This window comes from Cyprinus carpio, chromosome B4, assembly GCF_018340385.1.
Source record: "Cyprinus carpio isolate SPL01 chromosome B4, ASM1834038v1, whole genome shotgun sequence".
Classification (NCBI taxonomy): Eukaryota; Metazoa; Chordata; class Actinopteri; order Cypriniformes; family Cyprinidae; genus Cyprinus; species Cyprinus carpio.
In genome coordinates, this window is record NC_056600.1 from 16,031,036 (window position 1) to 16,319,393 (window position 288,358).

At 37.3% G+C, this 288,358-nt stretch overlaps 6 protein-coding genes and 2 long non-coding RNA genes across 10 annotated transcripts; 2 read left to right on the forward strand and 6 right to left on the reverse strand.

Annotated features, from left to right (window-relative positions):
- Nucleotides 1-8,630: 8,630 nt before the first annotated feature.
- On the reverse strand, nt 8,631-70,033 carry LOC109051471 (PRKC apoptosis WT1 regulator protein-like). Of its 2 annotated transcripts, none has more exons than XM_042722209.1 (7): nt 69,899-70,033; nt 69,208-69,714; nt 30,899-31,027; nt 26,227-26,255; nt 20,212-20,308; nt 18,785-18,889; nt 8,631-9,912 (listed from the first exon to the last, which is right to left on the reverse strand). In XM_042722209.1, the coding sequence occupies exons 2-7, from the start codon at nt 69,673-69,675 to the stop codon at nt 9,826-9,828; spliced, it is 915 nt and encodes a 304-aa protein (XP_042578143.1). In that variant the 5' UTR covers nt 69,676-69,714; nt 69,899-70,033; the 3' UTR covers nt 8,631-9,825. The 2 variants fall into 2 exon arrangements, with proteins under 2 accessions (XP_042578143.1, XP_042578146.1); XM_042722212.1 differs by having other exon boundaries at nt 69,835-69,972.
- Nucleotides 70,034-77,517: 7,484 nt separating this feature from the next.
- Nucleotides 77,518-144,174, reverse strand: LOC109076480 (protein phosphatase 1 regulatory subunit 12A-like). The gene is made up of 26 exons (XM_042722640.1): nt 143,835-144,174; nt 113,578-113,708; nt 109,009-109,127; nt 102,475-102,634; nt 101,644-101,788; nt 101,481-101,555; nt 101,306-101,397; nt 100,403-100,563; nt 100,185-100,309; nt 95,212-95,433; nt 95,019-95,104; nt 94,580-94,699; nt 93,138-93,284; nt 91,802-91,915; nt 91,530-91,718; nt 91,086-91,113; nt 88,807-88,986; nt 88,519-88,687; nt 88,047-88,174; nt 87,647-87,712; nt 85,713-85,729; nt 85,476-85,602; nt 85,280-85,384; nt 84,396-84,443; nt 83,254-83,304; nt 77,518-79,250 (listed from the first exon to the last, which is right to left on the reverse strand). The coding sequence occupies exons 1-26, from the start codon at nt 144,069-144,071 to the stop codon at nt 79,164-79,166; spliced, it is 3,129 nt and encodes a 1,042-aa protein (XP_042578574.1). The 5' UTR covers nt 144,072-144,174; the 3' UTR covers nt 77,518-79,163.
- On the reverse strand, nt 128,827-136,846 carry LOC122137035. The gene is made up of 2 exons (XR_006154537.1): nt 135,939-136,846; nt 128,827-135,737 (listed from the first exon to the last, which is right to left on the reverse strand). It is a non-coding gene; the product is annotated as an uncharacterized LOC122137035 (long non-coding RNA).
- A 26,219-nt stretch (nt 144,175-170,393) lies between the features above and the next one.
- Nucleotides 170,394-172,923, reverse strand: LOC109057544 (40S ribosomal protein S16). Its single transcript, XM_042722213.1, has 6 exons — nt 172,805-172,923; nt 172,664-172,715; nt 171,858-171,959; nt 170,861-170,957; nt 170,668-170,715; nt 170,394-170,583 (listed from the first exon to the last, which is right to left on the reverse strand). The coding sequence occupies exons 2-6, from the start codon at nt 172,709-172,711 to the stop codon at nt 170,438-170,440; spliced, it is 441 nt and encodes a 146-aa protein (XP_042578147.1). The 5' UTR covers nt 172,712-172,715; nt 172,805-172,923; the 3' UTR covers nt 170,394-170,437.
- Nucleotides 172,924-200,133: 27,210 nt separating this feature from the next.
- Nucleotides 200,134-202,066, forward strand: LOC109076610 (myogenic factor 6-like). Its single transcript, XM_019092292.2, has 3 exons — nt 200,134-200,690; nt 200,833-200,926; nt 201,475-202,066. The coding sequence occupies exons 1-3, from the start codon at nt 200,181-200,183 to the stop codon at nt 201,588-201,590; spliced, it is 720 nt and encodes a 239-aa protein (XP_018947837.1). The 5' UTR covers nt 200,134-200,180; the 3' UTR covers nt 201,591-202,066.
- Nucleotides 202,067-206,538: 4,472 nt separating this feature from the next.
- On the forward strand, nt 206,539-209,828 carry LOC109076639 (myogenic factor 5). The gene is made up of 3 exons (XM_019092315.2): nt 206,539-207,159; nt 208,573-208,648; nt 208,744-209,828. The coding sequence occupies exons 1-3, from the start codon at nt 206,713-206,715 to the stop codon at nt 208,935-208,937; spliced, it is 717 nt and encodes a 238-aa protein (XP_018947860.1). The 5' UTR covers nt 206,539-206,712; the 3' UTR covers nt 208,938-209,828.
- A 6,149-nt stretch (nt 209,829-215,977) lies between these two features.
- On the reverse strand, nt 215,978-263,028 carry LOC109076618 (protein lin-7 homolog A). Of its 2 annotated transcripts, none has more exons than XM_042722214.1 (6): nt 262,881-263,028; nt 237,378-237,496; nt 226,920-226,991; nt 220,899-221,108; nt 219,169-219,380; nt 215,978-216,558 (listed from the first exon to the last, which is right to left on the reverse strand). In XM_042722214.1, exons 1-6 carry the CDS (start codon nt 262,918-262,920, stop codon nt 216,534-216,536), a joined length of 678 nt encoding a protein of 225 aa, XP_042578148.1. In that variant the 5' UTR covers nt 262,921-263,028; the 3' UTR covers nt 215,978-216,533. The 2 variants fall into 2 exon arrangements, with proteins under 2 accessions (XP_042578148.1, XP_042578149.1); XM_042722215.1 differs by having other exon boundaries at nt 219,165-219,380.
- Nucleotides 263,029-268,006: 4,978 nt separating this feature from the next.
- On the reverse strand, nt 268,007-271,573 carry LOC122137267. Its single transcript, XR_006154724.1, has 4 exons — nt 271,261-271,573; nt 268,983-269,073; nt 268,695-268,888; nt 268,007-268,445 (listed from the first exon to the last, which is right to left on the reverse strand). It is a non-coding gene; the product is annotated as an uncharacterized LOC122137267 (long non-coding RNA).
- Between the last annotated feature and the right edge of the window lie 16,785 nt (nt 271,574-288,358).

A 288,358-nucleotide genomic window follows, 5' to 3' on the forward strand; every position in this document is an offset into this window, starting at 1 on the left:
GATCGCTCAGCGCAGTATACGCTTACAACCTTCTGATACTCTACGACAACGAAAAACCACCTTTCAAGAAAAAGCTGTGTAAAGAATTAGAATCTGATGCTGTAGGGAGATCCTAGTTGCCTTTGTGTATATCAACTGCCTGCTTGAGTATTTTTGTGTGTGGAAGTTTTCTCTGTAATCTTGTAGAACTGTTCGGGTGTTTTTCCTGCCATACTGCTCGCCCCAGCGGCGAGCCGACAGTTATATTGCTGTGTATACCTTCATTTTTGATGAGGTGTTTTACAATTTCGTTTCACTTTGTGTAGTGATTCACTCTGTGGAGTTTCTGACTGTTGTTATATAACTTCATATACACAAATGTTCAATAAAAATGTTTTATTTCCTGTTCATACAGAACCTTCTCAAGATCATTACAATAAAATGCGGCAAATACCTTAGTAACATTTTAAATAACTAATAAAAACAAAATTCCCAAAGTCAATAACAAAAAAATATTGACCTATCAATCAAAAAATAAATAATAACTCAAAAACAGTCAAGAACAAAATTATATTGGCCTTTCATTGAACATTGAATTTTTAGCTCTAAAATAGTGACTTAGTCAGCTAAAAATAGAGAATTATTTAAAAAAATCCTTATCATGCAGTCATGAAATTCATTGAAACTACTTATAGAAACTGTGGTTGCCATTGTAATTGGTTTTTGTTTGTTTTTTTTTGTTTTTTTTTTTTGTAAAGAAATGCCCCAGTTGTGTCTGCAGCTGAGAAATAATAAATGTTGTTAGACATAACAGATGACAGCAGAGGGTGGAGGTTGTTGCATGGATAAATGCCCCTGACCTTCTCATCAAGGTCAGCTTTTGGAGCTGGTGGTCAGATGTGTTTTAACAGTCAAGTTTCACCTCAGGATGGAAAGGAGATTTGAATGAACATTATAAATTATATAAAATAAAATATAATGGTGGCCAAAATTATTAGAACAGTTGGCATATTTAAGAGGTTGCAGTTGTTTTTGGTGAATTGCACTTTACAATACCAATAAAACGAATGAAATATCCTGCAGAAATAGTAAGGCAAGACTAGTAGCATTTTCTCTGGACTTTCCATTTGATAATGGGTCAAAAATGTCTCTAAGTGATTTATATACGGATTATAACTGAACTATGAAAATGTCTGAATCTCGAGGGTCAAGTGTAAAATATCAAAGGTGAAACAACATTTCTGTGTCTTTAGTTCAGTATCTTCCATTTCAGGCTTACTGAGTGTGAAGCCCACATAGATATCCTCTGAGCGGATTGGCACTCGAGAGTGTGCGCACGGAAGCGCTGATAATGAAATATGGGCTCCTTCAAGAACAAGATAAGAGCAGGGCTGCGCGGGGGTCTCGGGGCTATCAGCTCCACAGGATCAAATGCATTTCGGTATACATGACTTTGACCATCTCGCACCATTACGTACATATTGCTCAGCAGTCGGTCGCTTCATCTCTGAGTAGATCTTCAAGGTCTGCTTAAGAGCAATGAATACCAGATTATGCTGGTGTCTGTGCGCCTTCTCACTATCACACTCAAGCATGAGTGCTAAATTTGGTCATGATCTAAAGTTATAAATCCTTCAAGTGAAATACCTTGTCACTTTTCTTTCGTTAAGCAGAGATACAATCCTGATGTGGTTACGAAAATATCCTACATTTTGTAAGTAAACTTCATCTGTTCAATTCAATGCAATTTCTGCAATAACAGATGTGTCATGTTTGTTATGCAGTCCTTTAAACATTAATAATGTGGCATGACAATGACTTCTAGTGATCCTGATTTAAGGAAGATGGTCTATATAAAAAAAAAAAAAAAAAAAACCCTCATCATTGTTCATTTCAATTGCATTTGCTCGGCAGGTTCCTGGCTGGAACTTTTCTTTTTACCTGTTCGTTCAAAACAGTTCAAAAGTCCCACTACATCTAAACTTATACACACTGCGACAGGCTGATTGGCGTCGCTTTCCACACAGGTGAACAATAAAAATGTGCGCGGGATTATACGTCACATGTGTCCAATACAGATGTATCTGTACGTAAGCATTTTACAAGGTCAAAATTGCAGTGTTCAAACCCCTATATTCATATTTATGAATAGATAAACATGTCCTCGTGATAGTAAACGTCTTTAATCACCAAGCTGCATCAACATATTTCTATTAATGTTTAAGCCTAACTGCTACTCAGTGAAAGTAACTAAACAATATTAATGAGAAAAGCTTTCACCCCACCCAAGACCATACATTTCATAAATTACAGCACACAGTCCAAGTCATAAGTATGAGGTAATACTTGTTGTTTTGGGGGTTATTTAGACTTATAATTAGTTGGAATAGACGTGTTATGAGTATGTTTAACGTAAATAAGTTGGGGGCTGTTCCAGTGACGCACTATTAGTTGTCATTACGGTGATACATTTATGTCAAAATATATAGACCATTTGGATTGAGGGTTTGACGTACAATAAATTGAATGTCTGAGGGTCGACGAACCAACTGCCAGCCTGCCAGCTAGTTTGTGTATGAAATGCTGTCACTAATGTAACAAATCTCTCTCTGTGTCTGTGTGTGTGTGTGTGTGTGTGTGTGTGTTTGTGTGTGTGTGTGTGTGTGTGTGTGTGTGTGTGTGTGTGTGTGTGTGTGTGTGTGTGTGTGTGTGTGTGTGTGTGTGTAGCTGGGGAAATGGTGGTCATGGGCATGATGTGAGTAAACATGTACAGATGATAGCAATCTGGTTGTTAAGTCTTACGTCACGCGTCTCTGGGTCCAAATGCTCCTTTAGATCCCAAAAACAAACAACAAAGTCATGCTGTGCTGTAAGTACTGCCTAAAAAACTGCCTTTTAAAAGCTTAGGTTTGAAGTGTGCTAGACATGAAGTGTGTCTCTCCATATCACCGTATGCTCTTCTGTTTCAGCCACACCACAAGGATGTGCTGTTTCTACGTGTATTTAGCTTTGTTTTGAAAGAAAACAGTGCATCCTTGTGGCACGGCTGATACAGAAGAGCATACGCCGCATACGGTGATATGGAGAGACACAGAGGAGACTGTTGACAAAGGAATTGTTGAATAAAGTCATTATTTTGGTTTTCTTCGCTTACAAAAAGTATTCTAGTCGTTCATAACGTTACGGTTGAACCACTGATGGCAGATGGAGTATTCTGACGATGACTTTCATACCTTTCTGGACCTTGACAGTGTAACTTACTTGGCAGTCTATGGGACAATCACAGGCCTCCTGGTTTTCATCCAAAATATCTTAAATTGTGTTCTGAAGTTGAACAAAGCCTTTGTTTGGAACGACATGGGGGTAAGTGATTAATGACAAAATTTTCATTTTGGGGTGGAGTATCCCTTTAAGGAAGGGAAGTGCTAGCAATACAAGGTTTCATTATTGAGAATAGTATAACAGGAAGGGACATAAAAATATAGTCAAAGCATAGCAAAAGTGTTTTGTTGTTGTTGTGGCGGTGCTTTTCCAGCAGGATACAGTTAAGTGAGATTAGTTTTCAGATGTTTCTTGATGATTGTCAGGGATTCAGCTGTCTGGATAGGGTAATGACCATCATTCCAACAACAAAGAACAGTGGATGAAAACGTTCTGCAAAGTGAACGCTTTTCCAGGCTGAATTAATGAAACTGAAAAGGGAAATTAGGAACGGGGTTGTGTGTTCTGGTACTGTTACTTACATTATATACAGTAGGGGTGTGCAATATGACAATATTACATTGGGAACAATTAAAATGTCACCATGATCAGCCTTTTAAAAAATTTGTTTTTATTAAGAAAAATAATATAAATATAAGTGAAAAAAGTCATATGACCCACCCTTCTTTAGCTGAAATGGTCTGTCTGTTTTTTTTTTTGTTTTTGTTTTTTTTTTCCTTAGGTACAACATCATGAAAAATCATAAAAAGATCCCAATCAACAATCATAACACTCACCCCAACCAATACCAAAACAACAACGATATCCAATTCCCAAATAAAAACTAAAAAAAATCATCAACTAAACATTTAAAAAAAATCATACCGGAACATTTAAAAGTGCGTTCGCGCTGCCGCTAACACAGAGAGCAGATATGTTTAGGTAAACAGCTTTACAAACAGTCTTTCAACTAACTTATACAGTATTATTTCTGTCTTACAGTTATGATCACAGAAATACTGTAATAAAAGTTTATAGATTAGATATAAACATTAATTTCCATGGTAGCAATCAAAATAGAGCAAATTATTACCTTCTGAAACCGGGTGGCTGAGGTTCCTTAAAAAGTCTTAAAGTTTTCCTAATAAAAGGCCTTAAAAAGTCTTAAAATGCCTCAAATTCAGATTCGATGGGTCATAAATATTTTCGGCCCCATTACTACAAATAATGGACCCAGTGACTGTTTACAATCATTGGACAGACAGATTTTTGTTGTTACTGCATGCTACTCTCCTAGCTAGTTTAAATGCAAGTTTACTGAAAAATGGCTCAAGAATTTTACTTGCCCGACCAGACAAATTGCCTGATTAAAACTTAATTGACAAAAAATAACCAGTGAAGCATCGAAACACGAGAATGATTCTTCTGATTTTATTTACTTACCGTCACCCCCCCCCCCCCCCCCCCCCCAAACATTTCTTATTTGTATATTCAAAATTTTACTAATAATTTAATAATATAATTTACTGCAGTGCAATGTAAAGTATTTATTTTGTTTGGACATAAAATATGATGAATGCATTTAAAAACCATTAAAAAAATATATAATACAATTTTAAATAAATAAGGTTTAAAAATTTATTTATGAGTGAGTCATTGAATCATTCATTTAAACCATTTTTTCAATATATAATACAATTTTAAATAGACATCAGCAATTAATATTTTGTCACAAATTGTTTTGTTTGGTTCAGAATCGTCATCTCTATTTGAGATCTTTTTTTTCAGAATCATGCAGCTCTACTTCTAGGGCTGTATTTTGTAATTATGGGAATTAATTTGGCTGTATTGCTCAATAACTACCAAAATAGTCTTAAAAACCAACATCAAAAGAATTGTGATAAGATTGTGGATCGTAATCCTGCCTGAAAAAAAAATTTTGCTTTGAAATTTTGTCATATCGCCAACCCCTAATTATATAGTAGGCCTGCAAAATAATGAGGAAAATATCTGATGCATATTTAAATTCAAACTTCAAAACTGAAGCATTTGAAAATGTTGTCAGGTTTGTTCAATTAGCCAGCGTAGCTTTAATGAGTCAGTTTATGTTTTTTGTCAATTCGCTGCTGTTTGTCTCTGTATATCTTGTGCAATCGCTCCGTGACTCTTCTTTCTTGCTGGTGAACAGCCAGCTTCTTTGGCAATGAATGTTTGTGGCTTACCCTCCTTGTGAAGGGTGTCAATGATTGTCTTCTGGAAAACTGTCAGATCAGCAGTCTTCCCCATGAATGTGTAGCCTAGTGAACCAAACTGAGAGACCATTTCGAAGGCTCAGGAAACCTTTGCAGGTGTTTTGAGTTGATTAGCTGACTGGCATGTCACCATATTCTAATTTGTTGAGAGTGAATTGGTGGGTTTTTGTTAAATGTGAGCCAAAATCATCACAATTAAAAGAACAAAAGACTTAAACTACTTCAGTCTGTGTGCATTGAATTTATTTAATACACGAGTTTCACAATTTGAGTTGAATTACTGAAATAAATGAACTTTTCTATGACATTCTAATTTATTGAGATGCATCTGTATATTATACACAGCTGTTCAGCACAAAACTAAACATTGAGATATTTACAGTAACTGAAGTGTGAATAATCATAATCCTTTGTAACTTTTGCCAATCATGTGTCGGTCCCACTCTGTAAACACTTTCCAAAACTACCCGTTTAGAGCGATACAACTGAAAATCACTTTGGGGCTAGCTTAACTATAACGAATAATTAGTGATCAATTAATGAAATCATTTATCCTTTTACTTTAATTCAGAGAAACTTGAAGGCCTCTTAAGGAGTGCCGAAGTCTCTCCAGGTAGTTTGAATGTTGCTTTTTTGAAATACATTTTGCGTAACAGGGTCATGATGCAGAGATTGTCATCTGAGTTTCTATTATCTTTGCACAGAAAGAGAAATTTGAGCGGGGTTAGTACAGTCAAGGAAGGTCAGCATCCAGCACGGTTACTTAAGCAACAAATATTTTCAAAGGTACAGGAATGTTAAAGTTCACTAATGGACACGTTCGCGTCTCCACTCTTTCCAGAAGAGTCCACATGGCTCTTTCTCCATAAAAATGCTAATCCAGACGCACGTCTGTCCTGGAGCGGCGGAGAGGGGGAGATGAAGCAATTACTAAAGCATTAGCACGATAGCAGGCGTTCCTCTCTCAGGGTGAGGGCTCTAATGACCACAGAGGCGTCGCTTTATTAATATGCAGGAGAGCCATAGCGGAGTCCCTGCATCCTCTAGATAGCAAAGCCTTCTGTCCGCTAGCTTCTGATTGGTTTTATGAACAACTCACGACTTCCTGCTGTGGCAGTCTGGGGCCCTTTCTATTCACAGAGGACTGAAATCACACAGCGGGAAACACTGGATGAATGCTGTAAAGAAGATGCCAGAATCAAAGTAAAAAAAAAAATTAAATAAAAATAGGTAAACAAACCAACCAACCAACAATCTTGTGCCTCAGATTGTGGTCATATTTCATGTAAGTTAAAAGGACAGTCCACCCAAAAATGAAAATTTACTGTCCCTCACGTCGTTCCAGTTACGTCTTTTATGACACAGACCTACTTCTGTGGGACATAAAAGAATATAATTTGGATTATAAATTGGATTCTTTTCATTCAATTTATTGTTATTATTATTATTTTATTATTTTTTATTTTCTTGTCTATACAATGTGTTACCAACATTATTAAAACATCAAAACATTTATTTTAGCATTCTGCAGAAGTAATTTTAGAACCACATGATGGGAAGTACTGTAAATAATGATAGAATTCCTTTCCTAATTTTGTAGGTATTAAAATCAACAAAAATAACAACAACAACAACAACAACATTTAATGTTTAACTCTTTCCCCGCCAGCGTTTTTTTAAAAAGTTGCCAGCCACTGCCAGCGTTTTTGCTGATTTTCACTAAAATTTCATGGCCCCCAGAATATTTTGTTGTATGATTATCTGAACATGCAATACATTAAAATAAAGATCAGACCCTCTACTTTTTAAAAAAATAAAAATATTCTAGCTTCAAGTATTGTTCTTCTATTTTATTTTAACACTTGAATGTAGGTAGGTTTCATAAATTAAAAAGAAAAAAAAGCAATATTTTGACCAAAGAGCTGAGAAAATGGCATTTTTATCAAATACTACATCTGGATCATATTCAGTAATATTATCAAAGTAAAGATGCAGTAGATGGCTTCCATCTACTCCCAAAGCTTGCACAGGCCTTTACCACTTTCTGGATTGACATTTCACTTTGTAACATTAGGCAGTTATCATTTATATGCGGTTAGTGTTGATTGTGTTATTTTTCATATGCATATGCTTACATAGATCACACATTTCTGCATTTCTACACATTTCTGCATCTTCCTGGTCTGTTTTTTTGATCAACACTTTCTAGACTCACTCAGGAGATGCATAATAGCACCCCTTAGTGTATAACAGTGGAAACACTTAAACTCTGAAAATTCCATGTAGGGCTGCACGATTAATCGAATGCGATTGTCATGCGCATTTTGTCAATAAAGCCGGTTCTGTAATCAGCACTAAATCATCATCACGTGCTTTCAGATGCAGCAGCATTTACTACACCGAGCTGTAGTTCACTGACAAGTTACACAAACAGAATTGTAGACAATATTATTGCGCGATTATAAAATTGAAGAAATCGGTTGGGATAATGAAAGCTGTTTGCGTAGCTTCTCAGTGAACTACAGCTCTGTGTAGTAAATGCTGCTCCATCTGAAAGCATGTGAAAATACCACATTTAATAACATGTTTTTACTCCAAACTCACTTCATAACGTCATTCTAGTGTTTGAAATAAATCCTTCTGTGAGTTGATGTGGCTTCTTACACAGAATAAGGCACGCAACATATTTCATAGTATTCTAAGCAGTGACAAAGGCATTGCATTATAAATATACTTTATTTTAATGAAAATTATAATAATAATAATAACTCCGATAAACCATATATTGTCATAATCAAGTGTTTTTAGTCACGCTGAATCAATAAAAGCAGTTAAATCTTCTGTTTATCCAGCTACCGCTATAGGAATTTCCTGGGTTTCTTCTGCGAGGCGTATTTGCGTCTTTTGGCCTTCGGATGGAGATTTACTGCTGATCACAGAACCGTGCTTCACTTAAAAATACGCATGACAATAGCAGCTTGTCGAATCATGATTGCAATTCCATTTCGATTTATCATGCAGCCCTAATTCTGTGTTTGGTGAGGAAAGAGTTAGCTGTAATGTAATAGAATTATAAGCATACATAATGTAAGTAATTATACATAAAAAAACATACAATTTCTTTACTGATTTTAAAAGCGTTTTTCCTCAATGTAATGGAAAAAGTTACTGAAAAAAGCGTCATGAAAGATTTTTGACTTATATTTGACTTTTTTTTATTGACTTTTATTCAATCTTCTGTACATGCATGATGTAAAGCGGTGGGATACAGATATCTCCCACCCCATACACTCTAAAAAGAAAAAAAGAATAAAGAAAAGATACCCCCTCAAATGACTTTACAGAATACATTTCATTAGCATTGTAGATTAGCATCGATGTAGATATGAACCCCTAAAGTGGTGACATTGCAATAGCAATTTAACGTAAAATAATAAATGTCATATCGCCGTCTTTATCGGCTACGAAAGACCTTGTGAACGTGCTTAACATCTCCAATTGATTTGGTTATTTTGAAAACGCACACCAGCAGCCTAGGCTAACCGTACACAATGAATAGCTACATCTATTGATACCAAGAGTTTTAACAGCTTGTAAACTTTTGTACAGCGTGTAAAATGTAAAAATCAGACAATAACGGATAATATTCATTACAGCATTTGCAAGCTCCAAGCCAGAGACACGTTCATTGCGCTACGCTCTCGGAGGCCAAAACATGGAATCAGTTCCTAGTACCGCCAACTGCCAGGAAAGATCGGTTACCCAGTTTAAAATGAGGCCATACGTTTAGACGTGGGCTCCTGTCCAACAGGCACTTTTTGGACTCACGGTAATGATGTGTGTTAAAGAGACAGACTTTAAATGTAAAGGCAACTGTGGCCACTTTTAACTGATAGAGGAGCCCTTGAAGCTGAAATATCCTAAAAGTGTGATTTGAGCAATTTGAGATTTGAATGTAAAAAACCCTTCTGAGCTATAAAAATAAAAGAATGCAAAGAAAATAATTAGGTGCCACACCACGTACATTCAAAGGCATTTCCTCTTTTCGTTGTCCTGCGTAAGCCTTAAAAGAACAGTCAGCGCAGCCTATTTACACACATTTACATTAAATAGAAGGCGAGTTCCTTTTAACAACCTCCATAAAAGCGTGAGGCATCGAGTAACACCGCGTTGGGCGGCTCGGTTTGACATCCAGAGGTCCGGGTTCTAGAAGCCTCCCCAAGGCGCGCACGCATCCTCTTCCAGAGAGTGACGACAAGACGGACAGACACGTAAGATCAGAGCAGAACACGTAAAGGACAGAGGTGAGCGGCGGTGGCGTCCTTCAGCAAATCCCTCCGGCTGCCACAGCGAGACGCTGACTCCGTTTTAGCCATCCTCGGGTCGCTGGGTTCTACCTGGTGAGTTGCCCGACCACTTTAAGCAAGGTCTTATTTTCCTGTTTGAGCTGCTCGTTCTCATCTTCAATATCATCCAGATCCTGAAAAACATGTCAAAATGTATAGAAAGAGTTATTTCAAAGGATTTTTTTTTCTTGTTTTTTTTACAAATGAAAGTGAATATAGTTGTTTTTGAAAGTATGGCCTACATGGTCAAAAGAGAGTCTCTGACACTGTCACAAAGCAGACTTGTGATTGTCAATTGATTCCAGTAGAGGTTGATGCTAGGGTGTGGCAAAGCTCACAATATATTTGTAGCACAAAAATGTATTCTACAGAAATATGGGTGATAATGTGTCAAATCAATCGGATTTCAGAAACTTCCCTGCCTCATTTTTTTTGATTTTGTCAATATTTTTTCCTGAAGAAAGATAAACATGTATAGTGATAAAATCCAGAACATTAGATGTCATCAACAATTATGTAGTGAGTAATCCACTATTTTGTAAAGGGGGGTCAAAATGACAATTTTCACCTGAAATTCAGGTGGTTACAATGACTTCAGAAAAATGGCAGCATCATTGGTAGTAAAATCTTTATTGCATTACATGCCAATGGTGACCATTCAAAAATGATATAATGAACTTTTGTATATTGGGTCTCAACAAAATTTCCTTTTAGCATATTTATATTCAAGTCCATATATATTTCAGTTCCACCCCCTCCACCTCTCCCCCTCTCAAAGTGAAAATTTCCTTTTTTAACAATTTATATTCAAGTCCATATATATTTCAGTTCCATAGATTGCAATTCAGTGCAAACAATTGCAATTTCTTTCTGCATTCCCCCCTCCACCTCTCCCCCTCTCTGAATTTCAAGTGAAAATTTTTTTTTGACCCCTCTTAACAAAATATTGGATTCACTTTTGAGATTTGCGATCACAAGGACTCTGTACTATGGAGCGGCAGTACTTAACCACACATTTGACAAGATTAGATGTCTGTCATTGGTGCTTAGGATCTGCAAATCTGTGTATGTGGTAAGTGACCTTTCATGTACTGTAATGCAACAGGCTACCGCTAGCAAGCGGCTAACCATTTAGTGGCACCACGGTCACACTACACTTTGAGCGTGCAAAATTCATTCGGACGCTGCAACGATCATGATATGTCATGCAGCCTCTTTTTAAAAACTTAAATTCAACACATAAACAATAATAATACACCTAAAATGTAAAAACATACAATATACTCCACTTTCCTGCAGGGCTGCAGTTTTAAATTTGTTCTTTTAATTCCATTTAATTCAGATAGGTCATGCTGTGACATATCGATCTGCCATTGGTTACACTGTGTCACATGATGCGAATTCGCAGGCCAGAGTTCACCAAGTTTGAACTTTGGAACGCAGCGAAATGCGAAAACCTTTGGCACAGGCTTGCTTTTCCGGTCTGACGCATTCGCATGCGTATAATTGGAAGTCAATGGAACGAAAAGTGTAGTGTGACTGCGGCTTAACCCTCAGGGCACAAACCCCATATGTTTTTTAATATTGAGTGGTTTTGTAGGAGGTGTTAAGAGGTCATTTCTAGTTGTGTTTTGAACAAGTTGGTATGGTGAAGGTGGCTGCATCTGTTCTACAACGTAATTGTTGTCGCAACTACCTATTTGTTGGTGTTGTGTGCTTTGCTATCGTTGAAAGTAAAAACATAGCATCTCTGTCAGGTCTCCTGTTTGCCAGAGCACGATTAATAATAACAAATGAAGCATTAGCAGGTTCAATTAGCAGCAAACAAGCTGTCGACTCATCAAAAGCTCTGGCAGTAAAGTGACAAGTTTCATTTACAGTTTCCTCAGTCACTAACGATGATGGACAGTCGGCGGGATTACTCGCAGCACACATTTAAATGAGCTCAAAGGTTGAGAAGTTGTTTAACTGGAGGCTGTGTGTACAACTATGAAAAGTAGCACTTGTTTTTCCAGGAAAGGATAAAATATATATTGTGATCATTATAATAGCAGTCTTTACAAGAAAACAGCTTTGTACACTTACAGGCAAATTAATGTTGCGTAAAGACAGGTTGAAGTATTTTCTGTGTTGTGTGTTGTTAATGCTACTCTGGCAGAGACATGGATTAGATTGTTGAGGTCAATTACATGCATGTGGTGAAGATTTCATCACGCTGCACTCTAAAGCAGAATTTCATCGGGAATGTCAACAGCAGGCTGTCTAACAGTTGGAAAAAGGCTGTGTTTACTGATAGCATACGGCAATAGCATGGCAAGTCCAAATGCATGGCAACATTCTGTGTACTAAGGGTGTTTATAGAAGAGCATTTTCAAGTTACAACGGAAAAGTTTTGATGCGTTAGGGCTAGGTGGTATATATTGATATTTTTTTTTTTCTAAATGATATTGAATGCCAATACCTTTTATATTGATATGTAGTAGTTTTTATATGGGTGCATCTGAAATATTGTGGAGAACACAGACTGACCTGCTGCAGGGAAAGTGCATAATCCAATTTGTCCTAAACATGAGACATGCGTTACATCAAGGGATTTAAATAACTAGTAAGATATAGTTATCGGCAGGGTAGGTTGCTTTTAAAATTAATGTATTACAATAATGCATTACTCCAGAATAAAGTAACTAACTGTGTTACTATTTTTATGGAAAGTTATGCATTGCGTTTTAAAGGGGACATTTAGATGCAAACTTTAGTTTTCCATACAAAAATCATCCTAAGTAAAACAGTCAGCGGAAGTGAGAAAAAAGTGTTTAAAATATTCATACAAAAATTAAAAAAACAAAAAAATTAACTACAGGTGGCCTTTATTCACCCCCCGGAGCCCGGTGAGGCACGTTTTACTATGGATGCGTGCGCTTTATTTCATGTCTTCTGGACTGTTGACAAAAAGCACCTGCTTACCCCCATTGTAAGGCTTGGAGGGGCCAGGACAATTTTTAATATAACTCCAATTGGATTCGTCTGAAAGAAGAAAGTCATATACACCTAGGATGCCTCGAGGGGGAGTACATTACAGGCTAATTTTCTTTTTGGGTGAACTAACCCTTTAATAAATGTGCACCTTTGGATTGTTACGGAGGCATCTAGTAATTATGTGACCGATTTGTAATTAACAACCTAAGGGGTCATTTTAAGCCTGCCATCTATTAATTTTTGAACAGCACTACTCAGAATGTGGGGTTAAAGATTTAACCGAACTGCTGGGTCAAAACAAGACAGTTACTGGGTTTGTCCATATTTAACCAAGTGCTGGGTTGTATTTAACCCAACATTTTGTGGAGTGTGTATTTATAGTATATTTTCTGTACTTTAGTCAGTGTGGTGGTAGTGTCCTGCTGTCGGAGCTGCAGTGTCGATCTGTCCAAGCGTATACAGGAAGCTGAAAAATTTGAAGGATTAAGTATTGTGTGTGTCAGAGCGCGAGGCCAATTGTAGCGCAATTAAAGGGCACACGTGCTGGAGTTTGTGAGGCAGCTGTCCGTTTTAGAGCCAGATGTAACATTTGAAAAGAACATGTTTTTGTAGTTGTTTACTGTCAAAAGAAATGTGGTGCTTTCAGTGTGAGTGTGACCTCCTTATATCTGTCCGTGGAAGCTGAGTTTACAGTGCTTCTGTCTTGATTTTTATATTCTGTCCTGTTAGTGTGTGTGTTTAATATATTACAGGGAGGAAACATAAAAACCAGGCACACGAGGAAAAGGTTTGAGGGGTCCGTGTGAGTGTGGCACCAGTGCAGCCGACTGTATTTGTTGGTGCGGGCCTCTGAAGCCATGTTTGTGTTGGAAGGAAGCGAGAGAACAGACTGCAATCTCAGACAAAGACAACAGCCCTGACATCCAAGGGTCAGAACCACCTACTGGGTGTATTCCCTGCAGAAAGCCTAAAAGTAGAGCTGCGTTCTAATGCAGACCGTGACAGAGAGTGTGAGACACTGCCCTGGCTAGACTACTGAGTCAGTAGAGTTTGGCAATGTGGGAAATATGTGTGTGTAGTAAACAGTTATAATGTTTGATGCATAGCTGTGATGCAGTGAGAAGTACTATTGCAGTGTGTTGTTGTCCATGGTGAAGATTATAACAGAATGTATGAGAAAAGATCCCAGTTTGTCTGTGTGTGTCAGAAAGAGGATCCCAAAAGATGAGAAATTAGGCCAAAAGAAGCCACTGAATTAGTTTTGGTGGCCATTTGATTCAAGCTGCCAATTATTTTACACAAGTCATATTTAGAACGCGTCATGAAAGCAGTACCATTGTTGCGCCATTGGTTGACGAGGCATTTTCAGCAGTGGCACAATCAGAAGCCTGAGTATTTAAGCAGTCAGTGTCCCTGGAGTGGCAGCCGTCGTGCAAAAAAAAAAACAGTTTGTGTAAGAACCTGCTCGACTCTATCTGTGCGACTCCACCGAGCAGACGCTACACCTATATCACCTCTACTGCTTGCTTAGTCTTGCTCTGCCACTAACGCTTGCTTGCCTGCCTTGCCTCTGCTTCTGCTTGCAGGTCTGCTAGCCCTACAAGGCTTCTGCTTCCACAAGGACTACGCTTGACATATTTCACATTGTATGTATACTCATGGACATATTTGCCTGCTATTGCTCTTCTTCACTTACTTAGTAAGCAAGCTACTTAGTTACTTGCTTGGGAAAAACCTTTAGCTACATTTCCTAACTTCATGACAACTTTTGCCAGCTCCCTAATTAAACACACCTGATTCAGCTCATCAGTTACTAACAGGTACACCACAACAAGTGTTAGGAACGCTCCATTACGCTAGTACAATAAACACTACATAGCACACATTACCATCAACCTTACACGTCTAGGCCACAAGCATCAGGACTTCCAGCCTTCATAAGATGCTTCAACTTGCTTACATATACTGACATGTCAACAGCTACCATATACTGTAGGCTACCTCATTTATAAGACAGCCACTGCAAAAAGGCCACAGTGCCAAAGGTGTGCGTCAAACACCATCATATGACAGTACGCAAAGAGGTACACAACACTACCTCAGTATGTTACATCATGTTAAATGCCTACAGATGGCACCTCTGCAACCCGCACACATGCAAGTATAAAAAACTAAAGCTACCAAGCTACATTAGAGTGATTTTGAACCTTATGGCCTAAAACAGCACACCAAAAGCTTTCCTTCTTACTAGTGGGCACACACAATAAAACTTGCACACTAAAAAAAACAATAAAGACTGTTCCTTGACCAAGTAATTGTGTTACTACTTTCTTCTATGACAACTCACTATTTGACAAAGCAAGGCAAACTTTACTCCACTTCAGCTGTTTTTAAAGAACTCACTACTTTGCTTTCTTTCAACATGCCATCTCACATTTCTGCCATACCATATGATTCATCTAAATCCCAAATACTTCAACTACAAGTACACTGTAGCCAACTAATTCTCAAGACACATCATATCAACATTACACAGCCAGCTCATTTCTTTTCACCCACACATACAGTTCAGCTCTTACTGAAGGCCAAGAGCCAATGCTTCCCCAGTGTGGTGCTGTCAGCCTCATAAAAACGCTGTCACTGACACCAGACTGTCAAAGCATGAAAACGATTACAATAACAGCTCCACATAACAACAAAGAGTGCTGGGGGAAAAAAAAAAACACATCCTTGCTTACAAGCTACCTTCTCAATTGGACTGCATCATCTTTCAAGCTATTATGCATCCATCTTGTTACATAAACATAACCCTTCATCAACCAGCACATCAACTATTAATGCTCATAAGCACTACGTGCTTTGCCTATGCTTCGTACCCTGCATAGGCCAATTGCATGTTCAAAGAGTCCGGCCTCTTTCATGCTCCGCAATGATTGGCCTTCAGCTTCAAACGCTCATACTTTCTAGCTCTGGTTCAGAATAACACAAACACATAAAACAAGAAGAGTAAGTCCCTTTGGCTCTAAAGTGACGTGACATACAGCCAAGTATGGTGACCAATACTCGGAATTCGTGCTCTGCTTTTAACCCATCCAAAGTGCACACACACAGCAGTGAACACACACACACACCGTGAACACACACCCGGAGCAGCGGACATTTATGCTGCGGCGCCCCGGGAGCAGTTGGGGGTTCGGTCCCTTTGTCAAGGGCACCTCAGTTGTGGTATTGAAGGTGGAGAGAGCGCTGTACATTCACTCCCCCCACCTACAATTCCTGCCGGCCCGAGACTCGAACCTGCAACCCTTGGATTGCAAGTCCAACATTCTAACCGTTAGGACACGACTTGCCAACCTACACCTCTACACCTAAAGGACACAGTGTCTCTATAATGTTGATCAAATATCCAATCAGGCACAATTGAGTGACAGTCACCTCACAAAAACACGTACTGCTGTAAATGCACTAAGACCTGAGAGCATTTGTTACCCTAAAGCAGAGGATAATTGTAATCTTCTGCTAAGCCGCTGAGCGCTTTTACAATATGGAGCTGATTGCTGCAAGATAGCGTCGTGGTCGTTTGATAATCATTCCTGTTTAGTTGCCGCCTATGTGAGACGTGGCTGTTTGGGGAAGGCCAAATGAAGGGGGGGAAAAAGCTTTCCGGAAAGCAAAATACCTGCAAACTCAACGGAAGACATAACTGCAGTCTGTGAGATGCCCTAGTAAATAGCGTGAGAGGTTAGAGGATGAGTAATGTCCATTAGCGGTGTAAACAAGTGTAATAGCAGTGTGCTCACGTCCAATGCAGATGCTTTCAATTACGCCGCTGCTTAATGGGATGCTCTGTGTGACAAACATGCCAATACTGCTGAAATACGAGTACTAAAGCACCTCAGGTCCGTGAGCAGGTTAAACTTTGAGAATGTGCAAGATCCACATAATTTTTTTATGCTTTGTTTTATTGCTTTATCCAAAACGTTTCTGTCATCACCAGCTCACTTCATTTAAAGCACTGTCTGCTAAATCAAGTCCAAAAAACAATGTTTTGCCTCTTTGGATACTACGTTGTTCGGCACCCTCTGTGCCAATCTGCTGATATAAAGGCCTACTTTTACCAGGTTTACTGGGTTCACATATTTGCAGTATTTTAATAAGTACTCTTTAACTGATACCCTTGTAAAGGTCATATAGAGTCAGGTTCATATATATTTGGAAACAATTTTGATTATTTTATTTTATTCTCATCAAAATTAGAGGAAAGGTTAAGGAATTACAGCTCTTTAATATATACCTCCCCGTTTTTCAAGGGACCATAAGTAATTGGACAGTTCACTCAAAAGCTGTTTCATGGACAGGTGTGGCTTATTCTTTCGTTGTTTCTACATCAATCAAGCAGGTAAAAAGTCTGGAGTTGATTCTAAGTGTGCCATTTGCATTTGGATGCTGTTGCTGTGAACCACATTGTACGGTCAAAGGAGCCATCCATACAAGCGAAACAGACAATTGTTAGGCTTCAAAAACAAAGCAAAACCATCAGAGAGGTAGCAGGAATACTAGGAGTGGCCAAATCAACAGTTTGGTACATACTGAGAAAAAAAAAAGAATGCACTGGTGAGCTCAGCAACATAAAAAGCCTTGGACATCCACAGAGGGAAACATTGGTGGATGATCAGAGAATTATCCCCATAGTAAACAAAAATCCTTTCACAACATCCAGCCAAGAGAAGAACTCTCTCTGGGGGGTAGAAGTGCCACTGTCAATGTCTACAATCAAGAGAAGACTTCACGAGAGCAAATAAACAGCCAAAAGCCAGACCACTTCTGCAAAGGCATTTTTTGGACAGTTTAAAATTAAGATCTACCTGTACCAAAATGACAGGAAGAAAAAAGTATGGAGAAGGCTTGGAAAGGCTCATCCAAAACATACAAAATCATCATCTGTAAAACACGGTGGAGCAGTGTGATGGCATGAGCATGCATGGCTTACAGTGGCATTGGGTTACTGGTGTTTAGTGATCACGTGACAGAGGACAAAAGCAGCCACAAGTGTACAGGGATATACGCTCCCTGCCCAGATTCAGTCTAATGCTGCAAAGTTGATTGGGCGGCACTTGGTAGTACAAATGGGCAATGACCCAAAACATACAGCACAAGAAATCCAGGAGTTATGAGTCGATCTCCTGATCTCAAACACAATTGAGCAAGCATTTCACTCGCTGAAGACAAAACTACAGGCAGAAAGACCCACAAACAAACAATAACTGAAGTCAGCTACAGTAAAGACCTGGCTAAGCATCACAAAGGAGGAAACCCATCTCTGGTCTCTGGTCATGTCCATGAGTTCCAGACTTGAGGCAGTCATCTCAACAAAATATTACAAATTAACATTTTATGTATGATTATATTTGTTTGTCCAATTACATTTGAGACTCTGAAAATGGGGGGGGGGGGGGGGGGGCTGTGTATAAAAATGGTTGTCATTCCTAAGCTTTTTTATGTTATATTTTTGTTCAACCCCTTGAACTTAAAGTCAGCACATCAATTTCATCTTGATTTTTTTATTTTTCATTCTGTTCTGGTGGCATACAGAGTCAAAGTTATGAAAACTGTGTCAGTGTCAAAATATATGAACCTGACTGTAGGTCTACATTAACAATCAATTAATCCATAAAAAACATCATGCAAGTGTACTGAGGCCACTGGCCTACATTAAAATATGTTAAATATTCACTGCTAAATCTACAGACAAATCTGGAATAATATGGAATTTGGAAATGGAAAACGCATAGAAACCTTGATTTGAGGTAAGCCCAAGTTAAATGCTCTAAAGAGCGTGTGTGAGCCGCCTATAAACTGTCACTCCTAATTAATCAACACGTTAATAGCAGTTATTATTGACATTTCCGTCTCCAAACGGAAATGAAAGTAGTTATTGAAGGGGAAATGAAAATAAGTATGACACTTCTGGACACGTGTGCTTGTAAAGTCGTTTGTTTGGGTGCTACGAGACCACTGTCTGCTTCTCACCCGGTTTAGCAGGTCGATCTCCTCCTTCAGCTTAACGATCAGCTCATCCTTGTCCTGGTGGTCTTTTAACAGGCGACTGTTCTCCTGCCTCTCCGCGGCCAGCTCCTGTGGAAATGCAGTTCCATCAGATCCAAAGTCTTCAGCGCAATAACAATAGTACATAGTGTGTGCTGCTTTGCCTACTTATTTCTGTATGCAAATAAGCACTGTTAGGATTGACTAAACACTTAGCATGTCAGATTAATACCATGCGTGGCAGGTTTCAGAATACTTGATACACACTGATATGGAAATGTGGGTGATTGTCAATATCATGGTCTTTTCCAAATGATTTTGCACCTTAGTTCACATTAATGCTCTAGAAATGTACAAACGACAGCACCTTGTAAGTTACTTTGTTTAAGTTTCTGCAGCGCTGTGCATGATAGTGACATTTCTTCGCTCTAAAACGCTGTTCCACATCATAGCATTCAACATACATTATCAAGTAGCAACCAACAGAAAAATTGCTTATTACAAACTTGGCACATCGAGTGTGCTTAGGATGTGCTGTTTGTTTTATTCAAAACAAAACATAAAAGTCTGCTGTCCGTGTTCCCCATGGCTTTTCCTTTCGCTTAGGAGGTCAGCCTCAATTCTCCCTGTTACATGTGTTTATCCTCCATCATACCTACACGTAGGAGCATGTGAACATATGTTCCTACATTCTCAGAATGCATTAATATTTATGACTATAATACAGGGCTATAAAGCAGCACCTCAATTGACTGTCGCTACAGATGTTACAATTACAATCATGAGGTCTTAATGCATGTGCCTTGAAGCTTAAGAAATATTTATCTCGCTATTGAAGCGTTCGCGTCATGGAAAATCTTAAGCCAATTAAGTTGAAAGCTATTACAGTGCTGTCTGAGACACGCTGAGAGATATATGTAAAACCACTGCAAGATAAGGTGTTAAAAAAATGAAGGCTTACTGTGTTTGGATATGGACCCCATGCTGAAATTAAATTTAATATCAGTATATGACAATGAATCCATGTGGGTTCCGGGTTTGAAAGTATGCTGACATTTGAGAGTAAGAGGCACAGGGTTTGGTCTCATAGTGTTTCGTAAAAGCAGACAGAGATTTCTTCCAGAGAAAGGTCAGGATTGCACCGAGAGACAGTCGGAAAAGGCACCGGTCATTTGGCGTTGACCAAAAGATAGCAGAAAGCCATTGGAAACTGGATGAAATTACATTTCTGCCTCGAGCGAAAGCCAGTGCCGATTGAGTATGTGTAAAGATTGAAGCAAAAATTGGGTACGAAGTAAGTCTACGAGATCAAAAACGTTCAGGTCATATGTGTTGTTTGGGACAGCACCTGTGTGAAAAGCTGTAGGTAGAGCAGGCAGCTCTATCTTGATGGTAATTGTACAGAAACTTACCCTTTCTAGCTCCTCTATCCTTCTCTCCAGGGCTGTGGGCGCAGTGCCACTGCCTTCCCTTCCGTGTCGATGGCGATGTCTGTTTCCGTCTTCGTCGCTGCGCACACAAAAAAATTAAATAAATAAAAAATAAATAAATTATATATATTTATATATACTGTATATTTTAGCTGGAGCATCTAAATGAATAGGCCTACATATTACCTTCCCTTTGAACATATCAAATACAGCACACAACAAACTAAAAGTTGTAATGCTTATTAACGCTGAAAAACATTTTCGAACAGTGTGCCTAGTTCGTGACTCACAGCTGGTGGTGCCACGCACCTCTAGAGACGTCTCCTTAAAAGCATAAATAAAAAAATAAAAACAGGTGCACGCTTTTTCACTCTGTGCTCTGGTTACAAAAGATGCCTCGCTAAAACATCTTTTCACACATTTTTCTCCCTTCAAACGAGGCCTCAACCTTTTTTCAACATAATGGCTTGGAAAGAGCGTCATTTATTTCATAGGAGCGGAAATAAGAAAACTCAAGTAGCGAATTATCAGAGTATGAAAAGCCTTTTTATGGCACAGTAGAAGGCATTAGAGCAATGCGTTTTCATTAGCGAGGAGAACAGACTTGCTCCTTACAGGACTGTGCCTTGGGACATCGCTGAGCAGCTAGTCAAAAAAGGGGGGAGTGGGGTTGGGCAAGAATATTTGTCTTTTTCCATTTGTTTCACTCTTTCCCCATCTTTCTTGCTTTTTGCTTAGGCCAGACACTCTGGGAATATTCATGTGGAACTTATTTTAACCAGCTTCATTTCAGTAATTACATATGTGGAAGACTTGGAGAGGATTCCTTCATAATATTTCACTTATTCGGCTGATAACCCTTTCCCGGGAATCAAATTATTGGGCCTTCTTTTCACTTCAGAGTGTTGTTCTGAGCTAGGCCTGTCTGTACATTCCACAAAAGTGGGAAGAAAAGAACTGGCAATAAATCAGAGTAAGGATTGTGTGTGTGGTCTTTTTTTTTTCACCTGCCTGAGGATTTGCAGATTTATGAACTCCCTGCATTTTTTCCCTGAAATTGTATGAAATGTTAAAGATTTCATGTGTATCAAAAGTTAGATGCATTGACTCAAACAATGGTGTGAGAATGTGGCGCCCAATCGATGAAGGACTGAGAATAAGCTGTAAACCTGAACTTTTTCGCTTCCAATTGGTGACGTTGATGGTGCGGAAATTAAATGCCTTAAACAGAATATCTAAAATTCTGTTGAAAAACAGCTATAAACAACATCATGAAATCAAAACCTAGTCTACAACCCTGATTCCAAAAAAGTTGTGACACTGTACAAATTCCCCCAATGCTGCGGCGAAAAATAGTGGAAAAAGTGAGTTAAAAAGGAATGGAATAATTTACAAATCTCATATGATTATATTTTATTCACAATAGAATATAGATAACATATCAAATGTTGAAATTGAGACATTTTGAAATGTCAGAGGCCGGAAAAGTTAAATGTACATATAAGGAACAGCTGGAGGACCAATTTGCAACTTATTAGGTCAGTGGCAACATGATTGGGTATAAAAAGAGCCTCTCAGAGTGGCAGTGTCTCTCAGAAGTCAAGATGGGCAGAGGATCACCAATTTCCCCAATGCTGTGGCAAAAAATAGTGGAGTTATCAGAAAGGAGTTTCTACGAGAAAAATTGCAAAGAGTTTGAAGTTATCATCATCTACAGTGCATAATATCATCCAAAGATTCAGAGAATCTGGAACAATCTCTGTGCGTAAGGGTCAAGGCCGAAAAACCATACTAGATGCCCATGATCTTCGGGCCCTTAGACGGCACTGCATCACATACAGGAATGCTACTGTAATGGAAATCACAACATGGGCTCAGGAATACTTCCAGAAAACATTGTCGGTGAACACAATCCACCGTGCCATTCGGCGTTGCTGGCTAAAACTCTATAGGTCAAAAAAGAAGCCATATCTAAACATGATCAAGAAGCGCAGGCGTTTTCTCTGGGCCAAGGCTCATTTAAAATGGACTGCGGCAAAGTGGAAAACTGTTCTGTGGTCAGACAAATCAAAACTTAAAATTCTTTTTGGAAAACTGGGATGCCATATCATCCGGACTAAAGGGGAAAAGGACAACCCAAGTTGTTATCAGCGCTCGGTTCAGAAGCCTGCATCTCTGATGGTATGGGGTTGCATGAGTGCGTGTGGCATGGGCAGCTTACACATCTGGAAAGGCACCATCAATGCTGAAAGGTATATCCAAGTTCTAGAACAACATATGCTCACATCCAGACATCGTCTCTTTCAGGGAAGACCTTGCATTTTCCAACATGACAATGCCAGACCACAAACTGCATCAATTACAACATCATTGCTGCGTAGAAGAAGGATCCAGGTACTGAAATGGCCAGCCTGCAGTCCAGATCTTTCACCCATAGAAAACATTTGGTTGCATCATAAAGAGGAAGATGCGACAAAAAGACCTAAGACACTTGAGCAACTAGAAGCCTGTATTAGACAAGAATGGGACAACATTCCTATTCCTAAACTTGAGCAACTTGTCTCCTCAGTCCCCAGACGTTTACAAACTGTTATAAAAAGAAGAGGGGATGCCACACAGTGGTAAACATGGCCTTGTCCCAACTTTTTTGAGATGTGTTGATGCCATGAATATTTAAAATCAACTTATTTTTCCCTTAAAACGATACATTTTTTCAGTTTAAACGTTTGATATGTCATATATGTTGTATTCTGAATATAATATTGAAATTTGAAACTTCCACATCATTGCATTCTGTTTTTATTCACAATTTGTACAGTGTCCCAACTTTTTTGGAATCGGGTTTGTATTTATTTTCATAATAAATGTCCCTGTTCTTATAGTGACTTCACAGTTTCTTCAGGGAAATTCCTACAGTACTTAAGTATTGTCCAACATTATTTCAGCTAAATGCAGTTTCATGTGGTATATATATATATATATAGATATATATATATATATATATATTTATATATATTAATTCAGCTAAATGCAGTTTCATGTGGTTTTGAAGCATACATTCAGATCTACAGTGTGCGTTTGCAGCTACTCTCAAGTTGAAAGAGGACAGAGCCATAGTCAAAACAACTTGTCATTTTACATTTCAAACATTTACATTTCACAGCTACCAAAAACAGAATTCAGAAATGTTCTTGAAATCGCTGTGAAATCAGCTGTGAAAGTGACAAATGCGACATTGGCGCCACAGAAATATACTGCTCTGGCTGAAACTAGCTTCAATCGCCTCTCTCTTCTAAAGGTTTTTACACTTTCTAACCACAGACGGGCTGAAGGGAGCTCTAGCCCACATAACATTATCATCCACAGAGGTCTGGTTGGACGATGATTGCTCGGGCGTTGAAAAACCATTTGCCAGCTCAAATGTTCTCTGGGTTATTCCCAGAGTGTCTCTCTTTTGACAGACGGCCGTTCTAATCCTCAAGCTAATGAGGAGGTACGGTGAAGTGCTTCATCTAATGAGGAGATTCAGGTCAAACGTACAGAATGGAGCCGATGTGCAACCGACCAGCCTAATGCTCATGGACTCAAACTATTTAGCTAAGACCAGCATCATTATTAATATTTTTATTGCTCATTCTTAGGGTTAGAGATCTGAAGAAAACCTGAAGAGTAATACTTCCCCGCAAATTTGTGGTATGGACGTATTGCGTGCTTTCTTTGAAGTGATTGAAATTTCCTAGTACATTATAATTATGGACCTGAGCCGTGTCTAGTGACCTTTCGGGTGGGCTCTTTTTCCTTCGTCTTCATCTTCTTGATGGCAAAGAAACCACCTACAAATGCTCTGGCAACAATCTAGCATAGTGGTGGTAAATAATTTTCTTCAGAAAATGTGAAACTGTAGTTTAAAAAGAAATACATTTGCCCTGACATTTTTCCAAAGATGACGCATCTATTGTTATTCAACACTGAAGATGACAGAAAAAGTAGAACTAATAGTAATAAAGGAAACCCTAAAGGAAAAGGTCCAGTAATGCGTCCAGATGAGGTGTGTGATGTATTTCGCCGTGGCTCTATCAGTAGTGTAGTCTGAATCTGATCGACTCGGAGAACGGAGCAGATGTCCAATCTGAATGTTCATGTCCTGGGAATGTAACAGCCACTCTGTTGCATTAGTCCCCTGTGGAGAGGAAACAGGAGGAGGCAGAGGTAATGATCTGCTCCTGGAAACCCGACAGGGGGCTTTGTGTGTATGAGAGAGAGAGAGGGGGCCGGAAGTCAACTCTAAATATGTTGGCCATACTAGCTGGCTGCAGATTTAATTCATTTTGATCATTCCTCAAAAATAAACTTTTGGTTAGGACTCAAATAACCATAGTATACATATTTTAATCGTATCCTAAACATTAATTATCTGCAACGGAACATCATTAATTTAATGTTTATGGCTAGCTCCTCCGGATGCATTGTGAGCGTGTTCGTTGTGGTTTCTGCTGCCAGTTCTGCCGTCCACCTGTCATGCCGGCTGCAGCAGAGCCCTGCGTGCTGGAGTGCAAGTATCAGGGCAGAAAGATGGGCAAAGAATCAAATGGCCAGACTGAGCTTCAGATGGGCTTTTGTCTGCATCACCCTGGATCCACGATGCACTGGCACTTTCTGTGCAAAATGAGTCCAAGCGGTTGTAAACAGGGAGGTCTGATTCATTTTAGTGAATCGGTTTGTTCATTTAAATGAACTAGTTCAAATGTCTGGATGGATTTTTACACTTCTATGTGACATCCAGCTGCCAGGATGTTGAGGTGTTCTGAGTGGTTATTAGCATCTTGTTATGCCATTGCTAGCATGTTATGGGTGGGCGGTTGTTTTGCTGTTACTAGAGCCCACCATGATATTCTGGTCACTAGACATGGTTAAGATTCCCACATAAAAAAAAAAAAAAAAAAAAAACTGTCCGCTGATCATCTGCCATGCGAAAAATCAAACTTCCAGTTGCTCTTCAATGAGATGCACCATTTGAGAAACCATTCATGTGTGCAGCGCAAGCACTGGAGGATGCAAATATAGCTTCATAAAATTAAGGTTGAAACACTGATGTCACATGAACTATTTTATTGATGTCCTTACTATGTTTTTGTCAGAACGTGTCAGTTCCATTGCCGTCTATGCAGGGTCAGAAAACTCTCAGATTTCGTAAAAAAATTCTTAATTTGTGTTCCTAAGATAAACGAAGGTCTTATGGGTTTGGAACGACATGAGGGTGAGTAATTAATGACAGAATTTTCATTTTTGGGTGAACTATTCCTTTAAATACAGATAATACCACTATTTACCTCACAGATGTACTTTTAAATGTATCCCTTACAGCTGAATTAATTACTAATACATTTTAAGAATCAGTTCAAAAGAACAATTGGTGCATGAAATCTCAACTCAACTGCTGCAACCTGTATAAAAAACTAAATGTGATATTTGGAAAGGTTCAAGAAAATAGCCATTGTTGGGGCAGTGTTTATTAGGAGGTGTCATTTTGGATATTTCTTTGTCAGAGTCACTCAGTGTTTGGGTTTGGTGTGAGTTTTAAGTTTTAACTTCCTAGAACTTTTCTCTTAATTTTATATGCTCAGCTTGATACAAACAGTCCACTTGTATCATTCAAGTGGAAACAAATTCAGGCCTGACTTTGCTGCCAACTGAGAGAATGAAAGCAACTGGCGTTCTAACAGTGGCTCTGAAAATTAGTCCAGTTAAGCCATGCTGTCCTTTCACAGGCTTTAAATCCCCTTCTTCTGACAAGACACTTCTTTTTCAGCAGTTTTGCTAAGCCAAATGTTCAAACCAGGAGAATACTTTTTACATTTGACAGAAGCCACCAGATGAGCGAATGGTCCCGAGTTGCGGTCAATGGCTAAAACAGTTTAATCCCTTCAATCTCCCTCTGCACAATCCAATGCTGACATATCTTACCCGCTGACAGATATTAGATTCAGTCAGACTCACCTCTTATGACTTCTGGATCTCGGAGTATCCTGAAAAATAAAACAGAGGCATAAAAATGAGAATAACCCCTTGGTTTAATGGGAAAACAGACAGACCTATATACAGATACACAAACACAAGCCCACACGCAACAGCCTCCCAATAGTTTCTGTTGGCCTTTGAACGGTATGACTCACTCTATTCATACGCCCCTTTCTGAGGTACCAAAGCTAAACCAGACAAAACTAAATCAAAAAACAATAAATCCAGGCGCTATAACTCAAACAGAGCTGAACCTTACGGTTGTGTTGGCTTCAAAGTAACACGTTCCATCACGGTGACGGCTTACAGGTTAAGGTTATCATTCTCAAACTCTCACCAAAGGCTGATATCTATCCAGTCATACAAACACTTTCAGACCCATATGTTCCAGGAACACAAAGTTCAGCTATTCATAATGTTTAGGTTCATGTTATTACTATTATTATTATTTTTTATCACAATCAGATTTTACTAATCATTCCTCTTATTGCCTCAAAGCCTCTCAAAATATTGTTTGGCTGAAGCAAGATGTTGGCAATCTAATTCCACACCACCACCACAATATCATCATCTCTTTATACACAAAGCTCTAGGGGAACATATAAAGTTTCAACCATCATAAAAACATATTTCAAAGGCAAAATCCTTTTTTAATGTCCTTGCATCTTTCTGGTGGTTCTTGGCCTGATTTTGTTTAGAAATTAAATGTTCATGCAAAATAACCTGTTCGGCTTTCAACAGATACATCACACAAGATCTTTGAACAATGCTGTACTGTACCTTGAAAATCTATCCAAAAATATGTTCTTACTATCTGTTTCTTGTCTTATTGTGAATGATTTATCACTGCCTAGGAAAAAAAAAAAAGTTTGTCTTTATAATTTTTCATTAAATAAAAACTTTGCTCTGCCTTTGTTTCTAGCCCCTGCTTTTAATCACCTGACATAATTAATATTTTTCATGAGCTAATCATCAAAATCAAGTCCCATCATACATCTTTCCTTATTTATTATAATTACACTTAGAAATACATCACATTACGGATGTAAAATGGCTTGTGAATGCTTATAAACATGCAAAGCCTAATGGTAATTTGGGGATACAGACTGCTAAATTACTCAAAATAACTATTGTTTGCATAGCTGAAAAACTTAACCTTAAAAAAAAAAATTAGGCATTTTGGTCATCACAGATGAAAAGTAAGAGCAAAGAAACAGAACAAAAAGTGTATGTGAGAAAGAGAGATGAGGGAGGTAGGGAAACTGAAATGGAGAAAGCAAATATATTCATTGTATTCAGTCCAGTTCTCTTCTGATAAATTGCACATTGCTTAAAAAGGAATTCATAGCTGTTTGCGATGACGGCTTTGTGATTTTGACAGCCAATTTAAAAAGGTAAGATCTCAGGATCTCAGAAAGCCAGTCTAATAAAGTCCAGCACAAGCCTGCTCTGGCATTCTGAAGCTGTGCTCATGTGCCCTAAATCTTTCCTGCTTTATGCGATAAACATTCAAATCCTTCCAGAGACAAGCAGCCCAATACAGAATTCATATTTATTACCCACATAGGCTTTGTAAGATTAAATATGAACGTTGAAATCCTCAAGCTTACCGAGCAAAAAACCGTTTGAGAATTCCAGCTGTTGAGCAGCATTTTAAAAGAAACTGCATCTAATTGCACTATGCAAATTCTGCTTTGCTCCATAACATTTCTAACGGGCGCCTTTGTCAGGTGAAAATTACACTGCCACCATCTCATCGCTCTTATTGCTGGGGTCAGCGCGGTGACGCATGGGAAATCCCTCCCAGTGCATCTAACGTCTTCACATGAGAAGTGCTAATTAAAAATGCAAATGAGCATGAACACTTTGGTTCAGAATTAACCCAATATTGTCACGCAAAGTCTCTGTTTTAATCCCTAGTGCAGTTGTTCCGACCAAAAATTTAATAAATGTTAATAAAAAGTACACCCTACTGACATGCTTTAAGTTCTATGTCTCAAACCTTACTGAGTTTCCCACCTAGACACCTTTACACAATTCATTTGCATGTTTAAAAGCACCTATGATACCTAGGAAGCAGATTACTGATGTCTAGGTAGGCAGCTCACTAGGTTTTTGAGGCACTGCACAGAGCACAGATGGAGTTTGAATTTTCCAATGCACTGCTGCATTGGCGCCACACTGGAACGAGATGATCCCGTGGAATGTTCCGTACGGTTCCGTGAGTTCTAGTGGTTCTCCGGTATCAGAGTGTTTTCCTTGTATGGCAGAAGAGAAGAAAGGTAAAGCGTAGCTTAAGCAGAAGCAGATGGAGGCCTTGAGCTGATCAGGACCTCATTTTAGAAGAGAGAGAAGCAGCAAAACAACACGCACACACACAGAGCACCAGAAGGGAAATGCTTGTCCCAGCATAAAAATATCTAGAAATAATACTCATAAAGCTATGATCTTTTAATTTACTGCATCCCTAAATTACCAGCGGCCTTGAACAGACTGTACGGTGAATATCCAGAGAACATCATGTGCATCCAACCCTGTAATCGGTGAACCTGAGCGCTGTCAGGCATCATATTAATATTGAAAGCTCGTAGATTATGACCACGTCTAGTGGGAGGTCAGAGAGCAGTGAAATATGGTGTGGAATTCCACAAAAGCCATTCCAAGCAATTGATAAATGCAGCAGTAAATTTTTGAGGCACTCTACGCTCACATGTCTGACAAGGATGCGTAAATCTGCCATCTGCTCCAAATGTGATGTGTAGAAAAACTGAGGGCATAATGTTGCATTTGCCATCTCACGTAATATGAGGGAACACTCTGAAACCAGTGTAATGTACTTGATGATTTTTGAATATCATACATGGAAGAAACAAAGTTTAAGAATAGTTTAATGCAGACCTTATTTTTTTTTAATTTTTTACTTCTCTTGAAAAAGTTAGTTGCTAACAAACAGCTAATGACCACAGAGGTTGTCTGGGACATTAATCATCATCATGCTGAGCAGGTAAACTCATCTATTCACTAATCCACTTTTACATCCTCAATGTGTTCATAATCATGCTTAAAAAAGCTTATGTTTAAAGCCTACTGTATGTTTAGCTTTAGGCCTACTTCTAGTTATTGTATTTAGACTTCAAATTCATTATTCATAATTCATTATCGGCAATGAATCCCCTGTGATTATGAACACAATATTGCGTAACTTGTCAGTGAACAAGTCTGTGTAGTAAATGTTGCCCCATCTGAAAGCATGTGATGGAGAAATACTACTAATCACAGAACCGGCTTTACTGATGACATGCGCATGAGAATCGCATTTGATCTTTTCACAGGCCTAGTTGACGCTACCACACTACTTGATCAAAAAAGAGCTTCCCTATTGAAAAGCTATTTGATTAAGAAAACAGCAATGCTACCACCACGCTACTGAGAAATGTAGTTAAACTAGTTGCGTTACTACTTGTAGCGACGCTACGGTCCATCACTGGTAATAACCTACATACAAAATGAGGCCAACATCTGGAGAACTGTGGGTTGGCATAGACTGCTGAACATGACCAGGATCAACAGAAACACGTGTAACCACTCACATTCTCATGGCTCAGGCAGTAATAGGTTTCTTTATTTAAACATAATTATCAATCTTACCGAAGCATATTTCAATGGCTTTTCAGAGAAGCACTTTTCACCATGCCTTTAGTTGCAAACAATTGCTCACTAAAAAGTACTTTCATATTTTGCAATAATAGGTTTGAAATTCTTACAGAATAATACATTAGCGATCCATTCCAGGGAAAAGTAATACAAGATGACATGCACTCACACAATGCCAATGTGATTATACTGTCGGATATCGCATCCTTTATGCATTCAGCAACCTGAAGCTACATGGAATCAACCACCCAACAGGAGGAAATTAGATATAACAAAATGATGCATCATTCAGAAAAATACGTAATCTTGTTCCCAGAGCTCTACTGATGGCACATTGACATTTAGCCATCCTCATCCTTCAGTGAGCCACTAAAGATGACAATTGCAGGCAAGATTTTTAGTGAATAATTAAGTTTGGTCTGTTCCTCACTCAAAGCTATCATTCGACATCAAGATTTGGAAGTTCTACTTGCTTTACTTTGGTCAGCCCCCTGTCACCTTAAAGATACATTGTGTATATATATATATATATATATATATATATATATATATATATATATATATATATATATATATATATATATATATATATATATATATATATATATATATATATATATATATATATATATATATATATATATATATATATATATTATATATATATATATATATATATATATAAAAGAGCAGCGTGTACATTCTTCAAAACATCTTACTTTGTGTTTGAACCATACAGATGTCACAGTTGTCACCTTTGCACACCCCTTAAGTTCTGCTTCAAAACTCCAAAATAAAAAAAAGTCAGGAGTTATTATCTTGCTATGTATTGTGGCTTGTGCAGCATGAACATCGACTGCCCTGCTTTCTGCTTGTCACTTGATTGTGTTTGTTTCTTTGGTCAACACTGCCTCTGTAAGGCCAACCAGTGACTGCACTCTACACCCTCTAGAGGCAGGATTATCCTCTGAAGTGACTATAACAAACACTCTCTCACCTCTATCGAGAAGGCAGCACCGGGGTCAGGAGTCATTGCCTCGTTCTGGACCGTGTTGTGCTGCGTAAGATTTTCTTCCGTCTTCCTCTCCTTCTCTTCTCCATCGTCGTCATCAAGCTCATCCAAGCTCTGCAGAGAAATTTCAAGCTCGGTCAGTTTAGTTTGTTCAGATTGTTTGGGATTTGTGGATTAATTTCACATGACGAGAGAGTCTAATTGTGTTCTCTATACACACACACACACACACACACACACAAACAGACACAGGAAGTGTGCTACCAAACAACCTCTGTGGTAAGAGCCTAGGGGATTTTTGGGAAGTGGAATGTCCCAGTGCATACTGGGAACAGAATGTTTTACATGTTTTAAAACATTAAACAGTCCAATAAACATAATAATTTGGAGAATACCAACAGTTTGAGCTAATTATAAATGATAACGCCCATCGCCCTATCTGACAAGAGTGACAAAAGAGAAACCGGTTTTCTGGCTGCACGTAAACCAGTCTTTCCTGTTCAGGAAGAAGCAGAGAGAGTGAAGGTGGAGTTCAGAACAGGGCTGGGAAGGTAAAAATAGCCTTACAAGGCTAAACTGGAATGTAATCATTTACACAAGCTTTCCGGCCAGCCGGTTTTATCAACACTTCCTGGGAACGGGCCAAACTCTAAACCCTCTCATACACATCGGCATACGCAAATGAATGTATAAACTATGACTTAGACACACACTTTCCCCCTCCCCGGGGATCAGTAAACACGCTTCATCAGCCCCCGCTGCACCCTTAAAGAGGTCACTTCTGCACTCCGCTGCCCGTTAGCCAAAATCAGACATTCCCCTGCCTAATGACAATCATTTATGTCAATTAAGACAGCTTATAAACTTGAGGGCAAATTATTATCACAACAGTAAATGACTATTAAGACACTTAGGAAAGGAAGCCATTATTGTACAAATATATAGAGAGATGCTCGCACTGTGACCTTTAAAAAAAAAACAATAAAAAAAAGCAAACAGACCTATCAGCATTGAATGTGTGTAAAGATAATCTGTTAGAGGCTGGCTTGAAACTTGTATGCCACTGTATGGAGTCTTATCATCAATTAGGATGTGTGAAAAGATTCATTTAAAGGGGTCATATCAGGAGAAATAAAACAACAAACAATGTGCCTGATGATTACAAAAAGTCTATATTTATATCTATAAGTCTATACATAAAAAGTAGATATTTGCATACAGACATTACAGCAAACAATGTACTTTTTTAATTATAAGGGTCAGAAAAAAGGTGAAAAAGGTAATTAAGATAAATACAAAAAAGTAAAAAAAAAAAAAAAATCTAAATTATGTAACTTAAAATGAAGTTACATAAATATATTAAGTATGGAAAAATATATCAATTAAAACATGAAAAGTATTGGAAAAATAAAGAAAAAGACAGGTTAGATGATCACACCTTTAGCCTCCTTGTGTTATCCTTGTGATACCTCCTTGGGTATCGTTTAAATAATAATAAAATAAAAACTCCATCTGTGCTCATCTTCTGCTTTATTAGGAATGCATGTGTGGGTAGAAATTTTGTGTCTGGCCAGTGGGGGAAAAAAATATATTTGTATTCACGATATAACATGTTAATACCCCTTTCATGGAAGAGGGAATGCACAACATGTCTGCCTCAAAACTGCATTCTATCCCACCTTCTTAACTTTTAACTTTGTTTTTGTTGTTGTTTTTCAGCAGTCAAAGCTAAATTATCTGAAGCTTTATGCATATGGCATATTCCCTCAAATTGATCTTTTACATTCATAATGTCTCAAGAATTGATAAAAGCATAAGAGAATGTGCTGTACTTTCTTATAAAAAAAATTCTATCTTAACATTTTTTATGTTTTATACTTTATATAAAATATTTATTAGGAAAATATACATATTTAAAATGTACAATATCTTTCTTCTGGAAAAATGATCTAAAAATAACGATGACTCAATCTCGTGTATTTTATCTTGGCTGGAACACAGTATTGGCCATCCAGCATTCAGAAACTGAGCTATTTTTATAATTTGCCTATTTATTTATTATTATTTCTTCCATTTTTTAATAATGAATTCATTTTGTTTTACACATAACGGTTCAGTTTTGGAATTCGCTCTAAAGTGTTTAACAGTAAAAGTGTGGGAGGGGTGTACCGTGTGTTTTGATCGGTGTTGTATTGAGGGCAGTTGTGCAGTAGATTAATGGAGAGTTGAGCTGAGGGGCTCTGGATGCTCTTCCCTCCTGATGTCCTCGGCAGACTGGGTTTAATGACTGTGGATTAATCAAGTACTGCATGCCCTGGCTACACAGGTTCATTAGGATGATGTATTACACCCATGGAAGGTGAAAAGTGTGTGTGTGAGTGTGTGCGTGACGCAGTCAACTGTCCTTTAATCATCACAAACCCACAGTCTCCTGGAGTGACTTAATGACTTAACCCAGAATCCCAAGATTATTCCGGGCACAGCTAAAAGCCATTTTATTTCATAAGCACACACATTAGAATCAAATTTGGAGGGCTGTGGAGACACTTTTCATGTGTCAAACATGGTTCTGAGTGTTAAAATTTCCTTCCACATTAATACAACGCAAACAGATATGTGACGTGATATTGGTATTTCCTCATTTTGACTCGCAGCTGATTGCAATACAGCTAAGCTAACAATGCAATAGTCTAATAAACATAAAAATTGAATATTGCTGAATACTGTAAAAGGCTTAAAAAGGCTTTTTTTCTGTTATTTTTTTATTTTTTTTTTATTTTAAGCCATTGGTCTAGTTTTCAGTGTCACATGATCCTTCAGAAATCATTCTAACATGATGATTTGGTGCTCAAGAAACTTTATTATCAATGTTGAAATGTTGCTTTTCAGGATTCTTTGATGAATAAGTTGCATTTATTTGAAATAAATTCTATCTTTTGTAACATTCTAAATGCTTTTACCGTCACTTTTGATCAGTTTACTATATGCTTAAAAAATTATTTCTTATAAAAGATAAAAATTTCAGGCATGCCTACAATGCTGCCTACTGAGGCAGAAAGATCCAACTGCAAATGTTGTGCAAGTATTTGAAAGAGATTTATGATGGCAGCCTTGCCTATCTCTATCCTGCACTGGACAACAGATTAACCTCACCTGGTGAACACATATTTATGGCTTATCCACCTTGAGTGCTCAAAATTTTGTACGCACACACAACCGGCTGGCAGGATCGGAAGGCAGGCATTCTCTGGTTATTAAATTTAATCATAAACCATTTTCTGACAGCCCAGCGGTCATGGTCAGCTCAGCTCTCCATATTTTTACCTTTATACACACAAAAACATGCCATTGCCTGTTTTCTGTTCCCCAAAGAAATTAATCTTTTTTTTTTTTTAAATTTCAATTCAAAACAGAGAAAGGGGTGAAGATTTAGACTGGGGATTTTTGCTACAGTTTGCAGTGCACTATATAGGGGAGACTTTAACACATTAATTCAGGCTGCTCCCAAAAGCTGAAAAATGCTGCCACCGCAGGGAGAATATGAAAGTAGGAAGGCAACAATGTCACATCCTGTCTACCGAGATACCTTCATCAGATTGTTTCTGAAGGCAGCACAGATGCATCTTCCGCTGCCTATGAATCCCACTATTCTGCGCATGCAATTATGTGAGAGGTGAGATGAAGGTCAATGGAGTCTGAAAGTTGCACCTGCCAGTAAGTTTGTGTATAAATGTACGTTTTTGGCAATTTTTTTTTTACTTTTCCCTTAATCTCAAGCAAGAAATTAATATAGTGAATTAATATATGATTGGTTATCGCAAAAGCGCTCTCTCTTTTGTTGTACATTATTAGACTGTTATGCTGTTAGAGGAATCCTGGCCAAAAGCTGCCAGATAAGTCTGTTTACAGCAACAAGGCAAATAAATGTAGCCTGTGTGTGTGTGAGATAAACATATTTAAGTTACATTTAACTCTTTCCCCACCACTGACGTAATTTTCCATCATTTATGAGACAACACTTTCCCCGCCAATGACAGAATTTTCCGGCTTTCTGTGTTTTCACTGGTGCACGGCAGGAGGCATGATCATCAAACATTAATCATTATATAAATCAAAACTGCCTGAGGTTACAGAATGAAATGACAATCCAGGAAGTGTTTTATGACCATGCAAGCTTTGGGGGTGTTGATGGAAGTGATCAACTCCATCTATGTTTTGATCAATGATCTGAATCTGATCCGGACATAGTCTTTGACAAAAACGTGATTTTCTTTTTCTTTTTTTATTAAACCTACTCATACTTAAGTGTTGATAAAACAGAATGCAAAAAGCTAGAATAAAACATTTGTTTGTTTGTTTAAAAGCAGAGGCTCTGTTCTTTCTTTTGAAATATTCAGATATTCAAACAACAAAATGTTTATATTCTGGGGGCCATGAAAATTTTGTGAAAATGATCAAAAATACCTGTATTGGCTGGCAACTTAAAAAAAAAAAAAAAAAAAAAAAAAAAAAAAAAAACACTGAGGGGCAAAGAGTTAAAGTAATACACTTAAAAAATGGGGATATATTTTGAAGAAAAATTCAGGAAACTATTTATTCTCTGTAATTGCTACTAAATTAAAATAAGTGTGGTTCATCCAATAATAAAGATTCTGTGTAAAGATTCATTTGTTTTCAAGTTGTTCCAAACCCTCTCTTTTTGGCCTGTTTCTCACACAAATGTATTTGAACGGCTTCATATGGATTTTTCTGGTAGCTTTATCATCCTTTTGGGAGATTTACAGTGTCCAGCTGCCTTATTAATGAAACACAGAACAAATAGTACGCACACACTACACACACATATTTTCGCATTAAATTCAATGGGACAATTAATGTATGAGCTGATTTATGAATGATTTACATAGAAATCACTTGTTTCGTGAATGAGTTTCAAAAAGAGCTGCATATACTAACTGAAGTCACACAGAGTCATACTGGCAGAACTATTTCTTTTTCTATTAGAGGTAGTTTGGTTAGGATATTTTAAAAGGTGCCGAAGTCCTCATACTCCATCAGTTTCTGCAAAGACATTTTGTTTAAAAAAAGTCACCACAAAGACAAACCTTCACCTCATGACTTGAGTGTGGCCAAACCACAGTATATTCTCAGAGAGAGTAAGCACTGTCAATCTACACATCCCAAACAGTCCTCAAGCATGCATAACCCAGACCTACATTTGATAACAGACACGGCAGGATCGACTCCATCAGTCAGACATAAAAATAATAAAAACAACAGGATGAGGACAAAGTCAGGACATCAGACTTAATCCACTGCTTGGTCCCTGCCAGGTCTGAGAGAGCCGGCGGCTGTTTTAAAACGTTCTAAGAGAGTTGCTCTTAGTGTAACCACGATGGTCCGCAGGGTGTATTATGAGGTTTTGAAGGAATGTTTGTGAGAGCTTAGAAAGCATTCACAGCTTTGCACCGTCTCTCATAAAATGGTAGCCTTCTTTCTGAAACAACATACTTCCAGCAATTCAGCAAACCACCGAGGCCTTTCCTGGTTGGTCTATAAATCTTGCGTCTGAGAGAATTGTGTGCAGATTTGCAGCCTGTAAAGTTATTTCCGAATTCAGCTCGGTCCAGCCACCTCTATGTTTACTATATTTCGTTAAAATCACACATCCATTTCTTGTTCAATTCCAGTATGTTAGATCTATGAACATTAATTAATTAAACCATGAATGTGACCAAAAATGTTGTTTCAAACCTGTATGATTTTTTATGCCCATTCTATGAAAATCAAAGGGGGTTCCAAGTGTTGTTTTTGATCCCATTAAATTCAAAACATTTATCAAAATATCTTATTTTATGTTCCAAAGAAGAAAGTCAGTCATAAAGGTTTAGATCACTGAGGAGTATATGACAACAATTAAAATTCTTGGGTGAACTAACCCTTTAAACGATTAAGGAAAAAATTGGTTGATACCGGTGGCATCTCATAATCAGGTCTTCCAAATGCTGTATTAAAATGGTTATTTTTTAACTAAAACATCCCATTTGCAGTCTGTTGACTATAGTAGGCTCTGACAGAGCAGTCGATATATAGGAATATTTTTGCCATAAAAGTAGTGGTGATTTATTTCAAAAGTATTGTTATTGTTAGTCTTGTAAACTGAGCATTCATTGAGGTGATATTGGCTGCATAAAACCAAACAAAAATCATTATATCAAGGTTACAGTTCTCTCTGCTGCCCGTGTGGTTGGTTAAAGAGTGGGCACTTTACTCAACAGCCATCCACAGACTGATGCAATTATTTGAAAGTCTGAATTGAATTTCAAGACTCTCTAGCTGCAGAACTTTGCATGGCTGTGGCAGGATAAATTCTACTGAAGTCACTCAAAAGCAGACAATAAGTAATCTGATTTTATCACTATGACTTTTTAATGAAAAACATTTAGCATGTCAAACTCACAGCAGAAATGTCCCAACATTTGTACAATCTGATTCAGAGCACAGAGTGACTCACACAAAAGGTTATTTTTAAGTTTTGTTTGCTTTATAAACAATACATTTTTAAGGATTAATTCATCCAAAAATGATCCTGCTACAGGAAAACAAAAAGCTGCTCTTTTGCACAAAATGAAAGCCAATGGTGACCACAACTGTCCCTGGTCCCAATCCACTTTTATTATATTGAAAACAGCAGCTTAAGTCAATGATGACTTTAATTCTGGTCTTTAACATAATCACTCTGATTCTGACCTTTTATATTCTTCGTGACTCTACGGAGACGATTGACAAGCCAGAAAACCGCTTTGCAGCACCCAATAAATATAGTGCAAAATATTATGAATGCATGAAATTTGCTGATCACAAGCTGCACTCTGTAATTTTCCAGTCATACGGAGAATTGGCTAATTACATGCCTCCAATTCCTCACGCCTAATGGCTGCTTGAAGTTTTGCTATATTTGTCACGTAGAAGATGCACATTATATGGGTGAAGAAACAACCAGGGCTCTGAAGTGAACTTGAGACAAGTAGCAGGATATTCAATAGTGACCGTTTCGAATGGCTACATATCACATTTGTTTATGACCAAGGATAAACAGCTGCTTGAACAAACAGCCTAAATGCTTTGTATTATGAAGTAGGAGTCTGCAAGACCACAGGAAGCCATAAATATCATTGCAAATTCCCTACAGCATTCCCTTCTACAGGTTTAAGGGTTATAGTCAAGCAGAGTTCATTCTTAATCAGCCAGTTCCTCATTCCTCCTTGAGGACTAAAAGGGGGCATTTGGTGTTAAATAACCCTTGAAGGGGCTTCTGACCAGATGAGGCTGGTTATCCCTCAACGTTTATCCAGACATGAGTTCTTCTGATGCATTGGTAAACACAGTGAGACTGCTTCCCATTACCGACTTAACTGTTTATTCTCGCATATATTTGACTAGGGAGGTGAGTGTTCAGTCACTACAAATAGAATAGTGGCGTCAACCAAATATGTGACATATAGCAGTATGAGAGACTCCCTGAAAAGCTAGGACACTTTTTTGTAGTTCACGGACCTCTAATTCACCAAAAATAAAACATAACGGTTAAATTGGATAAAATGGATAGTTTTAAAGCAAAATACATCCAACCTCTATTTCATACCTCAAATCAATATTCAACTAGTGAACTGAAGCCAAGGTGGAATGGTGCTAAAAAGACAACCTGATTTCATGAGAAAATGTAACAATTTTATGAGGTGGCGATTTTGCATGAGTTCAGACAATTTGATCTATACAAGAATGTATTATTTTTAGAAAAAAAAAAAAAAAAAGTAGGTCCATCTGGAACCCAACCACTAAACCTAACCATTCAGTGGGAATTATATGAAAGCAAGAAGAATCGGCGCCGATAGCCTCATGGGCAGTTTATCGCAGGCATGCTGCAGTGTCCCAAGTTCAATCCCTGCCTCATGGACCTTTCCTGATCCCGTTTCCCTTTCTCTCTCCCACTCAGTTTCATCATATCTCCACTGTCCTTTCAAGAAAAACGCAAAAAAGACGCCATCAAATTTGTATGAATTAGCCCCAAATTTGTCAACATGTAAAACTGCACTTTAAAAATTGCAATGAGTGTGTTGATGGGGGTTTTACAATAGGGTTGTGCCAATAGATGATAGTATCATGTATCGACGATAGTCAGAAATAGCCTGTAACTGATGCCTCTGACGGTAGCAAGACAATTGTATTATTATTATTATCAGGCTAGTAATACTATTTAATCAATATTAGGGCTTACTTGTTCCATCATATTTCTTTTTACACATTTTTAGTGTTGCGTGTTTTTAACCAATCACACACGATTCCGTTGACTTAATGAATGCAATGGCCAATCAGATGCCTCATCACTGAAACAGCAGAGTTCTGTTGTTCGGTGCATGCTGACTGAATTCTGACTCGCGCTAAACAACAAAGTGCAGATGTACGTGTGATGTAACTATTAGAGATTTATTCATCATACAGTTTAGATAACTTCACTGATTATAATGGGAGTGTTTTTAAAGTGCATATACTCGCGCTAGACTGAAGTCAGTTATGATTTTCTTTGGTAATGTCAATGTTATTTATTCGTTTTCTATAGCTGCTTTTTGACTGACTGAGGAAATGCAAGTATTATAATTAGTAACTTACGATGTTTCTATTAAAGTGTTACCATGTTAAATACCAATACAGTAATATTAAAAACATTAGGCTTCTTTTCACTGGAGTTGGTTCTATTTCCGACAATAAAACCAAATAAATAAATAATTAAATACATTTGCACAATAATATTGTGTATCAGTGATCTCACATGTTGACGATAGGACGATATAATTAAGCATATTACCCAACACTATTTTACTGTGTTCTTTTATTTTACCATTATCAGCATAATGACCTGTTCACTCCAAGAACAAAAGATAACTATACCGGCGTCTACACCAACACGCTGCAGTTTAGTCGCATGCCACTTCAAATGCTCACACTCTTTAAAGTCAGGTGGATTCTGATTGGTTGTCTAAGTTTTATCTATCATCAACTGAAAAAAAAATCATTCTGAAATCTTTCCAATGATATAGTTATCATCCTTGAATGGTGATTGAGAATGTAGAATATGAACAAACGAACATGAATGGTAATCGTGGATAAGCTGTGCAGGGTTTTTGCTAGCAGTAGGAAGCAAAACTGCTGTTTAGTCAACCACCAAGATCTATTATCTTCTTTTAACCACTTAGATGGCAAATACTGCTTTGTCACTGTGCTATGGTTTCAAGCTCTTCATTTGTGGTTCTTTAGTTCTGAGCAGGCATGTTCTTCTGGTTTTCAGTAGCTGCCAGTAGTTCTGCTTCACACTGAGCACAGCGGCATGTTCTTCCTCCATAAGCACACACTTCAGTTGTGCTCAGAGACCAGACCGCGCTGCGGCGAGAGGACAGAATGCACGCTAGCAGTGAGTCATCTACCCCCCTCTTGTCCTCCACATTCTTTCACTTATTTTCCCTCCCCTCCCTTTTTTGGAAATCTTTTCCCATTTCTTCACTTGGTTTGTTCTTTTTTTGAGTCTAATGAGCCTGACACTCAGCAGGTTTAGAGAACTGCTGACTCATTGTCCAACAGTGACCTGGTAAGTGGGAGCACATAACAATAGGACGGTGAACATGTAACACTATGATTTAATGGGCTACTGAGAGCTGGAGGAGCTTTCTCTGTAAAGTAATGGAACACTCCTCTCTCTTTGTATTTATGTGGGTTTCATATGGTTTTGAAAAACTTTGATACAATTTTAGATAAGTTTTTTTTTTTTAATACCTTAAAAAAATGTCATGTGGTGTAACCATATATATTGTCTACACATCTTGAATACATACAGTACATGAGTGTTTTTAAAAAACAACACGTTTTACCTATTTGTTTGTACTGACCTTAAAGATCTGTAGAGATTCTCTATAATTAGTTTTATTTTACTGCACATTTCTGCATTGTGGTTGCAAAAATAAAAATTGTGTCTGAAAGAATGTTACAAGTTTATTTCTAATTGTATATTTATAAATCCATATATTATAAATAGATTTTTATGACCCTACCAAGAAATACACTACTTTTCAAAATTATAAAGTTTTTGAATGTCTCTTATCCTTGCCAAGGCTGCATTTATTTGATCAAAATAAAAAATACTGTATATATATATACATATATATATACACACATATATACATACACATACACATATATATATATTGTAAAATATTACACACATATATACATACACATACACATATATATATATTGTAAAATATTATTCTACTATAAACTGTGTCCTGTTTTAACATGGATTTTTATGGTTGATAGCTATAAAAATAACTATAACGATAACTATATTAGCATCCACACCAGCAAACAATATCATCTGTTTATTCTCAGCGCACGCTTGTCTGCCGCTTTAAATTCTCAAGCTTGTTATAGCAGGATGGATTCTGATCGGGTGTCAATGTTTTTATCATTCATCAGCTGGAAAAAAATAGTTCTGAAAGTGATTCCAAGGATATTGTTTCTCTGTGTCTTTATCGTTATCGTCCTTGGTGTGAACGGTCCTTAATATGCTGATTTGGTGCTTTAGAAGCATTTTTTTTTTTTACTATCATGATAATAAATAAATAAATAAATAAATAAATAAATAAATAAATGTTTTTTTATCGGAAACTTATTATTTTCTTAAAGTTCATAAGTACAGCATTTATTTGCAGTAGAAACCTTTTGTATCATCATATATGTACTGTCACATTTGATCAATTTAATGCATAATTGCAGAAAAAAGTATTTTTTAATTATTAACAATTATCATGTATTAATTATTTAAAACTTTTGAACAGTAGTGCCCAAAGCTCATTTAAATTTGTTTTAAGTCAAAGTCCCTTACAAGCCTGTCCAAAACCTCCTTAGCAGATACCTTCATACATAAAACACTGCCCACTAGTTGCTGACTGACTGCCCAGCAAGGCAGCAAGGTTTTAGACACTTGCTATATGGGATCTAATGTCAACCTGACCCACCCTGCTAAATGCATATCAAGCTACACAATAACACTGATGGCAAACACAAGTGTGTCTCATTTAGCCTGTCGAGTTGCTTGCTGTGTTCTTGGTCTTGGCTTTACTGCTCTCCCGAAATCCAGAGAAAATCCCAACCCATCAAGCAGAACAGTAGGTCATTGTGGCAGTGGTGGCTCCCGATGACAAAGGCCCAACAATGAGGTAGAGATGTCTTGGCAGGGACACCCAAGCCAGTAAAACCTTACGATGCTTAAGGAAGAGAAAACCATCTGTTCACGCTTTCTTTGATTGGCTTTATCTCATCCATTCCCGGAGCCAATCGCATTCAGCCCCGGTTTCTTTGTGAAGCGCTCACAGGTTTCTTGGCTTCTGGTGCTGGGTTTCTTGGCTGTGGAACGCGGGTGTATTCAGAGAAGCTCAGCGCTGGGACTATTCGGGTTTCATAGAGCTATCAAAAGAGTCACAGAAACCCTGCAATGCTGTGGTCGGTTACCTCGCACTGCGAGCAGCCATAATGTTGAGTTAGAGTGTCCGGCTTTCAGCCTTACAATGCCCATTTTACCACTACAAAACTCACATCTGACATCAAAAAATGCTGCAGATATACAACACTCTCATGCTTACAAAGGATTCATGGGATATTTGACAGTTTCTATATAGAGCATGTCAAAAATGTTGTAGTGAGAGGTTTGAAAAGAAAAGAAAAAATCTATTTTTCAATAGTTTTGTAGCTGCACCGTTTTAAAGTAGATGAATTTTGATGCACCGAGAATTGGAGGCACCTCTTCATTCACACTTCCTTTTATGTTCTGGGGAGAACTGTACAATTCAAAAGCATATTTCATAGCATAAACTACCTTAGTTTAAAAGCAGCAGACACATTCCTCTGGCATCAAACTGAGACATCCTGCTCTGAAGTATGACGTTAATCTATTCCAGTATAGAGCATTTCATTACTCCTGATCAACAAGGCTGCAATCAAATTTTGTTATGTAACTCGAAACCCCAGGATAAACAATTTGTGTTTTTTTCTTAAGATCAAAAACATAAAATTAAACTTTGATTTACCTCAAGTCCCTTTTACGTTTCTGAACTGAAAGATACAGATTCCCTCCAGACACAGTATTACAAATAAACCAATAAACAGAAACCTTTAATCTTTAATCAAGGTCAGTGGAATGGTTTCACTGTTGTTCTGTAGTCCTTATAATAAATCACAGACGACAACTTCTACTATTCTGAAATTCTACTATTGACTAGCATCTCAGCAGGAGCAAACATCTGCGACATATGGACCTGTCTGTGTAATACAAACGCAAGTAGTTAACGATGTGTGAGACAGACGAATGCTGGACACAAGCAAATGAAGTAAGCAAAAGGTATTTAAAAGTTATTGTTTTATATGGCTGGGTGGTATGATGATAAGTGTCAAATCGACAGAGGTTTTGTTTATATCAGGCTATTTGGCTTACATCCACACAGCTTACTGTGGGCAGTAGTTTAAAGTTATTAACATGTTAGAGCGATTAAGAAACATGGATGAAAGACCAAATAAAATGTATGACGTGCTTGATAGCAATAAAAAGAGTTATTAAACCACAAACCCTCCCTCCCCCAAATGGTTTGTTCACTTGTGCCAGTATTAAATCCATGCATTACTGTAGGTCTACTGTAGTATCATTAATATTAATATAATCAGTAGCAACAGCAAAATTAAAAAGCTGTTTGAATCTTTATCTTTGTGTTGTAATTATTTGTTTCTTTACACGTCACTCACTTTTCAAAATAAATAAACTTTAAGCATTTTGTTTGTTCTTTGTCATGTATGACTATTGTGCATCTAACATAATACAAAATATTATTAATTATTTAAAAACAAAAATGCACTTTTTTTGAGCAAATTTATGGGAATTATCACAACAAAATCAGTCATTTAGATCACAAAATCATGAAAAATAAATAAATAAATAAATAAATAAATAAATGTCTCAAATGTCAAGATATGGGTCAAAAAATACCCTATATGAGTGCTTGTTTTTAAAAATAATCTATAGTCAAGTAATTTCACAAAAGCAAGGATTCTGTTTTCCTGTTTATCAGCATTATTGCAAATTTGATTATGACATTATTCAACATAGCAAAAACAGTTGACAACAGTGTCAATTATTATTAATTTCTTGTTTGTTAAACTGTTTTAAATATAAAATAATCCAAACAAATCCAGAGCAGAAGCACTGTCCATCTTCAAGCAACACACAATGGTGTTTCATTACAGAAATTTATTAGTGTTTTGAACAAATCGGTTTAATGAATGATGAATCAGCTGCTTTGAATGAATTGTTCTAACAAACAATTAAGATCCTGACTTGCTGCAGTTTACTTTGGGTTCTAGTCTCATATTGAAAATAGTTTTCGTTTAATATTATGTTATTTTAAAAACATTAATATCACTAATTTCTTTCACTGCTGTGAACTAACCACCAAGCAAAATATTGTCTAATTATTGTTACAGACAAAATATCATTTTTTTTGTTAGATATTTTTAAGCTGTACTGTTGTTAATGTTATTTTTCAAAAGTACTATTTATTTCTTTGAGGAAAATAAGTCAGTGCACTTTTTGAGATGTGCTTTTGGTCATGTATCTTGAACAAAGCTCAAAAACCTGTCTGTGCACAGTACTGCCATTGTTGAGACCCTGTCACTATGATTGACAGTCCCTACAAAAACAAAGCCCTCTTACACATCCAGCTCACCATTTCTCCTTTCATTTCCTCTGTACTTCCAGAAGCTGAGAATCCAGGAACATAAAGCAGAGTGAAAACAAAGAGCTTTCAAATCAAAAGGCCAGATTAGCTTCTTAAGATCAAAGATGTGTTTATTTATTTAAGAAGCGACCCAAAGCCTCAAATTCCTTCAAGCTACCTAATGAAAGGAGAATATCGCAGAACTCATTCCCACTTTGGGATTTAATGGATTACAGACCCAAGGGCAGCATGGTGACAAAGCTCCTTCGGGAACCAGAGGGTCGCTTGTATCATCACCAACACTGAGAGCTTCCCATTCTGAGGGTTTGCTTTAGCTCTTTATGTGCTTGTTGTGGACTGGTTGGGAAAGAGAAAAAGCAGACGCTACAAAAATATATCACGTTTCCTCCCCCAGACACAAGAAATGATAGTTTGCTGGAGAGATTACATCTCTGTGGTGAGGAGTCAACCACTTTCTGGGACGACGATGGGCTGAGGGGAGCAGCCAAACAGCATAGTCCACGACCGCTCTGCCGATGAGAACACAGTAGCACTGCAGACATCAGACCATGGCGGTGGGGCTGGGGGAACGCCAATGGGAGCATTTGTGTTTTGGGGTTTTGAGGCCTGTTATTGCAGAACCACTGGCAAGTCGCTCCGAAACAGTCCGTACATCTATGAAATGTCATTGACCTCTCACAGAGCTCAAAACTGAAACGCAGAAATGAGAAAAACAGCAAAAACCACCCTCGGACCTCACAGGAACACAAAATCCAGTCAATTTATCTCTGGGAAACAAATTATCTTTGCTGATTTCTACAAGAAGTGTATGTAATGTGATGGATAGATGATAATCAGAGGCTTTCGGATTTCCTAACTTGAGCCAGAACCACTCAGCAAAAAACATTCTGCAGTAATACCCAATCACCTACTGACAACAAAAAGCAGAGAGGATATTTTAGTTTTCTTGTACATTGTTAATGTGTCCTACTTTCTCAGTGCAATGAAACATTCGTGAAGTTAGCTCTCAGTAGGGTGACTAACTAAGGATTTTGTAAACCGAATGTGTCAAATTGCAATTGACCAAAAAAAAAAAAAAAAAAAAACACTTAATTTCAACAATTTGACATGCTTTTTCTGCATTAGATGCATCACATGGATGTGGATATGTCCATAGATGACCAGTAGGGAAAGTTGTGCCTTTGCCCCACTGCCTTGTTAACACTCAAATCAATCTTAAAAAAGTGAAATACTGTTGAGAAAACCACTGTGCGCTATAGAGACACGTTGCACAACATAATTATGGATCTGTGTAGGTAGAGATTACGCAACCTTCACGTGGGCAACTGAAAAAAAAACATCAATCAGAAAAAAATGTTTAACAAGCATAAAAACAGATGCATAGAATCTTTAAACCAACTGTGAACTTGTTTTGTCCACCTACTAGTACCCCAGTACTTGTTACTTACTTGTGTATAAGTGGTCTTGGTATGATAGTTTAGTTGGAAATCAAAACAAACACAAAATAGTGGCTCAGAATGTTGTTCCAAGTCAGCTGTGTCCTCGGCGGACCTTACATGGTAGACCTACTGAGAGACGTAATGAGCCGAAAGAAAGCTCTCCTTCAATCCACAGGCACACGATATAACAACCTCAAAGACATGAAATGATAAGTGGCAAATCAAGAGGCAGAGAGTGCTTTGATGTACGCCATGCAGCCTCTCTTCATTACTCAAATACATGTGTAAAACAGGGTTCGATACTGGAGGCAGACGAGCAGGTAGCTAAGAAACCGATTAGCGTTTAAAAGGGAAACCGATGTTCAAAACTGGTTAATCTCTTCAGCTTGTTAGAGAATAACAGCGCCTAATTAAATTCACATTACTCTGCAGATATTAAAAGTCATTTGATGGCTTTAAACCTATTTGCTTACAGCGAGAGTATTCAGAACGGCAGAATCCCCTTGCAGTGACGCTTTAAAGCACATAAAACGCATTGCTCCCAGATCAAAGCTTTAAACGGTCTCTTCGCTCACCCTGTGAGGTTTGCACACATGCGCAGACATATAAATAGTCGGAACGGGGCACATAAATATGCATAATTAATAACAGAATCCCAAATCATTTCAGTGACAAAGTAAATTGGATGCCGGTCTTTATTGAAATCATCAGTCACTGGTGGGCTGATGAGTGCCACAGTTTTTCTCTCTCTCCAAAACAGTCTGTAAATAAATAGTGTCTTCAAAGTACAACTTTAGAGAACACAAATCCAATAAGTTTCATATCTGGTTATGCAAAACCTAAGTATTAAACTGTTAATTCCTGTGAAATACAACATTGAAAGCTTTTGAAACCAGGTGTGGGTTGTCTCGTGAAACATAAGCACGCTGTCAGCCGTGATATGGCTCTGAAAAAACACAGTCTGTGAGTCACCACCCATTGAGTGGGGCGGCAGCAGAAGAGGAGGATGATGGGTAAACACAGTGCGGGGTGAAGTGAGGAGACCGTGACCTCGCAGCAAGGCTGTCGCTGCCACAAACGTTTATGAATATTGCGTAACTTTCTTTTACTGGTTTGGCAGCTTGACTCCTGCTGGGAGAGCGATGCGACTCTCTGAGCATATGTTTGGACGTGAATCAAAGAGACAATATTCCGACATGAGGTGCGTCAGTGAGGCATGAAAAACCCTTGATGTGCACAATGGTGAATTTCTTTTAATTATGCCAGTGGAGATTTCTAAAATGCTTCAATCTGGCACCGTGTGCGCGGTCTAAACACAAGAGACAACAACAGACGAGTTTCTCTGTACCACCAAGATTCGTTGTACCATTTGTCTTTCTGATAAAGCTTCTCTCTTTTTGTCTATAAGAATCAACATTAGATTGAACGATTTTTCAAAGAAAAGACCAAAAACAAAATTATTTTCCTCCAAACCAGAGAAAGGAGCAAAGCAAATCAATGAGCAGAATATAAGCCTTCAAATTCATTCTGCATGACTGCAATTCTGTCCTATTGTGTGATCCGTCTTTTTCATCCACCAAAATAAAAAAAATAAAAACTCCAAAAACTGTTTTGCGCAATTAAGTGGCCACTTGTAACCTCAGGTCAAACATGTCCTTAAAAAAAGCAGTAAACCAACCTAGACAAACTGAATTACACCATCCTCTTACTCGCTGCAGTAAACAAACCAAACAATTGCAAGATGACTAAAGGAGTATTTATTCTATGTGTCTGTGGTAATCACTTTGACCTTTTGTTCATTATGAATTTTAAAAAAGATGTCATTTTAAAAACATTCTACGAAATACATTGCCTAGATCATGTTTAACAGCAATTTGGTGCTGTTTGCTAAAATGATTACTTATACTCATTCTTAGGGTTAGTGTCATGAACACTTCTAGCTCAACACTAATTCACTTTAACTGGTCTCACTCATCTGTGCTACAGATACGAATGACACATCAAATCATCAGTTGTGTTGAGGAGAGTTGTGCAATTACAAAACAACTGGGCTTACAATTTTCACATATCAGATGATAAAACAAGAAAAAATCCCACATCTTGAGAGGTTGAGAGGATAATAGAGATTTGGGGATTGGATTTCTTGACTTGGTGGCAGAGGTGGCATGAGTGTAATTAAATTCATAAATTCATGTTGAGATTAATGTTTTAAATATAACATTTTGAATATAGAAATATTAGCTAACTGATTTAAATAACTGAAATTCTAAGTTAAAATGAAACTAAAACCGCCAGCAGGTGGCGGCAAGTCTCAGGCCGTTTCTCAATACCAAGTACGCAAAGTTCCTTGGAAGTTCGGACTTCGCAAGTTCAACTCGGGAGTGCGAATTCCCGAGGATGGGAGGATGCAAGTCTGGTAATTCTGCAAATGGAACAACAGCAGAGTACTTGATAACTTGATACTTGATAAAATGGAGCAGAATCAGGCAGTAGTGTTATAGCCAGTCAACGTAAGTCACTTAGGGTGGGTTGCACCAATAAGGATTAAGCTTACATCTAGATTAAATCAAGGTATATCTAATAATTCTTTTGCACCAAACTTTAAACCTTGTTTAAAAATAAGCAGGTTTATATATAAACCATCATTTTGATCCTTCATTTTGAAATGAATCAGCCATTTTGAAAGAAATCGTTTGAAAGACTGATTCAGTGAATCACTCATTAAGACAGAGACTTGTTGCCACCTACAGGAGGTTTTGGTGTCACATTTATTTATCCATGACAGGCCTTAACCAGTACCCAAATAAAAACCTACTCATCAAATACTGTTTTATTAGCATTATTGAAAAATCCAAAAAAGAGAGATACCATTATTTGTCAATGTCGGACACCCGTACCACATAGCAATGTCTCTAGAACAGCAGTGCACTGCGATGGTGAATTTTGCACATGCAAGCAGCACCACCCACAATGTCTTCACAATGCAAAAATATAGTTATATTTTGCTGTTTGAACAGAAACGGTTCAAATCGTAACTTAACTGACTTTTCAATCTTATCTATGTAATATACATCTAGGGGGAAAAAAACATTATTGCAGCTCACAATACAAGTACATGTCAAGTCAGTCGTTCAAACAGCAAGTGTGTGTCTCCTTATACAAGGACATAAATAATTGAAATTGCTTTCAGAGCTTGCAATTCCAAGTGCCAATCAAATATATATTAACTATCATTAATATTCATTAAATTCTTCCAGCCCGAGACAAAGACTACTGAGAACAGTCTATAAAAGACAAACAAAAAAGACAAATTGAAGTGTCTTTTTTTGTTCTTAAATGGACAGCACAGAAAACAATGACTTTAATAAGCACTTGAGCATAAGGGTTTTGTCCAACTAAAGGCGAAAAATGTGTGTTTGAAAGATAATTGACAAACCAACAGAAAAACAGAGTGTTTTCTCCTCTGTAGTCTGTATTATAATTAAGATGTCCCTAAATGCTTTTACAAAGGAAGCCTCTCCTATTTTGTATATACACAATGCATAATCTTTGTGACAGACAGAATCCTGATATGAGGAAGGGCATTTATTATAAAATATTCTTTTGAAATAATGGATGGTTTGGTTGATATTTAAATCAATAATGAATAAACTGATTAATGAGTAAATCTAAAATACAGCAAAACACAAAATTCAAATCATGTGGAGATTGCATATTGTTAACAACTGAAGTATATTTCGAAAAAGCAAATACTTGTATCTCCTTTTAATAAATTCAGCCTACTGTATTTTAATGTATTTAGGCTATGGTAAAGATTTACAAATGGTAAAGATACTAAACATACCCTAAATTAATTATTTTAACGTTCCATTTCAATTTCGACTAAAAAAAAAAATGACCCTAGCGTTAACTTTTCTTTTTCTATTTAATTATAATAAAAAAAACTTGCTATGTGTACTGCATTAGATTAACTGAGACATTTACATATTATTGCTATCATTAAAAAGATTGGGGTCAGTAGGATTTTTTTAAATATATTTTAAAGTCTCTTAAGATCCTTCAGAAATCATTATAATATGAATATTTGATGGCCAAGAATCATTTCTTATTGTTATGCTGAAAACCTTTGTGCTGCCTAATATTTTGTGATGAATTATTAGTTTCTTCAGAATTAATTGATGAGAAAGTTCAAAAGAAAAACATTTATTTGATACAACTATTTGTAACATAAATGTCTTTACTGTCACTTTGAATGAATCTGGGATCGCTGATGATCCTTAACCGCAAAGGGGTTAATGTGTACTTACTGCATGTTCTTCTGGCGAGCACAGACATAATTTTCGGCTGTGATGAGACAGGGAGACTGACAGAAAAATCACAGTGCTTGCCATTTACTTTACCACACTAGCACTGTGTCTGCAGTCAACGCAACTTTTAATTATAAAGAAATGCTCTAATGCTCTAAAATGAAATTAAGGGTGTGCCTGTGTTGTCACAGCTTGTGTGATTGTATAATATGAACAAGTGTGCTGATTCTTCTTAAACTGACAAACTTTCACAATTAAATGCTGATTAATCATTAGCATCCCTATTTAAAATTACCAAAAAAAATAAAAGTCTTGTATAATTCAGGTGCGATTTCCGCAAGTGTGTGTGTGTTGAAGAGTGGAACGCCCATCCTGATTAAAGTGTAATTCAATATGAATAACACTTATTGTTTGGTTTGGATCACAGAGTAAAAGATGTACCGGGATTAAAGAGTGTCACAATATTCCTCTCTTCTGTGTATTTGTGTTTAACACTGCCACATTTTCCACACAAACCCTCACTTCTCTACAGGCAGTCAAATAGCCTAAACAGTCCGGGTCGAGTTGGAGCACATTGCTTTAGACAGAGAGAGGGAGAGAGAGAGAATTAGATGTCAGTGATTAATGCATTCCACAGCACTGCTCTCCCGCAGCATGAAAGAATGTTACAGACAGCAAAAAGGCTTAAGAAAACCTTACAATAACAACTGAAACATGGCCACAAAACTTGCAGATGCGTTCACCATAACTTCACCTTCTAATACAACCATTCACACATTTATACTTTTTTTTAAATCACACAAGAACATACACAAAGGCAGTGAGCTGATGACGTCAATACTCATTTGTGTATAAATGAGGGAGTGGAATGCTGATCTCTATCTGCAGCCTGGCAGTGGCCTGTTAGAGTGGACTGAAGAGATTTCCTCATAAACCCATCAGACCTGCTGACACACACACACACACAGAGGGCTTGATCTGTAAATTAACAAAGCAGCTGTACTAGCTCATCAGCATGACTGAGACCCTTAACCTCTCTGTGGCACTAGCACAAGTTTTAAAGTGCAAGGCTGAGCTTCAGTGGACTGTTTGTGATGTTATGACATGGAAATGTCTTTTCTCATAAATATTAATTAGGGAAATGTGACAGATTCCTGAAACAATATATGGAATATATTGACCTTATTACACATTACATTTACTCACTAACAGTCAATTATGCATAACTGCATGCAAACCAAACCCTAATCCTAACCCTATAATAAATTACATATTGTTAAATAAAACTACTCATTACTTAAATGTAATCACACTAACAGGGAGACCTTAAAATAAAGTGTAGCCAAAATGTTTCAGTTATTTGTGATACTATTAATGACACTTACTTTCTTTTAATAATTTTAGTAAATGTTTGTATTTGATTTTTTTTTATTATTGATTGATTTATTGTTTTTACTTAATGTATTATTTTCTGTGTTTATTTTCATCATTCGTTTATTTTCCTTGTTTGTGTATGTTTCCCTCCTGTTTGTTACATTTGAAGTTTTGTGTAGAAGTTCTTTAATGTTCCCCTTAAGTGTTTGCACAGATTCATTGCTCTTTCTTTAATAAAAATATTAATAAGGCCATGATAATGTTGCTAATTTTCTCAGACTGCCATAGTAGAAGTGTAATTGCCATTGTACTACCACCTTGACAATCAGATGTCTAGAGCTACAATAAAAAAATCAATAAGCATGAATGTGGAATTCAATTCAATTCAAGTTTATTTGTATAGCGCTTTTTACGATACAAATCATTGCAAAGCAACTTTACAGAAAATTAAGTTTCTACAATATTTAGTAGTAGCTTATCAGTGGTGACTGTCAGTTCATGTGCATATGGCAGAAATGTTCAGAAAAAAAAACTATAAAATTCCAATAAAAATTCCAAAGTTACATAAAGAAACAGAAACAAAAATAGAGACAGAAAGGAAAACAGGAAAAGAGACAGAATGCCTTTGGGCCGAGTAATGCTTGTTTTTCATGAGAAACCCACCACTGTGGCTGGCCAATTCCCCCTTAGGCCACGGGAACCTAGCTTTCTGAAACAATAACCCTGGTGGAGCTACTGCAGGATGGCTGTTGGCATTCCCACGTCCACAGCCTGCCACCCGGATACAGCTCATCCAGCATAATGGATTGAGAAGCTGCACCTTGGGGAGCGAGACCTCCATTTAGTGGTTAGGGGAAATATTCTGACAGTTCTGAAGGAGATGTTCTGCTCCAGAGGACATGGATGAAAGCTATAAAAATGTGCGATCCGGTGGGTTTGGCAGAGGGTCAGCTCTGACTTAGCTGCTAATAATAAGAGTTTAACATTGAATGGAGAAAGCCAGTAGAGGACCAGGGCTGTGAAGTAACCAAAAACTAGGACACTGTACTTTTATGACCTACTGCATACTGCCTAAAAGGACCACAACATCATTCAGCCTTTACCAAAGTATGTCTGTTTTTAAAGTTGACCTAAAAACTAAAATTCTGTTGTCATTTACTCCCCCTTATGTTGTTCCAAACCTGTACGAATTTTATCAGTGGAATACAAACACATTTAGGGGTAAACCCAATGTACCTTTTAGCTTTTGTACCTTTGGGAACCGCCCCAGTTATAGCTTTATACTTTTTTTTCCTAAGAGTGTGTAGAAATGTATCAAAATGTCTTTAATGTTTCACAGATGAAAGAAAGTCATACAGGTTTAAACCGAAATGTGGGTAAGCAAATGATAGCAGAAGTTTAATTTATTGTCCGCAGGTTAATTTCCAAAAATAGCACTAATGAGCACTTCAGCATATCAACTGAAGCAATAGGAAACACTGTTACACAAAGCTCACTGTATCACGTTATGCCACCACTCTACAAGTTACAGTTGAACCACAACAACATTAACATTTAACGGGAAAGCAATCTGGGTATTTTTGTCATAGCTGCACTTGAGGGAATGCGAGCAGGAGAAAGTAGGCAAGCAAAATTGAGTTAAAAGTTTTATTGAGAGGGGCCACTCACCTGGAAACCTGTAAGTCAGATTATCATAACTGAGGCAATGTATGCAGACAGCCGATTTAATTAAGATAAGACCAGAGTGTTAAGAGTTAACAAACACAACGCTAGCAAATGAAACGCAGGATATCTGCATGCTCCAGAAATAAAAAGCATAAATATTTATAAAACCATGACCTTGTCTATGTGGCACATATCAAACATCACTCTGATGTCTGATTGCATGCAGGAAATCAAATTTAAATTAAAAAGAAAAAGCTAAATGTGTAGTATTTAAATTTTTAAATGGTATTTAAAGAGTCTGTGGAAGGATGTAGAGCCAACCTTGAATATACATTATATAATATAAATAATACTCTAATTCGGGCTAAACAATTTGGGTAAAACAATAAATAAATCGAAGAGAGATGTTTCTGATTGCAAATTCAATAAAAATTTTGCTTTTTTTGTAGGGCTTGACAATTTGGTAAAAAAAAAAAAATCATACTGTGATATTGTTCACTGTAAAATAAACCAATCAAATATTTCATTAAAAAATAATTTCTCATTCAGTTCTATTTCATCATAGGTGTAGGACAAACAATTTATATGCCTAATACATAGGGTTAGGGGTTTGCTCAAATCCTTAACATTAAGCATGAGCAATAATAATAATCATACTTTCCTTGGCAAACACCACTAATTAAGAAAACACAATGCTTACAACCCATTTGGAAAGCATTTATTTAAGCTCTCCACAGGGAGCGGAGTCGTCTTTACCAGGACTACAAAATTAAATGTGACTCCAGAGTAACGTTAGCTCGCTTTGAGACATTCGTGTTTCCACTTCGCCAACTCATGCAGAACACATGCACAGACATGCTACGTAACAGAAAATTAAGGGCAACTTCCAACATGCAGGTCAATGCCTAAACAGTAAGAGAGAGAAAGTAGGAGGGAGAGAGAGTATGAGCAATAGAGAAAGACACTGGGAGTGGGGTGTGATGGGAACTGAACTTTGCTCGAGGCATAAAGCAGACTCATCATTATCCAAAGAATTTTTACTAGCTTTTCTTACTCCACTCTAAAAACACAAACTGCTACATGTTTAACTATGTAGCACCGTGGTCCTGCGAGACACGACATTTCGTTCCACTGTACGTCCACACATTTAGCGGAATGACAATAAAGCTTGACTTGAGTGATCTAATTGTATTTATATTATCTGTGGAAGGTTTGGTCCAAGGGCTACGATAGGCTGTCCTACCTGCCTGTCAACATATTTATTTGCATACCTCTGCGCACCCTGTTTGCGTAGACATGATACGTCATCAGCGTGTCCCATTACGCCATTGCAGACCGAACGAGAATGGAAGGCATTATTACTGTATTATTATTCACATTTTATTATGGTGAATGAGACATGAGGTAATCTGAAAGCATTGCTTTCAATTCTTCACCAATGCTGTCTCTCATCATGTTGCTGGTTAGCCTCTGGTCTGCCTGTGCGCGCTCATGTGTTTTGTAGCAGGTGTGGCTTTGGAGAGTGATTTGCAGGGAGGTGGGTGGGATCTTATGCTTTCAAAGCTAGCTTGCTATTGCTAGCCTCTCTAAAATCCCCTACCCTTCCTTTAAAGCAGACAGGGGTTAAAGTCCTCTGATCAACTGGAAAAACCTAGTGTAGGATCCTGGTGCACCATGCATAAAGACAGAACTCTATAAAAGTGTTTTTCCTCTAAGAAATCTAGCATGTAGCAAACAGGTTGTGCTACACTCAAAGCTCCCATTTCAAAGATTTATCTTGCTGAAAAGGACAATTACACATTATTCAAACACAGGACAATGTAGAACAAATCCTCTCCACGTCTGTCAGTAGAGCAAGAGGGACAATACACCTGCATACCAGGCAAGCCAATGAGCATTCCAATGTGCTTTCTCAGATTCAGGCCGGTGTTAATCAGTGGATTGGGCTGGGACGGTTGGAGCATGCTTGGCCCTCCCCACCGGGGGCCTCTGTGTATGAAGCCCATTGTGTTCCAACATTTACAGACACAGAAGCATGAGTCACCTTCAAATAGTGTCTGGGTATTACCTACCTCATCCAATCAGAATGCTGGGAGAGGTGAAGACCAAGCACCTGTACGGTAATGTGTACAATGCAACTTCTCATCAGCATGCTAATGCTTGAAGGGGCATAGCCTAACTGCAGTCTCATGGTTGGAATTTCTGACGTTTACCTAAAATAAAAAACACTTCTTAGGGCGTGTTCACACTTGGCATCTTTTTTGACAAGAAAAAGTTGACAAGAGCGCCTTTTCAGTAAAATAAAAAGCTGGCAGCATTTTGGTTACAAATAGCAGCCGAGGGCGTCTTTTGTTGCTATAACAACAGCTGCAATGGTAGCCTAGCACTAGGGTAGGGTAGCCTAGCACTAGGGTTCTGTTTTTTGAAAATAACTGGAACTGTGAACAATTTCTAAGTTTCGGTTCTGGTGCTACATGTGACCAAGTGCTGTGAGTAGTCTTGCGCCGTTGTTCTGACGATTCAGTGTTTCCCGTAAAGGATGTCACAAACCAAAAAACAGAAACGCTGCCCTGCCTCTTTAATTACTGAGCACACTGTTTCCAATGACGCGCACTCCACACTTTAACTGCCGAACACGTTTCCCACGAATTTACGCCTTTGATAACTGTGCACGTCGTTTTGTCTGACTGTACATGTACCGGCAGCACGCAGCACCTGCCGCCACTAAATTACATGATATTTGTACCATTGTCATTAATATACATACTGACTTCAACTTAGACCACTAAATAAATTGACTGCTATTGTTATGCAAGTACTAGGGTTAGATTATTTATGCATTTTAAATGTTTCAAAATGTTGAAACCACTTATTGCATCACACCATCTCCTGACTGCATTATTATTTGTAAAATAGGGGCTTTATGGAGTGTGTGTATACATGGTTATAAGTATAACAGTCTGTATTTCATTAATTTGGGGAAATGAACAAGTGTCTTAACCCTATGGACTATTTGGCCAACCTTATTCCTGCTTGAAAAGCAAAATGTTATTGATAGTGTAAAAAACATCAACTTTGAAGCGCATGCTGATTGATGGACTAGAATTACTCAACATTACTTACTACCTTCCAGCAACACTACATTCAATGAAGGTAAAATAGTAAAAAACATAATAATAGTTTATTTAAATTTGTATACTGTAATATATGATGAATTTTGACATCGCCAACCTTTAAATTAAGTTGACAGTAAGTAATAAACAGTATTGAGCATTGAGTAGTTGAGTATTGTGCATTTTTCCTTACAACTATTTTTTAATAGTTGTTTAATGATTTTAATGGAACCGGAATCGTAACCGGAACCGTCAGGCGGAACCGGAAAATTTCTAACGATTCCCAACCCTACCTAGCGATGTGTGCTGCAGAAATGGCGGCTTTTGAAGTTAACGTTGGCTTTTGAAGTTAATGGGGAGGGTAATGTCGGTTCACAACGACATTTGTGTGAGCGCGACATTATATGGGGAAGGAAACTGTATGGTGCTTTCAACAATTTAGTCCAGAAGCTCTGGTTGGATGATGCACGGATTGCGGCATATTTTTTTAGACTAGATAGAGTTTTGTACTCCTATCATACAACTCCTTATGCTCCGAAACTAGCATGATCTGTCTGCCGGCTATCTTCTCTTTTTTTTCTCGTTGCTTTTGTTGTTATGGAAACGATTTGCCACTCACTTGTCATTGGTCAGCTGTCAAAATAGTGCTTAACGTAGGGTGTTTTTTTTTTCAGAAAAGTTGAATTTTTTTTTAACTAGAAAAGTCGCTCTGAGCTGCAGAAAAAGACACCAGCGGTGGCGTTTTAAAAACCGTTCAGGACTTTTTTGAAAACATGGTTTACGCCATAGGATTATAATGTAAAACAGACGCTGGCAGCTTCAAAAAAGATGCCAAGTGTGAACATAGCCTTATCTGTATCTAACAAAAACGCAGCTGGTCTTCCTTTGGTTGGCGTGGGTAATTAACGCCCACTGGTTATATTAGTGTTAAGTACATACTCCCTAGCTATCATTGGCCAACAACTTTGTCAAGCTTACCAAACCCTAAAAAAAGATGACAGAAAACAGTCAAAACATATGATTATGAGTGAATCACATGCAAGGCACATAATTATCATCCAGTCAGATTGTTAGCAATAGCTAGAGGAACGCTAAAACAAAGGTATTAGTAAATCTCTTATACGACATTAGCTGCTGCTATTATAATAAACAGACACTGGTAATGTAAATAGGCCAAAGCCGGCACTCCAGTAATAAAATATCTAGTTTTTCCATTAGCAGATGTAAACTAAGGACATTAACTTCATTAGAGGAAGTATATAAGGTCATCTGGCTAGCATCTGACACAGAAGTAAATAGCGAGAGTGAAATTTAATAATATTGCTGTTGTCCATTGCATACCCTGAGTCTGGTGCTTTAATTGTCATTTGCTCTGTACCAGTTGAGGGAATAAATGTTTAGATCTCTCATATTCTGTCTTCCTCTCTCATTTAGACATAAAGCATATATTCAGTCTGTGTTTACTAGACAGTGCGGTTTATTTCTCTGTTCCAAAACACAGTGAATTGCCTACTGCATGCAGGCAGCTGCCTTCAAAGGTAGTACTCTAGCTATCATGAAGCCTTATAATTGACGAATTTGGAACATTACAGAGGGCATGACTCAATTTATTTCAATAGAGTCTGGCTTGAAAGGGAGAAATTATAAATAAATAAATATATAAATATATAAATATATATATATATATATATATATATATATATATATATATATATATATATATATATATATATTATAAATATATTTATTATTTAAAAATACATGGCAGATACACAAATATTAATTAGAAGAAAACAATACGTCCAGTTTTATTCTTTCACTTTTACAATATTGAACTTAAACTTATTTTTTTACTGAGCTTGTCATTGCAACATGGGATTGCATTCTCCTTCATAGAGAGATTATTTGGATTTAAATAAATTATGAAGAATAGAGGTTATGATTTCATAATGTAACAGAAGTTGCAACAGATCTGTTTTGTCATATTGTGACATAAATCTGAATAAAGCAGATTAGCAAAAATCTAATTAAATGTATGGACTATAGACTTGGTTCTATCCATCCGTTGTTGACTGGATGGAGACAGATTTGAATGTGAGCCTGCAATCAACTGGAAGAAAGGGATTGGATTTAAGGACTATGATTAGAGAAGTCCAGCATAGGTTAACAAAGAGAACTCTGTTACAAGATGTGCACTTCCTAAAAGCAACTACGGTCACAAGTTCAATGACACTAACAACCATAGTTAACTAATGATGCTTTTGGGAAACACACCCCAAGTCAAGAAATGAAAAAATGAAATATCTGCATGGATGAATCATTCACAATAGGACCGATAACATGCATTTTAAATATATAAGCCACTAACTTGTCTACAGATAACCAAATGTAGGTAAGTTCGTTTCTCATTGGCGGTGAAACAAGAACAGTAAAACAGACTTTGAAAAACTAAGAAAAATAAAATTGGGCATTTAAGATGAGCAAGAGCCGACAAGAATAAACAGTTTATCTGAAGGTTAAACGAGTCCAAAATCAAACCGCAGTATCAACAGAGAGAGGTCGAGTAGGGGAGGACGAGGAGAAAAATAAAAAGCTGAAAGGAGAATGCAGAAGGAAGCCTTTAGGATCAATACAGACATGATGAAAATCCAAGATGAATATCCAGTGAAAACAGGGCTGTGTGATGGTAATGCATCATTTAGGGCCTGACTCTCACTGAACAAAGGACAGAAAGGGCCAGTTTACAAATACCTGACAAAAAAATAAATGAGCTACGAAAACTAATCAACTGTGAATAAAAGCTGGAAACTCTAAACAACTGAAGGTGTATTATCCAAGATGAAGTTCAGACAAAGATCAATAGGTTTAAAGCAAAGTTTCAAGAGAGTTTTGAGTTACAGTAGGAAAGGAAATTAAATGGGAGGGAAAAGGGGAATTCCTAAACTTTACTCTTAATGCCAATCCTTTACTTGAAGCAGGATACAACCCTCTCTCTCTCTCTCTCTCTCTCTAAGGCAACAGCAACCCATCTGGAATATCAACCGTCAATCAACAGATCAACATGCCAATCAATGATAGATCACTCACTGCATTTCTGACCTTGTGATCCCAATCTATGCACGTTCATTTAAATAAAAGGAACCAACAGGTCTTAAATGAACAATGTTTTTTTGGTGAAAAAAAATAAATAAATAAATCACAAAATAGCCTTACCCTCAGTCAAACAGGCCAAACCAACAGCCTGCAATGATTACTTTGAACTGATTGCTGAACAAAAACAGTTTGACATTTTGTTGGCATGATTTTCAGGGACTGTTATCAATATGTAGCAGGCAATTCTACAGGGTTTTAGTGAAATACCCTGAGTATCTCACAAGCTAGGAGTTTGGGTGAGTTCAGTGGGTCCACAAAGAGCAGGATTAGGTTGTTCATACTGAATACTACTGCTCAATGGACCAGGAAGTGCATGTGAGCAGTTGCATTGTTCACAGACGATAACGTCACTTTTAAATGAGTTTAGAAAGGAACAAGTTAGAATCAACTTGATAAGACATTCACAAACCATTGTACTTCCTTAATATGACACACTTCAGAGAGATAAAGATGTAGGGCATTGGAAATTGATTAGAACAAGAAAAAAGAAGTAATATATATCATAACTTCACCAAGTGGTTATAAATTAACTCTTTTATTTTTGATGATGCACTGTCATTTATGTATAGACGGTTTAATCGGGCGTTGCTGCCTGGCCAGAAGTTAACTTCCAGTCTGTGTTTGTTTATCAGTCTGGCTACAAACGCAGTTAAAGTTAAGGTGATGAGTAGACTGAAGTTGGGCTCAGGTGGTTGTGCTGTGTATTTCCCATACATTTATTTATTTGTGGCACTCGCCACAATATCAGAACTGACCGATTTTCCCAAAGGCTTTGTTAACATTTATTTTATGTTGTTGTAACATTTATATTGTTGCCGTTGAAACCGTCTATAGCCTATAGGGTAGAACTTCATTGCACTGTCAACACAATTCTTTAAGCACAAAATTACCTGTCACTTATACAGTGATCAGCCCTGGGTGTGTGAACATTATCAACATTCCTGCACCTGATGCTACCTGATGTTTGGTTGATAACATGCTGTTTCTAAGGCACCATATTCAATCTGCAGCATAAATGTAATGACTGATATTCCAGGCAATGACGTAGAGCTGCTACAAAGGAAAACCAGTGGTTGGGAACAATGACCATGCATCTATTTGCTATCTTTGGAGCCTCTTCTGACTCATGCTTCTGGAAGGCCTGAAGATTAGCAGGTGTTGACTTGGGAGTTGACCCCATAACCTCTCACGTCAATTGTGGTCTAGAGGTTAACAGGCATGGCCCATTTAAATGCACGAAAACAAGTCCTTGTGTCCATCAAGGTGAAAGGCATATTTAAGCATTGGTCCAAACACACAGTGAAGGCTGATAAAGGTGAATGCCACCAGCATAGAAACTCGCAAAACAGCTGAAGGACAGTTCAAATGAATGGGTCGAAAAATAGCCAAGCAAGCAGAACTTTAAGAGGACACTGATGCTGTCCTTACATCTTATTGTAAATGTTTGTATGATAGTTTCCTAGTCGTACAGAAAAGCCCCTTAAGTCGTATTTATGACTGGAAACATGGATTTCTGTGTTTTCATGTTGGCTGGGCCTTAAACTGAAGAAGAGATACATTGCTGTAATGGCTGTCAAGATTTATTTGTTTTTCCCACATCTGCATTGCTTTCGCTCGTTGTTTTCTCTCATTATTATAGTCATGAATATTTATGAATATAAATAACCATTTGAGGCATATTGTACATATCTTCCAAAGCAAAAAAAGCATTTATTTGCCCAAAATTTAGAAATCGTCAGCATGCTGACTTGACTCTTTAGATCGCGAAGTGAATGTATAAATCATGCAAGTAATGTTTGTATGATCTTCGTTGAAGGGGATGCTTCATTTTATTCAAAATTCATTGGATATTGACTTAATAGCTTCCATATGTTTTGGTTTTAAAAAGATTTACCCAAGAAATAGGCAAGAATGATCTTCCTGTCATCCTCTGATTCCTATTCCTTCCAACAACAAAGCATCTGAATACAACAAACTTATAATTCCAACAGCAGAAATGGGAAGTAGAACATTTCTGATAGCACATGACGGCAGCATGAGAATGGGGCAGTGATGTGAGAAGGTCAACCCAACGGATAGGACAACTTCCAAGGAAACTAGAAGTATGTCCTTCAAAAAAATAACCCTGTGGCAAAATGTTGTTCATTTAGATAATTCTTGATCAAGCTCTCATCCATGGGCTTTTGGTGGCACGTTTTCATTTGATGCTCTGAGTTCACCAGTTACATTCCAAAGCGTCTCTGCTCTTCGTTTGCCTTTGATGTGTCCACAGATACTCTTCCTCAAAGCAGATCCCTAGGGATTGTATTTGGCTTCCTCAAACACTGAAGTATGTGGTATGGAAGAAGTTGTGGACCTTAGAAATGATTCACATTCTTTAAGGCCTTTGGTCAAACAAATCATAACAGTTAACAAGCAGAGTCAAGACACAAATGCGACTTTAATGAAGGAAAGTCAACCTAAATCCTTAATCAAGCTTAGGAATGCATAAAGTGATGAAAGGTCATGTTTCTTGATTGTTCTGCACATTTCTACATTCTTCAAGGCTGTTACTCAGTAATGTGACTTGAAACAAGGAGAAGAGGACAAATGGTGTGTTTTACTTCAATGCCCCACTGGCACTTGGTGTCATAGCTTGGCAACAACGCAAACATTTATTTGAGATCAAAGTCTGAGGTGTAACCATGGAGATGTGGCATGAGGTGGCATATCAGAGAACTAAGATATATGATGACAAGGCCTTGGGTGTACTGACAAAAATATGAAGGCAACTTGGAGCTGTGCTTGTCTTTGCAAAACTTGCTACCACTGTGCTACAGAGTTGTATGGGAGGAGACAAGGAATTGCTATGCAACTGCTAAGGTGTTGTGAGTGGATTTTAGTGTGCTGCTATGCAGTTGCTAGTGTTTTGGGTGTTTCTAGGGCATTACTACATAGAGGCCAGAGTTTTGTTAGTGGTTGTTTAAAACAAAAGTGTCCACATCAAAAGAGTTAACATCAAAGTCTCTAGTCTGCTTTCTAGATCTGGTTCAGGAACCTCCTTCAATGCAAGTACTTTCAATGTACTTTAATTTTTCAACCGTTTTATCATACAACAAACAAAAGCCAGATTATTTAGAAAAGTAATAGCACTGATAATCAGTTTGATTTACACTTTACTCTAAAAAAAAATAGCACCAAACTACATATTGCCAATGTACGTTCAACAGGAAACATCAGTATCTGCAGTGCAAATTATCTTAATTAGATTTAAAATTTAAAAGTAATATTCACAAAATGTATTAACTTTTTTTTTTTTTACATTAAAGTCATTCATATGTTATAGAAATGGTTGAAACATATCATTGTACACTAAATTAACATTATTAAAATATTTTTGAAGCCGTTTTTATTGTTGTAGCCTAATAATTATTTTGTCATCACTTCATCACTGTGCCAGAAATACAACAATTTAAAATTTTCTCCATATATGGTTAAAGGACACTTGATATTACTGGTCATAAAACAAAAAAAAAAAATCACTCTTAAAAGCACACCTTCCTCAACATTAACCATTGGACAGAATTCATGTCCAAATAAACAAACAGTGTGGGACGACAAGACAAGTTACATACATAAGTTTAACACTCATTAAGTTTATTGGTTCATTCAAATTACCTTGACATGAATATTGCATGAATACTAAAAGCAACTGTAGAGATAAGAACTACTGTAGCAATGACTCAACTATACATTGTTTTCTGTGTTTCTGCTCTTTGCTCCTATAATAAACAAGTATCTTGTATCAGGTGAAACTGATTTGAGATCCTGAAATACCAACCTATCAGCACTCTTTACACCACATGACAGAAAGAGAAAACAGACACAGTGAGAGATGACAGATGGAGGGGGAAAAGATCAAAGGATGATAGTAAGAAAAGAAAAATAGAAAGCTAAAAGCGAGCTGGTTTGTCTTGTTGTGCAGTGGTGAATGTAAGCAGACAGGCTAATGCCTAATCACGCAGAGTGGCCTGGTTTTACCACTGACTCATACCAAGCGCCCTGCTGAAAGGAATTTTCACAAACAACTACTGGCCAAATCCACTCCATTTTATAATCATTGTTTCTGCTCGCACACAATCAAAGCTAACGGGCAGCCTTGTAAATAATCCCTGTGTGACAAAGTGTTAGCCGATATCATTAAAACACGCTTGCATATCTCTCCAAGTGTTCTGCACTTGTTTGAAGAATACACATTGAACACAATTTTTTCACATTACCCACTGGCCAATGTGTTTGTGCTCCCTGTTGAATATGGATTGACAAAATGAAAATGTTACAGTTATTATAAAAGCTACACTTACCAAACAAGTTTTTAAGTAGCCTGACATTAGCTCAGTTATTTCCAGAAACATCTTTTTTCAAAGAATTGCAGTGCAATGTGACAGAATGCTGTCACTGTTTGTTGAGTTACATTGTAATCAAATCCACTCTCTGAGATCCCTTTATATTAATATTTTGTATTTTTGTCATTATACATTTATATTTCTAACAACAAAAGTACACTACCAATCAAAGATTTGAGCTTCATGTTTTTAAAGAAGCATTTTATGCACACTAAGGCTGCATTTATAAGTTCAAAAAGACCGTAAAAACTGTAATATAAAATATTATTACAACTTAAAATATTCTGTGTGTGCACACTATGCAGTGCACAATATAGATTCCAACTAGGCTCGACATGAAAAGGTTTGAACATGAAAATGCCAACACTATTATCCACAAAACACAATAAAACAAAACTCGTGTGGGCGATATACAGAACTCACATGGCACAATTAGTCTCTTCTATCTACAATGAGTTTCTGTCTATATTTGATGATTAATATGCATGAGGACAAGTACTTCAGTCCAATGACATTTCATGCAGAACAACTCAGTGCAATGCTGCAGAAAAAGAAACCAAGCAACCACCAAAATGCAGTGTCACTCATCTGCTGTCGTGGATGTTTATGACAAAAAAGTAGTCTAATTTTCTGTAGTCTAATTTTCATTTAATTATGAGTTGCTTGGGAAGCTACAACTTCAGAGTAGCTTCCCCAACACATGGTACAGGTTATACGACTTTATTCGTTCCTCTTTTGAACTCTGCCCACTGATACAAAAGGTTTCAAATATTGAACTAGGAGTCAACCGCTGTTGAACACAGACAAATATACTTGATAAGAGCGGGCTGCACCAAGAGAGCAACAGGTCATGTAGTTCATTCTCTATGTGGTGTCTGGTGCACGTTAATAAGTGACGACTCAATCTGCAGCAATGCGTCACTGCGTTGCTGACAAAGCACTGCAATATTTCTCAAGCAAACAAAAAGCGAGTCTAAACACACAAGCCTAGAAAGGGGCTATTTATAGAGTTCATACCTACACACTGTCTACACCAATGAGGAAGAGTGATGAACGCACAACTGTCACAATCAACTGGCTAGCTAATTCATGTGCACACACCGTGACCACTGTGTTCCTAAGTGAGACCAATCCAAATGCAAAAGGTGGTGCTATCATCATATATGCATCATTACCACACGTAACGGAAATGATTGTGGCTCGCAGAGAAAATAGCAATGCATGCCATGTATCATAAACAAGGAAGAGCATGAATTCTGAACTGAACGCGAGTCAGTCTGCGTCATGCTTGAACAGACCGGACAGCTAGGTAAGACGGAGCGAAATGTAATCTGAGGAGAAGGGTGACCGCTCAGAGGGCCAGCACAGGAAGTCTTGGTCTCATTGCATTCCAGCTCTTCAACTATATGTGCTGATTTGGTCCAACAGTTAAATGGATGTTGTACATCATGCTTTGACTTTTGAGCGGTAGGCCTGACATCCAAAGGACCTTCCCAGATCCTTGTAGCAGGACCCCGAGTATAAAGTGAGGCTTTACCCATTTTATCAAGACTTGAGTTTTAAAACCTTCAGGTTGCTCATAATCTCCACTTGGCAATGGCATTACACTTCTGGTGGAGAACATGAATGCAGTGTAGCCTCTAGTACAAATATCAGTGGTAACAAATAAATGCAGGAATTTCACTTGTTGAAAAGATTACCAAAAATACTCCACTATTTGTACATAGCCTGGAATGTCCTAAAACAAAAGGAGAAAGGTTGGTTGCTTACCTTGCTTACCCATGACTGAATCTCAGAGGTATTTGTAGTTTTGGTGTGACCTTGTTTGGAAAAAATGGTGACTGAAAAACATGTCGTGCCATGCTTTTTAGGCGGCAAAGTATCATTCCAGGCAGTAGACCATTGCCAACAACTGCAAAAGTACAATGTCAAAAAAATTACGAAACCAAATTTCAAGGTGATCAACAACTGCAGGTTTAAAACTCAGCAGTCCACAAGAAAGTAGTGCTTCAACAGAAGCATTACCACTTCCTCTAGTCGTGATTTGCTTGTACAAGGGCCTTGTTTGGTTATCCAGACCCTATAGGTCACTAGAAGCAGAAGATAAGGAAATGTTAAGGACTGTTCTTCATCCACATGACTGCTCCCAATGCCAAACATCTGCCAGTTAGTTCAGGTTTCCTGTTCAAATGTCACAAATGTACAGCATATTCCCAAGGACTTCAAAATGTAAACAGTAACTTATGATCTCTTTCAGCACTGCAGCATGTAGGCCTACTCAAGCTTTAGATTTGCCAAGCTTCCTCTCTGAAAGTAAAAAAAAAAAAAAAAAAAAAAAAAAAAAAATGGCTTTTTGCCACAAGCAACTCCTTCAGCAAGAAACAATCATAAATATTTATTTCTCAGGGTTGTGAATTCCACCCAAATATAAAATGATCGTCATGCTGATAGACAGTCATATCCAGGTTCATCTCCAGTTCTCCTGTGCAAACACCAGCTCAAGGTTTTCACATCACATAAAGTTGAGAATGTCATCGTTTATGCTGGATTTGGAATTTGAAATGGAAAACCGCCAAGCAGACCGGACATGGAGGCTTTTATCACCAAACGGGTCATGAGGAGTTTGAGACTCGGCCACATGTCAAACAATAGCATTTGCGTTTATTAGAGCTGCGCTGGTCCAAACACTCAGAAGTTAAAACAAACTTCTCAGTCACCCTAGCTAAACATATGTAGCAGGAGAACATTTAACACACACTCTGGCTGGTGATATGAACTTTCAGATCTGTAATACTAAACAAACACATTACGGATTAAAGTTACAATGGGACATACACATATACAGAAGGCTGAGGTTCGCTTAAAGGTGTTTGCAAGGGACTGCTCATTTGCAGTCGTGCAGCAATGAATTACTGACTAATTACTCTGAGCCAAAGTTCAGGGATGGCTTTATAGACGTTATCAGCACCCATCACAAAGACAGTGGGGAAACAAAGTTTAGGTTTCGGGCGGAGAGCTGGGAGGCACTGCAAGAGTCCAATAACTCACAGCGAGCTGCTAAATGCACACGGTGGAACAATGAGCCCTATAAATTTGAAGCCACAGCAGGAAGTACAGGGAAACGACCTACGGAAAGTCCAAATGTCTGGTTTACAGCATATCTTTTCCCAAAGCAGTTCAGGGAAGGATAGTAAGTGCCTTTTCACAAAACCAAGCTGACACTGGACCTGTTTGATATGTCCAAGAGGTGGGAGACATATGGTTGGACACCATATCAGGCATAAATGATAGTTTCAGGTGATGGGACCCTGGGTGAATTGTTTAAACAGCACGTCATAGCCATTAACTGCCTTCACACTTACACACTATATAGAGCACTCAAACTGCATGCCATGCTCCCTCGCTTCAACCCCAGACAGAATAAAAATGAAGTGTCAAAACAATAAATAATTTAACCAGCCCCACATATACATTCTTGCAGTTACAGCCCCAGAGAGACCATGGGGCATGAGTGTGTATACTTGCACACTTATCTCTCAAAGACACCCTAACATTAAGTCTTGGCCTGCGCCCACTTCCCAAACTACTTTACCTTGGCACAGCGCAAGAGGCTAATGACAGGATGTCTTCAGCCCAAGCAGACATACTGGTCAGCTTCCAACAGTAACTATCCGCGGGGCAGCGGAGCTGGGTGGTACAAAGGCATTCACAGCTCCAGTATGTACTGCAATGGCATACTACACTAACAAGCCTCCCTTTACTCATGCGGGGGAACGTGACGTGTTGAAAGTGTGAGAGATAACAGTGGTGTAACTCATGAGTCAGTTGGCATGTTTTGGAGGCCAACTGTTATGGTGAACAGATCAGCTGATGAAGTTTCTTAAACTAGAGGAACAGCCGGACCATGTCCTCCATCATCTACATCACATGATATAGAATGTTATTCTGCAAACCACAGTCATTATAAATCATGAAAAGGAGAAAATATGTATAATATTATCTCAATCTGTTAGTGATCAAACTCAGTGCCTTCTAGTCTTGATTTATGTGAGAGTTGCTTGGAGGAGAATATGCACTGAACAGATATTTCACATACATTACATAAGGAAGGCGTGCGAGTGAACTGATGGAGTGACATTTTATGATGGATTTCAGATTAAAGCTTTTTCTACTTAAGTTACATAACTTGGCTAGAGTTGTGTCTATGTAAGCATGTGGTTGTGCCAATTTGGCACAAATGGAACAACAGATCACTTGCAAAAGAGGTGCTATGGTATTTCCCTGTTTATGGAGAATGATAAAACAATTAAAACCATGTTTTGTAGTCACATAGTAGGGATAGGTTAAGATCTAAGATCAAATGTGGTTTCAAAAAAAGGACCAATTGACCACCTAAGGTACCATGGTATTGCCACCTTTTTTGAATGGCAGTACCATGGCAAAAACATTCTTGTCTACTTTTGTTACAAACATATTTAGGATACTGTCTGTAAGTAGGCCTAAATATGGTTGCAACTGCAACCCAGCAGATATGGGCCGACAGATCATTTACATAAGTACCACAGTATTACTATGCTTTAAATATTGTTGGCCCCAAAACATATATGGTTGCAACTCAGTATATGGGCCATTTACACACAAGTAATACTGTATAACTATGTTTAACATGGTGCCATTGGAATAATTGGGATTTTTTTAATAAAAGTCCAGTAAGTCCCATGGTATTGACTCTTTTATATATACAATGGCACAATGCTTGTCTATTTTTACCTACACCATGTTTTTATACCTAATCTACAAAATTTGGCTAACATTTGTTCACATAAAAATGTGGTTGCAATAAAGGAAAGCCAGTAGTAATGGGCATTCTTATACAAGAAGTACCAAAGTATTACCATGTTTTTGGAAGCACAATGGTAATACATTGGAAAACCACGTAACGTCTATGAGTATTGTGATTATAAATACCACAGTACTGCTGCTACCTGGATGAAATGGTTAACTTTAAAACAAATGAACTCACCTCATTGGACGGTATGCTGACAACACCTGTTGACCTCCTCTTCTCTCTTAACTTCCTTTTCTCTATCTGTCCTTTGCCCTTTCTGGCGCTGGGTCCCGAGCTCTTCTTCTCTTTGCTCTTGCTGTGTGTGGGACTCTCCTTATCACTGTCTTCCACACCAGCGGGGCTCGAGCTCTCCGCCTGCGGGACACCACTCACTTTCTCCGGCGTCTTCTTCAAGTTTTCCCCGGGCGGCTCGGGTTTCTTCGGTTCGTCCTTCAAAGCGGTCGAAGAGGAAGACCGGGTCACCTGGTAGGAGGACGAAGAGGAGACGCAGTTAACCGAGCTGCCGTTGTTGTTTAACTCAGTGTTTCTCCCGGTGGCGGCGGCGATATCTCCAAGCATCTTTGCTCTCATCTTCTCACGCTTTGCTTTCCATTCCTCCAGAAAGTCCGTTGCGCTGTTAGATTTAAATCCTCCTGTTGCCATGGTTTCCGTTTTAGATTGTCTCGTGCCGCCCAAAACTTACTTTGTAAACACAAACAAAATATTGCGGTTCAGATCCGACGCATTCCTCAGAAGTGTTTGGAGATTGTTTTAAAATGATCACAAAGTCTGCGTAGTTGACCGTGACTGTTTTGAACTCACTTTAAAACACTCAAAAACTGTCAAGTAAGTGCTGTCTCGAAAGAACGTATCCGGTGAAGCTCACCTGCTCCGCGCATGAACGTCCGTCAGGAGTCCAGGTGAACTGATCCGGTGGAATGAACTGGATTAGTTACAGGCGCACTCGAGCGCCGAGTCCTGCCCCTCTTGTGAAGAGTTTCCGAGTAGTTACGGAAATGAACGGAAATAGCCGAAAGGACGGCGGTAGAGCGTTGATGTTACTCTTGGCACATCAAGAAAAAGTTTTCATCTTTTTAAAATTTACTCAGAGGCGAACAGTAGTGAAGTATTTTTACTCTGCTTTAAAAGTACATTTGTCAAGTTTGTCAAGTGTTTTTCTTTAGAAAACTTTTACTTCACAACATTTCAAAGCATGATATTGTAGCCTGCTTTTTACTGCATACGTTTCATAATAAATACAGCCTAATACTCGATTAGCCTATATTAGAAATCTAGTACTTTCTTACTTTTACTCAAATAAAAGTTATAGCCTCATAGCTCAAGTTATAGCTCTATAGCTCAAGTTAAAGCCTATTAAAGGTTTAAAAAAAATCAACAGCTTTTATTTATGAAATGTAGTGCAGTTAAAAGTATGACATTATGCTTTGGAATGTAGTGAAGTAAAAGTTTTCCAAAGAAAAACACTCTGACAAAGTACAGATAGGCTACTTTTTAAATTTAGCTAAAGTAAAAATGCGTCACTAATGTTCAGCTCTGAATGATTAAATTAGAATAAATACATAGTATTTACCCTGCACTGTTAGTTTATATAATTTCATAGATAGATAGATAGATAGATAGATAGATAGATAGATAGACAGATGGATAGATAGATGGATGGATAGATAGATAGATATTTTTCTGAGATGAGTCACACTGGTTTGTGATGAATACAGACTGTTCTCCCACACAGGTCCCGAGAGAGCATGAGTCATTGTTGTGCGGAGCTGGAGTGTTCGTGACCTGAGGACTCTCAGATATGATGGAACTCGATGTCTTAGATAACAGAGGTGCACACAGAGTCGTCTCTGAGTACCACAGCCTGTCCGTCATGCCATCAAATGGTTCAGAAACTGCCATTTTATCATTTTCGAGTGTCTAAAATGCCAGTGAGTGGATACTGATGTCCAAAATGAAATATTCAATATGTGATGCTAAAGAAATAAAGCAGAAAGGTCATTGCTCTTCTGAAATGTTTTAAGGGGTGCATGTTATATAATAGGCTATTTTCTTATTTATTCTTCATGGGCCCTGCCATCTTTATTTTTCTTACTTTTATTTTTATTTATTAATTTGTTATTTATTTTTACAAAGGTAACAGTAAATGTTTCACTATTAAAAAAAAAAATCATATAAATAAAAAAATATTATAATACAACTGTCAAAGAAGCCTAAAAAAACAAATTGTTTTTCACAAAAATATTAAGCAGCATGTAGGTTCTCTCTTCAGAAAACTCAAGACTAAAGTAAATAAGGAAATTGTTGTTTAAAGCCAGTAGCACTTGTTAATTTACCCCCTTCGGATGACTGGAGTTTTCTAGTAGTTATTCAGAAAATGGCTTGATGAGCCACTTATACAATCCAAACCTATAACAGAGACCACAGAAGAAAGAGAGGGGGTTTGTCCTTGAATTTGCAAAGAATTCTTTAGTTCTCTAAATGTTTATATAGAGATTGTATGGCTGAATTACTTCTAAAGCCTACAGAGCCATAGAAAATAGCTTTTCATTTAAAGGCACAGTTCACCCAAAAATAATTCTGATACAATACAAAATGGAAGTCAGTGGATATCTTTTTTGTGTGTTCAGCAGAAGAAAGAAATTCATACAGGTTTGAAACAACATGAGGGTGAGTAAATGATGACAGGAATTTCATTTTTGGTGAACTATCACTTTAAGATCTTTCTAGCTGGTTCTTCTCGGTACACACTGGCAGAGATAATTGGAAGAAATCTTTAGGGGAACATTAAGGCGCCTGGTCTATAAATAGCCTGTGATGTACAGACTTAAGTCCCGCTAATGCATTTTTAGAACGTTTCAGTGGGCTTTGGGGAAACTTAGTCACAGCACAAACACTCATCTGTCACTCACTGCTTACGCTCGTTCTCCAGCACAAACTTTACTTCCCTTTTAAGTAAATTCCACTTAGCATACCTACAATGCATTTTCCAAAAAAGCAGATAAGTGGAGAGTCACTCCCACTCTGAGAATTAAATTTAGTTTGCTTTCTTATCAGTCAGGGTCTTTTCTAAAAAGCTGTCTGATATGTTTGCTTCACCAGAGTGATTCCCTCACTCTATCTTAAAGAGCTCTTTCAGGAGATATTGAAGGCACACCTTCTGTGAAGATACTGTCTTTGAACTGATTCATTCATTTATGGATCCTGCAGTGAATGCATAAGAATTTGCAAGCAGATATTTGTAAAATAATCTATACCTCAAGAGACCAAGCTTATGGTATTTGGCTCAATTTTGATATATTTCTGAAAGCTTCAAACCACCCATTTCATTCATTTAGACTAGAAGTAATGAATTAGCGGATCGTCAGAGTGACTGACATTGTCCTGCGTCATGAGATGAGTTTCACATTTCAATTCAAAACTGAAAATCACACAGGATTAATATGACAATCAAAAGTTCTATGCTTACAGAAATCTGCTGTTACTTCAGGTGATTTTTTTTTTTTTCACTTTCCTTATATTTCTGCTTCTTTGTAAATGGAACCACAACTGATATTAATGGAATTTTTGACGTCAATTCTGGCAAACAAGACTTCATGTAGTTGAGCTCTGCTGCATTAAAGTTATATATATATACAGAGTGGCTCAAAAAAATATTTGGGCACTTAAGTCACCTTTAAAATAAATGAATGTCATTGCATTAGATATAAATTCCCAATAAAAATTAAATAATATATAATAATAGAAATATATAAATAACTGAACCAAACTATTGTGTGCTTGAAAAGTGTTCTTGCTCATTCAAAATAAATGACACATGGTTTCATATTTTCTTATAAAATCCTAAGAGTGTCCAAATACATTTTAAGGCCACTGCATCATTTTTAATATGAAATAATTAACAAGCATGAGATTAATTGCATCGCTGCATACTGCTGGACATTGACCGATCACATGCTAAATGTTGCTTGTCCTACAGTGTCAAATGTTATACTTCATTAAAAATTGATTAAAACAGCATTTTGTGATTCTTGTTATATTTACACATATGATCTTAAACTATACTTAGAGGGAATATTTGTACATTTCAATAATAATTTGTCACATTGCAGGACAATTTAAGTAAAAAAGGTGATGGAAAATGATCTCAGTTTAACTGCTCAGTTTATTTTCATCATTCATTTATTGTCTTTAATGATCATCACAACTTCCCAACACCGTTGTAATCATTATAAAGTGCAGGCCTGGCCATTTCTTCCCCTGATAGTCCTGTAACGGTGGACCATGACCATGCCATCTGCTGAGATGGGTGAGGAGTGGCAAAATGGGTCATTTGGAGTGTTCCGTGTGCCGCCCATATTTTAACCGCTCAGATCGCCTCATTTCTGTGAGTTGGTGGCACTGGGAGTATCTTTGTGTCCCCAAACATCTCAGATGCTCCTCAGTTAGTATGTTGAACTATTGTCAGCATGTTTCCTTGTTAAACGGAGTCATGGGAAACATTTCAAAATTACCAAATGCTAAAAAGTACCAGCTGTACTCATTTATTCACCCAATGACAAGCATGTATTATTAAGACACAAAAGCTGTAAAACTAAGAAAGTCTGTTTCAGATTCTTTTGATGTGTTTCTTGATGTTCCAATAAGCTATTATCCTCTTCTGGGGGTGACCATGTGATTTTAGTCATGAACTGAAATGATTAAACCACCGAACGCTTCAGGCAACACAATAACAGTCATCTTGCACAATACATAACTTATCCAATCAGGTTTGAACTGTATAGTGACATGTTTTCTTAATCATCTTCTCATGCTTGTTTTTTGAAGGAAGATTTTTGATGTCACAATCAGAAGTTTGCCGCGCAGCTGAAGTAGATTAAATGAATGTTCTAGGTTTAAAACAAGTTAAGTGCAATCAACAGTTTATTGCAAACAGTCACTCGTTTATTAGATTTGGGTGTTTGCATAATGTTTATCACACACAAATCCCACTTTTTGTGTCTATTTTGTCCTTTAAAAAAATTGAAAATGATAGTAAAAACAAAAAAATTATGGTTACAGTGAGGAACTTTCAATGGGGTGAATTCTGGAGGATTTTTTAAAAAGCTCTTTCATTAATTCTTATTTTTAAAAATGAGTGTATTATTTTGTACTGTAAAGTTGTTCTCATAATTTTTTGTCATGGCAGAAACTATGTCCACAAGATAAAGGCATTCTGGTTTTTAGCACTGATATTAATACTTCTGCACACAAATTGTTATTTCAAGCTGTGAAATTGTTATTTCTAAATAGTTTTTAGGCAGATGAACTTTGGTTATTACCTGGCATTTTCTCTGTAAAGAGTTCTTTTTTTTGGTATCCTTACAAAGTTAAAAGGTTAAATGGCATTATGGTCATGACAGGAGTTTAAAATGGAAAATAACACTGTGCAGTCATTAATTAACACATAATGTTTAATCGTAGTTTGCATTTTATGTTTGTACTGCCCCATAGACCTCCATTGTAAGCGCATTATTGTAGACACGATTCTGTTTGTTTTTACAAACTGAGGGACCAGACAAAATGATTTTCTCTTGTAATTGACGGCGTGCCATGGATCCAGGAGAACAAGAGAGGAGTCTCGACTCTGGAGGACGATCTCTGGGTCTGCGCCAGATATTCAGCTGCCTGGAATCGGAGGTTCCTGATGTCGTTCAGGCCACCGCAGATAATTGAGTTTTAGCCAGCTAGATGAGTAGAAATTAAAGGCGGCGATGTGAGTGAGGTCAACTGGGGAATAAGTCCTCAAATATCCTAAGGATCTTTCATTTTGGTCTCATTACAGGGAAATATACCGGAACAATTCAGCTGGGGAACGTTGATTCAAGAGACTGACTGTCCACATTCCACCACATATAATCTCTAATCTCACAGAAATGTAGAATTATCAGGTAAATTCCAAGCGTCACAAATATATTATACTTAAGACAATAACTACTAACACAAAAAATGATGTGATTGTGCACACATTCAAACATCTTTTGTCGGCAAATTTCAATTCTTGTTGGTATTTTAATGGATATGTTTTTATGTATGAGTATTGCTCAACCTGTTGTGTTGTTATTGTGTTCAAAAGATAATACCAAAGTTTTTGATGCTGAAGTGGACATGGAAGTGGAAGGTGGAGCCCAGGACTGTTGGAGTCTCCCACCACAAATCCCATCATGCATTTCACCAGCAACACATGCAACAAGAGGCTGGACTGAAAGATGCAGAACTACTGTGTACATAGTACATTTATATACTGTAGATATATAGATGTGTATTAACCCTTGGGCTGAGCTGGTGTTTTAGAAATGGTGTTCTAGATACTGTATGTAAATATTTCATTATGCTATATTATCACCAAATCTTTGATTGAATTTATTTGTCAGCTTCTTTTCTTTTAATTAGCACAGGTTTTGTATTTCGTATGAATGAAAAGTGTGATTTTTTTCTTTCATTTTTCACTGGGAACACCACAATCTCAAAAAGAGTACAAAAATTCATTTTTAAATACCCTGGGTGAGCAAAATCAGGTTTTAGTACAATGTAATAACATTAACTGGCATTTATCATGGAAAAGAAAATCCTCTCAGAGTCAAAATGACTTGAAATCAACATAAGGGTTAAAGAGAAAAAAAAGGTGTGCATTAAAATGTGTATTAAAGCAAAATAAGCAAGAAAAAGATTTTTTTCTGCTTAAGAAAAAAAAACTGAAGCAAAAGAAAAAAAAATAAGCACACAAAAAAGTCTTCTGTAGAACAAATAAAGACTGAAAAAAGACATCTAAAAATTGTAGTACTTTTGGCAGTCAAATCAAACAATGAATTAAGCATTCTGTATTTTATGCATATAGCAAATACTGCCAAAATAGTACAAATATGGCAGTATGCATTTGACAGACAGCACTACTTCCCTTATTATTAGAACACACACAGCGCTGACTGATGAGTGATTCATGATGATTATCTTCATTATGATTATTCTTTATTTCACTTGCCAGGACCAGCTGAACTTCATTCAGCAAGGTTTGATGGATCAGTTTTTCTCCCCCAAGCAATAAAATGCTCACATTTGTGTTTTCCACAGCCTTGTGTGCTTGTATATGAACTGTTTAATCGCATAACTCGAGTGCAAGCATGAAATGTGACATGAAGCACACTGCTGCAACTGATCCAGGTTGGCCTGCTGGTGCAAATCACCAAAAAAAAAAAAAAAAAAAAAAAAAAAAAAAAAAAAGTATGGAATCTATTTGTTTCTAGAACTGCCTTGGATTCTTATATTTTTCCTGCTTTTAAACCGGGAAACACTCCAACTGATCTTTACCACATTCATTTTTGTCAAGAATCCAATTAGAAGTGAGCTTTGAGATTCGTCTCTAGCAGACTTCTAAATGGAAAAATAAAAAAAAATAAAAAATTAAAAAAAGACAAAAGTCTTTGCATGACTATGTGCAATTACTACCCATACAGGCTCTTATCCTCAGAGCATTATTGCATTATTTGAGCTCTTCATGCCACAATGAGAACACGCAGCTTTCGATGCCAAGCACATTTATCAAGTGCAGTCCTACAAGAAGTCTAGAAATGACCACTATTGTGGTTCTGTGAGAAATGCTAAAAGAAAATTAAAGTGACAATTCAAACAAAAATGAAAACGATTTCACAATTTAAACACCTTCAAACAGCTTCATGCAAAAAAAGTTCTATGATTTTTAATTGATGACAGATAGGTTGTTTTTGGGTGAACTATCCCTTTAATTTGAGATGTTTTATCTGTGGACAAATGCCTTTGCATGAGAACGTTCAGTAACTTTAAGCCCCAGAGGAAGAAGCAAGCCAAACATACTCAGAGGGTTCACATAGAGAAATGCAAGCCTTGTGTAAGATTAGGAAAATAAATAAACAAAGACCTCACGACACTCATCAAGCAACACTTTTCCTGCATTTCCTGTTAACAAAAGCATGCCAGGTTGAGGGTTGAATGGAGCAGAGCATCTGGAGATCAGACAGGCGCCATCTAGTGGTGCTGAAGCGGATGTGGATTTCACTTCTTTCAGATTTACAATTAAAAAAAACATCTCATTTGCAAAAAGTAGAATTTCTCCTGCAAACAGACTTTGACCAGTTATAAAAATGAACTAGTATTCAACAAATTCAAAGAAACACAGGTTTAAGGTTAAGATCCATGAGCCATTTATTCATTATTGTTATTTATTTACTTTATTTTTTAAGCAGCAATGTGAGATATGGCACTAACAAAATAATTTAGAAGCATCTAATCCAATATTCCTTTTTCAATCCTTTGCCACTCATTGAAAATTTGTTTATTTATTGTATAAGAATAGACACTGGGTCTGAACAGGCTGAGTTTATTACATTTAACATCATGATAATCTGACAACTGGTTCTCACATCGAATAGTGCTCGATGCATCAAAGAAAAAACAGAACACAAAAGCAGAAGAATTTTTACAATGTACAAGTTTATTTTAATTAACTCTCAGTGGTTGGTAGTCACAGCACAGCTTGCACGGATGAAGCCACACATCTATTTTACAAGATGATGGGAAATTTAAAAAGGAAAAAAAAAATATATATATATATATATATATATATATATATATATATATATATATATATATATATATATATATATATATATATATATATATATATATATATATATATATTAAAAACCTAAACCAAAGAGGAGACAGCTGACAGTCCAACTACAGCGACATTTTTTTCCAACTACAGTATTTTAAGTAAAAGGCCACTGAAATGCATAAAACGTGTTTCCGATGCATGGACTTCATCTGATGCGGTGGCAAAAGTTCGCTAAACCGGACAGCAAGACTCCTGACATGGCATTGACAGTGCATGTAGACATTGTAAAAAGGACTGGGTTAGCGATATCTAGGATCTTCTTTTAGTGACAACACCTTGGCTAATACTACAGCTTAAAAAGAAAAATAAACAGGAAAAGGACAAAAAAAAAAAAAAAGATGAAAGGAAGAAAAAAAAATGAACAGCACTCTTCCAAAGATACAGAATAAAATGTGTGAAATGTAGTGAAGCAATTATATTATTATCTCACAATTACCGTGAACACTTTTAAAACTGAGAAGAACTGAAGAGGGCGGCTCTATTGTTATCCAATAACATTTTCAACTATAAAAGAAGAAGGAAATAGTTAAAACACACTATGTCCTCTGGAGTTGGTATATTTCAATAGTAACAGACAGGGAACCATAAACGCATGCCATGTGCTGGTCTCAAACAATACATACAGGTATATACAACTTCACTCAGTACCTGCTAAAACAACGTGAGGAGTACAAGATATAAACCAACGACTACACTACAAACTCAAAGAAAGGCGGGGGAGAGGAAGGAAACCGGGGTGAAAGAGTGAACAATCTTAAAGCATTTGTAGAGAAGGAAACGCGTATATTGCACATAAGTGAAAGCTTCGATTCCACAAGGTCCACCTAATCGGTAAAGCCAGGGGTCCGTAGAGAGAGAGGAGGAAGTGTGCGGAGCGTGCGCGTGCGGCCAGCATTGTGGAACGCTGGGAAGTCTTCTGCTGAGAGACAGTGCCTCTGAGGATGAGGCGGGACTTCTGGCGCCATTCGGGACGGGGGTGGAAGGAAATGGAAGGAGAGAGCTGCACATTGCATAACACATCTACACAGGAAGAAAGATTAAAGAGCAAAAAAAACAAAAAAAAAAAAAAGCATCAACAACAGCAAAAAAAAAAAAAAAAAAAAAGGATAGATCACAAAAAGAAGAAGAAGAAAAAAAAAGTGTGGCACAAATAAAATCAGGTGTTCTGTGACAGCCAAGAGAAATTTGATGCAAGTGACGTATGTACAACTAAGGCTTATTGGTTAAATAGTTTTTCGAGGCTTTCCCCGCCCGCAAAGTGTTCAATGCCATTCTCTCGTATAACGCTTTTCCTTAGTTCTGTAAACGCAGTGGTTCTGTGTGAGTGGTGAGGTGCTGGAGCGGAGAAGCGAGGGAAAGCTGGGGACTGACACGGAGCCTTCTTGTCGCCGTTGTCTCGTGTTAATATCTAGATGTGCAATACCGTTACTGCCGGAGGTCTGTTCTATTTGGAAAGCTTGCTTATGACTCGGATCAGCGCTCCGTTCTCGTCCTTTAGTCTCTGGTTGTCTGCTTTCAAGTCTGGTAGCGTCTGGAAGAGAGAACAGGAGAGGGACGGGTTAGATTAACGGACAAGGACGAGTGCTGTGTTGTTGGCGTGGCTCTGGATGCTGATGTTTGTTTATTCCTTCCTTCCTTCCTTCCTTTAAACAGCACATCCTATTCAACACAACCTTCTTTTTCAGCGAAATGGTGATGGTGTCTGATATACATACATACGAAAAATTCAGCTTTGAAATCACATGAATAATAAAAATATTTCACAATTTTACTGTTTTTGCTGTACTTTGGATCAAATCAATGCAGGCTAGGTGAGCAGAAGAGACTTCTTTAAAAAACATTAAATATCTTACAGTTCAAAAACTTTAGCGCACACACACACACACACACACACACACACACACACATCAAAATGATTAGAATTACAGCAGCCAGGCTCTAAAATCAGTGGAAATGAGCCTCCATTTCTAAGTTTGCAGATTCCTCATCACCAGAACCAGCACCATTTCAATAGAAAAGGAACCTTAGATCCACACACACACACACACACACACACACACACACTGCAGTTCAATGGGAAACCATAGCCATGCACTCTCAGATGAGGACAGCACTCGGTCCTCTCTCAGTACACACAGAGTCCCTTTGTGTGTCCCTGGACTGGACGGAATAAATAAAGGGGCCGGAACACAAGAGTGACTCAAAGTGTCTGTATAAACCTCAACACCGAGCGCTACTCGATACCGATGCGTTTCAGTCTTCAGGTGACAGTGTTGAAGTGAGATTTCACCACTGACCGCACACTGTACAGACAGACAGAAGTCAGGAAACTGCTAATTGGACTAACCGGAAACTGAGTTTTGTAAACAAAATCAAACATGTTTACGAAAAAAGCAGCAGCAGCTACGAAAAAGGATCAGTTTGGGAGAAACTAGCTAAAGTATTAAATGAAAGACATCTTAGTTTACTCCCCCCACCCCCTTCTTTCTATTTTTGAACAACTAAAGCAAGTTAAACAAAAGCATTGCCTTCATTCTTGGTTGTTTTTCTTACAAAAAGCCATTATGTGAAACAAAGCAAGAGTCATTTGGACCACTTTTATGGTGCCTTTTTTGACCATTATGGAGTTTTACAGTCCCAGTAAGCTTATTTTTTTGCTAGATAACTTCCACAAAAGAAAGTCATACAGGTTTATAACACTATAGGGGTGAGTAAATGATGAAAGAACATTCATTTTTGGATTACATATTTCTAAGAAGAAAGGCAAAAAATTGTGTGCCAGTTAAGAACTTTAGATGTTTTGCAGGAATGCAAAGAAACAACTTCCTTCTGATAAACTTTCCACTGACAATTACAATTTAACGATGTAATGATACTTCCCAAGAGAGAGGATTACAGTTTGTTGAGTACTTCAGTTGTAGACTGGAAAAATAAATCAAAAACAGTCCATAAAAACTGTTAAAGTAAGCCACAAAACCTGAGTAAAAGAAACAGAACTTAAAAACCTAGAAAAAAAAGTTATATTATGCTGTGTTTGAGGTCTATCGGCAAACAGAATGGATCCAAAAATGTTTCTCATTCTGTATACAATCGGCTAGATAATGCTAGAAAAGCGCCAATGTGATTTAAGTTTTGCCAGCGACAATCTGTGGATTAAAATGCATGAGTTTCCAGAAGCCATGCAATCCAGATTAGCCTCAGGCAGAGCATAAATAGCAGCTCAGCTCCAGAATCCAAAAAAATCGGAGACTAGGTGGGGGGGGAAGCAGAGAAGCTATATTTGATATCACAAAAAAAAAAAAAACAGTCAAGCACCTCATGCAAGATGTCATAGTCATCCAAAAGGAACTGCACTTCACTGCAACACATTCAAGGGGAGGACCCAAAAAAATTCAAACAAGCTCAAAAAACAAAACAAAAAGCAAAAAAAAAAAAACAGTACAATTTATTACTAAAAAAAAATAGCATAGCATGAACTGTGTGATTCACATGAGTGGTGTTTAACGAAAATATGAATTTTAGGATTGACATTTTATAAAATGTCATTTAATAAAAATCTGGGTAAACTATATTAGTGTTTTAATTTTTTTATCAATTAAATTCATTCAAGAAACATGCCACTTGTAAAATGTAACTCTTGAAAAAACAATTTTATGTAAAGTTTTATTGACGACATTTTAGAACTGACAAATAATATAGTCATTTCTAAAGTACATAATAAAATGTACAATATTTCGTAGTAATTTTTTTTTTAGCAATAATGGTACTGTTTAAAAAAATAAAATAAAAGCAGAGAGAGAGGCGGAGCATCAGCTCAGACACAGGCTGGCACCTGCCTTTATATGGGTGTGGGCGGAGCTGAATGGAGCATGAGGAGGGGTGTAAGGGGAAGTGGGGGTGGGTCTACAGGTCTGCTGCGGGCAGGTGGCAGCAGCCCTGTGAGATTTTGGTGAGCACGCGGGCCAGCGCCCTGTTCTCTGCCTGCAAACGCTCGTTATACTGACGCAGACACTGCACCTGCTTTACCTGAGGAAGATTCTACGAGAGACAGAGAAACACAAACAACCATACAGGAGAGGATGACAGGCATCAGACAACAAATAATGCAAAAAAATAAAAATAGGAATGCATTAACGCAAACTGTTAAAGTGAACCACAGATCACTGAAGGAAAAAAATATGGGATCTCAAAAATAATTCAAAGAAACTGAACAGGAAAAAGATGCGCAGACACATACATTCGCTTAGCTATAAATCGGGACATTTAATAGACTTTAGGTAGACTTCAGCACACTTCCAAGTGGACATTAAGATGGTATAAAACAAAACAAAACAACTTAAACAGCTAAAGAAAAAACAAATCAAGACATTAGCTGACATCATTTCTTATTTAATTTTTTATTTAAGAAGTACTTTATACAACATTAACAAAACAAAAATAACATGTAAAAAAAAAAAAAAAAAAAAAAAAAAAAAATTCTAGTGGTTTCAAACCAGCATTTTTTATCAGGCAGAATTTGCTATGTGTGAGTACAAAATAATAATAAAAACCTGTAACCACAAATAACTAGCAATTTCATTAGCAATTTAAAAAAGTGAATCCTGAATAACATTAGTTATGGAAAGTTTTAGAATAATGGAATTTTAACATATATTTTAATATATTATGACTAGCTTCCGCTTTTTTAACAAGCAGCTTTGTCATTCTAACAAGTATCAGAAATATCTTGGGGGCCTTCAAATATTGTCTTTGACAATAAGGGGCCCTTGGAAACCACTCCTAGACTAACCAAAAAATAAAAAATAAAAATAAATAAATTATATATAAATTATAAATTACTTATTTGGTATAATTTAAATGATAAAAAGGTATATATCTGTTTTAGAAATGAGGACATCCTCAGATTTTCTGTGGACATATTGTTCTCAATGTATAGATTCACATGCACACAAATTCACACACACTCTTAAGAAACAGGGTGAATTCAGTGGGGAATATAATACAGAAATCCATCATGTCGCAGAAAGATTAAAACACGCAAACCAAAGGCTAGAGAAAACGTCTAACACAACCCTTCCACACACACACGTCTTTTAACATTAACTTTTTTGTAGTCGCCACAAGCATGCATTTATACAAATTTATCACACATTAGAAAAAGAGGCAACATGCCATAGGATATGCATGCTAGAAAAGAGATTTGAAAGAATGTACAATATAACAGTATGGCTGAAACCGGTCAACTGAGCCTGATCACACTCACTATGAAGCAGATATAATAATATAATGAACAGAAAAAATATATAATCTATCCAGGCCTAAATAACCAAACAAGGGGGTATATTTGAGGTAATCTATATGCTAGCATACTCATTAAAGCTGAAAAATAGACTAAGCAACAAACACACTTCTACAAAAATGGACCATAGTTCACTTAAACATGCAAAGTTAGAATAAAGAATTTGCATTCTTGTTTTTATTGATATTAATGATGCACACAACACACACGCACTTTAAAAACAAACAAAAATTACCTTCAGCTCCTCCTCCATCTCAGAGATCTTCCTTTCTAAAGCTCTTCTTTCCTACAGACACACACAAGTTAGCGCACATGCCCATAAAACACACATAAACAACTGCATGATTCACCATCACTGCAAACAAAGAAAGCTAGAGAATGGTGGATGCATCAGGTGAATGAATGTCAGAACAAAGTGAAGGGAATCACACACTGCTTAGTGAAGCAGATCAAGAGCTAGAAATACAGTTCAGTTTATTCATGCTAACACCAGGTCTGAGCACATTAAGTTACTGTATACTGTCATTAAATTAATAATTATTAAATAACTGCTATGTTTATCATTTTATGCATTACTAAAAAAAGTTCTATAATACCATGTAAATCATACAAATAAAAAAAACAAACAATTATAAATATAATTAAAAATTTAACAATAAATAAAAAAAAAAAAACAGTTCAGTATGTGTATAAGCATGTGCACCACGTTTCAACAGCAGACTAAACTAGTGCATAATTTAAGGAATAATGTAAATAATTAACAAATGCAAATTACGTTAAATCCTGTTGATGGATGTAACAGGAACCAAGAAAGCTTTTGGAATGATTTTCACACAAAGATGATGTTCCACACACATGCAGATACAATGTTCGAAAGAGAAACCACACCATACTCTATATCTCGCATGATATATTATTCTTTTAAATAAGTCTGGAAAGGTGTGTCGCATTAGTGATTTAAAGAGAAGAGTGAAAGAAGGATTGTGATTGGCTGATGGGGTTTGGTTCTAACCCCTCGGGCTGTGAGAGGCACGTGATTCAGCCACTAGCAGAGCTGTAACACTTGAAATTCAGGTTAAACGTTACCCAAAGCACCCAGCTGAGCCTGAGACCTGCCTGCAACCTTCAGACATAAACCAGTGCCCAACAGTTACAAACCGGTGGGCTGATGGAGGCCAGAAGTCAGCATTTATCTGGATCAGTTTGTAAACATCTCCAAAATCTCAGCGTTTGAGTTGAAATATGCTGATATGGGGCTTTATCTAGAAACGGATTCAATGCCTCATCACTGCATTAGAGTGAAGTACACATGGCACTGGAAGCATGATTCGATACATGTTTCACGAGACAACACATTCAAGTAAAAGTCGTTTTTACCCTTTTCTCCATCTCCAGCTGTGATCGATCAGCAAAGCGCTCCTGCCTCTGTAACACAAACCACACGATTCATTTTTAATAATTTTAAAGAAACCACAATCACAAAAAGCTTCTGGCGTATTCTACTCTTTGTTTTTCTGGTCTGGAATCGTATTGGTTAGATTTATTTGGATTAATTCTGATTATTTACTTATTTATTTCATTGAATAACTCCAGCAATTTCTATTCTTTCTCTTCCCAATCTAAACTTAAACTCCCACTTTAAGATATTTCCAGGTTTTCTATAACCAATGCAACAAATCACTGTGACAGTACTAAAATCACAGTAGAAATTTTAACAAAAAATGTTTTAGGCGATCAAAAAAAAAAAAAAAAAAAAAAAAAAAATACAACGCTGCTGAATTTCATTTCATTTCAATTCACAGCCTGGAAATCATATTTGAAAATTCAATCATAATTCTACGTTTGTGGCAACCCCATCTGATCCAACAAAGCAGTGTGAGATTAAATCAGATTAATTTATTTATTTAACTCAATGATTCTAGTAATTTCTTTTTTTTATTATTCTAAATTCCAATTTTAATATATCTCCAGGTTTTCCACACTGTGACAGTACTAAAATTACAGTATAAATGTTAACAATTTGGGGAAAAAAGGTTTTTGGGCAATTAAAGAAAAAAAATAAAGTTGCTTATTTTTATTTTTTTATTAAGTTTAATTTGATTTCTTTCTTTTCCCAGCCTGGAAAGCAGTGTTAAGAGTATTACCATTATCACAGTTAATTTTATTGTTAAAGAATGAGGTGTTGGTGTTCTTTTTTCTGCAATCAAAAAAAAAAAAAAAAAACTTGATATATGTGCGAAGTCCCTCAGAAAGGATCTCACCTGTGTGGCTTTCTCCAGCTGCAGTTTCAGGTCTGACAGCTCTAGTTCTGTATCACGTAACTGAGCTTTCAACTTCTCATTTTCAGCTAAAATCTGTTCATAAAGCTGCAAGCGGAAAGAGCATGTTGGGTAAACACTCAACTGGTAAGGAAGCCACTATTTTATGGGGCGTCATCATATAGCGCAAAGTGTGTACCTTCTTATAATCAGTGGTGTCGTCTCTTTCGAAGCGAGAGTACGGCCGCCGGCTCTCCCCAATGCCACGGCTACTCAAAGACTCGTAACGGTCGAGGGAGGAAGAGCTAGTAGAGACAGGGTCATACCTGAGGGGCGAAAATGATGGATACTTATATTATCCATTTGTGTTCTCATAATGAGCATGAATACAAGCATAGCTGCTCTTAAGTGACCTGGTGTGTTTTGGGATACATACCTGGATAGTCTGTCACTCTGTGGATGTGAACAAAGAGAGAGAGAGAGAGGAAGTTATTACAAGGTCTGTACCTGCTGTTAATCGATCACATGCTCATAATGCATTTAGTGTGTCTGTTTGTCTAGTGTCTAGACTACCAGAGTGTCTAGAATGCAGATTATCAATTAGTCTTGGATGGATTGTGACGCTCTCATTCCTGGCTCTGATGGCCTGCTTAATGCTGCTATTTAATGAGAGCCTGCGCGGGTCGGCAATCTATCATTTACCGCTCTACAGTAAAGGACGTGCTTGAAGACATCTGGGTGTAATCCATTTGATTTTGTCCTAATAAGAGTCATGCTTCAAACGGTTCGACTTCAACACGAGTGTCACATTTATCAAGGTGGAAGTAAAAGGACTTTGGTCAGCACTCCCTCCTCCTCCCGTTTCTTTTCTTTCCCTGAGCTCTGAGACCTCTCAGCCCTGCTGGGCTTTTCTTCATGAATTCCTGATCAGCAGCCAAGACTTCTGGGTCTGATCTTATTCCCCAGCTGCTCAGAGCACACACACACAGGGTTTTGGAATGAGTTTGGAATGGCATATTAGCCACTATTTTTGGAAGTTAGTAGTATGCATACTGTGCACAAAAAATATTCCATATGCATGGACTTATTACCATTTGACAAAATATGCACATGATGTGAGACACAGTATCCCATAAGGCAATGATACTTGATGTATGTGAGACTAATTTTCATGTTTCCAGTCCTATGTAATTACTGGTTAATTTATTATTATTTTGTTTTTTAAATCATTTTATCTAGACTCAACAAATGTTAGCATTCTTTATTTAAAATGAATCCATTCTAAACATGAACATAATGTTTCCTCATCTGTTCTCGTTGGAAACACTGGGCCGGGAGCAAGCATGAAGCCTCAGAGCCTGGGCTGTGAGAAGCTCTCAGGCAATGACCCATGTGACAGCGCAGCCCACTTCCTTTAGCTGATTGCCCTGGAAGCACACTGAAGCACTCAGCTTTGTGTCAGAACTTCCTTTTCAATACAGAACAGCACACAGCGAGGAAATGTGTGCTATTAAGCTAACAAAAAAAAAAAACAGCTGTCTCATAAAGAACCCACAGACCCCATTAGATTTTCTTTCGTATTGCAGCCCACGGAGGACTTATAATTTGGAACCATCCAACCAAAAACTGATCTTTAGCTCTATTCGGCAACATCTGAGCTATATTTAAACCTGGATGACATGCTGTAACAAGCACACTTGTGATGATTTGAGGCGTCCACTTGATACACGCAAAATATTTCCTGTTCTTCTTCCACTGACCCAACAGTCAACAACAAAGCTTTGTCCTGCTCTTTGATTCTTGACCTTCCTGACTCAAACAAATTGTCACCACTTTTGAATCCCTCATTCCCAGTTTTCCGCCCAACTGCGTGTGATCTGGTTCCAGGATCCCGTTGACACAGGATATTTATCTTATCCTCACTGGACTCACTCCAGTCACACCAATACTAACAGCTTAAGTACACACTCATGTGACTAGCCACGTAGTTTCTTTTATCGCTGGAAGCGTGATTTCTGCAGCCAGGAACTGAACCCTTAACTATTCCTGTAATAGGTGACAGTCGGGCAGGCTGTGAAACAGGCCAACTTTCACTTTTTGAAGATGACTAATGCTGCTGGGACAATTCCAGGAAGTTGAATAGAGAGGTCAGGGTCAGCAGACACAGTAATGTGAGTGAATTGTTTGCCCTGCCAAACATGAAGGAAAGTCTATCTGTTCTTTGACTATACAAGGTGAAAAACAGAGGAAGAACCTCAAAGTCCTTCAAAAACAGTCCAACACAAAAAGCAGCTGATTTTTTAAAACTTGGCGTATGTCTCACTGATACATTCGTGTTAGTAGATGCATTGTAAGTGATATGATGTTCACCTGAGGCTCTCCTTTAGTGCTGCCTTCTTCGGAGTCTGATAGCTGCTCTGGCTCATTCTCGTCGCTCTGTAACATAGAAATTAATTTCAAATTCCACTATATTCCAACTATAAAAGGGTCTAAAATTAAGTCGCCAATCACCAAATGCACATAAATGCTTTGGCATGAACAAAAAATTGAGTTAATGACCAGCTGGCAGGTAACTTTTCTTCTTGGCCAGCTGCAATTGCCCAATCAGAAGCAAGTAATCTGGAGAGGCATGCAATAATTGGAAATATTTATATATTTATAACCATTATGGCTTGGGACAAATTGGAGCTTGATTATAAAGCTCCCATGATGTCTTTGGTACCAGTGTCCATAAACAGCAAGTTTGTGTGAGCGTGTAAAAGGTTCTTACATCCTGGCTCCAGATGGGCACTCCAGTCGAGCGTCTTTTCTCTCGAGGTCGTCTGCGGTCACGTATAGAGCGTGGCTGGGACTTGTCTTCAGCGTCCTTGTCGTCCTCTTTTTCTTTTCTATCAGACTCTGGTCAGAAAACAGACATATGGTTCTTTACGAGTACAGCTGGGCTTTATGAATGTACATAAACCACTAATAGAACCCCCTGTTGTATTTATTTATGCCACTCGACTCAGTGACCACACAGATATTGCATTTTGCATTGTAACTTTTTCATGAGTGGAACAATACCTATCATTACTGCTGTACATTGGCTTAAAAAGTAAAGTTCTGTAAAGTTTTGTGACGCAAGAAATACTTAACTTTCCAAAAAACAGACAAGTTTATTGTTTTTATGCATAAAATGTGTTCTTTTGTTTGGATGGAACAGGACGTGGACATGATTTCATGAGATCGTTGGTGTGCTGTACCTCTCTCAGTGTCGCGTGTGGTGCGGTGGCTGTAGGTGGAAGTGAGACCGCTCAGGCTGTTGGGCCGGTTCAGAGAGGTGGTGCTGTACAGAGAAGAGGAGCTGCTAGACGAGGAGGAAGGCAGGGTGGAGGAGGCCGTGGTGGTTGAGGCCAAGGTGTTCCGGTACTTCTGAAGGACGAAAAAAAAAAAAAAAAAAAAACTCATGTGACATAAAACCTAGAATGCTAGTTAGAATTCCACAAACTGCACTGTTCTCTGTGACAGGAACAGGAAGGAGTTTTCCTCACCTCTTCAAAGCTGCGGTAGCGTGACCTGTAGTCATCCTCTTTGGTCTCGGTCTCTTTCTTCTCTTCTTGTTTCTCCTTGTCCTGTTTCTCCTTCTCTTCTTTCTCCTCTTCTCGAGGCCATGTGGGACGACTGCGACCGATGGTTTTCTCCGCCTCCTGGAGATCAGTCAAGGTCACACCCTGAAAAAAAGAAGGTCAAAGGGTGAAAATCATGCCATTCATCTCTGAGTCTGCTATATATATGTATATATATATATTATATATATATATATATATATGTGTGTGTGTTTGTGTGTGTGTGTGTGTGTGTGTGTGTGTGTGTGTGTGAGAGAGAGATAAACAAAATATCATCAAAAAAAACAAATTACAAAAAAAAACTTCAACTAAAAAAATTCAATTTCAGTGAAAGTATGTTTTTATATCAAAAGTTAGTTTTATAGCAAAAGCAGATAACTCCACATTTCATGTTTCAGAGTTAAACAAAAACACTCTTTATCTTTGTAATCTCCTCATCTGACATTGCAGACGCCTGACAAACGTTGTTGTTGTTGTGATCATAGACTGTATGGATGTGATTACACACAATACACAGAGTTTTTTCCTCCCTATTTGTAGCGTGCTGCATTTGCAAAATTCTGTGAAAAAAAGTTCCAGCTTTGATTTTCCCTTTACTCCCTGAAGACGAAATCACAGGTTCATCAAGTTCGTTGAAATTATTCATACTTGATCACTTTTAGTCAGCTTTGACGAAACCCCTCTCAGCTAGCACATTTTTTTAAAGTGACTTGCAGCCTTGTCACCTGACCTGAATAAAGCACGCTGATTCGCTAAAATGGACTTATCGGCTTCTGTTCACAAACAGCAAGTGTGTGTCGGCTTCTGCAGTAAAACGTGAACTTGTGATGCCTTGAAAGTGGACAATACTGACTTTTTTTGACAAAACGTGTTTAGGGTTCAGATCGTGCTACATGTGGAGAATAATGCACGGCACTTAGTTCATTTTTTTTTTTTAAGTTTGATATGTATTGATGTATTTGATATGGCAGACATATCACCCTGTAGCTCTAGACTGATCACCCACTGAAGCTAAGCAGGGTTGAGCCTGGTCAGCACCTGGATGGGAGACCCTCTGGAAAAACTAGGTTGCTGCTGGAAGAGGTGCTAGGGAGGCCAAGTCTGAGTGGGTCCTAACACCCCAGTATAGTGACGGGGACACTACACTGTCAACAAGCACCGTCCTTCGGATGAGACGATAAACCAAGGTCCTGACTCTCTGTGTTCATTAAAAATCCCAGGATGTCTTTCGAAAAGAGTAGAGGTGTGACCTAGGCATCCAAATTTGCCCTCTGGCCTCTGACCATCATGGCCTTCTAACAATCCCCTTCTCTACTGATCGGCTTCATCACTCTGTCTCCTCTCCACCTGTAAGCTGGTGTGTGGTGGGCGTTCTGGCACACTATGGCTGCCGTCACATCATCCAGGTGGATGCTGCACACTGGTGGTGGATGAGGAGATCCCCCCCTCACCATGTAAAGCGCTTTGAGTGTAATGAATTATTAATAATAAATGTAATGAATTATTATTATTATCATCATTAAAGTGGCGTTTGTCAGTTTTTGCAAATAATATATGTAGGGATATAACGATTCACTCAACTCACGATTTTTTTTTTTTACAAAATGAGATTCAAGACAAATTATAAATTAAATGTGTCCTTTTATTATTGCTTTGACAAAATGCTGCACGTTCCTTTGTGAAATAGAAATATAACACTATAATAATATAGCACTTGCGTATTACTGCTCTTTTGTTGGTTTTGATTGGCAATTTTTTATATTTAATATTTACTAAAATATTTTATATAATATATTTTTTTTAATAATAAAGTAGAAAACTTTACATGTACAAACTGTCACAGAAAGACATTTTCAATTTGCAACAGCTTTAAACTTCACCCAGTTGAAGACATATTTCACTCTTTACACTCAGGAATTACCACATGATTATGTAATATATAATTGAAGTAAATATTCAATTATGGTGTTATATGTTGAGCCCTTAGTCACAACCAATAAGGCCTTGCTTTTGAATGCCGTAACAGTTATTTCTCCTATAAATCCCTCCCACATCACAGAGCTCAGGATGTAATAAATTCCAGGAAACATATACCAAAACCAAAGATCCAAGAAAAAAAAATATTTTGTAAACAGCACTGAGTGGATCGGTCTATTATTAGACAGACTTCCTGCGGAGGCGTTTAGATGATTGTCTAGACTTGCCTGTGTGGACCTCCTGGACTGCCCCTCCCTTCACCACCCTTCCCTCCTATAATACTACTACTCTTCACCAACAACAGTGATGAATTATCAACAAAAACACAACACAAAGAAACAAAAGCCTCTCAGTTAAATGTCGTCACTCCGGCAGCTTAAGCAACATGCACTTTTGTTGAGGCTCTTCAGGGCAGCATTAATGAGAGTACAACTAGGATTTGGAGAATAAAGAAGACAGTTCTTACTTTATTAGGAGCTGCAACATAATACATTGTTTAAACTGAATTTAAATACTGACATGTAGAATTTAAATAAAAGAAAAAAACTGCCAGCTGACGAAAACATCTATTTTGTCTTCTGCTGCTCTTCTTTAAATTACCAAAGCAGATGTCCTACCAAGGTACATTGAGTTGAAGCAATTTTTATGTTTTCCACAAAGCAAATCAAGTATGTACAAAAACGCACTCAGTGATAATATGTTCCAGTGCGTGTGTGTACCTGCGTCTCTCTCGTCCGTCAGAGCCCAGAACAGTTCCAGTAGTGGAGGTGGTAGTGGTGGTGGCTGCAGTGTTGATTGTGGGGATGACCGTGGCTGACTCTTTCTCCTTCTCCTTCTCCGTACTCTCTTCTCCCCAATACCTGTTACACATCAACACAATTTACTAACAGATCCCACTCGGAGCGTTTAGTTCAGATGTTCAGTTTGCTGTGTGTGCTGTTACCTGGACAGCAGGCTGCGATGTCCGGTGGGTGAGGTAACAGAGGAGGTGGAGGTCGTTGTTGTGGAGGAAGAAGTGGAACTTAAAGCATCATCCTGCCTCCTTCCAAACGATCCGCTAAAGCAACACAGACAACAATCAAGAGACGAAACCAAAGACAAGAGGAGAGAAAGAACTTTCTCAAAAGAAGTACCACAGGAGAAAACAGGAAAGAGTTCCCTCATTCTGAAAACCTGAGCAAGGTCCGTAGTGAACAAAGCAAAGCAAAATAAAGCAAAACAAAATGAAAAAAAAAAAAAAAAAAAAAAAACCAAGCAGGTCCATAATGCACAAATGAAAAATAAAAACGAAAAAGATTAGGGCTGGGCGATATAAAGAAATCTTTTTTTATGTACTTCTGACAATGTTCTATATTTAATTTAAAGCACTGCTTTATTTGCATTTTTGATTTTTATTTAATGTTTATTCATCTGACAAATATTTAAATTAAAATAATACCCTGTAGACTTTAAAATTGGCAATATCTGATTTAATGTTTTCTTTAAAACAAAACACACATTTCTATATAAAACCCCTTCCACAACACAAAAAAAAAAATAAAAAAATAAAAAACGTAATTGTGAATCATCTCACAATTCTGACTTTTTCTTTTTCCTCATAATTCTGAGATATAAAGTTATAAAGTCAGAATTGCGAAATATATACTTGAAATTGCATATAAACGCAAGTTCATCTCTCGCAACTCTGGCTTTATAAGATGCAATTGTGAGTGATTAAGTCAGAATTGTGAGATATAAACTCGCAATTTTAAGAAATAAAGTCAAAATTGTGAGATATAAACTCGCAATTTTGAGAACATATCAACCTTTTTTCCCCCTCAAAACTGGACTTTACAACTCGCAATTGTGAGTTTCTCTTTCATAATTCTGAGAAAAAAATTCAGAATTGGAAGATATGGCCTAAACTCACAATTCCGTGAAAAAAGTCAGAATTGTGAGTTTTAATCTTAGAAAAGTCAGGATTGAAAGATGTAAACTTGCAATTGGGTGTAAAAAAAATTGCACGATAAAAGATCGCAATTAATTATTTTTATTTTTTTTTATTCAGTGACGAAATTAAACTGAATTAAACTGTCATTTACTTGTGAAATTTTAATACATCACCCAGCACTATATTCAGTCCATTCTAATGTAAAGTAAAACTCTACACCCCATAAGCAAATAAATCCCCAGACAGCAAGAATGGCGAGAAGATACGTGTGGGGAACACAAAGACACATGGAGGACATGGTGTTTGTGTGTGTGTGTGTGTGTTTGCTGGGCGGTGCTCGGGCAGGTACCTGCGGTGAATGCTGTAAGACTGGTAGTAGGAGGAAGGCTGCTGCCAGGCTTTAGAGTTGTTAGGTTCCAGGCTGGAGGCAGAGGAGGATTTGGCGGGCAGGTCGCGAGAGCTAGACGTGCGGCCTAACGCTAGCGTGTGAGACGTACTGCCGTGTGGGTGTGGCGGGGTGAAAGAGGTGTGTTAGCAGGGGGCGGACAAACATGAACACACATACACAAAACGTTACATATATGTCTGAAGCACTGACTGGCTTGTGGGGGGCTTGGTTTCTTATTAAGTCATATTTTGTGATGTAAACAAAATAAAAAAAAAAAATCATCATTAATGTCACTGGACATAAAAATAGAAACCTATGGTATGGGGTGCTTTCATCTTTCAGACCAGAGTTTTCAAATTAGGGAAAATTTGAGGAAATTTAATTAAATGTCTATCAAAGTTAGCATGTGAAGTCTAAATATACGTATATTTCATAATTTAAATTCATTAAAGTACTGTCACAATTTGATTTCTAAAGACTGATCGAAGATCATGATATTCATTATTAAGATTATTTTTTGTTCTATTTACAGCTCGAGTGTGAAACTGTAATAAATAAACAAATCTGCATATAGTTTGGACTTAATATTATAACTTAAACTTATCATTTAAAAGTTTGGGGTCGGTCAGATTTATCAGTGTTTTTGAAAGAAGTCTCTTATGCTCACCAAGACTACATTTATTTGAGCAAAAATACAATAAAACAGTAACATTGTGAAATAGTCACATTTTAAAATAACTGATTTCTATATTTTATATATTTTTCAAATGTAATGTATTCCTGTGAAGCAAAGCGGAGACTCCAGTCTTCAGTGTCACATGCTCCTTCAAAAATCAGCCCAATATGCTGAAAATAAAGCTCAAGAAACATTTCTTATTATTATAAATCACAGAAAAATTATTCTGTTTCTAAGTGTTTGTTGAAATCGACATTTTTTCAGGGTTCTTTGATGAATGCATTTGATTAATGCATTCTTGCTGAATAAATATTAAATTCTTTATTATATATATATTATATATATATATATATATATATATATATATATATATATATATATATATATCTAATTGACCCCAAATAAGTGTTAATAAAGACATTCTTGCTACGTTATCTAATATCATAATTGCTTTTTCAATATTATAATATTTAAAATCACAACTGACTATACACAATATAAACGTATGCATGAATATACTGCTGCCTCTGTATTTTAGGAATTTATTTTATACTTGTATGCATCTCACGCAAACGCAAGCCAACAGAAGCAGCTATAAATGTTTGACAGCAAGATAAAAGTGCTAGAAGGATTTCAGAGAGCAGAAGGAAACAGTGACCCACTTTTGCCCATCTCTTTGAAAGTCCTAGCCAGTAAAACCAACTGTGCTACTAGAATAAAAGCTAACCTGCGCTGATAGCTGGAGGTTCTGTTTTGTGAGGCGCTTCCGTCGCTGTTCTTCAGGTCTTCTTCCCAGCGTCTCCTGGTGTACGAGCCGCTACGTACCAGACTAGCAGCTGAATCCCTGAGAACCACATGCTACAAATAGTACCTCCGATTCCAGAGAAGCATCTTTTACAATACTAAACTAACTCCCTTCTACTGAAATATCGCTCATAGCAGTTGGAGAAATACTACTAGAAGACATTTAGGAGTGTACGGGACACTACCTAACCCCTCTTTAGTAATATTCTTTTTACGTACAACATGAATGTGGTGCATGAGCCACAAAAACATGCTACACTTCAGCTTGTGATTCTCATACTGCAACACACAACACACAACATCAAGAAGCAGCACTCACAAACACAAATACAAACATAAGTCATTTTTCTACCTTTTACCCCTTCTCCTTCTCGTCGATGTCTGATGTGCTAACGTGTCTCCTCGGGATGGTTGGTGCAACATACGCCAGACGTGTCTTCTCCTTCTCCTGTGAAGAGGACATGTTGTGGAAACAAGACTGTAAAATTAACTCAAGAATCGAATTCAAACGACTCCTCCCTTCACCCCAAATTAAACAACTACATTCTAGTTGACCTTTTCCTTGTCCTTATTGTCCAGTGAGGATGAGAGGCGAGGAGAAGAGGCCGAGCGCATCACCCCGGCTGTGTCCTTCTCTTTCTGTGCCTCTTTAGTTGTGCTGATTTCTGCCAGTGCTCCGTAACTGCCGGTTTTCCGCAGGCCCAGTCGCCATGATGCAGGAGACTCATCCTTCCTCTCCTCCTCTTTAGGAGACACCTTCCCTGGAGGTGTGCTCACCTGAGGATGACAAACAACAGATAAAGAACGGGATGGGGGTGGAAAACAAAAGTTAGTTCGTTTTGGAAGTACATCAAGACTGTTCTATGCAGTTTCCAATTAGGGCATGTCAACATCTGAGAAGCCCAAATTCCAACCATATTATGAATATTTTGATGACAGGAATATATAGAGCACGCACTTGTGCAGTGATGGTATTTACTAGACCACAGACAGCACACACTGTAAATCAACATTAAGGGTCGTTCATGTGTGCAGGAGAGAGAACGGGGAATTCGGATCAGCCTGACAGGTCAAAGCAGGGCATAAATATAGGAGCACAGGTCTGTAGGGCTGGGCAACCTTTTGATATTTTCAGAATTAAAAAAATAAATAAATAAAATTATATATATATATGTGTACGAATTACTATATATTATATATATATATAATATAATAATATATATATGTACGTACATGCTCTGAAATGGTTTAAACTAATCACAAAATCTGAAATGGTTTAAACTAATCACAAAATCCACAAGCTTGTTCTTCATGAAATGTAATGGTCAAAAAAACAAACAAAAAAAAAAAAAAACTATTTTAAATTGCCAATAAAATAATATATAGTGTTGTAAATATTCTTAAACACAAAACCATTTTAAGAAAAAAAAAAAAAAAATTGCAATAAATTGAAATATAAAAAAAATACTATATTTTATGAATAAACAAAAAATTAAAGAAAAAAAATAGAAATACTAAATAGTGGTAATAAAGTAAACACATAAAATAAAAACAATATTTTAATAAATGTAAAAATTATAAATATTTTACACAACACTTTAGAGAGCAATTATTTCTATTAACTAGTTGCTTATTAGCATGAATATTACTAGCATATTGGCTGTTTATTAGTATTTACAAAGCACATAATAATAATAATACACAACAATTTAATAACTACAATACTACAATACTAATGCTGCTAAACCTCAGAAATAAACTTTAAGGGAAACACGTGGGGGCCATTTTGAACTGTTTAGCAGTTTTCAAACATGTATTACAATTGTTTGCTTGAAAGAAAACTAGGCTTTAGATGAGTATACTCAATAACAACACAGATGACAAAACCAAACATGCCCAATGTCAATCAAAAGATGTTAGTTTTTGCTAACTCATCAGCATCCTGGTGACCTGTTAGGGTTTAGAGTCAATAGTCAATGAATTCACCTTTTTCAAAGTACACACAACTTTGAAGTCACCCTGTCATATTTAGTCCACCACATTCAGGTATAAAACTAGAACACAAATGATTTTCAACAGAAAACAGCACGTCATCACAGGCACTGCGACTGACAGCGACAACACCATGCAGTGAGCCAGTGACAGGAAAAGGAAATGGTCTTAGATTAGGCAGTTATCTGATTGGTTAGGGGACGTGGTCAGGGTGGGCAGGAAGAAGGGGCGGGAATCACAATGCTGAACACACCGAGGCCTCACCATCGCTTTTTTGGGCACAAGTGAAATGCCAGTTTTGCGCAAGCCTTGACGCCACAACGCAGGACAGCCTGGCTCCCCGCCAGGCACAAGGGCAGTAATGTTATCAGACTAAAGCCATCCAAGACAACAGCAAAGATGAGTAGAGAGAAAAACAGATGATTGTGAAAAAAAAGGAAGAAAGAATCCCTGAATGAAATAAATAAAAAAGCAGCAGCAGCAAAAGAAATAGATACTTGATGCACGAGTGACAGAGAAAGCGACAGCAAAGAAAAAATAAATAAAACAAATCAAACAACACTCACAGAACACAACCCACTGAGTATCAACTCTCCACTAAGCTTAATACTATTTAAGCAAAAAACGAAAATACGTTTAACAACCGAGTAGTTGGCTCTTTCACCTTGCCACTAATTTTTAAAAACGATTCACGTTTACACATATCCGCGAAAATGGCCAAAAATGCTATATTACGTATGCCAGGCCAGTAGTTGGCGCTGTCACCTTGTTAGTAAAAAGTTCCTGCAGGTTAGTGACAATATGTTGTATTATATGTTGTATACGATGCATCTCCACTGTTGTTTGTAATATTGGTGAAGTAAACCCACACTTTGCTGAAGAAGTGTTAGCAAACTCTTGAGAATCAACAACAGTACCATGTACTCCGTCACTGTTGTGTATGTTTGTTCGCGCTAGCCTTTAAAATTGAAACGTACTGCGCATGTCTACATACCTAACACGTACTGCGAATGCGCATGACGTAACCGTTTTGAAAGATTCCCGTATCGGGTGTTTACATGGAAATGATAACTGTGGCGTTTTCAAAAACTTGCACTTTGAAACCCGTTTTCAAAAATATGTGTTTTCAGTCCCCAAAACACTGCTGTTGTGTAAACAAACAGGCAAAACGCATAAAAGGTTTGCAGTTTTTGGCCGAAAACGTTGTTGTGTAAACGGCCCCAAGATGCAATTAAAAAGCAGACTTTTATAGCACCATTTGTCTTTGAGAACAATATACAAAATGCATAATAAAAAAATAAACATTAATAAATAAAGAATAATGATTTACATTTCATCACTCTACATCTTTTGACATATAGCAATCAATGTGCATTTGAAATAATATTTTACTGTACATATCTGGGCCAAAAATGTATCTTGTGTTGCACAGCAGCTGCAGCCACTTTATTAAATTGTTTTGTCTAAATTCAAAATGTTATATATTAATTAGTTAAAGTACATGATTGAATTATTAAAATGCTCGCTATTCATTTTTATTATAATTTATGTTTCAGATCAAGATTAGCTCGTGATGGCAGAAAAACATTACTACAAAAATTCCTTCTCAAAACTGATAAACCGATTATGACACGGCATTGTTTGTTTGTGGATACTGGGTAGGTTATGACATAGTTTGGCTCTCACACTGCTAGAACCATGTTCTACCAGCTGAGCTACAGGAAGACCTGAACTACAGAAAGGACATCTCCTTGGAAAGTCAATTCTTTGAATACATTATATATATACCTTGAAGTGCAAATTAGAGATGTACCGATCGACCGGCCAGGGACCGGAATTAGCCAATTTTCCGCATGATTGGCCCGGATGTAGTCGGCGTGGATGTTCTTCACTGTGAGTGAAGAAGACACAAAGTTCGCAATTTGTAATATGTGTAAGGCAAAAGTTAACTGTGGGAGAACCACGGGGCTCGATTAATGCTTCTCTGGGGCAAGTAAGAGAAAATTTTACTAGCCAGACTGGACAAGAAGCCTTATTAAAATGCCAATAACAAAAACAACTAAGGAAGCACTAAAACCTGGCCACCAAAAATTTTCGCACGAAAGTGATTCTTCGGACTTTATTGCATTAAGTGTAAACGCCGACTAATAATGTATTGATGAAGACAGTAGTCACTTGCCTTGTTTGTGAATGGATCGGCCGTTTGAAACGAATCGGTTGAATGACTAAGTGACTCCCTCATTAAAACAGTCATTTGCCGCCACCTACTGGTGGCTTGGTTTCATATTTAAAAGTATCATTGTATTTTTCCCAATATTTCTTATTCACACGTTTAAAAAATATTGAAAACATTAATCTTTATGCAAAATTATTTATGCATTTGAAATTTTGCAGTGTAAATGCATTTATGGCACCTTAATTTCATCAAACAGTCTATGTAAATACATATAATGCCACTTCAGATGAAGCCTCTGTGTTTCCTGCAGTGGAAAGATGGAGTTTGTTGATACTGATTTCATTTGAGTGGTAACAACTCCACAGTTTCTAATTATTCTAACTGAATTAATTGAAACAATGTAAGAATTTGATGTGAAAGAAAACAGATGTATATTTGTTTTGTTATATACAGCAACTTTTCAGTTAATAGATCTCTTTCTAGTCACAAACGTTTAGTCATTTAAGTGAGAGAACACCTGTGTTTAATCATTTAATTTATTAGGTAAATAATTTTTGCATTGAAAAAAAGTATTGATTTTTGTGTGTATATGCGGTCACTTACAGTTCTTAGAAAGAAGACCGGAATCGGCAAAAATCAGTAAAAAAAAAAAAAAAAAAAAAAAAAAAAACCGGAAATGGGAATCGGTCAAGAAAATGCCAATCGGTGCATCTCTAGTGCAAATAGTCGAAATACAGTGTTTATGATCATTAAAAGTCAATCTATATTTATAATCCACATAGCATTAAATAAAGCCAAGTTCAATTTATTAACAAAAAATATTCAACTAAAATATTTAAAACCTCAACAATAACCCAATTTAATTACATTTATTGTTGAGTAATAATAAATTTGGTTAATGGTGAAATCAAATTTGCTCTGAACAACTGCATTTTCTTTTTTCAAATTGTGTAGTTGCCTGATGAAAGTTGCCTGACATTGATGAAATGTGCTTACTGTCCAGCAGAGGGCAGCAGGTACATAGTAAAGCGGTGTGGAGGACATTTTCTCTCCTCTCAAGTGCACAGTCCCAGAATTCACTGCACACTGACAATCCTGAATATGACGTAGATCAGTTGACTTTTTAGTATTTTTGCAAGCGTTAAGCCACGTTACATTATGAATCTGTAGAATTCCTTCACTGTGTTATGAAACCAACAGTCACGAAGACAATAACATTCATTCTGAAAAGCTGCAGATGCACCTTTCTTGCTTACTGCCTCATGCTCAAATACATGTTATATGGAGTGAATGATATTGCCAAGGAGAAGTCTGGGTGGATGGAAAGTTGGGCAGCATGTTCAAGGGGAGGAATATGTACCTTTTTGGTAGGTGAGGTTGGGGTGGTCACCTGGTTGCTTGGGGTAGTTGGGGACGTGACGGTAATACTAGCAGGTGCAGGTGTACTGTTAGAAATGCTCGACGGAACAGAAGACTTGGTCTTGTCTGGAAAAGAAGAAACGGTAAGTAATTGACCTTACTGATTACCAAAAGGTAACTGGGAAATTGTACGTGGTGGTCAGTGTTTCAAACGGGTACCTGCTTCGTTCTCAGACTCCGAGTCTTCCTCCTCCTCTTCCTCACTAGAGCAGCTAGACTCATCCTTCTTCCCCTCCCCCTCTTCTTCATCCACCTTCTCTGGCTCCAGAGTCTCGATTCGTGGGACAGTCTTCTCTGGCTCCAGTAGAAGTGTTTCTTTACTAAAGCAGAGATGAACAACACTGTTAGGTCTCCAATAGCAGTTCGGCTTTGCCAATTAAAATGGATTAAAGGGATAGTTTAAAATTCTGTCATTAACTATTCATCCTCATGTCGTTCCAAACCAGTTAAGACCTTTGTTCATCTTCGGAACACAAATTAAGATATTTTTGATGAAATCCGAGAGCTTTCAGCAACACAACAGCAAAGCAACTACAACATTCAAGGCCCAGAAAGGTAGTAAGGACATCATTAAAATAGTCTGTGTGACATCAGTGGTTCAATTGTAATGTTATGAAGTTACGAGAATACTTTTTGTGCGCAAAGAAAAAAAATAACGACTTTATTCAACGATTCTTCTCTTCCGGTTCAGTCTTTGCCGACATTCTCACGATGCAGAAAGCTCTCGGATTTCATCAAAAATATCTTAATTTGTGTTCCAAAGATGAATGAAGGTCTTACGAATTTGGAACAACATGAGTGTGAATAATTAATGACAGAATTTTCATTTTTGGGTGAACTATCCCTTTAAGTACCACAGCTGAACCCCACACTCAGGTAGGATTTGCTGTTGCGCACCTGAATTTGGAAAAACCACTTCGATCAACCAAACTCTGATGGCAAACATCAAAACCAAAAGGTCTAGTGTGAAAGCACCCCTTAGTCAAGAGACATTCATGGTTAGTCAAGACATTGAGTAAACAGTATATCAATCCCATCATGGTGGTGGCAGGAACCGTTTACCTCTTCAGTGGTTTCACAGATTGATTATTGTCCCCAGTAGTTGTAGTTTCTATTAAAGGAGACTTCTTAACATCCTTCTTTTCACTCAGAAGCTGAAACAAACACAGAACGCATCAAGACAAGGCTCAGAATTACATTTTCAATTAAAGATCTAATGCCAAAAGTGAGAAATTACCAGATTCTGTTTCTTTTGCAGCTCTTCTAAATATCCCAAGACATCTTCATCAGCTACATCAAACGCCGTCTGACCCTGAGAACCAAAACACAATATTGTAAGGGTTCAATCCAAAGACTACACAGAATCTAGCAGCACACAGACAGAACCATAAATCCCATACCACTTTATTGACAATGTCCATTTCACACAAATGCTCTACTAGTATCCGGCAGGCCTCTTCTTTGCCCCAGTGTGCAGCAGCATGGAGCGGAGTCCAGCCATCGTAGTCTTTAATATTTACATCATACCCTGCTTGGATTAAAAGCCTGCAAACAGTCAGAGCGACAGAAATAGCATGATGAGATTAAGCAAATCTGGGTTTCTTGGATTTTGGTGCCGCAATCTAAGCTTGGCCTTGTTTGCCAAAGGTCTGGGATATTATGTGGGCCAACGGGTTCATTTTTCCATTGCCTAGAAGGCAGCTTATACATGCCCACAGTTAGTCATCACGCATAAAAATAAGCATTAGTTGAAGTTTTCTGAGATCCAACACACATTAAAAAAAAAAAAAAGCAGTCTATCCAATTACAATCCTCTTGTTTTGGTGCAGTGGCAGATGGAGCAGTTGTCACAGTCATTCAACTCTGACATCCAAAGACCGAAATCACCATAAACTCCTAACTCCTGACACACGTCCTGAGCTGTGTTTGTTCAACAGCTCACGATAATCTACTGTAATTGAGACAGATAAACAGGTTACAAACTGTCTCGGCCTGTGTACAAGACCCTTGGGATACTGAAAGAGTTGAAAGGTGAAGTATGGGATGAACCAAGTTAAGCAATAAAGCCTCTACACCTGCAGTACCCACAGTTTCATTTGTTTCTACCTTCACTAGCTGCTAAATCTCACTTGTTGGCAAAAGAATAAAGACAAATATTATCCCAGGTGTCCGTTGAATCCTTTCTGGATGGAAAATGGCAAAGTCTTTCTTTTGAAGGCAGGCAAACTTACTTTAAAACCTCAGTGTATCCCTTGGCTGCAGCGACGTGCAGTGCGGTCCCCCCAGACTTGGTGTGCCGGACGTCGTTGATCTGGCCGCTGTTAAGCCACTGTCGTGCATCCCTTAGCATGATCCGCTCCTCCTCTTTCCTGGCCGCCTCGATATCCAAGCCTGGAGCAAGATGGGAGGGAGGGACAGATGCTTTGGATTAGTACATATACTTAACCTGCTCAAACTGAAGGATATCCAAGAAGAAAAACTGCACGCAAAGCAAAATATATGGCACTTAGGTGTGGATGTTTTTTTTTTTTTTTTTGATGCGTTAAGAACGTTGAACAGCTCATGCCATTATGTTTAATCCCAGCTGACAATCATAGAGGTCACCGAGTTGACTTCAGTGTAACAAAGTAAACAGTTTCAGGAATGACTAGCATGTCTAAATAGTGTTTATTGTATGAATAGTATACCTATTGAAAACTGTAAATGACTGATCAATAACATTAAACTACAATATATATATATATATATATATATATTAAATGAACAAATACATAAAATAAATAGGTTTTATTGATTACTATCTGATAGACAGTGTCTTCCTGGAAACTACCAGGAAGTTCACATTCTAGGGTTTACTTTGATATGATCACTTAACATTCAAGTGTGCATTAAAAATATTCTACGCATACTTGAATTCTTTTTATTGTTCCGAAAACACAACATGTAAACTAGTCCACAATGGAGGACTGCCAAATGGGTCACTGTGCCTCTAGTCTATTTAACCTGACATTTACTTAGGCATGTAGAGACCTGACAGCATTAAGCTAAAACAGGAATCAACAATAGAAACTGTGGAGCATGTAACTTTGAAGTAAGCGACCATTTACCATGTGTCTAAATCATGGCTCCAGACTCATTCTTCTCACTGGTCACTCGTTTGCAACTAACTTTCTCAGCTGGTCGCACAAGAACAGAAATTGCAGCGCTTATGAGTTGATCAATGCGGTGGTCGCGCCAATGCGACCGCACACAAAATATAGTTGCACAGGCAGAAAAAATGGTTGCAAAATGCAACCCTTTGGTCACAGTCTGGAGCCTTGTAAATGCTTAGCAACATCTCCACTGAGTGCTAAACCAAAACAAGATCAATGCTTTAAATACACAGAAATATAACTGACAGCTACTTGACCTTTCATTTTTGTCAGAATAATGAACCTAAAAGGAGCCATCTCAGATTACAAATGAGCAGCATGAGGATCATGCCACATCCCTTATATGGCTACAAGCCCGACTGAATGGCCAGCAGGTGCAGCTTCTGGGGGAAGTGAAGTGCGATGTGATTAAAGTGACAGATTTTGATCAGTTTAGTTGAAGAGATGGGGCCCATATTTGACGAAAGTGTTGGAAGTAATGCAAAAAAAGATGGGGCCACAGGACAGAAATCTGTGGGAATTCCTGCGCAAATTCCATGACAGAGCTGTTGTGTGTTGCAAGAAAATTCCTATCGTGGGAAGAAATTGGAAGAGGTAAGAACATGCTTCATCAAGTGAAGCCTGAATATCAGTATTTTCTGGTGTAAATGGGTGGTGTAGACAGTCATTTTCCTAAATTCTTGAGAGATTTGTATTTGCTGCCAAAGTAAGAGGTTAGGAACAGTGTTACAGCTGGTCTCCAAATACAAATCCAGTATCCTTATAATCAAATGCTCAAAATTCATGGAATTACCATGTATGCACTGATATTAAAATGCTATGTCGACAACCACTAAATCATTGATACTAAAAAATAATGCAAAACATAAAACTGCTCAATTTAAAACTTGAATTGAATTTAGGCTTGAATTGAATTTAGGCATTACAACATGGTACAGTATGAAAGATGGATATTCATATTAAGATCTGAGAGTTATATTTAATAACCAATAAATAACCAATAGGAACAAACAAACACACCAACAAAGCAAATAAACAAAAAACAAAACAAAAAAAACAAGAAAATCTAAATTAATTAAAAATTATTCCAAACCAAACCCAGCTCCAGGCACATGAACAAAAGCGCCAATCTCATTGGTCGGCCAGTTTTTAACACGGCACTTCAAACCAAAAAACAAGCCCGAGGTGGTGTTGTTTTTTAAACGACACTTTTATGCCCGCCGTTTTGCGCATCAGTGTGCTCACTCACATTGGCGCCCTTTGTTTAATCACGAGGCATTAAACGTCGGCGATAACCGCATGTCATAATCGTCCCGGTGTGCACAAGCTTTTAGTTCTAAACAGCACTGTGTCTCAGCTGACCAACAGTTTTTAAGCAATAACAGGAGCCTTCATGTTTGTTTACAAGCACAGGGATTTGCAAAAGCCATTCACTTTATAAAAGAGATGTTGAATTCTAAGGGCATGTCAGTGGCCAGCGTAAATGCAACAGAGTCTCTCAGCACACATTTGGTCGCAATGCCACACCCAGTCCTGAACTACACGGGCCGCCATTCGTGTGACTTCTCTGCTTACGAACATTAGTCCTTTATTTGCCGGTGCAAACCAGAGCACCATCAGTTCTCATCAACCCAGGACAAAAGGCAGAGAATATACTGTCGACGGGCTCTCGGGATGCAGACTGCTCAAAATGGTGAACACGTAGCGATGTCACCAGTGGCTCTGCTGATTCAACACAGCCAACGGAGGAAAAAAAAAACAGCTTTGCTTTGTCTTTCCTTCTTAATAGGTTTCAGTGCATTGTGTAACAGACAGCTGATGAGCATAATGGCTCTTTTCTCTTGTCTGAAAGACAGAGGCTGCACGTAACGAGTAAAAAAAGGTAGAACAAAAGTGCACTGAGTGCCAGAAGAATATGCAGCCTCTATAAACAGCAAGAGACAAACTGACCTCCACAACAGCACTAAACAACAGCCAATAGCTTGGGTTTACAACTAAAACATTCACTTTAAGTCAATTCAGTAAAGCCCTGATATATTTGAAGCGAAATCAAGGAACAAGCTGGTGTGACATTTCAAACAGAAGAAGACCAAAACAAAATTTGTTTGCCATTCGGGAGTTTTTTTTTTTTATAGAAAAGTTAAAGAATAAGACCTTCGCTGTGAGTATACTGGGGCCTTTTGGGCTTTTACATAAGGTACATTAATCCTCTTCATCCGAAAAGTCAGTTTTTGTCAGACAGATTATGTCAACATCCATAATGGACGTCTGATTTTCCAAGCAACAAGAGCTGGAAAAATCTGTTGCTTTGGCTAAGAGAGGCTCCTTGTCACCTGATTTCAGTGGAAATGAGCAACTCCTAATAGGTCTGAGGGATGACCCTGTAGAGGGGGGTGGTGGTGGTCTCTGCTTAAGTTTAACCTCATGACTGGGGTCTCGTTCAAAAGGAGACAGGGAGTGGGAAAAAATATAACATTAGAAGAGGCTGAAGGCATTATACAACACTCACTGTTACATAATGCCATCTCTGAGCTGAGAATAGTGCCGTGTCTTATAATACAACACATGGAATGGGCTCCTGTTCCAGCCTGACCACCGAACGACAAGCGTCACAATAGAAAAGGACATTCCAGTTGAGCCGTTCAAACATTAGGGCTCACCAGCAACGTGATTTCTGATGTCTGCAGGGGTCTGCACTTCTTCAAAGCTGAAGAGTGTCCTTCAACCCTCAAATGAAAGCTGACAGCTGCCATTGGTTAAACCACATTGGATGGCCATGAGCGGGGGCTGAATTGTGAATGTTATATAACATGCTCTTAAAGAGTGTGACATGCTAACAGCAGGGCAGAGCAATTATCAACAAATTGACGCTGCATGTAGAGCTGTTAAAAGTGATAAAGGACAAGCACAAGCTCAGTTTTTGCTCTCTGAATATTGGCTTTCCGCAAAACCGATTTGAGGCTCATGTTTCAGGAGCTACTGTGGACTTGCTGCTGGCCAAAGCCACAAAATCTGAAAGCAGCGTATTAATTGATTCTTCACAAAATAAAGAGAGAAAAAAAACATCTGTATGCCTTGGTCAGCCAAAATGAATATTTCAATGGCAAATACCAATATCAGTCAAAACTGACTCAGGGCTCTTTGTAGATTCTGTAACCGATGAAAGTAAGAAAAGCCAGTTGTATTCACTGCTTAAACTGCTCATTTATTGGCTGATATGACAGTCACAATATGGACCAATATCAACTGATTAATCACTCCTGATTAAACTCATTAATTTTCTGCTTTTTCTTCCCTCCTTGTTTCTGCATGTAAGGTTGCACCACATGACTGGGGGACAAACACAGCTTCACTGTTTGTTAAATGGTCATGAAATGAACAATCAAAATGTTCCTGATATTTACACGTATGAGAGGTTACAAAAACATGCTGCAACTCAAAACTGACTCCCCAGTTTAAAGTATGAATTATTCCTTTCTACCCTTCTGAAATGCCTGGATTTGAAATCTGGAAAATCTGGACAATCTTCCTTGTTGTATGAAATCAAGGAGGCGTGTCCTAAACAACTCTTATCTGTCCATCCATCACAAGAGCAATACTGCATTTAAAAGACTTTGCATAGCCTCCCCAAAGATTGCATGGCTAAGTTTATTTTTAATGATTTTTAAAAGATTAAGATTCAAAAATACAACAACACTTCACTATTATAATTTACATTAAACACAAACAAGTCATTCAAACAAACTATCATTTAAAGAAACATAAGTGTGGTATTCAAGCATTATATTCTCACAATGCAGAAAAGTACATTTATTTTCAATCTTGAAGTGTGTTTGTAATAAACGTCAAACCATTGTTTAACACCATTAAGCCACCAAGCGTATCCTTGTTTGAGTGTTGCTAATAAAGTCAGTACATACCCGGATTAGAAAGATTTCATTGAGTTGAATATAGTTTGTTACCACTGCCATTATTAACTCTTCACACAATGTCTAGATTGTGGTTTACTGCCATAATCTTTTAAGAAATTTGTTAAAAGATGATGTAACCAAATCATGTAACCAAATTTAACCAAATATACACACAGATATTTGGTTATGTTTAAGCTGATTTACTTAGCAAGTGATTGCATTTTTTCAATTTCATCTCCCTTGGGATTGGATTTGAGTGAGCTCAAATATATATTTGTGTGCATCCATCACAGTGCTTGCCATCTTACGTTTTGAAAACACACGACATGCTGTAAAAGAGGGCTTGGATACAGTGCAATTAAGTCAACCAATCCCAGAAGACCATTTACTTAAGTTTCTGCAAGTGGTAACAGTGTTTCACAGAGAGCGTGAATAAAGAAAATGGACTTATTGGTGAGAGGGAAAAAAAAGAAACTTTGCAAACTTTATAAACTAAGCAAAACATAATATAACATGAAACTGCTTTTCATGAGAAGTTGGTTGATATTAAATAATAAAAATAATAAATTACGCCAGTAATTCCGCATTAAAAGGTCATGCCAATTTAGTTCATTATTCAAAAATTTGTCTGAGAAGATAGCCTTATAAGTAGCTCAAATTTGAGTCTTTGCTAATGGTCCATTTCAGTCCTGTTTCTCTCTCACCTACTTCACTTCCTGCCAACTCTCTTTACTGTCCTGTCCAAAATAAGGCAACAACGCCAAAGATCGTTCTTAAAAAATACTACAATAAGTACATTTAATCCTTTTATTGAGGCTTTTTCTTCAGTATGCTCATGACAGTTGCACCACCCTGACACATCAACCAGCAAGAACCTTTGTCTTGGATCGTGTGGCTAGATCCTGTTCACGGATTTCTATAGAAAAGAGTGGAAATGCTACGCCTCCATCAGCAGCCATTCTCACCTCCTCTCCTGAGTAAAGAGTATGCACTTTCTGCCGCTGATACATCCTGGTGAGCAAGGAGCCGCACACCACCTCAGGCGGTTAACGCATGTCTGAACAGGGCCTCTCAGTCACAGCTGAGCTCCGTTTCATCATCAAGAATGGCAAAGGCCAAAAATAGAAAAACCATTCCATCTAGTTTGGCATCATTACAATGGGTGTCGGGTTAACATTTGATGCGAATGTATGTCGCATTGTACAGTATATTGAGACAGAAAAGGTGCTAGAACTGAATGTGATGTAGCACGATACTACAATATTACAAGACATTTTTATCGTCCATGATCAAAAATCGTCATATCGCACACCCCTACTCAGACATCAAGTACCCAGTCAGGTCAGCAGGCAAGTTAAGAGTGGACAGAGGAGAAAAGGTATTGTGTGCTACGCTACTGGTTGAGCTCGGCTCTAATATTTATTCTGAGTCAGTGCACCCGCTGGAGTCCTGCCAAGACTTGCAGCCTCGACACCACCACACGGCAGCTGGGAAAGTTCAGCATGAAGCACATATCACCCTTGGCCATCCGTGCAAGGCAATTAATTTGAAGATCTCTGACTCAAAATTGTCAGAAAGCGATGATCTCAACCACTGCATGACGTGGACATGTCACTAAGCCTTGTACACCCTTGCCAAATCCTTGTCATGAGAGATGAAGTTTGGAGTGCCTGTGCGATGTGTCAAGGAGAGGCAGCAGTACCTTGCCGGTTGATCTCGTTTTGCAGTAGCTCCTCCATGGCCTCCTCTTCTGCGATATCCAGTGGCGTTTCTCCCTCGCTGTTTACTACACCGACGTTTGCACCTTGACTGATAAGATACCTGCAAAGACATGACAAGACGTTTAAAAGGCAACATCTGAATTGAACTGACAACTGCTTCTTTGGAATTTCTGGAAGAAAAAAAATAAGAAATAATGAAGAAATGGAATGGGGCCTCATATTACAGGACTCCCTTCACAGAAACCTCAAGAGTTCAAGTGGTGATTTGCATCTTAATCAAAATTCAGTGTAGTCGTCTTCCACTTCTGTTACTGGTTAACAGTGTGGATTCATGTCACTGAGTACATAGCGTTGTGAGTTATAAAGGAGTGTCCCTTTCAGCGTTGACCTTGGCGTGATCAACACATCGCCCTCAATAACCTCTCTGGTCATGTGTTAGATTCAAGAACTGCAGCACAGACCTGCCCTTACTACAGTCTTGATCACCGTACATATTCAAAGCTGCTCAACTAGTAGTTCCTCACTAGAAATCAAACACTCTTGCAAAACTCCTTTTGGCTGCAAGTAAAGAACTTGGGTATATTTTGTATTTTTTTCACTAAAAAGGCCCTCGACTTTATTGTCCTTCCTTAGCGTTTTTTTTTAACTGATCATCGACAATGCTTTGCTAAGATTATTTAAGAGGCAAAACTAATGTATTCACGGTCAACCACAATCAAACATACAGGGTTGTGTACTATACTGAAAACATGCTTAGTTTTATCAGACAAATGCGAAACTACAAATGTTCAAAACTGACTAGTTGGTTATTGAACGACTACTCAACCCTACTCACACTGACCCATCCTTAATTTATATATCTTAAGGTGTGGACATGTTTTTCCTTGTTCTGCAAATTTTCGCAGTATTTGCCACAGTAGCAATGTTTCCATCACCCTGTTTTTATGGACATTTTGAAGTATATGACCAGAAACGAGTGATGGAGTCAGCACGCTGTTATATAGCACAGTTGCACTACTGGGGTCAAGTTCGAATCCTGACTTGAGGAACTTTCCCGATCACGCTCCCGATCTTTCTCCCGCTTCGCTTCCTGTCAGTTCTGATCTGTCCTGTCATAATAAAAGGCAAAGGCAGAGGTAAATATTTAAAAAAAAAAAAAAAAATGTAAAAAAAAAATATAAAAATGAAAAGAGTGATGGAAACGCCAATTTATTGTGTTTTGTCTGCTCGCTGTGAGGCCCAACTAATTTTTATATATGAACATTATTATATACAGTGTCTTCTCCTACTTTTCTTATTGATATTTAGTGCCAGTTTATCAGGAAGTGACGATTTTCTTCACCTTAACTCGTGCCTATTCGCAAATATTTTATGTGATATTCCAATTTTGCACACAAGTTAAATTTGGAACTTTGGAAGGAAACCCAGGTTCAGACCAACAGAAAGCTGCTTGGTTTGAAAGTGACTTCAGCATCTGCGGTGCATGTGACAATAGACAATGGTACATTTTTGCCCATGAAATTTCAAGATTGAGATTGCATCTTAGCCTAGGAGGGAAAATAAGCTATTTTCAGATGGTTTTTCCAAGAAGCAAATTTGGAAAGTGTTCATTTACATGAGGTCTGTCATGCTAAATTTGTATATTTGTGTCATTAGGCTTTCGTTACTTTGTTTTACCATTTTGTACACAATTCCTATTTCAGTTTCTGGAAATGTCAGTCCTATCAACAGACACAAAACAGGTCAGAGTACTCGCAATATTCAGGACAAAAGCAAGCTTGTTCCGTTTTACCGTTTGCCCTATTTAAAAGTCAGCTGATATTTTCTCTAGAGTGCTGTGTTCCCTATACAGACCTCAAGCCTACAATATAGCTCAAACATGAAATTCAATATTAAAAACACCCACTGCATTTAGAAGAGTGACACGGACAACAAAGCAACAAAGACAAAGTCTGAACTCCAATTTAGAATTGTGTGAAGGGGATATGTTAATCAATTCTTAGTACAGAAAGAATGACTCATTAATGAATGGAACTTGATTCCCTTCAAGCGAAGTGTCAGAGTGTTAAATCATATGCACCAGAGCCATGATTTCAGCACAGGCTAGGTGTTAATCCATCACTATGGTGTAGCGCGAGAACCAGAGCATGTGAGCGAAGCGGAGCGGTGTGACGCTCCGCTACGTTTTCCGCTCTATAGACGTGCGCTCCACTCAGTCGCTCAACCGCCCAAGCAAGCGCTCCGTTAATATTCCGCTCACGCTCGCCGTAAACCAATTCTCGCTGAGATCCCGCTCCGACATAAAATTGCTCTAGTAGGCCTAATTATTTACTGTTTGTACCGAAATTCTTGGATAATTGTATAAAATTATTCATGCTGAGTTGCTGTTAAATAGCAATTATCATGTTTCAAAACAAAATTCTTACATTCTTCTTAATTTTATTAATTGCATTAAAATGTATTAAATATTTTAATCTAACCTTAGCAAACATACCTAAAATGCAAAAACTGAAAAAGTGTATTAGATTTTCGTTATCTTTTATCTCCGTGAAAATAGGCTAGCTGCCGTTGTTGTTCAATAGAACATTCAAAACGCACACACGAGATGAAATATGCGTAGATCTTTTCTTTATTTCTAACATTGTTTTTCGAGAGGTTACGTTTTTATAACATAGGGCTGTATTTTATTGTGCTTCATATCTTTCATAACTAATTAAAATAGCCTAAATAAACGGTAATATATTATCTTTCATAACTAAACAACTAAACGATAATATAATAAATCTATTTCCTGTTAAGCATAGATTAATCCTTTTAAACTAAGTAAGTAATTTAATACTTAATTCGTGGCCATAATTTAGACTAAACAAAAAAACAATAATTCTTAATTCGTCGCTTTAATGTAGGCTGGTCTTAGCATAAAACAGAATAGCCTATTCTAAATTAGTGGCCGTGATTTTGTCTGCATCTTATGATCGGGGCTCCGTACAACCGAATATATCTAACCTTAGCCTACCTGTTTATTCGTTTTTTATGGTATGTAACTAGCTCACCTTTTGCTGCACCATGTTTGCGTAGCACATCCTCGTGCTTTCTGGCAATGTGCCGCTAGATTCCAATATGAATCTTTACTAACTTTAACAGCGTCCCCGCACTCCCTCTCAGTTTCTTCTCCCTGCTCATTCTTAACTTTGATTTTTACTTTACATATATGTATAAGGCTTGCAACGTCGTTGAAACAATATCTGAACTCCATAACTGCTCTACTATTCTCGACCTCTACAGATTCTCGCTCTCGAACAAGCAAATCACCAAAGCGCATTCTGGGTTGAGCGAGCGGCGCTGAGCGTATTGAGCGAGCGGAGCGGAATCTTCAGAAAGGCGCTCTGCGCTCTTAAGGAAATATTACCACTCCGCTCCCCGCTCCGCTCCGCTCACATGCTCTGGCGAGAACAGAGGTCACTTTGGGCTTGGAACCTGGGCTGACCTCTTAACCAGGTTACACAGAGCTGGCAAAATACTCATATCAACAGATGAACTGTGTGGGAAAGAGGAAATTAATCATGCAACTAAGATTTCAAATACTGGTTACACTTTATTTCAAGGTCCAGTTCTCTCTTTTAACAAACCATTAACTATGACCTTTGCCTCAAACTCCTAATTTGCTGCTGGTAATAGTTAGTAAGGTAGTTGTTAAGTTCAGGTATTAGGTAGGTTTAGGGATGTAGAATATGGTCATGTAGAATATGTGCTTTATAAATGCTAATAAACAGCTAATATGTTAATAATAGGCAAGCTAATCAGCAAATAAATAGGTTTTTTTGGCTGAAAACCTCACAAGTCATAGATGTTACTTCAACTACAAAGGTTTGAGGTCAGTTAGATTTTTTAAAAATGTCTTTGAAAGAAAGTTTCTTCAGTAGACCAAGGCTGTAATAATATGGGGGGGGGCTTAGTATTAGTATATTTAATATATTTAAAAATGTAATTTATTCCTTGGATGGCAATGCTGAATTTTTAACAGCCATTACTCCAGAATTCAGTTTCACATGATCCTTCAGAAATCATTCTAATGTGATGATTTGTTGCTGAAGAAACATTTCTTATTACTATCAATGCTGAAAACAGCTGTGCTTTCTGTGAAAACCACAATACATTTTTTTTAGCATTCTTTGAATCGAAATTTAAAAAAGAAAGCATTTGTAAGACACTAAGCTCTTTTTTTCTTTAGAAAAAAAACACTAATAATTTTAACAGTAGTGAATAAATGCATCACAGGACAATTTAGCATTATTTAAATGGAATCCTTTGTTTCGCTTATGCTAATATTACAGCCAGCACATCACGTATCCTCACATGGACAATTCAGCAATATCACTTTGCTTCATGTTTGAAAATAAAAAGTACCAAAAAAAAAAAAAAAAAAGGTCATGTGGTAACATGACAAAGAAGTTAAAATGTATTTGTTTTAATAATAAGCATCAAACCCTGGGACAAAAAGGAGAAGAAGAAACACTTAAGTGTTTCTGTGGTGGGGAAGTGGGACTTACTCAGCGATGTCGAGGTATCCGCAGGAAGCGGCAGCGTGAAGGGGAATCCAGCCTTCATTGTCGGGCTGATTGATGCAGGCTCCATGCTCCACCAGGAAGGTCACCATGTCCACATTATCATCTATGCAGGCCTGGAAAAGAGAAGAAAGGGGTTAACATCTAAGCAAGAGTACTAGCCTTTTAGCATCTCAAAACCTAATCAAATTGACCTGTTCAAAACAATATTCATGCAGCATATAGCATTTCAGTTACCTAAGGTCTGGATTAAGAGCCTTAGCAAAGCAGTTTCATAAACTCAAGTGTGAGCTTCAGGGCCAAACATTAATCTTCAGTGGGAACCTATTCCTCTAAACAAAGACACAATATATCATCAGGTAACCAAAATCCCTTGAGGGAAATATGGAGGTCTGTAATTAAAGCATGTCACCACTCGATGAGACAAAAAAGCTTGATAGAGACAGTGACATATATATATATATATATATATATATATATATATATATATATATATATATATATATATATATATATATATATATATATATATATATATATATATATATATATATATATATATATATATATATATACACACACACACACACTACAGTTCAAACGTTTGGGGTCAGTAAAATTTTAAGAAATACATGCAAAGACACATTATATTATTCAGAAGTGACAGTAATATTACTGTCTTTACTCTATTTTTGGATCAAATAAATGCAGCCTCATTGAAAAAAAAAAACTGACAGAAAAATACTAACTTCAGTCATACAATTAAAAAAAATTATATCTTCTTCCTTTCTACAGTCAGCAAAGATCAAAGTCTTTGGTCATGTCCATCGTGTTAACTGCCTAATTATATTATATTTAGAGAGGGACACTCAGTGCCCATTGTCAGACTCAAACACCTCACAGTCTAAACTCCACAACCTTGACTAGCGTCCAACCTCGGTTCTCCATGTGCTCCCCCTTGAACGGCTGCCCGTAAAATCTCCTGGGCTTACGGCTGGTTGCCATGACAATACCATAGACAAGGAAACACACAAACCAGCCTCACGTTCAGGGCACATGACTATCTGATTGAAATACTTGCCCAAATTTGGGCCGTTTACAGTACCACATTAGAAACGTGTGGGCCTCTTTGCTCTTATCAGGACCTTGTCAAGCCAGAGGTAGAGGAGACCAGGACTGTCCAAACAACTAGCTTAAAAGATTCTGAACACCTTTTACTGGTTCAAAGTGGCTGTTATTGTACACAGACTTCACCATGAAATCAAAATTGACAACTCTATTTTTTTATGGAATATTAAAGTGTTTATTTTAAATGTTTATCCATATTTTTTTACATGTATGTGCTGACATCTCTCCTCTCATTACATTTGCACCGGGACAATAATCACTACTCTCCAGATACACTTTCACTCAGATACAAATCCGAAAACTAACTTTAAATAGCAAAATGGAATGAGGCGTGGGAGAATTTTAACAAAACAAACGGAAAAAAATGGAACTGAAAATTATTTTATTATTTAGTTGGAAGTAGGTTGTCGTGAATAATTCAGTCTGCCTGTTGAGTTCATGGAGGACCATATAGAAGCAATTTCATCGGTTAAATTAACTTCTAAATTAATTCTATTTTGTGCCCGATTTGAAATCATACAAAATTATCTATAAACCTTATAAATAAATAAAAACTGATTTAACTTCGGTTATGAACGTATATTGCATAGCTTGTCAGTGAACTATGGCTCTGTGAGCGTGAGACAATGCGTGTGAGACAATGCGTTCGGAAAACATAGGGAAATTTTTTAAGACAATAATCACACAACCTATTCGATATTCTCTAATTAAATCAACTAATCGAATGCTTGGAAAAATCGTGACCCATCCCTAATTCAAACAGTTCAAGACTAATTTGAGAGTCTTTAAATTATTCATTAAGGACAATCAGCAAAACAACCACAAAAGAAATACACATCCTTGTAATTTGATTGCCATTATAGGTTATTAACTTAAAGGGATACTCCACCCCCAAAATTAAAATTTTGTCATTAATCACTTACCCCCATGTTGTTCTAAACCCATAAAAGCTCCATTCATCTTCGGAACACAATTTTGGATGAAAACCGGAAGGCCTGTGACTGTCCCATAGACTGCCACACAGAAGAGCATATGAAGCATACGGTGATATGGAGAGACACAGAAGAGACTGTCGACAAAGGAATTGTTGAATAAAGTCGTTATTTTTGTTTTATTCGCTTAGAAAAAAGTGTTCCCGTCACTTCTTATAACCCAGATTGCACTTTTGATGGCAGGTGGAGTATTCTGACGACGACTTTCATACCTTTTAAGGACCTTGACACTGTTATTTACTTGGCAGTCTATGGGACAGACACAGGTCTCCCGGTTTTCATCCAAAATATCTTAAATTGTTTTCCGAAGACGTAAGGAGCTTTTACGGGTTTGGAACGACATGGGGGTAAGTGATAAATGACACAACTTTCATTTTCTCCCTTATCAAACCCTTAAGAGTGATACAAAACACAAACTGTTGATTTTTTTTTAGGGACACCCAAATATGGCCCACTGCCTCAAGTCATTCACTCGGCCTTGGGATAACGTCCTGCTTAAGGCAAGCAAGCATTCCCTCTCCCCTCAAAACACACCATGTTTATTATAAGCCTTACCCAGCAGTTCCAACAGCCCAACAATGGCAATCCCTTAATGGCTGTAATTGTTCAAGCCTGACAGGTGTGAGAGGCCGTGACCACATCAGGGAATGCAGAGCTGGACTCTGAGCTATAAGACAAGTGAAATTACTCTCCAAAGAAAAGAAGGACTCTAAACTAATTCCATAAAGTGCTTCTGAGTACCATGTTGTAGCCTCTGAGCACTTGTGTGTAGCGTAGGAAAAAAGCAGCACTGTAAATTCCTTTCCGAACATGCACCGAGTAGCTATAAGTATGTCATCTGTGTGTAATGGAGACAGATTTGGTATGTGGGCGTCAAACTGATCCAGACAGACGTGATGTCTGTTTTTATTTGATGGTGAGGCTACACATTTAGAAGACATTTGTGAGCTAATCTGACTATTAATGTAAGTAATAACAGCAAGGATTACATCCAAATCCCACATCACTGATGGTCGCGGACAGGCGCGTACAGAGACCACAGACGTGTACTGACTCAATAGCGAACAAGTCATCACACCTCCATTCAAACCTGTTTGACAGAGCTGGAGAGATGCATTGATTAGTACCAGACATGGATATAAAGCAGATAGATATATGTAGGTGTATACATAACGACCAAAAGAAAGCTTTGGTTAGAATGAGACGTCTGTGTGAGCTGTGCTTCATATGTTGCTGAACTAATGACAATGCACTTTTTTGACAGCAAAATTTTACCCAATTTTCGCTAATGACATCAAACTTTAAAGGGATAGTTCACCAAAAGAATGAAAATTACCCCATGATTTATTCACCCTTTTGAAGTCCAATAAAGTGCATCCATCCATCATAAAAAGTGCTCCACGTGGCTCTGAGAGGTTAACTAAAGCCTTCTGAAGTGAATCAATGTGTTTGTGTAAGAAAAATATCCATATTTAAAACTTTATAATCTGTAACCTCTAGCTTCCGCTAGCTGTCGTTAGTCCCGGTTGATATAGAAAGCGTTCTGAGACGCGAGTTTAGGACTGTGCAAGCACAATGGCTGGTCTAGCCTGAAAATAGGAACATTTTCCCCATTCAAAGTATAGGAGCTGCACATTTCAAAGATGGCCACCAAGTGAAATTTCTGGCCTTTAATTGACTTTGATTAACCCCATGGAGCCGTGTGGAGTACTTATGATGAATTGATGCACTTTTTTGGGCTTCAAAATTTCGACCACCATTCAATGCCATTGTAAAGCTTGGAAGAGCCAGGACATTTTTTAATATAACTTCAAAAGTATTCATCTGAAAGTCAGTCAGTCGTATATACATCGGATGGGGCTTGAGGGTGAGATGGGGTAATTTTCATTTTTGGGTTAACTATCCCTTTAAGTCAAACTATAGCCAATCACAAAGCTGAATGTCAACAATAGACCATTTAAGCTGCTCTTAAGGAACAAGTGGTGAACTTCAATATACAAAAGCACCACAAATACATTCAAACAGCTGCTGATCTGCCTTGTAACCAAAAATATCAGCACCATGCTGTGTAGGATCTGGTCTGTGACACACTGCTAAAAATAGAGGGGTTCAGACGTGCACAAGCCGAGTCTCGGTTTTACTCTTACAGTCGATGCCATGATGATAGATATACGAGTAGTTCTGTTTTGACGCTTCCGTATCTCGCTTCTCTCAGACAGACCTATGCATGCAGAATTCAATCCGCAGTTAAGTGAAAACAGTATCAGCTGCCAGCAGATAATTTATACACTGCTGAGCAGGTTTTTAATTAGAGGCAGGATCACTATACAAAATGCTACCTTTAGTGGACTTTCTAAGCTTGATCGGATATATCTGAGACCACCAAAAAGAAACCCAAGAGAGGACACTAAAGGCCATTTTGTTCACCGACACGCTTTCATTTTTGAACGACTGCAGATGCTGGATTCTGGACGCAAATCAACAAGGTTGCAGGCTTATAGATATAATCAAAGCAGACACATTTATGCTTCTAACTTCACTCAGCAAAGGTTATAATGGACGCTTATTGTGAAAAATCGGAGTTGGGCCATAGAGCTTGAGACAAAAGTCAATATTTGGAACATTTTGACAGTGTTTGATATCTTAAGATTGAAGCATTTGCTCTAAAATACTTTAAAAGACAAAAACTGTTAAACTGTTTTTTTAATCAGTGAAGCCATCATTCAACCAAAGAGCCATTGTTGCAACGTAGATTCACAAAGTTTTATCAACTTTAAACAATCACAATGTCACAATTACACAATGTTATTCCCTAAATTAACACAAAAAATAATCAATCTTAATATGCACAATATTCACTATATTGGTCAATTACTACATGGTCAACAAAAAAATAAAAAATAAAGCATGAACATTCATCATCCAGTCCTAGTTTGCGGACATGAGCGCTTCCTCATCATTGCATAATGACTATAATAATAAAAGTGGATGTGGACAATAATGTGGATATGTGGACAATGTAATCTAGTCTAAAGGTCTACAAAAGCCATACTGTTTTTCAGAAAATGCAGTTAGCAAATCTGACCCAGGACATAAGGGAACTTCCCATCAGTAAGAGAAGAGACACTATGCCCTCATTTCTCATAAGCCACTCTTCACATGGATTCATAAACATTGCAGACACATTAGAAGTTTTTCAACCAATCAAGAAAGTGCACTTAAAACAGGCACAAAGAGTCTAACCCCTATATAATGACATATGCTGGGATATGAAAATCAACGAGAAATGAGCCTGTGATTGTGAGACAGGCTGCTAAAGTGCCACATTAAATAAAACGGCCCAAAGGAGGAAGTGATGCTTCAGAGTAGCACTGTACCCTAATGAAACCTGATCCTACACAGACCGCCAACTTCTACAAGACCGACCACATCGAATATCAGTACGTTAAAGGTGAAGTGTGTAATATGCAGAGACAGCTAAAAGTAAACCATTGGTAGGATGATTTCCCAGAAGAGTTTAAACACCGTGACGCTATCAAAACATTGCTCTGTTTGTTTGAGCATCATGACAAGCCTGACGCAGTTACACTGGCTCGCTCAATAGCTTAAGTTCAGGGTAGGACCAACGGAGGATGACGAAAGTTCTTGGAACACATGTCTGAAAAATAATAAAAAATACAAATAAATTATTTTTGTGATTCTCTTTGTCGAAACTGAAACGAGATTAATAAAAAGAAAATGAAACTAATTTGAATAAATCATTAAAATAAATACTGGATAATAAACTGTTGCAATACTCTTTGGCAATAGAAACAATAAAAAAGCAGAATAAATTAATAAAATGAAACAAACTGTTGCAATCCTGTTTGGTTACTCGAGAAACAAAATTAATAAATTAGAAAAATAAATGTAAAAAATTTTGTATAAATTAATTTTGCTATTCTGGCTGACAGTAGAAGCATCAATAAATAAATAAATAAAGAATAGCCTAAAAAATAATAATAATAATAATAAAAAAAAGCAGAGAACAGTTTTTGCAATTCAGACAGACAGACGAAATTTTTGGAAAAAATAAATATACCAAATAAATAAATAAATAAATGTTTTGTATCCAACAGGAATATCTTAGACCTGATATAGCAGACTAGAGCAGGTTAGAGAGAAGCATCACAACACTCAAGTTTTAAATGGTGGACAGTGGACAAGGAATGTGCCACATGAGAAAACCCTCTCTGACGCTGAGAAACAGAAGATGGGTCATGACCCCCACATCTCCTCAAGCATGCCATTTAATTTGGACAAGACAAACAGCGCTGATTACAGAGCGTTATCTGTAGATTAACTTAATAAAGGCACAATAAAGGTTATATATGGCTTAGATTACATCTGAAACAATACGGTGCCCATCTTATGCGCCAGCCTAATCCTAAAACAACACAGCGAGAGCTCTGGCTGCATTGGGAGAGAGAGACACAAATCTGCAGGTCTGAAACATGCGACTGATGCAGTGGTGAAGCCCTGCTTGTCTCCTTGGAAATAGGGCTCGAAACAAAAAAAAAAAAGACTAGAGTTTGGTCACCTTGGCCCTTTGTAACTAACATAAATAAATAAAAGATGGGAATTCATTTAAAACACACCAGGGTTGTTCCAGCAGCCCCTGGAGACGGACTCTGCTGAGGGAGAGATGAAAAGACAGTCTTACAGCTGAGGGCCGGAGGGGGTCCTACTTCTTTTGGAACTGCGGTGGCTGTGTTTTTGAGCTCTTCAGTTCGGCTTAACCAGCGCGATTCTCATGGCCCTTTATGGTCAAACTCTGAACACATGGGCTACAAGTCTATATGGACCAGCTGATGAGGTATCTCCATAATAGGTTAAAACCAAGAGGAAGACCCTCTACCGCTGTCAAGTAATAACTGCCAAATAGTAAAACACAGTAGATATGGTCACTTGGGTGATTCTTGGGTGATTCTTGGGTGAATCTCACAAAACCAGTCGAGGGTCCAGCTCATATTTCAACCCCATATAAAAAGTAATATAATATTTGACCATTATTTTTACATTTAAATACATAATAAAAAGAAAGAAATTGGTTTCATTGCAGTAAAGCACCCAACCCTAATTGTAATTATAAATAAATAAAAAAAAGTAAAAATTAATTCACGATTTTAATAATGTATTATTTATCATCATTATTAATATTAATATTATTAGGGATGTAACAATTTACTCAACTCACGATTCGATTCACGATTTTGATTTCATGATTCAATTCACAATTCTTTTTTACAAAATGAGATTTAAGACAAATAAATTAAATGTGTCCTTTTATTATTGCTTGGAGAAAATGCTGCACGTTTCTTTGTGAAACTGAAATAACACTATAATAATATACTAATATAGCATTTGTATATTATTGCTCTTTTGTTGGTTTTGATTGCTTTCATTGTCCTCATTTGTAAGTCGCTTTGGATAAAAGCGTCTGCTTAATGACAAAATTTAAATATAATGTAAATGTAAATAAAACTAAATTGAAAATGTAAATCAAGCCCCAAATCAAATAAATAACACAAATAAATAAAATAAATCTCTTCAAATAAACAAAATAATGCTTTATTTGTGCTCTTTCCATTTCAAATGAGAGGCAACCATTGCATTTTAAATCATGATCCAAACATAGATGCTGCATACTTGCAACATTAACAGTTTTTTATCTATATTAGATTGTATAACTTTGGTTTGACATAGTTTTGTGAAATTATACATAAAAAATATCTGCATGAAACAAGATGAGCTGAACGAGACACAGATTCACCCTGTGCCAGCAGGTGGCGCTTAAAGTGTTTCCTTGGTTTCTGATGTAAACAAAGCAGGGCTGCACTTATGAACTTTAATGTGCATTATACAGAGGCGAGATGAAAAGAAAAAATACCATCTAAACTTTTCTAAAGACAGTAAGTCTAAGTTCCCCTCAGACATATATTCATATAAACTCCTACCCCTAACTGAATCGTGATTTGTTTAGCATCTCAACCGATTTGAATCATCACAAATTTTAATCAATTTTCAAATGGCTCGTGGTTAATCGTTACATCCCTAATCCCTAATACATAATTGTGCTTTTTATATATAATACATGTAACTTATACATATATAAATGTATAAAACATTTGATATTTTATAATTGGGGTATCATCATTAAAAAAATAAAACAAATTCTAAAATAATTTAAAAAAATGCACATACAATACACAAAAACTTAACTAACTTTACTATGTATTATTACAGCACATAATTGTGTGCCATTTTTTTGCATAATAAGAAATATCTATAATATTATAAGATATACATTTGTTGACATTTATGGAAAGGTTAATTGTCAATTAACCAAATGAAGTCATAAAAAGGTAACAAAATGCTATAAACAGACAGAGTGAGATGGTTACATAATTTAACTACAATTAACTCTATATCAAGCATTACAAGACAAACCAAATGCATGTCCATTGCTTGCAGTTCAGAAAAAGGACACTGGGCTTTTTCCATACTTTAAAAGGAACTGTGACTTCAAACCACCACAGCAGAGAGGAGCACAAGCTCCCCTGTGTGTGTGTGTGTGTGTGTGTGTGTGTGTGTGTGTGTGTGTGTGTGTGTGTGTGTGTGTGTGTGTGTGTGTGTGTGCGTGTGTGTGTAGCTGCAAGCCCATGAGTGATTATCTCCCAAGTCATCACGTGAAGCATTTGGATCTAACTATAGCAGCACTACACTTCAAGGGGAGAAGACACTTGAAGCCCCCTCCCATCTCACTTCCTCTAGCAGCCCCTGTAGACTCTCAGCTGAAAAATCAGGATGCTTTCCCAATCCTGCAATTCTCTTTCACCATTCCTCCTTGAGCAAACAACAACCAAAGTAAATACATGTTAAAAGGTCATGTATGATGGGAAACAAAGACCTGATGTACCATGTAAACATATTTATGCTTTGACAACACAAGTCTCTCTCCAGTCTACCCAGACCATTTATAGAAACCCAGCTGTTAAAAAAAAACTGAAGTCACAACCATGAGCACATTAGTTCACCCAACAATGAAAATTAGGTCTTCATTTACTCATTTACCTTCCACTGGTTTCGAGTTTTTTTTCTCTGCTTAACACAAAACAAGATATTGTGAAGAATGTTAGTAACAAAAGTGTTTGGTTTCCAGCATTCTTCAAAATATCATCTTTTGTAATCTACAAACTCGTACAGTTCTGGAACAACAGAAGAGTGTATAAATGACAACAGAATTCTCATTTTAGAATTCTCATTCATGTTCACATATCAAGACCTTTAAGGGTCGTGAAACCCCAGACTACTTTTTCAGAGATTTTAGCAGAAGTGTTTGTGTTGCACATAATAGAAGACCCATGTTAGCATCCATTAATTTTAATTGGAGAAAACTGGTTAATTTTAAGGTTTTTTTTCCCAGCCATTTTCATCTTCCGGGTTAAAAATCTACATCGTTGATCTCACAATTTGTGACGTGGCAAAGGATTATAATACATCGATGACGCGTCAATGTTTATTAAATTATTCATGAGACTGCGCATTCTTATCCAATGAAAAGACGCTGTGCTTAATTAACAACAGCATGTGTTGATTTGCTATGACAGACGCTTCAGACTGAGAGATTGCGTACATTAACAGAGTAATGTTCATGGATCAAAGGAGATCGTTTTTGATTTGTAATAAGAGTTCGACACAAACGCGATTCATTTACTTAGTGAGTATAACTGTTATTACAGCTCCATGACACAGCCCATCAAAAGGCTTATATAAACTGCAGAATAAGCATTAAAAGTTATCAGAGGTGCAACAGCACGTTGTTTTTAACTCGAATGGAGCGAAATGAAGCTGTCTGAAACCGAAAAGGCTGTGTTGTCTGTCTCACCTCTTCCCCCTCTTTTCCGCAGTGCACCACGCCAACTTTTTTAGCATTTTCTTTTTGTTGTTGTATTTACAACACTGTTCCAGAACAGTTCAACCCAAATATTCAAATGTAAGATGCAGTACATTTTACGGAGGACTGTTTCCTGAACCTGGAAGAGTAGCCTATAATGCCGGCTGTGCACATAGGCTGTTTCTATAAAGTGGGGCAACTCCAACTTTGCAAGGACAGTCTGGCGTTTCTGACTCAAAGCCTGTAAGTACGTTTTCATATTTAAAGAATTTGCCACTGATGATTCAAACATGTGTTTTGAGCAGTGTAGAGTAGCGCTTGTTGTTTGTCGTTTCTTCGATCACAAATGCAGACATGGTTTTATGTTTATGTGGCATGACACACAACACGTAAAAAGACAGCAGAAGTCATTATAATCAGTAATTATGTCCCCACTGGATGCAAAAATGCCTTGTTTTTAGGACACGGCATCACAGTATGGTAAGGGGCGTAAGACTTCCATCACTCGCTTGAGGTATTCGGCCAATCACAACGCACTGGATAGCTGGCCAATCAGCATACACCTTGCTTTTCAGACCATTGAGCTTTGTAAAAATCGACACATTTCAGAAAGGCGGGGCATAGAGGTGCAACAATAATGTACAGTATGTGGAAAACAATGTGTTTTTTGACCGCATAAACACATTGCATTACACCAAATACACAAAATAATGTTATTTTTAGCAACATTATATGTCCCCTTTAAAGGAGACCAATTATGCCACTTTTTACAATATGCAATATAAGACTCAGGTGTTCCCAGAATGAGTCTGTGAAGTTTCAGCTCAAAATACCCCACAGATCATTTATTATATCATTTTGAAAATGCATATTTTGAGTAAAAGCAGAAACACTCTTTAAATGCAATGTCTCAATGTCTCTTTAAATGCAAATCAGCTGCTGCTCCCCGCCCCCTTTTCCAAAAATAGGGCTGTGCCTTTACGAGTACTAAACTAAATTCTCCTTCCTGTCTTATTGCGCTTAAACTGTCAAATATAAAGTTTATGTTAAAAACACACGAGTTACAAAAACAGATGTTTATGTCTGTGAAAGTAAACATCTGGGAAAGAAATGGCATGTTTATATTAGATCTGTGTGGCAGCAGTGTAATATACAGTAAATATATATTAATAAATCCACTGCTCTCGTCTCCTCTGTGGCTGGGACTCTAAACAGTGTTCTGTTCTCATCAGTAGGGCTGCTCAATTATGGCAAAATTCATAATCATGATTATTTTGGTCAATATTGTAATCACGATTATTTAACACAATTATGAGAGGGCCAAATGACCAAAACTTTATATGAGTGATTTATTTAAAGATATTGATACATATCAAATATACATTTCCTGTAAATAAGGTTGCTGTGTCATCTACATTGTAGAGACCGGCGTAATTTCACAATTCTCAATACCACAGTAGAGTATTAGGTAACTAGCCAATTAGTAACAAAAACAAACAAAAACTCCTCAAAACGATTGAAAACAATTAAACTGTCAGTAATAAAAAAGCAAAGACAAATAGAATAGAATAAAAAGATACAAATGAAAAACTCTGCTTTAATGTTTTTTTTTTATGCAAGTCTCAAGCAGTTAACAAGCCCACTACAGAAATGAATTATCAAATGTAAAATAAAACAGCATAGTCTTCACTGTAAGAATTAAACTCACTTTGTTTTTTATTAAAGCTACAAAAGTCCTTCACTCAAGAGCAGTGTGTGATTTTGAATGTCTTTTGTTGTTTGATTAATATTAAGCACATAGTAGCAGCAGGAATATTAGCCCGTTGTCACATTAAAAGCGGCACGGATCCAATTTACCATTACATGTACATTTTCATTCTCAACTCTTTACATTCATTACATGACCGACGATGGCATACATGAATATTCAGGAAGCGCCGCATTCTAACACATTTTTGCATGTATTTGACCATTTAGGCACGCAGCTCGAGCTAAAAGATGACTTAACATGTCTGTGTTCTGCTCCGTCTCTGAGCGCATATATAAAGTTATCTTTCTGAGGAGCAGAGCAAGTTCTCTTTCATGTTTTTAAAAACATGAATAAATTTAATATACTTATATAAATCTAGCATGTCCCGCTACACGATTTTACTAATTTACCTGTAAAATTGAGCTTTCATGGAGGAGCTAAATTGCAGTGATGGAAAGGGGGTGGAATGGGGCGCAAGAATCGTTTCATCTCGATTAATGTCAACCAAATAAAGCAGAACAGAGAAAACTGCCATATTTCCCATTGTTTATGCATATAGATGTATGAGTTAGTGTTGCAAGGTATTCTTTTTTTACTGTCACATATATAATATTAAAATAAATGCAAAAATTCATTATACAGTTAACAATTGTTGACGGCACGTGAACTGAAAAGGTGTGTGCTGCATCTGGCAAAGTGATGAAGCCCAGAAGCCAGAGGTGGTGTGCGAGCCAACTGTCCTTGGCATTCCCCTGTTTAAGTGTCCAACTATGTATCCTTCAAAGTCAGATCAAGCATGCACAATCTAACTCCAGTCCTTTGATTCTTGGTTAGAGCAGCTCCTAACAAGTAAGGAACTTCTCAGATGGGTAATGGAATAAACCAGATTTGGCAGCAGGGTAAGTCACCTATATAGAACTTTGGGGATTGTTAACCTACACAGGAAAACCCTGTGGTCATGTCATAAAAAAAAAAACACTTTTATGATATTTTGTTGGTTGGCAGTCCCTAGTCATTAAATGCTTTAGTCATATGGAAAAGAGCAACTTGGAGACGGTTCAAAATATTTTATTTTGTGTTTGATGGAAAAAGAAAGATGTCTTTTTACTATTAGCCTCAAAAAGAGAAGCAAAGCTCCAACAGCACGCTCCAAAATAAATGATCTGACTTGATGATAGCCAGCCAGCCAATTTTGTCTAAATGAAAACAATCACTTTGTCCAAAAACTTTGGCTGTTTAGGCTAGTCAGGCAAGACAATAATATCTCATAATATAATGATTATCAAGAGATATGATAATTCAGACTAAGGCTCATTTGAAACTCTGGTCCTTATGCAGAGCGTGACATAATTTGTTTTGCAAGTTTCTTTACAAACAGCAAAAAAGCCTCAGCTGGTTGCTAAGATAGCTTTAGACTTTAAAACAAACATTTCTGCAAACCATATGCAAACTTTCTTTTCATGGGTTGTCATATCTTAAAGCATGATGTGCTGGCTATTGCATCACAAAACGCATTATCTAGTTATAAATGTTTATAACCACATGATAACCTCTGTGTATCTGTCATGAAAACCCAAACAGTCCATCAATGGGCTGGTTCAAAATGCAAAATATCACATGCAACCAAATAAAAACCATAATGCTGCCTTTTTCATGAGCCTGCACTAGCTCAAGCAATAACAAAAGATAGGGAATATAGTCTAAGGTCTGATAACGCACGTTTTCTTTAAAGAGGATTCCAATTCACTCCCTTATAAAGCAACTCTAGCAATGATACTACACTCCTGGATGTTACAACCGACCCGCTCCCATCTTGCTTTCTCCCGCAGCAGAGGCCACCTAGTGAGGCTGCAGTCCGGCCCGGCTCTATCACACCACTGGAGAAATTCCCAGATAAGTAAGACACCACAGCTCTGAGCCAGCAAGAGCCCCGCCTCCTCTCTCTACATCATCAACACACCAGCACACAGCCACTTCCACAAAAGGAATTCCTCCTTGTGGTGTGTGTGTGAGTGTGTGTCTGTGTAGAAAGAAAAAGCAGCACACAGAGAGAGAAAAAGTGTGCTTGTGCAAAAAAAAAAAAAAAAAAAAAGGAAAGATTTAACAGGTGAAAGTGAAATGGCCATATTTTACTCTAAATTCAAAAGATAAATTATTTTTATTTATTATCTATATTTCTATATTTGAAATATAGATATATAGATAATATATCTATATATTGATTATTTAATTATTTTAATATTATATTTGCATTCATCTAACATTAATTTAAAGGGATATAGTAATATCTATATAGCTGTAATTTAGAGCTGCACAATTAATCGAATTTCTAATCGCAATTACAATTACGGATGCCATAAATACATAATCGTTCAAAGTCCACTTATGTTATTCTGCATGCTTAAGATGCTTTTTTATTTTCTACATGTTATCTTAAGGGTTTTTCCATTGTTTTAATTTTAGTATAACATTATAATACCATGCATATTTTTACCTTTTTATTAAAAGAAGAAACCAATCCAATGTCGTTGACATTTGAGACTTGATACTATAGAAAATAAATAAAAGTTTTTCAGTTAGTGTCTCAGCTTGTTTATTTTCATATAAAAATATGGCATGCAGTTGCTTCCAACAAAGGTGTAAAAATCATTAATTTAATCATAATTAATAATCACAATTACAATTTCAAAGGAATAATTGATGAACGAAGGTCTTACCAGTTTGGAACGTCATGAGAGTGAGTAATTAATGACAGGATGTTCATTTTGGGTGAACTTTTCCTTTAAACAGTAGATTATAACACCATGTCCAAACTCAAAATAATAAAAATAATAGTTTCAGTCTCTGAAATTACTGTATCTTAATATTGGTGCATTTCTAGACAACAGAAATACAGCAAAAACATGCATAAAACCAAATTATATAAACAGATACATAGAAAAAAACTTTTACTAAAACAGTTATTAAATATTATAAATCAATGACTAACAATTTAAATAATTGTTTTCTCATTATAGTAAAGAGAATCAGGGGTGAAATATGACGCATGCATATTCTTGACACGTTTCACCCAGAGATGTGTGAGACAGCGAAAAAAAAAACAACAACCGCTCTACTGAAGGAGGCCATTGAGAGGGTTACAGCTGGACTTGAAAGAAGGGGAAAGAGAGAGAGAGAGAGAGCGAGAGAGAGAGAGAGAGAGACAAATTTGAGATGAGATGGAGGCTCTTACATAGATCGAGAGCTAAAACCTTACTTTGCCTCGCCAGCCACTGACAACCATATATGGCCCTGGGATTCCCATGGAAAAAGCGACGGCAGGGTAGAGGGAAAATAAGGAAGAGATTGTAAGTATACGTTGCACTTCGGCTTACACCTGGCAGCCAAAACAATACCAGCCGGCGAGAGCCAAGTTTGCTTCTATAAGCTGTGGCCATAGAGGGGGTTGCTGGCTTGTATTATGTCTAAACTGTCAGCGTAAACGGTACACTTGTATAATGCTGTAGCCTCTTGATGCCCCCGTCCTGGCATTTAGACTACGGCAAAAAAATAAATAAAGCAGACTATCTGCAACAATGCCATTTCTCTAGAAGTGTCAAGGGCCGTACACAGAGACAGCAGTTAAGAGTGCTTCCACACTACAGAATGTTCAAACAAAGCCTTTGACGCAGAGTAAAGGGTACAATACATATGGGTATTGACGGGACAGCGCTTCAGAACAGTGTCCTCGTATTTCTTTCCCATGCTGAAGTTCCAATCCCTTTTAAGGAAACCAGAACTAAAAACAAGTTGGTTCTCAATTCCAGACTCTAGTTTTGAAGGTGGGGAAATTGGCAGGTGCCCTCAATTGGTCAATGTCACCAAGTCACCACATGTCTGTCTGTGAGCAGTGATTCCTACATAAACTCTAAACCCAACTCTATCAGGTGGTAGATCACATGATGAACTCAAAAAAAAACAACTCCCTACATCCGTATGTGCAAGAAACGTACATTAGGAGTACAACAGCTTGTCACTTTGGCAGCACCATCAAAGGTACACCATTGGTAACCCATAAAAGTAAACGCAAGTTTAAGGAAAAGTAGCACAAGGGTATTTCCTCAGCAATAAACTAAAGGTAGTTTCTGCACTTATTTCTTATGGAATTAAGCTGTTAACTTTTGCCTATAAATGCGCTGGAGCATTAATCTATATCTATTATCATAGGAAACACAGATCAGCAATAGTAGCTCCAGGGTGGCCTTGACATACATATGCCATTTGTTTGGATGTGCACGGTTAAGGGTCCGGTCAGGTTTGAGGGCTTGCAGCAGTGTCAGCACCTATGATCTGTCATGCTCCAGGGAGCTTCTTAATTACACATCCCTGAAAGACGAGGGTTAGGAGATGCTGAGGGCCAGCTGACTGTGTGGCTTCCTCCACAGGCGGAGCTACTGCTGATGACAACAGGACATAGATCACTGGGAGGAAGGAGGCTATGAAAGAGAGAAAGCAAGCAAGAGAAAGGTCATTTTAATGTATCTTATGTAAACATTGGAAAGGATGCAGAAGTTCTGGGATAGTAGATGAGTGTATTTTGCATGCGTTATTAAGCATTTGACATGAGGATGGGAATGTGTAGGGTACATTTTGAAGAGGGTGTTAAAAGATCTAGGTCAGCTAAAAACCAAGTCTGAATTGGATTTCCATAAGGAAAACTGGACCTTCCTATCTGGGAATCTCATTGGTCAATGGATGCCTACGTGAGAGTTCTTTGCAGCCCAAGTAAAAATGTCTTTAACTTTTGCTTGCCAAACAAAAAGTCACCGTTGGAAACTCTTCCATTTTCCTCTATGTTAAGGGTGTGGAATTCTGTAGGGCAGGGGTTCTCAACTCTGGCCCTCAACGTCCCCTTTCCTGCAGAGTTTAGCTCCAACCCTAATCAAACAGGAACGTGGACCTCGAGGGCCAGAGTTGAGAACCCCAGCTGTAGGGTTTAGCTCTAACCCTTGGTGAACACACATGTGACTCAAAGTCTTCAAGACTACTAGAAACACTCAAGCAAGTGTTTTAAAAGTTTGGAACTAAACTAGGCATTAAAAATGGCCTTCCAGGAGCAGGAATGGAAACCCTTACTCCACATCCTAGCAAAATACTCTTACCAACTGAATCAAGTGTGTAGGCGCCGAGATGACGCAAGACTGGTACAAGAGTACAGACACACGCAAAGAGTGATAATTAACAGCCAGCTCTAGGGGTGGATGAAGATCACTTACGCCTTGGTGAGGAAATGAAAAAATAAACACTCACTTCCTGCTGCACTCTGACAAAGGTTTTTTTTTAACACCCTTTTCCACTCTCTCTACTGACCACCACCACCCCCACCCCCCAACCGTTACTGTCTGATAAGTCCACACTCAAACAAATGACAAAAGAACACACCTAACAAACGCACACAAACGAGAAACAAAAGCTAGAGAGAAGGTCAGCAGCAGCTGGCCTTCGCCCCAAGTGCCTGCTGCTGAACTGTATAAATTTGTGTACATGTTTTCCCTCATCCACTTGTATTTCTCATCTCCAATCTGTGAAAAACCCAAACAAGCATTCCGACATCTGGTGACTGCAAACTACAAGCTCTAAACATTTGATTGGCTCCAGCTGGACAAGAGTGCAATTCACGATCACGTCAGCCCGCATGACGTTCCACGCCCACACATGCTGACAGTCATTTGTAAATTTATAAGACGCTGACCGCTGCTGACGTTACTCCGTTAAGACTCAACCATTGCATCCCTTCCTTCACAAGTGTGACCCTGATTCATAATGATAAGCATGAAGTAAGGGTGACTACAGAGAGGATCTATCATCTAACAGGGTTTGAGAAGGTGCAACAGCATGGTTAACAGGATCACTGTTTGTGTTGGTCAATGCAGCTTCTGACTCTTTGTTTTTGGCAGTGTAATGCAAATTAAACCTAAAACAGTCACAACAACATGCTTACAGTCTTGAATTGGGAATGTGCCAGAATGATCAACTAACCATCAAGGGAACGAGTGGATTCAGTGAATGCAACTTCTCAGAAAAAGGCTCTAGCATGCTAACACTGTGCTTGTAGTCAAAGGAAAAAAAATAATTGACTGTCAGAAGCATGCAAAAACTATCCTCTGAGAAGTAATCTCTAAATTCATCCCCTTCAGCCATTATAGCACAACCCTCTACATTGGAGTAAATCACTCGCATTTGTGACTAAATCTTTACTCTGGACGACTAAATGATGTCTAATATTATTAGCCAATGGCTAATAAATTCTCAGATTTTGCTCGCCAGTGTGAGTTGGAGGCTAAGAATAAGTTTAGCACTGATATATTTTCACTAGCCCAACACTCTGACTGAGCGCTTCAGAGTTTCACTCTCCGTCAAGTGATCTGTGCTATTTTTCATTTCATCTCAATGGATGAGCAGCACACCTGTATTTGACTTACCATGAACTCTAGTGTAACTGCGAACGACCTCGCCATCTATTTGGCAAGAGCAGAGAGAGATTGCGAGAAAGTCTTACATGCAGAATTGACGCGCTACATGTAAACAATATTCTTTGTTGTATTTTCCTGTCAAAATAACAGAGTTCCTTTGGATTTTTTCAGCTTTTAAGAACTGCCGGGTTTTCCGGTAGTGGGAGGAACTAATGCGCAAACGGCAATCTCATTGGATGGCGCTCACCTATTATCGTCCCTGTTTTGATAACAGTGAATCAGTTCGCCAGTTCGCCAATGGCAATTCAATTGCCAAAGTAGAGGGATGAAGCATCACTGTTAACAAATTGTCAGACAACAACTGTCATCTGCTTTGAGCAACATTCCTATTATTACTACTATTCATACTAAAGAGAAAATATTTGCTTTGATTCCTATATTGAACCTCTAATTTTACACCATATCTTACAGCGATTACATTGCTGCAGTAAAGCAAATGATATCTATATTATCAGAAGGGTTAAATCTAGCACTAAAGCACTGAAGTGAGAATTAAATGAGAATTCTGTGAGCTTTTATGCGGCTTCAATGTGATCTATATAAGGATGTTATTTCGGTCTTGAATGGGGCGTAAGCAGCACATCTAAAGCTGTCGGTTTCTCACTGTTTGAGGAGATGTGTGGCACATCATTACAGTCCTCTGCAAACAGTTAATCTCATTCTTGTAAATAAGCTGCTCCGATTCGGCTCTTTGGAACTGGTTCCTCACTTCCCCAAAAAGTTTGTTTGAGCTGTTCCATAAACACATTAGAGGAGTAAATTTCAGGTAGAACATTCTTTTTCTCGGAAGCTCTCATTTTAACACAAACCTACTCACTTGACTAATGGGTTGTCTGTTTAATTAGGCTGGTTTAAAGTTAAGTTAACCTCAAAAACATATTAGCAGCAGCTTTTTACTGTGCTTAACAGTTATTGCCAGAGGCATTCCACGTTGGCCACTTTCAAACACATAGCAGGACCACTGACTTGAGCTACAAGCAGTTAAGAATTCATGCATGCTATTCATCACTATCCTGCAGACCTCTCTCCAGCCAGAGCAAGAGAGCCCTGCCCTCACACCCTTGTGAGAGAAAGGAAAAAAAAAGAGAGACAGGCATGCAAAGGAAAACCTACGCTGATGTCATTCCATTTGGACCCAGAGCAGAGGACATGCCTCACGACTGACGGCTGAGTTGAGAAGTTCCTCTGCTTTTTCTGAGAACTTCCCTGGAATTCTATAGAGTAAAACACTTGGGTCCAAAAATCAACCATTATATCCTTATATAGTTCTGAAGGGACAGCTATTCCGCAGAACTTCCGACTCATTCAGTCCGAATTTGCTCACTTGTTTTCATTCACTCCTTCCCTGTGTCGTGAATAGTGAATGATGGCATGGGGGTGATTTCACAAATATGGCCTAGAACTTTTCCAAATCATATCTACAGAAAGTCCCAGCATTCACTAAAATCATGAGAGCCAGAGAATTAGTATGGAAAGCCACTGGGTTTACAAGGAATTCCTTTTACAGCTTCCTGGAAGATGATGCCGAACTAAAATGCATTGAGTGACAATCACTTAGTAATTCTGTCCTATAAATGTCTCATCATCATTCACAACTTAGCATCATCAAGATTCTAAAAATATGCTCTTATCAACCAATTAGAAAGCCAATCACAGAACAGCACACACTTGTTGCTGATTGGAGAACGCTGGCAATCAAGCGCATGAAATGTTAAGACAGCAATCAGTGTGTTCGTTGACTACAAGGTGGGCTTCAGGCTCTAGTCTAAAACATTCCTAAGGAATTCTTGCGCATCAGCAATCCTCAAGTAAACCAGTTTGAACCTGCAGTGACGCTTGTCTGAAATTGTTCACCTGCTCCACCATATAGTCATCTAAACTGATGGAGGACATTCCAGAGTTTGGTGGCAGCACATTGGAATTAATTACAATAAATGTGCATATAAATCAATCAAATTAACCACAGAAAAATATTTGCCTATAAATAACGATCATTCAAAACATTTTATTATTCTGCAAGTCCTACAGTCAAACCATTTTGGAATCAAAGAAAGAAACTTGCAACCATTCACACAGAATGTGTTCCTGTGGTATTTATATTTTTGGTTTATATATACACTGTCACATTTCACTGTTTTATTAGCGGCCACTTGTGCACCACTTTCGTAAGATGCAGGAATTAACATTACCAGCACAACTGGAAATAATTTAGAAACTAAAATTACAAAACCAAGGCTGGACTTCATAGTTTTTTTTTATTTTGACCCCACTGTGAAACCCAAATGGCATGGAAGACAAGTCAATGTGTTCAGAGACAACAGATGACACAACGCTGTAGCTCTACATCTTCAACAGACTTCCTGCCCTTGATTATGGGTTCCTTTCAAACATACAACTGAAAATATCTCAACACCGCCTGCTTGACAGGGCCAAACCTGCTAATTACAAACTGTAAAACATGAACGGTTGGCGTTCTGGTTTCTAATACTAGCATGTCAATCAATCAGTACACAGACTTTGATGACACAGCTCCACAGTGGTGGCCAAGTATCATTTTATTTTCTGCTTAGCATAATATTTCAATGCAACAAAAATCTAAATTGTTAACCTTTGATTAAAACCTGTACTATGCTGATCCATCTTGACAACCTCCTCCCACTTCCCGTAAACAATGAATAATTGATTGACATGCAAAATACATGTCCATTACATATGCATGAGAAACCTGGTGATGGGATGGACACCATTAAAAACCAATTTAAAAACAATTAACATGAATTATTTAAAACAAAATGGCATCATAACACTTTGCACTTACTGAACCAGAAAACACCAAAATGAATGGCATTACAATTCAATAAACCACCCACTGTGTTAAATTATATCCATAAATTATTTCATACCTTTAACACAAAACCACTGACCTGTCTTCAGCTTTTACAGTGTCTCGTAATAACCATAATTCCTTAGTTATGGTTCCGTCAAAGCCAAAACATATGCGCTGACGCCAGTTTTTGGCTCATGGCAAAGCGTGCTCTTGCACCAACCAAGAGGAAATAAGGGCCCACACACCTAATTTATGTCAGGACTAATTTCCTTTAGGCTGGAGCTTACACACTGACACAGAGAAAACATGACTCCATCACCCTTTTATGTAATGTTACTATGACCGTCACCAGCCAAACTGACATTATGATTTAACCCAAATGGCAATGGAAATGGAAATAAAGAGAAATCTGAAAATATAGTCAAATAATGTCTACTATGTTTTGCAAGACAGAACAAGAATTGAACAAGGCTCTATATTTAAAAAAAAAAAAAAATTTAAAAAAGATTAGGTTGATTATTATTAGGATTAGGAATTCTCACCAATTAACTAGTTGCTTATTATCATGCATATTACTAGCATATAAGCTATCTATTAGTACTTATAAAACACATTAATTCTTTATTCTGCATGATCATATTAGATCGCTTAATTCTACCCAATACCTCACCCAGACTTAACAACTAAGCTATCTTACTATTAGTAAGCAGCAAATTTGAAGTTTGAGGCAAAAGTTGTAGTTAACAGTGAGAACCGGTCCCTAAACTAAAAATGGTGTGACCAAAAATGGCTTGAGTGCAAACCATCCTCTTTGGACTACGATTTAGGTAATAATACTATTGTACTGGAAAATATCACTAAATAGAGTGCAAAACAATGGTTTCACGCTGAAACCAGCGCACATTCAAGAAAAAAAAAAAAATGCGAAATATCGCATGTGATTGTCACGTGCATTTCGTCAGTAAAGCCGGATCCCTGTTTACTGCTTAATCGCCATCACCTGCTTTCAGATGGAGCAGCATTTAATAGACAGAGCCGTAGTTCACTGACAAGCTACGCGATATCATGTTCATTATTGAAGGCGATTCATCTGCGATAATGAACGCGATATTGCATAGCTTGTCAGTGATCTACGGCTCTGTCTATTAAACGCCGCTCCATTTGAAAGCAGGTGATGGCGATGAAATGAAATCAATATCACAATATTGCACAGCTCTAGTGTTAGAAAATGGGGTTGAAATGTTAAGTTTTCATAAGGGATGAGCCCTTAACTCCTTTTAAAGGACGGGTAATGAACACAGAATCACATCTCCCTGTTTCCCAGGAACACAGGCTAATTTAAGGCCAATTTAAATCCAAATTACCTTGACCTGGTTTTAGATTTCAGGCCCTGATGCAAAGCATCTCCTACTCAGATCAGGTGATACGTAGCATCCTGCAAATTCCTGTCAAATCTTTCTTTTACAATATGGTTTCCAGGGATTTAAACATATTTTTGAGAAGTATATATCCTGTGAAACTGACAGCCAGGGTCCAAAATAATCTGCTTTTTGAGGCTTCATGTGAAAATATTTCACATGTGTGTCGCCTCATGGAGTTCTGGAGAAAAACAAACAAACAGGTTTATCTAGGCATACTAAATAAACTTGGCAAAAGCTGGCAAATTCGATGATGGCAATTCTCCAATAAGATACAAATGAGATTAAATAAACAACACACGTTCTCTTTAGTTTTGATCGTTTTGAATCACTCACATCTATTAAAGCTTCGCAAGAATGACTGGGCTGTCCATGCTGACTCACAATATATAGAATAAAACAAGACCTTACGAACAAAAGGTTCGCAACAAAAAGAAGAATCCCGAGGAGTGTTTCTTTGAGTGTCTACACCAGATATCAGCTCTGACACGCCAACTGGGCGGCTTAAGACACAGCTGGGAATCTCAGGATTCACAATGCAAGCTGAGATAATCATGTTGCAGTACTATGACTATGAGCGATGACAGAGACGTTAAAAGAATAGTTCACCTGAAAATAAATTATTTACACCCACTCATGTTGTTCCAAACCCATATGCTTTTCTTTCTATCACAAAAAGAGAACTAAAAAATAACAAATCACACTTTGCACTTATAACAAAATATGAATCAAAAAACACACACACATAAAACAAATCATCAAACAAAAACCAAAAACTAAGTACATCCCAACTCAATCACCAAAAAAACCACAAGAAAAAAAAAAAAAAAGTATGTTCTATACGTCTCAACTCAAATCCTGTGGCGTCAGAGGTTGTAAAGTCTCCAAAGGATGTACACCTCAGAAAGCAGCATTTGAATTTGAACATATTACTCATTTCACATAATGTTTGTCGCCTACTATATAGGGAAGTAGGTATATTCAAATGCAGTGCATTTTTTCTAAACTAAAATGATAGATTTGTTTGAGGAACATATTGTTATTTACTGATAAATCACACTGAGTGAGTTGAACATATCAATCTGATTCATGAACATATTTAAATCGGTTTTGTTAATCAGATCCATTAATTCAAATATCAGATTGCTTCGCACACAAAATCAAACACTGGCTACATTTGTATGCAACCAAATAATCCGTTTGTAATCAGATTGACGGCTCAATCGAACTGAAAAGCCTTAATGTAAACACCTTAATCTATCAGACGAAGCTCGATCAAAAACGTAACTTCGACCGGATTGAAAAGAGGGGTTTATTCCTTTTCAAATGCAATTGAGAGCGCATGTAAGCGCTTGATCGGATTGAAAACTGAAACTGAAATCACTGCGCATGTGCAATGACGTAGAAATAGCGTAATGATGTATGACGTGCAGAAATGGATAAATATTTATCCAGAAATAGATAAATATTAATTCTGCTGTTTAAAACAAATAAAGAAACAGTGTAGGAGAGTGCTTATTATGTGGAAACATTGGGAAACACTATATTTGTGCAGTGTGCGCGCAAAAAAAATAAAAAAATAAAAAAAAAAAAAACCTTATAAACGCGCACATCAACCCGGTCACTTTATTAATCATTCATGTAAACACTAGGGCTGGGAAAATAAATCAATGCATCTCAAATCGAGAAATGATTCGGCATCAATTCTGAGATTTTCCGAATACGTCGCGATTCTTTCTCAAGTCGATTCTGAGCTTAGTTTTGAACAGCAGATGGCGCTGCATACTTTAGAAACAGCCACACTCTGCTTGACAACAAATCCTCACACACAATAAAACCAAAAACAACAACACACAAAACCAAAAAAACAAGCGCCCATCAACAATGGTGTTCATAAGTAGGCTGTGTTTACATTAATCTCACGTCATAAAAGCATTCTGGGCCGAGGTGAATGCTCTTCAGCACTCTTCGTCATGAGCTTTTGAGTGTGCGGATATAAACTAGATTAGAGCGTCATCTGCTGTTAAAATCTAAGCTCAGAATCAATTCCAGAGAGAGCTGCAATGCATTCGGAAGATCTCAGAATCGATCCATGATTCGATTCTGCATCGATTTATCGCCACAGCCCTATTAAACACTACATTCAGATTCATAAATCGGAATGAATTAAGTCCAATTGAAACACAAATTGTGCATGTAGACGTAGCCATTGATACTTTTCTCATGAAGACTTGTTATAGACTGCTTACTAGGTACAAAAATTCTACATTTGAGTTTAATCAATAGAACGAATGTCATACGGTGTAGGAAAGACACAAGGTCAGTAAATGACAAATCACACAGTCTAAGATGTGCAATTTCATCTGAAGTAGCACAATTTCCTTGAACTGCTTTTTCGCTTCCTGAACGCTGTCAGATCAACTCACAAATCATCATGCCATCTCTATGCATCACCTCTTCGTAACACTGCTGAAACTATTGTTTAAGAGAAAACACGACAGGCTCATGCAACAATATGCAGTTTGGCACATCGATCACAGAATGACACATTAAAAAAAAACAAAAGAACGAGAGAAATGCATTGTTGTTTGCCTAATGAGCTGCTTAATTATGCCTCATTATGTGCCTCTGTTTGGGAGTAAAACGGTGTGACTGTGGAGGTGGAGGCTGTTTTGGCTGGGGGCGTAAGTGACAGCTGAGGAATTCTGGGTCTGCCATGGTTTCCAAAGAGAGACATGACAGGAATGCGGGCACACGACGACACAGCCACAACCCTTCCCACCCAACACACAACCACATATCTTCAGCTACCTTCTTACTGAAAACTACCTTAACTCTGACCTCAGCGATGACAGCACTGCTGGAGATTCCACCTGTGCCATAAATGACACGACTCCGATTACAAGGCTGCCGCTACGCTGTCCCTACAAACCAGTTTGAACTGATTATGTGCATGTAAACCTTAAATTTGAAAGATACTGCCGTTATGAAACACTCATCCTTGGAAAACATTAAGAAACAGTCTTGCAGACACCAACGCTCCGGGCCTCGAGCATAATCTGCTGTTTCTCGCCTCTATTTGCACACCGCCTCCACAAAGTTGTTGAGCCACTAGATAAATCCAAACATTTTCTGGTTAACCAGAATGATTATATACATGAAAGACACACCATATTTCTGTCATCACTCCTATATGGGAAAATTTCATAAGAATATGTCAAACTGGGTCACATTTCACTCTATAATCATTATAATCATAAAACATGATTATAAGTATAAATGCTCATTTACTTCGTTCTAAATAAATAGTTTAATAGCACTCTAAATAGTTCGTTATAAATCACTTTCTTTTAATATATATTTCAGAGAAATAATGTCAATACAAAGGTTGTAAAAAACAATAGCCCTACAGCCTTTTTAATGCAAAATGTGTTTGAATATAGTTATAGATTATAAACATTTTTAAAAAAAATTAAATTAGGATCTTTTTTAACATCTATTAAATCACTGCATTGATGCAGAAAAACGTATTTGTAAATAACTTTATAAGTTAAACTTTAAAATTATATTATGGAAATGTCAAATCAAAGGTTGTAAAAATAGCCTTAATTTAAGCATACTTTGCTATACATCATTACATCTGATTAAAAATATAAATATATTACAGAAATAATGCAAAAACAATTGTTGTAAAAAAAAACAGAATTCACATAATCTTTACGCAAATTTACTATTAATATTACATGTATGTATATAAAAATTTACATTTAAAATTTTAATGTCACAATGCAGTGGCTGTAAAAAGTCTTCATTTTCTTTGTGCAAAATTCCTTGAGTGTGGGGGTGAATATTTACCTGCTGTGCGATGTTCACTCATTTATGGATAATTTCTAGTCATTTTCTGCATTTGTAACATTTGCAAAGCACAAGGAATTGGGTGCAAAAAAGGAAGATCACAACATGATGCAAGACTGATTCAAACATGAGCACATGCACTACCAACTATGTTATGAATCTGACAAAGTGAGTGGCTTTCAATTTGAAACATCAATCCACACAACAAGAGCAAAGAACAGACAACAGAAGCCCATGCCAGGGTTCTTAACTATGAGATTGAGCAGCGCAGAAAGTGGGTTGACTGGGTGCTAAAGTTAGCGTTCATGCACTTGCCTGCAGGCCAGTCTGCACATGATATTTATAACCCTAGCCATACTGCTACTACAGTCACTGGAACCAGCACACCACGTCCCTCCCTGGATAAACACAGCAGTGTGCTGAAAGTGAGGTCACTACCTGTTGCAGTACAGATGCGGTGAAACTGTCCCGAATGGGGACGAATCACATGATCCCAATCGGGTCCCAGTGCTACCTTCATGTATGAGTCACATGCTTTTCATCTTCAACAAAGCATTAGGCTAAGTTCTGCAATTAATATGAAAATGAGCAGTAAATACATCATTTCGCGTGAGTAAAAACAATCAAACCTAATTGTAGCTCAGTCAAAACATTGCCGTGAGTAAACTACACTACATAGGGGATGCAGCTGTCTATTTCCTCCTCCTAGAGCCGGCACGTGAAATTAGGGTTATGCTGGGAGAGCCCAGGGTGACCAAAACATTGCCTGAACCAACTTTTGCTGACATATTGACGTCTAAATAAACATATAAACCACATGACTCCAATCTTATATATCTCTAAAGTGAAGCTGAGGATATGCAAGTCTAAAGTTACAAAAATAAAAGGGAACTGTTCAGTTCAAAGGCCTGCAGTGCAACTCTCTTGTGCATTTAAACAGAGGAACGCAATAAAAGTGTAATTAATCATTCTGTACTAGCAAAATTGAGCAACAACCAGATAAGCCGCTTGTTAAATCCCCAGGTTTCTCTAGTAAATGAAAATGGTACATCCACAACAACAACAAAAAAATAAAATGCACTTCAGTTTTCAAAATAAAAAAAATGGAAAAGCAAACCAGTCATATGAGATCATCAAACTGTCTGATGACAGCTCATCACTGAGATATGTAATGACATAAACTGTGCCTAACACACTTTTACACAACGCATTTATAAAAAAAAAAAAAAAAAATAAATCACGAATAAAGTTGTTAAAGCTTTGAAGTTATCAAATATTTTTCTATATATTTTATATATAGTCCTTTAGTATAACTTTCAGATTTGTAAATATACAAATGTAGAGGTAGGTATACTTTAAAGATATTTTTTATAACTTTTTTTTTACATTTTGCATCAATACATCATATTATTATGTCTTTTGATAAATGTCTCCACCCACATTGATACTGATACTGATAATGCAGAGATGTAGGCTATAAGTTCAGGTCAATTTAGACCCAGCTTGTGGAACAGTGTCATCATAAACCTACTTCCTTCCTTATAATCTGAAACTGAACGTTGTAAAAAATACTATATAACATTATTAACATGACACAGGCGTAATGAAAGAATTGCAAATTTTGCAAATGCTAAACAACTTGAAAAAATGCAATTATTTAAGTGAACACATGAAAAAAACTAAAATTTTATATCAATCACATCACCAAGTGAATTTGCTGAAGAGGAGACTGAATCGACGCATAGATTTGATGCCAGCAACAAAATGCAGAAAGCATCTTCTCTTCTACTTGAAAAGTTAGATATTTTTATAAGCCATCCAACAAACTACATACAATTATACTGTTTGTTGCAACCAATTCCCTTTGTGAGAACAGACCTGTGACCCATTTTTTGTGCACACACAAATTCTCATTTCTTGATGCAATCACCAAACCAAGCACAACTTCAAGAGCTAGTAGAAGATACATAATTTATATACAAAATGCCTCCAACACAACTCAACCTGTGCGTCTTTTATAGCGAGATCAGCATGTGTAAAAGCAAATACCACTCGCTATGAACTCACTGCCTGCTGGTCACATGCTAAACCTCTCCATTCCCTCACATGTCCACACACAGCAGACCCAACAGAGAAAGGAGCCTCTCCAGTCATGGTTAGGTCTCAAGAGCTGCATCCAAATTCTTTCCTCCCCCTGTCTGAACACCGGCCCAAAAAAAGGCAAGTGCTTTTAAACGCATGAGCCTGTACAGACGACCTCCTGCAGTCACTTACAGCCACATCAGACCCAGAAGACAGAAGACTGATTGCAGGGCTTTAGATATTACAGTTTTCAATGTCAAAAATGGCACTTTCTCCAGCTCAAACTGAATGAGGTTTATGACAGTTACTTTAATGCACTTTGACTTTAAATTACTCAATAAGCTTTGCTTTGCAATGTTTTACCCTTAACCTCTGAATAAACATGTTTATTGTGTCTATGATGCCCAAAAATGTTGCTTAAACAGAAATCTCACTAAGTTTTAAGACACTATACGTACATTAACAGGTAAATATGAAGCACAAAATGTAGTTTTATAATATCCTTCCTATTTTCCTAGGCAAATTCAATTGATAATTTAACAGAAATTGCCTCCGCTTGCACCACACTTCTATCTTTGCCACACATACTTTTTTGCAAAACCCATTAGCGCGTTAAGCGGTTATTAATGGAAAAACTAAACTAAAGTGACGCATCTTTCACGGATGTTTACAGTCAGGCCAAGGAAACTACGTCTTAAAGCGACAGCTCACTACTAATTTATGGAAAACTGTGTCAGCCAGTTACTTGAATTCATTATGTTTCGAAACGTACTGACTTAACGTACTTTCTCATGTGGATGGGCAGTGTGGATGACAAGAATAATTTTGAGAACTGACAGCGCAAGTCGCCATTGTAAGAGAAAGACGCTTTGAAAGTGAATGGTGACTGGAGCGGTCAATCTGTCAGATATAACCTTTGAAGTTTCACACGAGTTAATCAGACACACTGGTTTGTTACAACACGAAAGAGTATATTATGACAGCATTTTAGGTTTTCGAACGAATTATTCGTTATAAACTGCGCGACTTTGACCTTTTTCGCGCTCGCTCGCGGTCTACTTTCATATAATAATTCACCCTGCCACACAGAAACCATATTACACTGAATCTTTCCCCATTAATGCCACATTTTCAGTCAATAATCTCAAACGCAACATACGTGTCAACTAGGTACGTTACGTTAGCCTCTTTTCAAAAACACAGCCGTGCTAACTGGTTGCTATGCACTTTAACAACGTAATTTCAATGGTGACCAGCGGATCAAAACACATTTACGAGTCGGCTCCGTGAATCCATACATAACATAAACCATGCACATTCACCCGATGAGTTTATAAACAGATTCAGCTGTTATTGTGCTGTATATCTAACGTTACTTACACTTAGATGCTAACAGGCTAATCAGCAGCTAACACACACACACACACACACACACACACACACACACACACACACACACACCCGAGAATCAGTCAGACAGTCCTCTTCCTGCCTTCACAAACTCATTTACACACAAACACGATTATTCCGGCTTCATCGATCCAGCACAGTGCGCATAAAAAGCTGATATCCGTTTCAATCAGAGCCCGATTAGCTTCAGCGGCTACGTGGTTCCGCAAAACGGCCCGACGAAGATGGTGATGATGATGAAGGTGGTGTCTGGCTGAGTAAACACAGCCAGCGAACCGTCCTGAGACACGGATCTGTGCACAACAGCCGCCGCGGAGCCGCTCTTAACTCACCTGGTGCAGCGCGGTGAGGCCGTCTACATTGGCGTAGTTGATGTCCGCGCCGCGGTCGAGCATTCGCAGCACCTCCTCCGTGTCGCCGCTCGAGCAGGCGGCCAGGAACACGGCGCCATCGTCGAACTTCACCTTCGTCTTCTTCTTCTTCAGAACGGGCGGCTCGAGATCCGTCTCCGAGCCTATCCAGCGCTTTAACTGTTCGTTCCTTTTCTGCTTGGCGTCCGCCATCTTCATCCCCTCTAGCCTGGCGCTTCTTATCTGTCTCGGATGGAAGATATACTTTATACTGCCACTATCCCGACACGGCGCGCTGGGGCGTGGGAGGGGACGGCGCGGGAGGGAGGGGGGTTGTGCTCAGCTCAAAAGCCGCTTGACGCCGAAATATCGCGAGAGCGAGCGACGTCAGCCCCGGATCTGCAGCATGACGTCATCTTTATAGGGCAGCAGAGAGAAACTACAAAGATGTTTTTTAGGGTTGACATAGAACATGGGGAAGTAGTATTAAATATGAGATTAAATGAAACAAACAAACAAAAAAATAAAAGATGTGTTTTTGCTGAGCTATATTAGAGTATCTTACTACATGCAAAAAAACACGGATTTGTATATGCAAAAGTAATTGCAGGGGTGGGGAATGCAGCAAAATATGTTTGTTCATTGCTTATTCAGAAGAACCAATTACATCCTGATATTTATTATTATTATTATTCATTTATTTATTTTGGTTCAAATGTACTGTGGTGGTACAGTGAAGGCAATACCATGGCACTGTGGAACTGAATTGTTATTATATTAATGCACTATGGTATTTATATGGTACTCCAAAGAATACAGTGAGCAAAAGTTTAATTAAAGCCTATAAATAACCACCATATATATATATATATATATATATATATATATATATATATATATATATATATATATATATATATATTTTGCTTTTTATTGTTATATTGTCAGTATTAATTTAATTAATCTCCCTTTTAAATTAAATATTAAATATGTTTATAACACTGAGTTGCAAGTTACGCATTGAACTGAAATTATTATTATTATTACTAGTACATTCATAACAAATAATCAGTATAATCTATCAGTTATTTGGATATTTGAATTTATTTACCTTTTTGAGCATATGTTCAGAAAGTAAAATTCAATGATATGAATGATATTCATATTAAATATTCATGGTGTATTGTGAAGGTACAGATTGTAATATCAAAACTGTTTACTATTGAATTCTACTTCTTTCATATTTAATGTCCCCACAGATTCAAATTATCATCTTTTTTACTTCCTTTTATGGATTTTTTTTTTCTTTTTTCTTTTTATATATCATGGGGAGAACTTCGCTTTTGGGGAAAAAGTGTGTTAGATTGTGATAACAGAAATTACTGACTACTTAAAAAGCAGATGATTAACAGAAACATGAAAAAACGGACTACTTAAAAAGCTCATTTTACCCCTGGAAGGCTTCTAAAAGTATCCTCATCTGATCTGGGTAATTGAGTTGACAGGAACCTTTTGACTGGGGTGGTCCCGCTCTACCGGGCCGTGAAGAGTGTTATTTTTCTTTTGGCACTGTGGTGCATTATTGTTGGCACAGGCCCATGTATGTGTGGTTTGTACAGGTTGTGGGTAGCCGGCAGGCTAGTTCAGATGTTTGCCATCTCTCTTACTAACTATAATCACCATGAGGAGCTTTATGACTTGAAGTGCAAGAAGTGTCAATTTAATTGCCCAACTAATTTAAGTGGGAGACGATCCAAGTGTGTACGTCATCATGGATTCGTTCAAAGATTGAGAATAGCGTAAAACTTGTCTTGGTTTATTATGGTTCATCCTGACTATAGAAATGATGTCGAATTAGAGGAAAAATTTAAATATGTGTTAAATATTCTAGATCCCTTAACCAAACATAACTACTACAACTAACTTACTTACTTTAAATAAGCAGCTAATTAAATTTCACTTTCACTTTCATTATGAATTTATTGAGGGAAAATAATGATAATGAATATGTGTTCCCTAATCTAAAGTGTTACCAGAGATTTTCTTTGCTGCTGTTTTCATTTGGACTTTTCAAGACAGGAGTCTTACTTTAATGGATTTCAACGCAATCGTTGTATGAATCAGCTGCTGGCAAGTCTGTGTGTGTGTGTTGATCTTTATAGTTGATTAGAAAATCATCTCTGTGCCAGAAACGCATGCCAGGATACACTCTCACTGGGAGCTGGATACATCAGGTCCATTAGATTTACTGGTGCACCAAAATTAACTGGCTATTCGAGAACCATGAGGAATCATGCCTGTTATGTCAGTCATTTGAATTTAATATAAATTATCCATAATGCAATATCCGTATATAAAATTTGAAGAAACTCAGACAAACAGGTTCAAGTCAAAGATTGTTACTCATAAAAAAGCTCACGTTTTTTAGTCATTAGATCATTCCTACAGCTTAACAGTAAAGCCAAAGCAAAGTTTTCTATTATACAACAAACTATCTCATTGTTTCCAATAAACCACCGATCAAAAGAACAATCCAGCAAATTTTAACCAAAAAATGAGGGGAATTGGCCTCTGCTGTTGAGCAGGTGGAGAACTCAACTGTGATATCCATCTGTGTACACGATCTGCCAGACTTCTCCATCCTCCATTCTGATCCATGAGTCCGGATTTAAGGGAACATTCAAGTTTCAATACAAACTCATGTAGTGGCATTTGTGGTATAATTACTACAAAAAATTCAACCCATCCTTTTATTTATTTATCTATTTACCACTGATGTCACATGGACTTTTTAATGATGTCCTTACTACCTTTCTGGGTCTTGAACGTGGTAGTTGCATTGCTGTCAATGCAGGGTCAGAAAGCTCTCGGATTTCATCAAAAATATCTTAATTTGTGTTCCGAAGATGAACCAAGGTCTTACAGGTTTTAAAAAAACATGAGGGGGAGTAATTATTGACATATTTCATTTTTTGGTGAACTATCCCCTTTTCCATGGTGGGTCCATCCCTTGATGTTTCATCTCATTTTAAACCTGAGGTTTCTCTCTAACCATGCAAACAATTGAATAACACTGGTCATATTGACTGTCATGTGACACATCTCCCCATTCTTCTCCTGCTGCAGTTGTTTGGGTGTATAACCTTGCGAATATATGAACTGTATTTACATTACTGGCCTATTAATCAGCAGTATCTGGGAGTAGGCCTGATGTGTAACAGTACAAACACTGTCTGTGCAGTGGATTGATTGTTTACTGGTGTGTTGACTCACAAAATGAGTCCAACTGACAACACAGACCAGCAAAGTAAGCCACTATACTGCAGATCTCCCAGGGTTTTCACTAGTTTTTAACAATGAAATTTTCTGAGTTTCCCAAAACTTAAAACCACATTTCCATGCCTAATACACTGACTCTTTCATTCACTCTTTCATGAAAATGCCACTACTGTGGTTTTGTCAAATGTGGCAAATGTGTGATCATGTGATTTCATTGTTTGATAGGAACAGACGATCAAAAAAGTGTGATGAAAACATTTCAATATAATCCACGCAAACTTCAAAGTTCAAGGGATGAAAATTAACTGACAATCTGAGAACTCTGAGAATTAGATTAGAACATTATTTATGTAATTATATTACTTGAAAACAAGATAAGCCTGAAAATGTGAATCCTAAAATAGGCAGGGATTAGCGGCATGTCATTGTCTCTAACTGGTCAAGCAAGATACTGTAAGTTTTTATTCTCTTTCTTTTTTCTTTTTTTTTTCAGTGCAATGTAACACACAGATGAGATATTATTGGACAGAGCATAATAAATATAAATGCAGAAACTATGAAAAAAATTATTAATTTGATAAACTCTTCAGGTCTGAAAATCATCATTTTAAAATTCCCAGATATTTCTAGGTTTCTCCACATTGGTGTATAAAAAGAGTTTGCAAAACAAGGTTGTTAAGGTTTGAGGTTGGGAAGATATATATAAATACAGTAACAATGTAATGTACCCTTAGTGAACAATATTAATTTCTTGAAAAAAAAAAATTGACTCCAAACTTTTGAACAGTAGTGTACAAACAGTATATAAATGCATGTATTGCCAAGTCATGAATATATGTTTGGCTGAATGGAAAACTCTCTTTCTAATTCTTACTCTGTGTTCCCATTGTTGTGTTGAGCTTTCTTGTAACACAGCTTTAAAAACCTGACCGCATCGGAAAGACAGTCTCATTGCTCTTTGTTTAGCAGGCAGCTGTGTTCTCCACTCACCGCTCTGTCACTTAGATAAGACTCTGTAACTGTTTCTGTCGAGGGTAAACATTTTGTATTTGGAGTGTAATGGAGTTTTCTCAGAAACGTTCCTCTACTGATTCACTGTAAAGCCTAATAAAAGGTACTTCAGTGTGATGGAGGTTTGCTGTTATTGTGGGATCCACACGGCCATGTGGTGATGGCTAAAGCAAAGACCACTATTATTATCTACTAAATCTGTTACACTTCAACCTCTAACTCACCACACACTGTTTCTGTAACAGGCTCAAATGTTACATCAAATCATGTGGTTTGTGTGCCATGACGGTGCAATTGTCCCTTCGCAGGGAATTTGACTGACGCGATCTGACCAATCATAATGCAGAATCTGCCATTTTTGTCAGACAAACAGTAGATAGTGTAACGAAGGATGACTTGAACTTGAAAAATGGTGTCTATTGATGTCTTTCCACAGCTGAAATAAAATACCATCTGATGTTCATTCATGTTTATTTCATGCTATAACTAGTATAGTAGAAGAGATGATCGCTTCACTTGAACTGAGGTACTTCAGTGATCTGTCACCACACATTGATGAACCACAAAACAGTGTTTAATGTTTTAATAAATTAAATTCTCTTTTGCAATCACTCCATACTCACAAATACACTAGAACAAACCAAACCTATTAGCAACCTAGAAACTTAGCAATGCCATAGCAACCACTCCAGTCAGATCACTCTTGGAAACATAAAGCAACATATCAATGACACCCAGAATGATCTAGCAGCCACCCAACAATGCCTTAGTAAAACACCATAAAAACATGCTAAAATCCACCAAGAACACTCTATTAACCGCCAGCAATGACTTAGCACCATCCAAAACCCCTAGAAATCCCATAGCAATGTCCTACAAACCACAACACCCAGAACACCTAAGGAAGATATAGCAACATGCAAACACAAGACCCAGAAAACTTTAGCAATCACCAAGCAATGCTTTAGCAACCACCTAGCAATGTCCTAGCAAGCACTAGACCCAGATTTCCTGAAACATACAGCAACAGATTTACACCAACCCAGAGCACTCTAGCAATCACCAAGCAATGCCTCAGCAACCACCAAACCACCTATCAGCCTCTAGGAATCATGTAGCAAATTGCTAACAACAACATGCTAAGAACACACTAGCAACCACCTAGCAATGTCCTTCCTGCTGGAGAAAAACCCCCCCCAGCTAAAACAAACCAATGCTGGTTGGCAGATCATAGCTAATTTTAGCTGGGTATCCACCTTTTTCCTCAACACGGAAGTAAGCTAATATGATAAAACAAAACATCATTACCCGCTATAGGTAAATAACGAGGAGAATAACAATGTGCAGTAAACAGTAAAACTGTTTGCAGTACAAAACAGTGTGTTCTTAATTAAGATAACAGATTAAAATAATATGATAGGACACATCAATTGTCAATATCAAGGAGCAAAACGAACTGTTTTGTACATCTAAAAAAAGCTGGATGCAAATGAGACCGGAAGCTACACCCATAGAATTTACAAATGGCGGCGCCCATTTTTACGTCAGGAAAAAGGTGGATAGCTGGTTTAAGTTGGTCAAGTTGGTCTCCCAGCCTGTCAAGCTGGTGTTCAGCAGGTTTTGCTGGTTGTTCAGCTGATCCCCCAGCCTGACCAGCTACAGACATGGTCAAAACTCCAGTAAAACCAACCCACTAAACCAAGTCAAGTCACCTTTATTTATATAGATTGTGTCAAAGCAGCTTTACAGTATCAAGTAGGAAAATAGTTTGTCAATGATGCAAAAGGACAATAAACACTCAATTTTCAGTTAAAGGCAATTAAAGGCCAGGCTGGCGGACCAGTTAAGACCAGCCAACCAGATTAGGCTTGTTTTGGCTGTTTTTGTTAATAGGGCTAGCAATCACAGCACTAAGAAAATCCAAGGAACTATATAGCAACATGCAAACAACAACCCAAAACACCCAAGCAACCACCTAGCAATGCCCTAGGAATTACTTCGCGATGTCCAACCAACCAACCAAAACATTGTAGGAACCTAGTTTTCTAATACTAGATTAGAAGGTTCCTGGTGTTAAAGGGTGACTGAGCTACTCTGGACTAGGGGGACAGTGGACCGTCTACGTGTGTGAACCCAGGCACCCATTATACTATGCTGTTCCTGTGACACAGTTTCACTCTTAGCTGGTCTAGAGTGTTTCACTATCACTATAATGGAAATAACCTGCCTTTGATCTGATCAGAGAGTAATGGCATTATACACAAAGATGCCAATGGCTCATTTTAACCTTCTAGTCCAATATCAGTTTGATGCCCATGATGTCATTTAGTTTCTTAATGGGGACATCAAATGCAAAATTCACTTCTACATGGTTTGCATGTAAGTGTCTAAGTGGTGTGTGGACATCCTACAATAATAAAAATCCATTCAATCCTTTTTTACTCCCCCAAAAACCTAAATAGTCTCAATAATCAAGCCATTTTGATTTTCTGAGTAGTATGATGTCATAATGCTTAGGCCCCGCCCACGATTGCTGACTGTCCCATATTAGCATATTTCCGCCCTCAGTCAATTGTACACTGTTTGCCATTTTCTCCGCACTTGAGCAGCTATAGTGACAACAATGTCACGTAATCAATGCAGATCTTTTGTAGTTTTATAGAAAAGTGAACATAAGAATTAATTTTCTCCTGACATCAGAGCCACTGAAGACAGAGTAGATTATTATTATTATTATTTTTAAATGGTAATGTGCCACTGAATATACACACACCAAAAAAAAAAAATAAAAAAATAAAACTGAGGTGAGGGGTTGGGGTGAGCAGTAGCTTATTAACATTTAAAGAGACATGCACCGAAATGGGTCGATGTAAACAGAGCTGTTTTTGACAAGGTAAAAATGTGTTTTTTACATGACAATTGAGGACTTTTAACCAAAGTATGTTGCAGATATTTCATGAAGACTCTAAAGAAACATACCAACTTGTGGATAATGGGAATCCGATGTTACATTTACTTATCCATTTCCAATCAACCCAAACATCAATAGCTCTTCTAATAGAAGAAGCTGCCACATAATGTGCAAAGTTCACTTCAAATGTAATATTGACTTGTGGTTACAATTCATACAATTCTTCCCACTTAAGTGGTTTCATATACTGTTCAAGTTTCTTGGGCAAGTCCATTAGCCATGCACAGTCACATGTATGGACATGGAAATAAGCATAAATCAGCTGATCATTGTATTTATATGTATGTGTAGGCTTTGTTCAGTTACTGAAAGTTCTGCTTCTCACTAATATTAGCATCCTGATCTGGAAATATCACGACAGTGCAGCTGTTTATGTGCATTTTTGGCTCAAGTTCCTCTATCACTTCAATTCAGTCTTGGTTGTATTCTCATATTTGAAACATCTCACTTTTAGAATGGGATATGTTTCTGAGTGAAATACATCCTAATGTTGCCATATTTTGAGAACCTTGCAACAAGATACAGTGACATTAGCAAAATTTTGTGTCCGTTTTTTTTGTTGTCTTCAGTGCAGTGATGTGAGTCATTTTTAAAACTAAGCAGCTCTCTGTTGGTAAAAATGGCAAAATCACACGACAAATTTCAGCTTGTGGGAGGTATTTGTGTGAAGAAATATTGGACCCATCTTTCATCATAGCATGGATTTCTATTAAAATTATTCAAATGAATGTAATTTGGGGGTGAAAATAGCTTTAGGGTTTGGAAAAGAACCGTGTAAAGGCCTATTCACATCAACAGAAATGTTGTGCATGAAAATTTTATAAAATTTTAGTCATGTGATTTGTCTGTTAAGACCAATGCATAGAAAATGGCAGATAGACTGAATGAAACTGAAAATTCACTCTTTGACAGTAGGTGGCGCTTATGGAACAGCAGAAATACAGATGTTACCCCGGTTAGTATGGTACCCAAAGTAGCGTGCATAACTTTTGTTTCTAACTCGCTTATTATGGAGAAGAAAGTAAGTCAAACAATATTTACATTTTCAAACAGCCGTTCAGATTTTCGCTATGGCATTTTTTAAATAACAACTATAAAAATACAGAGACGGGAGAGCCAGTTGCGAGGGAGGCCTACTAAAATCTGTTTGATAAATAAGAAATATTATTTTACGACCAACAAGAACCAAGTATTATTTCCAACTTGACAAAATGATGGTAAGCACATATTGCAGAGGGTAACTCTGCATCTTGTTGGAGCTGAAGTGCTGCTGAAGATCACCAGCCAGACGGGCCATGTATGCTATTCAGCTAATCTGTATGGAGCCATCAGTGCTAACTGCTATCTCACTGGCTAGGCCTTTGCCAAAATGACATCAGAGGCCAAGGGAACACTAGAACACGAGTGAATGAGTGATCAAGCGTTGATCCCCACTCAGACAACAGCTGAGTCTTAACCCAGGCCAGAAATAGGGTCCCTTTCTTCACTTAACAGCATTTAAAGCTACAGTACAATTTACAGCATTTAAAGCTACAGTACAATTAATGACAGTCTCTAGAGACTAAATAAACACTGCCACCCAAATAGTCTTTAATTGGCTTGCAATGTTCCATGTGTACTTTGAATGAAGCTGCGATATAGTCATCGTTCTGAAGAAGCCTCTGAACTGTTAGGTATACCGTTTTTTTATGCATAGCTTTTACTCCATTTGATATCTGCACATACACAAACACATTAAGACAACTTGTGGGGTATATACATATCTGTACTTATCTGGGTATTTATATACATATCAAAATTTCTAACCTCTTCACACAATCTCTCATCTATGTAGGCATTAGTTGCCGCTGTAACTTGCACACATTTCGGTTCCTTCCATTTATACTGTTTTTCTCTAACCACCTCCTGAATCCACGCCCCTGAGGCATTGTTGCCATCTTGTGGACAAACTAATTACTGCAAAAAAAAATTAAATGAGCATGTGCATCTTGCGCTTACAAAGTATGCAAAGTATACTTCTGTTTTTACGTGGAACGTAAATTTTTGCAACTAAGCATACTTTGTATGCCCAGGTCACACATGCACACTGAGTTTGTTTCACAATCAGTTGTTCCACATGGTGGCAACACTGGCCTAGGTCATTGTTTCACAGTAGAAAAGAAATTAAACAGATTGAAAAAAACAACAGAATACCAGAGACTGCAACAACAACAGAAGTCCACACTGACAATCACTTGTATGCATATGCTAGCCTACTCCTAAAAAGAATAGAATGTTAGCAAAGCCTGCTACGCTAAGATCATAAACATCCTTTTAGCATTGGCTGTAACAGTAACAAACCTCAGTACTCAAGAGAGCTATTGAGTTACCCTCAAGCATCTAGCTAGCAAGCTATAAACATTTAGTCAGTTTAAATAACTTTAAAGGGATAGTTTACCTACACTCTAAAAAATGCTGGGTTAAATACAAGCCATCGCTGGGTAAAGTATGGGCAAACCTAGAGATCGGGTCGTTTTGACCCAGCGGTTGGGTTACTGCCCAGAAGGCTGGGTTATACATTTAACCCAACTGTTGGTTGAAAACAACCCAATAACTGGGTTTGTCCATATTTTACCCAGCGCTGGGCAGTATTTAACCCAGCATTTTTAAAATTCTGTCATCATTTACTCATATGGAATACAAGACATTTTCCAAATCCAAAGAATACATGAGGTTTGAGTAAATGAGGACAGAATTAAAATTTTGAGGTGAACTAACTGGGACCAACTGAGTTTATGGTACTCTAACTTTAATTACATAGTGTATGCTGACACATTTCTGAACGAAAGGTGTGTGAAATCAAACCTGCGTAGCTAGAAGTGTTTCCATTCATGTATCTGTATAAAGTATGCTGAACTCAGCAGGCACACATTTTTCTCAAGGTGGCAGAAATAGAAGTGACAGCCTAATGCAGACATGGATAGAATAACCTTGTTTCATTGAGATGTGAGCTAATTATAGTGTATATCCAGAGGAGAGCGGACAGCAGTAATAGGCTCACCATGCAAGGCCAAACAAGTCTCTTTTCAGCTATAGAATTTAGTTTTTTGCCAGGCTTCTCTTTAGTGAGGCTGTTTTTGGCAGTGAATGATTGTGAGACAGAATTGACATGTAGTTCTGCACATTTCTGATGAGGAAGCACTTATGCCCACTCATTACCATGGTTACCGTGGCCTGCGGAAACACTTCGAGGGTGCAGTGGGCAAAATGTGAACCAGCTCCATCTATCATCCTTTCCATTAGCAATCACTCGAACGGTGCAGGCAAAGACAGCAGCAATTTGTGAAGTCTAATGAGCTTCTGCTTAAGAGTGCCTCAGACATCAACAATAGCCATTTTGCACATTAGTGTATTCCTGTGTTATCGGCTTGGGATGATAAGTGGCACCAGTGCACTATGTTTTGAGTCTCTCTCGCTGAAGAGCTCTTGAGCTGCTACTTATCTCGAGGGAAGAGAGACGGCCATTTCGATGGATGTTTGGTAAAAAAGCTCTTTCCAGCTTCAATCAGTATTGTCTCAAGGGTCAGTCTGTATTTAAGTACAACCTGTTGAGAATAAAAGCTCATATGTTGCTAATCAGAAAATATACAATGCAACAATTAAATTGTCCTTCTGTAGTCAAGGGCAGGGTTGACAGTAAGGTCCCTCTGAGAGGTGAAGAGTCAAAAGTCAAGAGGTCACTGCACAGGAAACTGATGCATTCTCCTTGCTAAAACCAGGTGTCACAGATCACTGGTGAAAGTAGATAAACAGCTCAAAGTTACCTGGTTTTTAACCTGGCAACCTTATGGCTTGGTACTACAAAAAATAAAACAAAAATAAATAATGAATAAATAACAAAAATAAAATAAATACATATTAACACACACACACCTTATACCACAGGTTTCCAGTAAAGTATACAAAATCCTTGAAAATAGCTAAATGTACTTCAGGTTAATTAACTTCAGGTTAATTATTAATTAGTATCACATTAACAGACCTGTATTATAAAAAAACAAACATAATAATTAGTATAATATTTTAATAGAAATATTAATGAAGTTAATAAAATATATTTAACCTCTCTCTCCATATTAGGATATTAATAATAATTATTAAAAATATTACTACTAGTAGTAATTATCATCATCATCATTATTATTACTAGTGAAACGATTAATCACATCCAAAATATAAGTTTTTGTTTACATAATATATGTTTGTGTACTGTGTATATTTATTATGTATATATACATTTAATCATTTAGCAGATGCTTTTATACAAAGCGACTTACAAATGAGGACAATGGAAGCTATTAAAAGAGCAATATGCAAGTGCTATAATAAGTCTCTGCTAGCTTAATGCAGTACAACAAACAAGTTTTTTTTTAAATGATATAATAAATAAAAAGATAGAATAGGAAAAGAATAGAGCAAGCTAGTGTTAGAGGCCTTTTTTGCTTTTGTTAATTGTATAATAAATAAAGAAGAAAACAAATAGATAGAATACAAAAAGATTAGAGAAGCTAGTGTTAATTTCTTTTTTTAAAAGAAAACAAGCTGTTAGTAAATAAATAGTGTATATATAAAGACACACACATACATACAGCATATATTGTAAAATATTTACATGTATTTACATTTATATATTTATATTCATATAAATTATATCACATATAAATATATTTATTATATAAACCTAACATATTTTTCTTTAAATATATACATGCATGTGTGTGTGTTTATATATACATCATAAATATACACAGCAACACACATATATTATTTAAAAAAAAACTTTTATTTTGGATGCGATTAATCATTTGACAGCACTAATTATTACAGTTTTTATTGTTATTAATCAGCATTCTTTGCACACTTATTATTAAAAATGTAATTATAATTTATAATTTATTGTATAATAATTTATTTATAATAAAAAAGAAACTGTGTATCAACTTTCTGTCCAATCTAAAGTTATAAGAATTTTTTTTTTTTTTTTTTTTTTTTTTTTTTCAGATAGAACTCACAGCAGAATGAATGATTGCACTTTTGGATCTATACCTTGATACTAAGGCTCCCAAACAAAATATTTCATTTCACTAACCTGCAAACTTTGTGTTTGGAATATGCTTCAGACGATCATTGAGCAGACTGTGGGCAGTCTGCAGGCATGCCGTCTGAGCCTGAGATTCTCTGTGGTTAGGTTAGTAGGTTAGTTATTTTACTCACTACCACATGATTTGATTACAGTAACAGGTTTCCAGTTTTAAAACAGGAAATGTGTGCATGACTCTGCTGCATATCTTGGTAACACCGCTACCCTCCTACTCTAACTGCAGATATAAACAGAATAAAATCTTCCCTTATTTTACACCAGAGTTCCTGTCATTCTAGAGATGACTTTCACTCACACATTTGGGCTGAGCTTACCTGTAAAATCAGTACTGGTCATTCATTGGATAATTTGGTAAAGTAAAGAGCAACAGTAAGACAGTTAAATGTACTGTGTACATTTTTATCTGTCATAACTTCTGGAGAGAAATAGCACAGACACTGGACAAAGATGAAACTTATTGGTCACACTTTATTTTAAGGTTCAATTCTTGCTATTAACAAACCATTAACTATGACTTTTGCCTCAATAAACTCCTAATTTGCTGCTTATTAATAGATAGTAAGGTAGTTGTTAATTTTAGGTGTTGGTTAGGATTAGGGATGTAGAATATGCTCATGCAGAATATGTACAGAATATGTGCTAAGTACTAATAAACAGCCAATATGTTACTAATAGCAACTAGTTAATAGTGAGAATTGGTCCCTATACTAAAGTGTTACCAACTTATTAGTGTGTATCTCTCTTTGAGGGGAAGTCGTGGCCTGGTTAGAGAGTTTGACTCCTAGTCCTAAAGTTGTGGGTTCAAGTCTCGGGCCGGCAATTATACGACTGAGGTGCCCTTGAGCAAGGCACTGAACCCCCAACTGCTCCCCGGGCACCGCAGCATAAATGGCTCCCTACTGCTCCGGGTGTGTGTTCACTGCTGTGTGTGTGCACTTTGGATGGGTTAAATGCAGAGCACGAATTCTGAGTATGGGTCACCATACTTGGCTGTATGTCACGTCACTTTTTTTTTAAGTGTCTGTGTTCGTACACTATCAAGTGGACTACACTTTGAAAGGTATACTTGAAGTATACTTTGGGCTTCAGAGTTAGGGATTTTTCTAAACCCCTAGAAAGTACACAATTTTGACACATGACACATCCCACACCTTGTGCTCTGAACATGAACATTACCAGAAGACGATAAAGCAAATGAAAAGTATCTCATAGAATTACAGTGAAGAAGCCATATCTAGAAACCACATATAGACTTCTTTCACTTGGGCCAGTAAGTAAGCAACAATTTAGCATCATGCTAGAAACCAAATTACTCTGTCCTCTGATAACCATTTGTTTTTTTTTGTTTTTTTTTTTTATAATGTGACTGTCCTTTGTTACTTTGGGTATTGTAAAGGCTGTCCACACCAAGGATGATTATGGTAATGATAAAGATAGCTTTAAAAATTGGGTCACAGTTTACATTAGGTGGCCTTAACTACTATGTACTTACATCAAAAAATAAGTAAAATGTACATATTTAGTTCATAATGTATTGCAAAACACTTTTGCTGCTGTTGAGGTTAGGGACAGGTTTAGTGGTATGGGTAGGTTTAAGGGTGGGTTAAGGTGTAAGGGATGGGTCAACAGTGTAATTATAAATGCAATTACAGAAATTAATTACAGATGTAATAATATGCAGGCATTTTAAAAATATAAGTACAATGTAAAAACATGTATTTACACAAAAAGTGCATTATATCAAATTATGAATTTAACTGAAAGTACACAGTAGTTAAGGCCAACTAATATAAAGTGGGACCAAAAATTGTTATAAACTTATATAAGAGTAGCAGTGTCCACACCACACCACAACTATATTGATAACAACACAGAGGAACGATTTGTTTGGAATAACATTCAAAAAAAAAGACCTTGAGCATTTAAAGCAGCAGATGATAAAACTACAGCACACAGTAATGAACAATGTAATCATGCATTGCTGTAAAAGACAATATAGTAAGCCTATAGTTAAATTTATAACAGGTCTAAACACTCCCAAGACCACTGGTCTACTGTTACAAAGCTAGTTCTGGACTCTGAGCCAATGATTTTAGCAGCCGAGATCAAACCGAGAGGCAAATGTCACAGCAAGTGTGCGTAAAGAAGTTTTAGGACAGAGTTTAAATATAGAGTCACTTGGATAAAGTAGGTCAAGGTTGTCTGTGGTGGAAATTGCACAGAGAGTCTCATAAGTTGAATCACAACTCGAAAAGGTGAAACAAATTTAAAATAAAATATAATACAAATTAAAATATGTAATTTAAAAGAATATATGCTTAAGTAGCTATATTTGCAATCTGTATCTGTGCAATGGAAAATTAAATCAGGTCAATCAGCCAATCAGTTCTCTGATCTGTGATTGTATGTCGTCGCACTGCATTTTTGCTTTCAACATGAATAGACATTTTACTTGTTGCTGGAAGCCTGTCATGTCGTGCCAGGTAAGGTCATGGAGTAAGGTCATCCAGGCCATTAACAGTGGGCAGAGAGTTCACAGCTTGTGTATCTGCTGCTGACTGACACCTCTCAATCTGCAGTGGAATCTATCAGTGTCCTGTGACAAGTCCTGATCTGCTCCTGACTGCAGTATTGTGCGTATGTGTGTGTGACATGGCACTTGTAGAACCAGTCATTGTGCTACTCTTCGAACTCCCTCGGGCACTTCCACTGTCAGCACATCGTAAATCAGATGTACTAACAAATGCACACCTACAGATGCCAAACAAAGTATACAAACACATACATCACTGTATACCACACCATATAAATCGAAGTATACAAGGCAACCATATAATTATACATACTATATACTCCAACTTCAAAAACACAAAAAACATACACATAAATAACATTAATAAACACAAACAAACATGACATGAAAAGCTAGCCCAAGGAGCAGCCCAAGATAAACATTCAGATATATTTTGAGAGGTGCTATGACATCATCACGACAACCTCCAGTGGCGGGCAATGACTAAAAATAGCAGAAACGTCAACGCGCTGGTACATATATGTCCATGAGCGAAGTCCGGCATTCCAGAGATAACTGCAGATGGTTAGCAGATTCTGCCCTCTTCGCGGGAAACAATAACAGCCCCCACACACACTCTTTTAGACAAAAGCATCGTAAGGCCCAAGGTGCAGTTGCTCCCAGACACACAAAGCACACATAATACCTCCTCCAGATTGAAAGAGGAGGGACTTTTATGCTTTTATTGTGTACATTAAGCACTATCTAACATTCAGCTCAAACGTCCTGGTGGAAAATGTGTGTCAGAATCTTTGAAAGCGCTAGCGCTAGCCCTTTGTCTGCAGCCTTATTATGGACAGACCCTTTTATGGTGGCTAAAAGTGTTGGTCACAGTTGGACTGCAGTTAAAGACTCCATTTTCCTCTGTTGACACATAAACTTGAAACAGGAAGTTGACTTTTCTTTTTCTCTGTAAAATAGAATTCTCATTTTACAGACAATTTAGTTGGAGAAAATTGGAATTTTAAATAAAGTGCCACAGGAATGAGTCCTTAAAACCTCAAAATGAGTTTGTGGTTAACTGCCAGAAATAAGATCTGCAGTTAACACAATCTTGAGACATTTTCATGTTTTATTTTTAGATAAATTTCAACCTAGCTTTAGATCAAGCGGCAACCTCCCGCTCTCTTTCGTGAAGCCAACAAGGAAGTGACTTAAACTGTAATTCGTCAACTGGCCCCTAGAGGCTGGCTCAAAAAGGGAGTCAATCCCATAAACTCCATGTTAAAATGCCCAACTTTACAGCAGAAAAAAACATGTTTACAGCCTGGTACAAAAAATTATTTTGGTCTATATTGCTAATTTTGCCCTTCATTACAACTGTGAGGGGGGTGATTTTTTTTTATAACTCATCTGTTTAAATTATATTAAGCCTTAAAGTTCTTCATAATTAAGGGCATGGCCACTTGAGTGACCGGTGGATTGCTGCTGCTGTCACTGGCGTCGAGCTAGGTGGGCGTGGCTTCAGCAACCAGCTCCCGCCTTTTTGCCCATTTTCAATTATCCAGGAGTGATGCTCGGTGATGCGCTGCCAAGATGACGCTCATGTTTGTTTTATGCTTCAAAAACGCTCTTCAGGAATCTACGGGTGACGTAATGGACACTCCGTCCATGTTTTTATACAGTCTATGCTTTAGATCAGGCCATAGCACAGAATCAGATCTTATAGGGTAGCTATTGACCTTTAATTAAAAACTGACTCCGGTTGCAATGTTGCTTTAGTTCTGCTGGATCTTAGCTCAGCATTTGATACAATTGACCAAACTATCCTAATTGAATGTTTAAAGTGTCATGTGGGCATCCAAAGACGGTTTGCCTCTTCAAAAATAGAACCTATTCTGTTAAAATTGGAAGCTTTTCATCTTTAATAGGTTCTATTACCTTTGGGGTCCCTCAAGGTTCCATTTTGGGACCAGTGCTATTTTCATTATATATGTTTCCTCTTTTATTGTATTTTATTTTGTTAATGCTGTATTTTTATTATCTCTCTATTTGTGTTTAATTGTGTTTTATGTAATTGTACAGCACTCTAGTACACTCTGTGCTTTTTAAGGCACTTTATAAAAAAATATATTTTGGTATTTGATTTGAACATTAGGAATATCCCCTTTGTGATTTTATCTTTCTGTATGTGTCTCAAAAAGGCAGGTGCTATCAAGTGGCTACATGAGTCATGGGACTACAGAGGTTGATGAGGACATTAAACATCATCATGCCAAACAGGAAAGCTCATTTATTGACTAGATGGCTTTTACAGCTTCGTTGTGCTCTTGCAAATTATATGTAAACATTCCAGCTTGCTTGCATTCAAATACGACACATTACATAAGTAAAATGGGGTGGGTTTAGCCAGAAATGTTAACATAGTACGACTTCTCAAACTTAGTCACTGACAGGCTAACTATTCTATATCCAAGATTCATGCCAGATTATCCTGACAGATTATCAAGCAAGCCACAGTCAAGGAACAGGACCATGAACATGCTGAAACACTTGGATGCTGTGTATTTGAATTATGTATTATTTCACTCTCACATCCACAGCCACATGTAACTATGACTTCTGCGTTTTCGTTGAGAGTCTTGTTTTCTCGTCATTCACCTTACAGAGCTGTGATATATCTGTTCTATGGAGATTTCGTGACTGTGCTGTTCTGTTCTTTTGCAATGAGGGGGAAGTCATTTCACTTCCCTAATATAAAAGTGTACCTGCTGACCAAGGTCCAGTGGTGCGGCGATAGGCTTGAACTGCAGTCCCTTATGGTTTTCTTAATGACATGCTCGTCCTGAGCTCAATCCAAAGCTGCAAATGAGCCAGAACCACTGTGTGAGTCACTCTGAGAAATATGGACTATTGACCACAAAACTTAAAGGGATAGTTCAGCCCAAAATTAATATCCTCTCATCGTTTAGTCACCCTCAATTCAAAATCTATATGACTTTCTTCTGTGGAACACAAAAAAAGAAAGTTGCTATGCAAGCTTTAAAGTACAGAGCACCTAGGGGATATGGTCATAAAAAATATGAGATGTGATTAAAAAATACATTAGACTATAGGTTTTGTTGTTGTTGTTTTTGCATGTGCTCACAAATGTTTTGTGTTCTCCCATTTGTAAAACCTAAATTTATAAATTTTTTGATCATGTACCTTGGCTCCATATTAAAGTGACTTTTAATTGTAATTCACTGAAATCTTGACATCTCAAATTCAGTGTAAATGATGGAACATTTTTATGATACTTTGCTACAATCTGGATCAGCATTATTACAAGAAAACATTGCTCACGTAGATATATCTGGGTTTTTTTTTTCAACCACTTCAGCTAATGGACCGCTACGGTTCTTTTGCGGCCAGGACCCTCTGTGTATGCATGTGTGGTAACACACCTCCTCTCCCATAAGTCATCATATCATGAGTTTCTCTGATGTGCATTATGAGATTCCCAAAACATACTGGGCCTCTCCTCAAAGAAAAAAAGAGGGATAGAGCGAGAAAGAGGAAGGGAAGAAAGATAGTCGACATCATCCATCCTGGCCTTTTAAGGAGAGCTCCTGTGGAGTCTATGCGGAGCTGGCCCAGTTTCACACAAGCTCGCTATAATTACTGAAAAATGGATATGCTGCATAAAACAAACAGCTGGAAAGCGAAATAACATTTTATTTGCACTTTTCCCTGAAACATGAAAAATCCTATTTTTAATTAATTTTGTATTTTATGTATACAGCTAAAACAAATTTATTGTAACAATAATTTACAGCTGTAAAAACATGAAAAAAATTAACTGTATATGTCTTTAAAATGTAAATGTCTATGGGGAGCATTTCTTTTCTATTCTACTCTGTTTCTGTCTCACATTCAGTCCTTGTACATGTAAACCTGGCGTCACATTACATGTGTTCTCATAAACTGTGGGTTGGTTTTAGTGCATTTGAAGGGGGTCATATGAATCATAATGTTTCCACAGGCCACCGCACTGCTGCCCATCAGATAAACAGCACAGAAATGACTCAGCTGAAACCAGGTAACATTACAGCCAATTTTCTCATCATGATTTCGAAGGCCATGAATTGAGAAACAACTCTCAGTTTTAAACAGCAATAATAGAAAGCTAGTCAATGCATCACATGAACATACATCCCACTGGAATACTTGATTCTTGTTTTGTCAAAAATTATGTCTATTTACAGCACATAATCCAAACTTCTGTCATGAAACTGTAGATGGTGAAGTCCGCCAAGTTCTAACACAAACTGACATAATGACATATTTATTCACATGGCGCAGCTGATTGTTTTTTTTCCCCTATCAGCAGCCAATGAGCTGCTGCTCAATATTCAAATACTTGGCTAGTGCTTGCTGTAGCAGTTGCAGCACTTATCAGAAACCCTCCACCTTCCCCAGATCCACCTGTATAGATCTGCTACAGGGTAATTTCATGTATGTTATACAGGGGGGTTATTTTATACATGTTATATGTACAGCAGCAGTATTTCTTACATGCTCACAGCAGCATGATGTGGATGTATTGGCAGTAGCATGTCTCGGTGCTTACTCTGCCACAGAAGCAGCGTAGCAGATCTATTCCACCAAGACCAAGCACATTAATTTTGTCATATACATTACCATGCTAAATCTCTGAGTCGTCATGACAGAACTAAGGCTGTTTTTACGCTTGATACAAACCCAAACAAATTCATGTGCGCACCAAAAGTACTAGAGCGAAAACACCCTAAATGGGATGTTAAGCACTTGAATTTTTAAATATGTTTTAATGAAAACTTTTCTTCATGGCACTGCACAGCTGCCACATGATTCTTGGTCAAGCAAGATGAACTCAATAACCTGGTGTAGAGGACAGCTGCTTTGGCTGGCAGCAACTTGTCAAGTGCAAACATAAAATAACCAAATTAACAAAGGGGCTAAATCTGGCTCATTCTGAGAATCCCGTCTGAGACTCGACAGAAGCACAGAGCAGTATTTACTGCTGTTCCATGTTGGACGAGGATTATTTTGTGTTAACTCTGATCCCTATTTGAAAAATCCTAAATCAAAGGAGCTTTTAGATTGTTTGTTTTACATTTAGTTCTTACGAAACTACAGTGCATTACATTAGATTACAAGCAAAGCATGTCACATGTCTCATTGAGCTGAATTACAAAGTGAACAAACAACAGCTGTTCATTCAATCACTTGTTGTGTATAAAGCAAAACTATTAATATAATGCTTATACTAAATGTTAGGGATTTGAACAAACCACCAACCATAAGTATTAACATCAGCATGAAATGAAACTCACCCTTTCTATTTTCTAAATGCATATTATTGGTTGTTGATTGTTGTTTTGAAAGATTAAAAAACTGACCTTGTAATGTTTAATCATACTGTCATAACTTGGTCTGTCCTTGCACAGTGAGTTAGAAATTTTAATTTGCGTTTTTTTTGTATTTGCCATCCTAATAATTTGGCATGCATAAAAAACCTTGCACACTGACTCTAATGCATATTTATTAATCTGTTGCAAGGCCCACCCAAGAGGCCAAATGACTGACAGGTAAAGCAACCAATCATGTTTCGTCTTGTGCCTCATCATGTTTAGGGGCGTGGAAATGTCCCCACAATAACAGACAGGTGTGTAAAAGTGTTGGGCGTATTTTAAAGATTATGTATCGCAAACTTAACATATTTCACATACTTTTGAAAATCACACATTTAGTTGATCCTGATAAGCGCTCATTGTTACAGATGTAAACATGACGGCTTTCTTCTTCCACGAGGGGTGTGGCATCACGGCATCTTTGTTTCCAGGTGAAACGTTAAAGAACACGACACACACGTCTCCCGGAAATCCTTTAGAATTCAACCAATGTGACGAGGACTTTTGTGTCCCGTATGCATCAGACATTCAGCTAACAGTCCATGGGCATAACATCTGAGGCTGAGACAAAGTAAGCAACCACCAACTAGAAACCACTTAAAACACCCTAATTAACTGCTTAATAACACATTTAAACCATATACAACACTTTAGCATCGAATCACAGTACACTGGAAACCACCCACAACACATTTTTCTTAAAATGTAAAAGGTCGCAACTATAGATATGTTTATCAATCAGCAGCACTATAAACAGAAACAGTCTTTGACATTCCTGTTTAATTAAACATAGACCACTGTCTATTAGAAGTTCATGCTTTTGAACTTTGTACAGATTTAGACGGGGTGACAGTCACTGGAAGATATATCGAGGCAGGACCTGTTGCTATACCCATTACTTCTGCTGGCAGGCAAACAGCAATTCACAATTATTCACACCGTCTCTCTATCTTCTTTCTGGGATGTCCTGCTGCAGTACCTATTACGGTCAAACAAGACGACATGGCAGGCCTAGAAAAGCACCTGGGCGAGCATAAATCTGACCCCATCGTCAAGTGCAGTGACAGCAAGGGGTCACCGGTGTCAACCCTTCAGGTGATGTGTTTCCATAGCGCTGTGCACACAGAGGAAAAGACCATATATGGTTAGTTCTTTATTTATGACATTCTCCTGCCTTTTACTAGGTGACCGTTTTACTGAGAAGCCTGAAACGGCGGACTGCGCAAGCTCACTTCTGTAGGTGGCGAGCAAACCACTTCACTGTTTACGCTTCTGCAAATGTCTCCTTTTGTCCATTTATGAACTGGGTCAGATATATGATGATTGTGCAGAACCTAGGAGCTTGACATAGCCTCAGGAATAGCTTAACGAATAGCATAATGAGACATGTCTGAGGTCTGGAGATCATTTGGAGAGGCTGACAGGGACGGCACACTCGCAGCAACAGGCCATGTGGTTTTTGTAACAGGTTATGTCATATTGGAATACTTTCAGAATGCACTGTATATTGCCTAATAAGTCTCAAAATAGTGTGTAAAATAGTATTGAGGATGCAGTGGCTCTGTAGTGTAGTATTCATTCTCGTCAATATGAAAATATGTTACAATTTGGTGAATTGGAGGTTAATTTTTATGAATATGTATACAATTTCATACTTTTTTTGTACAGTCTGCTGCCAGATTTATGGATGGACCTTCATGTTTACTTTTTCCCCTAAGTCATACTATTAACATTACTGAGACTAATTAATAACAGTACAAAATCTCCACCTCAACCCAATCTCAAAAACTATTTTAAACTATTTTACAGTATCAAGCAGTCACCAAATCTTGCGTCATGAAGGTAATGTGTGAAAAGAAACTGTAATCATATCAATATGGCCACGGTTTCGTAATGATAACTGTTTTGATGGTGGAAAGGTGTTTTCTGACACCATAGATCTGCTGTGGGTAAATTACTGAAGTAACCAGAAGGCAGCATGATGGTGTAATAGTGGTTTTAAACAGCGTTTTTGAAAGAATTGGTTGAATGAATGATTCACTGACTCACTCATAAAGGTAGTGGCTGAATTTAGAATAGCATGCTACTATACTACTACCACTAGAAGAAATAGTAAGAGTATCATGGGCTGTTCACACCATAGATGTCAACAGTAGCTATAAACTTTAATCATTCTAATTCTATAGAACGATAGAATAGAATGAAAGTCTATACAGAGGAACAAAGTCATTAGAATTACTTTCAGAATATTTTTTTCCATCCATGAGATGAACATTACAAACATTGCAGTCGACCAGAATCATTCTGGCTTTAAAAACCTTTTGTATTTACATCAGCAAATCATATAACTTATAAAAAGTTATCGTTCGTTGATGTGGTTGCTAATATAGTTATCATTATAGCTATTACGATTTTCTTTTCTGAATGAATCAACAATGAATTAGTTAAATGAATGATTTAATGACTTATTTGGTAGCACTTTCCGTGTCTACATACTATGTACTTAAAATAGCAATTACTATAACTGGGTAATAATGAGGTACTTACCCTGAACCTACCCATAAACCTAACCTTAACTCATGTTGGGTAACACTTTATTTTGCACATCGTACATGTACTTACTATTATAATAACAATAAATTATGCATAATTACATGCAAGTAACCCTAAACCAAACCCATATAGTAAGTACATGTAGTTAATTATTATTACTCAGTACTTATTTATTTATAATGTATAATTAATTACACTGTAACAAGGACACCTTAAAATGAAGTGTAACCCCATGTAGTTATCATACTCTACCCAGTACTTTCTTGGGTAAGTACACTTTAAGTACATATACTGTAAAATAAAGTGTAACCACATCTTTGCTTTGGCAGCCCAATCCAATAATGAGTCAATGCTGGTGATATCACTTACATGCAATGCATTGTGGGATACAGTATTCCACACAGTAAGCTCTGTACAGCATATTTTGTCAGATGTATTAAGTCAGCTGGTCTGGCCATTATCAGCCACAAATCTTGTGTCTCTTGAAGTTGTACTGTAGTAAGCAAGTGATGCAAATGAAGCCCAGAGCTGACTAAACCAGACACACACCTCTCAAGTACTCAAATGAAAGCTCTATCTGTAATGTACAGTAAATGGTTTGAAATCAATACTTAAGCCTAGTGCTTTGCTTAATCTCTCAATATACACACAGGGGCTGCATTAGTAAACACAAGTATGTGCATTCGTCCAACAAGATAGCTGTTACAATAATCGCCAACAAAACTGAGATACAGCAGCCTTGATAAGAGCCAGAGAGATATTAGATACAGATAAAAACACAGTGAGAAAGCAGAGCGGGGGTGGGAGGCGATGGAGCGCTGGAGGAGGAAGATCCTCAGAACACATATTGATGAAAAGCAGACGCAAAGACATAAAGAAAGCTGCAGGGATATATCTTACACTAACCTCAGTAGACCAGTTTACGTAGGCTACACTAAATAAGTGCATGTGTGTGTGTCTTTGTGTGTTATGTTGGCTTGAGTTAATACTAAGAGGAAAATGGTAAAAAAAAAAAAAATAATAATAATAATAATGGTATGGTAATAGATGACACTGATGTAATACTAGATGACATAGAATAGATGACACTGCGAAATGGAAAGAAGCAAGACCTTGGACATATTTTGTGTATATATACATACATACTATTACATCAGTGTCATTTATTACCATATAAAAATTACATATATACTGTAAATATACTGCATATTTACTGTAAAACTGTATTTGTATGCATATGTTTATTTGTTTTTATGTTACCGATGCTTACAGCTTTTTAAACTTGTCATTAAAGCCACTTTGATATTAAATGCAGTAGTTCTTGCCTCCATATTAAGTCATGCAATATTTCAATATCTATGTTTCCATCCACTATTTTTATGCAATTTTTGGGATATCACATAAAAAAATAACTCTGGATGGAAATGCAAAGATGTGCATAAAAAAACTTGTCCACAATTGAGTCTGATATTTTTTTTTTATTTGATAAAACGTGCATAAACAATGATGGAAACACATTTACCAAACTGGTTGCATGAACTTTCATTTTTATTATTGATGCTTGTGCCAGTTTCCCAGAATTTGGTGATTTTGTTCTTTTGAACACATGTAATGGCAACTTTAATTGCAAATGTTTTATGTGATATTCTAATTTTGTGCAAAAGTTAAATTCAGGAAACATAGCTAATGATTCTTTGGTTTTTACCATCTTCTCAGCTAAAAATGCTAATGAGTTTAATTCAGTAATAATTTCATCCAATTTGAGTTTTTATGTATGCAGAAAAGTTCACAAGTGAAATTTCTGGCATAGAAGCAAATTTCTGTGAGTTTTTACATGCAAAAAAAGTCCATTGTCAATAGAGCAAATATGTCTCACGCATAAGTCATTCTCAGTCCAAGCTACTTTCTGTTGGCCAACATGGGAATTCAGGTGATATTTACTTAAACAAAAGCAGAATCTGATTTGATCAAATTGATGAAACTCTTGATCACACTGATTCCTACTGAAATGACTGGATTTCTACTGTCCCGATTTCGATTTTTGGATTTTCGCCAAACTTTCAATTTTCGACTGGATTTTAACCATCACACTGGCACAGTTTTACAGTTTCTCACTCCATGTTAAGTATCCCATTAATATCTTCCTAACAACACATTTCATCTACATGACTCAGTCTGTATTAGAATGCAAGCAGCATCCTCAGGCAAAGTAGCAGGATGCAAATGTTAGATAAGAGCTGGGAGATGGTGTCTTCACCATCTGCGTCCACTTGGTGATACGACTGCCAGTAATGGTTCAATACCAGCCATTTACCCTAAGTGAAGCAGATCTGAGCAGTGCACTGCAAGCCAGCTCTTATTTCATCAGCTTCTGCTGTCCTACCTCACCCAGAATCTGCGAGAGCCACACAACAGATCAACTGCTGAATCACCCTGAGGATGAATTGTAAGGATTAAAACCAACAAAACAAGTATGCATGCTTCTTTAATCTGGATGTATTTAGTGTTACGTTTCCTCCCTTGTGATCACACTAATGTTTTGCCTGTCTTTCAGGAAATTTCAGACACCAGTCATCATCAGAAACATACTGACTTTGGTTGATTCTGAACTATCTACATTTCTCCAGTATTTCTGGGATAGAACAACATCAAAAGCTTCAACATATTTGTCCCTGGGCCACAAAACCAGTCATAAGTAGCATGGGTATCTTTGCAGCAATAGCCAAAAACACACTGTATGGGTCAAAATTACCGATTTTTCTTTTATGCCAAAAATCATTAATATATATGTATATATCAAAACTTAATTTTTTATTAATAATATGCATTGCTAAGAACTTCATTTTGACAACTTTAAACGCGAAAATGCATTTATATTTAAAATATACTGAAAAAGCAATCATTTCTAACGTATATTTCCACGTTACTGCTTAACATTCGCTTCAACTCAATGAACCCCAAATTGCTTATAACATTATACTATATTGTTCAAAAGGTAACTTTCTGCCCTCTTGTGTTAGACACTAAAAAAACTATTTTAATGTAACGTCCTTCACCAATAGTTGGCGCTGCTTTGGGAACCTCTACAAGAACATATTTTAAAGTTACAGTTCATTAGGCGCTCTACCAAATAGTTGTTGAATTCAGTAGCACCTTCTGAAATGTGTACCATTCTCTTTGTATCTATCATTTATTCATTATTTCTATGGTATTGATATTATGATAACATGTGGTTATAAATTAATCACGTGCCGAGCTGTTATGTTGCATTATATAGTTCACATCCCTGTCCTTTCACAGAATATAAGCAGGACAGTTCTTCCATTGAGTTTTACTATCATAATTTCATTAGAATTAATCCATGAAAACACAAATCAGCCGATCTGTAACATTAATTGTAAACTAGCATACAATTACACACAGTCTAAGACTTGCCCAGTAATTTTATTTCCTGCAGGTTTTCCCTCTCATTTCAAACAAATTTAAGTTATATAACTAGATTGAGTGAAGCTGGTACGTCAACAACAAAAATAATGGTTTATACATTATACAACACCTTGTGGACCCGTTTGAAATCCTGCTGAAATTAAAACCAATAAGGCACTGAACAGAGAACACATCACAACTCAAGACCACAGAATGTTTCCCCCTCAGTTTTATTATATGAAAATGTACAGAGAGATTTTAACGGTAGGACTTCTGGTAGCGGGCGCGAGCTCCAGGTCCACCAAACTTCTTGGACTCGCAGCGGCGGGGATCAGCGACCAGCAGGGTCCTATCGTACTGAATCAAGATATCCTTGATCTCTTTCTTGGAGGCCTCATCCACATCTGGGAAAAGCAAAAAATAGGAAAATGATTGCAGCTGCTTACACGCATGTCTTTAACATCATAACCACAATAATCCACACTTACATTTCTGATAATAGGCAACCAGAGCTTTAGAGATGGCCTGACGGATGGCTGCAAGAGGAATAAAACAGGTTCATGTCACACACTGTGGCCTCGAGGAAGAATCTAACCATGTATTGTTTACTAATTACTACATGCAACGACTTTTATGATCGCAAACAATCAAAAGCAAAGGGCTTATACATCTGTTACTAACCGTAAACCTGTGCGACATGTCCACCACCCTTCACGCGAACTCTGATGTCAACACCAGCAAAGCGCTCCTTGCCCAACAGCAGAAGAGGCTCCAGCAGCTAAAGGAAACAAAACCATATTCTTTTAGTAGACGTATCAACAAAACCTCACTCCATACTGATAAATCAGGTACACATAAGATCAGCATGCAACGGAAACGGAGATTGTCAATTGTCACGGTTGTGTGGCCTACATCCGAGTGAGGAAAAAAAAAATTGTAGAGCAGGACTTTTATTGATCAGGAACTGATTGGATTTGATGCATGTCACCACTCAAGAGATGTTTTTACAATAAAAATCATCAAAAATTAGAATGGTCCATTTTGCTTTCAATGTGACTTAAAGCAGTTCACAAAAGTGAAAATTCCCTCAACATTTTCTCATCCTTGTGCCTGTGATATGACTTTCTTCTGCAGAGCACAAAAGTATAATTTTATTAAATGTCATTGTTGAATTGTTCCAAAAAGGACACAAAACCACCATGAAATACTACAGAGGTCCATGCAACCTAAGTTTAAAGTCTTTTGACGTCTGACAAACAGGACAAATTATATTCAAGTTACATTTTCTGAAAGTTAGACTGATAAACTTCCCCTTCACTGGATCATTAAACTTTGCCACCAGGTTAAATCATAGAATTAGACTGATTTGATTCATAAATTAAACTAGATCACTTTTGCTAACAGAATCAATACATAAAAGCTTGTTTCTCTTAAAAAAAGCTACCATATTTGTGTCAAAATAAAAACTGACAGCACTAGTCCTCATTTATTTTATTATACTGAAAGAAGCAATATGAATATTCTTTAAAAAAAAAAACAAATTTGCTTTACACCGAAGAATAACAATCTACATTAATCAATCTTAACTACAATGTGTGAACTACATTCACGAATCCCAGTGTCTACTCAACTAGAGATCTGAATGGAGTACGGTACGTATTTTCTGTAATAAACGTACCTTGTACTGCAGAGTGGCAGGCTCAATCATCTCAAGAGGTCTTCCATTGACTTTAATAAGTCCATTTCCCCTCTTGCAGTGGGCAACAGCAGTGGCCGTTTTCTGTTGATGGTGAAGAGACACAGATCAGCCAACGCATCTCTATAAATCAGAAACAATATCTGATATTTGTGCTGTTACACGATTTAAGCTAACCTAGATAGGACACTCTTAAGAGATTTCTTTACAAGACACTGACAAAATGAACTTGCTCACTAACTATATAATGATAGTCTTAAATCTTGGTGCTGGAAAACATGATCCAAGACAGAGTTGAAGCAGATGTGACAAACAATGGAGACCCAGAATGTGCAGTACTTAGGTAACGTTACCGATGAGCAGAATTGGGATCCATTGCTATAACGTTCCCAGACACAAGTACAGGCTAACAGTTAGCATTACAGACAAGAGGATTATCTCCGATGTGTGTGTTAATATCAACTATATGCAACAGAAAACACGGAGATCAAACACAAAAACTATCGTTTTGTATTAATTAACGCTTTACATATACGTCCCACGTGTCTGAAACAGCCATTACCGACACAATATTCCTCACTTCCCGTTAACCCAAACGAAACACTGGATTATTGTGCATTTTGCGTAGTTTAAAAGCACATGTAGTCGCTTATGACATCTAAATGTTACGTTTTATAACATAAACTACATAAAACTCCTGCATCGCAGTTATTTTACAACTGCATACATCTGTTAGCATAGCGGCTATCACTGCCGTGTGCGAGCACGAGACATCCTTCAAAACTCACTTTACGTCCAAAAACCTGGACAGACTGTAGCGGACCTTTGGCTGGCATGATTCTGGAATGAAAACCGAACAGTAATCGTTTAATTCAAGCATAAAAGATCTTTAAATAAGCATATTATTGAGAACCGCTCGACTGACGAACCTTTCTGTGCGCGAGCGCTGTTCGGAGAGGCCGCACAAGGGTTTCCCGAGCGTAAAAGCAGGGGCGCTGTCGTAAACTCATCCGCGAGAGCGTGTTTACGACAGTTCAAGTTGCTAAAGATTTGTTTTAAAAAAACATTCTTGACACTTCACAATACTACAAACAACAAACATTCACGTATGTATAGAAATCAAATAGGATTTAGAGATTTTACTCGCAACACAATTATGATCCTTCCCGTTTGGAAGCAAGCACATCTTGTCTGTTCGCTGAAATTTCAATAGAAATACAGCTCTGAAATGTACTTTAATGTGATCTCTGGCATCTTGTCACAAATTGGGCTCAAGTTTACCGAACAGCGAATGCTCTCATAATTCAATAATTATCCAATAAAATCTGAAATCAGCGTTTTAAAGAAAAAAAAAAGTTAAAAAAAATACCACTTTTGATGTGAAACAACCTTATTTTTTTATTCCACATTCAAAGTGATAAACCTCATCACAAGGCGGCGCTCTGCCACAAGAATCATTCGATTCAGCCTCATTAGAGCAGAAGGAGGTCTGTCAGACTTAGAGCATACATTTGATGATTTTTGATAACTCAAGTTAAGAAATAATTTAAAAGCATTATAAAAGTACCCTTAACCCCTTTATTCTGTTTGATAGCCCAAGGGTTAATAGCTTCTCTAATTTCATTTACACACTAGTGTTAAGATGCACTTCAGTAAGTGTCCCTTAAACAGCAGCAGCATTATTAATGTGGATTCACCCTTGTGAAAAAGAAGTGCACTTAACTGTATTGAATTTGTACTTGTGGTGTTCTTTAAACACTATTTAAGTAAATTAACAAAAGACTGAACTTGCAGATAAATATTAAATAAAAAACCACAAAAGTAGTCTGTACTAACTATTAAAGAGAGTACACTTTCACGATCGATTCTTAACACTTTAGTGCACTTTTCAAAAAGAAACAACAACAAAAGTATTACTTAACAGTACATTTTAAATCATTGTTTTAGTAATTGTTTGAAAGACATACTTGATTTGCAGTTGTAACTAGCATGTTATTAAGTTACTAAAAACTAAAAATAGGCTAGATATTAATAATAATGATTAAATAATGAGACAGGATATATTGAGTTAATATATTTTAAATGTACTAATTGCAACATCATTCTTACAAATGTGGATTGTGTTTATCATTAAATACTTGATATACAAGTGTTAATTAAATATTAGATTAAAGTATATTTGCGTTTATCATAAATAACTGTCAGTACATTCGGCAGTACATTTTAACCATATTAAATTGAAAGACAATAGAAGTAATTATTAAGTTACATATGAAGATGTACTTAAGTCCTTCTTAAGTGGGTCAGAAAAATCACTCTTGAGTTCAGTTAACTGCATTTAATATAAATTTAATTCAATTAAAAAAAGAATTCGACTTTTCAGTTGCAAATAACATGCAATTAAGTGTCTGAAAACATTACATTCAGTTCAAAATGGTTTTTATTCTTTAAAAGTGTATTATTTCTGTAATAAATACTTTTTTTAAATTATGCTTAAGTGCACTTCTAAAGTAAAGTAGAATTTTTTGAAAAGTGTTAACTTTGTGTAAAACAGGATACAGCTTCATTATGCCTATACTGGATTTTGATTCGGCAAATTTTATAAGAATTTTAAGAAAAGACGGGGTTAATCTCAAATGTACACTGATTATTTTTTCCACATACATAGCTGGGGTGTCTAGAACCCCATATATATATATATATATATGTATATATATATATATATATATATATATATATATATATATATATATATATATAATGTGTGTGTGTGTGTGTGTGTATATGGTCATTCTCAACAAAACTTGCATTTTAAGTTAATACTATGCCTTTATATGAGAGGTTTATTCATTTACTTATAAATTTGATCTTTAGCTGTGAAGGCAAAATTCCATTGTTAGAGAAACTTGATTATCTCATACTTACAAACCACTTTCTCTAGTAACTCATCAATCTACTGTTTGTGTGTGTGTGTGTGTGTGTGTGTGTGTGTGTGTGTGTGTGTGTGTGTGTGTGTGTGTGTGTGTGTGTGTGTGTGTGTGTGTGTGTGTGTGTGTTTCAGATATGAAAGCTGTTCTGTGTGTGTGTGAGTGCGCACTACTGTCTTGACAGACCAAAGCTAAGTGGATCTAACTAACAGTCAGAGAGAACTGGAAGTGAAAGTGTGACGTGACATTCAGCCAAGTATGGTGACCCATACTCAGAATTCGTGCTCTGCATTTAACCCATCCGAAGTGCACACACACAGAGCAGTGAACACACACACACTGTGAACAACACACCCGGAGCAGTGGGCAGCCATTTTTATGCTGCGGCGCCGGGGAGCACGATGCCTTGCTCAGGGCACCTAAGTCATGGTATTGAAGGTGGAGAGAGAACTGTACATGCACTCCCCCCACCAACAATTCTGCCGGCCCGAGACTCGAACTCACAACCCTTCGATTGGGAGTCCGACTCTCTAACCATTAGGCCACGACTTCCCAGGCCCAGAAGCACAACATCAAGACAAGAAGACATCAGAGTCTTCAGACTGAGAAAGGGATGTCTTTCAGGTACTCAACCAGCAGCTTCATTGATCACCAAACACCAGTTTCATCTGTAACAGTGACCTGACGCTGACCAATTAGTCAGACTTTCAAAGGGATATGAAAGTTTGAAGAACTGAGCTGTTGTATCTATCTATCTATCTATCTATCTATCTATCTATCTATCTATCTATCTATCTATCTATCTATCTATCTATCTATCTATCTATCTATCTATCTATCTATCTATCTATCTATCTATCTATCTATCTATCTATCTGTCTGTCTGTCTATCTATCTATCTATCTATCTATCTATCTATCTATCTATCTATCTATCTCCTACACTGCATCTTCCTACTTTGGCACCGCCAATTACACAAACACCAAAGGTGCAGAGTCAGGATGCATTTTGTCATGCCATCTTCTCCCTTCTCCTTAATGCTCTCTGTTAGCGACGGTGCTTTGAAGAGGGTTGTGAGATTTGCATTTCACACTTACTCACGGTACCTTTTGCCCTGTTTCTGCTGAGGTGTGTTTGTGAGATGTGTAACAATAAGCAGAGGGTGTTAATTAGTGGAGAAGGAAGTGTGTGTGAGAGGGCTAGCTGAACAGTAGCAGTAGCCAGGCAGATGTTGGGTCTATTGTGGGGGAAATGGAGCTCACTTGGGCGACACGCTGCTGTTTGTTTTGCGATGAGATAATGAGGACTCCTGCCAAAGCCCTTTTATACCAGCCTGTCACTATCCAGCACACAAACACTCACACAGGGTCTTCCTTTCACTCCCTCTTTGGCTATAACACACTCAACAGATGTGTCATCACAACTTTGGCACTTCAAGTGTGAATGTGGCGAATATGGTTTCATTTCAAAGCTCGTGTGTAAAATCTTTCTTGGTCAGAGTATATTATGGGCTAACTTGCAGCGTGGATCATATTTAGCTTGTTCATATGATACATACATTGCTATAAAATGCCGGTCTGGTTTGCTCATTATGGTGCTTGTTAATAACACCTCTTTTGATCACTGAAGTGTACCATTGTAAAGTCTGGTTTGATCGTTCCTCTTGATGGTGATTGCTTTAGTAGGTTAGTTCCTCTCAGAGATCTATGAGGCTCATTCAAAACAGCCACCATTTGTATTCAAAACCCTTTTGTTTTGGTAATTCACTCTGCAGTATCTAAACTAGTAGATCAGAACTCTCTTTTGCATACTTTTGCTTGATGGAGAGTTTTGGCTAAGAGATCTCAAGCACTAGACATGAGTTGGGCTCTAAGTTTCATTCCTTGAATATATGAATGGAAGTTAATTAGATAGAAATCTGAGAAATGAAGGAGGAGTTGAGCTGGTGGTGGAATGCTGGAAGAATTGCCACATGTAGATGTCCTTGTGTTGGTATTGATAAAATTGCATGAACTACTTAAGGAATGTTAATGGATGCTAATGGAATCCCTTCTGGAAAAGGTGATTTGCTGGTCTTATCTGGTTTAGGATGGTCTTCCAGCTTTTCCCAAGATGTTTAACTGTTCAACTAGATGGTCATGAGCTGGGGTGCTTAAAAACTTTATAAAACCTACAAAACCGACTAGTTTAACTGGCTAATCTGGGAGATAATATGGTTTAAGATAGGCTCTCCTAATTTGGAATTAGTCCTAAATTGATCAAATAAGAATATTATTCGGGGATTGATTATTTGGCCATTTTTTTCAATTGTATGTTATTTTGATTCTCAGCATTTTCTGGTACAATTTTAGATTTGGTAGCATCAAGATTAGTTCCACATTTTTGAATCAAGGATTCTGTTGAGAGCTCAGGTTTGTTCCACATAGGGCATTGAGTTTTCTTTGTTTCTGGTGGAAAGAGACAAGGCTGGAAAAAGAGAGCATTGCTATGAAAGAAACAGTGCCAAAACTCACAGATTTGTCTTTATTTATATGTAGTCAGACACTGAGATCAAGTTATTGACCCAGTGTGAGTTAGTCATGCTCGCTGTGGCCAGCATTGACTCATTCTCTATGCATTTAGCCCAGACTTGAACTAAAAGGGAATTAGTCCCACTAAAAAAAAACCCTGCTGGACCTTTAGTCTTTAAAAACAGCACACAGTTTCTCACACGTTCTGTAAAACCTCTTTCCTCTCATTAAATTTGGCTGATGTTGAAACGGCTGCATGGCTCCACACTATCTAAGCTGATCAGGATATAGAGTTACTTGGAGTAGATTGTACTGGGTAGGAGTAGGGCTACCCAGTACAATGGTACAAACATAGAAACGAAGAGACTGGCAGAAACCTTTGCACTGGAAAACACTTTTCCATTTCCTTCATAAAGTGTAAAAATCATATTTATTTCATTTTATTCTCATTCTTTCACCTTTCATGCTCTCAGAGGGTCAGAGTTACTATTAGTATATGAGTGAACGTGGCCTTGGAAGGTGTTTGAAGCAGGTCAGGGCAGGTGAGATGTCACGGGTTGAAAGGTGAGGGTCAGCTCCTCTACAAAACCCACAACCGACACCTGATCTTCAGCCTGAGTTCACAGGGCGTATGATTCTGTTCGCTTGGGATGGGAGGCTGAGTGATCTAAACACACACATCTCAGTGAGGTCAACTGGATTCTAATACAACGTCTAAACAGACATACAATGCCACTCTCAACAAAAGAAAAAACACAACTGAGACCTAAAGTCTAGCAACCTTTGCCCAGTATAGTCAGATACGGGGATAGGCATCAGCTCAAGTTTTGAAGTGGGGGCAGGGAGCTTATGAATATTCATTAGCCGATGCTCAAATATGTAAATACATTTTGTACTTTAATGTATCAATGCACTTTACAGTAAAACTTTTAATTTGACATTATTACAAAGTGCACTTATTAAGTGTGTTTGGAAACATAATCATGAAAGTGTGCTCTCGTTAAGTGGCTTTTTATTTCACTAATATATTATCTGCAAGTGCAGTTTGTTTTACAAAAATCCTAAGATTTGAAGTACACTACATATACATTCAATCAAGCTCACATCTTTCCCTTTAGTTTACATCAGAGCATTCAAAAACATGATTTGCTACTTGCTAATGCTAATCAGTGTCTGGTGGTGTTAGAGGGAGTGACATTCTCATAACATCGAAGTAAAGTGTAGATATGCTAATGTCATCTATATTGTCGAACCATTTTCTTTCTCTGTTTTGTCAGCCTTTAGGTGTACAGCAGCACATAGGACCTTTTTACATTGTATACATTGGTCTTGGGTCATCCAATCACAAGTGGTCAGCCGAGACACATCACTGTTTACACCTAGCAGTAACATGTGTCTCAAATATGTCTCCTGTGAATACTTATGATCGGATTTCGCTAAGTGTAGGGTTTCATGGTTCCATACATCACACACCTCTTCACTCTATCTTTGCATACAACATTGTTGTGTACATTAGAGGCCAACATTAAATATTTTTATGATTAATATGTATGCAGTTTTTATGCTGCGTTTATCTAATACTATTAAGAAACAACTTTTTTTTTATGAACTAGTGAGGGAAATAAAATCATGATTAAAAATAAGGAAACATTTTTGAAATTTTGTCAAGCAGGGGTATACTACATTTGAATCAGTTTGCAATTGTTAAAACAAGTATGTTCCATATAGTATGAATATGGAAAGTATGAATGAAATTCAGGCATACTATGTCAATTAGTGCTGTTAATACCACATGACTCACCAGCATCAGTTACGTATAATGTGGTCAAATGCGTTTTTTACATCATTTGAATATATGGTTTGACTGATCCAATCACATTTTGGACCAAAACGTTACAGTATAAATAGGATCATAGATGGCTTCAAAACTAAAATAGAAAAAAAAAATGGTTCTTTTAGGAACTATTTACTGAAAGGCTCTTTGGGAAACCATAAATGGTTCTTCAATAGCATTATGCAAAACCCATTATTATGCAAGCATTATTTTTAAGAGTGTATGAGATGAGACAGTCATCTGTGGATGAGGTGGTTGCAGAAACAACACCTATTCATGACATGAACATACTCTTCTGTCTGTGCCATGTTATAGGCCGATGTATAGATGGAAGGAAAGTGTGTGGCTGGGGGGTTTCGAGGAGGTGTTAAAAATAATGACATATCCAGATCTGCTGGCAACACTCTGCCCTGTAATTTTAATGGTTCTGTGCTGGTCATGTCAAGAGGAGTACACGAACCAATCCCTCGCTCTCCGGGGAGTGATTACACCAGAAACCCCCTCACACACAGAACAATGCAAAGAGTCATCACACACTCACACAGCCAAGGTCAAAAACAAAACCTCACACACATACACACGCTTACATTCCTTCAGCAAGGGATGGGAGCGTGACAATCGGGAAACAACGGCTGTTAGTTACAGAAAATGAATTAGGACTTGGGCTGGGGAGCGGAGAGCAGAAGAGAGGGGTAGAGGAAGTGCTGGGATTACTAGCTGCACTGCAGAGTGAATAGAGGGCCGCTTTCACCCAGTAAACTGCCCAAATTTATAAGCCCTCTGGGGCCGTGTTGATACCCCATCCCTGCCCTGCACCTCCAGAACTGCTGATTTAAAAATCATCTTAAATCAACGACTGACAGGCTTCAGATATACCACAGCCAGGTCAGGGAACTCACTAACTCCAGCTCCGCATTCCACCTGTGTGTTATTTTTAAATATTTTATATAAAACAAAATCATATCATATTATGATATTGTACAATCCATTCATACATTTTTTTGTACAATCTGCTTATGTCCCACTGACAGTTAGGTTTAGGGGTGGTTTTGCTGATTTTGCTTAACAAAAACAGACGTTTCCATACAAATAACATTGTAGATGTTCATACAAAATCATCACCACCACCTTATTACCCTAAGTTAAAAATAGCCCATTCATATCTCATACTTTTGTCAAAAGGATTACTAACCAAAGGGTCCATTAACAAATGTTATTATAATTATTATTATTATTATTGTTAATATTGTAGATAAATTTTTCACCTCCAGGCTCTTAATGCATGGTTTTTCGTTCTGGAGCATCAGTGAGCATTTGAACCTTCTGTAATAGTTGCATATGAGTCCCTCAGTTGTCCTCCGTGTGAAAAGATGGATCTCAAAATCATACAGTCATTGTTGGAAAGGGTTCAAATACGCAAAAGATGCTGGAAAAACAAAGAATTTGTGGGACCTGAAGGATTTTTCTGAAGAACAGCGAACAGTTGAACTGTTCAGGACAAACAAGGTACTCATGAACAACTGTAAAAAAAAACCAAAAAAAAAAAAACAATCATCCAGGTAACACACAATATTAAGAATCAAGTGTATGTAAACTTTTGAACGGAGTCATGTTTATAAATTCAACTATTATTTCTCTTGTCGACTATATCAATAACTATATCTATCTATCTATCTATCTATCTATCTATCTATCTAGCTATCTATCTATCTATCTATCTATCTATCTATCTGTCTGTCTATCTGTGCTTACAAAAGTCTCACTAACTATAAAAAAAACAAACTAAAAATATATATATTTATCTATATCTATATCGTCTTTCATGTGAAATATTTTATTCAGGTTAGTACTAAATAAAAAACATGCATTTTGTATGATCCCTCTTAAATAATAATAATAATAAAAAAAAAACATGCATTTTGTATGATCCCTCTTATTTGGTAAAATAATAAACATTTGGTAGATCCTGCAAAGTGTATGTAAAATTTTGACCACAACTGTACATGAACCACATAATCAAATTAAACTATTTTTTTTTTGTGTTTGACAAAAAAAAAAGAAAGAAAAAAAGAATCAAATGAAATAAATAAATAAGAACTCCAAAATTTTGATCTTTTATTGGAAATTGTCCCATACATCTGAAATGTGCATGCTATTTAAATTTAGTCATACTTGAATATGGCACACTCTGTATTCCATTGTGCCAGAAAAACTTCCCATTCTCATTTTTCCACCCTCATTCGCTACTGTTGGGCTGATGTATTGGTTTGGACGGCTGCAGCCCATCCAGTTCCGGATGTGCTGCTGGGCCCACTCTGATCTCTACTGCTCCCGCTAGGCCTCTTTTACAGCAACAGGAAATGCTGCCTGTCATGGGGTCACGACCCACTCATTTTGACATATGCGTCAAGTGCAGCCCACCCTACCGGCATAGAAGGTTTCCGGTCCGTGCAAGGTGTGGAATGATAGTTAGGGAAGGAAACGGAGGGCAGACAGAGCTAAGACAGAAGAGAGAGACAGAATATGAAGTGAGCGAGCACATCTGTCAGACATCAGCTATGCAACATCATTGTACACACTGCACCGGCTCACCTAGCAGAGCCTCAGCTGGCTTTAATACAGCCGGTCCATAGAGACACTACTGTAAGATGCTCCACAGGCCAGACCCACATTCAGAAACTCTGAGAAATCTGTGTCTGCTTAAATGGGCTTTACATTATGGGGGACAGAAGCAAAAATATGAGCTTTGGAGCTTTTATGGGTAATTATCTTGAACAAGAAGAAGCAATTTATGGCTACATTATGCCACCAATTGTAAACTACTAAACATATGAATACACTGAATAAATAAAAAAAATCTAACCGATAAATAAAGGGATGGATAGACATCAGTTTCAATTTGAATTGATTTTATTATTTAAGAATTAAGATTATTGCAACATATGAGTGAATGAAATAGCACACTTATGTGGAAAATCATGGAATATCATTTCTGACCAATCAGAAGCAAGTATTAGTGAAAGCCATGTAAGTGTCCTTAAAGGGATAGTTTTCCTAAAAAAGAACATTTTGTCATCAGTTGCTCAACTTGTTACTCAACAGTTGCTAACTCATGTTATTTGAATTCTATAAGACTTTGGTTCATCTTCAAAATAGAAATGATTTTTTTAATGAAACCTCAGAGGTTTGTGTTCATTTTACAATGCTTTTAGGGCTTTTTTGCTTTCCTGGGCTTTAAATGGAGAGACAGAAACTTCTTTGGTTTCGTTAAAAATATCTTAATTTGTTTTTAGAAGATTAACCAAGGTCTTATTGGTTTGGAACAACATGAGAGATAATAAATGATGACATAATTTTGGCTGAGCTATCCCTTTAACCAGCTTTCAGACTTCCACACTACTTTACCAGAGGAACTTATATTTAATTTGAAGAAATCCAGATTGAAAAATGTAGAGAATTAATTTTTGAGAGTCTCTGATGTACAATTTTAGTGACGTGTATGTAGTGTCATTTGAGCCAGTGGAAGTGAGTAAATAACCAGTGTTGCAGAAAGCTTAGCTTTTTAACAAATGAGCCAGGGTTTCTTCAACTGGATTTATGCCTTTCCAGCACTGGTATTTGTCCCTCTGCCAGCTGTTTTCTCTTTCTAAGGTAAATCCCAATAAATCAAAGAGAGCTAATCTGCTGAGAAAAATGCGCCCTTGCCCGTCGGAGGGCTAACTTTTCCTCCATTGGTTACAGGACATGAATCACATGAAAGATCAACACTTTGTAATGGCAGGCAAGTAGTTCTGCTGTTACTTAATGTTGGCACAACTTCAGTTTTGTTTTAAACCCAACAAAGGGTTTTGAAATGCTTTCAGTATGTCAGTATTTGATCAAATGTATTGCATTTATTAGAGTAATATATATACTGTATATATATATATATTGCATAACGAAAATTAAGCAGTTTGTAAGAATATGAAGATATTTGCATTTTGAGATTTTTTTCATGAAAATTAAACATATTTCCACAATTCTCGGTAGTCTGTAATACAGAAAAAATTTAATTGTCATCTTTGTAATGTGATATATGTATATATAAATATTTTAAATAATTTCTAAATTATTTTCTATTATTGTAAATATTCTACAATATATAATAAAATTATATAATATAATATTTGAGTAACTGAGTACTGAATAATTAAAAATTACAGATTTTTAATTATGAAAAATAATGTAATTATAATAATAATGTACAAAAAAAAAATCTTAATTGTCCTAAAATAGTTTTCATTGTTTAAATAATTATAATCTGAGATTATCCTAAAAGTTCACTCATTGATCTGATATTATTAGACAGAATTCTTATGGGACCATTATATTAGATATGAGTTCTTTCCTTAGTCAAACATTTAACACATCAACAATAACAATACATCAGGATTTTGTCTCAGATGTGACTCTTCTCTGGTCTCTATCTCAGCTCACTTAGGGGTCATCCTGCTCATCTGTGAGTGGTAAAGTGATCTGATCATTATGTCATTTGTCATGTAACCCAAGTCCTTCAACCGTAATAATAAGGTTCATTTAGACATTAGAAAGACTGACCTGCAAAATGCAAATTATAATTTATACCTAATAAACTGTCAGATTTGACCATACATCTCTAAAAATAAGACATTCCCAGAGCTAAGATTTATGGGTGCATGACCTGTGTATTCATAAGATTAGGGTTTGGTATCATGTGATGTCTTTTTAGGGTTTATTTCTTCAGCATGTTCTTCTGTATTTAAATTAATTGTAGATACATTTAAATTATTCAAGAATTAAAATGAACCAACCTTGGGTTATCTTACAATTTTTTTTCTTTTACATGGCATGCAGGAAAAAAAAAGTAGGCTAAATCATGTGCATGATTTACTAATTTGTTCCCTCGATGTACTAAAACGTGCACACGATTTACTATTTCGTTCCTTTGATTTATAAATTGGGTGCACGATTTACTAATTCGTTCCATCGATTTATAAATTTGTGCACAATTTACTAATTCATTCCCTCGATGTACTAAAAGGTGCACACAATTTACTATTTCGTCCACTCGATTTATAAATTGTACACACGATTTACAATTTCATTCCCTCAATTTATAAATTGGGTGCACGATTTACTAATTCGTTCCCTTGATTTATAAATTGGGCGCACGATTTACTAATTCGTTCCCTCAATTTATAAATTGGGCGCACGATTTACTATTTCGTTCCCTCAATTTATAAATTGTGTGCACGATTTACTAATTCGTTTGCTCGATTTGCTAAATCGTGCACAGAATTTATAAATCGAGAGAACGAATTAGTTAATTGTGCACACAAATTAGCAAATCGAGGGAATGAAATAGTAATTGTGTGGACCTTTTAGTACATCGAGGGAATGAATTAGTAAATTGTGCGCACAATTTATTTATTTTTTCTTGCATGTCATGTGCAGGGCTCCGTAATAATATTATTTATATATTAACATTTTTAAACAATGTTTTTAAGATTGTGGTACCCACAAACTTTCAAGTGTATCTAGCCTTTCTGACTGTTAGTGTGCCTTTAAGAATTCGACCATATTTTTAGGTCATATCACATTATTGAAATGTTACTATGGATTTGACCTTGTGAGACTTGCTGAGACCATTTGATAGCCTATGAAGGGCCGGCATAGGGGTTTGTGTGAGGAGGAGTTGACCCTAGAAGAGGGTCAGGATTCCCGAGACTGACCTCACCATGACCTCTGTTTGTTTTTACAGGTTTCTGTGCTCCTCTTTGAAACCTAGCCTAAGAAACCAGCCCCCTCCATTAGGTCCTCTACCTAAACATGGCACTGTCCGAACATGGGCTTGACAATGTAGCAAACACTCTGAGGTGAATAAAATCATATGCCTTCATACGCACCTTATTCTAAAGGAATTATGCAAAGGAGTTAATGACGCAACTACATGCAGGCCGGTTTAGAAATAGATGGCTATGCTTAATCTCTTTCCCACATATCTTGGCTGCCCTTCACCCATTATTTAAGGACTTTGGTATATTCAGTATGATGTGGGTGAGTTACACCGTCATCTTGCCCTTTTGAGTCATCTCTGAAGCCCTGAGGCTCTCAGGAGACAGATACTGAGGTACAAAGGTTCAGAAAAACAACCACTTCACCCTTTCATCATCTTTATTTACGCATGATGTATGAAGTGTGAAATTACGCATGTTGGTGATTATATTTAAGATGGTGAGTCTCTGGGAAAAATCCTTTTTTCTCTGTCAGTTCTCTGGCAGTTGATGCAACATGCCTGAAACTCTTCTTACACAGCTGAAATAAAAACGAAGAGAACTTTGGCTTCATCCAGCTTTTATGTCTTTATGTTTCAGATCATAAAATCTTTCGGCAAGTTGTTTCTGGGTAGATGGAGCAATTTATTTGTCTTTTGGTGACAATGTTTGATGTACATTGCAACTCAATGTATTTCAGATGCAGCCAGTGAACTCCTCTCTCTGAAAATCTCCAGAACACTCTCAGAAGTCTTGATATATATGAGCACACTAAATATACACAGTGGTTTTTACATTTGGTAATATTTTATAAATATTTAAGGCCTTTTCAGTATATTTCATGATTAACCACCAAATACTGTATTGAAAAATAGCCAAAATAGCTCATTTTTGTAACAAAACAAAAATAAAAGTTGCAGTAATCACCAGAATTTTTTAGCACTTCAACTTAAAATTATTTCATTTAGTTGCCAATCCAAAATGTCTTATTTTATTTTGTTGTTTTAAAGTTTAAGGGTTTCTAATCTAATATTTATATAAAATTTTTATTCCAGCTTAATTTTAATTACCGTAAACCAGTTTTATTAGTTTAAGTTAATAACAGAACTGAACTGGATACAATAGTGAGGAGTATAAGAATAGTTACTGATGCTAAAATGCTAATGCATTACTTTGCATTACTGTTTCAAGGGATAGTTCACCCAAAAATAAACATTCTGACATTATTTACTGACGCTCATGTTGCTCTGAATGAATATACAGCAACGGAACTGTTATGAAGCTATGAGAATACTTTTTGTGCACACAGAAAACAAAAATACCGACTTTATTAACCATGGTCGTGGTACTCTTGTGAACATGCATTGAAGACTGCTAAATTGTTGAATAAAGTCGTTATTTATTGCTTAGTATTTATAGCTTAGTATTATACTTCAGCTCATAAATGATGAATGGTAGCTCAAATCATGCTTTTTGAGGTGCAATAACACTTTTCAAAGATACCTTACTTGCACATTTTACATTGAAGGAAGAACATGTGCCAGTCTATGGACCAGAATATAGACACTTGGGCCAGCTTAAACCATTCAGAACACCCTAGCAAGCACATAGCATCATACTGACAACCACTCAGAGCACCTTAACATTGCAGTTGTAATCTTTATTCTTGTAATCGTCACACAATCCCTCATTGCATATTTGATATCGACCGCCCACTCTGCAGCATCTGAAGACCAATCTCGCCAAACTCTGTGAGGACCATGACCAGTTGAGCAAATCCATAGGAATGCTCCTCAGTACTAGCCATGCGTGGTGCTCAGCACAATTTGTCTCTTTACGCTGTATACTGGGACATATCCGTATCCTTCTGCTAGCATTCTGCTAGAATGTTCACACACAGCTTTTTGCTTTTTAAAGCATTCTGCATTGTGATGAATGTTGTTGGAAATGTTATTGCTTAGTTGAATGTCTCCATCAGGACATAATCAGCAACTTCCTCTCAGCTTACACTTACAGAGAGCACTGTGGGTCTCAGTACAAACTGTTCGGCAGCAAAACAATGGCAAATGCTAGTTTTGCGGGGTCTCAGTGCTGGTGGGCATGATGAGGATTGGGAAGCGGCATCCTCAGCAGCTCAGTTACAGCGCCCCACTGTGTCACACGGTGGGTGGGATAGAGATAAAACAAAGTGGAATCTGCAGCTTTGTTTTTGCTAGCTATTTGTGACCTGTTTTTAGATACACACTGGGGTGTGCTAAGGGTTAATGACCCAAGTTTTCTGTTACCTCACAAACCAAAATATGTAATGATGATGGGAGGATCTTTACATGCTTTCTAAGTTTGATTTTTGGTGTTTTTGAGAAGCATTTATGAAACATGCACATTTTCATGTGTAAATGCATGAGGTGTGAATATATCCATTGGAGGTCTCACAGATCAAGCGTTGACTTTGTGTGTGGCGTTTTGTTTCACATCTGTCCCCCATGCCCTGAGTGGAGAGGGTCAGTGGTGATCCAAGATGAGGGCTGTCCTGTCCTCACCCAGACTGTCTTCACCTCCATTACACAGTGTGAAACAACAAATTAACCAGCGGCCCTCCAAATGACACCCAAAACCAGCATAAGCTTGAAAAAAAAAAAAAAACAACTTTTGCCCTCCTGTGTGGTCTTATTTTTTTTTTTTAACACAGTAGCTTCCATTGTGTGTGGAAAAAACAGTAAGACAAACATACATTTTTTATGTTTTATGTTGTCCTTTTTCATGGGAACCATATAAGCTGTGCATGTCCAAATATGAACAGAGGCCCTAAAAAGTATGTTAATACTTTAATCACTCTATAAAATTCACGAATGCCATGGCATTAGATAGCAAAATGGTACTACGAAATCGAAATCGCACACTTTTCGAGCAAAATATTTCACAATAAAGATAAAATATGTGGATACTTACAGTAGTGCAAAATATCAATTCCCTTTTATGAAAATGAACCATGTTTTTTTTTTGGTGAATTGATTGCCATTTGTTTAACCACAGCTTTATACAAATTCCATGGTTGAACTATGGTTAGTGTAGCAAAACCAAGGTTGATTTGTGGTTACCATAGTTCAACTATAGTAACAATGTTTTTTGGTTTTATTTGCAGTAATACCATGGATAATTTTCTTAAGGGTTGTTAAAATGACGAAGTACACCTGTTTGCATGCTACTTTGTTTCATGTGGTCAAACTATTGCAATGTAATTTATATAAGTCTCTGATGATGTGAACAAAATACTCTTTTGCAATGCACAACTAAAGTTTAGCTTAAACAGTGAATCATGGCACTAACAATGCTGTGTTCATGGCTTCAATTTCCAGGGAATGCCATACTTTATTCTTAAAATACATAGTAAAAATCAAGAATTAATAGATTATTGGTCAATTGGTAGATTATTGGTCAATTTATAAATCCCATTTTTTGGCTGGTATCAAAAACATATTAACAATGGATAATTTCAAATATTTTTTATATTTTTTGTTTAATAACAATATTTGAAATTATATGTTGTTAAAGAATATACACAGCAACCATTTGGAAAGGGTCTTTGAACGCCTACTGAGCACCTAGGAGATGAAACAGCAAGGTAGGCCACATCACCAGGTTGATTTTGTAATGAAATTGTTATATATTGCTTCTACTGCTATATATTTTCAGTTCCACTAGAGGAAATGGGCTTATATGTGTGTTCCCATATATTCTGTGAAAAGACATAAATAAAAAGATGGTATTATGGGGCAGTGCTATAAGAATGTGTGTGTAAAATAAAGGTGAGGTGACTGTAGGAATGGGGGGAGAGTATGTGCTCAGATTCCGGGGCCTCGCTACCGTTACACACATAAATCAGCAGAGCGTGACTAAATCCCCAGTAATAGGAGCCGGAGCTGTGGTCCCCCCGGACCCCGCAGTGCACATCAGTGTGTGAGCATGCTGAACCCTCAGCCCCTGCCTCCAACCTCAGCACACACCGCTAACCCAAACACTGAGGTCAGATGTGGACCCCGCTCGCAGAGCACAAACACGCACTGACACCGGGACCTAGACTCCGATAAAGCCATTAAAGCCATTAGAGACAGACATCACCTGAAATCTGCACTGGGGACCCACTGTGAGATCCAATGACGGATGAGAGGTTAAGAACCAAAGACACACTAAGAAGAAAAACAAACATCACTGTTCATTGCCTCCGTGTTTGGTTGTATTTTACAGATGCATCATCAAATGTCATGAACAATATATTATAAGGTATTAAAATTTTGGTAACACTTTAGTATAGGGACCAATTGATTCTATTAACCAGTTGCTTATTAGCATGTTTATTATTAGCTATTGGTTGTTTATTAGTACTTTTAAAGCACATATTCTTCATAACCATATTCTACATCCCTAATCCTACCTTATTAACTATTAATAGCAGTAATTAGGAGTTTATTAAGGGGAAAGTAACAGTTAGTAGTTAGTTAATACTGAGAACTGGACCTTAAACCAAAATTTTGTACATAACTTATCCTACACAGTTCATAATTAATTTGTGTAGCTAGTTAAGAAGAAGTTTTATTACTGTGCATACACTTTTCACCTGTCAGATGATAACATTGGAAACACCTTTGATTAGGGAACACATATTCACTATTAACTATTAAGAGTTTTCCCTCAATAAAGTCCTACAGTAATTTGCTGCCTATTGATAGCAAGTAGTAGTTATGTTTAGGTTTGGGGTAGAGTTAAGGAATCTAGAATATGGTCATGCAGAATAAGGCATTAACATGTGCTTTATAAGTACTAATAAACAACCAATATGCTAGTAATATGCATGCTAAGCAACTAGTTAACAGTGAATAGTGTTCCTCAATCTAAAGTCTTATCCTTACACTGAAGGTGGGACACAAGAAGCCAGTAGTAGAGGTAAGTAATCTTTCAGAACATCTTAGCAACTGCATAGTAAGACATTAAAAACACCCAGAACATCTTAGCAACCACACAGCAACACTTCGGCATCCACCCAGAAAACCTTAGTATCATGGCAACAACTTCTGCATTTGCAACCCGTTTTCCTCTGTAGGGTCATAGGTGTAATATTAAAATTGATCTCTTTAATATGATTTGTCAAAAAAATCAGTCTCAGGCAGTATTGTAGTCTAGATTCTCAGTTTCCCTCCCCATCTTCCCACACTATGACTACAGTCACCTAGGTCATATAATACCTCATGACACTTAACCTCACAGTATCACTACAATCTTAACTGTGTCTGAGCAGGTGGGCTTGACCACCAAGAGACTAGGAGTTAAAGTGTGATGTGCTTGTGTGAGGGTAAACAGCTGATCTCTCTTGTCCAAGTCCTCAACATGTTTGTTGTTTGTTTTCAGTCTGGTTTACAAGAACCACCCCGGAAGTACATGGATGAGGTCTAACCACGCTGTTGTCTAGCAGGAATTTATAGAATGCGGGCTGCAGTTGGCACTGACAGATAATCGTTGCTCTCACACCCCTTAACTTACACTCATCCCCAACACACACAGACGCACACCACCCAATCCATAATCTAGGTTTACACAGTAAATTTAGACTCAAGTAAACCTGTTGAGAATAATTCACATATTGTCAAAATTAAGAACCACGGGATACTCTTACGATTGTAAATTCCCTCACCTGAATGGTTGGACATAAAGAAGATCCTGTTTGTCACCATTATGGAGACTGGTTGGAACTCAGATTTCATTTATGGCCAAGACTAGACACATACATTGCTGAACAGACAGCCACTGCAGCTCGATGGCCAGCTCACAGCACTTTATCAACACAGTGCCTGCAGCACAGTGCAAATGATATATCTGCACCATCCCAACAAGCATTCTTGTAGCTGAAACTGCAGTGCATAGTAGTACTGATACCAGGATCTTAAATTCCCAGAGAATGGGAGAACTAATATGATGTATGCTTAGTATGCATCCCAAAGTACTAAACTCTGTGCTATGGACATAAACGATACCTCAAACTGAGTAGGCTGTTGGAAGAGTGTTTTGAGGTGGGCATACACCCAGAACCCCTCAGGAACAACCCAGCAAAGCAATGCTAGGCCTGTCGGAGTGAGTCATTTGATGTCGGCGTACATCCAGACTCCTCAACAACAACCTAACACAGCAACTTATCTGAGCTGCAGTACAGTGGACTGTGGATGAAACAGCTGTTGGCTCATGGGGACCCCTGGTAAATCTGAGCTGGGATATGTCCTGATCCCATTCTCCTACTTTCCTGACTCATCTCCACTCTTTTATAAAATAAAAGCCCAAAATCCCTAGCAATCACCTGGCCATGTACCTCAGAATCCAGGCTGAGAAAAGAACACAACGCTGCAGACAACAGTTAACCGATATCATTGTTTTCCAAGTTTGTGGAGAAAATATTTATTACCAATTTAGTATAGGGACCAATTCTCACTATTAACTAGTTATTTATTAGCATGTCTAATATTAACATATTGGCTGTTTATTAGTACTTATAAAGCACATATTCTGCATAACCATATTCTACATCCCTAATCCAACAACTACCTAAACTTAACTACCTTAATAACTAATAATAAGCAGTAAATTAGTAGTTTACTGAGGAAAAATTCATAGTTAATGGTTTGTTTATAGCAAGAATTGAACCTTAAAATAAAGCTTGACTAAATATTTTTACATGGTAGCCGATGTGTCGTATACGTTTGGCCAATCAGGGTACACTTACGTCACTGGAATTTCCTATAGCACTGTTTTTGACCCTACTCTGAAGCAGGAGCCCATTTAGTTTCCCCCAAACGGAGTACCTAGAACTAAAACCGTTCCTAGTTCCTGTGGTGTGAACACACCAAAAAGCGGGCACTTCCACCAGTAGTTCTAAGAACTATGAAAAGGTACGAAAGCCCCTAGATTTGGGTTATTCTGTCATTGATGCAACTGCCGAGTTGGCTGTTTTGATAGTGTCTAGGAGTTAATTCCATCTTTAAGTGGCATGAATTTCCTCAGCAAAAAGGTGCAACACATTGTAAATGTACAACAACACCCTTGCATCACAGCTGTGGTACAATGGACTGTGCACATGCTTAGAATATATAAGTGCTGTATGGTCCCCCGGTGTGAATCTGAACTGGGTCATCCCACTCACACACCTACTTTCCTGTTTCCTCTCTGCTAACTCCCAACAACAACAACACCCTATAAATAAGTTACAAGTTACAATCCCCTGTACCTAAGAATCGCACCTCAAGAAGAACTCCAAGAAAAAGACATGAAATTACAAGTCCAACTGTGGAAAAAGGTCATTTGAGACAAGGTTAGTAAATTTTTTAGAGTTGGCACGTTGGCTGATCTAATGTTGTTTAGAAGTTAATTTACACCATCAAGAGGAAAACAAGGAATTAATTTCTTGACTTTCTGAGTAGGTCCCCTGTGACATGGTGGAGCAAGAGAAGTTCTAGTGTTTTGTTTAATGTCCACACTGCATTATGGGACATGACTGTATATTTTACCCACTGGGGTTTAGCAGGGATAACTTTCAACAAGCCATTAGGCCAAAGCTACTTTATGTTATTCCAACGGCATAAAGCAGACAGACCTAATAACCCATGCCAGCAGTGGCTGGTCTCTTTATAATCTCACTATAGAACACTGTCATTCATCAATATCCTTTTAGTTTCTTTTGGAAGCAACAAATGTGTCCCTCAGATGTCTGTTGTTGTTTCTGTTCCATTTCTTAATTCTGGTAATCTTTGTTATAACACAGATTTGGTGTACTGAGTTACCATATTTCCACACTGCTCATATTAGGAGATTGTTCCCTGCATTGCTGTTATGGGAATGGTCACACTCTGGTGACTAATTGGTTTTATGGTGCCTTATCGTCAGTTGAATCATATGCTCCCTGAGGCGTGCAAGATTCTAATGATCTTTTACAGGGTTTTACATCAAAGAATAAGCATAGAAGAAAAGCAAAATGATTTGGTTGCATGAATTGTTTTGTTGGAAGTCACTGAGGGGGATCCCCTTAAGATATGGTGAATATCAGAAAGAACAAACCAAAAGTCAGTTTTGCCAAAGATGTAAGGGAACACACTAGACAGGATGCAGACTGGATAAAGGTCATTGGTCAGAGAGTTGTTGACACTAGCAGAAGTAAGGTCAAGGAAACAACTGACTATACTATCAACACGCTTAATGAAGGTGGAAAGGTTGGTAGAAACTTTCCCCCCCTTAATAGTTATACTCCATAATTTCACTTACTAATTGGGAACAATAGTTATGTTACTCCAGCAAGGTCTTTAAGCTCTATCCATCCCTCACTGATGGTTTCTTTTGGCCTCTAATCTGATGTGAGGTCATCGTAAGTTAGCTGGCCATTGAGACGCTAACCTCGCTCCTTCGCTAACTGATGCACTTCAGCCGTTGTGCCTTTGAACCAACCCCCTTCAAAGCCCTATCCCATCAGGAAAATGCAGATGCCATCATTATTTTCCTGGCTAGCTTTGAAACTCAAACCCCCTCATCTCTGACCTGCACATCAGTGATGATGACAGTGAGAGATGGCGTCTGTTTGCTTTGCTTTAGTGTAGTGGAGCTTCTCTCTGTGCTTTTGAGCCAGACTGGGGGCTAGTTTCAGCCACTGGAGGCCAAAGTGTAAAGGAGGAGATGCTATCATGCCAAGGAATGGGGCCAGAATGGTCATCAGGGACTTGAGTCCTGGATGGGTACAAGAAGGCCAGGGGGACCATGTTTGTGCAGGCTTAAGTCCGAAGGGTAGAGAAAAGGGTCAGGCTTTGCACTGTGACTAGCGATAGCCTCTGAAGAAATACTATATCAGGAACTGATTGAGCTCCTAATGCCTCTTGAAGGAGAAAGGGTTTGACAATGCTGAAATGTAGCCAAGGCCTTTCTGGATAAATAAAAGATGGTAGCACTCAAGCAGGTTTTGACTGAAATTCTAGCTTGTTTTCAGTTCTTGCCACTTTCATTTACAGCAATTACAGAAGCCAGGAGAGAAAACATTGTGGAGAAAATGGGATGTGAATCAAACAGTCCTGCTGCTAACTTGGCTTATTTTTCATCCAAAAACGTAACAATAATTATATCTCAGAGTCCACTAAACTATTTAGTGTTAATTTTCTGCAGGTATCTACAGGATGACTGTGATGTAGATATCCTAGTGCGTTGAAGGATTTGGATTCGCTACGGTAGCTGTTAATATCTTGTCTGTTTCCTGATGTACATATGCTGAATGACCTTGTTTCCACTTCATCGTGGCAAATTGGGGCCGAGCTATATTTTACTCATAGGGGGACTTGACCTTTGATCTTACGGGTGAACGAGGTCACAACCCAGGTGGGGCATTGTCATCACTGCCGTGACGTGGCAACTTAACCTCCAATTGGCCAGTTGGATTTCCAGGTGTGAACAGAGCTAATATATGAGTTGTCCGTCATGCTGAATGAACTTTTCTCTGAAATCGGCCCATCAAGCTGGACCTTGGAGCCTCCAGATGAAAAGTTTGACCTGAAAGCTCAGTGTGAGGAGGAGTTCAGAGTTCGGTTAAACTCACTGTCCCTTTATAGCTGTGTGTCACCAGTGATGCAGTCTGACAACATACATGACTCATTATTTACCAAGTACTGCAAAGTTAGAATAATGAATCACATTGAATAAGAGACAAATATTATGATTGATGAACAGAATCTTGAAAAGTGAAAAGATCCAAGTGTAGTAACAAAATTACAGTTCGATGAAAAATATTTTGGAAACACTTTAGTATACTTGTTGCTTATTAGCATGCCTATTATTAACATATTGGCTGTTTGTTAGTACTTATAAAGCATATTCTGCATGACCATATTCTACATCCCTAATCCTACCCAATACCTAAACTTTACTAACTGTTAATGAGCAGCAAATTAGGAGTTCATTGAGGCAAAATCTGTATAGTTAATGATTAGGTAATAGTGAGAATTGGACCTTAAAATAAAGTGTGACCAATATTTTAATAAACATGTTGTGTTCACACGTGATATTTAACTTACTTTTGTTAAACTTAGCAAAAGTGTTGGTTATCATGGACATTTATTTTTGAAAAATATGTATAATGTATAAAAATGTGTTTGTTTTTGTTAAGGAATCCAACGCCTTGAAGATAAATGTACCCTAACTTAAGAAAGACCCCTAAATTTCCACATCAGTTAGAATGACCCTCACTGGGAGTATTGTTATGAGTATTTATATCTCTACAGTGCAGAAAAAGGACATTAGCCCTGAGCAAATTATTAGTGTTACATAATGGAAAGTTGCCATAAAACACAATGGTGCCAGTACATATTTTAACAATGCTAATGTCAGAACCTAACTCAAACAGAAATGCATAGGTTTATTTTTTATAATCTTAAAAACACTCATCTATTAATCATCTATTTTACATTTATTTGAACTGTATTAAAGATTAACTTTCTATGTGCTGAAATTATTACAATTTAGAACTCAGAACTTATGATTTAGCACTTTATAGGCTCCTCCGAAGTGAAAACAGTTTTTAATTGCCATCAGTATTTTCATAAATGTAGCATAATTTCGATATTTCTTATGAGCATTTCAAAACGGTAGGTACCCTAACCTGGGATGCAGGTTAGATCTCATCAACTCTCATCTCCGGCACGAATGTAGATGAGCTCTCTAACAACACGTCCCTAGAGCTTTATGCCCCTTGGCAGGATATCCCATGATTCTCTCTGACAGCTGGAGCACCAGCTCCTTGACACGTGGAGAGATTTATCAGCAGACACTCTGGAGTCCTCTGGAGAGACATACATGAGAATGAAGGAACAAACAGCGTTCTCTATTCACTGCTAATCAAACGTAACCTTTAAGTCTATGCTAATCACTTCAGTGAATGCTACACTTCTTCCTGAACAAACTGATTCCAGTGCTCTGTAAAGTTGAAGGGTGTGATATGGATGCTAAAATGCTTTAATATACAGAGATGACTATTAATTCTAGCATTTGTATTTGTATCCGTGTGGTTGTTCTTGGCATATATTTGAGTCCCCTTCATTTATGCTTACATTGTTGCTCATTTGTGCAGTTCTACTACAATGATTTTCACAAAAAATGCCCATTCTTAGGTTTTGGAGATCATACATTCTTCTCCATCTGCACTTCAATCTCCCGTAGGCCTTTTCAACTTCATTTTTGCATTTGTTAGATTCATTAATGCAGTGAAGTAAAGAGATAAAATGATATAAGAAAGGAAAACAGGAAACCTAACTCGGCCCCAGATTCATGCCACTCAAGGCACTGTTGTATCATACTTTGGCACACTGCCCACAATTATGGCGCCAGTGATGCAATCCATCTTTAATATCTTTCCACACTTACACTAAGTAAACAAATCCCTTGCATAGTAAATGCATTACATGAATTAAGCTAGTAGAAGAAGCGGTCACACTTTATTTTTAAGGTCCCTTTTTCTCTATTAACAAACTGTTAACTATGACTTTTGCCTCAATAAACTCCTAATTTGCTGTTTATTAATAGTTAGTAAGGTAGTTGTTAAATTTAGGTATTGGGTAGGATTAGGGATGTAGAATATGCTCATGCAGAATATGTACTTTATACAGTAAGTACTAATATACAGCCAATATATTAATAATTGGCATGCTGAAGCGCAATTAGCTAATAGTGAGAATTGGTCCCTATACTAAAGTGTTACCGAAGAAGCTTTAAACCAAGAACAGGTTTTAACTGGATCTATTCACAGGAAACTAATAAAGCCCAAATATATCCCCACATCCTAACCGGCAATACACAAAAGGAATAAGCCCGTATCACACTACATGGAGGAATTCACAGAATGCCAGATATGTTTACTGCAACACATTTTATGTGACTAGCTTTTTACAACAATAGGATGTGGTTTACAAGAATGGATAAGACTGAATTAAGATGACTTTACTTTGGATTGCCTATTAAAAACAATGCAAAAATGTTTTTAGATAGCAACTTCAAAATGAACTGGTTTTATATGATAGAAAATATTATTTTACATGAAAATGTTATTAAATGTGAATTTAAAAGGAAATAATTTGCCTTGGTATATCCTTAGGATATGGCATAATATTCTATCCTGTTTCTATTGGTCATATTAATTAACGGTCCCACTTTATATTATGTGGCCTTAACTACTATGTGCTTACATATAAAGTAATCCTTTGATACAATGCACTTATTGTGTACATACATGTTTTTACATTGTACTTATATTTTACAAATACCTGCATATGATTCAATCTGTAATTCATTTCTGTAATTACAATTATAATTATACTGTTTACCCATCCCTTACACCTTAACCAACCCTTAAACCTACCTATACCACTAAACCTGTCCCTAAGCAGCAAATGTGTTTTGCAATATAATATGAACACACATTGTACATATACATTGTAAGTACATAGTTAAAGCCACCTAATATTAAGTGGGACCTAACTATAAATAGAGATACAAATAAAAAAATAAAAACCAAGCCTATAATATTTGGCACATTAGGTATTATTTCACTTTTCAGACTGTAATGAAAGCAAAGTATAACACAAGGACAGTCCCATCCAAGGACATGTCACCAAAAACTGGGACATCTGGTCTCCCTAAATGACACAAATCCTTTGTAATAGCTCAAAGGGCCTGGTAACATTTTTAACTTCATTCAGAATCACTTTCTCACAGTTTCATTTGTACCTGTTTGTTCAAATAATACCTTTAAAAGTGGAAAAGCAATAAAGCGCATTCATCACTCTTGGGCACATGGTCTCTATGGCTAATCCCTTGAGATCAAGTGAACATGCGTGGGCTGCTCTTCCTATGAAAAGCCTTGTAAAAGAAAACAATGTTCCTTCCCTGAGTGCTGATGGACTTTTGGACGCTGGCAATGAAGTCGTGCTGATTAGATATGCTCTGTAAAGCTTGATTGAAGACAGCAGTCGTACAGTTATAACGATTCTTATACTGATTTGTTTGCACAAATATACATGTTTGGGAATAAAATTAACACTCTAGTGTTTACATAAGAAGCATTTGCGTATCATTAAGTGGTACGCAGTAGAGAATGGACATCAGTGACATTGCAGAAGACCATCACCTCTGTCACAAACTGTGAGATTTATGACACAGTTTTCAGCCTATACCCTTTCACAATCACAACAAGGTAATGGGAGATGTGTCCAGTGCTGAATGATTAAACCCTTGCACTGCACAAGAGCATGAAACGAGCTGATGTATAGCCATTTTCAGCACTTACTCACAGGTAAACGAGCACACTTATCCATTATAGGCTCTATATCTTATTCCTTTGAGGTGAATACAATATCAAGTGGATCAAAATTAAGTATAAAGCATAAGGGGTGTTTAATTTTGCCTTATCATCCAATTTGCTCTGTTTAATAACTATATACAGTAGTCTACACTGAAATGATCTGCATGAGAGCAATATGAGCCGTCAACAACTTGCACCCTTCAATAAAGCATCTCACACTGATCTTGTACAAAAATGTCAGAGGACACATAACACTTCGGAAAGGCCTTTCATGTGTTTATGGATTTAAGATAAATGGCTCTTATAGCTATTTTTACTTCACATGTGTGAGCTTTTCAAAAGCCATTTTGCCTGCACACATTCCAGGCTATTTTTATGGGGCATGAAAACAAGACTCTCTTTTTCAGTGTCCAGCATTTCTCTGTGTCTCAGAAACTAAGACCATTTTCATGAAGTCAGTCCACAATGCAATTTGCAGTATAAATGCCCACTGGCCATGTTCTGTCGTGTATTTTTCTTGGTAAATTACTTGTAAATCAAATCGCTTTATTGTCACCGGATTTATTGTCACATATACAAGAGTGAGCCAGTCATGTATTGACAGTAGAACATTTCTGGAGCTCAAACAGTACGGCATGACATTAGCAACACCAAGTTTATGGGTGGTGTGTGTGTGTGTACAGTATATATATAATGCTAATATCTTTGGATGAAAACATCTTCCAAATGCATAAAAAGTACAGAATACATTATATATTTTAGATATGCAATAAATACACGCATTACTATAATAATATACAAATAATGTATATGTGGAGAGTAATTTACAATATTAAAAGTTGTAAATAAAATATAGAGTAGTCCTTTTTTTTTACACTGAATATTTCTCAATGTGGATTTATTTTGAAAGTCAACAGACAAATACTTTGAATAAAGAAAACACATATTGACGATAGTGGGGCATGTTGTCACATAATATGAAGTACGTTGTCACAATGGGAAATGGGACACAAAAAAGACCTAATTTATAATACTTTTCAAAAAGATATTTTGAAGAATGTGGTGTATGTAGAGTGCTTTACAATACACTATCAAAAGTGGTAACCTGCAATTGTTTCCATAAGGAGCTATTTATAACTGACTTCACCTATACAACAGGTTATATATTTATGTTGGCATAAATTAATGGTTTAACCAATCATTTTTGACTTGAATAAAATCAGCTAATATAGATCATACCGTATTAAGATATTTAACTTTACACACACACACAACACTGTTGAACATTTATACCATTTTTACCCAGGAAAAGTGATTCAGTTAATTGGACACATGCTGTCAAAAGTGATGCATGCTGTCACATAATATAATATATAATTGCAATGGAAACCACATAGTGTTTTAGAAATGATATGTAATTTATAGCAGAGCGCCTTAGTTTGGAGGATAGATTAGAAATTTCCAAAATAAATAAACTTTACTTACTTTTCAACTAGTAGAACATAGAAGACTGTTTAAAATAAAAACCTAACATTTTTGTCACTGGACGTTTGACTTAAAACCTTTGTATTTGCAGACATATAGACTGTTGTCCCCTATGACTACTAGCACCAGTGTCCCTAGCCATTTCTAGAACTACCTGTATAGCTACTTGTATTATAGTAAGTAGTTACATGTAACATGTACTCTATAATATTAAGTGTCCCCTTTATTTTTCACTTGGACTCCTGTGGTCCTGAAGGCCTATTGGAATGAGTCTGAAGCCCTGCAACAGCTAAGCGCTGGATAGAATTTCACATTCTATATTTAAGTCCCCTAACTTGTGTCACAGGGCTATTTAAATGCCAACAGTCTTACTGTCAAAACAGCCTACAACAACATGATGGACCTGTTTGAGACCAACACTTATTTTTTCAACGATTTACGTTATCTCGAGGCGGACCATGGGACCTTGGATATGCCTGGAGTGTCCCCACTCTATGAGGGGAATGACAGCCCTCTGTCTACGGGACAGGATCCGGTCCCGTCCGAGACAGGGTGCGAGAGCAGCGGGGAGGAACACGTCCTCGCGCCGCCGGGGCTCCAGCCTCACTGCGATGGTCAGTGTCTTATGTGGGCTTGTAAGATCTGTAAAAGAAAATCCGCGCCGACCGACCGGCGAAAGGCCGCCACTCTGAGAGAAAGGAGGCGGCTTAAAAAGATCAACGAAGCGTTTGACGCGTTAAAGAAAAAGACGGTGCCCAATCCGAACCAGAGGCTGCCCAAAGTGGAGATTTTACGCAGCGCGATAAACTACATCGAGAAACTACAGGACCTGTTGCATACGCTAGATGAGCCAGAACAGAACTCTGACAGTGACCCTTACACATACAACGTGAAAGAAAACCATGTAAGAACATAATAGATCCATGCGCTCTGACAGCAGCTGGATCCACGTGGTGCCATTTGCAACTAATAATTATCAATATTTATTATGTGCTAAAATTAAATAAGAGCAATATTAACTCTTTCCATCACGATTGCCTGTTCAGGTGGCTCCCAATGAGTATCACTGGAAAAAGAGCTGCCAGAACTGGCAGGGGATTCCAGATCATTCCAGCTCCCAGGTGGCCGGTCACCGAGAAGGTTGGTACAGAGAAACACAACCAACGTTTTAAGTTTTAACATAGAGGTGTTTAAACATTAAGGAGTACAGCTGCTCTCTGTTAATGTTTCATGCGTTGGTGATGTGCGAAATGGTCTGCGCGTAGTTTGTAGTCTGTGCGCATTTTACTTGCGCGTAATTTGCATGATTGTGCCTCACAAAGACAAAACGCAGCTACTACACTATGATCTGCCCCGTGACAACCTCGTTTTGGGTAAACCTTAAAAAACTGATAGTAAATAGTTTCCTTTCATTCAGAAACTGTGGTTTCCAGTGTCTATGTTTTCCAGAAACTATGATTTCTCATTTGAAATTTAGGTTATAGGGCAGAGTCTGTGCATAGATACATTTGTGTCTGCGCGTAATTTTCTGTGTGCAATTTTCCGCACATAATTCATCGTGTGTAACCTTTCATTTGTTTATTGCGTAAATCTCTCCGCGTGATCTGTGTTGTTGTGCACAATTCCCTGTAATATTCCCCACGTGTGTTTCTCCATGCGAACTTCTCTGCGCGTAATGTGTGTTCCAGAAGCCGCGGTGGAGTCTTCAACGTCCAGCAGCCTTCGTTGCCTCTCCTCAATTGTTGACAGCATTTCCACTGAAGAGACGAAAGCTCGCTGTCCCGACCAGATCCCAGAAAAGTGAAGCACGAGCATCCACCTCACATTTCCTACCTATATTTTTTCCATGAGCTCAGTCATGCTTAAATAATGCATAACAGATCATGTTGATTATATATGAAAATATATGTTCACAAGAACATTTCTTTATCCTCATAGCATTTCTTGGCTTTCTGAATGGAACTATGTGATCTGTTACGCATTGTATAAATAAATAATGTATTTATTACATTGCAAAATATTATTATGAAGTGTTCCAATGTAATATTTAGATTTTTTTTTTTCTCATAAATGACCATTCAGTGTAGTTGCTGCAGCTAATTCCAGGTTAATTTCAGGGTCATTGATATCAGCAAAATGATTGCTGTCAATTTATATAGTCTTTCTAAAATGTACATATTTTGTAATTTATTGCTGTTACTTAAATTATTTTATAACTTAACAAGAAAAGTAGAGCACTTGATCATTACCGGATATGTTTCATTAAAAATATCAAAGATGTACTCTGCATTTTATTTACTTTTATTTAATTTTTTATTTTAATTGTCAATTATTTGTTTTTAATATTTTTATCATTTGATAAAAATCCTGAAGGATCCTGAAGGATTTTACTGGCAAGTTTGAGGTTTTGATATGCCTGTATCTTATGATGTAAAAACATACCAGCCCATTGTCTTATTAAATTTAATCATGACATTAAACAAAGAAGTCATTCGACCTTGTTAAGGTTTAAATTAATTTAGCCTCTATGTAAGATCGTCATATACTCGTTCGGTTGAATCTATTTTGAGTTGTAACATTAACTTAAAGGTCCCAAGCTGAAGGTAGCAGGCATCTATGGCTCGCAAGGAAGGCCAGCCACCAAATGTCCTCATTAAACCCATTGAATTAAGAGCCTTCTGTATTCCACCACCAGCCTTGACCAGTCAAGCCAGCAGCTCTCCCAGATTTACGAGTATTAACGGAGTGTAAAGTATGACTGGCCCTGAAATAGCCCTGGCCTTGCCTGTTAGTTCCAGCTGGCAGGGCAGGACTCAGGATTGGCTGCAATGAAACCCGCTGTATCTGTCTCATGATCTGAAGTAGAAGGTTGGTCAGGGGAAAATATTGCAAAGCTGTAAGCAGCATGACAGCTATCATAATGTTACAGGCTGTGAGGGTTTTCCCCTCGGATGAAGCTTTGGGTTGCATCGCATTTAGCGGTCGGGTTTAATTTGCGAGTGTGAATGCGTGTGAGCTTGGCAGTTATCCATCGGTAGAGCTGATTTGTTGGTGCTCCCAAGCTCCTCTGCAGCGTTTCCATCTCGCACAGCGTGCTGTCTGTCAGGACCGGCTCTCTGATCTTTCCATTTAACACACTGCCACCTCTGACCTCATCACAGACACAAGTTAACTTATGTACTCAAACTCTCAAATGACTCGGAATGACCAGTGACCTGCACAGCACACATCTGGGAAACAATGCTTTAAGTGTGAAATTCAAACCTCCATAAATAAGAAAACATTCTATATACTTGTCTTTTTCACAATGTCTTTTATTTTGCTTAATAGAGCCTACTGGCCTGATACATGATTGTTTATTTGATGTGATTGGTGGATGCTATACCATTTGACTTTCCTATTAGTTAAATGTAAGTTTGAATTTGTCTTTGTTTGTATTTAAAATAGTTTTTTTTATTGTTTTTTTATTTTTTTTTGCCCTTTTTTTGCAATATTTTAGCCCCGATGAAGGCATGTGTGCCAAAAAGCATAGAAGTCTCTTTTTCTCACCGTGGCTGCATTTATTTGATCAAAGGTACAGTATAATGCAGTATACAGTTTTATTGTGAAATATGATTACAGTTTAAAATAACTGTTTACTATATGAATATTTTTTAAATGTATTTTATTCCTGTGATGCAAAGCTGAATTTTCAGCATCATTCCTCCATTCTTCAGTGTCACACGATCCATCAGAAATCATTCTAATATGCAGATTTGCTACTTAAGAAACATTTCCCATTTGTGTCAATGTTAAAAACAGTTGTAAAAAAAAACAAAAAACAAAGCTAAATCCTCTGTGTTGGCGACTACACACTTGGAGTGATTGTCTGATAAGTTATATGGTATTAAGAGCAGGGCACTTCAAAGAGATTCATTGCTCTCCTCTTAGTGAGCCAGACTGTAACCAGATAGCTCTGTCTACAGTGTTATTTTAATAGGATCTCAGATGTAGAGATGATGCAGTTTTATTGTGTTTTTTTTGTTAGTCATGATGCCTAACTCCTTTATTTAGCAGACAGAAAAAATCACAGTTGAAATGTCTTGACAGATTCATTGCTTCATTTGCATATAAACATACTCTGAAGTACATAACTACAAATGTGTCATTAGTTTCCATCAAAGGGAGGCACAGAGAATGTGATTATAGCATCTTGCCATCTGGGAATCATCCCAGAGGAACATTTTATTGCTCAGAGGCCTCGAGAGACTTAATGGAAGCTTTGTTTAAACATCAAATTCCTTAAGAAAAAAATACAATGAGATATCAATTATACAATATAACGTGCACAATAGAGTTTATTTTATTGCTGTGTAAAATTCAATCCAAAGCAAAGCCCCATGATCATTTTAAAATATTCAGGTTTAAGTGATGATGTCTGGAGTAAAACAGATGCTGGTAAGATACACAGCTAAAGCTAAACTATAGGATTAAAGATGAAGAAAGAAGTAGAGATTTACTGACATTCCTTTGAATAGCCAGTTATGGAGCCATTCTGATGTCTCACATCGCTGGAGCTGAGGAAAAACTTACTCTAGCTGCCAGACAAATGCTGTTGCCAATCACACCATCTGACCATGTGATCAAATATGATACTGTTATTGCTTATGGAAAAAGTGCAGCCAATGGCTGGTCTTGGCAAGCAAAAGAAGGATGAAGAAAAAACAAGTGGGTGGACGAAAAGCATGTCTTTTCATTGGTTTTCTTTAGATTTCATATATATTCAATATCGATGGAAAATAGATGAAAAAAAATTTTGAATAGCATATTTACTCTTAACAAACTGAACTGCCTGCACAGTGAAAGAAACATTAACGCTCACCTTCTGCCCTACACTTAACACAGTCCCTGACCCTTGACAACAGCCCTCAGAAAAGCCCCGAAGTTCCCCTGAGACACCGCACCGTTCCCAAATCTCAGAGCAGGTTTGTGCGCTCACTCATCACAGCCGTCTCGGGACCCTTGCGGGTTCACCATATGCTTACGCAATCTGAGTTGGACTCAGTTATCGACTGCTGTCAGGTTTTCTCGTTGTGCATGTTGTTAACAGTCAATTGTCTTTGATCTGAACGACAGCTAAGCAGGATTATCCCTGGTCAATGTCTTCTTCAGCTGCGCGCAATACAAACTACACCGGCTATTCGTGTTTTCTTAGGTGCGCGCGGTTCCCAGACACTAGAGAGGCCAAACGTTTTAGCACGTTGTGAGAAATATCCGCATTGTATCTTTATTAGCTGTCGACACTGATGGCTCGAGTAATGACCTCTACACAGCAATAGACGGGTTTTAAAGACACTTCATCAGTGTTACCGTTATAAAAAAAAAGCCTGTGTGTGTCATTTATTGCGTAATTGCCTTTATGCACCATTTGTAAGTGCTAATAAATTTGATTAAGTGTTTAATTTGAAAATGTTATCCAACAGGTTGCTATGAAAATAAATATAGGCTGCTCTAATTTTAAATATCCTCAAAATACAGTATCTAGCTGCTGAAATGCTAAGTAATACAGTATGTAGCAGGCATGTTGTCATGGCCTTGATCAGCTTCTAAAAGATTGTGTAAAAATTTCAGTGGTGTGGATTTCTGATAGTGTTTGATAAATGATATTTCAGTTTTCAGAGAAAAAGTTATGTCAATTATTTGCAGTTATTATTGTTAATTTCATACACAAACACACACACTGGTTTCTATGTTTTATGGGGACATTCCTTAGGCATAATGGTTTTTCTATAGTACAAACTGAATTTTACAATTTCTTTTTATTGCTTTTTACATTTTCTTTCTAATTCAAATTCAATCTATTGTCAAAATTATTTTTAATAATCATTTATTACAGAGGGGAAGTTAAAAAGTGCTAACAGGGGACAAGCCCAAAATAGAGAAAGTTCTAAAAATAAAGTAAAAATAATTAAAGAAACTACATTGTTTATTTACAATGAATTCAATTTATACCCTTCAAAAACAGAATGATTGTTATTTTAAATACCATCCTATGGAATAGAAAACTTACCATAATTAAAGAACAACACATATACATATATTAAAGCATACATATAAATGTTTCAAAAACAATGTAGAAAAGAACTTGCCACATAGTTGCTAATGAGCTACTTAGAAATTTAATGAGCTTTAACTTAACTAACACAGACATGCTACTTCTGACACCTTCATCCACAGTCCGGATCTTGAGTTGTGTATCTGCGTGAGTGCGTGCCTCGGAAATGCTACACCAGCCCTTACAGCTGGGCCGCATCTGCAACGCTGATCTTTCCTCAAGCGTAAAATTAGCCAGCAAACTCTTAAACATGCAGTCATTCTTGACCGCTGTGTTTTAAGATAATAGAAGTTACATTTATTGGTTTGGTTCTGTATTTTAATGCATCTTTACTGTACTTTCAGGGGGCCCATGCATATGTATATCTGAGGGACTTAACTATATATGCAATCGAGACTTTTAATAATCAATGCAAATACTTGGACACAGCTGAAGACAAAATGTGAATGGCTACAGCTAAAAATCTCTACATATTACAATTAAAGCACAAAAACCCCTCAAGTAAGTAAGATCTAAAGTAGACAGTTTCTTCACATGAATGTTTATTGATGATAACTCCCTCTTGTAATGAGCATCACACTGTTGAACTGAGTGAGAAACCACCCCTCCACACAGATGTGGGAAACTCAGTAGGGGTGTTGGGTTTGGGTGGGGATCTGGGTGGTGAGGAAGGGGGGTCGCTGAGCCCTGCTTTGGCCAATGGGGCACGGTCATTAGGGCTGACCAGTATGGACCCCGGCATATAAGAAGGGTCGTATGGCACCAGAGAAACCACATCACTCAGAGGTCGCCCCCTCACAGATCTCCTACAACCACACAAATCCAACCAATCATGGACGTATTCTCTACATCCCAGATCTTCTACGATAGCACTTGCGCCTCATCGCCTGAAGAGTTCGGCCCTGGAGGGGAACTGGCCGGGTCTGAAGAGGACGAGCACGTCCGGGCCCCCGGGGCCCTGCACCAGCCAGGTCACTGTCTGCAATGGGCCTGCAAAGCTTGTAAGCGCAAAGCCAGCACTGTGGACCGCCGGAGAGCCGCCACTATGAGGGAGCGCCGCAGGCTGAAGAAGGTGAACCATGCGTTTGAGGCGCTACGACGCTGCACGTCGGCGAACCCCAGTCAGCGTCTTCCCAAGGTGGAGATCCTGAGGAACGCCATCCAGTACATCGAAAGCCTTCAGGAGCTCCTCAGGGAACAAGTGGAGAACTACTACAGCCTGCCAATGGAAAGCAGCTCTGAGCCGGCCAGCCCCTCCTCAAGCTGTTCTGAAAGCATGGTAAATATTACTTTCTTACTCTTCAAGTCAAACTGTGGGGTTTAGATTGATTGACATCATACTGAAGATCTGTTAAAACAAAAATACTCCCGTTTCCTCGCCTAGAGGGAGATTTCTAAAGGTCAGGGGCCAAATGCTTTGAAATGAGATTTTCATCTTATATTGTAAGGTCCTTGTCCTTGTCTGTCTATATTTTCGTCTTCATGTTTTATCTCAATAGTGCACAGAGCATTCAGTGATGCCTCAGTCTCAGCATGACAACAATAAATTGCTGCCCACATCTGGCTCTTTTTATACGCTAAGATATAAGGTTACTGCTGTTTGCCAGGGAACTTCTACAGTATATGTGGCACATTATAACATATAGGGTTGATTTTGGGCTAAAAAATTAACAGAGTTTATTAAATAATCTTAGCCGACCTGCAATATGCTATATATGTATGGAAGACACCCAAATTGCCAGTGTTTACTATGAGTTTGCTTTTCAAAACATGTTCGCTAATGACACTAAAAAGCATTTATATGTCTAAATGATCATGATTTACATAAATTTGGACATATTCTTTGATTCGGACCTAACTGTTTAGAAGAATCGTTTTGTTCATTTAGCTTGTTGCTAATCATTTGTTGGCCAGGGAGGTCTTCTATATTCAGTTGTTCTGAATTAGCTATGATACAAATAGTAATTGAGATGTTACCACATCAAGCACATTTTTAGGTTAACTGACAAAACATTTTTTTTTAATTAACTTTTATGTAACCAGGAAAAAGGCTTACTCAGATTAAAATTGACATCGCCATTTATATTAGAGACTTTGAACCATTTGTTGACAAGGACAAGATGAAAATGTGAGTGAGTTAGTTCGTAAACTTTTAATCAGGTAGAACATTCAATTACAAGTGTGACCTGGCTAAGAAGGCTACTGAAGTCAAACAGCAATGCTACAAGCAATGTGAGATGTTGGTTCCTACAAAATCTCAGTACAGGGTTTAAGAATGGAGGATATAGTAATGGCTTTCCCACTGGACTCTTTATAGCCTAATAAAGCCTCAGTAAATCCAGCCAACAGAGACTGGCAGGAAAGTGACGGCCGTGCCGCATTCCTGACTGACTGCATGAGCTGCGCTGCTGCCAGGATTTTCTGCAGATTTATTCAGAGAAAGTGTCATCTTGCACAAACTGGTGTGGCTTCCACTGACTCAATCAATTCGCTACGCCTGAAGCCCAGCATAGCGTGGGAGTCCCTTGCGAAGTAACCCGCTTGTGAAAGAAAGAGATACAGTGAAGTGCACAGACTATGCAGTGCTGCACAAGTTGTTGAAGAGAAAGCAACCAATCCTTGTCACATATATATGATGTTTAATGCTTTATATTTATGTATGCTGATGGAACTTTTTGTGTTTTTCACTTAAGTTGACTGCAATAGTCCTGTATGGCCTCAAATGAATCCAAACTTTGGAAACAACTACAACTTTGAAGCACAAAATGGTAAGAAACAAGATAATTTTATAGTTTTTAAATTTCTTTGTGTCACATATTTCTTGTCATTAATTATGCCCTTTCCTCTTTCTTCATTAATCCAGCTAGCGCAGTGGACAGAACTCCAGGAGCGTCCAGTTTGCAGTGTCTGTCCAGCATTGTGGACAGGCTGTCTTCTGTAGATACAGGAGTTGCAATGGGAATGAGGAACATGGTTGCTCTCTCTCCAACTGGAAGTGATTCCCAGTGCAGTTCTGCAGACAGTCCCAGCAACAGACCAGTCTACCACGTCCTGTGAGAGAGAGCGAGACACTCCAGCTTGGATATCTGCTTCCACAGAACGCTCTGCAGAATCTGAATGTCTGCTATTCACATTGCATGCTCATTTATGAAGTATTTTGGATGATTTGATAATGCTTTCAGATACCAATAAGAATGCAGTAATTAAAAACCTCTATATAGCACAATGACAAAGACTTGCCCTCAAACTCTTACGGCTAAAAGTGCAAAACAAATCTTTAGCTCTGTCTAGGCTTGGTTATAATATGTAGTCATGCTTTAAAAAAGCCGTACTATCCATAAAAACTTTGTCATTGTATAGACAGTGGATCTTTTTACCATGTTGACTGACTGTACAGCTGAACTACATTGAAATTGGTTTTATTTATCAATAATAATCATTGAGGTACTCAGTAATTGCTGTTTTGTAATATTAGCCAACTCAGTGTTATCCACGACCTACCATTCTCTGTGTTGTAAATAAGATTGTACATAATTTAAATGACTGTTATTGTATTCGTGTAATGTTGTTTCCGTCATATTTAATGAACATTCTTGCATAAAATGACTTTTTCATCAATAATAGATTTCGAAAAGTTGTATTTAATGATACTATTTGTCACTATTTGACTTGAAATGAGGAATTGAATCCTCGGATGCTTTTTGAAATGCGTCTCTCGGTAAATGTTGACTGCAGCTTGGTCCCAATCATACGCCATTTGTCAGCTGCTAGAAAATCATGGGTGTCAGAGGAGGACAGTTGATAGTGTGATGAGTTGGATGTTAAAAAAGAGAGAGAAAGAGAGGAAATGAGCTCTGTGTGCCTGTTTGCTTAATGTAACAAATGTTACACATCATTCACACCTTCTTAATACCATTGTCATGAACAAATGGCCACATGCTGACACTTCAAGGTGCTGCTTGTGTGTGTGTGTGTATAAAAGAGAACATTTGCACACAAGAACATTAGTTGCATTAGTTTAATTTCATTTAAAGCTCACAATATTGAGTGGGATATGATGCTTCAGTGGTTCATCTATGCAAACTATGCAATATTTTTGTAATGTCAATATATATATATTTGCCCATCATATACAGTATGATTAAATGTAAAACTTAATCTAATTTGATGCAATTAAACTATAAGTACTCAGAGACTGAAATTTAACTTACGCTTACACTTAAATAATTAATTAAATTCCAAATATTTATAAAGTGAATTCTTGCATTTTATCTGTACATGCTATTGCTATTCAGTTATAAAAACACCATTATGAAACACTACAAAATTTTCAGACTTCAATAGTGACGTAAGATTATATGTAAATGAACTGTAAAATAGGGAAAATATTTATCTTAATAAATCTTTAACTATAAAATTCCAGAGAGATGATTTTTAAATCTGTGAAAAGTAAATTTGATTAATTTAATTGAAACTAATAAAATACAACAGTAGATTAATCCTCATTTATCATTTATATGAAATGTGTTATATGGTTATATGGCAAATATGAGTGTAACACGCATTAAGCTGTTAGCAGTAACATTTTTTGATCGATTCAACCATTCCTGCTCACTTCTTCTTTTATTTATGTTCTTGTTAGTGAATGAAACAGAGAAACACTTAACCTTGAAGTAAAAAAAGTACCTAGAACCCTCATTAAAGAAGTTACATTTACATTTGAAAAAAGGTGCCTATTCAGATGTGGAGCCAATTTTGCTCTTGTAAAGAGATTCAGTAATGCATTAGAGGATCTTTCACTGAGAGTCTTTCAAACGCTTTAAGTACAGTAGATTCAATTTCAGTAAGCAATCCTGTCGCCCACCTGGCTATAACTCTGAATGCAATGCAGGAAATATCCATGGCTAAAGCTCTGCTATAATCCATTAAATGACTCATATATTGGATTTATTATTAACCCTTTAAAAGGTTTGAACCTCCATGGATTGAATAGCATAGCATGCTCTGACCGCACATGTTAAAAGCATTTCACTGTAGGCCATAAAAGAGACTTTTTTCACGTTTTTACTTCTTTTTTATTTCTTTGAACATTTCTTATAGTGTGCATGTACTATATTTGCACATATCTTAATGTTTTTACAACAAAAATATTGAACATTACACTGTTTCCCTAGGAAAAACATATAGTTCATTGACCTTTTTTGACAACTATGCACTAGTAACCTATGGCCACCAGAGTGCAGTACTTTCTCAGATGCTTTAACAAAGCTATATAACTGACTCCCTGTTAGCCAAAGACCACCATTGTGTTGTCAGCATTCAATATCTCATGCTTTAGAAATCAAAATGCTTTATTAAATATAGTTTGTAGGGAAGAAATCTTTTTAAATTAAGATGTCCTTTGATCAATATATTAGTGTGGCATGTTAACTAGTGATAAACAGACATCAAGAGGTTATCTTAAGCAGTAATTCTTCAGGTGATGAGTAAGCCTAGCCTAAATATCACTTATTTAGCACTTATTTTACAGATACATTCTGTGGTAACAATCTCAAGATAAGAGAGAAAAAATAGTAATCTTCCCCCCGTGACATAGGGCTTATTAGGTAATTAATACAACAAAGAAAAAATGTTTAATTTTATGTACACAAAACAGCTATTCTAAAGATCAATTCCAGATTGTCAATCTGTGCATTAGTGGTAGAGATTTCTGCAGGTTACAACGTTAGGACAGTAGTTGGAGACGATTGGTAGGACCGAGTCATTGAATCACTCAAATGAATGATTCATTTTAAAACGACTCATTCATGCTCAGAGACTCAACGGTTGATTTTGCTTTTGGCTTCGTATGGCTCTGTCTTTGTTGGCACAGCAAACTTGTAAAAATATTGTGTCTTAAATGTAAGTTTCTCTATGTGAACTTATTATTTATTGAACTGTTGTAGAAAAGCATTACCATTTGTTGATATAGCCTATCACATTCATTTAAACCAATGCAGGACATTATGGCCTGGTTTCATAGACAGGGCTTAGCCTAAACCAGGATTAGGCCATAGTTCATTCAGGACATTTAAGTAATTTTTATAAACATGCCTTAGAAAAAAACATTACTGGTGTGCATCTTAAGACAAAACAAAGGCACTGACATGTTTTAAGATCAGTCAGTGCAAGTTTCTTGCAGTTGAAACAGCTCAGATTTACATTTTAGTCTAGGACTAGGTTTAAGCCTTGTATGTGAATCCGAATCCGAATGCCATGTAATGTACTCAAAAAACTCAAAAATAAGATTGTTTGTAGGAAAAAAAGTGTCAGTTTGTATTTGTTTGTAAATTACCTCGGTGCTCCAAATGAATCGGTTCTGTTGCTTAGTATAGAACGAATCGAACGAACCTTATCCTTCCCGCGAAAATGCTGTTTGAAATGAACCAACAGCTGCTGATATTCAGAATGACAGCACTGTACTGTTGCTCGTGAAATATTGCTTAAATACTGACGAAAAAGACTAGTAATATAATGTGATTCAATGGACAATTAATATTCTGATCTCTCCCGCCTTGAGGAAGACCATTTTTTTTCCAATAATAAATTTATATTAGACAGTAGCCTAACCTATGCCACTCCTTGGACTGATTCTGTAATGCTGGCTGGATTGTAAACTAGGATTGACTTTAAAAACACCCTTGCCAAAAGCTATATCTATCTAATGAAATTTCCTTGACTTATAGGCCTATAAATCAATTTTATTTTCTAATTTACTGAGATCCCCAAGTTACGAGACAGTTCAAACATGAAGGATTTTGTGATTTTTATGTTTTATCTAATTCAAGAGTGAGATAAAAACACTAGTGTCCTGATCTGCTGAAACTGATGTTGCATGTTTTAGATATATAGCTCTGATTTAAAATTCACCAGACCTGTACAGTTCTGAGTGCAAATCCACTTTGATTTAGGTAAATCAATGTGCTGCCGTGGGCGTACTTTTCTCAGTGATAAATAAAATATTTTTAAAAGGTCCTTGCTAGAGGTTTTTCCAATGGGTTTAATCTATTGTTGTCAGGATTTTGCTCAGCTGTGTGGATTTTCTGCCAGAGAATGTTACATCGACAGAATTTATGAAGATTATGTTTGTTTACTCTTTTAGTACAGATTTTGAGACATTAAAAAGCACATTTAACAGCTGGATCTCATTAGTAATGTGTCATCACCCTGGTGCCCTTTTCCATAAACGTCTTCCATGTAGTTTCATTAGTCAAAATGTTTTTTCAGGGAACATATACGGTAGAAATGTAGAAAAATATATTACAGGCTCAACCCTCTATGCACACATCAGCAATAGAGTAGTACATATTTTAGCTGACTTGCCAGACTCAACAACAATAATACAATAAAATCCAACAATAATACTCATATGAAAATAATATGACAACTAATTCTACCACCACTATCAATACAAAACACATTAAAGTCTGATGAACTGCTGGGTTAATGAACATTAAACCTGTTGTGTAGGTGAGTTAAAATATTATCTGTGCTCAGCTAATTAGTTGAATATCCTGGCACTGTCATATCATGACAAACTTCTTTTTTATTCACTATTATCATCACTTATAAAAAAAAAAAAAAAAAAAAAACAGAAACCCCAATTTCGAAAAAAAGATACTGGTGGAAATTTCAGGGCCTGTAGTTACAATGTACAATCCCTTTTACATAAAGAGCAAGTTTCTGCATTACTCTCACTGTCAGGTTCATCTGTATCAACGGGACAAGGGCAGTTGGGTTGTTTATCAGTCCATTAAATGCCTGATGAGTGTAAAATAATTTCACTGCACAAGCTAGTAACTTCAGCCTCTGTTGAACACATTAACTGGTTGTGTCTGTGGATAAAACAGAATACTCTCCCATCTTTTCTTACTTTTGCTTCAGTTTACGTGTGCAAACCTTTAACATTTTCTGAAGACTTGACTCAGAGAACAATGAACAAAGAAAGCAGGTTACATCATTATGCAAGTACTGCAGGCGATGATAAGTGGCTTTTTGAGTCTATCGAGTGAGTCTTTGAATTGTTCACTCAGTCGCTTTATTTAAATGTACTGATTCATTCAGGAACGACGCACCACTAATACCATAAAACAGAGTCTGCTGTGGTTCCATTTGTAACTCTTTTGGCTGGCAGAGCAAAAAGGGGCTAACGGTATGTGTTTAAAATTTAAGTTACTTGGAATTTGTTTATTGAATTGTGTTTATTAATTATTGCAATATGCAATTGCTAAGGTGTTCTAAGTAGATGTAAGCATGTTCCTATGCATTTGCTTGGGTGTTCTGAATGCTTCTAGGTAGTTCAGATCAGAAACAAAGATTCGAAGCTTTGCATACACGCACATATATTTATTTATACAAATATAATATGTATAACAATTGCATATCACTTGGTATTTTTTTTTCCGCTGTATAATAATATCAGCTTGTCCAGCCTCAAAAATGCAAGTCATTAATAAGAAAGTCTGTAAGTAAACATACAGTACAAAAGGGAAGAGAATCCATTGAAATGAATTGATTGACAATCAAGGAACAAATCACCTTCACAGCTTGGAGTGATTTTGTCTATAGGATGACATGCTTACATGTTACCCACAGTCTGAGATTACTCAAAAACCAACCAACAAAGGAACTAATTTAAGTATCTACCAAAGTCCTACGTCAGGAAAACCATCAAATCAAATTACAATAACACAGATACAATATTACCTTTGATTACTGGTGGTCTTCAACTACTTGCTGATTTACAGTTTTGCTTTTATAAGACTTTAACTAACAGTACGACCACAGCACTGCAATGGATAGACAGTTTGCTAACTTTTGACAGTTTGTGTTGAGGGAACGAAGCTGTGAAATAAAAATGCAATTTTGTAAATAAAAACGAACTTCAGTGGCTTCATGCTTGCTTTTTAAATTGATTGTCAAAACAGGACAATGTTACAATGTTTCTAATGAATGAGGTGGTTGGTTATGTGAAACATAACAACAAATAACACCACAATTAATAATCTTTCAAACCTCTGAGATAATAAACTTGAAAATAGAACTTTAAACATTCCATTTGTTTGACATTCCATTTGTCCTCATAGTAAATAATTTCATAACATCAACTAGAAATATCTGAACTTAAATAGAATATTTGTGAATTAGAATTAAAGGGATACTCCACCCCAAAATGAAAATTTTGTCATTAATCACTTACCCTCATGTCGTTCCAAACCCGTAAAAGCTTTGTTCATCTTCGGAACACAATTTAAGATATTTTATCATTAGAATAGTCCATCTGCCATCAGTGATTCAACCGTAACGTTATGAAGCGACGATAATACTTTTTGTACACAAAGAAAACAAAAATACTTTATACTCCAAATACGCCGATTTGGAGAGATACAGAGGAGAGAAATTGTTGAATAAAACTTTTATTTTTGTTTTTTTTTCGTGTACAAAAAGTATTCTCGTCGCTTCATAACATTACGGTTGAATCACTGATGTCAGATGGACTATTCTGACGATGCTTTTCATACTTTCCTGGACCTTGACACTGTTACTTACTTGGCAGTCTATGGGACAGTCTCAAGCCTCCCGGTTTTCATCCAAAATATCTTAAATTGTGTTCCGAAGACGAACAAACTTTTACGGGTTTGGAACGACATGGGGGTAAGTGATTAATGACAAAACTTTCATTTTGGGGTGGAGTATCCCTTTAATTTCAGTAGTGACATTAAAACCATAAAACCGGGTTGCACAAGCGGTGCACTGTTTTGATATATCAATGCAGTGTTTACTTGAATTTGTATATTAAGGTGAAATCTGAGAAAGAATTTGCAAAAATGACACACTTTACCTTTAAATGTCTGCCGATACAATATGCCAAATGTACAAGATAATCTCTGTCAATGGCACTGTGATACAGTGATCTCATAAGAACAATCTGTGCAAATGATGTTTATGGTTAAGTCTGACTTATGTCACATGGTGCATAAGATACTGTTTTTTTAGCAACTTTACGCTCATAAGATTAATTTCTACGCCTAAAATTGACTTTTTAATCATAATTTGACAGTAGGATGTGACAAAACAAGTGTTATTGCTAAATCTATTTTTTTTTTTTTTTTACAAAATATTACTTGCTACAATATGGTATAAAATACCTCAGTGTTATCCAATCAAGGATGACTGACATAAAAAGCGCTTTCTATTCACAGAGACACCAGCACCAAAAGAACTCTTCGAAAAGTTACTGTACAGCGCTGTGGCAACATAAATATAATAACAGTAAAAACAAATCATTGAATGCTTAAGAAATACATGTTGAGAAAACACATTATCACAAAACTACAAGAGGGACGCAACTTGTGATTGGTTCCAGACAACTGAAATATGAAAATGAAGTGTAAAACCATGTACTTAGTGCTAACCTTCCTTTATTCCATCATGTACATTTTTCCAAGCACCAATTTGGAACACAGATCATGGAGTTTTCAACCTTTTTGAGTTGTAGGTAGTTGACTAAAAGAGGATAGTCTTCACTGGAGAACAGTAAGGGTCCTCTTCTGAGATCTCTTGGACCTCCTTACATCATGACTGTGAGAGTATGCCAGTCTCACCCAGTGTCCTCTACTTTTTCTTCTTTTGGAACAGACTGTAAAAAACCAGAAGGACAAAAGCTGAGAGACAAGTTGAAAGGGGCAGTCAAAATGTTGGTTGGTATTTCCGGCTATTTATGACATGTGATGTAGCAGGCTGGACTTGAACCTTTGGTCCAATGTGACCACCACTATGGCCCAATGTCTCAAGGGCAATTACCAGTGTTGTAGTCAAGCTAATTTGAGTCAAGTACAGAACGAGAACTGAATACAATGGGTTGAATCTGATTTAAGAGACTCAAAGAGCCAATGCCAAATACTACATAGCCAATGACAATGATAAAAATCTGGTCTTGGACTCGGACTCGGACTTGGGATGGACTTGAGACTCCAGTACTGCAACACAAAGAAAGTCTAAAGTTGAGATGCTTCATTTTTGCACACAGGAAACAGACAAGGCAGTTCCTGAATGCATTATGGCAAACCTTGAAGGCTTGAATATATTGTACGTTTCTGCTGATAAAGTTCCATATTTATTTGCTGGCAGGTTATATAAAGATCACCTACTTTTTGGCACATTTCATATTATTTTTGCCATGTGATTTGTATTTATTTCACAGAGATCTTTTCACGTATCAACCTTATTTTTTAAGCTAGGAAAAATCACATTTTGGATTGTTCCTACTGGATATTTTTAGAGTATGTCTACATCAGTTTCTTAACCTTCGTAACTCCAAGGTCCCCCATTGTTAAAGTCAATACATGCAGACCTCTGAAACCCCCAACAAACTAAGATATTCCCTCCTGTACTTCTGCTTAAATATCAAAAACAAGTTTCTTTTAGACATTTTTTATTAACAGAAACTACAGTTGAAAGTATACTTGTCTTCATTACACTCATTGAAGAGTAAAAACAAGCACTTAATTTGTAAATTTTGCATTAAATTGTCCATCTTTTCCAGAGCTGTAAAAAAAGCTTAGCTGTGCATGTAATTTTTCCCAGCATTTTGTTTGGAAGACATTTAATTAATTTTGTCCCTCTTCCCCCATCTACAGTTGGACAACTAGTCTTATTTGTTTTTCAGATGTGTGTGTGTTTGGTGTGGTTTAGTTTTGGCAGAGTGCTCTCTGGTCACTGCGGCTTTGCTGTTTAGTCAGCATGCCAGTCTTGATAAGAGATGATCTGGGCTCAGCTCTCTCCCATGATCCTCTTGCCCAGACATAATGTCCCAAAAATACTCAGCAGCTCACAAGCACATATGATTTTACAGCCAAGGATTTAGCCACAAGCAAGAGATATATAAGGAATTCCAATTGGCCTTTGGTGATAAGTGTACAGAGGCCAGCGCCTCTGTCAGAAGTGCATCCACACGGACTTGCTTTTGAGTCGGCACTGCTTATAGCTTCATTTTAGGCTTGGCTTGTTTCTATGGCGAGGTCACAACACTGCCAACTATACTGCTGCTCAGAGCTAAGTGTGGTGTGAGGAGGCAATGAGGCGCGAGATGGGCAGAGTATCATTAATACAAGGAGATGTGCTTTGGTCTGTCTGGAAAAGACTCTGACTAATAGAATTCTCTCAGATTGTATTGCATTTGCAAAGAAGAAAGAAGTCTTGAGGAAATGAGAGTGCTGTTATTTTAAAACAGTGATAAAGGATGATGAGAAAGCATACTTTCTCTTTTTTATCTAAAAGGGGAGGCACTGTTTCAGAAGCTATGGGGTGTGACAATGACATATCAATTAGCACCAAACTGAAAAAATGGCAGTACAAGAATACAAGAAGCCTGTATGTAATAATGCATATGTAATGTACTACAATTCATGAAAGATATGTCATACATAAAAAAGGGAATTCATAATGACTTTTTATATAGTCCAATTGTGCATTTTACTTTATGTAGTCTTTACAAAATCCAACCCACCTTTTTATAATGCATTGTGGAATCATAAAAGTGGTTTATATGACGTGTAATATTTCAAATCTCCTGAAGCCATATGACAGCTTGTGATGGCTAGACTGAAATTTAAGTTATTTTCATTTTTTGAAAGCAGCCTTGTCCTTCATAGCTCTCAGATCTCATTCACAATTTCGATGTACTTTGAGAAATGGTGTGTCAGGACACTGTCTGAGATTTGATGTCAGTGATACCAAATACTATTGGTTCCTGTCTTGGTTCTTTTAACTCCCTATTTACTTTTGTTGAATGGAAAATAGCAGCATTGGCATTCTGCAAAAGTTCTCTTTTAGTGTTCCACAAAGTCATACATGTTTGAGTAACATGAGGGTGAGTTCATTTCGTATTTTCAATGTTGGCTGAAGAAAACCTGCATTATAGTCTTATACGAAGAGGTAGTTTAATAAAACATCCTTCAATGTCTGGACAGCTGCCTGATAAGCGTATCCCACTTATTGAGCTCAGTCTGTGATGTCATTAGCACTGCTTGCCAGCTGCTTCAATTGATTCATTATTTCACATTATGTCAAAACAGCTGAGTTTCAGACACAATAGTGGCCTGTTTTCAGAACAACGTTCCACTGGTGACAGGCAGCATGTAGTACTGTATCTCCCACAGGCCTCAAGAGGTGAAGGGGCAGCTAACCTCTCCGTGAGCTGCCCTGCTGAGGTCCTGTTACCCTTAAAGCAATGAAAAGCCTCACCTACGACATGTGGTTCTGCTGGGCGGCCAGGTTTTGCTGCTGCTGTTGCTGTATGAGGAGCTGCTGCTGCTGGCGTCTGCGGGCGGTGCGAAGCTTCTCAAACCTCGCCTCCATCTCCTCCAGGACTTTAGGGGTGTAACGCACCACCAGTTTGACGCTGTCCTTGGCTGCTTTCAGTAGCTCCACTGCTTTTTCGTGGTGTTCACCTTCGACACTCTAGGAAAAATAATTCAGTAATTGGTTTTTCAGAGCAATCTGTGGTTGTTCATGTCATCTAATTCAAAGGACCAAATGTGTGTCTCGAAGTTCAATAGTTTGTTGATGACTGCTGCAACTTGTCAGCTTTTGTCAGCTCAAAACTGCACTAGAAAATGCTCCACGGTGATGAACATTCAATTACATTTTGGCACAAAAGAGCCATTAATTTCCTATTAGCTCAGGAACCGTAACATGTTTAATGAGAAATTGCTTCTCAAATGCTGTTACAAAACGCTTTCCTATTACAGTCTTTAACGCAAATGAAATCAAATGGATCCTTTCTGAAGTCTTCTGTCATCTTTGAGTGAGGAAACAGTGGACAGTGGTAACTCAAATTACTCCTTCATGTAATAGAATTGTAAAAAACTTGAATGATGGCAGAGAAGACAGAAGCAACTGGCTTCAAAAGGCTTGCACTGCAGCAGTGACTCAGATCGCTTTATAAGAACAGACAGCTTTTTTTACTGAAAGATTCATTCAATGATTCATTATCATCTGGCTCCAATCCGACACATTTGAAACATTTACAGTGAATTATGAAAAGATAAAGTCTTTTGACATGTCTTTTTCAGTTTTAGATACAGTCCTGCTGTAAGTTTTCTGTCTTGTTTGTCCAGTTTTATTAATTTAAAATATCAAGCTTAGCCTAAGTAAAATGAAAGATTAGAAGATTCAGTCTCTAATGGGTTTGAGCTGCAAAAATGGATTTATTAGCGTATTACGGCATGATGCAATCAGCCTTGTAGACTGTTGGAAATGTTTGTTCATTGAGATCAATGTAAAAATCCTTCTGCCGTAATAATCACACTTCAGCCCAAAATGATCTGTATCGATTAAAAAGCCAGTGAGCCTTCTAGCATGAAGGCATCTTATGTGACAGCTCTACACAGCTGAAAAATTCATCCCCTAGAAATTATCATTTAATTTTATTGCACAAACACTTAAAGGGATAATTCACCCAAAAGAAAATTCTCAAGTTTTTAAAGAACATTTGATGACCCTATTTACCTAAAATTGTATTTTTTTTCATACTGTGGAAGACAATGGGGACTATCAACTGTTTAATTACAGTTTATGTTCAACAGAAGAAAGAAATTCATACAGGTTTGGATCAACCCATTTTTGGGTGACCTATTCCAGTAATGTCACCATCCTCTAGGAAGTGATTATGATTCATAACCATAAGTATCAGTGAGTATTAACAATGCATTGATATATTTTGCAGTGTTTTGTGGTGTTAGATTAGTTTGTCTCATTCCAATATATATATTATTTCCATCCTGTTAGGTTCCATCCAATTATGCATCCTATTAATTTTCATGCTATTTTGCAAATAACCACGTTTTAATTACTAAAGTTAAATTGCTTGAGCTTTACGTCTTATACCTTTTCATAGAAATGCATCCTTAAATTACACACATGCATATTTCTTTTACAGAGTTACAGAATACTAAAGGTCGTGCCCTGGCAGCTCACCACTCCATTGACAGACAGTAGTTGGTCGCCTCTCTTAAGACCCCCATGCCTCTCAGCCACGCCCCCAGGGATGATGCGGGAGATGTAGATTGGTGAGTTCTGCTCTTTTCCGCCCATCACATTGAAGCCAAGCCCCTCATCTGTCTTGGGCAGTTCCACCACCCGCGGGTGAGAATGACCCTCACTTGCTGCAAATGCCGCCACCGTGGCCTGGTAATAAGCAAAGAGTTCAAAATATTAGTGAATGTGAAACAGGACTGAGAAATATTGATAGACCAGTAAACTGTCAAGGCTGATTAACAAAATAATATTTTGAATTGATCAAATTTGTGATTGCCTTTTGATTGAAGTATCTACAAACAGCTTGGCGGTGAACAGCAAGGGGAATATCACACGGATTAATTCAAATTTTCTGAAGAGATACGATCACTTGATATATGATATGATATGATATGATATGATATGATATGATATGATATGATATGATATGATTTGGTTTTTATTTGATGTGGTTATAAATATGGTCAACGTGCATACATGTAGTAAATGGAAGCTTAGTCTTCAGGAGATTGAATTAATTTTACAATGTCTTTATTAATTTTTTGAAGCTTGAAATTGTTGATAGCTAAACTTTAAATGGACTGACAGAAATGATGAGAAAATAATAAAAATATTCATTTGTGTTCCTAAAATGAACAAAAGTCTTATGGGTTCAGAACAACATGAAGGTGAGTGATGACAGAATTTGGGTGCACAAAAACTTTGATACTTAATGTACCTTTTCTGTGTGATATATCAGCAAACTTTGTGGTACTATTAAACCATTACTCTTTTTGTCTGAAAATCTTAACTAGTCCAACACAGCAACATAGGCTTAACCAATGGAGTCACATACTTTATCTTTAAAATATAGCAGTGAGGGACATTTCAACTTGGATGGTTTTGTGAGCAGTTGTGCATTGTACCTTATGTATTGGCTAATATATACAAACCTGCTCTCTAGATAGCAGTTTTGAGCATTTAAAAAACCATAACAGTTGGCATTATTAAGAACAAAGGATCTTCTTTGCATTCAAGACAGCAGTTTTTATTAGCTGATGCATGAGACCCCTTTCTCTTGAAACACATTAAAGTAGATTAATATTCAAGAACCGTCAGCCTCACTGTACACTTTCAATGCTACATTCTTAAAAGCCAAATTAAACAGCTCCACTTTGGCTTTATAGAAGCTTTACCTTTAGATGGACTCTCTTAGACTTTGGTCTAGTCAAAAGCGGATATACAGTATTAGCAAAAGGAAGGTGTCCAGATGTCCTCATACTTTTGGTCAGGTAGTACATCCCACCAAGTTTTTCCACAGCCTGTGGGAATATGTCAGCTTGTTCTGTTTGTGCTGTAAATTCAGCAGAAAGAGAAACTGCTTCCGATAACCTGAAGTGTTGCCTGCATTGTCATCTGAATTCCTCAGACTTCAGAGCTTGTTAGCCAAGCACAACCACCAGGAAACAAGACAAAAGCACTTCCCGCTGATCCACACTGTAGCTACAGGTGCAGCAATGTGGGGCCCCTCTCATTATTAAGGCATTCACACACAGGAAACGGTGAAAAAAAAAAAAAAAAAAAAAAAAAAAACACCAGGGATTTTTGGAGACTTTGCAAGGTGCCAGATTCCCAAATGGCAAACCAAGCAGTTTTCTGATCTCTGAAACCGAAAGAACAGCACCTTCCCTGTCACACTGTGTGACAGTGTTTTGTGTCACACTGAAAGAAATGCCGTTTTAAAGTGTTCTGCATGCAAGACACCCTCTTCCCAGTCCCTCGACCTTCACAGCTACATCCTCTCTGAGGAAAAAAGTAGATATATAATAAACATTTCTGAAGCCTGGACTCTTTCATTTGCTTTGTTGAATTGTAAATCATCAGGTTGCTGATGATTAAAAGATTTTAAAAAAATGACATGAATAGTCCAACATTTACATTTTGTCTAAAGCAACTTACATTGCATTCAGCTTTATACATTTCATCAGTACGCTGCATTCTCTGTGAATAGAATCCATGACCTTGGCATCTACTGCGAGTTACTGGAATGTCCAACAAAAAACTGAAAATCGCCATTATTTACACACTCTTTTGTCACCTCAAACCTGTCTTGTTTTATTTTTTCCATTGAAAGAAATTGAAGAATCTTCATGTTACTCCATCAATAGTTCATTCAGCTGCATTAGCATTTTTCAGATTTCTCCTCTTATTTTCCACCGAAAAGTAACACAAGGGTAAGTAAGGGTAAGTAAAAATGTCACAGTTGTAATTTGGGTGAACTTTCCATTTAATGCCACCTGAAAGAATTGTAGGATGTCAGATAACTCAGTACTTACATTATTCTGAGCAATGGCCCATTCAGGCTCATTGTACACCTTACAAATTGCATCTTAAATAATTACACATTCTTCACAAAGAATGTCAAGTGGTAATGAATATTGGCTTCAGCAATGCACTTGGTGTATGGAAAAAATGCAAGCCGGAGTAGCCGACTGGAGCTCATTGACAATTGCTGCAGGGGATCCCAAAGGATGACTCTGGCTTTTAGAGCTGTTCTTCATGCTATTTATGTGCCATCGATTGAAAACTGTCCCAACGGCACACATATGCAAGCTGCTCACACATGCTAATCGCCCTTTTGCCTAGTGATTTGAGTCCAGTATGCTTTTTGAAACCTGTAGTAACTTTTCAAAGTGACCAAGAGAGGTGCTTTGAGGCACTCTAAGACTTTTATAATTTACATCCTGCATTAGAATTGATATGCTAATTCTGCTCATCTGGTGAGACCTGCTTGCTAAGCATACTAATAACACTAAGTGCTGCTGTTTTCTGTATGATTGCCATTGGCATAGTATAGTTCCATATTATTACAACACCACTCAAATGAGTCACACTGTTGGTTAAAATCATAGCTTTGTTTTCATTATGTTGAAATCAAAAGCCTGTAAGTCACAGACAATAACTGCATCAGTGTCTAAAAAGTAGCAAGTGTCTTTAAAAATGTATTATGACACTGAATCAGGGACAAAGACTTTAAATAATAAAGAAATTCTAAAAGCGTATGCTGTGCATGAATTGCCAACCATTGAAGAGATTAGGCAGAGGAAAGTCATTTTAGATCATAAAACCGTTAATGCCAAAATATAAGTCACCTCTAAAACTTGTCCTTCAGCAATGATAGGATGATGGCCTAATTAAATATCAGGGTCATGAATTTGTTTTTCATTTTATTTTTCCCCTGCTGCCCGCTTTTAATATTAGTCAAGGTTGTTTTGCACTCAAAAATTCATAATTGACCCTTCACTATGCTCCACCTTCCTTGGTTACTGATGTTTGCTAACACGAGCTTTAAAAATGTCCTAGAGGAATGAATGTGAGATTTCCAGCATGCTTTTCAGTAAAATGTTATCAAAAATTGAGTAGATAATATCCTTAAGCGGGCTGGAACGAAGTGTGACATTGTAAAGCATCCGCCATTTTCTTAATGAAATTGTTAAATTACACAGTAACATCATTACTTCTACTTTTTAAAAATAAGCTTTAGTCAATCTCTCTACACATTACGCAGAGAACAGCACGTTTCTATCTTACTCTCACGGTGCCCTCAAGTGCACCTTGAAAACTTGTACTGTTTGCATACATTATTACGAGATGCCAAACATGAAATTGGGATCATAACATGAAAGTAGCCTAAAATTAAATGTTTGTGATACATAAAACAGTTAATACATAAAGCAGTGAAAGTCAAGTGATTAACTTCACACTTGTTGTCTATAAGATTTTCCAAACATCACACCTTTAAAAAGACTGAAACACAGCATGTAAAATTAACTTGCAAAATCTTTCAACATCACATCTAGGCAACTCATGTATCATCTAGAATGCTGAGTTTCCCACTTGTAAATATGACTTTGTTTGGTCATTCATGTGCGTAATTCGAAATTTTGATATTTCCGACTGCACTTGAATGGCACATTATTCTTAGTTATGTACCAGCTGGAATAAAACATCCTCACCTGGCTTTAATGAATAGTATCTATCCTACTTCCTCTTTACTTCACTGTGACTGGGTGGACAAAGTCACTGAACACTGAATAGGCATTCTTGATGTGTAAAAGTGGGCGGTCATGTTCAACAATGGTCTTTTTGGACTAGGAAAGAAGTTTTCTGTAACTAAAATTACATTCCATATCACACAAAACACATTAAAAAAAAAAAAAATTGATTTGGTCACACTTTATTTTAAGGTCCAGTTCTCGCTATTAACAAACCATTAACTATGACTTTTGCCTCAATAAACTCCCAATTTGCTGCTTATTAGGTAGTTGTTAAGTTTAGGTATTGGGTAGGATTAGGGATGTAGAATATGCTCATGCAGAATATGTGCTTTATAATTACTAGTAAACAGCCAATGTGTTATTAATAAGTATGCTAATAAGCGACTAGTTAATAGTGAGAATTGGTCCCTATACTAAAGTGTTACCTTTGATTTCTTATAATCTGACCACTTAAAACACAATCATTAGTGTATGTCAGGAGACATTTTAACATTCCAGATATTTGAAATGCAAAGAACGCCCTCAATAACTAAAGTCTTCACTTGGATTTGCATAATTAATGGACTATTACACTGAATGCAAGCCTAAATGGGATCAAAACACAATTACAACAACAACCACAAGTGCGGCCTGTTGAGCTATTTAAAAAAGGTACTGCAGGGTATCGCTCAGCATCCTTTGTAGCATCCAAGCGTGCTTTCTGTCTCGCATATCTCTTTTTGTGTCTAACGGTGTAACTGTGCACGAGTCTGGTGCACGAGATTGGTGCATGTCCCTGTATGTGCTTAAGTACAGTACATAGTTTCATAATCAAGCACTTGGTGGGTTGCTTGAATGACAAGTCGACTAATCAGTATTAAAGAGCCCTCTATAATTAGGCTAGTTTCAGGATCATCCAATCAGGGTCAAGATTCTTTTAATCTTTTATTCAAAAAACAGAGCCAGAAATGAAACTGAACAGGAGTCTCAAGACCTTAGGTGCCCTAAAAAAAGCAATAGTTAAAATACTTTTATTAAGTATAGTTCAAATCTATTAACATATTTACTGACATATCGCTCAAGACTTAGGCTACTGATATACAAATTATAATTCAATATATAAGTACATAAATATATAAATGTATTTGTAGTATACTTGAAATAAATGTATGTCAAATACACTTTAGTATGTTTATTTTTCACTAGGGTGAGCAAAAGAGATTTCTTCGGTAGTGTATATAAAAATAACTCAGATATGTGATTATATAACTAAATATAACTCTTATATGTGAAAACGTTTTAAAGCACTGAATTAAGAGAGTTATTTGCAAGCTTTAGCCTATTCTTTTATTCATATCTGTCAAATGCACCTGCCTGCAACCAGTCAGGTGTGCAAAGTGTCTATTCCTCAAAATATAATTTAAGTCTGAGATATCTGCAAGCTGGAGTGTCTGATAGATAGACTGATTGATAGAAAAAAATTACCACATTTGACTGGGGATTGTCACTCATCCCAAAATAAACCAGTTTTGTAGTGTGGCTGAAATTCTCCCACTAAAGATTCAGCGAGGCATTTCTGCTCATCCAGTACTCAGCAACTCTATTGCCTCCTCCCCCTCTCATATTTATGTCTCCTCTCTTTCTCACAAGAGTGCACTCTTCACACAGTATGAATCTAAATGAATGGTGTTTCAGTAACAGTGTCTGAAGAGCAACTGGCAAGTGTTTGCATGCAGGTCTGGCTAATTGCTGACTGTGTTGATCAAATCAAGACAGTTTGTGGAGAAACACATTTGAAAATGTTCTTATTTAATGGGTTTCATGTCATTGCTCATTTGACGACAGAAAAGGGTTTTTATTATTAGTCTAGCTTATATATAATTCTATGTGTAATACAGAAACTTTAGGGTAGGTGATTTTTTGAAATGAATAAAGTCAGACCTACCTTAGCTGTGGCACGTGCTTGATACTCTGGACAGCCATTCACTGTTATTGTTTCATGCATATATTGATAGACCTATTAAAATAAAGAGAACAAAAAATGTGGTTCAGTTCTTCTACATTTCTCAAAATGATGAAAAACATGGATAAACAGCAGGCATTACAAATTCAAGTCAGCCAGGTTTATCATGTTATAGATTGCAGATAAACTGGTGGTTCAATAGCATTTATGTAATTAAAAAGCAAAACAGTGTCCATTTGTTAGGAAATTGTTCAATATTTTACCTTGCTCTAAGATAAAAGCCCAAAACAAAGCTTGATTTAACATTCTGAAATGAAATTCGTTAGAAATGCAAAACAAGAACATGTTGCATTCTCATTGTGGCCACAGGGGGTGCTATAGTGAGCAATAGGGTAACTTCTCTCTAAAGTTGCTTCTCTATGGTCAGTTTTTTCTTTTAGGTCAACAACTGTCTTGGCAGAGAAAGCTACCTGAATCATAGCATCTGGTTTGAAGGTCATATTAGCAAAACTTTGGTGAAGTTTTGTTGGCAAAGAAGGTGCACTGTCAATAGTGTGGCGATATATGAAGTACCGCTTACTCAGAGGTAACTTCTAAATCGAGCAATTTCATGGAAACTTACATCTGATGTGAAAATTGCATGGGGAAGTTTTTCATCTATCCCTAAAACAAAATTTCTTATCGTGTGGATTCCTATTGAGATGACTGCATTTCGCCATACAAATCTAAATGTGACCGCACCTTATATTTCTCCCCAAAATAATCATTTTCTGAAAATTTACTCAACCTCATCCAAGATGTGGATCAATTTGTTTCTTCACTGGAACAGATTTGTCAAGACAAGTCACCTTTATTTATATAGCGCTTTTAACAATACAGATTGTGTCAAAGCAGCTTTACTGTATTAGGTGGATCCACTGCTGAACAAGTCTTGAAATGCTACATTTCTCCAAATCTGTTTCGATGAAGAAACAAACTCATCTACACCTTTAATGGCCTGAAACTGAATCATTTTTAATTTCATTTCCATTTTTGGGTGAACTATTTCTTTAATGGCACAACACACACACACACACACACACACACACACACACACACACACACACACACACACACACACACACACACACACACACACACACACACACACACACACACACACAAATACCTGAGATCTCATGTGTTTATGTACTTGCAATAGTTTGTTTCTGTTACTGTGGTGTTCAAATATATTCATTTTAATATATGTGACCCTGTACCACAAAACCATTAAGTGTCAATTTTTCAATTGAGATTTATATATCCTATCTATGGTAGGAAATTTACAAAATATCTTCATGGAACATGATCTTTACTTGATATCCCATACAATGATTTTTGGCATAAAAGAAAAATCGATACTTTTGACCCATACAATGTAATGTTGGCTATTGCTACAAACCTGTGCTACATAAGACTGGTTTTGTGCTCCAGGGTCAAATAAATATTCATATTAATATATTCAAGAATAAAAAAAAAAAAAAGCTAAAGCGTCACTGGTCTACATGACCAAAAACAGTTTGTTTGACATTTTGGCATAAATTAGTTTTAGATTTATGCTTTATTCAGATTCTACCTTTACACTTTTTTAAATAGTTTGTAAAGAGAGCTTAATCCAGTTCTAGCCACAGACTCCTTTCTAAAATGCAACACATGCAACGTCTTTCATCACCGGTTCTATATTCTCACAAGCAGGTGCGTGTACAGAGCCCATATCTGCATTCACACCACCCAGGGACAAGACTATTAGCTTGAGGTACTGTGAGGATTTGAAGAACCTATGTTTATCTCATTAACCAGCGCTTCTGAAACGCAGCTGGTGCTACAGGAAGCTCCAGCTCTCTCTCGCTCTCTCCCCCATAAATAACAAGTTTCTCTTTAATCTGTCCTCCTGCACCTTGGGCAGAATCTTTAGCTGTTTTACTAACCTCCTACTGAGAGATTAGTGTGATAAAAAACCTTCTCTTTCTATGCCTGTTGCTCTGCCGGCTGACTTTAAACCACTCTCTTTAAATCTTCTCAACAGGGCGTTACTATTGGACGGCCTTTAGTAGGGCTGTCAAAAAAATCTAATTTCAAATATTCGTCGAATTTAAAATAAAAATCATTGTATTCAGATTTTAGGTGTGTGTCACACAGCTTTATCAGTGGAACACAAGATGCGATGACGATGTAGGTGTCATTGCATTTTAATGCTTTTTTCAGCCTTTCCAGGTGAACCCACTAAATGCGGCGCTGCTCATTCAAAATTTTGTGGAAAAAAAGAACATCAATGCGGAGATGATGTTGTTTACGTCAAAACTGAAACCAAGTCGTTCACACAAACGTTGCACTCGCGTCTCGCACAAGAGAGACACATGTTTAGAAAGCCGTGTAAAACTGATGCAAGTTCAACTTATGAAAAACATGTCTCGAGACTTTATGGCGGTTTTTCCCCATCCCACTGCATCATGTTTTTAAGTGAAAAAAGTACTCTTTGTGATTGGTTTTGTATTAAACGTGCATTAGTTATATTAGTTATATTTTGCTCGATATGTCCTCTTGTGGCCTTAAGACAGAAACCAAAATCTTGGTTAAAAGCTAAACTGAAATTATGCCTTTTAAATTTGAATATAATTCGAATATTGATAATATTTAAAGACAAAATTCAAATTTAGTTTGTCAGCAATTTTGACAGCCCTAGCCTTAAGAAATGGCTTGAGAAAAATGAATGAGGCTGCTAAGTGTCTACAGTTAAAAATATAGATTATGTTACTAAGGAGGGGTGACAATCTTCATATGAAATATGTTTCATGCCGAAAGCTGCACCATAATATTTTTCTGCACAGCAGTGTTGTACACCTTATATATTTACCTTAGTTGATATTTTATGTGTCTGACTTGTCATCTTTTTAAAAATACAGCTTGTTTGGGAAGCCAATTGAAGTTCTGCACCAAGTGCAGTAAAGTTTGCTCAGGTAAAGGAATGGATCTCCTAAAAATGAAAAGTCTGTCATCATTAACTTCGAACTTGTATGACTTTCTTCATCATGGAACAACCAACTAGCATTTTATATGATAATCTAATAAAGTTTTTTCAGTCATAATCATCTAGTTACATCCTTTTTTTAGCTGCTTATTGTGTTTAGTTTAGTGCCAATGAAGAAACTTTAATTTGTTAACCTTTAGTGACTGAACTTCAATAGATGTGTGAATGATCAGTGCAACCAGACGGAAGAAATCAATAGATTTAGGACCTAAGTAAATCTTTCAGAAGCTATACTTGTGTGCATGTGTGTGTGTCCCAGTGGATGGGGATTGTGTGTCTTGCAATTGCGTCTTGGAAATGCATGAATATAAATAAAGGTCAGGGTATTTCAGTGTGTAATTTATACGCTCTGTACAAAAACAGCTAGTGGAAGTGCAAATCCGATTTATTTTAGTTTTGAACTAACTAAAAAAACAAGTTAATTAAAGCTATAAAACAAAGCCAGCTCTTAAAAACATACTTTCTTTTTCTGATACTGTTTCTGATGCTGATAATTCAGCCGATTGTTGCTCATCAACATCTATTTGTGATCCGAGATTAAGAAAAGCTTGGGAACTATTCCAAGCCATGCTTTATTAAAAGCATTTTATTTGTGGTTGCTAATTTGATTTGTAAGGCAGGCAGCAAGGGTAATAGGGTTTTATTTAACCAGTCTTTATATATATATTTTTAGACAATATTTACATAACATTCCACAAAAAAAAAAAAAAAAAACATCTGATGAAAATGCACACTTACAGAAGGTCCATTGACCTATCATAACTTGTGACATTATTTTCATATCATTGGCCCACTAATTCTCATCACCGCAATGCAAATAAAATCTAATTTTCATTGCTGAAACTGGAAACATTTATGATATATTACATTAAGTACATCATACCTCATGGTAGTATTAGCTCTAATTAATTTATTGTGGATTTTTTAATAATGAAAATGTAATTTTGATGATTTTGACAGCACTATATCATTGTAATGAGAATTTGTTGTAAAATAATAATAAAAAAAAAAACAGTCTACTGAACTGTCATGGAAATAATGTTCTTTTTGACATGTACAGTGTTGTTCTTTCAGTTTTTCTGTGTCTACCTACAATCATGTCTCAGCTCAGTCCTTGTTTCTCTGTCTTCCTGTCTCCCATGTCTCCAGGGATCACTGTTTCCTCTCAGCTCACTGGGTGTTCGCACACACTCACACACAGGTGTATCACTCTGACTTCTAACTACTTTGGCCAATGGAAAAACCCGCCCACAGACCGCAGTGAGGTACTTTGTGTAACCATGGTGCCTTGTCTATAAAGAGAAATATGATTTCAGTTGTTCTCATCTAAAACCATATTCTCCCTCCTCTCTGTTAAATCTTTCCATCTTTTCTCACTGTTGAGAGTCAGTCAAGCAGTTCAGTGAAGCCTGATTCACAGCAGAGCTTCTCATTTGCAGATCCATCCCACCAAGCACAAAGAGGCTATTCCACATAAACACACACAATTAATAAGGACAGAGGCTGACATCTCTGACCCCATAGCAGCGGCGTAGGCATTGATTGTCTGAGCTCTCAGTTAATAATGGCTCTGTTGTTGTATTCCTCTGAGAGCTGCATTTGAAATCATACACATGTTTGCGGTTGTGATGCTCTCTCTGACAGACTGGACTGTGGGTTATCATTCTCACAACACAAAACCATCTGCATTCTCATTGCTGGAGGAGGTCATTGTAGGTCAGTCCAGTTGTTTCAGAAATACATTACAGTAGCACAATATGATCAGATGCCACTAGAACAAAGGATAATGTCTCATTTTCTCTTAGTAGTCGATTAGGACTGGATCAATATGTAGGACTCACTGTGGTCTTGAATAGGTAAAAAATCATTTTGTATTAAAGAAATGTTCAAGGTTTAATTAACTCTAATTGATAACTTTGATTACCACAGAAAATAATTTAGATTTGCCCCTTAGATCGGGGGGCAGCAGGTGTACTAGAGGGTCTTCTCGAAATTTGGCGAGAATTTTTTTAGGACTGTCAGAGTTCACTATTTTATATTGTATATTACTTGTGATTAAGACTATTATTTGTAAACACTTATCATTTTAATATTTTATATATATATATATATATTATCACATTTTAAATGATTACTGTTTAATTTACCATTTTGCTTTCTAAAGAAATCGTTAGATTAATTGCATTTATTTTATTCTATTGACAGCTGAAATAGTTATACATATAAATAAAAACACATCTGCATTTAGTTCTGTGAAGATTTTTTTTTTAAAATGTTTATTGTGAAAAAAAAGTAAAATACAGTGATTTTATATTGGTCTAATCGAAAATCATGGTTTCTGGTTTAAACCTTGTCTAAAAGCATATAAATTAAAAATGAAAAGAAACAGTTTTGATAAGATATTTGCTGTGTTGATGTGCAGAACACATACTGGCTAGCTTTACTGACTGCAAAAATGGGTCTTTTGAAGTTGTAAATGAGAATTGAATTCAGGCTTATATATCTAACATTAAGGGTCAGATTTACTAAACAGGGCAAATAAGCATGAGAGTGCTATCTCATAAAAGCGCCAATGGGATATAATGTTCTGCGGGTGAAATAGAGTCGGGTCATTTCCATAATGACCAACACAATCTACCAAAAGCAGGGCAAATGAGCATAGGGTCGCAAACAGAGCAGAGCCAATGATAATCATGCGCATGTAATCAACAACACAGGCAGAAAATGATTAAGACATGCTTTTTTTGGGGCGTTAAATAATGCTGCAAATACCACTAAACTGACTACCGCAAACATTAGTAAATCACATTGCATGAATCATTTAAATCCTCTCCTCCCATAAATTGTGCATCTGAAAGAGAATCCCCTGCAAATGCATGTACAATAAAGTCAGCTGCAATAATTACGTTGTCCATGGCTAATTTTCCCCTGCGTGTCTATAGTAAATCCGGACAGTAGTTTTTTAACGCATAAAGAAAGTTTGCACTGGTGCAAGCTGTTAGTAAATCTGGCTCTAATAGTAGATAGAAAAAATATACACTGTCATGTTTTCAGAGAGAAACATATAAACTTCACATATCACTTTACTGTAAACACACTTTTGAAGTGTAAAATATTTCCTGTGTTAATCAGCAGCATGTTGATCATAGAGCTAAAGTTATACTGAATCTGAAACATTTCTTGCCGAGCATTTTGAGGACACATGAGAGATGACGCATAAGTGATTTTGACAGGGTATGTTTTGGCCACTGTCGTTGGTTAGTGTCTTTAGTTGTCCTCGTTTTGGCAATGGCTTCACATGGCTAAGTGAGCATGATGACTCAACTGAATAGACCGGAGTGAGATCTCTTGTCATTAGGTACCATAGTTACTGATAGTCTTGATCTTGATGTGCTCCGTGTTTGTGGCAACTATTTTTTCTGTTTTGTGTTTGAGAACATTGTCACAGCATGTTTTGTCATATTGACATTGTCCCTACCACTCAGAGCCTTGCTGTTGGCGCTGTAAATTGAGTCGACGTTGTGACATGCGAGTGTCCTTTCACACCCTCATTATGGGAATGTAAGAGACAGATTGCGCCATATGATACCTCGCGCAATTGCCAGGCCATGAAATGAGCTCATATGGGTATCCATGCGCAGCTCGGTGAAACTCGTCCTGATGGATGCTGGGAGTGTGTATTGATGTCCTACCAAATATTTTTACTACACTAATGTTCTCTTTGATTTATGAGAAACTTTGCAACAAAATGAAACTGTACTTAACGATTCATCTGTTGTGTCATCTGCTGTGTACAAACCTATAAGCTGAATCTCATATCCAGTCTGAGGCATGTCTCTACAGATGTTCCACGTCCGGTTTTGGCACATTTCCTCATGCATAGATATAGCCACATTAATCTCAGCCACAGACTGCACATAAGCAAACCGTTTATGGACCATCTGATGCATTTTACCCACAAAAAAAGGCAAGAGTGTTTTTCAAATTTACAGGCTCCAATTTCTAAGGTTCATGGCATCAAAGAAAGTTAAAATAAATTAAAAAAAAATATAATTAATGAATAAATAAAAATACAAAAATATTTAAAGATATTTATGTATATTAGATAGTAATCTAGAACTCAGAATCTAGAGCTTTCTTTTATAAAAATTTAATGGAAAATTATACCATTCCACAACTATGACCAAGCATAAAGAAACAAAATGCCGGTATTTAAAAATAGATTTTTTTTTTACTTTTCTGACAGATAGAAATAACAATATAGCTTCAAGCAAAGATAATGGGCCCAAGCCACGGTGGCATTGCCAACCTGGTGGCATTAGGAAGACAGTGCACAGCGGGCACATGCATGTAACCTTCTGGCATTCTGGTCGAGTCACAGCAATATTATATTGCCAGTATAGTACATATCAGCTGATTCGATAAATGTATTTGTCTTTCTAAAGCAGGGGTCACCAACTTGATCCTGGAGGCCCAGTGTCCTGCAGAGTTTAGCTTCAACTTGCCTCAACACACATGACTGAAAGTTTCAAGTATACCTAGTTAGACCTTGATTAACTTGTTAAGGTGTGTTTAATGAGGATTGGAGCTAAACTCTGTAGGACACCAACTGTCCAGGACCGAGTCTGGTGACACCTATTCTAATGAATGGAACCAGACAGGAGAAAGTTTGGTGGTGATCGGATTAAACCATAGGAGGAGTATTAAAATGTTTGATGCACGCCCTTTTTTATGAATTTGTACCAAACCCCAAATAGCCAACTTCTTGTTGGGCGGAGCTTATGACATGCAGTACGAAAGTTGTCCGGCTCAGTGAGATCTATATGTATACCAAGTTTCATATTTATCTGTGCAAGTAGGTATGAGATTTCCCACAATTTCTAACTGCTTTCCGGGTGGCCATAGAGCCTGCTTGCTACGTGGGCAATATTGTCCATTCCTAAGCCTTTGCAATATTTACCACCCCTAAAGGTCACATCTGTGAGGTCATGAATATAATAAAATGTAATATTTTATGTTTTTTCCTTTATTTTGTAAAAGATAATGGACAGGAAGCATAAAGGAGGGAACATAAAACAAAACTAAAAACCTGTTCACAGGACAATAACTAAAACTATAAAGTTTTAATAATAATTCTTATTTCATGAGAATAGAGAAGTCCACACCACAACTATTACAATTATGACAGAGGAAGAATAATGTCTGAATCACTTTCAGACATTTTGTTTTTTCAGCTGATGAACAATAAAAACATTCACAGCCAATCAGAATCCCCCGATTTTAAAGAGCTTCAGCATTTAAAAGCAGTAGACACACACTTATAATAAACAATGTCAACACTAATACAGTTATTGTTGGTATCTTTATAGTTATCACTCTTTGTGTGAATTGGCCAACACTGTATTACTTCACTTGTGTTAGTCTTAAAATAAAAATGCAAAATCAAGTATTATTTTCTCAATTCACCTGACATTGACAATAGTGTCAATTTTTTTTTATAAATAAATAAAAATAATAAAATTGATGTCCTAAATATTTGGATCTTTTTCATTGTTTTTCATTTATTGTTTAGCTGGTCACGAACCTCCCATACTGTTTCAAAATAAACAAGCTCATGATTATATGTGCTCAGTTCACAAGTGACAGAAAGCACAGCTGTGGTGTCATACTAAAAGGCAGCATATAATCATCCTTGTTATAAGTAATTAAATAAACAAATGAATTAACATAATGGGTTTCTTTTCTCGCCTTGTGTTGTACAGCTCACACATACACTACTAAATGGAAAATGCATTTCTCCCAGGATAAAACTGTACCCTGCTCAGGCCATAGTACACAAATGTGTCTGTCTGTGAGATAAAGTAGTTGTTTTGTAGTTGTTTACTTGCATGGTTCCGGTGTTTGAGCATGGAAATGAATGAAGGAGACATCTTAAAGTGGCGAGGATGTTGCCCTGGTGCTGCTTTTAAAACCGCAGTGGCCCAGGTCAACCTCATTCTCTGAATAATTGCATTTCTGCAAGTTTACGAGAAGAGCAGAGTAAAACAGGCACCAGTCGCCACTATCTCTGCCTGACAGACACGCTCCTGTCATCGCACCCTCAATGCACGTCTGTCACGACCGTCAGACTCAGATGATGCTGAGATTCCATCCCATAATTGATGATCCTCGGCCTATACTGTATCTACCACAGCCTCTGATGCTTAGATGCTTCATCAGCAATAAAATACAAAGTGGCTGCCTGCTTTTTTACTGTCCTTGAATCTTGAAGGACTTCCACATTCATTTTCTCCATAGGCAGTTTGTAAGAGTTCTAAGCACAATGAAGCAAACTAATTAGATTCAAGAATCACAACAATACAACAAATTATGAAAAGCAGAAAAAAGGAAAGTCTATACTTAAATTCTTTAAAATAGAATGAATTACTTATCCCATGATACATTGCAAATGGTGTAATTAAATAATCCAATTAATTTATAATAAATTTATTGAGCATTATTATTATATATTAAGTATAAAATATATATTAAAATACATATTAAGGATAAAAACAATATACAGTACTTAAGTTTTTTCGTAGCTAATTAATATGCTGTGGGTGTGAATATACAGTACTATACTGTATAACAAGGGTGTTTGTTTGTGATAGTGTGTTATTTATATCTTTTATTTTGTATTATTTATATTATACTATTATTTTAAGCTTTTATGTTTATATTTTCAGTTTTCTTGTTTCATTTTAGTTTTCTTAATATATTAGTTTTTTAATACTTCTGTTTAGATTTATTTTATTTTTATTTCAGTTTTAGTAATTCAGATTACATTTACAGTACATATACATTTATTCATTTAACCGATGCTTTTATCCAAAGCGACTTACAATTAAAATTTTAATTTATTGTATTTTATTTATTTATTTTTTTACATTTTAATTTTCAGGGGTTTTTTTTTTTTTCATTTCAGTTTTCTTTTTTTTTCCCAGTTTCATTCAACTATCCAACTTTATTTCAATTAATGAAAATTATTTTTATAGTTTTATTTTTAGTTAAGACTAAAAACTTTGACATATCCACACACATGCACAATTTATTAATTTTAAAGTTAATGCTTGTTTCAGTAGAGCCCTATATTTTCCTCAACAGTCCAATATGGTATTCCAAATTTCAGGCTACCTATTTTGTTCCACAGAAAATAATGACTAAGGTGTGAGTTAACAATGACAGAGTTTTCATTTTTGGGCAAAATAATGACTAAGGTGTGAGTTAACAATGACAGAGTTTTCATTTTTGGGCAAACTATTCGTGTGATATATGAGGATATCTTTATGGTGCTAAACTCTAGAGGCGACAGCAATACATAATATAGGTCTCACCTCTCTAATGGCTGTGCAGAACTCGCTTTGTAGAACCTTCTTCAGGGACTGCAGCTTGTGACCCGGGACGTCACCTGACTCCTGTAGTTTTTCCAGCAGCTCAATCGCCCTGGCAACATCTGAGGCGCAAAGAGAGAAAGAAAACACAGATGTGTTTGAGTAACAGAGGAGTAACTCTGTGAATCAGAGAAAGGGTAAAGTTTGCAGTAAAGGGCAGAGAGATGGTGAAGCTGCAGCGAATCGATTGCTAGGATAATGGAAATAGACTCGCTGAAGGCCAGAGGGGCCACTGAAAGCAATCAGTGCTCTCTTTACATGAAGCAAAAGACACATCACACTGCTGTAGCTCCTCTGTTCAGCAGACCTACAGGGCACACATTCACTGGGGTCAGTCTGGCTTGTTTCAACAATATGTGTCTTTGCCACAGCTTTCAGTGTCTGGGTCTGTGTGATCCAGTCTGTCTAATCAAGAAGTTCTAATATACTTAGAGAGAGCTATCCATTAGTATTCTCATTCATCTCAATGCAGTTCGACTGGCACATTTAGTCAGTAGATGTATTTGCACAGCTATACAGTAAGTGGGCTGCTTTATGCTGTTTACAAGTAAGAGTGATGAAAAAACATTGGAAGAATGTGAAAATACAGACCCATGAGAGAGCTGCTACTAATTTCTGAAGGTCTGGAATTCATGGCAGTGTTCATTGGCCAAGGCCCACCCATGTTTGACTGACATGTCAAACGGCCAATCCCAGTTCGTTTCGTTCAGCGTCACGTTTCGAGGTGTGGAAATGTCGCCACAATAACAGACCGGTGTGTAAAACTCTCTGACATATTTTAAAGATTCTATTCTATGAACTTTAAATATTTCACATACTTTTGAAAATCCAGCGTTTAGTTGATCCTGATAAGCTTGTCGTCACAGTTGTAAACACAGCGGCTTTCTCACCACGTTATATTTTTTTCCAACCACAACGTTAAAGATGTTAAAAAAACACTAAACAACGCAACACACAAGTCTCACGGAAATCCTGTATAATTCAACCAATCCGATGACGACTTCAAAATTCCTAAAGTGTTTCCACTTTTGTATCCCATATGCATCAGACGTTTAGCCAAACGGTCCATGGCCGTGACGTCTGAGGTCTGAGGCTGTCTCTTACATTCCCATAATGAGGGTGTGAAAGGACACTCGCATGTCACAACGTCGACTCAATTTACATTTTATAGTAGCAGCTATAGAAGACTTTCATTATATGAACAAAAACACTTTACACATTCTTCAAATATCTTCATTTGTGTTCTGCAGAACAAAGGAGCTCATTCTAGTTTAGAACAGCAGAAGGGAGAGTTATTGATGACAGATTTTTGGTTGAACTATCTCTTTTTTAAGCCAAGTAACTAAAACCCCCTTAAATAGGCTTGTATAAAACATGGCAACAAAAAAATTGAGAAAACAAACGCACATTTAATATAAGGCAGAACAGGGCAAATGACATAGCTTAAGGAATGTTATTTTCACTCCTATACTGTATGAGTGCAAAAAATAAAATAAAAAAATTATATATATATATATACTTTTTATTGAACATTGATTGAGCAAGCACAGAGAGAGAGAGCAAATCATAACACCAGTCATGAATTAGACGAGGATTTGTAAAGAAAAATGTCAGAGGATTTTGATAAAAACCAAGAGGAGACTGGTCTTCTAGCATTTTCTCACTGGTGCTTACGCCTACATCCTACATAATTTTCCCCTACACATGCTATATTTTAGTTTGACAGCTACTCTGATAGTAGCTGCTAGGCTGCCTTCATAGTAAAACTCTGAAAACTTTCTTTAAATTCATCCTCTTTTAAAACAAATCTGCTACAACCATCAAAGAATCGCCTTTCTAAAAATAAATCCACCACCTTTGACAAAAAATTTGAGAAAATTATTGTCAATTATTAACTTCAAATGCTGTTAATGTCTGCTGTGAACATTGCTAGCATAGGCCTAATTGATTTTTGTAAGGACTATGATAAAAGCGTATCAGTGTGATACATATCTTAAGGTCTAGTATGTCGTTTTACACACCCCTGTTCCTAGAGATTGGAGTGTTACTGATGGCTGAGCCTCTGGTCACATTTAGTGCTCTGTAGGACTCGCGGTGATTTGTCATTTGGCTAAAAGTTATCCATCATCCTAATACCGCTAAAAAATATTACCAACTTCAAAAAATTATAAACATTTTACATAAAGTGCAAATGAGACGGCTGGAGAAAGGGGGCAAACTGTATCTCAAATTGACGAAAACAAGGGTCTTTCTGTCCCATAGTAGCCTTTTTTAGATAATAACTTTGTTTGAACACAGACAGCAAAGCAAAGTGGGCCAGACCCTGACAGAACCTAATAAAACCGAACCCAGCGAGACTAGAAGAGCAGACACAAAAGCTATTACAGCCTGTGGGCTCATGGGACAACAACAGATGCAACAATCTGAGCAAAATCTCTTGCAGTTTGAGGGTCTTTCTGTCAGTCACATCAAGAGGAGACTTGCAACCTTTTGCTCCAATCTTCAAACCTCAAATGGACGGCTTTGGTACATTTTTCATTAATATGTCACATTGCACTGAATTTGAAAGCTTTGCTGATAAAACGATGGATCCAAATTAAAGCTCTTCTGTTATTAAAGCAGCTTAGATTCTATCAAAACCTGACAACTAGATCCATAACAGAGCAGTGTCCTGGCATGTCCCACTTGGCTCTGGCACAGAGCTGTCAGAAGAATGTCAGCATGACATTAATCACTCTGTTGCCACCGAACGTCACTAAAAATTGATGACTGGTGTTTTTTGGTGAAAAATTAACACAGATGAGGGCATAAACTGCGGCCTCTTGATTGCTTAGATCAGTGTTATTGTAAACGAAAACTACTGAAAATCATTTTTATTAATTGAAATAAAGTTAAAATAAAATAAAAGATAACATACAAAAAGATTTCTTCCTTATATACTGAAACTAAAAAAATAAAATAAATTAAAGCTAAATATACATAAAAAAAAACTAATGAAAATTAGAAAGTATACTAAAATTAAAAAAATGTATATATGAAATATTAATAAATACTTTAATTCTTCAATAAATAATAATAAAAGAACACTAGCTTTTTATTAAAAATATATATAAACCTAATTTTCTGTTCATTAAGACTTGTCATAACTTAAAATCAGTTGTATAAAAACTCAAATTGGTCTGCTCAGACTGAAAGTAAGACTGATTATTTATTGGCTACTGTAATAGTTGTGTTAATGCAGCTGGCCTAAGTTGATTCATAAGTTGTGAGATATAAAAGATCTGAAGCAGTCAAGGGTATCTAAACGAAATGCCTGATATCTTCAAAAATCCATTTTTTTATGTTCCATGGAAAAATAATAACAGTAATAGCATATAATTTTGGATTGAGACTAGAATGAGTAAATAATAAAATGCAGGTAAACGATTCTTTTAACAGTTTTGGTCCACCCAAGCATAGCTATGGGTATAGTTTGATTTGGAAATAATGAGAAAAACAAAACATAAAAAATTTAATACATTTCTAATAATGCAGTTTATTTATAGAGCTTTTCAGGGTACGCAGTGATGCTTTGCAAGAGATAAAAATGACAAATGCAATACAATAAAACCAATAACAGTTTTGAAGGCGCTTGAGTTTTGAGGAAGGAGTCTTTGTATGGAGGGCTTAGTGCATGAAGAAAAGGTCTTTGAAAGACATCCATTGTGAGACAGGGAGCCAGTGAAGCTTTTGAAGGACAATTAATCGACTATTCTGCATGCAATAAAGGCATGAACCAATCAAAGTTCCAGCAGAAAATAAGTAGAGTGGTAAAGAGACAAGTAAAATTGTAATGAATTCTAACTAGAATACTCATAGCTTAAATACAAGTGTTGCATCCTTGTTGTTTCAGATACATACATACATACATACATACATACATATATATATATATATATATATATATATATATATATATATATATATATATATATATATATATATATATATTTGTTTCATGTAGCCTATATTTCTTTTTTCTTTTGAACTTTCTATTCATCAAAGAATCTTGAAAAAAGTGTGTCATGGTTTCCAGAAAAATATATTTTATATTTGATAAGAGCAGAAGATGGGACTGGGAAAGGACTTGAACTGGGAATAATCACAGATCACCCATAACACTACCCTCACAAAGCATTGCCTATGATCAGCTCAAAATGTTTGCAGTACATTTCCCACTTGGTGCAGGTTTCACTTAATAAGTAAATTGATAAGTTCAGTGGATCACACCCACTGATTTAATGTTGCACTGCACTGTCTAGTGGTTTGTGTAGTTAGTAGTGCCATTTTGCCACACCTTGGAAGTGAATTCCTCTCTTCCGTTTAGTGTTGTCACGGTACCAAAATTTCAGTATTCGGTACCGATACCAGTGAAAATCCACGGTTCTTGGTACCAATTTCGGTACCAAAGCAAAACACAAAAATATGCTAATTAAAAAAGAATACACTTTTTATCACTAAAAATAAAACCAATGCCATTCTTTATACTTATTTACAATTGTGTTTACAGTTTTTCTACAAGTAATATAATTATGAAAAACAGTAAACAAGTTTCACCCAAATTTAATTTGTCTTTTAATTAATGAAATTTAAACACATTTAATTTTTTGTTAAATAAAGGGGATTTGCTATTAAAATTAAAACATGGAGGAAATATTGTGTGATTTATTTCTTTAAAAAATAAAGTTTTATTAATTTTTTCAACAGTAGTACCAGTATCACATACATTCTACTAAATAGTAATATTTCTAGCACAATGCCTTTATGTAAAAATGAACTTTTATTTTGACGGGTTGCAGTGTTTCCCCCAGTCTTACTCTATTTGTGGCGGTACTCCCCCGCCCCCATATAGACCATATACAGGTCCTTCTCAAAAAATTAGCATATTGTGATAAAAGTTCATTATTTTCCATAATGTAATGATAAAAATTAAACTTTCATATATTTTAGATTCATTGCACACCAACTGAAATATTTCAGGTCTTTTATTGTTTTAATACTGATGATTTTGGCATACAGCTCATGAAAACCCAAAATTCCTATCTCAAAAAATTAGCATATCATGAAAAGGTTCTCTAAACGAGCTATTAACCTAATCATCTTAATCAACTAATTAACTCTAAACACCTGCAAAAGATTCCTGAGGCTTTTAAAAAACTCCCAGCCTGGTTCATTACTCAAAACCGCAATCATGGGTAAGACTGCCGACCTGACTGCTGTCCAGAAGGCCATCATTGACACCCTCAAGCGAGAGGGTAAGACACAGAAAGAAATTTCTGAACGAATAGGCTGTTCCCAGAGTGCTGTATCAAGGCACCTCAGTGGGAAGTCTGTGGGAAGGAAAAAGTGTGGCAAAAAACGCTGCACAACGAGAAGAGGTGACCGGACCCTGAGGAAGATTGTGGAGAAGGACCGATTCCAGACCTTGGGGGACCTGCGGAAGCAGTGGACTGAGTCTGGAGTAGAAACATCCAGAGCCACCGTGCACAGGCGTGTGCTTTTGAACCAGAAACAGCGGCAGAAGCGCCTGACCTGGGCTACAGAGAAGCAGCACTGGACTGTTGCTCAGTGGTCCAAAGTACTTTTTTTTTCGGATGAAAGCAAATTTTGCATGTCATTCGGAAATCAAGGTGCCAGAGTCTGGAGGAAGACTGGGGAGAAGGAAATGCCAAAATGCCTGAAGTCTAGTGTCAAGTACCCACAGTCAGTGATGGTCTGGGGTGCCATGTCAGCTGCTGGTGTTGGTCCACTGTGTTTTATCAAGGGCAGGGTCAATGCAGCAAGCTATCAGGAGATTTTGGAGCACTTCATGCTTCCATCTGCCAAAGAGCTTTATGGAGATGAAGATTTCGTTTTTCAGCACGACCTGGCACCTGCTCACAGTGCCAAAACCACTGGTAAATGGTTTACTGACCATGGTATTACTGTGCTCAATTGGCCTGCCAACTCTCCTGACCTGAACCCCATAGAGAATCTGTGGGATATTGTGAAGAGAAAGTTGAGAGACGCAAGACCCAACACTCTGGATGAGCTTAAGGCCGCTATCGAAGCATCCTGGGCCTCCATAACACCTCAGCAGTGCCACAGGCTGATTGCCTCCATGCCACGCCGCATTGAAGCAGTCATTTCTGCAAAAGGATTCCCGACCAAGTATTGAGTGCATAACTGAACATAATTATTTGAAGGTTGACTTTTTTTGTATTAAAAACACTTTTCTTTTATTGGTCGGATGAAATATGCTAATTTTTTTGAGATAGGAATTTTGGGTTTTCATGAGCTGTATGCCAAAATCATCAGTATTAAAACAATAAAAGACCTGAAATATTTCAGTTGGTGTGCAATGAATCTAAAATATATAAAAGTTTAATTTTTATCATTACATTATGGAAAATAATGAACTTTTATCACAATATGCTATTTTTTTGAGAAGGACCTGTATATATGCGAATTCATTTTGTGCCAGCAGGAGGCGCTTTAAGAGCGGGAGAGATGCAGGATTCTCCGGTAACGGCTGCAAATCAGCGCTGAGCTCACAAACGCTGCCTTATCAAGCATCACATGCAAAATGAAATGAAAATGAAATCGAAATTTTTCTAAATACAGTCGGTTTCCTTCTGATATACAGTGATATAAAAACACCCGCACCGGTTTTTGATTTTGAAACGCGCAGTGCTCATGTTTATTTAATGAATTCAAAGCCTTTTGGAAAATGTATTTGTGGCGGTCAGTTTTGATATTGTAATAAATCAATGTGTGGAAACCCTGGGTTGCCGTGAATACGTTTAAATTGATACTGGTTTTACTCAAATGAAACAGTAAAATGCTTGTTAAGTGACTCAGAACAGTTCTGGTGATGTTGTTTATGTATTTATGTCCTCATTGAGACGCAGATGCTGAAATTACTGCAAGCGTCACGCGCTTCAGTCTATGTAGTAGCCTAAACAAACCCGCTATGTAGTATGTAGTAAACAAACCCGCACTTCTCTGCCATTCATTCACACAGAGACGCGCAGAACATTTACAGATACTGGTCCATATGGAGACTTGATTTGATTAATTTATGCTAACTTTGACAAATTCCGTGACTGTCCATATTAAAATGTAAGTTTCATTTTCATGACTGTATTTTGAGATTCCGTCCGCGTTTTCTGCTTCGCGGAAATCATAGCGCTGTATGCGTCAAGAACCGGGTTGACCGGGTACTCGGTACCACCGGTACTTAAAGAAACCTGGTACCGTGACATTTTCATTTTTCTACCGACCTGGTACCGAAGTACCGGGTCTTTTGACAACACTACTTCCGTTTATTTCATGTTCTATGTCAAGCTCACCTAAAGTGCACTAGGCAACAGAAGGCAGTATAATAATATAGAACTTTTTATAAAAGACTTCCTGGAGTGTGCATATGATGCTTAAAGAAGCTGGTCTATAGGTTTTGGGACAGAGCCATAGGATCAATAGTAGACTTCATAATACTGGCATTGTAATTACTGTAGAGCATACACTCAGAATAAAGGTCCACACTAATCCTGCGAAACTTGTATACTGTACTATTAATTGCAGCTGAAATGAACACTAGAGTCATTCTTTTCCATTTCACACAAATTATGATTACAGGGGCAGATTAACAATTAATCTGTGTGGTTTCTTGCACAGTACTATGCTATGACCTCAAAACACTTTTATCATAGTGCATGATTTGTAAGCTAATAAATTTTTAAAGTTTGAATCACATGACCAGCTTCATATGGCTTTTCTGATGTAGTAAAATTGCTCTGTAGCTCACCTGGTACGCCCGGGTATGAGTCCTGTTAGGCACACGTAACAATAAAAGAGCTTATAAAGACTTGTAGAAGCAAGATAAAATGACATGGATGATTCTGCAAATGTGTTTTTTTCACTCACATTTGCTTTACTTATTACTATCGGTTTGGTTTTTATAGGTGGTATGTTATTTTCAAATGTTTATAGAGCATTAAACTTTTAGCATCACTCACTGGACATTTCATTTCAGAACTGCTGCAAGACAATAGAGTGCATGACATCAGATTAGTGAAGGTGACTTTGCAGTCATGTCCTGTGGCAGCTTTCACAGATCCACATATGTACAGGCAGCGCCACAGCATGTGACAACCTTTACTTCATTAATCCTGTGCTGAAGCTCCATCATTACCGGTGGATTCTGCTGAGAGGATGGTCTGGAGTCGTGTATGGGGTAATGAGACGTCTTGAACATGCTGGTGTCCTTTCAGACAGCACAGGAAACTGTGTGAACACTCCTTTTCACATTTATGTCTCATTACCAGGAGGTCAGAAGATGACCACGGATGATCTTCTGCTGCTTCTCACTTCCTGTCTCTCTCTGTGACTCATACTTCTCTTGTGTCTTGATTCAGATGTTTCTGTCTCTGTGTTCTCTCTTGCTCATTATTTTAAAAAGTCTTTGTATTTCATCTGCTTTAAAGATCAACTTTGAGATGGCACAAATGTGTTGTATCATACACATTACCCAAGACTGTCCTTCCTGTTTATCATGATATTTCTATGGGTGTCACTTTGTATTAAAATGTGGTAGGGACAGTTGGGAAATAGGTAGTGCACAGATGTGCTGATTATGATGTTATGGAATATTTTGCTAATGAGTATTAAGTAGGATAGAACATAATTTAACATGATCTGTTACTGTTTCTATAAATACTTCTATATGATATATTGATCTAGAAATCAGCTCTCTAGGGGAGTATTTGCTAAGTAAAAAATGATTAGAAATGTCCAAAATCATTTCTATTTATTTAGAAGAACCACTGCAGGTTTTTTTTTTTTTTTTTTTTTTTTCTCCTCCAGTTTTTCTATCTAAACATGCATAAGACTTACATCTTTGGCATTTTTTCAGCATCTTGTTCAACTTTCAAAAACATGTCTTGAGACCTTGCATTTTTTCCCATTATTAAGTGTCTCCACTCTTGAGTTTATAAACACAAGAATGTATTCTGTATGAACAGCCCATTTGTAGCAATTTATTTTATTTTTTGGAAAAACAGTCCTCGTTAATTTACTGTATCAGTGTAGTATTTGAATATTCTTTAGCTGGATTCCATTTATACATTGTTTTACAATAGACCTTAGCCTTAGCCATTCATAATGTTTGACAGAAATGAAAACGAGGCTGTGATGCATAGAAGTACAAAGTGTTCAATGAATGGAATAACATTCCAGTTGCTCAGCTGATGAAACATCTTACCAACAACCTCTTAGTCAATGTAAATCATTTTGAAAAATGTTCAAAGTATGTTGTAAGTATGACCTGTATTCAGTGCATGCCACTGTAAAGACTGTAGGCCTCATGTATCAATTTAACGTAGAAATAAGTGCAGATCTGAGCACACAAATCAACTTAGAACAGTGTGATTCATGAAACATTCGTATGATACCAGTCTCATTGTACTGGTGATTGTACATCGATAAATGTGATGGCTGAAAACAACAAGTCATTTGAATATCATGCCCCTAAAACATCGTGGTTTAGAAGCCTTGCGACATGCAGAAACGTAACCTGGCAAAAAAGAGGAAGTAATCTCATGAAAGAGAATCGATCTTACTCTGAAAGCCCCTGATAACCTTGTAACTGCAAACAATTACATTGATTTATATGAATATTACATACCAGTAAATAGAACGAAACCCTATTTAGATCCCCTTACTCCACAACAAATACTTTAAATTTAACAGTATCACAGAACAAGAATGAAAAATAAATAGCTATAAAATTATATATAAAAACTATCAAATAAAACACAAATTAGGCTATAATAGCATTTAAACAGCACACAAACGTCAAGCTGAAATTAATTTATTTGAAGTGAAACTAAAACGGCATTTGGTTCACAAGCCTCTCTCATTTCAACAAGTATCCAAATGTTTCCATTTTTGCCATGTAACATTTTGTTGTTAAACTATTAATCATTATGTAAACAAGGTTTTGTACTAGGGATGTTCATTTCGGTTATTTTTCCTAACCGACAAACGATGCTCGTTAACCGATTATTAACAGTTAAACGACAAGATTATTTTAAATTAGAACTGAATTAAATTAGAAAGGATCAGTGTCTGTTTCCCGGGAATTAATACATGTGCAAAAAGCAGCAAACAACAGAACATGAGGATTCACATGGTCATCGTATCACATCACGCACCTGCAACACTTCTGCGAGCGGAGAAAAACATAATAAAACAAGGCTATATATAGGCCTATATATATAACAAGTAATTATGCCTATACGAGAAATATATTTTTACTGAAATAAAAAATTAAGAAAATGTACGTAAAACAAGTAGCCTAGTACGCAGAGCTTCAGTTCATTTTTGTGCTGCACGAAAGGAACCAGACGGCAGAAAGCGACATCCTATTTTTCTTCAGGGTTATATTAAAAAAGCACAAAGATTTGTTTTTATTGTGAATGTACACAAATAAAGGCAAACCTTTTACAATTCCGATTATCTTTATGACTAAAAGGAGTAGTTGCTTCCACTGTTAGAAGGAAAAAATTCAAGTGATTTCGCCCGCATGCGAACACATAGTTTAGCTTTGCTACCTTGACAATGCAGCCTGTTCATTATCATAATAAAATACAGTCAGTCAAACATATGAAAAAAAATACACTGCTTAGTTTAAATATGTGGTAAAATCTGTGCCGTTAAGTGTTATCACCATACCATCATGAAGTTATGCAAAACATTTTGTTTTACGTGGATATTGGAATGCGAGTGAAGTAGGCTACATAATAAATAATAATTTGGCATTCAAATATATCGCGAATACAGAAACATTTGATTTTGTGTCGAATGAGAGACCCAACGTTGGTTTCAGTTTTGTTTTAAAGTAAATGAATTAGTTTTGGCTTATCATTTATATTGCTATAGCTTCTTATATTATTAATTCTTGTTCTTTTCTAAATAAGGTTACTGTTAATTGAAAGGATTTGTTGTGGAGTGAGGGGAACTAAAATAGCCTAGCTATATTTACAGTGTTTATTATAATGTTTGTAAACATTTCGAGTCGGCATTAGGCCTATTTCTGAATGAAATAAAATGCGACTTATGTTTTTTTTCTTTCTCTCTAAAAAAAACACAATTTATTTATATGCGTAGCGTATTTTAACCATGCAACATTTTTTAAATATTTTGATAAATTACTTAAAATAAATAAATAAATGACTTTTTAAACCTAAACTGATTGTATTAATCGGTCAAAATTCTTATAGATCAGTTAACGGTTAACCGGTTAAAATGAACATCCCTACTTTTTACTTCACTCATGTTCCAATATCCATGTAAAACATCCTTTCTAGCCACCGCTCATGTCCATATTGATAAACTACAAGTTTTACGTAGAAATTACCATATGCCCACTTTTCTGTCATACGTTCATTTTGTAAACGAGGCCCTGTAACTCTATCCCTCTTAGCCTTGTGTTAAATTAAATATGGTGTCTCACTTGATTAAGATCTATGAAAGGGTCATTGATGCTGACCAGTTCAATCCAGAATCAAGTTGTGTCCAGGGATTTTGTAGGTCAGATGATAATTACATGGATCAGCAGGTGACTGTTAAGTACATGGTAGTAATGTTTTTGCTTTGAATATGAGGGTTTGTTGGGGTTTTAGATTGCAGATATACATCAGTGCATGCATATCAACATTTATTTGGGAACAAATTTGTTTGGATAGAGTTGTGGAAAGGTGATAAATCGGAGCATGTCTGAGAACTGTGTGTGGGAGATGATTTGCTGCTGTCGCTTTGTGCCGCTGACGACAACTGCAATAATCACCCAGCAAAACATTCAAATATCAGATTCACCCAGTATTCATCATTAAATTAAAGTGAAAAAAAAAAAAAGTGACGTGACATTCAGCAGCCAGTATGGTGACCCATACATTCGTGCTCTGCATTTAACCCATTGCACACACTCGTGAACACACACACACTGTGAACACACACCCGGAGCAGTGGGCACCATTTTTAGAGATGGGGGTTTCCTCTCAAGGGCACCTAAGTCATGGTATTGAAGGTGGAGAGAGAACTGTACAAGCACTCCCCCCACCAACAATTCCTGCCGGCCCGAGACTCGAACTCATAACCCTTCGATTGGGAGTCCACTCTCTAGCCAGGGATTCCCCACAAAAAGTGCTTGACCATGGAGTTTTCTCTGTACATATCCCTGCCATTAAAATCAACTCCAAAAAAAAAAGTGGTCAAAAAAAAAAAAGTGGTCATATCTCATCGTAATTGTTCCCAAGGTTTCTTTTAATCGCATATTTGAGGGCACTGCAAGCAACTTGCATAAAATGTCTCTACTTTCTAACATCATTACCTCTGTAAACTTAAAAATGCTATAAGGAAGCAGCACGCCTCTTTACAGCTACTCAAACACCTTTTACAGATATTGGTTTGCTGGGATGAAGTGCCTTAAGAGAGAAGGTGTGTGGTTGAAGGGATTATCTAATTGTAGCGGAAGTTAGCAAATCACTTACAGCACCTTTAACAATATTGAGTTGAAACTCTATAACCTCAGGGAAGGAAATGATGTCTAATGCCTTATTAACTGTCTAAAGATCAATCACCATAATGTCATTTAGTGGGCAAAGTTATTTATACAAAATAAATGGACTGGTTAATGCATTTGTGGAGATTGTTAATGACTATATCTTCGAGGGAACACGAAACAACATTTCGAAGATAAATTCATCCATTAACAAAGTTATAAGATGAAAAAAGCCTCTAAAAGCATTTCAAGCTGCCGCATCATGTGCCACTATTACAGATAGGATTAATTCTCCATGGCGCCTCTAGTTTTTTTCCGCCTTTCAGTGAGCAGCCAAACTAGGCTTGGTTTATTAGTACAGGTCTCATCCCAATAAAGCCTTTCCTCGCACATCTGAGTGACGCATGGCATCATTTAGCAGGAATAGGAAACATCATAGCACACATTGTTATTCCAAGAGCTAAATTTGTGGGATTCAGATTTGCATGGTGGCAGCTCAAGGCCCTGTGTCGATCTAACTTGGGATTTATGTCATATCTACTAGCGCTGGCTCACAAACAGGACATTTAAAGGGCCTGGTGTTACACATTCCAGGTTTGTGATTGGTACATTCAACTACATTACCATGGAGACACTGTAAGTGCAGCGGAGGGGGCTGCAAATGCGTTGGCAATGGAGTGGAAGAGTACACTATTATGTATCTCTTCTCGTAACGTGCGGTCTTCCAACAAGAAATAAGCCAGAGTGATTGCGTAATTTTGTGCTTTTAAATGTAAAACCCACATGGGGATGCCTGCCCACATGGCTGTGTGAGTAAGCATGGGGGGGCAAATATAGCGCAGAGATAGAGAACATTCAGACTTCCAGTGTACAGACTGTGTATGAGACCCGGCTCTCCATTCAAACCACTGTAGCCTTCAGCACTGCTGCTATTGGTGCAGGGGACAACATGATCCTATTTTCTCTACAAACACATTGTGGATTCAGACCACATAGTGAAACCACCACTAAAACCAACCATAGTATTTAGATCATGTACTAAGAAAAAAGCTTATCTAACATCTACAGTTTTTGGCCGTTAAAGGAACGTTTTTTAAAATCTTTTTTTAATCAGTTTCAGAATCATTTTGATGGTATACCTACATCTAATTAAGCGAATGGCTTCTGTTTCTTTTCTACATATCCCCTCAAACATCTGTTTTGGGATTATGTAAGTTCCTCAGAAAGGGAGGATTGGTTTACATCAACAGAAAATGCTTTAAACAGAATTAATAATGTGATGTTTTGAGAAAGCATGATTTTGATGTTCGTCCAGTTTTCACAGGAATCATGCTTGAACTTTTTACCGGTGAAATAGGTTTTTCTATCATGGCCAGTTTAGATACACTTTTTTGAGTTTTTCTTACAAAAGAATACAAACTCAGCAAAGGTGTCAACAAAGAATTAAATAATTTGTGAGGTATCTCAAACTTCTCACTGCGAACACTTTCTGTTTTAAGGGGTGATTTAATGATTAATGTTTGACTTGTTGTGTCACAAACTTGACTTGTTTTTCCTAGACAGCTCCATCTCTTGGACAATAAGTCTGAGATTATTTTCCTGAGAAAAGACACCAGTATAATGTGTGTCTCTCCTCAACAATTCCTCAAACTGTGCTCAGATTTGCCAATACACCAATCTGCAATCAAGCACCAGAGATTTCATCATTCTTCCCGAGAAACAAATGTACTTTTAGCCCTGCTGAAAAAAACATACAAGCTTGTTTGCTGGTCTTAGGCTGGCCACACTTAGAAAATGTTAAGGTAGATTTTAAGGCCGATTTGCACCGCTATATGATTGAGGTGAGGTTCTGATTCGTGGCTTGTCGCACGAAGTTTGTTTGTCCAAAATCCTCTATTGTGTTGTGTCATTATGATTATCTAACTGCTCCTGATCAAGACGGAGCGTCCCCGAACTCAAATCGTAAATATATTAAATGTTTGATATTTATGACTCCTGATCAGGCTGCCTCTTAAACCAGCTGGTTTAAGTTGATTTGCTTTGTCTTTTCAGCAGGGATGCACATAAAAATTGTATAATTTGTTTTTTGAGTTGCGATGAAATGGGAGTGTGACTGACCTTTTCTTTTCTTTTGTATTTGTATTTGTGTTGTACTGTACATCCAAGTATGATGGATTATAGAAAAAGAAAAAATGAAGGATGGGGACTGTTATATATGCATTGGCTGTTGTTTTGATTTAGGTAGATGAACATGAATTTGCGGAGTCTGGGTTTAAGCAGAATGAATGGAGAAGTACTCCATATGTCCAATTCTGATTTAAAAATAAGAGGTCAAAACATTTCACTAATGAAACATACAGTACATCATTCACAATAAGATCTTAGATAGGGTGAATTCTCATTTCATGTCGATTTTTTAAATTGTAAAATACGATGAAACAACTGAGAACTCATGAGCTTTGAAAGAGACATAAAACTTTACTCTGGGGACCCTTTTACACTCGCCACGTTAATTCATTATAAGGATTTGAATTCCAATGAGGCTGACAGCAGACCAGGTTTTGCATTGCAATTTATATTCAATATTCGCAGTGCAGTCTTCTAGAATTCATTTACATGATTATTAATTACTTTATAGCTATATGAACCCATTAGCTTGATAAGAAAGAACAAGTGAATATAAATTCATCTTGGTATATGTATACCGCATCAGAAAAAAACCTGTAAAGTAATAGATAAAAAGGTAGCTTTTAAACAAAAATCAACCTTTTAAATAAAAAAAAAGTTATAAAGCCATAGAGTTTAAAAGGTAGAGGAAATGCTGATGAATAAATACTGTGAAACACAATCTAATATCTGCAACGGACAAAGAAACCTCAACACTGCAAATAAAGTGCGGCGAAACGCTGTTTGTCTAGAAGAGTGACCAGATCTTTGCAGAGACTCAGTGTTGTCTTTCAAGTGAGACTAAAACTCATATCTCTCAGCACTGTGGAGGTTTCCTTTTCTAGACAGGATTTAATAACAAGGACATCAATCTCTGTGGCAAGATTGTGGCAAGGACTGAGTCCAAAGCAAATGATTTTTCTGTGTTGAAGACACAGTTGAGGGTGTGACTGGGCATTGTGTGCATAGTATTTGAATGAGTATTTCCCTGCTGTCATATAATCTTCTCTGTCTATATAGTGCAATACCATTTGCACATGTAACCTTACTGCACAGAGTTGAAGGTCTCATGGGTAAATATCACAGTAATAATAATGCTAATGTTCCATTCAACTCGGAGAGTTGGAAAGTCTTACTCCAGCAGTTTCCAACCTCAATCTGCATCTCTGATTGACTGATATGCAGGTGTTTGACATCACAAGAACGCGGTGGCACACAGACATTCAAAGTTCATGATATCGATGAGTCAACGTTCCCACTTTACAATACATGAATATAAAGCCGGTTTAGCAAATTTGCATAGACAGCTGCATAAAACAAGCTAAATAAACCTCTCTGCTAATCTCCATACACCTGCAAATGTTAGCATTGCATAGCATCGTTTATGGGTGCAGTATGCCAGGAGACATCCTTGTTGACAACTGAACACCTGCAAAGCTAATAGGAGCCAAGATTTTCTTCTTTACATGTCATTTGGTGACTTTAAATGGAACGCAGTGTAACATGGAAGAAAAAAAAAGAGCTGTACCAAACAAGAAAGTATAAAATTTCTAGAAACAGGTTTTTTTATATAGAATTGTTTGGTTTAAAGTTAGCATGAATTGGGAAATGGCACTGTAATTTGGCGTATTTCCAAGTGAAACAAGATATACAACAAAAATATTGTAGAGCCTGACTTTTCTTTATGAGGAAATGATTGAAACGTGTGTTCCATACCAAGTTTTAACTACAAGTTGCGAAGAAACAGAAGTAGCGACATTATTTTTGTATTGTGACTTACATCCGAATGTAATCAAAAAAGAAAAAAGTAGATCAGATTCTAGCAGTCGGTTGTTGTAAGATCTGCCTGGAACTGCTTTAGCCATGCGTTTCCTGAAAAACAATTGCACACAGGATGTATCAAGATGGCGGCGCGTCCACACGCAGCGGCTTCTCCTCTGTCCCGACAGAACGGTGTTTTCGTGTTTTTTGTCTTGTGAGTCGCAGTGTTTTTGTACGTCGTCATCGCGTCTATCCGTCTTTAAGCGCGCATACAGTCGTGAGTTTCTGCTGGATGTCGGCAGAGCCGCATTTTTAGAGTTAAAACTCCGCGCACGCGGAACAGCTGCGAGATCTCGGACTACTCCGGAGGCCTACATCATCACCGACCCCCACTACTGCATCTCGCCCACAGCGGAGGCGCCACAAGCGGCGTGAGAGGAAGCAGAAGAGGGGTAAGCGCGGAGGTATCCGGGCTAGGCTAACGGCTAACCCACAAAAGCCATCTATCCCCACCATCGTACTGGCTAACGTACGCTCTTTGGACAATAAACTGGACTACATCCGATTACTACGTTCAACTCAGAGGACTGTAAGAGACTGTTGTGTGTTTGTATTCACGGAAACATGGCTCAGCGACAGCGTTCCGGACTGCGCCATTCAGCTCGACCAGCTGACGTGCTATCGAGCAGACAGAGCTCTCGTCGCGGGAGGAAAAACCCGCGGCGGCGGGCTTTGTGCTTACATCAATGATGCGTGGTGCCGCGATGCTGTTGTGATCTGCAAACACTGCTCACCCCTGGTGGAGTTTATGATTATTAAGTGCCGGCCGTTCTATCTGCCGAGGGAATATACTGCCATACTGCTCGTATCGGTTTACATTCCCCCGAGCAACAGCAACAGGAACGATGCACTAAATGAACTATACCAGCACATCAGCGAGCAGCAGACAGCACACCCCGATGCTTTTCTCATCATAGCTGGGGATTTCAACCATGCTGACTTAAAGAGTGTGTTTCCAAAAATACACCAACACATTAACTTTCCAACACGAGGTAACAACATTTTAGACTTTGTTTACACCACACAGAGAGGAGCTTACAAAGCCCTCCCCCTCCCCCACCTCGGTGCCTCAGACCACATCACTGTCATGCTAATGCCTGCATACAGACCGCTCGTTAAAGTCGCTAAACCAGTTCAGAAACAGATTCAAGTGTGGCCAGAAGGATCGTCTGAGGCTCTTCAGGACTGCTTTGATACAACTGACTGGAATATGTTTAAGCAGGCTGCCACTTACAGTAACACCACTGACCTCCAGGAGTACTCGGAGACAGTCACTGCCTACATCACCAAGTGTATTGAGGATGTAACAGTCACAAAAACCATCACTGTCCGGGCCAACCAGAAGCCGTGGATGACAGGGGAAGTCTACAGACTCCTGGAGACGCGCGAACGCTGCCTTCAGAGCTGGAGACGAGGGGGTCCTGAGAACAGCCAGGGCCAACCTATCCCACGGCATCAGAGAGGCTAAGAGACAGTACTCCAGGAGGATAGCCCATCGTTTCAGCGACAGCAGAGACACTCGGAGCCTGTGGCAGGGGATACAGACCATTACGGACTACAAGCCCCCACAGCGGACCTGTGACAGCAACATCTCTCTGCTGAACGAGCTGAACACCTTCTTCGCTCGCTTTTGAGGCACAAAACTGCTCCACTGCACAGAAGACTCCACCTCCTTCCAGTGACCAGGTGATGATGCTGACCCCGGACAGCGTGAGGAGATCCTTCAGCAGGATCAATGCACGCAAAGCTCCGGGTCCTGACAACATTCCTGGGCGTGTACTGAGAGACTGTGCAGCAGAACTCACTGATGTCTTCACAGACATTTTCAACATCTCACTTAGTCAGGCTGTTGTTCCCACATGCTTCAAAGCTACCACCATCATTCCAGTCCCGAAGAAGCCATCTCCATCCTGCTTCAATGACTACCGTCCTGTTGCACTTACTCCCATCCTCATGAAGTGCTTCGAACGGCTAGTCATGCACCATATCAAGTCTGCCCTCCCCCCCTCCCTGGACCCATTCCAGTTTGCATATCGGTCCAACCGGTCGACCGATGATGCCATCTCAACTACCCTCCACTCAGCACTCACACATCTAGAGAAAAAAAGACTCATACGTCAGAATGCTGTTCATAGACTTCAGTTCAGCATTCAACACAATCATCCCTCAACAGCTCATTCACAAACTGGTCGAGCTGGGGCTCAACACTTCGCTGTGCAACTGGCTGTTGGACTTTCTGACTGGAAGACTTCAGGCAGTACGTGTCGGCAGCAACACATCCAGCACCATCACACTGAACACTGGGGCCCCCCAAGGATGTGTGCTGAGCCCCCTCCTCTTCACTCTGCTGACCCACGACTGCACACCGTCACACAACTCCAACCTCTTTATTAAGTTTGCGGATGACACGACTGTGGTGGGTCTCATTAGCAACAGAGATGAGACAAACTACAGGAGCGAGGTGAGCCGGCTGGCCGGATAGTGCAGTGACAACAATCTCTCTCTGAACGTGGAGAAGACGAAGGAGATTGTTGTTGACTTCAGGAGAGCGCACACTCAGCATGTTCCTCTGACCATCAACGGTGCGACTGTGGAGAGAGTGAGCAGCACCAAGTTCCTGGGTGTGCACATCACAGAGGACCTCTCCTGGACCGACAACACTGCAGCACTGGCCAAGAAATCACAACAGCGTCTCTACTTCCTCCGCAAACTGAGGAGAGCCAGAGCCCCACCCCCCATCATGTACACCTTCTACAGAGGCACCATCGAGAGCATTCTGACCAGCTGCATCACTGTGTGGTATGGCGCCTGCAACGTGTCCTGCCGGAAGACTCTGCAACGCATAGTGAGAGCACCTGAGAAGATCATTGGTGTCTCTCTCCCCTCCCTCCAGGACATTTATGGAACCCGTCTCACTCGAAAAGCCCTCTGCATTGCAGGTGATCCCACTCACCCGTCACACAGCTTCTTCAGTCTGCCGCCATCAGGGAGGAGACTGCGGAGTCTCCAGGCCAGGACCAGCAGACTGAAGGACAGCTTCATCCATCAGGCTGTCAGGAAGCTGAACTCGCTCCCGAACCTGCCCCCTCGTCCCTCTTCTGCCTCAGGCACCACTGAACTAGGCACCACCCCCCTCCCCCCCCCAGGTCCCACATCCCCAGGTCCTTCCACCCCCCCCTCCCTCTAACATACGATGACATGCACCAGTCACTTTGTGCAGCAGTGGTCTGCTCACTACCTCATTCACTCATTCACCATGGAACTGACATCATTCTACCACCTCATCAGTCAGTTTAATAATATAACTGCTCTTGAGCCCTTTGTCACTTTGTCACTTTTAATCAGACTGAATAAGCTATTTTTATGAATTTTTTTTTTTTTTTTTTATTCACTAAAAATATTTTTATCTGCACTGTTTGTTCACTGGTTTGCACTCTATCTGCCATGTGCCTTGCGCTGCTTTTATTTAAACCTTATTTTTATTTAATTTTTTTTTTTATTATGTCTTTTTTACATTCCCTTATTGTATAGTTTTATCTTATATTTTATATTTGATCTAGATTTTTAGGCTCTACTGTTCGTGTTATCTGTATGCACCGGGGGTCTGAGAGTAACGCAATTTCGATTCTCTGTATGTATGTACTGTACATGTGGAAGAATTGACAATAAAGCAGACTTGACTTGACTTGACATCTTATTATGTTCATCAACCAATCAGATTCAAGCATTCAACAGCCCTGTGGTAAGTGCTCAAAAAAGGATAGTAATTTCAGAGGCAGAACAAATTACTTGTTGCACAGTAAGAGCATGAAGATGTACTAGATAAAAGTAAACAGGGTCCGTTTTGATTTCATGTTGACCATAAGCTGATTTTCTAATATTCAATTTGTCATCCATTACATTACAATTTTTGGTTTCTAATGCTATGAGCTTCAACACTGACATCATGGTCAGCCGAGACACTTCTACACTATGTTCCACACATTTCTAACAGAACTGTTTTCCCTGAAGATTGCATTGTCTTAACCATTTTACATGCCAGAATGAATTGCCCGAGAGAGTGCTAGCCATCTGCCGCTTTCCTGATTCAGACGGCTATTCTTTACGGGTCAGGCAAGCCTGAGGAAAACGCCGGTCTCCGGACAGCAGGCCTGCCAAAACAGCAGGAGCTAAAGCAGTACCCTTCTCTGGTGTCCGGCTCATATCCCAGGACCTCACTTTATCAAACCCTGTGAATTATCAGTAATTGGCCCAACTGTGACATTCCCGACTGCAAAGGGCACATAAATCACCTCGCAGTATAATAGCTCAGACGCCAAGCTATGCAAGTCCTGCACAAATGACCTCACAGAGCGTTTGTCCCCTGATGTCTGACTGATACTGTCTGTCTTTCTAGACCTTCTCTTTTTCATACACAATTTCTGGTGACACAGACGGTCTTGTTCGGATAAAAATAGTCTTAGATATTATCCCTTGATCTCATTCTTAGGCTGGTCTGGGCTTTTATCTTCGAATGGACAGACTGAAGTGGACAGAAAATGTTCAGAAACGCTTTTGCCTAGAGGAAAGATTATATCACTGCTATTTTATGCAATATAATTCAGTGGTACATTATACAAGTTATATAACCATTCTATAGTTGGCAATAATTTTCAAAGCTTTTGTACCAATGAATAGCTTTCATGACTGTCTTAATATTGTTTCTGGTCAATTCTCTGAAAATCTTCCAAAAGAAATTTGTTCAAATTCAAGGATGTCAAAGAGAAAACCCTTAATGTTTAATTTAGCAAAGTACTCGGATGAATTTTGTCTTTCTGAATAGAAAAAGAGGATAAAAATAAATCAAAATGACATGAGTCTTCCAAGATCTTGAAAACAAATAAATTCATTTTCTGCAAGGTTAATGCATTAGTAGTATGAAGCAAGGATGGAAGCAAAAAAACGCCCACCAATGTGTCAGCCTAATAAAAAATCACCTTCTGTATTATCTAGTTCAAAAATAATGCTTTTACATTGCAGAGGAAAAGCTATTAAATTGAACAATTGTTTGAGAGGAATATGTCGAGCAATGCTAATCTCAGAGAACCATGTTTGTGTCCCACATTATTATATTGACATTTTCAATAGACTAGGACTTGGAAGCGCATTTGATTGCATTTATGTTTGTGATTTTACTGATTTGATTAACTTCACTTATAAGGTACACCAGTATTAGCAAAACATGAGGGCTTTGTCCAAGAAGACTCAGTGTTTTAGGAGTGACATCCACATTTAAACACAGCAATGATTCCCCCAAATCATCATTCCATGTGTGTACGGAATACAGGAACTCCTGAAACGTTTATTTTCCCATGGTCCACCATAAGGTTTTCTGAAGACTGCAAGGTCAGAAAAAACTATGAAAGAAAGAGGTAAGCTGCATAAAAAATTGCATACTGTCTGAGTAGGTACTACTTTTGTTAAAGCACCTGCTTAGCAACCATTAAAAAAGTATATTCTATAGGGTATGAATGTGTGTATAGTAAGAATGCAAACCAGACGTACTACAGTACATCTGCCATGTTGGCATTGTCATTTGACTGTGTTAGTAGCATAACTTCCATTTATAACTCCTCTCCCGTTGCTTCACGGTGTAAAGTGTCCATCAAATGCACACTCCAAAATCTTGGCGGGAGTAGTAGGTCATCCAGGTGCCTTTCACCTACTGTTGTTTAAACATATGAACCTGGCGTTATGTGTGTGCGCTGCGAGTCTCTAGGAGAACGCACGAGCGCTGAATGGTAATACACTTGCAAGAATTAAAAAGAAATGCGATTCATAAACTGACATGCGACACTTCCTCGATTGTTGATGGTGCCGCTGGATGTCATGCCAAACCTCGCACAGCCGGAGTGTCATCAGCTTGAGATCGTTTTTTTTTTTGAGATCTGCCTTTTTAGAGACCGCCGATCAAACATCCCAAAGTGATTATCGGCTGATAGTGATTGGTATCTGACCAATCGGAGCACCCCTACTGTCCATGTTTGGCAATGTATGCCTTGCATAAACGATGACAAAAGAAAATGAGTATGAATTGCACCACTTAAGTTTAAATACTGTGTGTAAGATAGATAATAAAATAAAATGTTCAAATAATGTGTGGTCTTATTTTGTGGACACAATCCTCCGAACTTCACCCTGCTCGACACTGTAAAGTAACGAAACTAAGGTGCCATGTGCTTTTTAAAATTGGTTTAACGTTATAGTATTGGCTCAGAAAATATGTTAATTTGAATAGAAACATCAGAGACCGGAAATACAAAGCATCGTTCCAGTCGAGCGAGACTTCCGCGTTCAGGAAAAAGGTTGATATAGTCAGGAATAGGCATATTAGGATGCAGCTGTAAAATTATAAGCTTTTGCTTTGTATCTAAATTTGTTTCGACAGTTGGCCCACAAGTGGACCGACCCACCAGGAAAATTTGTGGAGCTCCTAATATGACCCTTCCATCCTTGGAGTGAAGCAAGCCAGAGCAGCACCCTGGTTGGTCAGTAGACATCCACAAATTCAACTATAACTCATCTGCAAAAGTCAAGTACAGTTAAGTCTAGTACAGTTCTGTTTTCCAAACACAGGCATTCCATCCATATCTTAGATCTAGGTTAGAGTTTCTAGAGTCTATGCTGTACACATGTTGACAAAGTATCTTGATTTTAGTTTGCTAGATTAGTATTTCTGACACATCCACATGTCCTGCATTACACATCAAACACTCTCACAGCGAGCGGTTCTTATCTTTGAGCATCTGTTATTTAAATACAATAGCAGGAAAATCTCACAACCTTCAGTTAACCGGCCGCACCCAAAATGAAGGGACACACAAGGTTATTCTGTCTGTGATCAAATTATAGCTACAATTCAGGCTCCTCATTATGCCTGGATAACCTCAAGCATAGCAGGCTTATTGCAAGGGATGTTAAATAATGTGAGTCCTGCGGTGTTTTGGATTTCTGCTGTCATAAATCTGTCTGTTTAAATGTGCTATCATTAAGCATAACAATTACTTTGGGTTTCTGGAATTGCTCAAAATATGTCACCAAAAGAAATTTGTTTCCACTTAAATTTAATTGCTTCTGGAGGTTTTGTTTAATAATATAAATGAAAAAAAAAACTACCGAGCCCCCTTTGTAGTTTCTCCAGTATGGTTTTCTAGTGTAAAATGCAGGTGGTTGTTTTCTAAAGTGTGCTCCCGTAGCCGCCGGGCAAAATTATTTGGTAGCTAACCCCCATAGACCCAGCAGTTAAGATGTTTACTGGGCCCTGCTTTGCCCATATGAAATCTACAAGAAAATACAAATCATGAGAACACATTTTAATGCAATGGATTCCTGTTAGCTCTAATTATATAATCTATTACGTTGGACAATGTACAGTGCAAACAAATCAAACCATATTGAGCGACGTGACAAAGCTAGAACAATCTTATTAATGTTCTAAATGGATGAATGGCTTGTCAAAATCAAGATTGTATTGCTTGTAGTGCAAACAGTACCTTTAATTATAATAAGCCTAGTATTTAGTCATGAGAAGAGAGACTAATTTTCATAAACGGTTTCTTCAAACAGTTCATTTAAAAGAACCAGTTTCACCAAAAACAATTTAGCAATTCTTTTGTGAGCCTGGTGTGGCGTATTACATGTATATAGGCAAGCTAGATTCGGTTCTTAATTATTTTTATTATTATTATTATTATTATTATTATTATTAAATAACCGTTTACATGTACATTAAACTAATTCACTTGTTTCTCCTGGATTAAAAAGTTGCAGTTTTTAACAAAAAGCTGTTTATTAAAACAACTTCTGTTCTGTACGTGTTGATAAAACTGTCATACAATCAATGCATAAGTATGTTTTATTTGTTACATTTCATAAATAGCCTTACTATCAGTTCACTCATTGGTTCTCGGTTCAACGAGTTAGGGAGATATTTCGCGAACCGCTGGGATCGAATCGCCAACGAATCATTCAGACAGTGTTTGTGAGTCGGTTCAATTGATTCATTGTAAAGATCCGACTCGAAACAACAATTCGTTCACCAGTCGGACATCGCCACTAGTTTTGAAGCAATATACAGTTTCCACATATCTACAGCGCGTCGCGCGCAAATGCCAAAGGTGTCTCGTTTCTCTAAAAATATCTCTACATCGCTTTGCTTGGGGGACGCTTTAAATGGTTTGAGTTTCCTTACGCTACTATTTGACCTGGTGTATAACATTAATGAAACACAATTAATTTGTTGGCTATTTAAACGCATATCTGCCCACATTGTTGCACTCAGGCTGCTCTGACAGGTCAGATAATAAATATAGACACGACAAGGTTACAACCATAAGGCAAGCTTTTATCCACATGATGACATTTCTTCTATGAAGCATCGCGCGTACAGTAGATTATACAAGCGCTTCGTTGTAATCTAATCCGGTTTTATTTTATTAAAGTATATAAACAACTCAGCCTCGAATTCAGTCTCGCACGCTGAGAAGTTCTGTAAAGTGAAATAAGGACTAAATAAAGAAAACACACAGCGCTGCTTTGAGCATCAGCAAAGTGCATATATCAAACGACTGCCTGTAAAGTGCTTTATTAAAATAAACCGAATACACAATGAACAACACACGCACTAATGGATCCTGAAGCACCGAGCGTGTTCTGTGCATCACCGTCATCATCACCATCATATACCTGACGGACACAAGCCGAACCGAGGCAACATCACCAAACCATCAACAGCCCACGAGCCAAGTCCAACCATGCACAAAAAAATCCCACAAACGATTTGCGCACGAGCTTCGCTTCAGCAGTGAGGACTGAATGAACGTGCGTTTGGCAGTACTCACCTCGGTCCAGGGTGAGCGGTTGGACTGTCACTGTCGCCATGACTGTGCTGTGTTATTACCAGAGAGAGAGAGAGAGACTGGAGCTGCGGCATCAGAGCGCGCGCTGTAGCGGCGGAGAGAGCGAGCGAGCGCGGATTGGAGCTGTGCGGGTGATGGGAGTGGTTGGGAGGGGAACGGGAATACGGGATTATTTACCACTCGCTGGTGTAACGGACGATTTTGAATGGAATAAATCAGATGGAGATGCAGATATTTAAAATTTAAGTTTCTAATGGTTGTTGAACAATATTTATTCAGACACCTTCAACATTTTTCACATCATGTCTATAGTCGCTATAGTTTAGAAAATGGTAATAAAATATGACAAGAACTCAAAGTTAAACTGTCAAATTCATCTTGATAATGTCAGATAAAGGTATGCAATGAATTAGGTTGAATAGCTGTCAGCTGTTAAATTTAAGTACACAATTAGATAATATCAATTTAGGTCGAAAAATTACTAAGCAATGCTTAAATTTGTTCAGTCTGGGGTGTGGAAAGATTGCATTAGAAATTTAAGAAAAACACATGGTCAGGTCAAAGTGTCTGAATATTTTTTTGGTCACAAATCTTTATCAGTTTTTACTGGTAGTCCACTGTATGAAGAATTTTTGGGTATCACAGTATAAGTATAATAATACGTATATACTTATAATATATATAATAAAGGTATATACTTTATTTCGCTATCCTCACTTACTGAACATACGTAAATTAACTATATAGTGTCCTGCACCCACTAGTAAAAAGATATCAAATTATATCTAGTGTCTGAATAATTTTTGGTTTGACTGTAATTCGGATGTTTAAAATGTACATTTAATTTAGAAAATGAACAAACGGGGATGAACGTGTAAAATTCTAATGTTCATTAAACTTGGGATAAATCAGTCTTTTAAAGTTTAAATGTAAATTTCTAACCTTTGTTGAATGTGGAATAAGTTATTTAAAAATTAAGTTTCTGGGAGAAGTAATGTTTAAATAAAGAGCTCATTTAGTTTAATTAGAATTTAAAAATTCTAATGATTGACAAGTACTGTAAATCAGACATTTAGAATTTTAATTTGAAGCCCTTATTGAACCAGAAATAAATCCAATGTTTAAAATGTACTGTACCTAAAAGTTAGGCTTGTTAAATGTGCAGTGTAGATCAGACCTTCTACATTTCTGATGCTGTTTAACTTGAAAAATAAGACCTTAGTTGTAAAGTTGTAACGCTTGTCGAATGTGGATCATTGGTTAAAATGGACATTTAAAAGTATATTTTCAATGGTTGTTGAACAATACATAATAACCATGCATAATTTGCATGTTTAAAATCTAAGGCACATCAAACATGCAAAAATGCAACAAGCATTAGAAATTCATTTCTAATGCTTGTTGAACATTGTGCAAATCAAAAAATCAAATGTATGCATTCTATTTGTTACACTTATTAATAAATCTAATTCATAATGTAAAAAGGATTATGATGGAGCAGTTTAAATTCAAACTTTAATTTCAGTTTAATTCAGTTTCAGTTTGACTCCATGTAGCTGTTTTATGTTCATGGGTTTTCAATGGTGCAGTATATGCAAGACTTACAGTGCTATATTTGTTAGTTTTACCAAATTTCAAACATTTTTACTGCTACCAACCTCAAGTATTAAATAAGAATCATATGCTTTGACTGGAACAACAAGTATTCTGCATTAGATCTTTCCAGCTCATATAGAAGCAGTAGTGATTAGAATCATCCTGATGAGGGTTTACATTAATCTCAATGAATATACTCAACAGCTCTAGTCCTGAACCCCTGCATCAAAAGACTTAAATTATGCAGAGGCAAATCCCATGCTCAACCTACAACCTTCACAGTGAACTGACTGCACTAGACAGTGTGGCACCTACCACTAATTTGCTCCCTGCAGTATGAATGCAAGGCCTGTGTTTCATATTGTTTGGTGTCCTGCTGTTCACCTGCACAGTGAAAGTAATTACAAGCACTAGACAAGTCTTTGGCAGCTTTTCTCCAGTTTATTACATGCTTTCATAATTGTGAACTTCACTCATTATTTAGGTTTTTAACAGCCAACTGGAGAGAGGTACAGAGATACACTATAACTTTTTTCATAGATTGATGATTTAGAGATCACTTTGCTCATGAGTGAACTGAAGACAGAATTTAAATTTTCAGGTGAACTATTCCTTTAAGAAAATTCAGATTCTTCAAAGTTGCAGTTTGCAAACTGGTTTCAAAAAAATATCAACACTGATGGATTGCTCTGTCAGTCCTCCAGCTGCAGACAGATGTGCAGCAGTAGTAACTAATGGGATGGATGGAGGGCTTAAAGCCAGAGAGAAAGAGGCCACGGGGAGATTATGCTCTCATGGCCATATGGGACACAGCCTCTGGAAAACATTCCGATGAACAGAGTGCAATGGGAAGCTTTCCCGATGAGAATGAATTGATTTCTGAATGGATGCAGAGATTTGAGAGCAAACTGACAGGGATGTTTGAGAGCAAACGAGAGGAGAGAAGTAGAGAGATGAGACTATTTTAAGGTTATTTGAATGTGTATACTGTAGTAGCTCGCATAAGCATAACAACTCTGATTCATATTTCTCTGAAATGTGTTATTTTAGGCCTGCATGTAGGTCAGGGTTGAGCAAATTTCAGAATTTAAAAATTAGCAGTTAGAATTACATTCAAAATAGACACATCCAACAGAATGTTTATCAATGTTTTTTTAAAGAATTCTCTTCTGCTCACCAAGCCTGCATTTATTTGATCCAAATACGGCAAAAGCTGTATTCTGCTGATTCTCTGATGAACAGAAAGATCCAAAGATCAGCATTTATCTGAAATAAAAAGGTTTTGTTACATTATACACTATACCATTCAAAAGCTTCAAAATTAATACTTTTATTTAGTAAGGATGCTTTAAATTGATCAAAAGTGATGATAAAGACAGTTATAATGTTACTATAAATGATGTTCTTCTGAATTTTCTATTCATCAAATAAACCTGAAAAAAAATTGTTTGAGCTGCAAATCAGAATATTAGAATGATTTTTGAAGGAACATGTGACTGGAGTAATGATGCTAAAATTTAGCTTTGAAATCAGAGGAATAAATTACATTTTAAAATATATTCAAATAGAAAGTTATTTAAATAGTAAACATTTTCACAATTTTACTGTTTTTGATGTACTTTGGATCAGATAAATGCAGGCTTGATGAGCAGAAGACCAATCTTAAAAAACATAAAAAATGTTACTGTTCAAAAATAAAAGGCGTTAAATAAAATTACGATTTTATATTGAAATAATTTAATTAATTAAATGTAAAAATAATAAGAATGGATGTTTTGTAATTGATGTAATGTATTTTACTGCCTACACTAAATATGCCTCAAATTCAAGGATTTAAAAGGCATCTTCAATGAAATCCTGAATGGGGCACAATTGTTATGATGTGGGTGCAAAACAACAAGTGAGGACTTTTTTCTCCATGCCTTATTTCAGCTTGTTTTAAACAGAAGACTCAAAGGAAGAGCTGCCTTATTATTCAGTGGAGAAATACTACGGTTCATTTGATGTATCTGCACTTTCCTCAAGAAAACGGCACCTAGTCATTTGGCTGTCAGGAAGTTTTGTAACATGACACTACAACCCTGTAGGACGCCTTTCAAACTGAGTCGTGTTCGATGCAAGGACAGCGTATCGAGAAGAGGGCAGAGACAAGACGACTGCTGTTAGCTAACATATGCATGCTTGGGAGACAGCTCGCTTTTGTTATTTTTCCCCCGTTTAGCATGGCAGAGGCAGATGTTGTCTGATTCATGATGAATGGAAGCGTACATGTTGCTTTGACACGTCTTAGAAAACACACCAAACAGCATGTCATTGTGATATTCGGATATGTAAAACATGGCCTGCTTGTGTGCTCTTTTTAGTGGCGTTTGTCAAAGCAAGTGTCACTATTACTGTTCCTCATTATTTGGGGTTAAGGATTTGATCTAACATTTATCATAAAATGTAAAAAACCTAGCTTTGTTTTTGCTTGTTTTTTCACTGAAGGTGCATGCACATTTAGTTTTTGCACAGCAAAAATTTTGCGGGTAAAATCCAGTCATTTTAATATGAATCCATGCAATTGAGAGTTTTATTGAAAGTGACTTCTGTGTGAACTGTGCTTCATTCATCACTACACTAATGACAATAGACAGTGGACTTCTTTTGCTCATGAAGTTTAATGAATGTGATGAATGAATGTGTGCAAAATAATAACAGCTGTTTAACCTGGGCTTTGCCCACAGCAGTGCAGACTTAACTAATCATGTATTCATTATCATGTATATGAATTTAATTACCACCAAGATTAATTGTAGCATTTTCCACCTTTTTCCAACTTTTACCTTATAAAAGTTCAAATGTTAGGTTACGGTGAGGCACTTAAAATTGAAATGACAATCTGTAAACATTAAAATACTTACTGTAAGACGTATGTTAGCCACAAGACGTTTTATTGTGCTAAAATAGGTTACTTTCCTTTATTGTGTGAAGTTAGATCCACTTTGTTGCTATGACAGTGTAACAGTGTAAACCTTGCAGCACCACAAAAACAATGATTTAAACTTCTTTACCTGCTCAAACTGATACATGGGTTTTAAGAGAAGAATACGTTTATGATATGATAAGCTTCACATTTCTGCTTTTAAACCCTTGAAAATGAGTCCCAATTACTTACCATTGTAAGTGTCTCACTGTAGATGGATTTTTTCTTCTTTTTTAATGAAAAGGGAGGAGTTGAAATGATTTTTTGTGGTAATCAAAATCACTGTTCCAAAAATGCTCATAATTCCTTTAATATAACCAAACGCATTACTTATCTGCCCAAATAAAACCTGCAGTGTGTAAAAATGACTAAATTGTCAAAAATGATTTTTCAAAGATTATTGCAGTATGTACAAGAATACAAAATGCTCTTTTAGCCCTTAGTACATCAATTTTCATGGTTGATTCTTTGTTTAAGCTTACCATCTCTTTGTAATTATTTGTGAAATTCACTAGCAGTTTTTGAGTGAAAATAATCTAAAGTAAATTTTTCTATGTATAATCATGTCTGTTTTTCACTATCGATCCTCAGCCATCTCGTAAGTATTTCACGCCCATCTTGCTCTCTCACCATGTCAGATTCAGACCAAAACCCATGCAAAAGTGGCTGTCCATCAGCTTCAGCTGCACTAATTAAATTGCCACTCATCAAGTCTCTTACATAATGCACCATGAGTGCCTTTACATCAGAGTAAGATCATTGACACCCTCCCAGGGGTTCACATCAGGGCAGCAGACAACATAACAGGCCAGACAATGTAAAATAAGTATTTTCAGTCAAACAATGGCTGTGCTATTACTCCTAGAGAGAGAAAGAGTTATGGCGATATGAATAGCTCTGTTTTAGAAAGTCCTTCTACTGACAAATTGGTGCTGGGAGCAAGTTGACGGGCATTAGGTTCTAAGGCTCGATCCTTGCCTAGAATCCTGCAACACAGGGAGGAAATTAATTGAAGATGTGCAGTTTGTGTGATGTGCTTGCTGAATGCAGATCAGAGATGAAGACACGCAGTGAGACTATTGAGAATGCAAAACCTAAAACAAATACATGCAAATGGAGATCAGCGCATAGAGATGAATGCCAGATACCAGACAGAACAGAGACATTTATGAGTAATTTGATCATTCAGCACAAGATGATTATAAAAAAAAAGGGTTATAAGGAATGGAATTTACCTTGATCTTTTGAGATAAAAGGCACTGGAACTTCAAGAAGAGAAAACGTCCCCATGTCCAGTAAGAACATTTACTGAAACAAGACCATTATTTAGTGAACTTCTGATGTCAGACACTCCTTGCTAGTTGTTCAGAAACTTCTTCCGCCAATCCACAAAGATAAAGAGAAGAAAGCCGGCCAGATGCTGTTATTCCTGAAGAACCAGAAGAAATGTTCTAGAAAACTTTTCAGAAACACAAAGGAAAAACATTTCCGTTTTTTGGTACATAATTGTTGTGTAAACTTACCTTAAAAAATCATGAAGTCTTGTGCTGTTTCTGGCTGTGTGTAGCACCTACAGCTCTGCATGTTATTCTCTGCAAGTGGACCTCAGGGAAACTACATAAAATATATATATAAACTAATATTAGAAATGTATGTTTTGCCCTGTGTATACATTTTTTAGCAGAATCCACAGTGTAGTTATTTCTTTACCAGCCTTTTATCCTGCTGTTTTGCAGCAACAGTTGATTACATCATTGTTTTGCACCCAAAAAGGGTAAAATGTCACCAATCTAGTAATATGCATCATACCGCAAGTTATATTTATCTTATTCAGCTCTATTAAATCCTGAGCAATTCACTTCATAGACGATCTGCCACACAGGACTAGGACCACTTAGCATTAATCGCTTCAGCCACTCTAATAGAAAACATTGCACAAGCGGTTTTTGTAAAATCACATCATCCCTTAACTGCCAGCAAGACTGATCAATGACTCAATCACAGTGTCCAGGTTGCACAGTTAAAATGGGACTGCAGTCAGTCAGCAATCAGAGAGGGGTATGGACACAGGCATTACTGACAGAAACGGCTGGTGGTCTTGTGAGAGCCATTTCCTTCTGTGAAATGCAAAAGGAGATGTTTTGAAACATTCAAGCTGTTCTTTTACATTATGAAAAGTAGACATGGAGTATGTACTACATGAATGGAATACCTAAATGATCTATTACCTTTAACTAAATGTGAGTTTATAGGATATTGAATTATATAGGATACTGAAGAGAAAAATCCATAGAAGATGGAAAAAGCTACTGCTAATTTTCTGATAAGTTTATGGACATTTCCTTTAAACCCGAAAAACACAACAGTAATTCATTTATACAGTCATTCAAATCAAATACAGAAAAAAAAAACTTCATATTAATACAACATTGGGCCCTATTTTGCAGACTTTATTTAGAGTGTATCCCACAATGCAATGCACTTAATCCATCTGCAGTGTTACAAATAAATGTGAAGTAATATTAAATGAATAGTCTTTCATTCTTTCTAAAGACTGACTGGGAATAATCAGTCTCCGGACAAAACTGAAGACAAGAATAATATTTTTATTTCATCTGCTTGCTTACAATCTACGTACTTTCATGAATAGTCTGTAGTGTTGTATTTTTATAGGGAGCTTCTTCTGTTCACTGTTGCCTTCAGCTTGCTCGATTGAGTTTTAAGGCAAAGCTGCTTTGAAACAATATTTATTATGAAAAATACTGTACCAATAAGTTTAGTTTAGAAGCCAACGGTACTCAGAGTAGAAAAGACTGTCAGGATATTACAAAGTAATTTTTTCCCACATAATATTTTAATATGCTGTGAAATCTTTTATATTGTTATTAATATTTCGATTAAAACATTTATATCATATAGAAGTGTGAGTATCAAATATGATACAACAGGCTCTTGAGCAACGTTTATGTGTATCTCTCAATCATAATTGCATTGCATTATATATTATGCCACAAAACTACATAGCCTATAGCTTTAATTATAAAACTGAGCATTTATGTATCATCCTACTAAGATATATTAGGTATATGCACTTTAATAGTCTGCCACGCTGTTATAGAATCTTGTTGATTTAAATTACAAGCAATCAAAATTTCATCTAAATTTTTTGGCCATATAAAACTATCAGAAACTGTACCAAATTTCCTAAGTTTTGAACTGCATATGAACTCCATATTCTTTGATATACTGTAATAATAATACTGTTTGAGCCATAAAGTCTGTTGTCAAACATAATACTTAACAAGTACATACAGTATGCAAACGTTTTAAATTTTTATTCCATGTTTACATGTTTAATATCACGCATAACATTTGTTCTTAAACAGTTTAAATTGGCCTGGATATATTAAAATATTTTGCTGCCTTCATTTTTGAGAGTCCTTTGCATTAAAAAGTTTGAAAACTCCTGGTATAGGCTATTTTCCCAAAAGCACGTATACGCAGACTATAGCCTTGCTCAACATTGTGTTTCATAAATCATGCAGGGCACCTCAGATAGCCCCAACATTACGTAACGATCACATTGCATGGATTGCAGAATCTTGGAGTGGCCTCTGGCTGTGATCTGAAGTATTGAATTATTGCGGGGACATTTTTAAGTTGAGAAATGTGCAGCTCACTTATTGTGTCAGCAAACACTAGAGTAGAAAAACGAATAGAAAACACAACAAACATGCGTCTTTACCAAACTACGCTTTTAAAGCACATCTGCATTGGAAATGTAACGGTGTCTAGACTTACAGAAAGTAGCAAAACAGTGAGTGCTGTAGGTTCAAGATGTTTGTTGGGTCTGAGTTATCATGCACAGGTGCGTCTGGACCGTGTTACCTGCAAAAGGTAAAGACAAATATCTGGAAAGTTTTTTCCTATACGCCAAACATAGCTTTTAGCACATACAGGAAACATTTTATTCGTGCATTTTCGTCAAAATACACATATGAAGACGCATTTGGCCTGGCACGTGACAAGAAGTTCTGGAGTGAAGCGGCAAAAGGCATCACAGTGGACTCAGACTCTGGATGATACGGATACTGTGTTTCCAAAATGGTAAGTACAGCTTTTACATTAGGGGCTTAGACATAATTGGCTTTGCAGACAAAACCCGTAACAGAATTGAAGTGAAAGTTGGGGTTTTGGGGCTGTTTTTAAAGGGAAGGTTCAACAAAAAATGGTGTGAGGAGCAATGACAGCCTCAGTCACCATTCGCTTTCATTGTCTGGAAGAAAAAAACTGCAAAGAAAGTGAATAGTGACTGACCCTGCCATGACTGCAGCCCCTGGAATTCTGCAGAACTTCCTTTGAGTTTCACGGGAGAGAGAGAAAGAGTTAAGAGAGCAAGTCGGGGTGTTTGTTTAATTAACGAGGGAGAGTAAACGATGACAATACTTTAATGTTTAGCGAAAATGTACATAATTGTAATCTTCCTTTTAACATGACGCGCCCCACTTTTAAAAACGCGTCGCTAATGAACGCGATGCAACGGAATGACGTCTCTCTCTGACGCAGGCGTAATGTGAGCCCACTTTTTTTTAGGGTTTATTTTGTTTTCCTAATCTTAGTAACATCAAAGCGGTCAAACTAATACATATTTTAAGATAGGCTTTCCGTATTTATTAATTTAGCAGTTGCACAAAGTGACTTTAAGTTTATGGTGGTAAACTATTTCTTAGTGAGCTGTGGATAGACCTTGAATAAATGAGAATGTATGCAGTTATCATGAGGATTTTCCGTGGTGCTGTCATCTGACACATGTATTGATGTATATTTTGCATATCAAATGCATTTCTGCCATCTAGTGTCTTGGAGGGTCAAAATGTTAAATGTCTATGAATAGGCTATAGAGCAGTTGGGTTATGTTCCTGAAGTAAAAATCCCATTCATTTTCTCCATAGGGTTATTGAAAGTGAAAGTGACGTGACATACAGTGACCCATACTCAGAATCCGTGCTCTGCATTTAACCCATCCAAAGTGCACACACACACACACAGCAGTGAACACACACACCCGGAGCAGTGGGCAGCCATTTATGCTGCGTGCCCAGGGAGCAGTTGGGGGTTCTGTGCCTTGCTCAAGGGTACCTCAGTTGTGGTATTGCCGGCCCGAGACTCGGACTCACAACCTTAGGGTTAGGAGTCAAACTCTCTAACCATTAGACCAGGGATAGGCAACTCCGGTCCTGGAGGGCCACTAATCCTGCAGAGTTTAGCTTCAGCCCTCATAAAAACTATCACCTGCCTGTATCTATCTAGTAATCCCGAAAACACTGATTGCCTTGTTCAGGTTGTGTTTAATTAGGGTTGGAGCTAAACTCTGCAGGACAGTGGCCCTCCAGGACCGGAGTTGCCTATCCCTGCATTAGACCATGACTTCCCCTAATGTCGTTGAAAATCGAACATTACCTATAATTCTACAAAGCAAATCACGCCAAAAGAACTCTTTAGCACTCACCTACTCCCCATTAAACATGTAGCGTCAGTTTTCCCCTAAGCTTAAATATGAGTGTATATATACATATTTGGCAAAATGGGAAAAATATACTTCGGGAACCCAGGCTGCTAAAAAACTGTGGACAGGCACTGTTTACACTTTATTTAACCCCCTGTGTGACCTTATTGACATTTTTGTCTTTTTAAGTTGTGTTTTTTTGATCAATTTGGCCTGTGTTTATTCCAGCACTTCCTAAATTTTGGCACAGGTGTGTATTTTTATTGGAATTTTAATATTTCACCCTCATTTCCTTTAATAAATCTATTTTACACTAGGTACAAAAAATAGTCCGTCTCACAGGACTCTTAAGGACAAAAATGTCCTCATTGAAACCCATTGCAACTGCAATTTTTTAATCCCAGGGCCATTTAACTAGGCCTATAAAAAAATGATGCAATATTTGTTAATAGGCTTTCATTCTGTTTGGCAACAAAGGCTTCAAAATTAATTTTTTTTTTACTATTGTTTACTAGATGGTGCCATTTTTTTTTTCAAGTTTTGTAAGTAAAAAAAAGTGTAATATTTCTAAATTATAGTGATATTGGTCGTCCAACATGAAACTGACTGCCAGAAATGCTGCAAATGCTACAAACGGTGAAATGGTTCCCGTGGATATCAGGTGTATGGTGTGTCCCTAAATAAAAATGTTGTGTGTTTGTGTGTGTCCTCCTGTAATGTTTGAGAGAGAGAAATTATACTCTACCCTGCGAATCCCACCTCTGTTTATGCCAGCGGAGCTCTGCTGGAATCTAATGGGAAAAGTATGGTATCATGTTTTTTAAGATATCAACCTCAAATTTTTATGACAGTTTTTTGACTTGACATTTTTGTCCTCTATGAACCTATGTGTAACTTTTTTAAATTGACGCACAAGGGTTAATTTAATAATGATTAGTACATTTTAATCATGTTCATCATGATTAAGGTATGATAATCCGCATTACTTTTTAGTTCAACTATTCATCTGTTCCTTTCCAGGTTTGTTGGAAGAAAGCTGAACGTTTGTTATAATGCTGTTGATCGGCATGTGGGGAGGATGGAAGAGGTATCGAGCAGCTGTCATTTATGACAGTCCGGTTACCGGCACTAAATTTGCCAAATGATGTTAAATATGACCACATCTTCACCTTTGAAAACAAGAACCTCTTCCAAAAATGCTGGACCAGTTTGCAGTCAGTGTTTTCTGTTGTTTTGATTAATATGACTCCAGTTTGTCCATAAAATCTTTTTGTAGGTGTCTAGGTTTGCGGGTGTCCCTGGTGAGACATGGTGTGAAGATGGGTGGACCTGGTGGTGATCTATGTGCCCCATGGTTCCTCAGGCCATGTTCAGCATGCTGGCATTTGCCCATATTGGTGCAACCCACCACAGCCCTCATATTTGGAGGATTCGCCTCCAACGAGCTCTCCGTCCGCATTGACCAATGCCAAGGCAAGCCATTGTTCTTTTTAATGAAATTAATAACGAAAAAAACTATTTTTATAAATGCATTTATCTGCTGAGATTGCAAAATCCACTTCCCCTCTTAAAATCATTATTTCCCCTACAGCCCAAGTTGCTGGTGACGCATCCCTTTGGCATCGGAGCCGAGGCAGAAGAGTGGGAGTACATTCCCCTGGTAGAGAAAGCTCTAGAGCTCAGCAAGTCACAAACCACACAAAGTCCTCATCTACAACCGCCCCAGCATGGTGGGCTCCAGAAACCCAACGGCTCCTGGACGCCAGTCTCATTATCAAACTGGCACACTTTCTGCTGCCTATTAACTGTTAAAAGAGAAGATAATGCAGTGAGAGAATAAAAATGCAAATGTGTTCTCCTTTCTAAAAGAGAGATACCTCAGAATTCAATCTTGACGTCCTTATTCTCAAGGAGGCTGGCAATTAACCAATTTCAATCACTGTAGGAGGAAGTTAGTAATTTTTATAGCTGCAATAACATACCACTCAAAAAATTATTAGGATATCAAGTGTGCTGTCAGCATTTCGACGAGTCTTTTCTTTATTTAAATGTCTCTTAAATGAAAATTTTCTTATTTGTGACATCTAGAATCAGTATGTGATTTCACAACGCAGGGAATTACTAAGCTTCATTCCAGTGTTGTCAGGGAAAAAAATGGTTAGCAAATAGCTTTTCTGATTTCCAAGCGTTTTGGGAGATACCAGGATAAATCTGCATGGTTGGTGAAGGACGAACACATCTTGGAAATATTTGAGTAAAATTAATCTGTGAGGGGAGAATTGGCTGCAGCACCAGAAGAACACACTCAGAGTACACGTTGTATTAGTTCTTTTGAAGATTCCACATTGATCTAATTTATGTACAGAAGATTTTAGGATATTCAGAACTATCTTGATTGGAGTTGTCACAACAAATAGCACATACACATCTAATCCCAGCAACCCATGCTTTTGAGATTTGTTGGAGCACGTGAAACCCCCAAGTGGTCAATATGACTTAAAAAAAATTATGGGTTGGCATAAATGAAAGATAGAAAAAACAGAGGAAGGTCATACAACTTTGAAAACCCTATCAGCATGCATAAATCATGGCAAAAGTATTTTTTAGGTGAACTATTCCTTTTGAGCACCTTAGACACTTTTGACTTCCCCAAAAAAAATGGACTGTGAAACTGCTGCCTGGACTAGAAAAAGTCGGACTAAACCATTTTTGCTAATTGAAATAAAGCTAAAATAGAAGTATTAGAAGAAAACCATAAATATATAGATACAATATTAGATACTAGAAACACAATATTAGATACATTTCTACACCATAAAAAGTCGATCTAAATGAAAGTAATGAAAGTACTAACTGAATTAAAACAAAATCTGAAAATAAATATAAAATTAAAACTATTAAAAAAACAAAACTAATAAAAAATTGCAAAAGCACTACAAAATTGATAATGAAAACTGAAATGATTTTTAATAAAAGTTATAAAAAAATATAAATAATACTAAATTAGTACCTACGCCTTGACTGAGCGATTGTGTTTTTTAAAAGTGATAGTCCACCCAACAAATCTGGTCATCATTACTCACCTCGATGTCGCCTTCCAAACCTGTGGACTATTTTTGACAGATGTTGGTAAACAGGACAGTTTTTTTAGATCGAACATTGATGCATATAATCCGGATAATGAAAGCCATTGGGACCAGAAACTTTTGGTTACCAATATTCTTTCAAAATATCTTCTATGTCACAAAACAAAGGAAACTCATGCATGTTTTTGCAACAACATGAGGTGTGAATAAAATGATAACAGCATTAAGTTTTTTTTGAGGAAAATCAATCTCTAATCCTTTTTTTTTTTCCCTAAGCACTGGTGTTTAATCCCACAGGAAAAAGGTTATCTATGCATCCTGATCTGAGCATGGACTCGGGAGGCGGAGGAAATGGACCACTGCCAGTCCTCACGACTGTGTGTCCGTCCCCGATCATTCATCCTCTGTACGCCCTGATGTTACCTACACGGCAACTACTGGTACGCCGAAGGGAAATTTCTGTGTTATGACAAGACCACAGAGAATTAAAAGCACAGAGCTTGAGGGAATGGGGTTGAAATTGTATCTGAGATCTATTCTGTCCAGGGGCTTTGTTTATGCATCGTAGAGTTAAGCTAGGGAAAAAGTGAGCACTACACCTTTGTAAACTTCTCCTGTGTATTCAAGCTAAGAAGAAAGGTGATCATTTTAGACGGTGGCTGTGTCGATGTTGCCTGATGCTTTGCTGGCTTTTTGCCAACAAAAAAGTACCCACAAAATGCTATGGCACTTGCCCTTATGTTTTGGCTTTTGTAGGTCTTGAAGTCCCATGTAAAGTCTAAATAGTGGGTTATGGTTATTATGCAGATTAAGTTTGTAATTTAAAACGGAGCGAATATTAACTTGTATCTTTACACAAGAAAACACCTTTTATATAAAATGGGTGGATAGATACCAACAAATTGATTCATGGGAAAACAAATTGAATAGTTAGAGTGACAATTTGTTAAAGAACATTTGCACTAATTCATCTTAAAAATGCTGTGACTATACGGATACTGTTGTACAGAAAGGACGAGTGTTAATGTACCAAAAACAATGCAACTAGCTAATTTCAGGGATTCATTGTTTATCATATATGGGAATACCTGCGAACATCCACATGCAGTTGAAAAGCAAACACTGAACAACAGCGCCTCTCTTTGCACCTTATGCCAATTAACCGTACATTATGTTAAATAGCAATAGTTTCGTCGCAGCCGTGGCCGACTAAACTGGGTATTTTCAAGACTAGTGCAGGTCAGGTGATTGCAATTTTAAGATATCCAGTGACAAAGTAAAACAAAAAAAAAACAAGCTTAACACTCATTGCACTAAAATACAGAGGTTTTTTTTTACTCACCAGCAAGAGATAATTGCCAAAGTATAATTGTGGAGATATTGGTCATTCATAATCCCCCTTATTTTTTTCCAACGTGAAAAGTAAGCCGTTCGCTATGCTCAATGTGCAGAGGACTTACAGTTCATTAGCTGCTGTAGGGAAATAACGAGGACCGACTTACAAAGTGCAGTAAAACCGGCCAAAACTGTTTGCACCTACAAACCAGTGTGTTTATAATTAAGGATAATACAAGACATGCGGGTCTGAAACATCAAAACACACAAAATGAGCTGTTTTTGTACAGCTAAAAATCGCTGGAAGTGGATGACAAGGAAGCCCACGGGGGACAACATTAAAGTCCAAATGGCCTCTTATAGGGAAACGAATAAGGTTGGTAATCAACCAACCCACTTAATCTTAACTTGTAACGGAGAAAGGATCAAGGCAAATGTCCAGGCCACTAAGTCCCGCCCTATTTTCAAAGCCTGTTTGCCGTTGCTGCTTGCATGTTCTATTATGGTTCCACCCCTAAGTAACATTTATTTTTTGTTCATTTAATATTGTCCAAGAGGTGAAACAGCAACTTGAAATTTACATTAGCATGGCCTCAGGTGCTGTCAATCCTTAACAACATCACCTTCTATGTGTACTCTAGACTGAAAAAAGAGGCAAGAGCAAAGAGAAAGAGAGTACAAGGAGCACAGGAGGAAGTTAAAAAGCCTGAAAGGCCAGAACGAACAAAACCACGGCTCTCCACTGACCCAGACTCCAGCAATTATGAATTATTCTTCGGCCCAAGGGGCAACGCTGCCCTGTACATAAACCTATTGCTAATAGGCCGTCACTCACTCATACACACACCTCAGATTATCTGTGTTTGGCACACACAAGATCTAATTACCTTCTTACAACTCAAAAATGTGTCGTTAGTTAGTATCAACCCTCAGCCTGATTTGCTAATGATTAACTGACACTAGGGACAACATGAATTGTAATATGAATAATGGCAATTAAAGTAATTGTGTTTTGTTCATTCATATACTTACACACACCCTTGATGTAATTTTTTTCATGCATGAACTTGGATGATACAATGACTACAATAAAATACATGATTGTCTTAAAAAGCTTTGTAAACAATATTGGGTTTAGAATAATTATTTACATGATTAATAAAAATATCAAATAAAATGAAGGCTAATTGTGTTGCCATAATATTAAAGTTGATTTTTATCAACTTTTTCATGATTTTATCAATCGAGAAATTGAAAGTTTTATTAGACAAGAAACAAACACCAAAGTTCTGGCATGAATCTCTAGATGGGCGCAGTCCGATAGGTAAAAACTAAATCTGACATAATGCCATCCTCACATGGCTCAGCTGATTGGTTCTTTTTTTATCAGCAGCCAATGAGCTTGATGCTGCTAACATTCAACTACGTGGCTTAGTGTTTGCTGTAGTAGTTGCAGCACGCTTCAGAAAAACCCTCCCCCTCCCAGCTCCACCTGTATAGATCTGCTAAGAGGTATCTATATCTAGTATGGCAGTAGCAAGTCTCTCTGTACTTGCTCTGCCACAGCAGCAGCATAGCAGATCTATTCTGCCAAAACCAAAACACATCTAACATTGTCGTGTCCATAACCACGCCAGTCCTTCTGAGAGTTGTCTCATGATAGAAAATTAAATTAATCATAATAAAAGTAAAAATCATCTTTCAAAAAATGTAATGTCCACTTCCATTCATCGGTTTTTGTAAGCCAGCCACTCAGATAACATTGTTGTTGGGAATATTAGAATTATTATGGGAATAATGTATGTATACATTTTTACAATGAATAAAAAGTCAAAGTGTTGGCTTAATGCATTTGCATAACTGCACCATAAAGAGACACTGAAAAATTCACAATTCAATTCAAATTCATGGAATTTCCACGGATTGCGTAAAAAAATCACCTTAATTTAACATTAATGGGGGATTCAATTTTAAAACTGCGTAATAATATTATATAATGCAATCACAATTTTTTTTCTTTCCTCTTTTGCTATCATCAGGGCCTGTAGTCAGAGATTCAGGAGGATATGCCGTGATGTTAAACTGGACTATTGTCTAAAGTTTACGGACTAGCTCCTGGTGAGGTAAGTCATGATCTGTGATTTTCACAAAAGCTCAATGAAATTGTCCTAAATGTTTTGAGAAAAGAGATTTGATGTACTTTGAAGGACACTTCCTCCCCAGCTGGAAAAACAAAAAAAAGTGTGTGGTTTTAAAAGGTTCATTAAAAAGTTGTAGTAAATGGCATATAAAGAAGTTAAACTGGGTAAATCGTGTAGCATCTTCCACTCTGCTTTCCCAACTGTAGGACTGTATTGTAGGGTGAACTTTTTGTAGGCGACATCCAGTCATTTAATGTGAATACCCATCCTGAAATTTGCACCTTGGTTGACCCTGTCAAAATGTAATGCGTTTTTGCAAAGATGGGGCACACAAACTACTTTTGCATAAAAAAAATGTGTTAAACTTCTTTGTGTGAGAAGAGAGTGTTGTTTGTTGATTGTTGTCTTAAATGAATAGTGGCCAAAAAAATGATTGTTTATGGAAAAGATACACATGAAAATTATTTACAAATATTTTTTGTTCACGGAATAATGACCACATCAGGGATGGAACAAACAGGAAAACATTGCGTGCATGTCATGTATGACATGACCCCTTGAAAAAATGTTTCACACTGTCTCGCACCGTTTAAACTTACACATCTCTCTCTGTCAGGTCGGTGGTGGGCCGCGTCTGACCTTGGCTGGGTGGTGGGCCACTCATATATCTGCTACGGCCCACTTCTACATGGCAGCACCACTGTGCTGTTACGAGGTATGGGACAAAAATGGGCGAGTGTGAATGTGTTACAGCATTTGACCTATGGACCACACCAGCTAACACTCAATTATCTGCTGTTGTGGTTTACCAGATCTGTGACGCTCATTCTGAACTGAGGTCTCCTAAGTCTGTATTGGTGAATTTTTTCTATAGGGCTATTGAAAGTCTTTTCTCTTCAGGGATTGAATGCAAGGATGAATGAATCTCTACAGCAAACTTCCTGAATCATACTGGCTCAGTTTAAGGACAGTTTGTTGTGCATTCGATTTTGCTGTTGTCACTTTTTCATAAGCTTTTGTACTGTTACAGGGAGCAGCTCTCATAGTAGTTTTAACTGGTTCCTCTTCACTGAGATCACAGCTGTGAATACTAAAATCATTTGCACTCGATGGGAGGCGGTCAGAGTGTGTTTGGTTTAGTTGTCAAGGTGAATTCGAGCCATTGGCGTCGCCCTCTGCTGATTAGATGTGTTGTCTCGCTCAACGGGAGAAAATAGAAGATGCTCACAGAATTTATTTTAGTTACTGCTTTCAATGGCAAGTTTGATTTCAACAGATCTCTCACACCAATGTCAATATCCATAGCACAAAGCTTTCAGTCTGTTTTAATTAATGTCTTCTGTAATTATGCACAGCCATGGTAGGTTCGAGCCTATTAGTTTTATTCAATTTTATTCTGTCAACATGCCCAAACCCAATTCTGATTTATTAAGCAGTGGGGTGTTTGCTAAGGAAAGGCTTTTAACTTTCTGATGCCAGTAAACCCAAATATAATGATCCCAATTCTCACAATAACTACGAATTTTGCCTTAAACTCCTAATTTGCTGCTTATTAATAGTTAGTGGTGGGTTAGTTTTTAAGTTTAGCTATTGGGTATTATTAGGGATGTAGAATATGCTCATTGCAGAATATGTGCTTAGTCGAGAGTACTAATAACCAGCCAATATGTTGATAATGTACATGCTAATACGGAAATAGTTTAGAGGATGCTCATGGTCCCATACTAAAGTGTAACCCTCGTTTTTCTAAATAAGATTTCCACAGGACTCCAATTTTAAGAACTTTAAGCTCTCTTTTAGCTCTCTAGCACTAACCCTAAACTGAATAAATGGGTTTAAAGGTATGGCTTTGACTTTGAGACAATTTTCACTCAGAAATGTTTAGTTAATTTTCACAAATAATTACAAAGAAACAACAAATACACTGAACAGAGAATTGAGTTAAATATGACATCTTTAGTATTTACTTGTAAAATGTACTCCAGTAATCTTTTTTTTTTTTTAATTCCAATTTTCCCCAGTGTAGTGTTGGATCATTTATATTACATAAAAAGAAAAACATTAAACATTAAATGTCTGCCAATTATGGATTGACACAGACGTGCGATGGATGCAGATTCTTGTTTTGTACATTGCAAATCAAGTACAAACCTTAAAAAAAAAAAAATATTCCTTGCAAGATGTTGTTTTCCCCTCACACTTTTCTTTATTTGGAATCAATCAGCCGTAGTAAGACCATGATCTTTTTGTTTCTATAACAACACCCATATGTCACAATAATTATTTGTTTCCTTTGTTCAAACCTTGCCTAAGACAAGCATTCGAGCATTTCTCAAAACTTTGAAACTGATTGGCCATTTTTTTTCCTCTCACTCAAATACACACAAACACTGTTCTAGAAACCAAATGAGAGATTCATGCGTGATCCGTTTGATTTGTCCCCGCTAATATGAAGTCATTGTTTAGTTTTGAGAGCGTTCTCTGTGAGAAGCGTGGCAGAAACATGAATATTTGAAACAGCTCAGTGTTGTGAAATGCTACTTGAGTGTGCACGTCTCTCTGCAACAGTAGCTATTCTGTTTCTTTGCCATACATTTGGCCCCATCTGCCACCCAGGCACCTTTCCAAGCCACTCTCCATTTCAAAACCACATCCTTGATTTAATATTCACTCCCCAACCGCTGCAAATGCCCATGCTGGATCCAGTCTGACACACTGGAAGACTTGTGTACACGTTCCAAAATGTTGGAAAAAAATTGCACCAAGGGGGACTGCACAAAATATCGAACTTTTAGCAACTTCTGTAGGAAATACAAAGCTGCATCTGGCAACTTTTCTGTAGGATTTTTTTTTTTAATCTCTATTTGAAATCTTTAGTCATTTTGTTAGATGATTTTTTATAACATCTAATGCATAATATTGCATTTATCAAGACTAATCGCTATTTGAACCCACGCATTTCCATGTTTTTTTTAATAAGATATTGGACTTTCAGTTATGCATTCAGATGCTATAAGCAGTTGTTGTTTCCGCAGGGCAAAACTGTGGGGACTCCGGACCCCGGGGCCTTTTTCTGTGTGATGTCCTGAGGCATGGGATGGCCTCAATGTTTACCGCTCCCACTGCTATCAGAGCCATTCGCCAACAAGACCCTCAGGCAGAGCAACGGGAAACAGTACCCACTAAGCAGGTAACCACAAATCTGGAACACACATGTAACATCTGCAGCAAAGCATATAAAAGTGTTTTTATATATATATATATATATATATATATATATATATATATATATATTATATATATATATATATATATACAGGTTTCAAATAAAAATCTATGACATTTTTTTATATACAAATAATATCTCTGTCTATGTGTAGTTATGGCCAAAATAGTTAGGAATAATTACGATTTTAATGTTTTTAAAAAGCAGTTCTTTTGCTCACCAAGGTTGCCATTTATTTGATTCATCAACAAACAGTAATATTGTGTAATATTATTCAAAGTATTTTATAAGAGCTGTTTTCTATTTGAATATATTTTAAAATGTAACTTTTATTCTCATGATGGCAAAGCTGAATTTTCAGTAGCCATTAAGGTCACATAATCCTTCAGAAATCATTCTAATATGCTGATAAAGAAACATTTCTTCTTTTTTCATTTAAAAGCATTTTTAAAAATCGGTATTATTCCTTATATTCCTTGGGTGCCTGTATATACAGTGGTTCCAAAAACAAGTTTTCGACACTTTCAGTCACACTTAAAGGGGATTACTCCACCCCAAAAATGGAAATTTTGTCATTAATCACTTACCCCCATGTCGTTCCAAAACCCGTAAAAGCTTTGTTCATCTTCGGAACACAATTTCTTTTTAAGATATTTTGGAGAAAACCGGGAGGCCTGTTACTGTCCCATAGACTGGCAAGTAAATAACAGTGACAAGGTCCATAAACGTATGAAAATCGTCATCAGAATACTCCATCTGCCATCAGACGTGCAATCTGGGTTATATGAAGCGAAGGGAACACTTTTTGTAAGCGAAAAAAACAAACAACAATTCCTTTAGGTAGAGACATTTATATAACCGTCGGATTCATATAACCCAGATGCAGATTCACTATTTATTAATATATTGACAAAATTTGGACAACAAGACGGAGTAACATTGCACTGTATAATAAAAACTCAAGACTTTGGTGGCTTTTGCCAAGACTTTGATCTTCATTTTGAACAATATGTATGTTGCTTCATATTTTGCTATAAACCTTCCAGTTTAGATTAAAGAGAGTGTTGTTATGGTGCCAGATGTGTCTAAATCCTTGGGAGCAGAACGTCTAGGACTATCTGTCATATAAAAATAATCAGTCTGGTGCAGTTTTAATTGTTTTTATCAAAAACGGTAAAAGACAAAAAAAAATTCAAAATAAAAAAAAAAGAAAAAAAAAAAAAGAAAAAGAAAGTGTAAGCATATTTATAGAGTACCCTATCATTTGTTTGTACATGGTATTTTCAACAAAGTGAATTTTATTAGGCTAAGATGGTGAGTAAGTCATACAAAGGGACGGGAACTTGCACAAAAATGGCCAGTGGATGTTAATCTGGTGATGTCATAAGTAACAAGTGTCTTAACATAGGGAAAGAGCAGGGATATACAGTTGCAGCATATTCGATAACATTTATTTTAAAGCACTATTCATAATCTTGTCCGATTTCTAATGTGGTCTGTATTATGTAAATAGGCACGAGTGTGATTGTGCATTGCGTTGAAGAATTTTTTGTTTTCTTGTTTAATTAATTCATTTCCCTTCTTAGCTGGGGGGAGGTAAGGGGGCAAAAAGCAACAAACACTGTTTAGACCACAAAAAATAATAGCTCTAAAATACTCCACCAGTGTTTCCATTTTATTAGCGCAAACTGTCCCGTTTAGCATTGCTTTTGTTAGGTGTGCCGCCTCAATCTATACTTTCTATACTTCTATAGCAAAAGTTCCGTAATAGCCACAATGTGACATTCCACCTAATGGAGATCGTTTTGTCAATGTAATAATGGTTAAATGTCTTAATGCCAGTTAGCACACTAAACAGCACCTAGTTTAATAGCCATGCAATTACAATGTTGATTCTGCTGTGGATTTTGGCTTTCACCGAAACCTAATGTTGATGGTTGAGATGGGAAACGGGCAATTGGTATGAGGGCGAGTCAGAAGGTCGAGCACGGCAGAGGGAAAGGAGCGTCGTTGAAAACAAAGCTGCAGTTACCATTGGATATAGGTACAAAAATGGCATAGTTTCAATAAAAAAACACCTATGAAGTGGTTCGATTACGTTGGTTGATGTTGTTTGATTTAAGCTAAAGGCACAAATCTGCATTATATAGCAGCAATTCCTTGTAGTGTTCCCTGCATATAAATGATACTCGGCATCGTGAATAATTATTCACGTGGCCCTTTTTTTTAAGGCCCAGCACATCATGGCCATTAATCATATTTTACATAAAATGTCTAGTCGTTTATCAATGGAAAAGAAAAGCTCACACCCAGAGAAAAATAACCAATTGCCTGCATTCCAAGATCACAGTAATTTACGAATATTGATTCTTTCATTCTTATCCCTGGCAGAGATGCACTTGCATGTTTATTAAGTTTCACTTGTGCCTGAAAAAAAAGAAACACAAAACGATTTAACAGCTTAGCTCGGTTAACTGTATCAGCATCCTTTTGATTCTTCCTCACCTGCGTGTTTTTTGTTTAACACAATCTCTTTATGTAATGTGCTGGCACTTTTAACCTTTTGATATGGACCCGAGATCCAATATTGTTTTAACCCACTCGGATTTAGATCATAAGAGCATCTGCCTGCATTGCACCCATTGACTTCGATACCGGTCCTGTGAAAAGCATGTTTTTTGAGTCCAATACACTCTTTATTAAGAAAAACTCCAGCACTCAAATCCCCACCGATTTTGAAATATCAAGGGATTGGCACTTGTGAAATCCGATATTAAGTTTGCTTTCCAGTATGTTGTTCAATCTAGTTATGACACATTCTAACCCGCCCAGGTAGTCACTCAATAATTCGTAATGAATGATTGTGACCATATACCACTTGTGCCTGCGCTTCGTTCTGTAAAGAAGAACCGCAAAAACATCTTTTTACTGGATGAAACATGTAAGCTAATAAACACAACGATGTGCCTTACTGACAGTATAATTAGTCTACTCAGGTTGAGTCACTTGAACGGTAATCTATCGAGTTTTCATAACATTCCCGGGTGATTGGAGCAGTTGAAGAAATGCTACAGCTCGGTGTATGACTGCGATGTAGTCTGCTTAGATATTAAAGAGTTCTACAAATATAGCAAATTTCTAACAAACCATTATATGGTCAAACCAAACCATAGATCGCATCGGGAAGTTATTTACAAACACAGAAAGGCATGGGGTTTAAAGTGAGTTTTGAGTATAAAAATTGAGTTTAATCTTTATTCTTAGTGAAATTGTCTTGTGTAGCTCAGGGGTACAGAGCTTTGCGTTTGACAGTAAACATTGTTGCATGAAATGTCATTAAATGGTGTCCAGCTTAACTATGCTGTTTTGTCCATTGTAGTGGGGATCTGGAGATCTTTTCTGAATGCATGGAAATGGCACCGTATGTGGATTAATGGTGAGAAATTGCTTTCATTCATTTTAACCACCATTGTAAAATGAAAAAAGCAATAGTTTGGTTACAATCCTGGGCCTTCGACACTCTAGTGTCGTTGTTTAGTGTCTTGTACACTTACCGTCTCGCTATCTTGGTTAGTGAGTCAATCATGCCTTCTTCGGTGGGTTGTTTTCCTGATGGCCTAACACAGATGACCCCATCCTATCCGCTGAGACTTGATTAAGGGCACATCAAACGCTGCAGCATGCTTATTGGCTCACTGACACGTTGACGAGATTAACCCCTTGGGTATCTAAATTTAGGTACTGAACAATAGGATACATGATAAATCGAAATGAATCAAATCGCGAATTCGACAGAAGCTTTTTGCCATTGTCTTGCGTATCTTTCAAGTGAAGCACGGTTCTGTGATCAGCAGTAAATCTCCAATCCGAAGGCCAGAGGATGCTAATAACGCCTCGCAGAGAAACACAAGAACGGCCTATAGCGGTAGCTGGATAAACAAAAAGATTTATACCGCTTTTATTTGATTCAACGTGACTAATAAACACACGATTATGACAATATATGGTTTAGTCTAAGTTATTATTAATTATATTTTTGCTATTAAAATAAAGTATATTTAAGAATGCAATTGCTTCAATCACTGCCATACTTAGAATACTACTGAAATATGTTGCGTGTCTTACTCTTGTGTAAGAAGCCACATCATCCCACAGAACGATTTTTTTTCAAACACTAGACTGACGGTATGAAGTGAGTTTTGATGCATCGTAAAAAACATGTTAGTTAAATGTGGGATTTTAACATGCTTTCAGATGGAGCAGCATTACTACACACAGGTTGATCAAGCTGTAGTTCAATGAGAAGCTACGCCAACAGCTTTCATTATCCCAAACGATTTTCTTCAATTTCATAATCGCGCAATAAAATCGTCTGTAGTAAATGCTGCTCCATCTGAACGCACGTGATTGAGGATTTACATGCTGATTACAGAACCGGGCTTTACTGATACAAAATGCGCATCTGCGGAATGAACAGTCACATTTGATTAACTTGTGCAGCCCTACCGAAAAAGACCATTTTCGATTACACAATAGTATGAGGGGCATTTGGATGGTGCTTTAAAAGTAAAGGAATGATACCAAGGCCTAGTGATTTCGTACGCCATACATAATGCCGTTAAAAGATAAAATAACACAAAAAAATAGTGGACCCAGCTAGATCAGAAAATACTGTAACATTTAATACTGTCCAATAATTGCATAATAGGGGTTTGTCGATTTTGACTAGATGCGTGCTTGTTTAAATTTGTTGGACACCTTGGTGTGAATGATTTTTTTTGCACTTGGATAAATGCAAATCATAGTAGCAATTGTGATGTATTTTTTTTTTCACTAAGAAAAATAAACAGCCATTAGTTCCTTTATAAAAGCTGGATTTATTTTGCACTGGCTATCTCAGCTATTCTAAGAGAATAGACGCTATGCATCTTGTAAATAGACCCTGAAATGAATATAAAACCCACTTTTCTTGTACTTTTTGGGGGGAAGCTAAATAATGCACACATAAGCACGACAGATGTTCGCAAATATGAGACGGAAGAAAGGGCATTTAGCTCGACCCAAAGGAGCCGTGGCAATGCGTGACTTTCACACAAAAGCACAGGCTCTCAGTCCAGGAGTGTCTCTTGTGTGTCAGCGCCGTAACCTGCAGCTACTCAACATGGGTTTAAAATGCGTGCCTAGAGGGCACGACTCAATTTCCAGCTCAGAGATTCAGCAGCGAAGCTATATAAGATCAGGATCTGCTTCTCTCGCCAAGATCATAGGCCGATGTTAAAGCACACCTGCAAGGAAAGTAGCTGCTGCATTATGAAAATGCACACACCTGGATTCCTGAAGACCACCAGTGGAGTTGTAACACTCAAACACTGATGCAATTACGGAGACTTTATTGCCGATCTAGGCAAAGCAGTGTAGCCGGCAACCTTTTCACCCAAGTACCACACTTTTCCACAAAAATGCGTGAATGAAGACTGTCTTTGTTTGTTTTTATACATCAAGGCCTCTCTTTTTTCATGCGTGTCTTGATTCCTCTTTTTCTCTAGCAGTACATACTGCAATATCGAACTGCACTTGTTTGACGATGTTTGTGTCAATAAATATC

Excerpts from the sequence above, each read along its gene's own strand:
- LOC109076480 (XM_042722640.1), bottom strand. The coding sequence starts at position 144,071 with ATGAAGATGGCGGACGCCAAGCAGAAAAGGAACGAACAGTTAAAGCGC. Across the intron at positions 102,635-109,008 it reads AAACGAGATCAACCGGCAAG|GCTTGGATATCGAGGCGGCC; the intron begins GTACTGCTGCCT and ends ATCTTGCTCCAG. Across the intron at positions 101,789-102,474 it reads GGATACACTGAGGTTTTAAA|GCTTTTAATCCAAGCAGGGT; the intron begins GTAAGTTTGCCT and ends GACTGTTTGCAG.
- LOC109057544 (XM_042722213.1), bottom strand. The coding sequence starts at position 172,711 with ATGCCAGCCAAAGGTCCGCTACAGTCTGTCCAGGTTTTTGGACGTAAA. Across the intron at positions 170,716-170,860 it reads ACATGTCGCACAGGTTTACG|CCATCCGTCAGGCCATCTCT; the intron begins GTTAGTAACAGA and ends TTCCTCTTGCAG. Across the intron at positions 170,584-170,667 it reads GGTTGCCTATTATCAGAAAT|ATGTGGATGAGGCCTCCAAG; the intron begins GTAAGTGTGGAT and ends TGCTTTTCCCAG.
- LOC109076618 (XM_042722214.1), bottom strand. The coding sequence starts at position 262,920 with ATGGCGACAGTGACAGTCCAACCGCTCACCCTGGACCGAG. Across the intron at positions 226,992-237,377 it reads TCTGCACAGCCATTAGAGAG|GTCTATCAATATATGCATGA; the intron begins GTGAGACCTATA and ends TTATTTTAATAG. Across the intron at positions 216,559-219,168 it reads GCCCAGCAGAACCACATGTC|TCTGTTCCAAAAGAAGAAAA; the intron begins GTAGGTGAGGCT and ends GGTTTTTTACAG.
- LOC109076639 (XM_019092315.2), top strand. The coding sequence starts at position 206,713 with ATGGACGTATTCTCTACATCCCAGATCTTCTACGATAGCACTTGCGCC. Across the intron at positions 207,160-208,572 it reads CAAGCTGTTCTGAAAGCATG|GTTGACTGCAATAGTCCTGT; the intron begins GTAAATATTACT and ends TTTTTCACTTAA. Across the intron at positions 208,649-208,743 it reads CAACTTTGAAGCACAAAATG|CTAGCGCAGTGGACAGAACT; the intron begins GTAAGAAACAAG and ends TCATTAATCCAG.
- LOC109076610 (XM_019092292.2), top strand. The coding sequence starts at position 200,181 with ATGATGGACCTGTTTGAGACCAACACTTATTTTTTCAACGATTTACGT. Across the intron at positions 200,691-200,832 it reads ACAACGTGAAAGAAAACCAT|GTGGCTCCCAATGAGTATCA; the intron begins GTAAGAACATAA and ends TTGCCTGTTCAG. Across the intron at positions 200,927-201,474 it reads GGTGGCCGGTCACCGAGAAG|AAGCCGCGGTGGAGTCTTCA; the intron begins GTTGGTACAGAG and ends TGTGTGTTCCAG.
- LOC109051471 (XM_042722209.1), bottom strand. The coding sequence starts at position 69,675 with ATGGCAACAGGAGGATTTAAATCTAACAGCGCAACGGACTTTCTGGAG. Across the intron at positions 31,028-69,207 it reads TCAGCATACCGTCCAATGAG|AGCTTGGATGAGCTTGATGA; the intron begins GTGAGTTCATTT and ends ATTTCTCTGCAG. Across the intron at positions 20,309-26,226 it reads AGATCCAGAAGTCATAAGAG|CGACGAAGACGGAAACAGAC; the intron begins GTGAGTCTGACT and ends TTGTGTGCGCAG.